This window comes from Asterias amurensis, chromosome 6 (assembly GCF_032118995.1).
Source record: "Asterias amurensis chromosome 6, ASM3211899v1".
NCBI classification, from domain to species: Eukaryota; Metazoa; Echinodermata; class Asteroidea; order Forcipulatida; family Asteriidae; genus Asterias; species Asterias amurensis.
In genome coordinates this window covers 21,612,912-21,901,269 of record NC_092653.1, presented here as the reverse complement: position 1 = coordinate 21,901,269, position 288,358 = coordinate 21,612,912, and the positions used below count along the sequence as shown (strand labels likewise).

Sequence of the window (288,358 nt, the reverse complement as noted above, 5' to 3'; positions counted from 1 at the left end):
AATAATATACCACTGTGGTGTTTAATACAGCACTCGTTTCTTCCTGGACACAAATTGAGTTATGTTAACACCCTGATGTTTATATTCCTGGGTATATATATGACAACACCAACTGGGCAACACCAACGGTGTCAATTTTAACACCAGTTTTTTGCAGTGTTGGTAGAGTTTGAATAATAACTTAAAGTATAATCACAAAGCAATATATAAATTGTGAATTAGATCAGCAAGCTCTTTACATTCCTTTGAAAGGATCAGGGTTTCAACTAACTCACAACACAAAGTTTGTCAATTTTGCGCTGCCGCTGGCCCATTTTGTGCAATGGATGCATTCATTTACACTTCAAAACATTTGTTTGAAGACCAGATGTAGATTCTATTACCAATTTCTCATTGCGGGAAGTATCAGTCATAAATCTGCCAGGTTTTGGGAAATCAAGTTCTTGTTTGCGTTTTCTCCAACAGAAAATTTCTTCCGACATATTGACTTTGTCCGGACGTTTGATCACAGAATCAGACAATGGTTTTGCAGTAAACATTCAGATGCGTAGAGATTAATTAGCATGGAATTATGATAATTTTGTATGTTCATCAAAAACACACAACACAGTTATATCCTTTTTTTTTTTTTTTTTTTTTTTACTTTTTAGCGTTCACAGTGTGTCTTATAATACCACAAAATACTAAAAAATATAGCAGTGTTGGTATAGTACTAGTAGATAAAACAAGGAAGGTAGTAGGACATTTTTAAAGACTAACATACATCAAAAAGTGCATGTCTTTGAGCTTTCTTAGCAACAACTATACTTCAATATAGATGTAATAACAAACAGGCAGAAGAAACTGACTGCAAACAAAGAGTGTGTCTTATTATCTGCCATCCAAATACAAAGCAACTTGATATTCATTTTCAGGAAGTTATAATTACAAGGTTACTCCTATAAAGTATTCAAGGCAAAGACTTAAAAAATAACTTGTGAATCGTCACAACGGGGGCTGTGTTTTTTGTAGAAAACCGCATGGCTTTCAAATTTTGCTTGTGAAAGTCGTCTACCAAGCAACTTTTGAAGTGTGGCACTTCAATTATTTGGATTAAAGGGAACCTCTCTTACAATGGTATTGAAATCATACTTGGTTAAAATGGCAGCAGTATAAAGCATTTTGAGAATTATTTCACTTCGAAGTAATGGTTATATGGAAAATTGTATACATTTTTATCCGAATTTCTTTTAATCTGAGCAGACGTTTCTCAGATGGTGTATTCTATACTATACGGATTTTCGTCGATGTCTCAAGAAAGGCGACCAAAAATAAAACTAACAGGTTAGTTTTGTTGTATTAGGCCTATGTCTATATTTAAATAGGATTACAACAAAATGTTCCACAAACCAGAGGCATATTTTGAGAGCATTCTGCATGCATTGAAAACAGGTATGTGGTCGATAGTTGTACACAGTCTATTTAATTTGTGTGAAAATTATTACTTCCTGGCAACCTCACAATACCGCATAATGTTTTTCTCTCTCATTGATGGCTTACTTGTATTGAACAACGCATGGGTTGTATGTGGCCCTTTTCTTTAAATCAAATCTTGCCACTTCCGCTTGGTAATTGTGAAATTAGAACTCCATTTGTAATAATTGGTCTATATGACCGGTTATAAACCATCTGCACTTTTGTTTAACTTCACATCTGGTCAGACACATTCGTTTAAAAGTTGAGGTCGGAAACATCCACCACGCTCGACTCTGTTGGACTGAGTGCAACACACAACTACATTTTGTCATTGAAGCCCCTCTCTAGAGACATTGTGTACTTTTGGCAGATACTCGACATAACTAACCTGTAAAGAGCACTGGAAATCTGTTGATATGTTAAAAACTTCTTTAAAGGCAGTGGACACTATTGGAAACTACTCAAAATAATTATAAGCATAAACCCTTACTTGGTGACGAGCAATGGGGAGAGGTTGATAGTATAAAACATTGTGAGAAACAGCTCCTTCTGAAGTGACGTAGTTTTCGAGAAAGAAGTAACTTTCGAAGAATTTGATTTCGAGACCTCAGATTTAGAATTTGAGATCTCGAAATTAAGCATATGAAAGCACACAACTTCGTGTGACAAGTTTTTTGTTTTCTTTCATTATTATCTCGCAACTTCGACGACCGATTGAGCTTAAATTTTCACAAGTTTGTTATTTGATGCATATGTTGATATACACCGAGTGAGAAGACTGGTCTTTGACAAGTGTCCAGTGTCTTTAACAGACAAGACAGCCTTTGAAATAATACACAGTACAAGTTCCAGAGAAAGAGATGATTTTTCACCTCTACAACATTTTAATATTATGAGAAGCTTCAGGCATGAATCCTCCTGCAAGGCATCTGAAAGCACACACTTTGTTTGTTATTTTATATGAGATACAGCAAGTATACCCTGCCTTTCATAGAAGTTGTGTTTTTTCGACGGGGAAATAAAACAATGAACGAAAAAAACACAGTTTTTTCCTATTAAAAACAGCTAGTTGTAGGATTGTGTTCACTGAAAAAAGTGTAAACAAATAGATGGTCTTATAATTGTGTACTTTTCATTTTGCAAAAAATCAATCTTATTCGAATAATAAATATTAATCTCGTTTAGTATTCAGGACAGGCGCGAATGACAACCCTTTAACATTTCCCATACAGGCGTGCCAATGATGGATCGTGCAACGGAAGGCTGACCTAAGACCCGAGGATGAAAACAAGAACATTCTCCCTCGAATTCAATGTCTTAGGCATTCACTACCCAGCTGTTCATTCAGGCAACATTGTCAATGTTAATTCATTTGGCAGAACTATATGAGACGAGTTATTGATTGTTTATAGTTTTGATCAATGGGGCAGGAGGAAAGGTTGCTGAGGATCGGGGGTTGATTCAAGAGGTAACAGCCACACTTCCTGTGAAAATAAAGAATTAATCAGCCACAGGTTTTGATTCGGCTGTACACCCCCATTTTGAGCTTAATCCGGATCCATCTCTGCGGGGTTTCGAGAGGCTGAAATCAGTCTCTGTGGTGTTGGGTGTCATCATCCTTATATATGAATGGGCCCGCCTAGTGACACCTGAAGCTTCATGGTACTTGAGTGACTTTAAAGGCAGTGGTAACTACTCAAAATAATTATTACCATAACTCTTACTTGGTAACGAGTAATGGGTAGAGGTTGATAGTATAAAACATGGTTTCACAGGTTTGTTATTTTATGTATATGTTGAGATATACCAAGTGAGAAGACTGGTCTTTGACAATTTACCAATAGTGTCCAGGTCTTTAAGCACACAATTATAGAGAGTTGAACGTTTGTCGTGTTTTGCTGCTGACACAACGCACATAACAAAAACTATGACTTTTTTATGGACACGTTTGGTAATAATTGTCAAAGACCAGTACACTTGGTGTATCCCACATTGATCGTCGAATTTGCAAGAGAATAATGAAAGGCTTCAACTGAAGTCTTTGATTATTTGAGTGAGAACATTATACCTCTTTCTTAAAAACTACGTTACTTCAGGGATGCGTTTCTCGCAATAAGTTATACTATCAACAGCTCCCCATAACTCGTAACATGTATGTTTTGTGCTAACAATTACTTTGAGTAATTGCCGAATCCAGTGCCTTTAAGTTAATCTCAAAGAAGACTAAATTCAAACCTGGGTACGGGAGGTACAATCGAAGGTTTGCGGTAACACAATGGAGTCTCTTTTTGAGTTGTGAAAATCAAGAATGAAGCAGCCGTAGGTTTTGATTCGGCTGTGCATCCCTCTCAAACCTAACCCACTTTGAGCTTGAATTCAGCCGACCTTTCCTTACGGGCTTTCAAAGGGATCCCACGTGTCTCTCAATCCATGTTTTCTTCTTGTTTGTCATTAGCTTACTCCCCCGTTATCTTACTGTCACCTGAGTCTTCCATCAGGAGTAAATCCCCGCTACGTTAAGTGAGAGCTTGACTGAGTTTGCAGTTTTATCTTCTGGACAATCAGGGCGTGGCTTACTGTTTTTAGTCACCACGAGGCGTTTAGTTATCATAAGGTGACGATTTAAATGTACACGTGGGTTGAACGATAGCCATATGGTTGAACTTCTGCCTGTGAGTATCATAGAAGGCGACAGCTACTTCAAATCATGGCTTTTATGACCTTAAATAACTTGTTTTTCACTTCAAAGTGTGCGATTGTTTGAAAACAAAACCAACAACAGCAACGAAAACATCCACTAAACAGCAAGACGGTAATGAGACTGCGATTTAGAAATCATGCATGCCACCACCAGCAGCATCCAACAAGATCAGACATCATAAGATGTTTCCCTTGAACAACGGTTGTTTCAACGGTTTTCTCCAGAAGACGATCAGAGCATACTGATCGAAACATAGAGTTGAAACCAACGGTTCTTTTCAGAACCATCCTGAACTCATTTAGAGATAGTCATTACAGTATTGCTTGGTGTTAGCGTAAACCTTTCCATGTCTTATTTCCACTATGCAAATTTCAAATGCTACTTCTTTTTTTCTTATTTTTCAAATACATAAACATACGATACTGGTATCCTTAAACGTTTTTATTTTATTTTAACCAAACAGTTTGGTCAGATCATGATTACACCTGGTCCTTGCTCTATGATTACACCCGTTACAAATTTCAACCAGTGCCCGTGACTAATTTCCAATCAATGCCCAACTAAAATCACTATAGATGCACACTTTAAAACGCAGCCAGCGAGGGACACATCCCATCGGTGGTGCAACATTACCATGGCAGATTTTCAGCACTGCTGACAAGCTTTTTCCCAAAGGTTTAGAGGGTCTGTATCGCTATGTTTTCAAAGATTTGTTGTCATCAAGTGTATTATGAAATAATTTCAACTGATTTGTTTTAATTCTTAATGAAATAAGTGTTAAACTTGGTTTCATTAACCATTAAAAACAGTCAACGCACCAATTTTGTACACAATTAGTGATGCTAACGGCAGAATTTGGTTATGCCCCTCTCTCTGCTATTATACAACAACATCACTGACTCATGTTGATTGACACCCCTCTTTGACGTGTGGCATGGTCCATGATAGGATATCATGTCAAATTCGAAGATATGGCTAAGACAATGGAAACATTGAAACAAATAATCAGTGTGTTGACAGCGGCCCTCTCGGTTTTTAAAACAGTTGCTTTATGGGTGTACCAAGAGAGTCCAAAATATTGAAAAACACAGCTAATTTGCCTTTAATGCCAAAATGCTTGTCGAGAAATTGAAAGGAGGTGATGAATGAAATGACAAGTCACCCATCAGTACAAATAACTTCAATTTGGGTTAATGTCTGTGACAAGGACGAGCGGCTGGAATCCATGAGCGACTGTGTGTGGGGTGCAAGGCAATAGAGTCATGATGGTATGTAGATTTGTGGACAAGATTTTAAATCGGCCCCACGCGCTGAGATAGTGCTCTCGCGAGATCACTGCTCTCGCGCGAACTGATGGCTCTCCCCGATTTCGACACAACTTGCCCACAAGTCTAGATGGAATGCCGTGAATTTCATATTATTCCCCTGATGGCCATTATAACCAGTGAGCAAAGATTAATGTAGTCTATCACTGGTATTTTTGTTTTTACTGCACTTCATATTCACAACGTCATATCCAATCAGTGAGTATATTGAAATTAGTCTTTCAAAAAATTTGCAATGCAAATTCAAAAATTGCAATGTACCTTACTTTTACTTTTAAGATGGTTTCATTTCTCTATCACTGAGTCTCCCTTTCTATCTATACAAATTTATCTTTGTTTTTAATCGTAAGATGCACACTTGAAAACAATGGTTAATATTTTTTTAAAGTGAAGTTTATAATAAACTGAATTGAATTGAATTGAATTGGATTGGATTTAAAGGCAGTGGACACTATTGGTAATTGCTCAAAATAATTATTATCATAAACCTTTCTTGGTAACGAGTAATGGGGAGAGGTTGATGGTATAAAACATTGTGTGAAACGGCTGCCTCTGAAGTGCCATAGTTTTTGAGAAAGAAGAATTTTTCGATTTCGAGACCTCAGATTTAGAACTTGAGGTCTCGAAATCAAGCATCTGAAAGCACACAACTTCGTCTTACATTACGGTGATAATATAAAACATTGTGGGACACGACTCCCTCTGAAGAAACATACTTTTTGAGAGGTAATTTCTCACTAAAATAATAAAAGACTTCTAGCTAGAAGTCTTTTATTCCTATCTGAAAGCACACAAATTCGTCAACAAGGGTGTTTTTCTTTCATAGTTATCTATTAAAACAACTTCGACGACCAATTTAACTCAAATTTTCACAGGCTTGTTATTTTATGCACATGTTGAGATACACCAAATGAGAAGACTGGTCTTTGAAAATTACCAATAGTGTCCACTGTCTTTAAAGTGAAGTTTATAATAAACTGAATTGAATTGGATTTAATTTAATTGGATTGGATTTAATGCATCGGTACAGTGTTAGCTTGTTAAATTTAATTACAGTACATAATATTATTTTACTCCAACGATTCGTATAAGGCCGTTTAAAAATATCTATAATGATAATACGACCACTGCTGAAGGATAGTGTTAAAGTATTGATTCGGTCCATGGGGCAACACTGAATATTATTTCAACATCCGTTCGAGCAGCTTAGATTGTTATTTTTCACTGGACAACCTCATTTAAAGGCAGTGGACACTATTGGTAATTGTCACAGACTAGCCTTCACAGTTGGTGTATCTCAACATATGCGTAAAATAACAAACCTGTGAAAATTACAGCTCAGACGATCATCGAACTTGCGAGCTAATAATGAAAGAGAAAACACCCTTGTCACACGAAGTTGTGTGCGTTTAGATGGTTGATTTCGAGACCTCAAGTTCTAAATCTGAGGTCTCGAAATCAAATTCGTGGAAAATTACTTCTTTCTCGAAAACTATGGCACTTCAGAGGGAGCCGTTTCTCACAATGTTTCCTACCATCGACCTCTCCCCATTACTCATCACCAAGAAAGGTTTTATGCTAATTATTTTTTTTGAGTAATTACCAACCAATAATGCCACTGCCTTTAACATGACTGGATGTCTGTACTGATTAATTGGAATTAATTATTATAATCATGCATGTTCAATATTTACTCATCGTAATCATTAATCCTTCGTTAAAGTTAAGAGAATCTGACAGCTTTTCAAATAAATTCCATCCCATTGTGGGTTCACCTTTAATATTATTGGGCTTCCGAGAGTTATAGAGTGGCTTTAAACGGAACTTTATCAATTTGATTCCATTTTTTCCCCGGGGTGTTTATTTGTTTGTTGTTTGTTTGTTTCATAGTATTTGATCAACCTGAAATATAATAGTTTTTTGCGATAACACCCTTTACATTATTTGGTTTACTGTAAAAACATTTTGATTTAATGTTGTGTTATGCAAGTCAGATCAAACTATGTTTCGCCATAATTTTCGAAATATTGTGAAGTTGGTCGATCTATCTGACAGCTTCAGTGGCAGATAATCACTCATAAATGTACGGGTATCAGCTTTATAATTACCGTGTACGAGAATAAACTGATAACATAACTATTATTAATAAAATATTATTACACTTCAATACCTGTGTTTTTTAATAAGTGCACTATTACCAAATTAGAAACTTGTTAATACATGTAACGTTTACTTATTTTTTATTGGGATACCTTCATTTCCTGCCTGGTAAATCGCCGTGAAAATAAAGGATATTAATTGGTTTTGGTGCATGCGTTTAAAACCAATTAACATTTTAGAAATATGCTGAAAACAACATGCATTGCTTTATGCTTTAATTTACTCATATCTAAACAATGTTACGCATCACTACATGAGCAGAACAAGAATGACATCAGCATCAGCAAATCGTGACTAGGCAAGTTGATATAAAAAGTCACATGTTTCTCATATGTTTCTATGAATTGTTGCTGTTCTATTTAACAGTGGCATATCCATCGATTGATCATCCTAAGTAATTCAAATGCCAGCAGTTGGACATTCTTTTATGATCCCGCTGTGACTTCAAAAGTGTTTTTTAAAGACATGATGTACTTTTTAAGTGAGTAACACTCGATATTTTGGTATGGTACCTAATCACAATAGAACTGGAAAAAAACATGGGATGAGAGAACAATCAAGTGTCCTCAATTCATGTAAATCATTGTTGCTCAGTCACCTGCACGTGTATATCCAGATATAATATGGAGATTGTGCAGTATTTCATGTTGGAACCGGAACCGGAACCAGAACCAGAACCAGAACCAGAACCAGAACCAGAACCAGAACCAGAACCAGAACCAGAACCAGAACCAGAACCAGAACCAGAACCAGAACCAGAACCAGAGAAGTTTCAAATTTAAAACAATGGTCGGTACAGTTATGAAAACCCAGTAGTGACATGGAGTATATCACATATATATTCTGGGTCGCGTATTTTTTTCCCAGGACAAATGAGGCCACTTGGGCGTGTTTTACCTACTTTCGGGTCTGTTTCCCTCAAGGACAGATGAGGAACTTAGCATGCGCCAACTTATGGTAAGTGGCCTCATCTGTCCTGGGGAAAAATACGCTTGTGGGTCAGCCTGACCCCGAGAAGGGTAAGCCTGACCCAGAAATAGGTCAGACCCAACGTGAACCAGAATCCGGGTCAATTTGACCCATGACCGTTGAAAGTGCACAGCAAATAACAAGGAGTTATATTTTTCTAAAAATACAACATGTGGAGTTTGAATTATTTTGTACTTTAGGCCCCATAGGTTCGCATACCATACAGGCCGGAATCACAACTGTTATTGTTCTGAAAATATGGAAGCATTTTATGGAAAGGCTGGCTGGTCACTGTGTCCGCCACCTAGAGCTAGCTGTATGAGCCCCTAGTTCTTTTGGAACCCATCAATGGAAACAGGAGCAAGGGCAGGGGGTTCCGAATGGCGTCGGCTGAAAACAACCTCTCGCTCAACTATGCTACTACTTTTATGGAAAAGTCTTTTCAACATCTGGCTTTTTGCAACGACTTTGTTGACAGGACGAATGGACTTTTATTTCTTCCCAGAAGGGTCAAGTTGTCAATCGCTTTTGCTAGTTAAAGCATTCTTCATTCGAGCATGCATTTGAAGAATTTCCCGCAAGTAATCTAATTTCTGTTGGGAACTAAGAAAAACAGAAAATTCTATTCCCTGATTTCCATGATTGGCACGGCTGAATTTGGCCTTTGACATCAATTTGACTACTGAGAATAATTGAAAGCACGTTCGTTTGAAATGCTTGTTTGTAAATAATGCAGAAGGAATGTTGTACTTTGGATTGTGGTATACTGAGATGTGCAAATATTTTTCGCCTAAACCTTGAGCGATGTTAACACATGTTAAGACGCTATGAAATGAAGTTCACAAGGTCTACCTGATTTGATTGTTACATACATTCACATCAGCCTCCTTGAGCTGTTAGTGTTATTTAGTGTGAAATTGGCTGTTGCATATTGTTTCAGCCTGTTCGACATGCCTACATCACAACGTACAAGTAATGTTACCATGTCATCTATAATTGCATTTCTTCCACCTAAAGAGGCTGGAAGAGAACATTACTTCTTCTTTGGTGTTATTTTGGGACCCAATTCTGACCCAATTCTGAGACCCAACTATTTAGCACCGTAGGGTTTACAAGGTGCTACGGCGCATACAGCTGCCACAGCCAGGAACACCGGTGTGAACCCCTTCTCTTTTCGATAAGTGCACTGGGTTCTTTTACATGCGTCACACAATGAGACCAACGGCTTTATGTCCCATCCGAAGGACGAAGCAATGGTAAGTGTCTTGCTTAAGGACACAAGTGTCACGGCTCCACGGATTCGTGGAGGATTCAAAAGAGGGTGCTTTGAGAAGTGGTTTGTACATCAATTCGCCATGCTGGACAGAATCTCCTGCCATATACCAAAAACACCGATTGTTCATTTTAGGTAAACAGTGAATCTCGAAATACAGTACAGTCCTTCACACAATTACCTGCCTTCATTTTCATGGGATTAAAATGATCTAAGGCAAAACCTTCAATTAATAAAGGCAAGGACGGTAAAGGCCAATCGAAATCAGTATTACGGCAAGAGTTAACTTGTGAAGGGTTTGTGTTAAAGCACCTGGGCCCAATTTCATGGCTCTGCTTACCGAAAGCACAGAATAGGCGCTTACGTATTTCACGGTTAAGCGGGGAATTTTGGCTTCTGCGCATGCGTACTCCACGTCACTAGGCATTCAACGCTTACAAGGCTAGCGCAGAAATTCGGCGCTGAATCGTGATCGTAAGCGCAGAATTCGGCAGTAAGGAGAGCCATGAAATTGGGCCCTGGGGTGGATTTCACAAAGGTTGTCCTAACTTAGGACTAGTCCTAGGCAATGCTAAGAGATAGGACCAGTCCTAAGTTAGGGTGAGTTACTGGTCCTAACTTAGGACCAGTCCTATCTCTCAGCATTGCCTAGGACTAGTCCTAAGTTAGGACTACTTTTGTGAAATCCACCCCTGGAAGCTTTTAGTTGTCATCCGGCAACTCATTACATGGACTTTGCAATACATTATACCATGTTTTACTTGTCAATTATCTGCAAATTAGATAATAAATCGTGTTTTTGTCTAGAAAAAAATTCTAAGAAAATGAGGATAGTATCACGCAAAGATGGATCTGCACGGCCATACAAGAAAAAGAAGAACACATGACTTGCAACACAAGGTTGTGGGTTCGAATTCTACCTAGTAAATCACTGGTTTCACAATGACAATCGTCTATAGACAATGTGCAATGCATAAACATAGGATAAGAGAGATTGGCTGAATTGCCAGCTTAGCGTGTATATCCCCTGGTGGGAGTTCCCTTGATGGGAAGATCATGTAAACGCACTTTGAGGAATTTCACAAAAGGGACCCAGTTGGTTTGGCTAATTGAAAACATTCAATTTGTCTACAAAATCAGTATGGATGTATTTTTAAAAAGTCCAGACAGATTAAAAAACTAAAAGGTCGATATCGGGGCACCAACACATGCAACAGAACACGACTACCCGAGGCTACGGTATGCAAAGGGACTTTCGACAAACCATCGTACAGGATCTAAATGCAATCAAGAAAGTATATCAGGCAATCAAGAACAGTACTTTCCATTTGAATTATTTCTCCCAAAGCTTGACGGTGAAAGCTTCCATGTCCCCCTTTATGCCGCCGCACATAGGACCTTCCGATTCACAGTCTAACTCTGGAATATACATTCATTACATTACATTACATACCAGCTGCTCTAAAATGCTGTACGGTCTCACCATCCCTATCCAAGCATAAATCATTATTAATGTTTCCTTCCTTGAAGAAGTACATCAATACAAAAGATAATAAGGTTTTACCTCTTTGACTAATTACGCATATTAAAAGAAAACATGTTTTCTTCTGTCTGCTGAATATTTTATGTTTAAGGCACATGACACGTTAGGTAATTACTCAAAGTCTTTGTTAGCAATATAAACTTACTTGGTAACGGGCAACGGAGAGCTGCCGGTAGTTTAAAACATCTCCCTGAAGTAAAATAGTTTTTTTAGAAAGAGGTAATTTTTCTCACTCAAATAATGAATAATTTCAGGCTCGAAGCATTTTAATATGCACCTTAGAAAGAACAACAATTTGTGCGACAAGGGTGATTTTTCTTCCATTGTAGCCTGCTCTTGCAAATTCGACGACCAATCGAGCCCAAATTTTCACATGTTAGTTATTTTCTGCATAGGGATACGCCAAGTAAGACCACTGGTCTTAGACAATTGCTAAATGTGTTCAGTGCACTTAAATGCAATATTCGTTTGGGCTGAAACTTCCAAGTCCGTCCGTTTTTAATATTTCATGAAGCATTTCAAACTTATTGCATGCTGTTGGGGATACAGACGAGGAGGCAAAGCGCCGTCCGTCAAAAACGCAATGCGCCCCCCATCAATCAAGTCGATAGAACCTGACATTAGACTTAGAGGCCACAGAAGAAAAACAAATTTATAGATGTTTGTAGAAATGATATTATGCAACGAAGGTTGACGACTACAGCATTGCCGCTGTCCATGAGTGTTGATGACAAAATGCGGAGTAGTGAAGGTTAGAAGCTCACAGAAATTCCGACTTAATTTCGTAATATTGAACAGATGTGATAATAAGGTTCAAAGGGAATATTCCACAAGTCTGTCACAAGCTATGATCTTTGTAACCGTTTTCTTGAGAATAAATATTTTAATTTTTAATGTTCATTAAACAAATGTAAACCGTAGTTTGTTGAAGGGAGGGTCTATATGGGTCACAATTTGATTTTTAATAAAAGAGCAAACATTTAGAAAAATTATATAGTTTTAGCTAATATTTATTTTGAGTAATTACCAATAGTATCCACTGCCTTTAACTCGTCGTAAGTCCTAAGATTAATCCTTAGTTATGAAGAGTTTTGTGATATCGACGGCAGGGCACTAACTCCTCTTCGAACAGTAAGACATCTGTCTATAAAAAAAAAACGATGGTCATAAAAGCAAAACTATGCCGAGTTCAAGTCGAGTATTAAATTCCTGTTATTATGACAGCTCTATATCTCCCATCAGTATGATAACCACCGAAAGTGCTTCAGGAAAATTTACAGGCACTATGACTAATCTTGATTGGCGGAAGCGAATGATGTATAGAAAGCGTCTGCATCGAGCTGTCCACAGGAAAGGGAAGGTGCTTAAGTTTTCTTAACGTACTAAATTAAGTCTGTGGGCATTTTTAGGACCCAGGGCAAGGCGCGGGGCCCTTTTGCTGAGAGAAATGTCTTATATGCGGATTAGAAGATCGGCCCATAACGTGTATTCGTGAGGTTTTAAAAGATCAGAAAAATGTCAATGACAGTAGCAAGGTCCTATGATATAAATGTCCGAAGCAGTGTCAGACCATTAGCTTACTCCTTAGGGCACCTTACACGTTTGGTATAGTTGTGAAAGACCAGTATTCTCTAATCTCACTTGGTGTATCCCAACATAATGCATGATTAATTAACAAACCTGTGAAAGTATGGGCTTAATTGGTCATCGAAGTTGCAAGAGAATAATGGAAGAAAACCAGACTTGTTGCACAAATTTGTGACTGTGTTTTCAGATGCAGAATATAATACCTCAGCTGAATCATTTTATTATTTGAGTGAGAATTAATTACCACTTTTTCAAAGACTACGTTACATCAGAGAGAGCCGTTTCTCACAATGTTTTATACTATCAACAGCATTCTATTATTAAGTAAGTTTTTATGCTCACAATATTTTGAGTAATTACCAAACGAGTGTCAAATTATCTGGAAAATGTTTTGCAGACCTTGGTTCTAGACCTAGAACCTCTCAGATTGTATACTATTCGGGAGGTTTACGGACTATATACGTGCATCATCTAAAAGACAAAACTACAATTATTTGAAGACACTGTGGACTATTTCTTTCTCCCTATAGGCCTACTGCTTTAATTCTTTCAAGAAATGTGAAGGTTCAAGGTGATTTTGAGAAAATCCTTAAAAAAAAAGAAACAATCATGTGGAAATAGGCATGACTTGAGCAATATCTTATACAACTGTGAACAATATTTAAGGCCACATTGGACGGCCTTCTCAAGGATGTAGTAGAGCTCGGTTCTTGAGCAGCGGTGCATGAAGCTTAATCAAGCCAAGGGCATCGATCAGTTCTGCACTTGGCTTTGAATTATGATGACTTAGGGATTCGTGATTTGTATGGGTAATGATGCTTGTCTTGGCAAGGATCTACAAACAGGGTGTCCAAAATCGTTACAGGGAACGTACACATTTTGTAATTACTCAAAACAAATATTAACTTATAAACTGACTTGGTAACGAGCATTGGAGAGCTGTTGATATTATAAAACATTGTGGGACACGACTCCCTCTGAAGTATCATACTTTTTGAGAGGTAATTTCTCACTAAAATAATAAAAGACTTCTAGCTAGAAGTCTTTTATTCCTATCTGAAAGCATACAAATTCGTCAACAAGGGTGTTTTTTTTTTCATAATTTTCTGGCAACTTCGATGACCAGTTGAGCTCAAATTTTCACAGGCGTGTTATTTTATGCTTATGCCCATCATACACCGAGTGAGAACACTGGTCTTTGACGATTTACTAAACGTGTTCAGTGCCTTTGAAGTAAACGCAAAACAAAGTTGAAACTGAGTGATGGCATCCTCTGGAAATTAGACCCTGTCAACATTAATCACGTTGCACATTATTTAAAGAGGTTTTATCCCACTCCGAGCTTAAACCTATAGAACCCGGAGAACGCTGAGCTCGACCGCCCCGTGCGTCGTCTGCGGACCAAATTGCCCCCTCTTGTGCTCGTGTTCTTTCATTACATTCAACGTGCAAAGGTTTGACCATACATATATCAAGGAACAGTTGATGCCCCAAATACAAGAGATTTCAGCAAATCTACACAAATTTCAAGGATCAGGCAAATCACTCCACTGAATAACCGAAGCACGGACACAAGTGTTGATCCACTGAGTCACCCAGAGGGCTTCCTTGACACTTTCCTTGGTATGACCAAGCACCAAGGCGAAATTTATTATCACAGTTTGTGTTACAGGCACCCCTCGGAGAAAACGTGTACATACTACCGGTAACTTTCTCTACTGAAGGCAATTACATTGTCGGATGTACGTGATCAATCCGCGAAGGGAATAAATGTTTTGTTAAATGAAATAGGATTGGTAGTGTAATTCAATCAATCAATCATTCAATCAGTTTGTTAATTAATTATTACCGGTAACGGCCTCAAGTATTGCTTTAAAGTGTTGTGACAGGATTAATGTACTCGGCGTTTTCCTGAATACAAGGGGCAAGTAATTGCTGATTGATATCTCGTCTCTTTAACAAAAGCCTGCTTTCCTGTCCTAACTCTTTATAGTCAACTTTAAAAACTGTCATTCCATGTCCATACAGTCATAAAAACCACAGTTACCAGTAAGACAGGGGTTGAATTGGTGGTTTTGACAGTGGTTATGGCCCGTGAGGCAGGAGATTCTGACTCCAATGCAGCAAACAAGGTTGAGGTAAAAATAAATTCTAATAGCGGCCTCTTTTGAGTCAGCATCCCTGAGCCATTTTAAATTAACATGTGGGACATACTAATCTCAGAGGACAGATATCCTTACAATGACCGAAACGCTGAAAAATCTTAATAATAAATCTTCAACGCTGCGATTAAAGCCAACGGCTATTTTGAACTTGCTTGCAATTCAGTAAAGCTAGATCACAAGTTCAACCCTGTTCCTAACAACAATGCAGTCAGCAACCCAAAGTCTGTCATTGATCTGCCAAAAGAGTCTTCGAAAGTTCTTAGGGCAAGTCATTTCCAAGCTCAATCTCATCACAAAACATGTCCTTTCACCCACTTAATCCAAACTGTTTACAGTTGCTATGGAAACACATGTGGAAATCATCCGCCTTGGGATAAAACGGTCAACATCTTGAACTTGACGATTGATTAAAAAAATACACTAAAAGCCGTTTGTATTAAAGCACGAATGCCCTCAATCGATTGTCAATCATGTGGCAAATAATTATCAGCAAAAATAAACTAAGTAACTATAAGTTACGGTTTTATTGCTGTCTCATAACGAGTATATACTAAAAGTGGTGACGGGTTTCGAAATATAAAGATTTTTAATTATAAGGGTTCAAGACCATTTGAGATATATTGGAGGTTGATTAAGTTTCAATCCGAAAGTGACTGCAAAGTTCAAACGAGTTGCAAGCAACGATATAAAGAATTCTTCAACCTTGAAATGCGTTCAAAGTTGAGAAAATGATATCAATAAGCCTGAGACATCACAAATCACGGCAGGATAATGCTGGTTGCCATAATCGGGGGAGGAAAATGAATACAGAATGGTCAAATTTCCTTTAAAAACAAACGACTCCTTAAAACACTAAACGTGACTGTACCAATGTGATGGAATGTTATTCTTGGTTTGGTACCGGTTATTGAAAACTGGAGGAAAAGAATATTAATGAATACCCTTCGGCCTTCTTCAAAACACTCGTGTACTTTTCCTTTAAATATTGTAGCTTGAATCCCTTATGGAACTAAAAACAATTGCTCAGTTTCACTTTAGTGGTTTGCAGTTGTTTTTGTCCCTGTTTAATTTGGCCATAAAATTATTATGCCAGCGATGTTTCTCGTGTTAGTGAAGTTGCGGGCGCAGTTATGATCCATTCCCAGTGTTTTGACCGCGAGAGGGCGTGTGTGAACGAAGTGGTGCAAAACCAACTGGTTTTTCGATTTTGGTCGTTATTCTAATTTATTTTGACATCAACACTTGTATGTAGTGAGATCCAGTAGGACTACCGTGTTTGTTTAAAAACAGTGGACACTATTGGTAATTGTCAAAGGCCAGTCTTCTCACTTGGTGTATATCAACATATGCATAAAATAACAACCTATGAAAATTTGAGCTCGATTGGTCGTCGGAGTTGCGAGATAGATAACTATGAAAGAAAAAAACACCACTTGTCACACGAAGTTGTGTGCTTTCTGATGCTTGATTTCGAGACCTCAAATTCTAAACTTGAGGTCTCGAAATCAAATTGGTTGAAAATTACTTCTTTCTCAAAAACTACATCACTTCAGAGGGAGCTGTTTCTCACAATGTTTTAAACCATCCATCTCTCCCCATTACTCGTAATCAAGAAAGGTTTTTTAAATGTTTTGAGTAATTACCAATAGTGTCCACTGCCTTTAAGCAGCATTATTCGTTACATTTGGCAATTAGTGTCAGGTTAAAATTTATCCATCTTTCAGTCGTTACGAATTAATATGTTGCAGTATAGGAAAAGTAGGTATAACACTCTGTAAATTTTTTGAACGGTCAAATTGCTCTGTCGAAATTTTACACAAATGTTGACACTGTTGTACATCAGTTGTCATGAGAGTACACCGGTTGCCATGGGACATTACGGTTGCTACGGGTATAGTACCTTGTTTGCTACGTGTATAGATTGTCGCGAACGCGCGGCCTTCTATAATAATATACAAATATTAAGTGGCTCGCCTCGTGAAATGGAACAGTCCAAATTTTACCGAGCGATAATATTCCACGAATTAAAGCCACTCAATATTTGTTTTGTATAAATGACATATAAATCCAACCAAAAATTATATAGCGCCGCATAGCGGCAACAATGCACGAATTTAATAGCAATCGGATCACAACCTTTTGCACAGGTGCTCCTTTGTTTTAGCAGCGGCGCGGCGGCGCTGTACTGCTCAAAAAAACATTGGGAACAAGGATGATCCTAACTGTTGAATGGGATGGGCGAATAGGTCTTTTTGATTGCTGGTGCGGATGGGAGTAATAGTGAAAGTCACGTGAAGTAAGTTCCACCAATCAAATGACAAGGATCTGTATGTAAGTTATATAATACAAAAATAATAAGACATCAGACTAAAGACATATAGGCGCGCCTATCATGTGACGCACTCTAAACCAAATCAAAAAGCAGAATCTTTGTAAGGGATGTCAAAGCAGTATTTTTGTGCATGCCTTTACTCTCTAGTTGCATGAATAGACCACTCAAAGTAAGTTTTTCTAGTTCGTTTGAAGATCAGAAACAATTATTAACTAATCACGTAGGCGGAGTTGAAGTGTCACAATTCTACTGGAAAACGTTGCGTCAAACAGTTGAACCATGTAAAATTACGTATTGGCCATTAGTGCTTTGATTATCAATTGCACCGCGTTGACGATCTGATCTCCAATGATATGTTTATATAATACATTGTAATTCGGCACATGATCACATGAACGGTTTCTTCGAATCTAAACACTACATGTTAATATTTGACTGTAGCTCCGTATGTTCTAAGATTGTTTTCGAAGTGACTGAATGACGGCTGGGCCGGTTTTGCTGAGATGGGTTTCTTACACTGTGTAGGATTTCTACTCGTTTTAATTGGAGGTGAGTGGATCGTCCATCTGTTTTTGTGATGTTTATTTTTTATGTTATTTTTATTCTTCGGACAATACCAAAATTATAAAAACACGCAGAGGCCGTCCAGGGAAAGGCAAAAGTAAAAAAAAACTGTCATCAAAAAAAGATGTGCCCGTAAAAAGGGTAAGACATTTATGAGGAGATTTGTCAAAAGAATCTATGAATCGGTTAGAGGGAAACTAAAGCAGAGCTCCGGTTTTTAAAACCGTTTGATTGATTAAAGGCAGTGGACACTATTGGTAATTACTCAAAATAATTATTAGCACGAAACCTTACTTGGTAACGAGTAATGGGGAGAGGTTGGTAGTCTAAAACATTGTGAGAAATGGCTCCCTCTGAAGTGGAGTAGTTTTCGAGAAAGAAGTAATTTTCCACGAATTTAATTTCGAGACCTCAAGTTTAGAACTTGAGGTCTCGAAATCAACCATCTAAAAGTACACAACTTCGTGTGACAAGGGTGTTTTTTCTTTCATTATTATCTCGCAACTTCGACGACCAATTGAGCTCAAATTTTCACAGGTTTGTTATTTCATGCATATGTTGAGATACACCAAGTGAGAAGACTGGTCTTTGACAATTTCGGAACAGAAAAAAATAAAAGTTCACATTTTTACAAATAACTTACAGGGTTTACAGAAGGTAATGGTGAAAGACTTCTCTTGAAATTTTATTCAATGAAATGCTTTAGTTTTTTAGAAAACATTCATAAATATCTAAGACAGTTTATCCATTCTGATTGGTCTAGAGGGCATCACGCGGGGTAGTTTGAACGGATGATATAACACCAGTAAAAAGTGTTGAAACATGGGCGTGACACGCGAGTTTGCACCTGTCCTTATAAGACAGTTTCTTCATTCCTATTGGTCAAGAGCAACGGCCAAGACAGTTGTGCCACATCACGCGATACGCGCACAGCATTCTCTTATAAGGAGTTGTTTACCCGAGGGCCTTGACTGGGCCTTACCATATCATAGCTGGTGGGGTATTATGTTGAAAGAAATCATTGAAAATTATAATTTTTGCATTTATTTTACTTTTTGACCATAAGTGTTGGTGTTTTTTGTTCGAAAAGTGTGTTGAATCGGTTTTCAACTGGTGGTTTAAACCCGCCGCTGGTGGTTTAAACCCGCCGAGGCCTGGTTCTTTGTCTCGGTAAAATTATCAAGAACCAGGCCTCGTTGGGATTAAACCACTAGTTGAAAACCTCTTCACCACACATTGATTCCCTTTAAATGTTTAAAAAGCTAAAACTACATTAAACAAGCTCTAATGAGTAATGTTGTTCAAATTCGGTATTTAGAATAATTTAAAGCAAAGATTTGATTTGATAAAAAAACGTTTTTCGTCTGTCGTGTTTTCTCGCTCCGGTCGGTGCGCGCGAGACTTGCACAGTCTATTGGTCTTCCAAGTTGCGAGATAATAATGAAAGAAAAAACACCCTTGTCACTAGAAGTTGTGTGCTTTCAGATGCTTGATTTTGAGACCTCAAAATCTAACTCTGAGGTCTCGAAATTAAATTAGTTTAAATTAACTTCTTTCTCAAAATCTATGTTACTTCAGAGGGAGCCGTTTCTCACAATGTTTTATACTATCAACAGCTCCCCATTACTCATTACCAAGTATAGGTTTTGTGCTAATAATTAATTTGAGTAATTACCAAAAGTGTCCACTGCCCCTTTAAACCATTATAAATATATAGATATGTACAACAAACTAACATGTGAACATCTTATTTCAAAGATCGCGTTTTTTACATGTCGCCTAAAATCCGGAACGAGGTTTTCCACTCTCATGAAGAATACAAAATCCGAGAATCGTTACTGTCAGTAATGCTTCTCAGATTTAGATTTTGGGGGATAAAAACTGATACATTTGTCCATAACTATACATTAATTTAAAGTGAAACTACTCTAAAAATGGTTCATATATCGAAAGCTGTGTATTTCTTACCAAGAGTTTTTACTTCCATTAATTTTACCAAACATTTACCTCCCATTTAGAAGTATATAACCAATGACCAATTCACCATCTTTGGTACAAATGTTTGTTTGCTGGGGCGTTTTTTCTTCTTATATCTGCATTACATTTTAAAATAAGGAACACAAGAGAGAAGTGGAAATAAGTTTCACAGGTTGAACAACCTATATAGGAACGTTTATGGTTATAATACAACTACCATTATGGTGATTTGTAAGGCACTATACCAGTATCCACAACAAAGTGATGCCTATGGAACAAGAAAGCCAACATTTTGTAAGTGCGCGGCGAGAGTTGGGGGGGGGGGGGTGGGGTGTGACGAAACTTATCTTTTTCAAGTTCATGCCGATGCATAGTAACTGCCGAGTATCATTTCTATCATTTCTATAGACATCCAGTCCTTTTACTTTTAAGGCTGGATATGGTGCCGTGGCGGTTCAAGAAACTCTACGTCCACGAAAGTTACAATGTGCCACACCCTTGCCGTGTATTAGAAACAACATTTAACAACCGGGGAGCGAACCGCAAAGTCTTTGAAGCGTGGGAGAACGTTAACATTAATGTGTTGTATGCTTTGACCATGGAGGTAGAAATGACCTCCAATGCTGTGACGATTTACTAGATTTTTCATTTCGTCGTTTTTAACCATGCAGTTTAAATTGCGCTTAATTTAACTAGCTGGTCCGACATTAGAGACTGCTTTCGCAAGATTTGTAATGGTTTTTTTTGTAACCTATTATTAGCCGTTCCGTCATTTAGAAAACACAAATGCTTTGACTACGAATTAATCCAGGTCATCAAAATAAAGCAAGTACTGTGCAGGGCCCTGGAAAACATTTTTTATATAACATATATGCTCTCTGATGCAATATACATAGATATTTTTGGCGTTATCTCTTCACTAGATTATCCCACTGTATTTACACACAATGTACCAAAAACTATATTTTCGGAATTTTATCTATTTTGTTATTGTTTAATTGGTTAAATATCTAAAAAGGTTAATATTAAGGTCATCTTGCTTTTAAGCCATTGGACACTTTCGGAACAGAAAACAAAATTAAAGTTCACAGATTTACAAATAACTTACCGGGTTTATAGAAGGTAATGGTGAAAGACTTGAAATATTATTCAATGAAATGCTTTACTTCTTGAGAAAACAGTATAAAACAATATCAATTCTCTCGATATCGAGAATTACTGATTTATTTTAAACACCATGTCATGACACGGCGAAACGTGCGGTAAAAGGGTGGGTTTTCCCGTTATTTTCTGAATCCGATGACCGATTGAGCCTAACTAATTTTCACAGGTTTGTTATTTTAGATATTATAAGTTGTGATACACGAAGTGTGGGACTTGGACAATACTGTTTACCAAAAGTGTCCAATGGCTTTAAAATGACGGAAAGGGCCAACTAGTGGTGGCACAAAATTACTAATTAAGTCATTTCTCCAAAGGTACAATGTCCTGTTGGGTTACATTCCTGGATATCCTAGACTGGTCCACATCTAAGAGGTGGAGGGGGTGAGGTCCAAGATTTGAGAATATTTTTCACGGGAGATTTTCAAAGAATATATTGGATGATGTGGTAGTAAATAAGAACTTTGATAATTAGAGAACTAATGTATCAATCTGGGTAGTCAAATAGGACTCAAATGATCTCATAACATAGCTATAAGCATGTGAATAAGTCACTCAGATGTACAAAATACAGGGTAAATAAACATAGCATTTCTTTTAAGAATTCTATAATAAGATTGTGTGGTATTCATATTGGCCCTTTCGCTCTCTCTGGACAATTTAAAACATCAAGCAATTACTTAATTTACTAATGAACCCAAATAATTACAGACAATAACTGGGCATTCTAAGAGACGTACAGATTAATGGAAGATGCACATACAATATTATTTTATTGTGTCAGGGTTGATTGGCCATTCAAGTCTTGGCGTAGAGCTATATTGGCTTTCCCGCATAATAAGGGTTTTTAATGACAAACAAACTTAGCGGTTGTCATAACAAACGCCCACAGCTGTACAGCAATTCATCCTGGTGACACTGACAAAAAAACAACGTTTCATCAATAATTTAGGATAAGCTTGATGCCAGGTAAAGCCACAAAAACCATTGCGTTCATCCTGTGAAAATTTTGACCTTAGAAAAATGAGTACAAGAGTATTATCAACCTCCCCCCCCAAAAAAAAAAAATAATAAAAAATAATAATAATAATAACAAAAGAAATTAGAAATAAAACACACACAAAAGAAACCACGATTCAAAATATATCATGTCAACTTGATCTGTCCCATATTATGACCTAAAACACTTTGAAATGATGATGCATTGTGTGTCCTCTAATCTTTTTATTTTTACAAGTTTAATTATAATGTTATAATTTTGTTTCCTTCAAAGCTATTTTTCTCACATAAACACCACAATGCTAATAATACACAATGCAGGAGGCAATTCAGGGAAAATATACGTTCCAGTGCTCCTTTTCAAACATTATTAATCGAAAGCAATTTGCAATAGTCAGACGATGGACCTTTATTTTTAAGGCCCATTAACCAAACATTTTATGACTTTTCCATACGCCGGGGCTTAAAGGCACTGAACACGTTTGGTAGAATTGTCAAAAACCAGTCTTCTCACATCCCAACATTTAAAAAGCATAAAACAACAAGCCTGTGAAAATTTAAGCTCAATTGGTCATCGAAGTTGCGAGAAAATGATGAAAGATAAAAACACCCTTATTATACTGGACGGATTTGTGTGCTTTCAGAAATATGAATAAAAGACTTCTGGCTAGAAGTATTTTATTATTTTAGTGAGAAATTACCTCTTTCTCAAAATCTGTGTTACTTCAGAGGGAGCCGTTTCCCACAATGTTTTATATACTATCAACAGCTCTCCAATGCTATAGTTACCAAGTCAGTTTTTAAGTTAATATTTGTTTTGAGTAATTACCAAACGTGTACCTTCCCTTTAATTGGTTTAAGGGCTAAGCACAAATGATGTTGCGAAAACCAAATGATTAGTCACTGACAACCGTTGTCCTCCTATATGATCATTGTTTATGACTCACCAGACAGACAACGTATAATAAATTACAGGTATTTCATAGTTCTGCCACCTTGCTCATCACGTTCACAGTTTGTTTGCGCTGTTAACAATTTCAGCGTGATCCACCAAGTTATTGTCTCATTTATTGTGAGGAAAAAACGAGTATACCGGGTGTCTCAAAAAAAACCTATACACTTTTGAAATGGCTGCCGAATAAAAAATATATGATTCTGGGGGAAAAGGTTTATGTGCATGGATACCTTATGGTCTCAACTTTCATATGACACCAAAAAGTCGGAAAATAACTCATGCATGGGTGAGCAATTCTCACTCTTGTAAATAAGGCTGCTTAGGAGGGCTAATTCCTGCGCAGCCTAATTTTCAACCCTTCACAAAAATGAGCAGTGCTCCCATATTCTTGAATTATTTTCGGACTTATTTTGCGTCATTTGAAAGTTAAGACCATTAGTTATCCATAAACCTAAACCTTTTCCTCCATAGTCATATACTTTTTATTCGGCAGCCATTTCAAAAGTGTAAAGTTTTTTTTTGTTTTTTTTTGACTCACGGTATACAACTTTTAAGCACCAGATAAAAACAGTATTATCACACACAAAAAGAAGCGAGATTGGTAGATCATGGGTTCGAATCACAGCCGGGTACATGCCTATGATGCAAAATTTAACTACTAAGTCGATAATATTGTTTTTCAAGTTGCCATGCAGAGTAAAACAGTCGCAAACGGCAAAATTTAACAGCGGGAAAACAGCCTATTTTTTAAAGTGTTTCTTTGTAGAACAGACGCAAACGGTCGCCGGCAAACTTCAACTAGCGAGGGCACTTTGGTGATTTTGGAGTCTCGCTGAGTAACACAAATTGTAATATAAATAGATTGAAATGGCCGAGTGATGTGGCCTTTGCCTACAATTAATCTCTAGTAATGGAATAATAAAGGGATGTAAAAACAAAACAAGGGTGAAACAAAAACATTCAGGGTTATTCTACAGACGGATTCATGTCATTGTCGGTCTTTAAGGCACTGGACACTACTGGTAATTACTCAGTAAAAACCTACTTGGTGTATTACTAGCAATGGAGGGCTGTCGATAATATAAAACATTATGAGAAACGGCTCCCTCTGAAGTAACTTGTTTTTTTTAAGAAAGAGGTTATTGCTTACTCAATTACTAAAGTACTTCAGCTGAAGCTTTTTACTATGTGCAACAGGGGTGTTGCTTTTTCCATTCAGTATTCTCTTGCAACTGCGATGACCATTTGAGTCAAAATTTTCACCGATTTCTTATTTTTGAAGCATAATGTTGGGATATACCAAGAATACCGGTCTTTGAAAATTACCAAAAGTTTCCACTGCCCATTGACTTGAAAGGGCGACTCCTTTAAGAGTTGACAACCCATGCACTCAATTATTATCAGCAAATTTCTTTTCCTTGAAAGCAATTCTGTGGTGTGTTTCGGGGAGGCTGTGCTATTTTGGACAAGAACCTGATCCAGACCAGCGAGGTAGTTTCCGCTGGGTGCTACCTCTAGAGAAACGGGATATTTGCGCATGCTCAGAGATCAGACCAGGGGGCATGAACATGGTCATCCCAAAGAGGGCGTTTCAACCCTACTACACGGATCATCCAATCTTCACAGACAACCAAGAGATCATACATGATTACTTCAAGTGCCACGGTAAAATACAAATTAAGGTTCTGAACTTTGCACAATGAAATTAAAATGACGGCAATAGTAACCAAACCTGCATGTATTCTTCTTGTTTAAAAGGGCAATGGCACCAATGCATTTTCTCCTTGGTAAAGGGCACTCTATGGGGAAGTTGTAAGATTCCACTGATAGAGCATTTCAAGGGCACCAAGTCAATTACCAGGGGCATGGAGCCAATCGCCCTTTTTGCCTCCATGAATTACCAGACCTTACCTACGCTCGTACACGGTCATTTTGCATGCAGGTATAACAAGTAAACACGTAATGACGTGAATATTTTTGCGCTAATGGTATATTGGTCCTTACTCGAACCATCATCAGAAGTTAAGTCAATAATTATTGCTTTTTCTGAGTGATGTGTACAGTCTTCACAATCGACACTGCAGTCCAATGCAAACAAATTTTAGTCAAAAAGGAAACGATGTGGATGGAGATTCAGTCCAATCGAAGATTCTGTCTTCGACCCCCCCCCCCCCATAATGGGGAAATGTGTCCAAGTATAGATATAAATAAATACCCCAGACAGTTTCTCTACTCCTTCTATTGGTGGAGAGCGCGCTACGTGGGGGTGTTTAAACGGTTGATAATGACCAGTGTTTATAACCGGCTGGCTTCCACGTGTCAGGCGCGCAAGATTATCACGCGGAACGCAATTCATAGCTATTAGTAATAACTCGTAGTCTACTTCTAAGCGCGCGCGTAATCTATTTTACACACAACCCACGCGCAACAGAATCTTCACAAAAGTTTTGAAAAAAATATTTCAAACCTCGAATTTTCAACTGGCGACGAAGTGTCTGTAATTGTATTTGTTTTTAATGTTTATTAATAAAAAGGCATTTATGAATAGGAATAAAAGAGTAGCGGCTCGTTCATAAACGTCCGTTAAAAACCTTGCAGGGTCGTTGCCGCGGGCTAAAGGCCCTCGCGTTCGGCTCGCTACCCTTTTATTCCTTAGTTCAAATTTGCATGGGGATAAAGAATATTCGTTTGGTTTAAACCCAATATACACTGATGTGTGTTACTATACCACATACATATTCATGACCGAGAGTCGAGTTCTCATTGGTCCATTCACCATCACGTGCCATGTGTTAATTTTGCTAATTACCAAGCGCGCACGTGGGTGGTAAATGCGCGTGACAAGTAATAGCTCCCTGGGAACTATTCTACTATCATGCGCAATACCATTGTGCGACGTCATCCCCGGGTGTTATTCTACTTGTCATGCGCTTTACGATCGTGGAACATTTTATAACAGCTGAAACATTAACACGTGAACAATAATGGACTGAGCTAGATTCATTATGTATCCTTCCTTGTGTTCATTAATGAATCATAACAGATTCAGTCAGTTTTTGTGTTCATCAGAGTCAGTTGTTGTGCTCATAAAGTGCAGAGTCAGTTTGTGTGTTCATAAAGTGCAGAAATTAAAATTTAAAAAAGTTCATGAAAAAATGTATCCACAATGCATTTTATTTCAGTCGTCATTTCCTCTTGCTCCCATTTGCAGCGGTAACTGAATATGTATGAAGTATAGTAAAACAAATATAACATGGTTTATTTCGGGTGACTAGACGATTATTAGCTCCCCGAGGTATTGGAAGTTGACGAACTAGAAGAATCTTCCTCGTGCGAGAGGTCCCTAAATCATATCCGACGTCAAAAAGCAGCTATCTAGTCCCGAGAATGACCAGGCAAAGGTATGGGGATGCCAGCCGCGTAAAAGATGTCTGGTGTTTGGGCGAAGGGACTGGAAATAAAAGGACCCTCACGGAACTGGAACTTGAGTCAATTCTATATCACCATGTGGTCCACAGAATACAGGACGGGAGCACTCGAGCGTGAGCATCCAGACTACTGTGCTATGCTCTCTCCCGTCCTGTGTGCAACCGTCCCGAAAATCGAAAGCTCGCTAATTTCCCATTATGGGGTACAGAATCTCCGGGCAGGACTCCGGCATTAATATGGGCGTATAATTCAAGATCAGTTATGATCAGATAAAGTTATTATCGGAACTTCACACTGTATTTGTTTTGTACGTTTCGTTCGCAGGTGACTGTGAGGCTAAAATGCAGGCTGGTTACAAATCGAGTGGTGTTTACACCATTTACCCACCGCAGTTTCCGAGCGGCTTGCGAGTGTATTGCAAAATGGGCATAAAACACGGCTGGATTGTAAGTCAGTTTTAGTATCGTATTGACTGGTATTCTTTAAAGTAGGGTCATATATTGAATGAGGCACTGGAGACGTTTGGTAATAATTGTCAAAGACCAGTAGTCTCTCCCACTTGGTGTATCCCAGCCTATGCATACAATAGAACATTTGGGCTTAAAGGAACACGTTGCCTTGAATCGGTCGAGTTGGTCTTTGAAAAGCGTTTGTATTCGTTTTTTATAAAATGCATATGGGTAGAAAGATGTTGTAAAAGTAGAATACAATGATCCACACAAACATGCCTCGAAATTGCGTGGTTTTCCTTTTACCTCGTCGACTAACACGTCGGCCATTTATGGGGGTCAAAATTTTGACTCCCATAAATGGCCGACCGTGTTAGTTCTCACAGTAGAAGGAAAACCACGCAATTTCGAGGCAAACTTGTGTGGATCATTGTATTCTACTTTTAAAACATCTTTCCAACCATATGCATTATATACAAAACGGTTACAAACGCTTTTGTTTTGACCAACTCGTCCGATCCAAGGCAACGTGTTCCTTTAAGGTCATCGAATCTGCAAGAGAAAAATTGAACAAAAAGAACACAATTTTTGCTTTACTTTGTGTGCTTTCAGATGCATATATAGAAGACTTCAGCTGCAGCTGTTATTATTTGAGTGAGAAATTACCTCTTTTTAAAACTACGTTACTTCAGAGGGAGCCGTTTCTCACAATGTTTTATACTATCAACAGCTCTCTAGTGCTCATTACAAAGTAATTTTTTCTGCTAACAATTATTTTGAGTTACAAATACTGTACAGTGCCTTTAAAGATGAAGATTAAAGAGGTTTTCCGACATTGCTTGATTTCTGACATTGCTTGCATGAAAAAAACCCTGTTCTGTTTCATTTCTTTCACAATCTTTGTTTAGGCTGTGCTGCAGCCGATTTCAGTCATAAGATTATTAACCTAAGTTAGGTAGAGTTTGGTGAAATGCGACGACAGGACTGTGTTGTTCTTCATTGCATCTGATAATTGAAGTAGTTGCTGCTATAAGAAAGCTCATGCTGTTTATTAAAGTGTTGTATTTTATTTTCCTGTTTGCAAATTACCTGACTAACACGGCACCCACCACATCATTTCTTTACCAATAAGGTTTTCCAGAGACAGTTCATGAACGGGACTCTTAATTTCAACCGAACATGGGCTGAATACAAGGAAGGCTTCGGTATCCTGACAGATGAGTTTTGGCTCGGGAACGAGATACTACGGGTTCTAACCAATGGAGAGAGCAAATGGGAGGTCCGAATGGATCTTGAATACGAAGACAAAACAACGTACTCTAACAAGAACTTCCCATTCCGTGTTTCAGGCAATAACTACACTATACACGTGGGAACGCAAGACCAGAGTTAGTTTGTTTCTGTTGTTGTGTGTTTATGGGAAAACTTTTCAAATATTTGAAGGCTGAAATTCCAAGTACCCGACTTAAGCCCGGTTCATACTGCATGCGAATGCGAATGCGAAGCGAATTTTACGTGAATGTGACGTCACGACCCTCCTTTCGCAGCGATATTTGCAAGTGAATCGAGCAGAGTTCAACTGCTGTGAATTATTCGTTGCAAATTTGTGACGTCAGCATTCGCTTCGCATTCGCACTCGCATGAAGTATGACCGGGCTTCATGCGTTGAGCGCGGGCAATGCGTAAAAATGCAAACACGTCATTACGTCAGACCCATAATGCATCTGCTGCATGCGCAAGGTTTTCGCCAAAGCTGGCATACGTTTTTGCTATTAATGTACCGGTGAAAACCACCACTCAATTCGTCATTTTGTTTAAATACACAATTATTTGTTCAAGGGAGTTTCAAAAACAAACGTGAAACTAACAAACAAACAAACGTGAAACAAACAAACAAACGTGAAACAAACAAACAAACGTGAAACAAACAAACAAACAAACAAACAAACGTGAATCAAACAAACGTGAAACAAACAAACGTTAAACAAACAAACGTTAAACAAACAAACGTGAAACAAACAAACAAACAAACAAACAAACAAACAAACAAACAAACAAACAAACAAACAAACAAACAAACAAACAAACAAACGTGAAACAAACGTGAAACAAACAAACGTGAAACAAACGTGAAACAAACAAACGTGAAACAAACGTGAAACAAACAAACGTGCAACAAACGTGAAACAAACGTGAAACAAACAGACAGACAGACAGACAGACAGACAGACAGACAGACAGACAGACAGACAGACAGACAGACAGACAGACAGACAGACAGACAGACAGACAGACAGACAGACAGACAGACAGACAGACAGACAGACAGACAGACAGACAGACAGACAGACAGACAGACAGACAGACAGCGTTGAGATTGGCACATCGTCACATTAAGTTTACCAAGAACATAATTTCATGATTTTCATAAAAAATAGCGTGCGACGGAACCCGTAAAAGCTGTATTCATTGCTTAGCGTGTGTTTTCATGTTACATATTTCTTTTGAACAAGCGAAATTTACTGTGTCAAATAAACCACGTGGAAGAAAGCAAGGGGCCCCATGGCTTGCTTGCCCTTGCATTTGGCGCTTCCTTTGCAAATAATATTGAAATGTTAATTCTTTTTTTCAGTCTGTGTAAAGCATAGAATAAAAAACAACGCACTCAAAATAACTGTTTCGAGTAATTCTAGAGAGACGTCATCACGATGGTGCCCACGCTCAGATGATACAAACCCCTGGTATAGGATTGATGAGAGGGAACCATTTAATGTGACAGGTCTCGAATAACGGGACAAGAAATGGAGTTATACCAAGTGGAGTATAGTTATGACAATATCACGTGGGAAAACATAACTGCAACAGGATCCCGCCCGAATCACCAAAAGGTAAACTTCTATTTAGTATAGCCTTTCGGCTGTTCAATGATACACTGTTTCGTAGACCGGCATAAAGGCAACTTGTTACTTGTGTCTTGCTTTATCCTTCGAAGTTGTGACAACTATTTTGACAGTTGGTTGTGACTTGGTCCCCGTTTTGATTAATACAGTCTAAATCCAATGCAAAACACATAAGTAAGTGGCCTAAAGTTACGACCCCAGGCTGGTAAGCATGCGTTTTCAACAGTTTGTATGTTAGCATAGTCTCAGTGTATGAAGAAATGGATTAGCCGTGGCAAAGAAATTACCAACCAAAAGAACCGAGGGTATAAATGCAAACAGTGAATGGTCTGACGTTTCGACCCTAAAATGTGGCAGAGTCATTATCGACCTACATGTATTGAAATAACATTATTCAATAAAAGGATTTGGGTACCTCTTCAAAGTGTCCATAGATTTACATGGTTTGAAGATAATGATAGTGGAAAGCTTCCCTTCAAATATTACTTACTGAGGTGCTGTGGTTTTTGAGAAATGTGGAAAACAATGTCATGAAAATACGTTTGTAAATGCTTAAAATAATTTTCGTCTCATGAGACGAAAATTATTTTCATGACATTTTTAAAACTAATTTTCCAAAAACTACAGCACCTCAGCACGTAATATTTTCAGGGAAGCTGTCTACTATCATTATCTTCAAACTGTGTAAGTTTAGTGTAAAACTGTGGCAATGGGTTTTTTTGTCCTACAAAAGTTACATACACCCTTTAAGTTACAGTTTTCCAAATGATACTTGATAAAATAGAACAGTCATCAGGCCAGTAGCAAGAGGGGGCGGAAGGACGGCCCTCCCTTGTTAAAAGTCCAAAATAACAAATGACGAGACAACAACAAAAACTTGTCCGCAAAACTACTATAAACGAACCACAAAATAATAATAATGACCAATGACTTAAATTGAGCCCGAAACAACATCCCTGCGTCTCTGAGCGACGGGCGGTGCTACCGCATCGATGTACATTTTTGTTCTCTTATGCCCCCCATCCCCCACACTAACACACCACACCCTTTTCCCCATAGAGATATTAATAAAGAATTCCCACTTTCCTCTCTCCTGTCGTAGAATCTGAAGGGTAACACGACTTGGGTCACCACTTACTTTTATTTAGCCTTGGCAAATAAGACGCGGTATGTTCGTATCAAACCTGAAGGACATCTGACTAAACCTGTACGTATTGCACCAAAAGGGTGCAAAGGTGAGCGTGTTACATAGAGCTGCTTAAAGGCAGTGGACACTATTGGTAATTACTCAAAGTAATTATAAGCATAAAACCTCACTTGGTAACGAGTAATGCATGGGGAGAGGTTGGTAGTATAAAACATTGTGAGAAACGGCTCCCTCTGAAGTGACGTAGTTTTCGAGAAAGAAGTAGTTTTCCACGAATTTGATTTCGAGACCTCATATTTAGAACCCGAGGTCTCGAAATCAACCATCTAAACGCACACAACTTCTCTTTTTCTTTCTTTCATTATTATCTCGCAAGTTCGATATGACCGATTGAGCTCAAATTTTCACAGGTTTGTTATTTTATGCATATGTTGAGATACACCAACTGTGAAGGCTAGTCTTTTACCAATAGTGTACACTGCCTTTAAAGACATTGGACACTATTGGTAATTGTCAAAGACCAGTCTTCTCAATCGGTGTATCTCAAACATGTGAAAATTTGAACTCAATCGGTTGTCGAAATTGCGAGATAACAATGAAAGAAAGAACACCATTGCCACACGAAGTCGTGTGCTTTCAGCTATGCTTGATTTCGAGACCTGAAATTCTAAATCTGAGATCTTGAAATCAAATTCGTGGAAAATAACTTCTTTCATGAAAACTACGTCACTTTAGATCAGAGGAAGCCGTTTCTCAAAATGTTTTATGCTATCAACCTCTCCACATTACTCGTTACCAAGTATAAAGGTTTTCGGCTAATTATTTTGAAGAATTACAAATAATGTCCACGGCCTTTAAAGCACAACATGTTGCTGTGCACAAAACAACTATTAGGTTACCAGCCGGAGCATTATATGTAACGTGTGAGCCGATTGAACCCTTCTGCAGTAATGTCATAAAAACAGGTTTAGCGGACATAGTGAATCTGTAAGTTAATGGCAAGAAAAACTTACTTGGTAAGAAGTACAGCAGCTTTCGATAATAATAATGCAATTTGAGTAATATTTCACTTAGAGATATCAGTTGTTTCCCTTAAAGGGAAGGTACACGTTTGGTAATTACTCAAAACAAATATTAACTTAAAAGCTGACTTGGTAAGGAGCATTGGAGAGCTGTTGATCGATAGAATAAAATTCTGTGGGAAATAACTCCCTCTGAAGTAGCGTAGATTTTGAGAAAGATGTAATTGCTCACTCAATTAATAAAAGACTTCTAGCCAGAAGTCTTTTATTCCTATCTGAAAGCACACATATTCGTTCAACAAGGGTGTTTTTCTGTCATCATTTTCTCGCGACTTCGATGACCAATTGAGCCAAAATTTTCACAGGCTTGTTATTTTATGCTTATGTTGGGATACACCAAGTGAGAAGACTGGTTTTTAACAATTACTTAACGTGTCCCTTCCCTTTAAACTTGAATATGAGAAGCGTCACGGCGGTAACGTTCTCAGATTATGTATTCCTGTATAAAGGGATTATTCCTCATGCGTGGACATATTATTCGCTCTGGAGTTTCGGTGATATTTCAAAATCGCGACCAAAAACTAAAATTGAAAAAACAAAACCACAAAAAGTGAAATGTTCACAGGTTAATTTATAGGATTAATAAAAAACTATCGAACGGTTCTTAAAAACAAAAGGTACACTTTGTTTTTAAAATGGAATTAAAACTCGAGGTTTGCGTGATGTTTGATGTCACTTGTCGAGAATGAATATGGTAGGTCAAAAACATGGAGCCGTGCAAATTATTATTCAGCATAACTCTGAATAATTGATAATCCTGTTGATCTTGCCAACAATTTCGCTAGTTTCTTCGAAGACAAAATTAAGAAACTGTATGGCAGATTTGATAATAATCATCCTCCACCCATCTCCGTTGACATTCATGATCATTGTACTTCGTCATTCGCCACTTTTCGTGTAGTCACTTCTGATGAAGTGATGAAGATGATCAAATCTTGTTCGATTACCTCCTGCAAGCTGGACCCTCTGCCATTATCTGTTTTTAAGGAGTGTAATTCTGAATCGCTGCCAGTCTTCACAGAGATTATTAATAGATCTTTGTCTTGGTCATTTCCCTGATCATCTTAAGGAGGCTTGCATCCTGCCACTTCTGAAAAAGCAACATTTGGACCCAGAGTGTTTGTCAAATTATCGTCCTATCTCTAACTTGAGATTCATCTCCAAATTGATTGAGCGTGCTGTTGTTAGTCAACTTCATGACTATCTCCATGAAAATAACCTCCATGCTAAAATGCAGTCTGCTTACCGTCCTTTCCACAGTACTGAGACTGCTCTTGTTCGTGTGCAGGACGAAATCTTACGTGCACTGGACAACCATAAGGAAGCAATCCTCGTGCTGTTAGATTTTTCAGCTGCATTTGACACTATCAACCATGAGCATCTCATCCAACGTTTATCTTCACGCTATGGAATTACTGGAACTGCCCTTAACTGGTTCTCTTCTTATCTGAACAACAGAACCCAGCATGTCCTCATCAACAATGTTAAATCAGATCGCCATCATCTCTGGTGTGGTGTTCCACAAGGTTCTGTAGCTGGGCCACTTGAATTTATATTGTTCAGTGCACCCTTGCAAGACCTCATTGCTGCCCATGGTATTTCTAGTGTTGCTTACGCTGATGACACCCAGCTTTACATTACATTTGATCCAGCTGATCGCGCTTCTGCCATTGCAAAAGTTGAAGTGTGCATTCAAGATGTCAAATCTTGGGCGTTGTCAAATAAACTTGCTTTGAATGACTCAAAAACTGAGATTTTATTTTTGAGATCTCGTTTCGCAAAAAAGATTTCTCCGCCAACAGTACAAATTGCCCAGTCTGTCATTGAACCATCTGAATTTGCCCGTAACCTCGGTGTTATTATGGATTCATCATTGTGCATGAGTAGACATGTTGATAATGTTTGCAAAGGAGCTCTCATGGCTATCAGGAAAATATCACAAATTCGCCGCTACCTGGATGAAGCAACTACTCTTCGTCTTGTTCATGCCTTCGTCACTACTAGACTTGATTCCTGCAATTCACTTTTGTATGGACTCCCCGATAAAGATCTTGCTAAAATTCAACGTGTACAGAACACTGCTGCTCGCCTCGTTACTTGTCTACCTCATTCTCACCATATTACACCTGTACTAATGCAATTGCATTGGCTCCCAGTTAAGTTTCGAACAGTTTACAAAATTCTTCTGTTAACTTTCAAGGCTCAAACATGTCAATCTCCTGCTTATTTATCTGAACTTGTTCATCATTATTCCCCTACTCGGACTTTACGATCATCTCAACAGTCATTACTTTCTGCTACTAGAGCTTCTTCCATTTTTTTATGGCCACAGATCTTTTTCTTACGCCGCACCGTTTCTTTGGAATAGTCTTCCTGTGCATATTCGCCAAGCTAATACTTTACAATGTTTTAAGTCCCTGTTGAAAACTCATTTGTTTAAAGCTTCTTTTTTGTAATTTGCCTATTTGTATCTTGTATCTTTCTCTAATTATTTATTTTATTGTTTCTTTTATGCGCTTAGAGGCTTTTGCATTAGGCGCTTTACAAATGTCTTATTATTATTATTATTATTGTTATTATTATTATTATTATTATTATTATTATTATTATTATTATTATTATTATTATTATTATTATTATTATTATTATTATTATTATTATAACTATACTTGATGCAGCTTTGTTCCTCTTTTTTTTCAGTTTATAATTCGTACAAAACTCGTATTGGATTAGCAAACGGATTCCTCCGCAATGAGGACATTATTGCATCAAGCTCTGGCGTAAATTGTTCACCCAGATTTGCACGACTGGAAAACGGCCAGCAGAACGGATGGTGTCCTGCCATTGATGACAAAAACCCTTGGCTTCAGTTTGACTTGGGGGAAAAAGATGGCGCTTCAAGGTGTTATTATGAAGGGAGGCGAAACGGGGTGGGTGGAGAGGTACCGTGTGGAGTACCAGTGTTGTAATGATGGCGATGACACGTGGCAAAACGTTACAAATTCTCCGCATTCAAACGAGGTAAGTTCAAAATGTAATTTTCAGCAATTTATAGACTTCACACATCTTGCTTTAGATCAGGAAAATTTGAATGGAATTTGTTTTTGCGTTATTCCAACGCGGCGTTTACACGTAATGGTGAGCGTGACTTAAGTCCCAATCCTACGTTGGCCCTGAAGGGACATTGAACATATATATTGACGTGAATATTGACGTGAATATTCATGGATTTTGCCCTAAATCGCAAATATGCTGAATATTGATGTGAATATTTGCCATTTAGGGCAAAATCCATGAACATTGACGTCCATATTCACGTCAATATATATTTTCAACGCAGGGCCACCATACAATCCCGTGCCATCAAATCGCAAGAAAATTATTGTTTTTTTGATGCTCTGCATGCCCCAACCTGTTGCATTTTCGGGACCACATTTTGACGGCGTGCGCACACTGCTACATATACGGATTGTTAGTAGTGTTGACGCGATATGCTTATTTGTTTATAGGGACCTCTCTAGAGAACGGGACTTGAAGTTCAAGTCTGATATCGTGGTTATCAGCCACGAAAAACGCCTCCACAGTTTAGCTATCGATCGTATAGGCTAATGCCGGAGGTTAGTCTACAAGAGGGCGCTATTTCAGACAATAATGAATTGGCTATCGGGGTAGACTAAAATCCATGATCGCAGACTTGGAACCAAGTCTACAATAATTGCAACGAAGAAATTACCATCGCACCCTGATGATTTACGGTTGTGAATTTGTTTAGTTTCACGCATCAAGGATATTATCACGAGCTACTATCATGCTTTACTCCCAACAGATATTTAATGGTACCGGTAAACGATCCAAGAAAGTTACAAGCAACTTTAACGAACCCATCACAGCACGTGTTATTCGAATCATCCCAACTGCGTTTAATGACACCTTTACAGTGATGAGTGTTGAATTCATTAGCACTGAAGGTGAGTTTAAAGGCACATGCAGCCGATTTCACGAAACGGGGTTAATCCAATCTCGAGTAAGGACGAGTAACTCGTCCTAACTTAGAACGGGTTAACGCATAACAGAGGAAACAAAACTTAACTCGTCCTAAATATTAGGAGGAGTTTGGTGAAATAGACGACTGACTGGACAATACTGTTTTGACTCAAAATAATTGTTAGCATGAAAACTTACTTAAAAACTATTCAAAATTCACTAACTGTAACAACCCCATCGGTTTTGTACACACCATGGCAGTTCCATTTGAGCAGTGTTGGTGACAAGCTGTAGGCTACTACCACTCATCAAAACCATTAAGTTTGAGCTGTGCATATCACTGTATTACCATAACCAAATGGTATACAAATATTGAGTGGCTAAGAGTGGAATGGGAGGAACATTATTCCTTCCAATTACGACGTAAAGCCACTCAAGATTTGTTTTATATAACTGACATATAGATCCTTGTCATTTGATGTATTTTAATAAAAGTATAACATTATGAAAAATCACACAAATTACTGACAACCAAAAATCATACAGCACCGCGTAGCGGCAACATTGCACAAATCGGATCACAACCTTTTGCACAGGTGCTCCTTTGTTTTAGCAGCGGCGCGGCGGCGCTGTACTGCTCAAAAACATTGGGAACAAGGATGATCCTAACTGTTGAATGGGAAATGCTATTACCCATGGGCGAATAGGTCTTTTTGATCGCCGGTGCGGATGGGAGTAACAGTGAATGTCACGTGAAGTAAGTTCCACCAATCAAATGACAAGGATCTGTATGCCAGTTATATAATTTCAGATGGTCAGCAAGCTGTTTATAAGGCACTTAAAGATTTTGTTGTTTATAAAAGAATCCTTTCGTGCTGACGATCATATAGTGTATGGTAACCTCGTAGCTAGAGGCAGATCGATCAACCCCACACCCCCATCGTTATCACTCAAAGTCATGACATAGGAATCGGTACCAGCTGCACTGCCATTCAAAACCATTACTGCATTATCGGGAAACCAACCGTGTGGACAGTTATCATACCATTTAAATAGTTACCAGTCTACCCGCAGGTCACTCGATATAATAAGTTTCCTTTGTAATTTATCTGCACGAGTTGGCGTGATTTTTCATGCGTGAACTCGGTTTGAATATTTAATTAGTCCAAAGGGCTTCTGAAATTCAGTCTTTTTCGGCCTTATCTGAGAAGTATTGACAGTACATTTTTTCGTAATGGGAGTTTTGGATTAACGGTGGAAATCGCTGTATCCTGACTGGACTAGGTACGATCCGGTCTCGCTTTTAACATTTCCAGGTAGCATATGAAATAATCTATCCATACATACTAATTGGGGACTGTTGCCGACATTCATAACGGGAAAATTTGCAGTATTTTTGTGACTTTTTTCTCTGTTTTTGAAGCCATTTTTTTACGTACAAAATTTCTCTTTTTACAATTTGAGTTGCACCGATTTTTTATATTTATACATAACGACAGATATGCTCTTCATTTCAATTAACTGGTACATTATTGTGGTTGAGACTTTTCAGGAAAGGCTGAAAATGACCGAATACCAGCACACAGAGGTCACGCATGAAAAACGATGCATACTCTGCAGATAAATCACAAAGGAAATTAGTGACCTGCGGGTAGACTGTTACGATGGTGTATCATTGTTTAAACTAGAACAGCGAAGCTGCCATGGCGAGCTGCCGATCACCAGATAGAACCAATGACTGACAGAAAAACAATCATTTGATCAACTGATGGTCAAAGGGGTCGGGACATTGACAGAAAAATTAATATGAAGTTATGACCATTTTAAGGTTTTCATTGATTTAGCTAATTCAACTGAAACCAGTGAACTTTGAGTTTTATCTTTTCATATAACATACATGTAAGCAGCAAAATTTGATTAAAGTTTTTAGTCGATACTTTGCAATAAGGAGTTATGACAATTTAAGGTTCTCATTGTTTTAGCTCATTCAATTGGAACCAGTGATAAACTCTTTGATGTTTATCCTTTATATTATCTACACGTTAGCAGCAATATTTAATTTAAGTTTAAAATTGGTTGTGAATCGTTACAATAAGAAGGTATGACCATTTAAGGTTATAATTGTTTTAGTACATTCAACTGGAACCAGTTATAAACTCATTTAGTTTTATCTTTTCATATTATCTACACAATGTTCGAAGCAATATTTGATATAAGTTTCAAGTCAGTACATCATTGCAATCAGGAGTTATGACCGTTTATGTTTGTCATTGTCTCAGCTTATTCAACTGGAACAAGTGATAGTGAGTTTGATTTTTGTTTAAAACAAGTTATTTAAAACTTTATGATTTTAATTTGATATTTTTTTTTTAAACCCAGATGTCAATGTTTGAGCCTGAAAAAAAAACTTTAACATTGTTGTTAGTTCAAAAACTTGATGTTTGATGTGCTCGGTCCGTTAACAGCGCCAGCTACCAACCCGGTCATTACCACGCAGTGGGGACAGGGTCCTCGCACTGTTATTCCCCAATTAATCATGTTCTTTAATTAGTTCAAAATGAACATTTACTTGACATTCTAATGTACTCCTTTGTGTGCACAGGCGATGTGTTTGATAAGGCTGACAAGGCACCATTCTCAACCTACGATAGAGACAACGATGGAGATGAGGAAAACTGCGCAATTGAGTCTAAAATTAAGCAAGGATGGTGGCATAAAGACTGTCGTACCAAGTATGTAGAAAAATTTGATAAAATAGTGAAAGTTGAGTTTAAAATACGAATAAACCCATAAAGAGGATCCACAAAAGGGAACGTTGTCAATCACCTGGCGAGCGTGTATAGATTTTTTAATTTGATCAAATAAATGTATGTTAGAAATCCAAAGGCATCCCTAAATGGAAGTCCATTAGAAAGTTACAAATCGAGTTATTACATTATAAAGTGTAGTACCACCTGGTGTGTCGGGGGAGGGGGGGGGGGAGGGGGGCGTCACGACCTTCGACCTACTAATAGATGAGCATCCTCAAAATACGATAAAATGAAGCCACAAAAGAATGCGTAAAATAAAAAATGTGTGTACAAACACAATTGCCCAACTGAGATTAATCTCAATCTTTATTAATTGCGTGGACAATATTTTAGCCATAATGACATTTACATTTCCAAAAACAAAAGGCTTCTGGGGGATCCTGTGACCAGCCCATAAACCAAGTTTGAAGTTGATACGCCAAGTCTTTCTATATATTGCTCAGACATTTCTTTTGTTTTAGCCACAATTATTATATAACTAATGAGGAGGTCCAAAAACAATAGGCTTCTGATGGATTCCTATACCAATCCACAAACCAAGTTTGGAGTTGATATGATAAGTCCTTCTTGGTTATAACTCGGACAATAATTACACGCACACACCAAGTCAATAGAGCATCAGTGCATGTCATATGGGTCAAAACGTGGTGCCCACATTAGTTGCCAAACAAAACTTAACTTCACAAATTAATTCAAACACAATGACGATGAAAGAGTCCCCTAAAAGTGTTGTTTCTACCAAACAGAATGACTTTTTAAAGGTGGCCGGAATACTAAAAACGCATCGTTACCAGATAATGAATGATTAGAGGCATGTCAATGTCAACGGGCATGGCAAATGATCTCCATAGAAACACTAAGCTAAGACAATTAGTGTGCTCCTTAACGTTCAGAGTGGAACAGATAGCAAGTTCAAGAGTCGAGGATCCCCACCTTAACTTTCTTACAGAAAATTATGCAAATCACAACAGCTTGAACAATGAGGGCGCAATTGGGCTCCCTATATAAAGAAATCTTTATGTACCATTATATACGTCATGAGTATTCTACCATAGGAAGTTATCCCAGCAAAATCTATCTTACTTTTAAAACAGCTAACTGCTGTAAAACAACAATCAATGCCTTTTATTAATATGGAGATGCAGCTACGAATGATGCACATATAGGGCCTAGTATTTTGTTATCAATCGCAAATTGATGCATGTCCATTGTTTCTTTAAGATTGATAATTATTGTGTACAAAATATACCATGGAGGTAAATTTAGTAGTTCCCAATTTGTCATTACAAATTAAAATACTTCAAAATGTAACAGTTTCAAAAACGTGATTTACCCCTTGGCTTAAGGACCTCCACTTTCAACAGCAAGATCGGATACATTTTATGTGTGAATTATCCTACAAACAATTATGTTTGCGTTCCAGTTGCATTTTTACGCAAAAAAATATTATCATTTTAAAAACAAATATGAGTTCGATGTATATATTTGTCCCTTGTGTCAACACCAATTTACTACTATTAAAAAATGGAACAATTTACTAACTAAGTGGAACGAAAAAAGAAAGAAAAAACCCATTATGATGCCATTTAAAAGGCAAATGTGTATGGAATTTTTTTTGGAAGGTTTCAAGAAAATGGCTGTGACCGACCCCGCCGGCTCAGGTAAACATATCACGGTCCTTATCGAGTCATGATCAAAATAATAACTCAAATTTATGTGATGATATTTACACAGACATTCTTATTGCTACATTTAAAAACTTGTACTTCAATTTTTAATTAATTATTTTATATCTTGTTGCTTAATTTTAAAGTATACATTTACTTCAATTAAATATTTTATCAAAATAATAATTCATATTTATGTGAGAAAATTTACACAGAAATCTTGTTGCTATATTTTAAAATATACATGTATTTATTAATATAACATTTTATCAAAGAATAATTCCTGTTTATGCGAAAATATTTGCACAGACATCTTGTTATTATTATAAGCATAATTATTGTATTCATAAACTCATTTTTGTGTTGATGCTATTCTTTAGAAACATTAGTTTAGAGGGGATATTGATAAGTTTTTAGAGCAGAAATAACGGTGACAGCCATGCCAGAGCCGAGGTCAAACAACGGCAACAGATCTTCCTAATTTGACCTCAGTGGGGCGCTGTTTGAACTTGTATCGTCATGCAAAATTAAAATCGTCACAGCTCTGTTATTTTGTTTATGTGTTGGGATACACCAAGTGAAATTAATTTTGGTCTTTGATCATTACCAAACGTGTCCAGTGCATTTACATCGTGTTCAGTGGATAATATTAAGGTGTGTGGCTATAATTGAGAACTGGCTCACCCATCGCTAGTTCACACGCATAGACCTTGAATGTGATCAGTATACAGACAAAATAACTTTATGATTGCATGGTTGTCATGACACCGCGACTGTACAATTTAATAAACACTTTTCTCTGGGTCTTCAAATCACTAAATATTAATTTGGAACACGTGTGAACGTATTCAAAGGAGAGGTTGACTACAACAGAGATGTCTTCAGAGTAAAAATCCAATACTAGAAAACATACATTTTAGGGAACCAATTGTGTTCTGTCCGATTCGTTAATAATATGCATTGTAATTCTGCCAGGTACATTTTATTTGTGCGGTTGTTGTCAAAATAAACACGTTTGGTGACGTCACATTTCAAACATTAATTATTGTTCGTGTATACGTTCCTGAAGTTTTGACATTGCATTCTACCTTTTGTCTGGCGCACAAACTCCTTTTTGGTACCACAAACCAATTGTTTTGTATGTCAGGTTGACGTAGGCCTAAATGTTCAAAATTGTGCTCTAAAAGACTATGAAACAAAATGCCATGTCATACCATTTTAACGTATGCTTCACAATGCTTAGTTTTACCCAATGGAGTCCCCTTTTTAATGCGTTTCAAAACCTTTAAATTGGTGAACACTGTTTCAACCCAACTCGATTTGGGATCAACTCGCCCATTATAAACATAAAGCCGTTGGTCTCATGTGTTGTGTAACGCATGTAAAAGAACACAGTGCACTTATCGAAATGAGAAGGGGTTCGCCCCGGTGTTCCTGCTGTGGCTGCTGTATGCGCCGTATTACCTTTTGGGTCTCAGAATTCATCTGTACAATAACCTGTCTGAAAGTTTATATACTCAGCGCCTTGAGTACCTTGTTTGGTAGATACGTAAGACTTCGATATTATAATATTTAACTTGTCTGTCCTTTCATTTCGATTAACAATCGGTGATACTCTAAAAACTCAACTCACAAGTTAGTCACAAGACACGGTGATGTCCAAATTCCCAACTTTGCGACCTATTGCGTGAAAAGGATCACTAATAGATACAAGCTGTCGGTGTAGAGAGAACTGTCCAAATTATTTATATTAGAAATAGTTTTGACAGTTCCCTCTACACCGGCAACGTCTTTCACGAGCAAGCTTGAATAGGTCAATGCTAAATCAATTATCTTATTATTATAGGCATGTCTGGAAAACAATATTTGACAGTGCAATGCAAGTTATTATAATGAGCGTGCGAGCAGGAAGGGTGTATTACTATAGGTGACAACGGCTGACAAAAAGTAGGCCAATAAATTATGGGTCTAATCTAACTTCTGTGTAAGATGACTTGATGCAATTGTTAATACAGAGCAGAGGTCAATGTTAAAGCAATTATCTTACTACAGTCGTTTGACCAGTTCTGGATCACTTTTTGAATTCACATTGTTTTTTGTTGCAATCTCTTTGATATCTTAAACAAAAAAGTTTATCAGTTTACCTAAACATGACATAAAACTCACCAAGTATTCACTGACAAAAAAAGATTAGTTCTTTTGAAGAGGCTTTAAGAAAAGTATCGTCACCGGTTTGACCAGTTCAGGATCAGTTGAATCTATTCTGATTCAGTAGAGTGCCCTTTATTGCAAACCCATACTCCCATCCATAAAACTGTCTCTCAAGGACACGAAACTTCAGAGGTGTGTTGGCATGGACTTGGACTTCCTTTCTTTAGTGAATGTCATGCAAGTGTCTTCAATAGCAGCGCAAAAACCCAACGACAAAACCACAAAACAACAGCAAAGGCAAATGAAAAAGTGAAGTGAACCTAAAAAGCATTATTGACCCCTCCTGGTTTAATTTTCTCACAAAACAAAAAATCTACAAGAATTTGTTGAAGTAATGTTTCTCAAAATCAACTAAATAAACTTTCTACTGCAGTAGTATGATTTTATCTTACTTAGTAAGTTAGTGCGTCACCATTTGACGCAATGAGATGTTGAGTGATCCCGAACTGGTCAAGGGTAAGTTGCCCCCCCCCCCAAAGAAGATTTTGGTAACTTCGTCTCCTCAAAACAACAAGATGACTGCACAGTATTTACAGGAATTTGTTTTAACACATTCTTATCATTTTACATAAATATTGTTTGCCCCGGCACTCGAATTCTAAAGGTAAGAAGTTTTAACAGTGTTTTTCAACCAAACTTTTTAAACAAAAAAATGATAAATTTCGCAGACAACCTTCAGGAAAACAGCCAAAACTTATTTGCTGGTGATGTTTGGCACCTTATTTTGGGTTTGTTGGTTTAATGGGTGTTAATCTTCACATTTATCAACAGAAAGTGGTAATAATGAGAAGTTATATAACTATTTGGTTATTGCAAAGTTGAAGTGATCCCGAACCGGTCAATGATCCCGAACTGGTCAAATGACTGTATTAGGAACAATTGGAAGTATTTGACAGTGATAGGCGGCCTAATACAGAGATAATACTTATAATTCATTATCTATAGGCCTTACTCTGTTTGACGGAATCCTGATGAGCGTGCGAGTGGGGAAGAGCGAATCATGACAATGGCTGAACAAAAGTAGGCCTATTACAAGGGTCAAATCTAACTTTTGTATCCCAAGATGACCTGATACAGAGCACTAACAATCACGAAGAGGTCAATGTTAAAGCAATTATCTTATTATTAGGAACCATTGGAAGTATTTTACAGCTAGAAGCGGCATAATACAGATATATTACTCGGTTTAAAGACACTGGACACTATTGGTAATTGTCAAAGACCAGTCTTGTCACTTGGTTTATCTCAACATATGCATAAAATAACAAACCTGTGAAAATTTGAGCTCGATTGGTCATCGAAGTTGCGAGATAACTATGAAAGAAAAAACACCCTTGTCACACGAAGTTGTGTACTTTCAGATGCTTGATTTTGAGACCTCAAAATCTAATTCTGAGGTCTCGAAATCAAAATCGTGGAAAATTACTTCTTTCTCACAACGCCTTTTATACTATCAACATCTCCCCATTACTCATTACCAAGTAAGGTTTTATGCCAATAACTATTTTGAGTAATTACCCATAGTGTCCACTGCCTTTATAACGGAATCCCGATGAGCGTGCTAGCGGGTAAGAGTGTATTATTATAGTTGACAATGGCTGAAAAAAAGTAGACCATCGAGGGTCTAATCTTTTTTTTTTTTTAGGCTATTATAAACGAGTTGATGAATATAATTGGTACACAGCACCAGGGCTCGTTTTCACAAACATAAAATCCATCGTAAGACAAAATGTCAGTATCACCATAGTGATTTGAATTGTGACATCACACTTCACTTAGCAACTACCATTGATTTACAGTTACGATTAATTTTAGCTCTTTGTGAAAGCGGCCCCAGAGCCAGGTACATGAGAGGTGGTTCTCTTGCACTAAGGCATGCGGGAAAGTCAAAGGAGGTAAAAGACAAGAGGGGGTGATACATTATAGAAAAATAGTGGTGGGGGGTCTTGATTTAGAAATGATGTCCTAGAGGAATTCACAATTTAATATACGTGACATTATTTTAAAGAACGAGGCCCTAGATATGTTTTGACACCGTTATGCACGTATCTGGAGTTTCAACTATTTACATATTTATGTCATGTAAAAACAAATATATATATACATATTTATCAAGCAAATGTAGGTTACTGTTTTACCCCTCATATGATAAGATTTTAATATAGGGGACTTTGATAGAATCATTATTATGCGTCCATCTTCCCAAATTCATTAATAATAGATTATAGCTGTATTAGTGTGATGCAGTGATAATGCCAAAAAATATCTTTATTTCGTAAAATATACATTTAATGCCAGTTCTTCGTGCGTTCAACCTCGGCATTAATAGTATTATGTATTATTTAAAATTGTATATCGTTGGGATTTTAAAGACATTGTACACTATTGGTATTTGTCAAAGACTAGTCTTCACAGTTGGTGTATCTCAACATATGCACAAAATAACAAACCTGTGAAAATTTGAGCTCAATCGGTCGTAGAAGTTGGGAGATATTAATGAAAGAAAAAACACCCTTGTCGCACGAAGTTGAGTGCTTTCAGATGGTTGATTTCGAGACCTCAAATTCTAAATCTGAGGTGTCGAAATCAAATTCGTCGAAAATTACTCTATTCTTGAAAACTATGTCACTTCAGAGGGAGCCGTTTCTCATAATGTGTTATACTATCAACCTCTCCACATTACTCGTATTCAAGAAAGGTTTTATGCTATGACTATTTTTAGTATTTACCAATAGTGTCCACTGCCTTTAAGTACGCTGAATTTTTTTCTAATAAAATTGTTATGCTTAAATCCCATGGCAAAGAAATTTAGTCAACCGTGCGGTAATTTTTGCGTTTACACTGTATAATGATAGCCCCGCCCACACTCTTTGGGTTGTGGCCCTCTAATATGCATGTATTTCTCCTTCGCGTGCACGACACACCATCCTTTAGTTATTTGGATGCATTGATACCCAAGTCAGCGACACCAGTGAAGTGTCACAGCATCCAGAGAACAATATGACTGGCTTACATTTCTTGACATTGATTGTGACTTTATCTGGCGGTAAGAGTTTATTTTATTTTTCTTAATTCTTTTTAAATTAAATGTTGAAGTCTGAACGTTCCAAAATTTTCCAGACGTGTGAAACAAAAATTAGCGGCTTATTTTTGATATGATATAGTGCCTAGTAGGTTTGACGCCCGGTTCTAAATATTAAAGTTTTATGCTCACAATCAGTTAAAATAAACATTATTAAGTGGAGTACAATATAAACCTTTAATTGTGATTTTCCTTTTTCCAGTTCTTGGTTGTCCAGCTTTTAAAATAAACTTATCTTTCGCTCTTGAGACACCTCAATATTATAACAGTTTTATGCTCACAGCCCAGTTAGTTAAAACATGGAGGTTAAAATAAACATTCTTAATTGGATTAAACCTTTAAAATGTATAAAAACACAATTTAAGGGATAGGTGGCATTTGTTCGGGGGTTTGGGCATATCCATAAAAAAATACTCGACAAGTTATGGGTTGTTTCAGCATTAAAAATATCATATCTTTCGCTATTGAGGCTCCTTTCGATTGGATTCAATTCAATTTAACGCAACAACTAAATCCCATAAAACAAAGATTATAAGTCAAATAAAACTCTAGTGATGCAGTCGTTATGTTGCATATTATTGTTAGTATATTTATAGGCATGGGCTTAGATTTCATCTATATTGTTTCTGCAAGACGTCATGTTGTCAGGTCCTTTATAGGGATAGTGTAGACATATGATTTAAGGTTTAAAGACAAGTTAATTGTTTAATTTACCCCTGTAAACATACACTGTAAAAACAAGTGTTTAGGTTCTGTAAAAGATTTCGAACGCGTCGAGGGGGTTAGGTTAGACACTTAACAGTGTATAGGGACCATAGGTTGTGTTGTAAAGCAGTGGTTTAAACATCAAACTTAAACACTGGTGTATAGCAATCTTTGATGTACATGAACATACCTACACACAAAGCAAACGGCTGATGCGTCAAACTAAACGCGTCATAGTAAAAACTGTAAACATTTGGCGCGTTTAGTTTGACACATCAGCCGTTAACATTGTGTTTAGGAAGCGTTTAAAGGGTCCTCAGTACATCAAAGTTTGCTAAACACCAGTGTTTAAGTTTGATGTTTAAACCACTGCTTTGTAACACAACTCAGGGGCCCTATACACTGTTAAGTATTTAACCTTAACCCTTTGACGCGTTCGAAATCCGTTACAGAACGTAAACACTTGTTTTTACAGTGTACAAAGAGAAGACAAGGTTTAGAAAATATTTATTATTTTCAGGGTTTAGTAATATTGTTATTTTAAAATTATTTGTATTATTCGTTTACATAACTGTGCTTTGAGGACAGGGAAGGCGAGGAGAGAACCATTTTCCTATTCGCTGTTTCCCTCCCAGTGTTTTTGCCGTCCGTTTTAGTTTGTTGTGTATATATGGGTTTGTTTTATTTGAAGTGAGTTTATGGTATGCGGGAGTCGCGGCAAAAGTCTGCATTTTTAGCCAAGAACCTGATCCAGACCAGCGAGGCAGTCTCCGATGGGTTCTACCTCTAGAGAACCGGGATCTTTGCGCATGCTCAGAGATCATACCAGGGGGCGTGACCATGGTCACTCCAAAGAGGGGGTTTCGACCCTATTACACGGACCATCCCATCTTCACGGACGACCCAGAGATCATACATGATTACTTCAATTGTCATGGTGAGAATTTGCAAATAATTCCAATGTGACACTACAGTGAGGAATGAACATTCAAACAAACATGGACTTTAAGTACAAGTTGAGGATATTATTGTTTTAAAAGTTCGTTATTTATTAGTATAGGCCTATATCTTATGAGTTCCATTTGGATGGATCTGATAAATGTGAAATCCCTTCAACTCAAACCCTTCTAACCGAATGTTATGGAAATGATTCAAATTATTTAAAGTCGGACAAGCCAACTTGGATAACGTTGTGCACGACATAATGGCTAAAATGTAGCTAGCATTTAATATCTTACAGTCGTTCATGTAAAAGACTGGAAATATATATTTTTGTTCGTACTCAGATGACAATTTGTCCGATTGTATGGACGTCTTGAATGGCGGTTACTCGACGAGTGGTGTATTCAAGATACATCCACAGCAGTATCCAAGCGGCTTGGAAGTTTACTGCGATATGACATCTGATAACGGAGGTTGGATTGTAAGTTTTATTTGAGGCAACAGCCCTATTTTGCTTTCATTGTTCTTGATGACTGGAAGGGCAAAACTTGTGGATTTAATGTTCATATTACTTTCTTGATTACAAAGAACAATGCAATAACTGTCATTGTTAGTATTATGAAACACCAATTAGTATATCATGTGAGGGCAATCCGAAACAAGTGTTTATTGAATTGAATTGAGTTGAATTGAATTGGTTTGAATTGAATTGAATTGAATTGAGTTGAACAGAATAATTACATCATTCTAATACGATATAATATTGTTTATGATATTGCAGGTGTTTCAGAGGCGTTACGATGGGTCTGTTAATTTTCATCGCAATTGGAATGAATACAAACACGGCTTCGGGACTCTGACGGGCGAGTTTTGGCTTGGCAATGAAATACTCCGCCGTCTAACTGCTAAGGACGGAGGGGTACAGTGGACGGTGCGTGTGGACCTCGTAAACGAGCTCGGAGTGGAGGGCTCTCTGACGAAGTCACCGTTTAGAGTAATAGGGGACGACTATATGCTAAGTGTCGGGGATTCTGGACCACCCCCACAAGGTAAGAAACCTATTGACTTGTATGTACTTGGATACTGCCTATTGACTTGATCACAAAAATGGTATGCAGAGCTGCCTGTTATTTGTCGAAAAAAGGTCAAACTTTCACAAAATTTGAACTTAAACGGATGACATTAACATGCAAACCTTTTTTGTACACATAACAAATGTGTTATATGATAAAATATTAGATTGCATGTAAGTCATTTAGCTTACTTCTTTTTCGTGCACCACCGTTATCAAGTAATGTGCCGTGTGTGGCTTTTTCAAACCATTTCTTAAATACTAATGTTTTAAAAAGGAGTTCATGATTTTTGAAGCGTGTTATGCTTATTGCAGATGAAGAGCATTAACAATAGCCATATGCTTTTTCTCAATTAGTGAAAAATGTCTGTGGTCAACCCCTTGGAATGGAAGATGGCAGTATACCCGATGATAGAATCACAGCGTCTGGTAGTTATCTAGACGTACGCAAAAACGCTCCCGGTAACTGTATGCCGAGTAACGGGCGTCTGAACAAGCCGGGGATTGGCAGAGTTGTCGGCGGATGGTGTGCGAAATCCAAGCTTTCCCCCTTGTTTGAATGGTTTCAGATAGACTTGGGAGAACGGCTTCAAGTCGAAGGTGTCATTTTACAAGGATTGACTGATCCCTTGGGTGAGTGGCCCGCAAGAGTGAAATCCTACCAGGTGCAATACAGCGACGCACAGGATCCATCATGGCGTTATGTGATCCCTGAGCCATTTTGGGGCACACCGAAGGTATGGGAACATTTGTTTTAATAGGCCTGTAAAACAGTACACTTGCCAGTGGGCATTCTAAACCGATTCTTCGAATATTGATCAATTTTCAATTAACAATAATACAGTCGCTGTGTCGTTGTTTTTTCCTTCTCTTCCAGACATTCACTGGCAATACAGACCAGAACACGGCAGTGACCAGCATGTTTGACCAGCCGATCCAAGCACGATATATTCGCATAAAACCAATTACATTTCATCATTGGATATCAATGCGCATGGAACTCATTGGTTGCAAAGGTAATTTCAAACTTTTTGTTGTGCGTATTTAAATTGTATTTAATGGAAATATGTTTTGTTGTGTGCAACATTTATATCTATAAACCACCATGTTTAAATGTCGGCTAATTTTTAATAAGCCTTTATTTATTTGTTTTGTTCCATTACAGGTGATGTTCTTGAATGGGCAAATAATCAAACTTTCTACACAAACGATATCGACGACGATGGTCTCGGTAACTGCGCAAATGATGGAGGTTGGTGGTTCAGAGATGGTCTTTCATGTTTCCAAAGTAACCTAAACAGTAAGTTTACTGATGGAAGCATGGCAATGGCATCTTGGAATGGCTCACGTATAGTGAAGAGCGAAATGAAAATGCGCCCGAACATTTAGGCCTATGAAATATCGGTTTACACCTTATTAGCTCTACATTGAAATGTATATAATAATATAAACGTGCAGCACTTAGTTGATAACCGTTATTTTGACTTAAAAACACTGGACACATTCGGTGATTGTCAAAGACCAGTCTTCTCACTTCGTTTCTCAATAACACAGCACAAAATATAAAAAAACTGTGAAAGTTTGAACTCAACTGGTCGTCGAAGTTGCAAGATAATAATGGAAGAAAAAACACCATTGTCACACGATCGTTGTGTGCTTTTAGATGCTTGATTTCGAGACATAAAAATCTAAATCTGGGGTCTCGAAATCAAATTCGTGGAAAATTACTTTTTCTCGAAAACTACTTTACTTCAGAGGGAGCCGTTTCTCACAATGTTTTATACTATCAACACAGCTCTATTTTGCTTGTTACCAAGTCACTATTTATGCTAATAATTATTTTGAGTAATGTACCAAGCAATACGCCTCTCTTAATATTTATGCATGAGGTACGTCACAATGCTAACTCAAAACGAGGCGATGGGCGCAGCCACTGCAAGTGATGGGGATTGTGCGCCCATAGCCTCATTTTGGGTAAGACGTCATGCATAAGTATTAAGAAAGGCGTACCGTGTCCACTGCCTTAAGTGTGTGCAACATAGAGCTGTGTGTCAACACGTGTGTAAAGACCAACAAGTAATCATGTTAATGTGGTGGACCCCGCTGTATTCCATCTATAGCAATTATGGACTATTTTCTCAATGTGAGATATGCATGGGAGAAGACAATTTTGTTGTATTGATTTAGTCAAAATGGTTATAGAGTGAACGACCAGCGCATGCTGTATTGTTATCCTACCACGGTGTACAGAAGCGTGTCTTCAATAATTACCATTCTACACATAGACCTTGCACATTGAGTGGATCGATTTGAACTCATCTTTTGGCAATCTATACAATGTAAATCGCTTGAACAGACTGATTTGAGACAAGACGAATTGACATTTATTATATTGCAAAATCTACACTTATAGCCTGTTTAAAAGGTAGTTTGTTAGCATCATAAAAAAAAAAAATGTTTTACAGACGCTTTCATTAATATGTAAATTGCACATTGTACACATGCGCCCTTAACACTATATTATTTTAAGTGCTGGGCAAAACGAGGGACCATCTCGCATTATTGTATGAAACTTATGGTGGCTTGAAGCATTCTTCTGCCTTGCACAAACAATGAATGCCCACCGTTTTCACAATTCAGTTGTGAACATTAATTTTGACTCGCAAATTGGGTACATGAAGTGCACATACCAAAGTGCACATACATGTCCACTGAGTGTATGCAACGCAGAGCTGTGTTTTAATGCAGCTACAAAGTGTGGACCTGAGAACAAAAAGAGGTCCACATAATGTATGATTTTTTTTTAAACAATGTTGAAGAATATTATTTGTTTTCTTAAGTGTACAGAACATTAATGAATGTTCAAAGAGTGTTATGCAATTAACAAAGAGCTGTTCAATGTTGGTGGGCGTTGTAAGCACACACACACACACACACACACGGTTTACATGAAAATTTCCTTGCTGTACACTTTTGGGGGGTCATTCAGATAAATTATTAACATCAGCCATTTTGTTTAATTCACTGTTCAGCTGACGGCGTTAACATAATATTAAAGTACACTTTTGGACCATTTATTTATTACTACCGGCCATTTTCTTTGATATCTATGAAGCTAGAAATAATCATCAGAATGACCCGAGTGAGATAAATCATAAACAAGTTGGGAGTCTTTGCAATTTTTTTTTTAAAGACAAACGCTGCAAGAAAAACATTTTCTACAACAAAACATAAAGTCCAAATGAAAAAACTATAATTATTTTTTTAGAAAAAAGGGTTTACTAATCAATCACCTTAGATCGACAATAACAAAATGGTGTCTATTAAATTGAGACCATGAAAGCAGGTTTTCACTAAAAAAAAATACGCGTTATTGTACTTCCCCGCATGATTTTTTATTTAAAATTCACCGCCTCGCTGCCTCCATTATTGTACAGCGCTATGCGTTGGACTCCCTCCCATAATTACCTGTTGCCATGGGTTTGTTGCTAGCAACACACAAAACATTATTCCGCCTTGTTGCCTCTCAAAACCAAGGAAAACATGTAATGCGTATAGTTATTATATTTTACCAAGGAAAACATGTAATGCGTATAGTTATATATTTTTTGCTTGTTCTATAGCAATAACAAACATCAACAAGTTGATTTTTATTGTAATTTTTTTCAAAATGAAAGATTGTCTTAATTGAATAACTAGATTAGATAAGTAGATAAGTATCATGTTATGTTTGAAATTAATTAAGCATGCGATTTATGGTGTACATAATGATCGAACGAACATCTTGTTTCATCATACAAAGAAAAGAAAAATACTCTATGGCTGTCACTATAGTTAAGTTTTACATAGTTCATGTAATATTTAACTAATTCTAATAAGAAGAAATCACTTCTTGTCATAATGGACAATTTTGCAATCAAAATCTTTGAATTTTGTGGCTCTTTGGTAACAAATTTGAGATCTATATTCATTACAATAAAGATTACTTGTTTTTTATATATAAAAAATTCTACGCGTTTCTCTTAAGACCTTAAAATTATGTTCAATATTGTAAACAATATTGGTTTGTTTCAATAAATGTCTAACGAGTCTGGTGTTAAGAATGTAGTCTTTGATAAGTTTCTGTATTTTCCATCAATTCACCACATGTGACGCCCGAAAACACAAGTCTATCATGGTATAAAAACCCAACCTAACACCTAACGAGCCAGTTAAAAGTTAAAAGTGTGCCGGCTAAAAATACATCATAACAATAGCTACTGTCATTCCAGAGCTAATTGTGCGCAAAAACACACGCTGACAGCGTGACAATGCTTGTTATGAAACCGACGTAGTACGTTGTTAATAATGGAACATTCTACTTCAAACAAAGACAAAATGATTATGGTATACTTTTATGATGGCGTTTTACATCTACAAAAAGATTTTGAAGAGAAAAAAATCCCCTTTAAAAAAACACTACATTGGTGCGGCAATTTTGATGTACATACGAAAGCATTGCTGGGGTTGGGGGGGAGGGGGGGGGGGGGGGTAAGACATTCATGGTCTGATTGTGTCCGTCGGCTTTTATGTTTTAAATATACATATATCAGATGGCTAAGGCCATCTACCCTATTTATTATATTTATCAGAATTTACTCATGGTTCATGTCGCTATTGACTCAATAAGAAATGGTAATTGCGTTACTGGATTTTGTTTTATCATAATGAAGCTTTTTTTATATATTTTTTTCTTACTTTTTGTACAATATTGCTATGAAAAGGTGGTAGGGGTTTTACTCTCAAGTCACAAACAAAACTACCTGTAGGCTCTATAGGACTATTTTGTACATTTTACTCGGATTCGTAATGTCTAGCATGTCTAGCAACTGTTGTTCACGTTATTGGCTACACATATAAATGCTGTCTTTTCATTTCGCCTGTAAAACCTTTTGTGATATGTTATGTAACAACACGTATGCCTGTCGTTGAGAATAGACATGGCAATGTACAAAGAACAAAAAGCCTTTGAAACACTGTCCATTGGGCCGGGGATGTAAGCAACGAAATGGCAAGTCGTACATACATGGCATACAGCAGAGGTAATCTGGAATTCCCACACCATCCGACTCAGTTTACAAAGCTACAATATTTAAAATGCAATCAATAAGTAAGAAATATAATTGAAGAAGCTTACCAACAACTACAGCTTTTCACTCACTCTACCAGAGGTTGAACTTCTGAAGTGGGAAGGTGAAGCCTGCTGAAGTATCACAAAATGAAGTGTATCACACAATTACAGCTCCAGTCAGCATAGTTCAAAAGTGGTCCTGGAATTAATAGTTTTCATGGTCCCACGATGAAGAGCTATTTCCAAGTATTTCCAAGTGTTGTTGACAAACGTGCTGTTAATCAAAAGAGTCAAAATAAGTATTTTTCTTCAGAAAGACCAATTACTTTGGCCGAAGTGTTGTGGAAGTGAGCAGACAACCTTCCGACAGGTGTAAAATGTGACAGCTTTTTTACTCCGTTCTTAATGTGCGCAGGTGCATAACTCATATCACTCCGCTCATGACTCCAACTGTTATAAAAATTTGTGAAGATAAAAGATTATTACTTATTTAGTCTATTAAGCTGTTCGTTGGACAAAATTACTCAAAACGAGTTTTGTGCTAAAGAATTATGTCACAGTCCAGTAAAACCAAAACCATGTTACAGTCCAGTAGTTCAATAGAATTGGGTCTATTTTGTTACGAGTTAGTCCTCCGCAATCCGCGGTAGCGTTGTAACAGTGAATGTGATTGGTCGGAAGTTACGCAAGAAAAAACTTTCCAAAATTGAATCTGATACATTTTTAACAAAAATACGAATATTCTGGTTGAGATGCTACTCAGGGAATAATTAAATAAATTAATAAACTAAATAATTAGTGATTACATTGCTATAGTTCAGGGTTTTGAACTTCCGACCGCGTTAATCGTTGATAAATGTAACAGCGCCCTCAAGTGTTCATGAGAATTACTTGCAGCGCACATGTACCAACGAAGGATGTTGTTTACAAACAAACACTAGAAAGTGACATCGCAAAGGACATGAAAAGAATTTCAACCATCCATGGCACTTACCCGGGCAGCAACTACTTCTAAACAGTACAGTTACGCATTAATGACTGTCTCTTGGTAAGATATTTGTTCAATTTATACAGTAAAAAAAATCTGTCTGGCGACGGAAGTTTGTTTGTGTATAAAATTGTATTAACCAGTTGCGCTATGTTATTTTTTTATATTAAGAAGCATTGTGTAGCTTATCTTTTTTTAAGAAGTTCATCAAATCAAAGAGCCATCGATGCACTCTATCTGTCATGATTAAAATGCATTATGGAGGTTTAGTAAAGCATCATTCATCAGTTCATTTGTCAATTATTTATCAGTTCAGTTTTGTATACGATTACTAGTATTTTTTTAATACTATTACTAGTTACTAGTTCAGTTGCGATAAGTTGCGTAACGTAACTCTCCTGTCGCCATCGGCAGGAGGGTTAAGTTATCAAAACTATACGATTACAAGATTAATTAATATAACAAACAAGTGGTTAGTTAGTTTTTAGAATAATTAGTTATAAATGTAAGAAGTGCACCGAACTCAATCAATCAAGGTAAGGTGTTTCTGATCAGCAGATGGTGGGTTGGAGACGTGACCATGACACTTAACTTGTTTCCTTTAGCAATACACTTGGCCATAATGTTTTTATTGCTTCATTTTTTTGGATAGGCGTAGGTCGCGTGTGTTCGAACAAATAAGGCCCTGGCCTAATTAGTGCCTAATTAGTATTAGCCCACCTTGTTGAGCTGTTAATGGCTCCGCTTTTAACATCGATCTCATTACTGTCACCATTACAGTGATGAGACCATTGTTAAAAGCGGAGCCATTAACAGCTCAATAAGGTGGGCTAAATTAGTTTACACACTTATTGCTGGGTGAGACAAATAATAATATATAATAAGAGACTATGAGAGAAGGGTGTGTCTGTGTCTGGCAAAGTTGCGATGATCAGAACCTTCCATCCTCCTCTCCTCTCCATCGGGAGGATGGTGGTTTTGGATCATTGCAACTATGTCTGGCAGTGCGTTTATCTTAATCATGAGTTGAAGGCTGCACTTACATATTTAAACAAAAAAAGGAGGAGAAGGTGGTTTAATGCATAGGTCTAGCTGCTCCCAGAACTATGAGGTTCGTGCCGCTATAGTCTCCACTCTCCACGAATGTTTGTGGAGACGATTACGGAACGAACCTCATACTATAGCTTTGGAGTAAGGTCGAGCTAACTTCTTGCTGGACTGTTATGGCTCTCTTGTTTATCATCGGTCATCATGGTGACTGGTGAGCATCACTATATAACTTTAAAGCCATTGGACCCTTTCGGTACAGAAAAAAAAAAAGTTCACAGATTTACAAATAATTTACAGGGTTTACAGAAGGTAATGGTGAAAGACTTCTCTTGAAATATTAGTCCATGAAATGCTTTACTTTTTGAGAAAACGGTAAAACAATATTAATTCTCGTTAAGGAGAATTACGGATTTGTTATAAACACATGTCATGACGCGGCGAAACGCGCGAAAACAGGAGTGGGTTTTCCCGTTATTTTCTCCCGACTCCGATGTCCGATTGAGCCTAAATTTCCACAGGATTGTTATTTTATATATAAGTTGTGATACACGAAGTGTGGGACTTGGATAATACTGTTTACCGAAAGTGTATAATGGCTTTAAGTGGGCTATGACTTTTCTGTCACAGTGCAACAAAGACAGGGAGTTCAACTTGGGCTAGCTTTGCCTCAGAGGTATTCATCGGCCTAGCTATTAAAAATTGTATTTTAAGACTAATATTTCCCTGTTCTCTTCTCTATTATGAATTCAAGGTAATCATGGCGACCTCACTTCATGACAGTGTACAGATAGAACTACTGAAGCATGTGAAAACTGTTTATCAATCCACTCAAACATGTACGTAAATTTGAATGCATTGAACAGTCGTTTAAAATGGAACACATGGGTGTCTCAAAAAAAACGATTCAAAGCAATTTTCCATCTGCTGGGAAGTTACACGTATCATAAATTCCTACTAGATGTAACATTTTGTACGGGGATAAAGAATATATTTTGTTTTATCATACACGTATGTGTACCAAACATTGCACACTCGATACTTTCCCAAGTTCTGTGAAAAAGATTTCACAGGAAAATCACTCGGATGAGAATCAAACTCGTGACCTTTGCATTATTAGAGCAGACGTCTTACCACTAGACCATTGAGCTAGCCCGGTGTCTAGATTCAAATTGTGATAAACAAGATGTGTTGTAAATCAATAAAACAGGTAATTATTTTACGTCTAACTCTATGATTTCAATTTTCTTGCAGTGCCAGAAGACCTTCTCTCTGCGTAAGTCTAAACAAAGAGTAATTTTTTTTTAGAGAGGTTTATGTTTTTCACATGTACCATAGAGAAAGTATAGGATTGCACGGAACACACGTTACTGATTAAAAAGCTCACAAAAGTTATAATTAATGGCAAGAAAATCATTTAATGTTATAACCTACAGCAGCTTTTGGTAGTATAACGCAAATTTGAGAAACATTTTACTTCAAAGTAATGTGGTTATTTAAAATTATTAGTTGTTATGCCTCAAAATTTGAATGGTCAATGTGAGTGCCCACTAGAAACTGCCAACATGTTTGCCTACAAGAGAAGTGCACATCAATTATCTTAACAATTATGTATTCTCTATTTTCTGTATTGATTTCAGTCTGCATTTTGTCTACAAGGCTCCATTACTGCAGGCATTAGACCTTGTGGACAATAAGAGTGTTACAAGAATCACCTGCCCTGCTGGGCGAATAGCTTTCCAGGTAATTTTGTCGACAAATGTGGTATCTAGGGAATTCTATCCGCTGGAGATTATGTCCCCCATATGGGAAACATGGGCTGGAGGAGGATGATTCAAAGAGAGGGCTATCAGAAGAAGTTTGTCATGGGGGGGGGGGGGGGGGGGGAACGGACCGATTCTCCTGGGGAAAGAATCTCCTGACACACTGGCAAATGAAAAGCTGTTTTACTTACTAACCCCTTTGAAAGGTTTTGGCAGGATTTGGTAAAAGGGTGTCCAAATTTGCTGAAAATTTGAAAACTGGGTGTCCAACCTGCAAATTGTTCACTTACAATTTATTTACATGACAGACAAACCGGGTATCAAATAGAAACCAGGGTGTGGCCAAACAACACACAGACACCCCTCTGACTAACGCTGAGGCCCTTTGTGACTAACACTTGCTGTTGTCTCTTTCTCAAACTTAAATTTAGAGAATGTATTATCAAGACAATTTGCATTGGGGGATAAAAGATATTTGGTTTTACCCTTACACCGATGTTTGTAAGCACTGTAAACTCAGTACTTTCCCCAGTTCTGTGAAAAAAATCCACACGCAAATCACTCAGGTGGGATTCGAACCAACTGCTAAGAGCAGATGTCCTACCGTGCTACACTACCAAGCTAGCCCGATTGCTGATGGCTAAAGGCAGCGGGTATCGCAATGATTTAACATGTTTTTTGTTTCGGAGATAGTATGGTTTTTACCCTTTGTGTATGTCGGAATTTAGGTATGATGAATATTATGTACTTTGAAGTTTTTTCAACCTTTATCTGTCCATAGGTTCAAGGAAGCTCTGGAATTCCCTACACCTGTCTACCCTCTTCTAATTTTTGTACCTGCCAATATTATTCATTTACAGGTGGGTTAAGAGTTCCAAACTCAGGATTGTTCATTATCAGTAAAAAGTCTCAACCTGAAAGATTACTCGAAACATTTATGGCAGAACCAAATTTGAAAGTAAAATTACAACAAAGGGAGGCCTAGAACATGTAGTTCGTTTCGTAGAGTGCTAATTTGTAGGTGGCAGGTTGAAGTCCCCCCAAAAAACAAATACTGTAAAAGTTGAAGTAATAGTTTTAAACTTGTTTTCATTGTTTGTACAGGTCGGATGGGATATACATGACAGGATGTAACTAATTTTTCTCTTTTAAAAATACATTGACTACGGGAATCTGAGTGGGTAATTTTTATTATTTGGGGTTTGAGACCTCCAACATGGGGCTATTATGGGGCTTGAGTTGCTCAGTTGGTAGAGCGCTGGCACTTTTATTCGGAGTCCGTCGGCTCTAGTAAAAAAAAAAAATTATTCAAACCTTACATATGTCCAAATGTGTTATCCATTTTAGCATGTAACCTTCCACTCTGAAAATGGTTAATAGTTATATTTTTAATGCAGTCGGCAAGTTATGAGCTTGTGACTTAGTGAGGTAGTTTCAATTTTTATTTGTATGTTTTGTTTTTAACAGTTCTAAAGAGGACAGATGTTAATTTGGTAAGTTGCATGTTATAAATTAATGCTACTAAAGTGTAGTACATGTACTGTACATTGAAGACTATTATTAGACAGAGGTCCAGTGTATGCATGTGTGTCCACAGTTACAATGATCTCTAGGTTTAAAATCCTTCTGTTTTGGCCGTTGGCAGCAGTTTGCGCTGAAACACCTTGCAATGCATTTCATAAAAGGGTCGCCAATTCAATGTTCCTCAGAATAGATCACTTCATTGATCATGCATTAAAGGCAGTGGACGCTATTGGTAACTACTCAAAATAATTATTAGCATAAAACCTTTCTTGGTGACGAGTAATGGGGAGGTTGATAGTATAAAACAATGTACGAAACGGCTCTCTCTGAAGTGACGTAGTTTTCGAGAAAGAAGTAATTTTCCACGAATTTGATTTCGAGACCTCAAGTTTAGAATTTGAGGTCTCAAAATCAAGCATCTGAAAGCACACAACTTCGTGTGACAAGGTTGTTTTTTCTTTCATTATTATCTCGCAACTTCGACGACCGATTGAGCTCACATTTTCACAGGTTTGTTATTTTGTGCATATATTGAGATACACTAAGCAGCTAAGTGAGAAGACTGGTCTTTGACAGTTACCAAAGGTGTCTAGTGTCTTTAATAGTAATAAGAATATTGGCTTCTTGTTATAGCGCTCATATCCTTCACTTAGTGACACTCAAGGTGCTTATTCAGTATTTTCCTTGAAGGTATTGCGGAGCAGCGTTTTTGAAGTATGAGACTTATTTACAAGATGCTGTGGCACAATATGCAGCCAATCATACAAGGAACACCAGGACGAACCCCCTTCCTCTCTTACGATAAGTGCACTGGGTTCTTTTACGTGAGTTACTCAACACATGGGACCAACAGATTTTCATCTATTCCAAAAGACGCAGCAATAAGGGTCAAGTTATTAACAGAAAATTAATTATATGAAAAGCATTGCTACCATGTTGGTTTGCATGTATCAAATTTCCCCAAGGCATAATTAAAAATCCAATACTCTGAGATAAAATTTGAATGCAAACTTAACTACCTATGTACATGTAATTTTCAGTTTTTATTTCCCCAAACACTCACCTCCTGTTCTTCATCAATCTTATCTTGGCAGTGCAAACATGTCTTAGCAGTGATGCTCAGCTGTGCAATGGGAGCATGCCTGGAACAGGAAGTAACCAATGACCTCTTGGCTAAAATATTGACCCCTGAATGTACTGAAGTGGAGAAAAGACTATAGAAATAGATTCCCTGTAATGAGGACATCACAGTGTGTTTACTGCATTGCTTTAAGTGCTGTTCTGTGGATACTGCATTGACTTCAAGCGATGTAACTTGGGTACTGCATTGCTTTTGGTGCTGCAAATAGGTTACTGCCTTCCACACAGTTGAACTAAAGACACAATGATTTTGCATTCTTCTGCTAAGTGATGTTCACCGTGGTCAAGTGGTTAGACTTTAGGGCTTGCAATTACAAGGTTGTGGGTTCAAATTCCCCAAGCTAACCTCTGATTTCACAATGCCTAGAATAAGTATTTTTGTCTAGTTACTGAATCTTGATTTGTGCAAATTTATAATCATAGGCGTTAAACCAATGTTTGGTTGGGGACAGATTGGCTGTTGCAAAGTGAATTACTGTATTCATTATATTTAGCCAAACCCCAAATGGAGATAAGAAAAGAAAGACCGTTTCAGTTTTAGATATGGGAGACCCAGATAATGAAGCCAGGAAAAACCCACATAGTCAGGTAGGAACTGAAAACTGGTGGGATTCGAACCAGGGTCCCGAGATGCTTCATTGACTTCTACTTTTGGTCTAAATTTTTCAACCATTGTTAAAAAAATGATGGATTGTAAGCCGATTAGATTTCTTTTTCACACATCTATTAGATCAAAGTCCTCTGGTTTTTTTTAAGTCTAAACTGAAACAAATAACCAAACAAATTATTCAAAAATACTGTAGGGTTGCAACTTTGTCTGGCAGATCTCAAATAAGAAATGGCCACTAGTTAAAGCCATTGGACAATCGATATAGACAAAAAGATAAAAATTCACAGACATTTACAAATAACACAGATTTACAAATAACTTACAGGGTTTACAGAAGGTAATGGTGAAAGACTTCTCTTGTAATATTATTCCATGAAATGCTTTACTTTTTGAGAAAACATTAAAACATTAAAACAATATAAATTCTCGATATCGAGAATTACGGCGAATTGTGTGGAATCAAGGGTGGGTTTTCCCGTTATTTTCTCCCGACTCCGATGACCGATTGAGCCTAAATTTTCACAGGTTTGTTATTTGATATAGAAGTTGTGATACACGAAGTGTGGGCCTTGGACAATACGTTTACCAAAAGTGTCCAATGGCTTTAAGACAGTCGGCACTCGATATTAATAATACCTCTGACAAAAATCCAGCACTCTTTTTTTACAGCTCATAGAATTAATTTATTTTTAAGATGCTTTAAACAATAAAATGTGCAAAGTTTGATGTAAAACTTACAACCTTCAGCCTTGAATTCTAAAAAAGTAACAAAAATAATTTCAATTGTACCCTGTAAAGTAGTATTATTTGTTAAGTAGTGTGTACATTTCATGACATGCATTATTCATAAATGCTAATTAATAATGGTTCGATTGTTAGAACAGATTTTTTAAAACAGGGAAATATTATGTAGCGTTCTACAAACATTGAAAATATCAAGTTTTGCTAACAAATTGTACTCGGCATATCTGTAATATTCAACCGAACCCATCTTTTAAACTTTCTCAATGGCCGATTGTACAATATCATCCACATTTTAGAGGTATTAGCGAGGTTACACATGTGAATGGATACGGTTAGTGCAATGGATATGTCATCATCATGACGTCATATAAGAACTTTGTTAAATAAACAAAACAAATTGTGATTGCTACAGACAAACAGAAAGACTCTTGCAGTTCAGTTTGTGGCGAGACTGGTTGTAGGGAGATGTTACTAGTCGCCTTTTTTGGCTGAAGTGGGTAAAGCAGGATTCAAATTAATAAATGGCCGCCTAACTTAGAAACTCCTTGCTTCACGCCTGGGCCCAATTTCATGGCTCTGCTTACCGTAAGCACAGCATCGGCGCTTACGGAAGCAGGGAATTATGTGCTTACGGCAAGCGTATTTCACGGGTTAGCTACGATTTTAGGCTTCTGCGCGTGCATACTCCTTGTTACTAGGCGCTCTACGCTTAACAGGCTAGCGCAGAAATTGGGCGATAGCACGTCAAGCGGGGAATCGTGATTGTAAGCGCAGAATTTGGCGGTAAGCAGAGCCATGAAATTGCGCCCTGGATATTACTGATGCTTAAAATAACATCTCCGTAGAAAAATATCACTTACTCTATGGTTGTGTGCATTATTGCAAGTTAAAGTTAACACACTAAAGTATCTGCCAGCAAATACCTGGTACATGTATGTATTTGCATTGTTGCTTTAAACTACGGAAAGGTAATTTTTACTATACCACGCCCGATTTCATAAAGCTACAATGTAATAGGCAGAAAATTCTGCTCATCAAAATCAAATTTCATTGCAAAGGATGCAACGAGTAGGGTACCTGCGCAATCATGGTAACCAAAACCCAGGTCAAAATTCCAGTTGAACCTAGTTAAAATGGGTTTAACTGGGACTAGTTGAAACCAGTTGATAAACTAGTTAAACACAGTTAAAACCAGTTGGTTTAATATGGAAAATGGACAGAAACCAACTGGTTTTTAATTTCAACCTGGTTGAACACAGTTAAACTACGTCCAAACCAGTTGGTTAATATGGAAAATGGACGAGGTCACTATCATGACTATCCAGTTTAACCGGTTGACACCAGTTAACTAGGTTCAACTGGAATTTTGACCTGGGAAAGTATTTTTGCTGGTAACATATTTTGCTAAGCAAGCGTTTTCTGTGCTTAGCAAGTTTTTGTGCTACATGCTTTATGAAATTGGGCAGAGTTAAATATGCTTAACTACAATTACATCTTGTCGCATCAGTATTTTCTTAGTAAAAAAAGAGAGGACTAAAACAATCTACTTTGCATGAAAGCCTTTGCACATAATAAAAAATTCTAAATTTACATATCAATACGGGATAAAATAATAAAACATATTTATGTGACTGGTGGTATAAATGAAACAGAGGAATATCATTTGCATCAAGTTAACTGAACAAATTATGGGTACTTTCTCTACAATAAGCGGCGATCTTCTTTTGGCTGTATGGATTGTCGATGAATGTTAAATAAGTTGTCCTCAACAATGCTTTTTGTAAGTGCCCCCAATTTCTAAAATTTGTGTATCACTTTGTTAACATTGTATTCATATTGATTGAATACAAGAAGGTCCTGTTTGGATCGAAAGCTAAGGCCACCCACCCTATTCATTACATATTGATTGAGGAGTTTATAAATAAATGTTGTTGAATGGATTTGAATTAGACCTTTAAAAATGCATCAAACTGTTTTTTTTTTTTAACACTGGATATGCTTGCCTTCATCAATTGTACAAAAGTTCTGTCAATTTTAAAATGATTGAAGGAGTTTAAAAGTCTTACTTGAACCTCTTAAAAGTTCAAATGTAATAGATAGTTATGATTTTCAAATTTACACTCTTTAAAAGAAATATCATTTAAAATGCACCATTTTTAACATCAAAGCATTAATTATCAAACGCAATGCAATATTTTACCTAATAGACAATAACCATAATCAAAATTTGAATTTAGATACAATTACAAAATTTCTTAACTTTATTTAAAAAAAATTATACTCCTTTATATTCTTAATCCTCTTTTCAAAAATGTCCATTAGCTTCGAGTTTTTCTAGATTTGGAATAAGAGAAAAGTGTTCTGTTGCTAATTGTTCACCATAAACGGGGCTCGAATTTGACGGAAAAAATTCATGAGACCAAAGGGCTTGTTGCTCAAAATATTACTGGCTCAGTGTTCTAACAAGACCAATGAAGACTGTTTTTGTAAAACAAGTACTGAGACATGGGGTATTGATCCAAATCACCTGACGTCATCATCAGAATAATCTTGGAACCGCCATACTGGTGGGCAAAGTCACTGTGCGCTATTCAGTGTATACACATTTCAGGTGACGCAGCGTTTACACGTAAACCTATTGACCACACATAACGGTGAGCATGGCACAGTCACCACGTGTGGCGTGCTTGAAGGGGTCAATAAGAGAAAATTGATCTCATTTGTCTTTATGGGGATACAGACTTCATTACTCAATACAATAAAAAGGTGTTAATCAGACTAAAAATCAGCATTTGAAAGAAGCTTGTTTTTGTCTACGATATTACACAGTGAGTTTCTATTATTCAATTGAAAAACAAGACTGCTTGACTTTTCCAGTCATGGCTTTGCAGGCCCGACACTAAAACTATGGGCCTCGGGCCCCAAAACCATCATGGGAACTGCCAACTACATCAATGATACTAGTTTATTTTCGGTGAAACGAGAGAGAAAAAATCTCAGTAACTTAAAGCTTGCATGTCACCACGTAGCATCTGCAAAGGCTCTATTAAACTATTATAAGTTTTTGTTAAACCTGTTTACATTACGGGAATGCTCCATTAAAGAAAGACGTTAAAATAACACATCCTTTTCTTCTGACAACTTACACCTGTTATCTCTATGTAATTGCTTTTCAAAACAGTGGACTAAAAATTGGATCATGCACAAACCAGTGGTGCTGCTGAATGCCCCAGGCAAATTAATTGCTCCTCCATTAAGTTTAATGACCCAAGTAAAGATGGATTGCTTGAGGCGTCATCTGCCACCACACACTAGAGCTACAAGTACCGTTGGCTGAGAGTCACGCACAGCACATACACGTGTGCAGTTTGTCATTGTTTTTCATCAAAGATGGCAGACAATGTCACGTATTGCAAACCATTTATTCAGTCTTAACACACTCGCTCACTGTGGCCAAACTTCTTTAGTGGAGCTTTCCGGTAGCGTATTTTAGTTTAAGGATTGACAAGATGCGATTTTTCATTCTCTGAATTGTTGCGGTTCATGGTGCAAAGGACCACAATGATGAAGATGACGAATAGGACTCCGATGAGGCAGATTAGGGCTATCCACCACGGCTCAAGAGCCAATGTCTGCGCAGCGTTTGGAGGCTTGGTGGCTGAAATCACTGTTTGAGAAGGAGAAAGGATGATTAAAAAAAATTATATCAATACAAACCACAAGGGAAACTAACTGGATAATTTTTGTAAATAATTTTGGGGTTGAACAAAGAATTGACTAGAGTGGGATTCGAACAACGACCCTCGGGTTAACATGCCGGTGCTCTACCAACTGAGCTATCTAGCCCTATGCTGGTGGTCTCCCTATTTTGTCAATGTCTTTGTGCGGAGTGCCAGTCAGAAGCCATACAACCGTTAACTGCCGTGTAGCCAGGGATTACACCCAAATTACGATACATCCTGGGAAGCAGCAGCCAGGGGATCATCTTAAGGGGATGCAAGTGTTTGTTTCAGACATCAATTAAAACCACAAAATAATAATAACACTTCATGGTCGACACTAAAAAATCAACGCTGACTGGCTGATCCAAAGGGGCTGCTAAGCGTGCACGCTTGTTAAAAATAGTCAAGCACTTACAGGGCGCATGTTGGACGCTTCGTTCTAGAACTACAAACCTCCGTCCAGCTAAAAAAGACACCCTTGATATCCCTCATATTGCCGCCAAAAAATATGGTCAACATAGTTTTCAATTTGCTGCACCTCATTCATGGAACAATCTCCCTCTACACATCAAATAAGCCACCACGATCTCAAGCTTCAAGACTCTTCTCAAAACATATCTGTTCAATTCTTCGTATCTGTAATTTTGTTTGGTTCCACTGAGCGCTTTAGACTCTTTCGACAGTACGTTCTGTGCAGTTTCTAAAACAGAGGGAATCAACCACATTACAAAATTAAACTGTTTCTGGGAAAATAAAAACTTGAGCCTGAAACCTACCTTCACAAGTGTTGCCGTCGAAGCCAGTCAAACAGGAGCAACTGAACTGATTGACACGGTTCAGGCAAATACCGCCGTTCTTACATGGAGTCGATTCACATTCATCAATGTCTAAACAGAAATACAAGTCACTTATGGTTATTACAGTATATATTTCTGGTCATGAAACTAAGGATGTCTCAGAAGTTACTTCAAGACACTGGACACTATTGGAAATTGTCAAAGACTAGCCTTCACAGTTGGTGTATCTCAACATATGCATAAAATAACAAACCTGTGAAAATTTGAGCTCAATTGGTTGTCGAAGTTGCGAGATAACTATGAAAGAAAAAGTACCCTTGTCACACAAAGTTGTGTGCTTCCAGATGCTTGACTTCGAGACCTCATACTCTAATCTGAGGTCTCGAAATCAAATTCGTGGAAAATTACTTCTTTCTCAAAAACTACATTACTTCAGAGGGAGCCGTTTCTCACAATGTTTTATATATCAGCCTCTCCCTATTACTCGATACCAAGAAAGGTTTTATGCTAATAATTATTTTGAGTAATTACCAATAGTGTCCACTGCCTTTAATCACTGACTTGCAAGCTTGAGAAGACCTGTAAACAAGTGTGCTTGCTTTGTGAACCAGAAGCACTTGGATTAACCACTACTTCCCTACTACCAATCCTGCAGCCGATTTCACGAAACGCTAGAATAAATACAATCTCGAGTTAGGACGAGTAACCCGTCCTAACTTAGGATGGGCTCAATGCATCCTACGCCTTTGGATACGGAACTTAACTCGTCCTAAGTCCTTAGATTAATCAATATAAACCACAAGGGAAACTGACTGGGTAAATTTTGCAATGGTTTTTGAGGTTGAACAAAGAATTGACTAGAGTGGGATTCGAACCAACGACCTCCGGATTAACGTGCCGGCGCTCTACCAACTGAGCTATCTAGCCCTATATTGGTGGTGTCCCTATTTTGTCAATATCTTAGATTAATCCTAAGTTAGGAAGAGTTTGGTGAAATCGACAGCTGGCACACTGGACCTACTGCTTAATGAACCATTCGAAAGACAGAGCATTTAAGATACATATCTTGCTTTAAAAGGACACAGGTAAGGTTTAATAACTTCTCAAACCCACACTCTGCCGATCAGAAACACCAGAGTTTGAACTCGGTGCTCTTAACCGCTCAAAAGTTTCTTGAACGTGCCTTGCTATTCAGATTCTCATGCAATTTGACCAGAGCTTTTAGTTTCCCGAGTAAAGTTTGGGCAAACCAAATATGTTGTTTTGACATTAAGGATTGGTTTTGAAATGGGTTTTTAATTGGAAGAGGGGGGGGGGGGGGGGCAGACAGAAAGAAGCTGGGATCGGGAACTCACCCACTGTACAGCGATCACCACTGAAGCCAGGTACACACATACATTGAGTAGCGTTAGTTGTACTGCCCTCTATCATTACGCAAGAGCCTCCATTCAAGCAAGGCATATCACCAATACAAGGATCTGTACGGGGACATCAGTTAAAGGAATAAAAACATGTTGGATGAAATCTGTACATATTCACCCATTAATTTTCATTTATTAATTTTTACTAAAATATCAACTGATGAGGCAACTTTTGCATGCAACTTTGGGGTGGCAAACTTTAGTTCAGGCTTCAGGACCTCTTTGGTAGCACATGAGTCATTTTTTAAACAATGTTTTACGATCACCAAGAACAAAATGTGAACATTCAAACGTTAATGGATTTTCTTCATGGGGATTGTCTGGTCCTGGTTGACTGCAAGTCTAACTATTGACAGCTCTATGTCCAACCATGGAGGAAGGAAGAGAAGGAGCTCGAACGACCCGCAAAACTGCAGAGTTACAAAAGAATACTCTCACAATGCCCTTGTCTGACCAGTGGAAAAAGATAGGAGACCTCCAGCTGGACGGCCGATTAACGAGTAGGATTAAATCTCTTTGTACAGAACGTGTGGTACCGCCAGTGTGCGCTCTTGCCTGCGTGTAAAGTTGAATCATTGGAGACAAGAATTGTAAATATACACGTTTTCATTTACCGTTTGTGGTGTTTCACTGAAACATCATGTCATATTTTTACATTTTTTGTGACTTTCCTGTCACTAGCGGTGGTTCAAAATTTAGCACACGAGGGTGGTTGGTATTCAATTATTTTTTTTCGATTTGGTGAGCAAAAGTGTACACAATTTTTATCAGGTCTCAAAAAAGTTTTTTTTTTGTATTATATCCATACAACACCATAGTTGAGTAAAGAACCAAGCGCGCACGCGCAAACTCACATACTCCAGGTCGCCCAATGTTTGTATAAGGTATGTGGGTGATTACGAGGTGTCGAAAAACGACCGCAGTACCACGGGTTCGACTTTTGAAGTCCCTTCGTTCGAGCTCCTTCTCTTCCTTACCCCATGGTCCAACCACCTGATGTTCCAATAATCCCTTGCTAGCCTTAGGGTTGTAGGTACATGCATATACAAATCGTTGACTATGCAAAAGTACATTTTTGCCATGAAATTACTTGTTAGAGCATTTTGATCTGATTAAATTCAATCAATCAATCAATCTTGTCTCACCTAAACCAAGTTGACAGTTGTCTCCGACGTACCCAGTGGTACATGAACAAGTGTACTCATTCACACCATCATTACATGTACCTCCGTTCAGACACGGGTTAGTCGCACAATCATCGATATCTGTAAAAAGAATATAATAATGATAAGTCATAATAATAGCTAGTACTTTTAAAATGCATTTCACAATAACCGTCTCAATGCGCTTTACATTAGTGCCCTTTCCATCGGGCCAATAACGTTCCTTTGATCTTTCTCAGCTCCCTGTATACAACCTGGGCAATCATAGCGCTCCAAAGTCTTTTTCATACGAAGTATCAACCTCTACCCTCGCAGGTACCCATTTATACCCCTGGGTGAAGAGAAGCAATTATAGTAAAGTATCTTGCTCAAGGACACAAGTGTCACGACCGGGATTTGAAACGCACTTGCCAATATCTTAACCACCAGAATTTTGTCTTTTTTGAAACTTGTGACAATAAGCAAGTACCAGACATTTACCCTTAACACGCAAATGGCTCATTCTAAAAACACTCTCTTAAAAGGGAAGGTACACTATTGGTAATTGTCAAAGATCAGTGTTCTCACTTGGTGTATCTCAACATATGCATGAAATAACAAACCTGTGAAAATTTGAGCTCAATTGGTCGTCAGGGTTGGGAGAAAATGATGAAAGAAAAAACACCCTTGATGGACGAATGTGTGTGCTTTCAGATAGGAATAAAAGACTTCTAGCTAGAAGTCTTTTATTATTTTCGTGAGAAATTACCTCTATTTCAAAATCTATGCTACTTCAGAGGAAGTCAGTTTTTAAGTTAATATTTGCTGTACGTATACCTTCCCTTTAAAACAATATAAACACAAATGTCAATCTTACTGTTTTCACAAGTGCTGCCTTCGTAGCCAGGATTGCATGTACACACAACAGTAGCGGCCTGATTGTCGCATGTAGCTTGGTTCTCAGTACAGCCTAACTTGGAGCAAGGATCTGTGAAGAAATGACAGTTTGTAAACCGTTTAGAAAGTCTTATGTAAAATAAATTTTAATGTTTCTTTGTTGAAGCTGAAGGTTCATTTTATACTTTTTTTATCAACTTGATATGTGCGGTAACACTTTCTGAAGCACTGCAGCTGTTAAAAGCACACACACAACATTGATATCTATGCTACTGATATTTTGCCTGTGATATTTTTTTTTATAACACCCCTTGCAAAGATTCTGCCTGCTCATTGGTTTAGAGCGCGTCACATGACATGTCTTAGTTTTGCTACACGACGGCCGTCGGTTTGCCATGCGCTAGTCCGAAGACTAGCACATGGCGCCGTGCGCTAGTCCGACAGACTAGCACACGGCTTGCAGTACCCAGACGTCCGTTGCGTGTACGAGTATGATAAACTAATAGTCTGTAGCCATTTCGGATTGCACGACACGACATGCAACACATTCAGCAAAAGTGTTTGCAATCTGTATTCGCGTCGTCCGTGGATTGTAGCATTCAGGTCTGTAACTTAATAATAATAGTACAGTATTTAGAAATGTTTGGGGTGTTATAAAACAAATATTGACTGCTTTTACTCGTGCAATGGTTAAAAACTATGACTCCCTCGGTGATCCCCGGAGCGTTCTATTTTCCCTCGGCTTCGCCTCGGGAAAACAGAACGCTACGGGGATCACCTTGGGAGTCATAGTTTTAACCATAGCACTCGAAGCAGTCAATTTGTATAACAGGACTCGGAAAAGTACCGAGTATACAGTGCTAACACACATCGGTGTATGGGTAAAAAACAAAATTAATATTGATATCTGTTGAGTCTCTAATTACTGTGAATTAAGATGTATGTCATGTAAATTTTCAGCTTCATTAGGTGTCAAGTTTTTTTAGAAAAGAGTAGCAATCACCAGTAACGGTAAATACCTTGTACATGCTAAAATATTTTTGTCTCCTGACATGCCTGAGATAAAGACTATTCTTGTTTTACTCTTCTGAAAAACTACAGCAAATCAGCAAGTAATATTTTAAGGGAAGCTTTCTACCATCCATATATATTTGGTTTGCAGTAACACCATGTGTGTATCTACTTGCCAGGTAGAGTTGTTCTTAGGGAACTGTCTTGCTTTATTCTACTGCCGCGGAGTAGATAATCGGAGGTTCGGGAAATGTTAATGTTACTTTCTACCATCATTATCTTTGAACTATGTATAGTTAACTGTAAATCTGAGGACAATTTGTGTTTTGTGTCACACAAAAAGTACCCAAAGTAAACCCTTCAACTAACACTCTCACTATTTGACTCAGGCCTGATCTGACTAGACAATAACTCATCAAACGATTATCAAAACAATAATAAGTCTTATATAGCGCACGTATCTACCAAACAAGTTACTCAAGGCGCTGAGTATATACAAGCTTTCAGAAAGATACAGGTTATTGCAGTGATGAATTGCGAGACCCAATATTAGTTAGCACCTTATATGTGTTCACAAGGTGCTACGGCGCATACAGCAGCCACAGCCAGGAACACCGGGGCGAACCCCTTCTCTTTTTGATAAGTGCACTAGGTTCTTTTACATGTGTTACACAACACATGGGACCAACGGCTTTACGTCCCATCCGAAGGACTAAAGGACAATATACCTACCATCTTGGCAAACGGTTCCAGTGTATCCTTCCAGGCAGGTACATTCAAAGCCAGATACGACGTCGTCTGTGCAGGTTCCACCGTTAATACAGGGATTCTGGGTGCAGCTACTCAGCTCTGTGGAAGAGAACAATCTCTGCATTACTAAACACACTGGGATCGATGCGTTTTCCTTTTATTTTAAAATATTTCTTGTTATGAAACTAAAGATGGCTCATAAGTGAACTTAATTACTGTAGCTCGTAAGCCGGAGGTAACCTGGGATGCTTGCTAATGTTTGTGAACCAGAAACACCAGGGTTAACACCTACTTTTCCATGATAAGTGTTCTTCCACGTTAAAGGAACACGTTGCCTTGGATCAGTCAAGTTGGTCTATAAAAAGCGTTTGTAACCGTTTTTTATAAAATGCATATGGTTGGAAAGATGTCTTAAAAGTAGAATACAATGATCCACACAAGTTTGCCTCAAAATTGCAAGGTTTTCCTTTTACTGCGCGAACTAACATGGTCAGACATTTGACCGACTGTGCTAGTCGACGAGGTAAAAGGAAAACCGTGCAATTTAGAGGCATGTTTGTGTGGATCATTGTGTTCTACTTTTACAACATCTTTCTACCCATATGCATTTTATAACAATTGGTTACAAACACTTTTCTCGACCGATCCAAGGCAACATGTTCCTTTAAGTGTTAAGGGGTCGATTTCACAAAGAGTTAGGACTAGTCCAAACTTTGAACTAGTCCTAAGAGATATACAAATTGCATGGGTAGTCCTAAGTTAGGACGAGTAACTGGTCATAACTCGAGATAAGACTAGTCCTAACTCTTTGTGAAATCCACCCCTGGGTTCCTTATGTGCACGACCAATCCTAGTACATGGGACCTACATGTATGGCTTAATGCCCTCTCTGAAGGACAGGGAATTATTGTTCAAGGAAGCAAGTGCCACAACTGGGACCCGAACCCACACTCTTTTGATCAGAAATACTAGCACTTGAGTGTGGTGCTCTTACCCACTACATAGGCCACAACACGTCATATTTGTTGCTTAAATTGCCGACACTACTCTCGATGACATTTGCAAAATTTACCGTTAATTTTATACCTATTAATTTCACACTTTCCATTGTTTCGTCATCCTTTTACCTCTAAGATGGGGGATGGATAATGTCAATGCACAAGGTCTATACATAGTTTTGTAGAGAACAATTTATGTGAACATACTGACTGACAAATTAAATTCATTCTTAAATAGGTTGCACAAACAAGAGTAAAATAACAAAATGCTTAAGATTTTTCATAAATTATTTGTGAATGAATATTGATCCTACTTGTCATGCATTGATCTCCAGTGTAGGGCAGTACACATGAGCAAGTGTATTCTCCATCACGCAGGAAACATGTCCCTTCATTCTGGCAATAACCTGTGGGACAGGGTCCTGAAAAACAGCAAAGAAAAACAGCTCTTTAAATATAAAACCATGATAAAATATCAAGCCAAAAAAAGTAGCAGGGACATTTATGACCATTTCTTTAGGGAACATTCATAAATACCCCAGACAGTTTCGCTACTCCAATTGGTGGAGAGCGGGTCACGCGGGGGTGTTTAAATGGTTGATAATGACCAGCTGGAGCCGTTTTTATCTGGCTGGCGTGTCGGGCGCGCAAGCTCATCTACGCCAATGTTAATACGCTGAAAACAATTAATTGCTACTAGTAACAGCGCGTAATCTGTTTCAAAATGCGCGTACTCACGACCCATGTGCATCAAACAGATCTTTCACAAGGTTTTTGAAAAAATTATTTCAAACCTCAAATTTGTGATTGTCAGAGTGTCTATAATTGTATTTTTCTTACGTTTTTTTAAACAAAAGGGCATTTATGAAAGAAATAAAGGTTGTGACTCATTCATCGCCTTCAGCTAGGGCCTTTAAAGCACGGCCACATCCCTGCAAGGTTTTAAATGGCAGTTTAAGACCGCGTCGCTACCCCTTTTATTCCCCTACTTTTTTTAAGAATTGTTTTTCGCTAACAAAACATGTGCTGGCAGTGTAAGCACTTTATGTAATCCGCCATATGCACAAACTGACAAACCTGTAGAAGTTTGAGATCGATCAGCCATCTGGGTCACGAGAAAATAGCAATTTCATATTTTGAACGACATTGATTAAATAATAAAATAACATCCAATCAGAATCAAAAGAAATAAGCATGAATATTCACAAGATGAACACTGACCTTTGTCACATGTCGTCCCTTCATAGCCCTCAAGGCAGAAGCAAAGAAATCTTGGTTGGATGTGACAAAACATTCTCTGGTGTTACCCGCCACACAATAACTAGTAGGGCAGGAAACTAAAGTACAAACAAAGCATAAGAGAAGCAATTTAGATTGATCCCTCGGACATATATACATTAGTTTCAAACATGCGTGATATGCAAGGATAAGAAAGGCAATTAATAGATTAGTCAAAACTTATTTGAAGTAATTAAAGCCAGTGGACACTTTCGGCAAACAGTATTGTCCAAGGCCCACACTTTGTGTATAACAACTTATATATAAAATAACAAACCTGTGAAAATTTAGGCTCAATCGGTCATCGGAGTCGGGAGAAAATAACGGGAAAACCCACCCTTGTTTTTGCACGTTTCGCCGTGTCACGACATGTGTTTACTATAAATCCGTAATTCTCGATGTCGAGAATTGATAACTGTTGTTATGTTTTCTCAAAAAATGAAGCATTTCATGGAATAATATTTCAAGAGAAGTATTTTACCATTACCTTCTGTAAACCATGTAAGTTGTTTGTAAATCTGAGAATTTTTTTTTTCTGTACTGAAAGTGTATAATGGCTTTAAAACAATAACTAGTAGGGCAGGAAACTAAAGTACAAAAAAGTAGAACAAAAGCAATTTAAACTGATCCCCCACACATATATACAATACATGTAGTATACACCTATGCATGATATGCAAGGATGAGAAAAGGAATTTAGATTAGTCAAAACTTTTTTGTAGTCATAAAAACAATGACTAGTACATGGTAGGGCAGGAAACTTAAAGGGACACGTTGCCTTGGATCGGCCGAGTTGGTCTTTAAAAAGCATTTGTAACCGTTTGTTACAAAATGCACATGGGTAGAAAGATGTTGCAAAAGTAGAATACAATGATCCACACAAACATGCCTCGAAATTGCGTGGTTTTCCTTTTACCTCATCGACTAACACGTCGGCCATTTATGGGGGTCAAAATTTTGACTCCCATAAATGGCCGACCGTGTTAGTTCGCACAGTAGAAGGAAAACCACGCAATTTCGAGGCAAACTTGTGTGGATCATTGTATTCTACTTTTAAAACATCTTTCCAACCATATGCATCATTTAATAAACGGTTACAAACGCTTTTGTTTTGACCAACTCGTCCGACCCAAGGCAACGTGTTCCTTTAAGTACAAACAAAGTAAAAGAAAAGCAATTTAAACTGATCCCAATAGTAATGGCTTCTTATATTGTCACTATTAGTCGGCTGCACAGCAGGCGGACACAAGCTTTTCCCATTCTCATACTCTGTCTTGTACTATTCCCCGAATGTCAAGCGGGGAGAGCAGAAAATCCGGGGAGACTAATCTTCCGCTGTACTCAGGGTACAGCAGGCGCTGACGACCTTGTTTGCGCCGGCCATGCGATAGTACAGAGCATAGATTATAATAATAATATCAAAGTCTTATATAGCGCACGTATCTACCAAACAAGGTACTCAAGGCGCTGAGTATATATACAAACTTTCAGAAAGATAGGTTATTGCAGTGATGAATTCTGAGACCCAATTATGTAGCACCTTATAAGGGTTTACAAGGTGCAACGGCGCATTCAGCAGCCACAGCCAGGAACACCGGGGCGAACCACTTCTCTTTTTGATAAGTGCACTGGGTTCTTTTACATGCGTTACACAACACATGGGACCAATGTCTTTACATCCCATCCGAATGACGAAGCAATGGTTAAGTGTCTTGCTTAAGGACGCAAGTGTCACGGCTGGGGATTCGAACCCACGCTCTGCTGATGTTCTTACAGCATGCATAACCATCACGCGGTAACACTAAAGGCGCTTTAACACACAGTATCTACCTGCATGGTACGTGGGACTACGTTTAAATTTAGAGACCTAATCCTTTTACATAGAACCATGTAATGGTTTACAAGGTGCTGTGGCACTATGAGTCAATCCAGCCAGGAACACCGGGACAAACCACTTCTCTTTTCGATAAGTGCACTGGGTTCTTTTATGTGCGTTACACAACACACAGGACCAAAGGTTTACGTCCCATCCAAAGGATTCAGCAATAACGATTAAGTGTCTTGATTAAGGACACAAGTGTCAAAAGGACAAAGAGGATTTAGTAGGTAAGTAACCAATTACCTCTCTCACAGCGTTCCCCGTCGAAACCTTCCTCGCAAGTACAATTCTTCATTCCATCAACTCCTATAGCGCAAACTCCACTGTTCAGACAGTAGTCTTCTGCACACGTTGGTGTTGGGACCACATCTGTATCAAGAAAGTAATATTTATACAAAATTGTCATGTGTCTGAGAGAAAAAGGAAATGAAGAAATAGGGGAATAAGGCTCAAATATTAGGGGAAATATGGGAATGCTCTGTTTAATAGTTTCAGAGTTTGGACACAAAAACTCCAAAAGTATACACCCTTTTCAGTAAGTGGGTGTGTATACATTTAATTACTTGGGCCATTAACTTAATGGATGAGCAGTTGATCTGCCTGGAAATGTTGGTTCTTGATCCAATACTAGATTGGGGTCCACTGTTGGGACAAGAAATTACATAAAGATAACAGGTGTGAGTTGAAAAAGAAGAAAAGGATGAATTGTTCTGGCCTTTATATTAATGGATTTTATGAAATCAAAACGCTTTGTGACTGATGGCTATGGCCATGTCTAAGGTTGTTACTCAGAAAAATCCTCAATTTAATGGTTCTCATTTTCAACATCATACATCAGAAGCTGAAGTTATTTGGTTCAAATGCGGCTATACAGGTACAGACGATGTGACCTATGTTTACATTCAAACCGCCCTGTGTTGAAAAAACACAGTATACGTCATGTTTTGTCGAGCAAAAAGATGCGTAGTCATGGTAAGATTGCATACACTCTCCAGCTGGCTGCCAAAACACAAAGGTTTTGCCCGGCAGTATGCGCACGAATCATGTTATGGTTTTCGTGTGACGTCACATCGTCTATACATACCTTCATCACAGTTGGCCCCCATGAACTCTGGTGTACAGATGCATATGTAGTTATCCGCTAAATCAGTGAAGTAGCACGAACCACCATTCATACAGGGCATGGAGTCACAGGCAGTTTTCCTCTCTGCAATCATTAAAGGCAGTGGACACTATCGGTAATTACTCAAAATAATTGTTAGCATAAAACCTCTCTTGATAATGAGTAATGGGGAGAGGTTGATAGTATAAAACATTGTGAGAAACGGCTCCCTCTGAAGTGATGTAGTTTTCGAGAAAGGAGTAATTTGCCACGAATTTGATTTTGAGACCTCAGATTCAGAATTTGAGGTCTCAAAATCAAGCACATGAAAGCACACAGCTTCGTGTGACTAGAGTGTTTTTTTCTTCCATTATTATCTCGAAACTTCGATGACCAATTGAGCTCAAACGTTATGTTGAGATACACCAACTGTGAAGACTAGTCTTTGATAATTTCCAATAGTGTCTAGTGTCTTTAAACAAAGATTGTTAAATTGTATATTCAGTTTGCTGTAACGCCATACTTTACTGTGTAGATTTTTGTTCTTTGGGAATTTGAAAAATTGCTGCAGAGTAGAATTTGAAATTCGGGAGACTACTTTAGTTGTGCTGTGTAAAGAACTGTCCTGCTTATTAACTGCTACCAGGGCCCAACTTCACAGAGCTGCTTAGCACAAAAATTTGCTAAGCATGAAATTTCTTTATTGATAAAAACAGAATTACCAACCAAATTTCAATTCGCTACACATTGCTTGTTACTGGTATTCAGCTGTCGTTTGCATATCCCGAAAATCACGTGAAAATTTTGTTGGTAATCCCGTTTTTATCAAGGCAAAAATTTCATGCTAAGCAAATTTTTGTGCTTAGCAGCTCTATAAAATTGGGCCCTGGGTTGAAGGTAGGAGTCAGGAGTAAAGTGTGATAAGCCGTGCATAACTTTCATCAAGCACATTTTCCTTAATTTTGAATTGTTACAATGGAACTGTTGGTTCAGACACAGTTTTCAGAGGGAAATAATTCATTAAAAAAATGGTTCCAGACTGAAATTAACCAATTATGTTTTTTTTTATCCTGTCCAATGCAATATAATACCTTTCAGTTTTTCTGGAAGTATTACTGTTATCATTAGTACAATAATCATAAGCAAGTAAGTAAGCAAGTCTTTATAAATCTTTATATTACCTGTTTCGCAGTTTGTTCCTTCGAATTGAGCAGGGCAACTGCAAGAATACGCGATGTTCTCTCCAAGATTTGTGCAAACTCCTGCATTCATGCATGGGTTACTATCACATGGCGGAGTCACTGGTTGGATATGAAAATAAACAAAAAAGCACATGAAAAAGCTGTTGTAATAATTAAAAGTAATAAGGGAATGTTCTTATAACCAAAGTAATAACTAGTCCAAATGTTTACTCTCTTTTGGAAAGACGCCTTTCCAGACATTGTAATAATTAATACTAATAATAATAATACTAATTGTGGCTTCTTATATAGCGCACATGTCCGTCACCCAGTGATGCTCCGGGCGCTGTAACATACAGTATTTCCTGCCAGATTGTGGGACTACGTTTGAAATATGAGACCTAATTCTGATAGCACCATGTAATGTTTTGTACAAGGTGCTGTGGCCCAATTTGCTGCCGATCGGACCAGGAACACCATGGCAAACCCCTTCTCTTTTCGACAAGTGCACTGGGTTCTTTTACATATGTTACATAACACATGGGACCAACGGCTTAATGTCCCATCCGAAGGACGAAGCACTGGTGAAGTGTCTTGCTCCGTGACACAAGTGTCACAGCTGGGGATTCGAACCCACACTCTGCTGATCAGAAACACCAGAGTTTGAATTCGGTGCTCTTAACCACTCGGCTACGACACTTGAATATTTAATTGTTGTTGCTAATTATTATGCTTTTACACTGTGAAACTACATGTGGTTTTTTTCACACAAGTTTTCTAACTGGAGTTTCTGAGTCCAAAAGCCGAGATAAGATGAAACATTTTGGGAGTTGAACAAAGGGTTTTCTAGAGTGGGATTCAAATCAACGACCTCCAGATTAACGTGCCGGCGCTCTACCAACTGAGCTATCTAGCCCTATATTGGCGGTGTCCCTATTTTGTCAATAACTTGGTTCGGGGGTGCCAGTCAGAAGTCATACAACCGTTAACTGCCGTGTAGCCAGGGATCACACCCAAATTACGATACAACCTGGGAAGCGGCAGCCAGGGGATCACGTTAAGGGCTGTGACTTTTTGTTTCAGATATCAATATCAGTTTCCCTTGTGGTTTATATTGATATAAGATGAAATAGTAACAACAATGACTTTGATTTCTGATATATACTCACATTGTTCACAGGTGTCTTCCACCTCTAGCGAGAAACCTTTCCGAGTCTTCTCTTCATCCGTGGTGAATGTTATCCACATCGCTGTGTCCGCCGACACCACAGTCACACCGCCCGACACATCCACAGTCCCCTCATATTGCTGTATCTCACTCTGGGAACTGACGGCATTCCCGTTACCGAAGCGTAGGACATCATAGATGGGCTCCGTCTCAAACTCTAACAGGGTGACGGTGATGGTGTTTCCGGCATCAGAGAATAGAATCCACTCGCAATCCTCATTGTTGTCGTAGTTGAGAGGGTGGTTGGGGCTTTTGATGGAGACAGAGTTACATTCTTGTAATCTGTAGCTTAACCGGCAGCCAACGCCTAATGGTAATAATAACAATAATAACAAATATTTATTTATTGACCCGAACCAACTGTTACCAGGGGCACGCTTCCACCTACACTTGGTTTTAAAACAGGGTTGCCTCTCTTCGCAGTCCGTTAAGGATATACATGATGTAGGCATGGGTATCATCCACTAGGAGCCTGGCTGGTAGAGAAGAGTGCACTACCTTCTCTTGGGACTGAAACAGGGTTACCCCCTTCACAGTCCATAAGGATGAAGGCATGGGTATCATCCACTAGGAGCCTGGTTGGTAGAGCAGGGTGCACTACCTTCTCTTGGGACTGAAACAGGGTTACCCCCTTCACAGTCTACAAGGATGTAGACATGGGTATCATCCACTAGGAGCATGGCTGGTAGGGCAGGGTGCACTACCTTCTCTTGGGACTGAAACAGGGTTACCCCCTTCACAGTCCATAAGGATACAGGCATGGGTATCATCCACTAGGAGCCTGGTTAGTAGAGCAGGGTGCACTACCTTCTCTTAGGACTGAAACAGGGTTACCCCCTTCACAGTCTGTAAGGATGTAGGCATGGATATCATCTACTATACTGTAGGAGCCTGGTTGGTATAGCAAAATGCAATACCTTCCCAAGTTTTTAGGAAGCAATTATGGTTAACTGCTCGCTCAAGGGCACAAGTGTCATGACCGGGATTCAAACCCACACTCTGCTGCTGACAACACCTAAGCTCAGGTCCAGTAAACTAGACCGCTTAGCCATGTCAGCCACAACATGCCACAAAGGCACAAGTGTCATGACCGGGATTCTAACCCACTCTTTGCTGCTGACAACACCAGAGCTTGGATCCGGTGAACTAGACCTGCTCAGTAACGACACACCACAAGCGAGGAATTTGACACATTGTCTGAGATCCGGGTACTTCTATTTGTAGCATTAGAACAGAGTGCCACTCACCGTGTAATAAATCATAAAAGAAAAATGTGCTCAACACATCTCCAAAGAATTGTAAGAGTCAATCCGTTTCCAGTGGACATAGTAAACAATTACATCACACTTTGCAAGAATGAAACAGTGTATTTACCAATCTGGCAGTTGAGGCCTGCCCATCCCGGTGTACACTCACATACATAGCCATTGATTCTATCTGTACATGTTCCAGCATTCTGGCACGGATTGCTTACACACTCATCAATATCTGGAAAGAAAAGATTTTGAAATCATATGAACCTTGTGAACCTTGTTTACAATAAGCGTGACCTTCTACATTCTTTCAGTATTCTGGCAGGCAAGATACTACACTGGTCCTGTGGGAAAGTGGACATTTTCTGTCATAATTTCCACATAAATCCAAGAGTTTTGAAAGTAAAAACTGGTCAAGTTTTGAGATGTACCCACTTTGATCATATCATAAGTTGATGAGAATTAGACAGTGCAATCTCCATAAAATACAAGATTGTATGTTTTCTTCTATCTGGCTGTGTACAAATCGTGCCTGCAGGAAGTCCAGGCTCTGTGGCTCTTTTGTAAACATGTGATATCACAGGTCACATCGTCTACAGTAATTTCTTCAAAATAAAATTTTGTTTGTAAATCTTGAGAAATACTCACCATTTTCACAGACAGGGCCCACAAAGCCATCGGGGCATAAGCACATAAACATGTTTCTGTCATCAACACAAGTTCCGGAATTCTGGCACGGGTTTGACTGACACTCGTTGATGTCTGTAGAAAATTGAAAAATAATTACAATAATTAAAGGCCCTCTCTTTGAAGACACTGGACACTATTAGTAATTGTCAGAGACCAGTCTTCTCACTTGGTGTATCTCAACATATGCATAAAATAACAAACCTGTGAAAACTTGAGCTCAATTGGTCGTCAAAATTTGCAAGATAATAATGAAAGAAAAACACCCTTGTCACACGAGGTTGTGTGCTTTCAGATGCTTGATTTCGAGACCACAAAATCTAATTCTGAGGTCTTGAAATCAAACTCTTGGAAAACTAATTCTTTCGCGAAAATTATGTTACTTCAGAGGGAGCCGTTTCTCACAATGTTTTATTCATCAACAGCTCTCCATTACTCGCAATCAAGAAAGGTTTTATGCTAATAATTATTTTGAGTAATTACCAGAAGTGTCCACTACCTTTACGTGTAGGATTTTAAAACTTTGCATGAAGTAAGTATAACTAAGAGAGGCTTGTGGATACAACAGGTGAATATTTCTGCGTTGGTTCTGAAAAGTGTTAATTCTGAAATGAACAGGTGGTTGATAACTCAACGTTTCGATCAGTATGCTCCGATCTCTTCTCCTGATCAGAGCATACTGATTGAGTATTGAGTCGTTAACCACCGGTTCTTTTCAGAATCAACACCGCTCAAAAAATATATTCACATGGTGTTACTGCAAACTTTTCTTAGATACTTTTTATCTTTTGGGTGCGTTTGATGAGCTTCCCTGGGTCGACCCCCGCGGTGCTCACTCGGGTGAGCCCCTTACAAGAGCTAATCGAACGATCACACTCGCCCTCTCGTGGTGACGGCATGCACCTCAGGTCACCCCCAAGTGACCCACTCCACAAGCAGGGCACTGGGGGCTGACCCGGGTGAGCCCCGTCAAAGCTATTTGAATGTACCGGGGCAGACCGGGTCGACCCAGGGAAGCTAATTGATCGCATCCAATGATACGTTGTTGTAAGATTGTAAATTTTTGTTGTAAATTTTGTGGAAATCAAGCAAAATGAATCTCTAATTAATATTAAGCATTATTAAGGGGCAACTTATTTCATGATAAAAATACTTACTTATATCACAAAATATGCCTTCAAATCCAGGTTCACAAATGCACCTTAACTCATCCACGAGATCCTGACAAGTGCCGCCATTTTGACATGGTGTGCTGAAACACTCATTGATGTCTGAGGAAAACAAAATATTTAAAAAGTACATGTAACTGCATTGTTTTCATTTCATTTCATTTCAATTTATCAGAGGTGAGAGACGTTACAAACGAAAAAGTCAGAAACTTGCAAAGGTTAAATAAAAGATCTGGTTGGTCAGTGTTTTGACCAAACAGAATGAATTTAAAATTTAAAGTAATTTCCTCTTGCGACAAACCTATCCACCACTTCTCATTTTCCAAATAGGCTGCGTATATTTACAATAAAAAAATAAATGTTTCATTGTCTCTGGAAACTTGGAGCAAAAGGAGGAAGCATCGCTATTAATGATTTTCATCTTAGATAATCTAACATTAGTCATTAAACAACCCATATTAATTTTAAATTGAGTTGAATTGAATTGAATTGAAAGCCGACAGCGTATAGTGATAACTACACAGAACAGAATGGTCTTCAAAGGAGTATAACTCACCAATTTCACAATCCAGTCCAAAGTAGCCTGGCCTGCACTGACACTCGTAGCCCGCGGCGACAGAGAAAATATTCCTGCACGTTGCGTTGTTCTGACAAGGTGCATTAGCCAAGCAATAGTCCTTCACTGTTTAATGTACACAAATATAAATAAGAGAATTAGAATTAGCTGCTGCAAACTGCTTACCAACAAAAATGATTTATTGTATAAATGCAAAAAAGTACCGTATTTTCCTGCGGATAAGACGCGTCTTATCTGACTTTTTAGACCCCAAAAACATCGATGCGTCTTATCTTTCGGTGCGCCTTGTCTGCTGACGATTGATTTTTTTTTTATGATCACTACGTGAAATAAAAAATACCTTCATGTCCAGTTCAAATCAACGATCTTTGTGTGAAGAATCCTTACTCAATAATGCGGTCGAACAAGGCTATTCAGACACTGTGACCGTATTTTCGTTCGAACAATGCCGCAATCCCCCAGACGGTCCAATTATTCCAACAATGCTACAACGTGTTTATTCCCCATGACCGTGCTTTCATTCCATTAATGCCGCAATGCGTCTAGCTTTCGGTCCAACAGACGTCGGCAGTGTACAAACGTTTTCTGTGTGGCCGGGTATTCGTTCCGAAAACGATTGACAGTCAATAACTTCATACAAACGTCATTCACCCAACCGCTATTGTGTGGTAAACTTTGAGGGTTTATTTTATTTTATTGCTTCAAAACTTCGGGTAGGAACGGTTGTTGAAATCATGGTTGCCCTTGCATGAAACTTGCCTGTAAAATCAACGATGTCCAAGTTAAGACTCGAAAATCTCTCAAAACGACACAGAAAATTAGCCCCAAAACGCAACCGTTCCGAGGTCTGTAAATTTAATCACGCAACACAAAAGCAGAAATCACGCCTATAGTCGTTGTTACTGTGAGTGTGACAATAAATACAAGAAACATTGAAAGCTAGAGGGCGTTTTGGAACATTGTAAGAGCGTGAGGTTAAACGCCCTCTATTGGTAAAATTACGTGAACCAGCAATAAACGCATTGAGACAAGACTTGACGTGTCTGGGCTAGACTGCGCCCCTGTCTTTATCCGGAAGGTCCCTGCCGCTAGATCCAGTGATTCCCTTTGGATACAATGAACGTGCAGTGATATAGATGCCCAATAGTCACTGCTCTCAAGTCCGCAATGGAATTTGACTGCGTATGTATACGTTCAGGCTATGTCTGGGCATGTTTGGGATCCGCACAGTCACGTGGGAATTTTGGCGCATTTCCAGGCAGCGCAAATGCGACGGCTTAGCGCAACCCGTCGGCGAACATCGTTCAATACGGTGCCCACATGGTCTCCAACATCTGTTGTGCAATCTCGAGATTGAGCAGCGCAATCCACTGTGTACATGTGCATATTAATGTGCATGCAGCGACATCCCGGCCGGAGGATACATTACTACGCCCACACGCTACGTCCGTCTGTCGTTGCAATGTATCTGTATAAGCAAGGATCCTCGTAGTTTGTGGGGACGTCGGATGTGTCCAGGGAGGCATTGTGTTCATGTTGCAAATAAAATTAACTTCAGACAGTGCGTGGACCATGGTTTCTGCCCGCTGATTGGGCCGAACTTTATGTTATTTACAATATACAGCGTTGGCTGATTGGATAAAGGTCGGTATATGTAGGTTCTCAAAGGCAACAAATTACGTCTTTATGTCAATGTACCGACACCGCGTGGCGCCAGGTGTTCTTTTGTTTGCGGTTAAACGTGCGCCTTGTGCGGCGGTGCGCCTTGTCTGCTGACATTTGAAATTTTTTTGGTCATTTTAGCGTCCTGCGCCTTGTCCGCCGAGCGTCTTATCCGCAGGAAAATACGGTACTTTATGGTCTGACATTTCATCACTAAAGGCAGTGGACACTATTGGTAATTACTCACAATAATTATTAGCGCAAAACCTGACTTTGTATCGAGTAATGGGAGAGGTTGATAGTATAAAACATTGTGAGAAACGGCTCCCTCTAAACTAACGTAGTTTTCAAGAAGTAATTTTCATCAAATTTGATTATCATTTTGAGACCTCAGATTTAGAATTGAGATCCCGAAATCAGGCATCTGAAAGCAAACAACTTCAAGTGTCAAGGGTGTTTTTTCTTCCATTTTTATCTCACAACTTCCATGACCGATTGAGCTCCACGTACGTTAGAATAGCTTTGACGTCTTTCCCGGGCTCACCCTAGGCAGCCCCCAGTGCTCTGCTTGGGGAACGGGTCACTTGGGGCTGGCCCCAGGTGCATGACTTTTAAATGAATAGTAGCACTTAACAGAGTTTTTAGCAAGAGGTGTGTTATGCCTCCCTAGTGGAAAGTGTTTTAGTATTTTAGTGTTTGAATATCTTGTATTTTATATTTGTAATTTTAAAATAGTATATATACTTTCCCGAGTCCGGTAGTCTAGTTGGTATGACACTGCTCTAGAATTGCAAAGGTCGTGGGTTCAAATCCCACCCGAGTAAAATGCCTGGACTCGGGAAAGTACTGAGTATACAGTGCTACACACATCGGTGTATATGGGTAAAAAAACAAAAATTAATATTCTTTATCCCCGATGCAAATTTAACATCTATTAAATCGTTTGCAGTACCCGCTGCTAAAACATAGGATTTGAACTGCCTCTAGCTACCGGGCAATCTCGGTGGTCTAGTTGGTATGACACTGCTCTAGAATACAAAGGTCGTGGGTTCGAATCCCACCCGAGTAAAATGCCTGTGATATTTTTTCACAGGACTCGGGAAAGTACTGAGTATACAGTGCTACACACATCGGTGTATATGGGTAAAAAAAAAAAAATTAATTCTGTTGTACTTACAAGTTTCACAGTTTTCTCCTTCATATATGCTTTGGCAACTGCAAGTATATGTTGCATTTGGACCATTGATGCACGTCCCAAAGTTTAGGCAAGGGTTGAAGATGCACGCCATGACGACTGTAGATAAAAGTAAAAGGAAACATTCATTTTAGGTTACAACTTAGATTTATATAGGATTTGAAGCATTGCATGGTGAGGTATCAATGTATATTTGGTTTGTGGTAACACCATGTGTGTATCTACTTGCCAGGTAGAGTTTGTTCTTAGAGAACTGTCTTTCTTTATTCTACTACCAAGTTGATTTATCAGATGTTTGGGAGACTTCTAAGTTCTGAAAAGAACTTTCCTGCTTTTCCGGGTGGAAGGTACTACTTTAGCAGCCGGCAGCAATCCCGCAACAAGCAGGTCAAAACCGACAATAAGCAGGCCAAATCTAACTATAAACCAGCCAGCTTCCGGCCAGCCCGCTTGACAAACCAGCCAGCCAGACAGTCTATAGTCTACTTACCATCATGACATGTAATGCCTCCGTAGCCTGGTCTACACAAACAGGTATATCCATCAGTAACGGAGTGGCATGTTGATCCCTCATTACACGGATTACTGTCACACAGATTTACTCCTGCAAAAACAAATATATACACCAATTAATTGATGTCCAATACACAAGCTTAATAATTGCAGAATAAATCTTTTTTAGTTTGTGTTGTGGAGGCTGGTGCCCCACTCAAATTTTGCTTAGCAAAGACACAAATATCAATGTGTACTTCACATTCAACGCGCGTGCAGAAAGGAGTGCGTGTCTCCCTGCGGTCCTGTCGCATTTGTGCAAGAAGCATCGTCAGTGCGCCCTCTAGTTCTTATATATAACTCTATGGTTGCTGCCTATAATGAGAAAACATCGTAATGGTTGCATTTAGAACACTCCTACTGTTCAGAGCTTTGAGACACTCTCGTACTAAGAAAACAACAACTACATGAATGCTTACTTGTTTCACAGCTGTCACCAGCGAACCCCGGGCGGCAGTTACAGCTGGCCTTATAGCCACCAAGATCAAAACATTCTCCATTGTTCAGGCAAGGAGCTGGAAGGACATCGCAACGGTTTTTATCTGCAAAAACAAATCATAATAATAAGTATGGCTTCTTATCTAGCAAATACATACATACATATAGGGCATTTATATAGCGCCACTACATGTACGTCAAGAACGCAGCGCATTAGATAGGGTATAGAGAATGTTTGATACACTTCTTAAATGTTCGAAGAGAGTCAGATTTCCTGATTGAAGTGGAGAGTGCATTCCAGGTGTGTGGAGCAAAGTGTGACTTGAAGCCGACTTAAGAAGCTTGAGTTAGGTTTGTAGTGACTTATTGCTATTTATATTAGTCATGCAACAGTCGTTTATTTTGGTACAGAAAACATGTACATTGTATATATTTGCTACATGCAACAGCAGTTGACTTTTTCCATGTGCTTCAGTTTTTTTGCATGGGCAACGCCATCTTGTTTTATGAAGTCAACGGATGAACATGCATCACTTTATTGCTCCACCTTTGGTTTTATAACTTCAGTTAAGTTTCATTTAAGGGTATTCAGGAAAACCCTATTTGACTACCACTAACACTGTATACTACATATCATCACTCCGAGTATTTTGCGGACAGATTCAAGCACCTGTGGAAAGTCGGAACAATTCCTAGTTGCAATTCGTTCGGTTTGATTCTTAATCTTTGGAGTATGTGCACTACATTCGTACACTAGTTGGCTCTACCACGTTTTGACCATCGCCGTGACGGACTCCTGGAAGAGTAGATGGTCAACTTATCAGCAGGGCTCGAATTTTGGGGGAAAATCCACAAGACCGCAGGGCTTGTTGCTCAGAATTTTTACTGGACCGGAAGATTTTTTACAAGACCAAAATTTTATTAGGAAAAAAAAAAGTTAACACGATAGGACAGCAGGCCTTTTTCATCCCTTAGGAGGCTTTTTTTTTTGCTGTGAAACCCAATCAATAAAGTTCCATATACCTATTTCACGTCATTCTCGCCGCCTCAAATTTTTTTTTCTCGATTTGACAGGCAAATCACCAACAAAACACTGCAACGTGCAGCATTCATAAAAAGATCGTCATAAAAAGATTGACCAAAAATTTGACAGCAGTAGTCAGAAGCTCATCACTGTTGGTAGCCATACTTAGCAAGACGTTTGGCAACAAGACCTTACTTTTAATCCATGCAACACAGGGATGTGTGGTATTGCAACCAGACCTTCTTAATGCAAATTCAACACTCCTTTGTAAGGTATCAGACTTTACACATGGTCAGTGGTAAACAAACATCGCTGTACTAAGGTGTGCCGCCGCGCCGGGTACCAACACATCACTCCCTCGTCCCCGCTCGCTCACTCCCCGGGTACATAAACATAAATGGTTTGAGACTAGATGTACAAGGTGTGGGCATGAGTACATGTAAACTGAATGGAAAACTTGTATGCAGCCTGAAAAAAGGACGGATTGACGTTCCGCAGGCGTGCTCAAAACACTGATTTGACGACAAGTAAACCAAAAACTTTTATTTTAAATGAGATTGAAATTTTTTAATGAAAGATAATATATTTCATATAATTATTTGTAATAGTAACATGCATAAAAAAAAACACAAGACCGCCGGACTTGTTCGTCATAAAGTTTACTGGACCGAAGCTAAAATCACTGGCCTCGGGCCTGCGGTCCAGCGTGAAATTCGAGCCCTGATCAGTACTTTTGAGTAAGTAAATTTACAGTTTTTATATTTACTTCAGGTTCCACGAGGTGGTGTTTGAAGCTATAGTGTGAAAAATAAGAAGAACCTATAAATACTAAAAAGTAAACTTTGCGGGTACAACCATTTATAAGATCTCTTTCGTGGGAGTGTTGTTTCTGAAAAGAGCCGGTGTGGTCTCGAAGTTTCGAACAGTAAGAAGAAAGAAATCTAAAACTTACAAGTTTCACAGAAAGTCCCTTCATTCTCCGGTTGGCAGTTGCAGCGGAAAAACGTACCAAAGTTTAAACACGTGCCGTTGTTTATACATGGGCTGGAGAAACAAGCATCCGACACTGTATGGAAGAAAAGTCAGAGTCTATCATTAGTTATCAGCCAAAATCTGTTTGAAAACCTTCAAAAAAATATAACTAACAATATTCAGTAAGATTTATTTACCACTGAACACAAGATTAAGTCACCAAGGTCTAGTGTTCCTCCGAACACTTCCTGTGAATGCTTTGTGTGATGGGAATTTCATTGCGTCATTGCGTGGGTTGTTGGCCACAAAAATTCGTTTCGCATTTGTATAAGCAGGAAGTTTGAACTGGGCTTTACAATCACAAGGTTGTGGGTTCGAATCCTACCAGGCTAACAGCTGATGTCACAATAAGTATGTATTGACGTTGTGTTTTTTAATTAAAATTTCATTAAGATCTTTGCAATTAATAATCACTGACGTTAAACAAGTGTTTGTATGTGAAAAGTTGGCTGTTGCCAGCCTTGGTGTTTATATCCCTTTGTGGCAGCTTGCGGAAATCCCTTGACGGAAAGATCATCTAAACAAACAAGATCCCATCAAAAATCTTGAATGATTTTTGGTTAAACAAAGACAAATTGACTAGAGCGGAGTTGAACCAACAACCTTAGGATTAACATGCCGGCGCTCTACCAACTGAGCTATCTAGCCCTATGTTGGCAGTCTGCCTATTTTGTCGTCAACATCTTTGTTCAGAAGCCATACAACTGCTAGCTGTCGTGCAGCCAGGGATAAATAAATTTTAATTAAAGGGATATCATGGGAGGGCACTCTACTCCACAGATGCGCGAGATCAAATCATAGTAAGTTAAACTTACAAATTTCACAGCGTGATCCAGCGTAGCCAGTATTCTCGCAGTTACACCGGCCAGAGTCACACACTCCGTTATTCAGACAGTTCACGCTTGCACAAGGATTTGGCGCTGTTCAAAAGAAAAGGATAAATACAAATTAATAACACTTTCTATTATTTTTTCTATCAACCCACAAAATTTGTAAACGCTAAGATTTTACCAAGAAAAACACTTCATTAAGAAATGAAAAAAAAGAAATGAAACTTGATAAAAATCCTCCTGTTTATGCAAGTTCTCCCCAGGTTTTTATTTTTATTGGTCAAATCTTTGGAGCTTTGATAAGAAAGGCTGAATTGAAACGAGGTGTTCAGAATGTTTTCTACGAATACTTAGTGTTTATCTTGAATTAAAATGCCTTAATGTGCATTCTGGAGGTTTACAAATGGTTTTACATGTGTCTTGATGGTTTTTGTGAAATTAGTAATTAAAAGAAAAATAAATATTTATATTTTTTGTGTGTATTTGCGAGCATCTGCAGGCAATTCTTTGTTCAGTTTTATTGCCACTAAATTTTAAGAGTGTTAACGTAACCTAGTGCTTACCATCAAAACATAACTTGACCAGTTTCAATCCTAAATTTCAAAGTTCAACTTACGTATTTGGCAGTTTATCCCAGAGTAGCCATTGGATGTACAGGCACACTCGTAGCTTATGATACGATTGATGCAGACACCCTCATTTATGCAAGGGTTTGAATCACATGGATTAGGTGCTGAAACAAAGAAAATACCTCAAAGTAAATTTCTCGATGTTCATTCTGACTTCCTAGAAACTATCTAACGTCGCGTGAATCAACCATTAAAGCCATTGGACACTTTCGGTAAACAGTATTGTCCAAGGCCCACACTTGTGTATCACAACTTCTATATCAAAAAACAAACCTGTGAAAATTTAGGCTCAATCGGTCATCGGAGTCAGGAGAAAATAACGGGAAAACCCACTCTTGTTTCCGCACGTTTCCCCCGTGTCATGACATATGTTCAAAATAAATTTGTAATTCTGGCTATCGAGAATTGATATCGTTTTAATGTTTCTCAAAAAGTAAAGTATTTCATGAAATAATATTTCAAGAGAAGTCTTTCACCATTATCCCCTGTAAGTTATTTGTAAATCTGTGAACTTTTTTTTTTTTTTCAGTACCGAAAGTTTATAATGGCTTTAAACGAGACCCAAGTTTGCCCATGACAACTCAGGTTGGTACTCATTGGTTTGGGAATGAACAGTTTTCAACACAATATTTTTTATATTTTTATTTGGTTTGCAGTTAAACCATGTGGGTATCTATAGCACATAGATAAACACATGGTTTTACTGCAAACTTAAAAAAAAAATGAGAATTTGTCTTGCTACATGTATTTATTCTACTAGTGCATATATTTTTCAGAATTCGGGAGACTTTTCTACAGCAGCAGAGTAGAAGTTCGGAATTCACGAGACATCTCTACTACCGCAGAGTAGATTTTCAGAATTCGGGAGACTTCTCAGTTCTGAAAAGAAATGTCCTGTTTTTTAACATGTGGTAAAGCGTGTCACTGCCTGTGAGATTCCCAAGTTCTTGTATATAATGTGAAGTATTGGGAAAAAGTGTTATCATGACAGCAACTTTGAATCCTAAGAAAGCTACCATTTATCTTGGGGAATCTAATGAGAAACAGTGGAACTTTCTCTCTGCTAGCTTTTCAGCTTTTCTTTTATTTGACACCTTCAAGTAGGCCTGGGTCCAATTTCGTAGGGCTGCTTAACAGTCGATTTTGTGCTTACTGTGTGATTTCTATTTCATAGCGCTTCTAACCGTAAGCACACGAAAAGGCATGCTAACCTTCCGGTGCTTACCGCACACAAAAAATTGACGTCACAATGCAAATCCATGGTAAAGGCACAATATGGCCGCCCAATTTTTCTGCTTACCTGTGAAATACGCTTGCACCTTAGCAAATTTTTCTGCCACAGTAAGCACGAAAATGTGCTTACCGTTAAGCAGCGCTATGAAATTTGGCCCTGTAGGTCAGGATCACTTGCCTTAGTGAAGTGGGGTCCAGGGTGAATATTTAGTTCACAACTACTTAACTGAACAGGGCCCAAGTTCATGGCTCTGCTTACCGTAAGCACAGAATCGGCGCTTACGGAAGCAGGGAATTCTGTGCTTACGGCAAGCGTACATGTATATCACGGGTTAGCGGCGAATTTGTGCTTCTGCGCGTGCGTACTCCACGATACTAGTCATTCTACGCTTACAAGGCTAGCACAGAAATTTGGCGTATGCACATAAGCGGGGAATCGTGATCGTTAGAATTCGGCGGTAAGCAGAGCCATGAAATTGGGCCCAGCTGACAAGAGTCACAGTGAAATCTAGTGTTTAAAATTCAGAGATTTTGGCGAGTGGTAAATTCACATGATGGTACCTACCGGTTTCACAGTTTAATCCCGTGTAGAGGGTATTGCTGCAGTTACAGAAATACGAGGTACCCAAGCTGGTGCATGCTCCTCCATTGAGACATGGTATGTTCGAGCATGGATCAGGGGCTGTTAACAAACAAAGAGATGTGTACATGAAAAATAGACTCTCAATTCAACTCTCAATTCTCAAGTCTCTCAATTTACCGCAAGAAAGCTCCACTAAAGAAGTTCTGAGTTTGGCCACAAAAACTCTGTCTCTAGTTTTAAAACTGTTAACAAATTAATAATTTGGCCGATTAGACGTCTTGTTTTAACCTATGAAATAGTTAAAGCACAAGTGTCGTGACTGACTTGAGCCCAATTTCACAGAGCTGCTAAGCACAAACAATTGCTTAGCATGAAATTTCTTCCATGATAAAAACAGGATTACCAACCAATTTCCATTTGTTGCATATTGCTTGTTTCTGTTATTCAGTCATTGTTTGCTTATCCTGAAAATCATGTGAAAATTTGGTTGGTAATCCTGTTTTTATCAAGGCAAAAATTTCATCCAGAGCAAATTCTTGTGCTTAGCAGCACTATGAAATTGGGCCCGGGCCAGGCTTCGAACCCACTTTCTATAAATTACAGAACTTGAGTACACCACCCTAGACCGCTCAGCCATGACACCCTGTTCTTTTTTTGTTGTTGTTTTTTTTAATGCAAGTGGCCAGACACACAAGGCCTGAAGGCCACTTCAAGGTGTGGGCTACAATTATTTTTGTCCAGAGGCCGTTGCCACCTACTCCTAGGGCTGAAACAGGGTTACCCCTTTTACAGTCCATACGGATGTAGGCTTGGGTATCATCACTCCGAAGCCTGGCCAGTAGAGCAGAAAGCACTACCTTCCCAATTATTACGTAGCAAGTGTCACGACCGGGATTCGAACCCACACTCTGCTGATCAAACACCAGAGCCTGAATCCGGTGCTCTTAACCGCTTGGCTGTGACAACCTGTTCCTCTAAGTAATAAACATGTTGACCCAATCCCCCTTAAACAAGAAAACAAGCGCATAAACTTACGTATATTACAGATGGGGCCAGAGAAGCCGTTCACACAGTTACAACTGAAGCTAGTGATTGCGTTCAGGCAGTTGCCATTCACACAAGGACTGGAAGAGCACGGATCCGGAACTGAAGTAAACAACAACAAAACATGAAAATAACAGTCAACAAAATACATCCCTATTTTTAAAGGCATTGGACACCTTTGGTAATTGTTAAAGACCAGTATTCTCACTTGGTGAGCCCCAACATCAGCACAAAAAACCCAAACCAGTGACAATTTTTACTCAAATATTCATCGAAGTTGCGAGAAAACAATGAAAGAAAAAAAAAACCTTGTTGCACAAATAATGGTTTCAAATACCTGTGAAGGGTTTCAAGCCTTTTCTATATAAAACAATTTCCGCTGCTCCTTACCAAAAATTTTTTCATGTTGGTACATGTATATAGATTGAGTAATTACTTTATGTGTCCAGCCGTTGATTTCACCAAACTGTTTCTAACTTAGGATTAATCTTAGGACATAATGTACATAGGACTAGTCCCAGCCTCGCACTGTAACATGTAAACGTTAAGATTAATCCTACTAAGCTAGGACTAGTAAAACATCTTAACTCGAAAAAAGGGTTAATCGTAGCGTTTTGTGAAATCGGCTGCAGTACCTTTAACCCAGGGTAAAGTTTAAGTTAATAACAGAAACTCAAAGATATTTTAGCCAAAACTGAACCAGGATAAAAACTACAGTAATTAGTACTTTGATTCTAGGAAACTTTGCACATACTGATGTAGATTTCACTTATTGTAGATTAAAGGAACCTTTGCACTTACTGATGTAGATTTCACAGCGAAACCCGGTATAGTCCGGTGGGCATGCACATTGTGCTTCATTGCCATTAACGACAGTACAGGTTCCTTGAGATAGACATGGGTTGGGGTTGCATGGCATAGCTGTATGAGAGTAAAGACAACATTACAACAATACATCAAATCCGATATTACAATAATAATAATAATACATACCCGGAAGGGCGTCTCAAATCGCTTCCAACATTATTACCCCTGGTCACTGGGCCTTAAATCATTCCTTAAACCATCTCAGCTCCCTGGGGTGTATACAGCCTATGCAACATTAATATGCGCTACTCGGCTAAATCAATCACACGAACCTTCTCTGCCCTCACAGGTACCCATTTACCCCTGGGTGGGGAGTAGCAATTATAGTTAAGTGTCTTGGTCAGGGACACAAGTGTCACGACCGGGATTCGAACCCTCACTCTGCTCAACAGAAGCAAACAGAAGTTGCAGTACTCGCTGCTAACACATAAAATTCAAAACTGCCTCTAGCCACCGGGCTAGCTCGGTGGCTAGTGGTGAGACATCTGCTCCAGCAATGCAAAGGTTGTGGGATCGAATCCCATGCCAGCTATTTGCCCGTTTGATCCAAAGCAACACTAACCTGGTGGGGTGTAGATATCACAGTAGATACCAGAGTAATATAGCTGACATGTACACAGGAAAGATCCCTGCTGAGGGGTTGTGCATAACCCTCCATTCCGGCATGGATTGTTTACACACAGGTCTGGGGGAAAAAAACATGAAGTTTGATTAAATGACAGTGTATAGACGATGTGACCTATGTTTACATTCAAACCGCCCTCTGTTGAAAAAACACTGTATGTGTCATGTTTCGCCGAGCAAAAAGACGCGTAGTCATGGTAAGATTGCATACACTTTCTAGCTGGCTGCCAAAACACAAAGGTTTTGCCCGGCGGTATGCGCACGAATCATGATATGATTTTCGTGTGATGTCAGAGGTCACATCGTCTATAGACTGGGCCCAATTTCATAGTCCTGCTTAGCGGCATGGTAAGCAAATATTTGCGCTTACTGTATCAGAAACTTTGCTAAAGGTGCAAGTGTATTTCACAGGTTAGCAGAAATTAGGCGGCCATATTGCGTGTTCACCATGGGTTTGCATTGTGTGGTCATTTATTTTGCGTAGTAAGCACCGGAAAGTTAATCAGCACCGGAAGGTTAGCCTGCCTTTTCATGCGCTTACCGTAAACAGCGCTATGATATGGAAACCACACAGTAAGCACGAAATCGGCCGCTAATAATAATAACAAAGACATTTGTAAAGCGCCTAATTCAAAAAGCCTGGAAGCTCATAAGGAGAACAATAAAATATACAGTTGGGAGAAAGATACAAATTAGAAATAAGAAGATTACAAATAAGAACCTTCAAACGAATGAGTTGTTAACAGAGACTTAAAGGGTCTATGTACTTTTTGTAGGACAAAAAACACAATGTCCACAGATTTAGATTAAACTTACACAGTTTGAAGATAATGATAGGAGAAAGCTTCCCTGAAAATATTATGTGCTGAGGTGCTGTAGTTTTTGGGAAACATGTAAAACAATACCATGAAAATAATTTTCCTCTCATGAGACAATTTTTCTTTTAAGCATTTACAAACGTATTTGCATGACATTGTTTTACTCTTTTCTCAAAAACTACAGCACCTCAGTAAGTAATATTTTCAGGGAAGCTTTCCACCATCATTATCTTCAAACCCTGTAAGTTGAGTTTAAATCAATGGACATTTTAAAAAAGTACCCAAATCCTTTAAAACATTGTAAAGAACTAGCCTGCCTTATGTGCACAGGAAGACTTCCAACATGTCTAAAGAACGATGGGGCAATCAATGAATAATGGTATGACAGTTTGGCCAGTAACATGTGTAAAATAAGCAAGAATCTTTTTAGCTTGAGCAGATTTTGTGCTTAAAGGAACACGTTGCCTTGGATCGGTCGAGTTGGTATTTGAAAAGCGTTTGTAACCGTTTGTTATTAAATGCATATGGGTAGAAAGATGTTTTAAAAGTAGAAAACAATGATCCACACACATTTGCCTCGAAATTGTATGGATTTCCTTTTACTTTGCGAACTAACACGGTCCGCCATTAATGGGAGTCAAAAATTCGACTCCCATAAATGGCCGACTGTGTTTGTCGACGAAGTAAAAGGAAAACCAAGCATATTCGAGTGATACTTGTGTGGATCATTATATTTTACTTTTAAAATATCTAAAACAGTTACAATGCTTTTCAAAGACCAACTCAACCGATCCAAGGCAACGTGCATGTTCCTTTAAGCAGCTCTAAAAAATTGACCCCTGGTAATACTGCAAACCGAATTAATACGCTATCATTATTATATAAAATTATAGTATTACATACCCAAGATTTCACAGTTGACTCCACTCGTACCGGTTCCACAAGTGCAAGTGTATCTTCCTTGATTGTCAGTGCACATGCCACCATTCTGGCACGGAGTGGAAAAACAAGAATCTGTTTCGGAAGAAACAAACGCGTGTTAACTTATAAAACTAACAGGATTGTTAAAGAAGCCAATGTTACAGGAAAGAGCTTTATACTTCAACGACCAACTGAGCTCAAATTTTCACAGGTTTAATTGTTATGCATATGTCATGTATGTTGGGATACACCAAGTGAGAAGACTGGTCTTTTACAATAACCAATAGTGTCCAGTGTCTTCAAGACTGGCCTCTTCTTCAATGGTGCTTTTATGTACCGGGGGTAATGCTCTGGGTTATGCCATTACGGGAATGGCTTTAATCACCTGCCGTCAATTTCACCAAACTCTTCCTAACTTAGGATTAATCTTGGGCCTTAGGACAAGTTAAGTTCCCTATCCGAAGACGTTAGGACGCATTGAACCCATCCGTAGTTCGGATGAGTTACTCGTCCCAACTCAAATTAATCCTAGCGTTTTGTGAGATAGGTTGCTGGACACCTTTAAGAAAATGTCAAAGACCAAAATTCTCAATTGGCGAATCCCAACATACATGTATGCACTAAATAACAAATCTGTGAATAATTTTGACTCTTGGTCAAGGGAGCCGTTTCTCACAATGGTTTTATCCTATCAACAGCTCTCCATTGCCCATTACAAAATTATTTTCAGTTTTAACAAACAGTTTAAATCAGAGGTACATGTAAGTAGGTTAACTTATTGTACAAAATGTTAGAACTTGTGCAAAGTAGAGTCCGTGATTAGACATTAATGTCAACGTGCATGACGTGTGGATGTTACAAAAGATTTTTCTGAATTTTCTTGGATATTAAAATGTAGAGGTTATATAGGAACATTACTGATTTGGTTTTTGCTAACAAAACAGTTGCTGGCAGTGAAAGCACTTTATGTAATCCAACAACACATCAACTGACAAATCTGTTGAAGTTTGAGATCGATCGACCATCTGGGTCACGAGAAAATAGTGAAAAACCGATTATACACATTTTGCATTACATCAGTTTTACCAACAATGATGAATAAAACGTTCACCGAGCAATAAACTCCAAACTGGAAACCTATTTGATTTATTTCTCGTCAAATATGAAATTTCAGACAAAAATATTTCACGAGAAGTATTCTACTATCGTCATCATTTGACCGTTGTAAGTTTGATGTAAATCGTTGTAAGCTTGATGTAAATCTATGATCTTAGACAATTTTGTTTCTTACCAATTCTGTAATGCTCCTTAAACACAATAAGCCTTTTTGAGGTATTACGGACGTGATAGGAGTGCACTGTTTGGTTTGGGTGTATACACACAAATTTACCCAAACCTTACAGTGTTGTAGCATTGTGTCCGCCTTATCTCAAAAAGGTAATGGTTTATTTGTTTTAAATTGTCATTGCAGCATACTGCTGAATTTCGACTTCATTCACAATTGTTAAAAATGTTACAACAATTATTGAAAGCTTAACAATCAGAGCTGAGAAATAATTACAGACAAAATTTTGAAACACAAAATTATCACATTTGTTTTACCTGCTGAGGTCTCACAATTGTCACCATTGAAACCAGAGGTACACGAACAGAAATAGCCCTGAGTATCGGCACCAGTGAAGCAAGTACCACCGTTGCCACAAGGATTAGAATTACATGGATTGTCTACAAACACCGACCAAGAGGAGGAGGAGGGTAGGAAACAACACAATGGATCAAAATAATATGGCATGCAGGAAAAGTTACAAATTAAAAAACAGAACATCTTGGAAGTTATTAGTCATGCGATACTAGGCCATTCGTTTGCATGTAGTGATCCCATAGAGTTACATTATATATAAGAACTAGAGGGCGCACGAGTGATGCTTCGTGCACAAACACCATGGGACCGCAAGATGACAAGCGCGTCATTCTGCACGCGCGTTGAATATGAAATACACGTTGGAGGTTTTTTTTATTGAACGCTCACAGGATGCTGTTCAACTTAGAAAATGGCCGCCTGCGCGCATGCTGGAGCGCGTATATAGGCCAGTGCGCCCTCTAGTTCTTATATATACATGTAACTCTATGGGTGATCCCCATATTTATACACTCAGTCAATATAATTGACTTTGACAAAATCTTTCTGTGAATAATTGTTCTGTATTTTGTTTTGCTGAAACACGGTCAAGTGGGATGAAAGTCTAATGATCACGCGCGCATGTTTTGCAGGAATAGTCCTCAAACGGGCACTATCTTTTTGACTGGTTAGCGCCCTCTCTTGGCATGAACCGTGAACAGCAACTAAAACAAATTCATTTCTTTTCCAAATTTCTTTATTTATTTCAAATTTAGGACCCTTATAAAATAGAATTGACTGGCAACATTTGGCAAATAGTGCACATCTATTCCCCCTCGGCCTGTGAGTGACCAGAAGAGGGACCTCTTCTGGTCACTCAAAGTCCCTCAAGGAAATAGACGTGCACTATTCACCTCTTTGCCAGTCAATAAATCAAAAGATTAAAGCCACAGTGTGGCGTGAACTGGATGCAGACAAGACGCGCGCATATTTTGTGGGAAAAAGTTCCCGGAGTGGGCAATTTTTGGCTGCTTACAGCGCCGTCAAATGATGTGAACCATGAACAGCAACTTAAAAACTGAACATGGGGAAATTATTAAATGCGTTCCTTTTATTGTTGAATCTTTTTGGGGGTTAATTGTGGAATTAAAATAGGTCAGTAATAACCCTGAAAAGTTTACAGTTTAGAACGAGGAGTGTTATAAAACAAATATGGACTGGCATAATTCGGTCACTAGTGCATGTCTATTCACCCTCGAGCCGGTTAGTGACCAGAAGAGGGACCTATTTCCCTTGGCCTCATTGGGGAATAGACGTGGACTATTGAACGAATTATGCTAGTTTGATGTGTGTGTGGGCTTGACAGGAATAAATTAAAATAAAATAAAGTCAAACAATTGATTAAAATTGTGCATATTATCATGTATGTGTGCAATTATACAGTTTGTGTGTACAAAGTTGAAACAAACATGAAGGAATACATGCTTTGATTAAAACACCAAGGAATTTTAATTCAAAATAGCAAAAGTGGGAAACTTTGGAGCACCAAAAAGGGAAAACTTTCGAGCACTAAAAAGCCACAACTTTCGAGCACCAAAAGGTACAAATTTGGAGCACCAACAATGAGAATTTGTGAGCACCAAAAAGTGGCAAATTTGGAGAAACAAAAGGAACAATTTTGGAGGTTAAAGAGATAAACATTACAGTTTTAATACTTAATTTGGGATCATAATACACGTACATGTAGCTGACTGAAAGAAATTGTGCATGCAGAAACATTTAAGACAGTCAAGTACATGTGTATGAAGTAAACAACACTTAATCTTTCAAAAACTTCCAACTTCCTTCACCTTTTGCGTGATTTTGATTGATTTGCCCGACCCCATGCCACAAAATGCAGCAGTAGTCAACAAAAACCCTCCAGGCTGGTGAAGGATGGTGGAATAATTGAGAAATAATTTGGTCTTAGACCTGGGCGACTAGTGCAACAAGTGTCGTAGTCGGGACTATTGATTGATTAGTTGAGTCGCGACTACCGTTTTACAACTACTCGATTAATGGTGCCACCCTGAATACTTCAAAGATAGCAAACTACCTGTTTGGTGAATCAATTGTGTCGCGACACGACTTGTCATGACAACATAATTTTCTTACCAACCACATTCAGACATCAGTGACACAATCCTTTCAGCTTGAATTTAACTACATTGTGCCTGCGGTAAACATTGCCACAGTGCATCTTGAGAATTCAAAATTAGTCAGGAGTAGTGTTGAAGTCGCTACCATTTGAGGCGCGACTAGTCGAGTAGTACATTTCATTAGTCGCCCAAGCCTATTTGGTTCAATAAAGCGTCTGTAACAAATAGTGTGTGACATTAGGAAATGTCTTTTGACTTTTTCTTACCAACAATTTGACAGTTGGATCCTGAATATCCCTGCTGGCATTGGCAGAAAAAGTTGCTTCCACCATTCTGGGTGAAGCAATTGCCGCCATTTTGACAGATGCCAGGAGTGCATTGCCCTGTAAGAAGAGAAAGGGTAAATAAAGAAATTTGATACTGTTGGTAATTGTCAAAGATAAGTCTTCACAGTTGGTGTATCTCAACATATGCATAAAATAACAAACCTGTGAAAATTTCAGCTCAATCGGTCGTCAAAGTTGCGAGATAATAATGAAAGAAAAGAACACACTCATCACTGGAAGTTGTGTGCTTTGTGATGCTTGATTTTGAGATATCAAATTCTAAACTTGAGGTCTCAAAATCAAATTCGTGGAAAATTACTTCTTTCTCAAAAACTACGTGACTTCAGAGGGAGCTGTTTCTCACAATGTTTTATACCATCAACCTCTCCCCATTACTCGTAATCAAGAAAGGTTTTATGATGATAATTTTTTGAGTAGTTACCAATAGTGTCCACTGCCTTTAAGGCTCAAGGTGAACATCCTCTAAAGGCACTGTACACGTTAGGTAACTACTCAAAATATACGTTAGCATAAACCTTACTTGGTAATAAGCAATGGAGAGCTGTTTGTAGAATCAAACATTGTGAGAAACGGCTCCCTCTGAAGTAACATGGTTTTTGAGAAAGAGGTAATTTCTCACTAAAACAATTTTAAAAACTTTTGGTCAGAAGCCTTTTTATTCCCATCTGAAAGCACACTATTTTGTACAACAAGGGTGTTTTTCTACTATCATTTTCTTGCAATTTCAATGACAATTTGAGTTAAAATTTTCACAGGTTTGTTGTTTTATGCATGTTGGGATACACCCAGGGCAACCTAGGGCTGAAACAGGGTTACCCCTTTTACAGTCCATATGGATGTAGGCTTGGGTATCATCAATCCGAAGCCTGGCTGGTAGAGCAGACACGAGCCCACACTCTGCTGATCAAACACCAGAGCTTGAATCCAGTGCTCTTAACCGCTCGGCTGTGACACGCCACAAATATTTTAATAATTTGATGCACTCTCTTACCAGTTTCACAGCGAAGCCCTGAATAGCCAATTGCACAGGCACATGTGAAGCTCGTTCCAGAGCTCACACAGTTTCCAGAATTCAAACACGGACTACTAACACAAGGATCAGGGCCAACTTGAGATAACGAAAAAGAAAATTTGATATTTTGTTAAGAGTCTGATGTGATCTGCTAGTATAATGGCCTAACAGGGCGAGTCAAAAAGAAATTAATAATAATAATTATATCATAGTCTTACATACATGTATATGTGACCCACTCTGTGAATATGAGTCAGATGTAGGCAATTTCAGGAATTTAGTTATATGCATGGTTGGAAAGAGCACATCAGCAGCAGTAATATGGTATGTGTTTTAGCTTTGGGGTGCATCGAGTTGCTGAGTTACTCCCGTTTGAAATTAGCCACTACACCATGTTTTATGAAAAACGAATTACAAGTAAAATGATATTTTAAACTACCATTGTGTGCAAAAGGATACAAATTAGACATAAGTATGATCACAAAATTGTTGTATTCATAGCTTTATTGCCTAAAAGTAAGTGTTCTAAAGACTAACCATGCACTGAAGATCTTAAACTGTCCATAACTTAATATTGCATTGGGGCGACATGTGACTCATTTTCACAGAGTGGGTCACATATAGCGCACGTTTCAGAAAGATAGGTTATTGCAGTGATGAATTCTGAAACCCAATTATTTAGCACTTATAAGGGTTCACAAGGTGCTTCGGCGCATACAAAAGCCACAGCCAGGAACACCGGGGCGAACCCCTTCTCTTTTTGATAAGTGCACCAGGTTCTTTTACATGCGTTACACAACACATGGGACCAACGACTTTACATGTACGTCCCATCCGAAGGACGAAGCAATGGTTAAGTGTCTTGCTTAAGGACACAAGTGTCACGGCTGGGGATTCGAACCCACACTCTGCTGATCAAAAACACCAGAGTTTGTGCTCTTTACCGCTCGACCACGACAGTTCACTAAATAATCCCTTAAAAAAAAAAAATCTGAAAAATTATTAACAAAGTTAAGAAAGTCAAGTGAAAAGTAACTTACTGACTAATGTCTGGCATCTAGGCCCAGTGTGTGTGGTAGGACACTGACAGAAGTATTGTGTGCCAGAAGTAGTACATATTCCATTATTCAAACATGGTGATGAAATACATGGGTCCACTGTCAAAGGAAAAAAAAAGAACATTCAAAACAAAACAGAGAGATCGCCGACATTGGGTTATGGCTCAGTTGGAAGAGCACAGGTATGTTTAAAGGGAAGGTACACCTTTGGTAATTACTCAAAACAAATATTAACTTAAAAACTGACTTTTTAACAAGCATGCGAGAGCGGTTGATAGTATAAAACATTGTGGAAAACGGCTCCCTCTGAAGTAATGTAGTTTTTGAAAAAGAGGTAATTTCTCACTAAAATAATAAAAGACTTCTAGCTAGAGGTCGTTTATTCTTATCTGAAAGCACACAAATTCGTCAAACAAATGTGGTTTTTCTTTCATCATTTTCTCGCAACTTTGATCCCAAATTTTCACAGGCTTGTTATTTTATGCTTGAGTTGGGATACACCAAGTGAGAAGACTGGTCTTTGACAATTACCAAACATGTACCTTCCCTTTAACCGGAGGTGGTTTGTTAGAATCCCGCTCTAGTCAATTCTTCTTTGTTCGAACCTAAATCATACAAAATTTACCCAGGCAATTTCGCTCGGATTATTACGAAGTAAGGGATTATAAAAGTTGCGACAAGTTCTTTTAGCTGCAATTTAAAGGAACATGTTGCCTTGGATCGGTCGAGTTGGTCTTTGAAAACATTTGCTATAAAATAGATATGGTTAGAAAGATGTTGTAAAAGTAGAACACAATGATGTACACAAATATACCTCAAAATTGCATGGTTTTCGTTTTACCTCGTCGACTAAAACGGTTGGCCATTTATGGGAGTCAAAAAACTGACTCCCATAAATGGCCGATCGTGTTAATTTGCGACGTAAAATGAAAGCCGTGCAAGTTTGAGGGATACTTGTGTGGATCATTATATTCTACTTTTAAAACATCTTTCTAACCATATACATTGCATAACAATAACATAACATAACGGTTTCAAGTGCTCTTTTATAGACCAGCTCGTCTGATCCAAGGCATCGTGTTCCTTTAAAATTGGCAGGTTCATGGCCATGCAAAAAATGATAAAGGTCTGAGGCAAAAGACGAGGGCCTTTATCGCTTGGCAACGACTCTGTAAGATTTTAAACGACAGTGTTCATGTAGTTTAAGAACGAGTCCCTACACTTTCATTTCCATTCATAAATGCTTTTTTGGTTAAAATGCGTAATTAAGTAAAAAACTCTGTAAAACTTATCCGTTTTGTGAGCTCAGTACGTGTGTTGTGCGCGTAGTATCTAAACGCATCCCAAAACAACCGGTTACAAACAGAGCTCCAGCTGGTCATTATCAACCATTTTAACACCCCTACGTGACCAAACTCCACCAGTAGCAACAGCGAAAATTGTGTAAGGTATATATGTACGGATTTTGAACTCAATATCAACGACATACCCTTCACAATGCGACAATCAGGTCCTTCATATTGATCTGTACAAAGGCAGACAAAACCATTGGTGACCATTGAGCCAGACGCAAAACATGTCCCTCCATTCAAGCACGGTAGAGATGCGCAATCATTACCTGAAAATGGAGGGGAAAATAATTCAGTTAAAGGCAGTGGACACTATTGGTAATTACTCAAAATAATTGTTAGCACAAACCCTTTTTTTGGTAATGAGTAATTGGGAGAGGTTGATGGTATAAAACATTGTGAGAAACGGCTCCCTCTGAAGTGCCATAGTTTTCGAGAAAGAAGTAATTTTCCACGAATTTGATTTCGAGACCTCAGATTTAGAACTTGAGGTCTCGAAATCAACCATCTAAACGCACACAACTTCGTGTGACAAGGGTGTTTTTTCTTTTATAGTTATCTCGCAACTCCGATGACCAATTGAGCTAAAACTTTCACAGGTTTGTTATTTTATGCATATGTTGAGATACACCAAATGAGAAGACTGGTCTTGGCCAATTACCCAAGGTGTCCAGTGCCATTAAGTGCTTTGCTCAACGTGCTCATGTTTTACATGTACATGTATGACCGGGATTTGAACCCACACTCTGGTACTGACACTACCCAAGCTTGGGCTCAGTAAACTACACGGCTCGGCCGCGACAAGAGATGATTCAACTATTTTAGCACTACAGAAAAACTCCATTGAAGAGAGAGGCAAAAGTAAAGCACCCTTTTTCATCTTGCAACTCACACCTGTTATCTCCATGTAATTCCTTTTCCAAAAAGTGAGCTCAATTGGATCATGCACAAACCAGTAGGACTTCCCCAAGCAGATTAACTGCTCATCCTTTAGGCTTAATGACTCAAATAGTTCAATGTCAACACACTCGCTCGCTGAAAAGGATGTACATGTACATGTATACTTTCCATAGAGTTAAATATAAGAACTAGAGGGCACACTAGCCTATATACACACTCCGGCCTGCGCGCAGGCGGCCATTTTCTAAGTTGACAAAACTGGCATCTCACAAAGTGTGTTTGTGCGGCCATTTTGTAAGTTGAACAAACAGCATCGCGTGAGCGTTCAATAAAAACAACCTCAAACTTGCATTTCATATTCAAAGCGCGTGCACAATGACGCGCTTGTCATCTTGCGGTCTCGTGGCGTTTGTGCACGAAGCATCTCTCGTGCGCCCTCTAGTTCTTATATATAACTCTATGATACTTTCCGAGTTTTTGTGGGCAACTCGGAAATTCTTTAATGGAACTTTCCTGTAACGCGTAGGATTCAGTTGAAATAAATAAATGACTTACTTGTTTGACAGTTGTGTCCAGAGTACCCACTTGGACAGTCACAGCTATATACATTCCCAATATCATTACAGAATCCGCCATTCAGACAGGGAAATGAAGCACACACATCTAGAAAGATAAAACAAAAATAATTTGCCGGATTTTAATGTATGTAAATTTTCATCAGGTTAAAGAATATTATTTGTGTTTTACCATACACTGATGTGTGTTAAGCACTGTACATGTATACTTGGTAATTTACCGATGAACGATTGAGTCGAAATTTAATAGATTTGTTATTTTATGCATATGTTGGGATATACACAAAGCGAGAATACTGGTATTTGACAATGGGAGACTTTCAGGACGCTTGGTGGCAGCAGACTTACCAGGTAAAATCCCATGTTCTCGGTAATGTGCGCATGCTCAGAACTACGTAAACAATGGAAATTTACCTGGTAAGTCTGCTGCCACCTAGCGCCTCAAAGTCTCCCATTACCATAGGTGTCCAGTGTCTTTAACGATATACACTTGTTTTAATAATAATAATAGTGGCTTCTTATATAACGTGCGTACGTCACACAGTGATGCTCCTGGCGCTGTCAGTATTTCCTGCACGGTAAGTAGGACTACGTTTGAATTATGAGACCTAATCCGTAGCAACATGTAATTGGTTAAGTTGCTGTGGCGCAATATGCTACCAATCCCGCCAGGATCACCAGGGGGAACCCCTTCTCTTTTCTATAAGTGCACTGGGTTCTTTTACATGCATTACACAACACACGGAACCAACGGCTTTACATCCCATCCAAAGGACGAAGCAATGGTTAAGTGTCTTGGGACTTGAATGGAACCCACACTCTGCTGATCAGAAAAACCAGAGTTTAAATTTGGTGCTCTTAACCGCTCGGCCACAACTGTTCCACGATTACCAATGGTGTCCAGTGACTTTAACAATGTACATGTACTTTATTATGGCAGTGTTGAAATCAATGTAGTGTGTCATGGCCGAGTGGTTAAGAGCATCGAATTCAAGTTCTGGTGCTGACTCACCGTAGTGTGGGTTTGAATCCTGGTCATGACACTTGTGTCCTTGAGCAAGATACTTTACTATAATTGCTTCTCTTCACCCAGGGGTATAAATGGGTACCTGCGAGGGTAGAGGTTGATATTGTGTATGAAAAAGCCACAAGCGCCTTACAGGCAGCTCAGGGCTGTATACTCCCCAAGGAGCTGAGAAACATTACACTGGCCCAACATGCCCAATGATCAGGGGACTAATGTAAAGCGCATTGATACGGTTATTGTGAAATGGGTGCGTTCGTTTAGCTTCCCTAGGTCGACCCTGGTCTGCTCCAGTTCGTTCGAATAGCTTTGACGGGGCTCACCCGGGTCAGCCCCCAGTGCCCTGATTGTGGAGTGGGTCACTTGGGGGTGACCTGAGGTGCATGCCGCCACCACGAGAGGGCGAGTGTGATCGTTCGATTAGCTCTTGTCAGGGGCTCGGCCGAGTGAGCACTGCGGGGTCGACTCAGGGAAGCTAAATGAACGGACCCATAAGATTTGGTATTATTATTATTATTTATTTACCAACTAGTAGTTCACATGTCGTTCCAGTGTAACTGCCTGGGCAGCTACATCTGAAGGTATCACCACTTCCAGTCAAGACGCACTGTCCTCCATTCAGACAAGGGCTCTGGAAACAGGCGTCTAAAAACAACAACATGACAGAATATTTAAAATACTCACACCGTTGCATTTGAGAAAGTAAAGACTAAAAGGCGCAATATTCTGCCAATCAAACCATGAACACTGGGGCGAACCCCTTCTCTTTTCGAGAAGTGCACTGGGTTCTTTTACGTGCGTAACACAACACACAGGACCAACGGCTTTACATCCCATCCGAAGGACGAACCAATGGTTAAAGGCAGTGGACACTATTGGTAACTACTCAAAATAATTGTTAGCATAAAAACTTACTTTGTAACAAACAATGGAGAGCTGTAGATAGTATAAAACATTGTGAGAAACAGCTCCCTCTGAAGTAACATAATTTTTGAGAAAGAAGTAACTGTTCACTAAAATATTTGAAATAGATTTTGAGACCTCAGAATTAGACTTTCAAGTCCTGAAATCAAGCATCTGAAAACACACAACGTCGAGTGACAAGGGTGTTTTTTCTTTCATTATTATCTCGCAACTTCAACGACCTACTGAGCTCAAATTTGCTCAGGTTTGTTGCTCATGCATATGTCATGTATGTTGGGATACACCAAGTGAGAAGACTGGTCTTTTACAATTACCAATAGTGTCCAGTGCCTTCAAGACTGGTCTCTTCTTCAATGGCGCTTTTATGTACCGGGGGTAATGCCATTGGTTATGCCATTTTGGGAATGGCTTTAATCTCCTGCCGTCGATTTCACCAAACTCTTTCTAACTTAGCATTAATCTTAGGACTTAGAACGAGCTAAGTTTAATATACAAAGGTGTAGAACGCATTGAACCCATCCTAAGTAAGGATGAGTTACTCATCCTAACTCGAGATGGGATTAAAGACAGTGGACACTATTGGTAATTGTCCAAGAGTGTTATCTCAACATATGCATAAATCAACAAACCTCTGAAAACTTGAGCTCAATTGGTTGTCGAAGTTGCGACATAACTATGAAAGAAAAAAACACCCTATATAGTCACACGAAGTTGTGTGCTTTCAGATGCTTAATTTCGAGACCTCAAATTCTAAATCTGAGATCTCAAAATCAAATTCAAGGTACTTTCTCGAAAAATGCATCACTTCAGAGGGAGCCTTATACTATCAATCTCTCCCCATTACTCGTCACCAAGTAAGGTTTTATGCTAATAATTATTTTGAGTAATTGCCAATAGTGTCAACTGCCTTTAATCCTAGCGTTGCATGAAATCGGCTGCTGCTGTTTCAGCTGACTTACCTGGCGCATTTTGACAAGTATCTCCGGAGAAGCCAAAAGGACAAGAACAAACGAATCCTGCTCCTTGCACTACACACTGTCCACCATTCATGCATGGAGAGGAATTACAGGGCACAGTGAACACTGAAACAAAACACAAGATAATCAGTTATTACTCTCTCTTAAAGGAACACGTTGCCTTGGATCAGTCGAGTTGGTCTTTGAAAAGTGTTTGTAAAAATGCATATGATTAGAAAGATATTTTTAAAGCAGAATAAAATGATCCACACCAGTATCACTCGAAATTGCGTGGTTTTCCTTTTACCTTATTGACAAACATGGTCGGCCATTTATGGGAGTCAAATTTTTGACTCACATAAATAGCCGACTGTGTTAGTTCGCAAAGTAAAAGGAAAATTTACTCCCATAATGGCCGACCGTGTTTGTCGAAAAGGTAAAAGGAAAACCACCCAATTTAGAGGCAAATGTGTGTGGATCATTGTATTCTACTTTTAAAACATCTTTCTAGTCATATGCATTTTAAACCAAACGGTTACAAACGCTTTTCAAAGACCAACTGGACCGATCCAAGGCACAAGTTAAAAACAGCAGGGCAGTTCGTTTTAGAACTGAGATGTTGTGTGCGCTACGTCCAACATTTTTCGGGCATTCATAAACAAAATCAACACCTACTTTGATTTCCACGCAAACTGAAAAATTAGCTCAAAATAAAGGAACAGGTTTTCTTCATTAGTTTCACATAGCTCTGTGTAGCATACACTCTGTGGAAATTGTTCTGTATAGACGATGTGACATCTGACGTCACTAGAAAACCATAACATGATTCGCACGTATACCGCCGGGCAAAACCTTTGTGTTTTGGCAGCCAGCTAGAAAGTGTATGCAATCTTACCATGACTACGCGTCTTTTTGCCAGGCGAAACATGACGTATACAGTGTTTTACCAACAGAGGCCGGTTTTAATGTAAACATAGGTCACATCGCCTATACTTCAGAAGAAACAGTCTTTAACACTATAAAAAAAAAAACTGTGTGAACGAGTGTAAGTCCACAAAGTGTTTCAAGTCACTACATATTATGTGGACTTCTTTTGCATGGTACAAATGTATGCTTCTGAGCAAGGATTGCAGATGATTTATTCCCCTACAAAAAAAAATACCCCAAATCAGCCTTTTGACCGCGTGAGGGCGCTCTCAATAGTATTTTTATCACTTCCGGGGGTATACAGGATTCGCCCCGCACAGTTTTAATCAGCATTCTGTCACCTTTGTTGTGCTGAAGTTTCAATCAGCTTTAGAGGTGGATTATAACGGCTCGATTAAGATTCTCGAACTCCTATTGTCCATGATGGATATGATGTCTGTGATGGTAATGTGTTCTATTCTATTCTTTAATAACTGTTTAGGGTATGAATGAATATACCCCGGAAGTGATACAAAAACTGTATGTTTGAGAGCGCCACACACATTCGGCACAACAGCCCATTAAAATCCTGTTCTTACTTTCACAAAGGTCGCCTGTTTGACCCGTTGGACATTGACAGAAAAATCCAGCTACTGAACCAGCAGCCGTGAAGCAAGTTCCACCATTGCAGATATTTGGAGTACTACATGAGTTACCGGTTACTACAGAAAATAAAAGGATCATGCATACCAAAATAACAAAACGCAAATAAAATTATTACGGTGTATTATCTCGGCGAGTCCTGGCTCAGCAGATAAGAGCAATGAACTCAAGCTCTTGTGTTTCTGATCTTCAGAGTGTGTGTTTGGGACCAAGTCGCGACAGTTGTGTCCTGGGCCCAGTTTCCTAATAGTCTGTAAGCACAAAAGTTGCTTAGCATGAAATTTCTTCCTTGATAAAAACAGGATAACCAACCATATTTTATCGTGATTTTCAGGATAAACAAGCAACAGCTGAGTACAAGCAGCAAGAAATGTGCAACAAATGGAAATTTGGTTGGTTATCCTGTTTTTATCAAGGAAGAAATTTCATGCTAAGAAAATTGTAGTGCTTACAGGTTCTATGAAATTGATCCCTGAAGCAAGACACTTTAAAACCATGACGCTACTTCCTTAGTATGGGACATAAAGCAGTTGGTCTTGTGTAAATATGGTAAAACGCAAGGAAAAGAACCCAGTTCATTTATCAAAAAGAGAAAGGGTTCACTTGGTCTGATCAGCAGAATACTGCGTTACAGCACCATGGTAGCTTAATGTCCCATCTAAAGGACAATGGAAAAGCATCTTTCTCAAGGATACAAGTGTCATGACAAGGGTTCGAACCCACACTCTGCTGATCCGAAAATGCCAGAGCACAAGTCTATGCATGCTCTAAACCACTTGACCATGGCACTATTAATAACAAAGGTACACAAACTTGGGAAAGTAAATAAGTTCTAAAAAACATGCATCGTCAAGGTCAGCATGCTAGAAAATCGTGAATTACTTTATATATGTGATTTGCAGTAACACGTACCATGTAACACTTGCCAGGTAGAGTTTTTTCTTCGAGAACCATCTTTCCTTATCCTACTACCACGGAGTGCATTTATCGGATGTTAAATAAAGAGTAGTAGAATAAAGAAAGACAGTTCTCTAAGATCAAACTCTACCTGGCAAGTAGATACACACATGGTGTTACCGCAAACCAAATATATATTGGTACCTCACCATGCAATGGCTCAAATCATATATATGAATTACTTAATCGCTAACATTATCACCACAGCTGTGTTTTGACCTGGTGTTTGGCAGTTGGTTCCAGTATGTGTACTGGGACCGGTACATGTGTATATGTTGCCTGATACATGTACCTGACATGTTCTAGTGTTGCAAGGATTGCTTGAACAAGGGTTCACAACAACTAACAAAAAACCCAACATGTAAATGAATGTCACAAACATCATGAACATGCTACAAAAACAAATGAGATTGAGCATCAAAGTACCATCAAAAATCCATTATATGAAAATCTCTAAATATGTATTTAAAGGAAGAGTTGGTCTATGAAAAGCGTTTGATACCATGTGTTATCAGATGCAAATGGTTTAGAAAGATGTTATACAAGTAGAATATAATGATCGATACAATATGCCCCGAAAATGCATGGTTTTACTTTTACCTTGCGAACTATGGTCTGATGGTTGGCCATTTTGTGTAGTACAAAGAATTGACCCCACAAATTGGAGTGCCGTGTTAGTTCACGTCGTTGAGAAGGAAAACCATGCAATTTCAATTTGTGTTACTCTTTTAAAACATCTTTCTAACCATATTTATTTTATAACAAACAGTTTCAAACGCTTTTCATATACCGTGTGTCAAAAAAAAACCTAAACTTTTGAATTGACTGCCGAATACAAAATATCTAATTCTGGTGGAAAAGGGTTAGATGTATGGATAACTTATGGATCCAACTTTCAAATGACACCAAAAAATTTGGAAATAATTCATGCTTGGGTGAGCACTGTTCACTGAAGAATAAGTAGTCGACATCTTGGAGTGAATCTTGTAAGCTTCAAAGGACTTACCTCTTACAAATAGGTAGGCTAATTCCTTCGCAGCCTAATTACAATACCCTTTACAAACGTGAGCAGTGCTCACCCATCATGAATTATTTTCAGACTTTTTGATGTCATGTGAAAGTTGAGTCCATAAGCTATCAATACATCCAAACCTTTTCCCCCAGAATAACATATTTTATTCGGCAGTCATTTCAAAAGTGCAGTTATTTTCTTTTAAGACAGCCTTTAGACCAACTCGCCCGATCCTAGGCAATGTGTCACTTTAATAATCTTACGTGGTATTTCGCAGTTGTTTCCAGTGTGTGTGGGCTGACAATTGCATCTGTATGTAGAGCCGGACGTTGGCTCGCATATACCCAGATTATTACAAGGGTCTGGTGAGCATGGGGTCACTACAACAAAACAGTCACGCAACAAAGTTCAAATAAAGTACCATGTGGACAGACATTAAAGCGAACAAACAACTGCAAACTTGGCCGCTGTTAAAAAGGTAAGCCTTTTGTGGAGTTTGTAAGCATTATTTGAAATTATAAAAAAACTGTGCAGAGTAATTTTTTGCTTGTGTGGCGCGAGTGCAAGGGGGTTAACAACCAGTAGATTTGGAGAATAAAAAGCAAGACGAGTTCTTAAAACAACATAATCTACCTAGCAAGTAGATACAAACATGGTGTCACCTAAGCTTGGGCGATATCACGATATTATCAAATATCGCGATATTAATTTGGAAACGATTTCGATATCGGATCGATTTGGCTTTAATCGAAATATCAATATATCGAGATATCGATTAAATATCGCAATATCACGATGTACATGTATGGAGTATCACTCGCTCCAACGAAAAAAAGTTTAACTTTTACTTTTAATGGTCAGGAACCATGACAAAAATTTGAAACGTTTCTTATAAAACACATAAGAATTGGCCACGTGATATATTACTGTCGGGATCCCGACAAAAACTAATTTTGAGCACTTTATTTAACTGCTACTAATAATTGGCAGACTTTTTCGAGCAATGGCTCAAATGAAAGCTTGTAACTTTCTCGACCCCCATCAAAATACCGATTTTGGGTTCAAATCGGCCAAAAATCTGACATAGCATCTTTAAAGGCAGTAGACACTATTGGTAATTACTCAAAATAATTATTAGCAAAAAACCTTACTTGGTAACGAATAATGGGGACAGGTTGATAGTATAGATCATTGTGAGAAACGGCTCTCTCTGAAGTATGAGGTTTTTGAGAAAGAAGTAAATTTCCACGAACTTGATTTCAAGACCTCAGAATTAGATATTGAGGTCTCGAAATCAAGCATCTGAACGCACACAACTTCGTGTGAAAACGTTTTTTTCTTTCATCATTATCTCACAACTTTGATGACCAATTGAGCTCATGTTTTTTCTCAGGTTTGTTATTTTATTCAAATGACTATACACCAAATGAGAAGACTGTTTTTTGACAATAACCAAAAGTGTCCATGTCTTTAAAAACTACTAAATATTTGAAGCAAACAGCGAAAGGTTCTACGCAAGGCTCCAGCCCTGTACTTACATGTGATTTCACAGTTGTCTCCAGTCCGTCCACTAGGACACTGACATGTGTATCCAGTGCCAGCCGGCGTACATAAACCAGTATTGCAGGGATGCGGGGAGCAAGGATTTGAGACTAAAAGCACAAAGGAAGACATGCAGTTTACGCTAATTACTTTTAGCTCTTATTGTGCTTGCATTTTTCAAGTTGTTAGTAAGATTTCAATTCTACAGACCTTTATCACGGTGTGGCCATCTTGATTTTACTTCATTCCAACTCATTTGTAACCAAACTGAGGCTGGACGCAAAAATAGTCTGGTGCCATGCGCAATGAATGTTAGCATTCATTACTGTTATTGGAAACAGGGAACATGACCAAGATGGTGACAGCGTGATAAAGGCATAGAGTTATATATAAGAACTAGAGGGCGCACTGGTGATGCTTCTTGCACAAACACGACGAGACCGCAACGAGACACGCGCGCCATTATGTACGCGCGTTGAATACGAAGTACACATTTGAGTTTGTGTTTATTGAACGCTAACGCGATGCTGTTTTGTCAACTTACCAAATGGCCGCACAAACACACGCTAAGCAATGCCCGTTTGTTCAACTTAGAAAATGGCCACCTGCGCGCATGCCGGGGCGCGTATTTAAGCCAGTGCGCCCTCACGCCCTCTAGTTCTTATATATACATTGTAACTCTATGGATAAAGGTCTAAACCAGGCCTGGAATTTCACGGAGGCTCTAGAGGCCATGACCTCAGTTGCCCTGCTCTTGGCCTTGCTGACCCTTCAAAAGTTTCCCTTTGACTGAACGATTTTACGAAGGAAGTGCCCTTTTTAAAATGAAAATGGCCTTGCCCTCTCAAAGATAAAATACCAGGCCTGTTATACTCAATAAATTCTCATGCTCTATGCTTTACCTAAATATTAATTATTAGTGAGACGTGTAATGCGCGCACATACAGCCACCCTGCTAGGTGTTCAATGCGCAGTAAAAAACAAAGACAAAACAAAACAAAACAAAGAAAAACAGACACACAAAAATTATTTCTTGAAAGCCTGTGACATACATGTAAGATAAGTTTTGAGAAGAAATATGAATTTTGTGGTACAAGGACAAGATCGAAGAGGAGTTCCAGATGCATGGCACGGCTGAAGATAAAGACCAGTCACCCCTTTTGTGCAGTATTTTTTGGTTTTCATTATCTTCAAACCATGCCTAATACGCATAACAAGTAAAAACCTCTTAAAGACCTGGTTGAACGAAAATGTCAAGTCGTGAACTTTGCTGAATTCCATTTAAAATGTTTTCAATGAATAAGAAAATCGAGTCATATGATTATAAATAGATTTTGATTGTGTAAAACAACAATAATTTCGAATACCCTTATCCAGCGCTTTTCTGAGAGATTTGCGAAAAGCCCGTTACGTAATCACTCTCAAAACGTCATAGTTGGGAGCTCCAATTTGTAAAGCCGCTTTGTTGCAGCGTGGAGGTATAACAAAGCAAACTCCCACAAATGACGTCAGCGGCATTTTCCTTTGACGCGCGCTCTCAACGGCAGAAGTGTTTTTAGTTTTTGCAAACCTTTAGGTTGGGGCCCCCAAAAAAAGGTTTTTTTAATCGATAATAACGAACAATTCAGAAGTGTACACATATCAAAATTACATTAAAATGGTCAACAAGTGCATTATAAACAAGTAAAAATACCATTTCCGTTAAAAACATTCCGCTCAGGTAGCTGTTTAGGTACAAGCAAGTTACACTTACACACTTCACAGTTAATGCCTGATTGCCCATTAGGACATATACAAGTGTATCCGTTTGATGTCCCGACTGATCTAAAGCACTGTCCCCCATTACAGGTTGTTGTGCCATCATCACAAGGATGAGTAGAAACTAACAAAGAAAAGAAGCATGCATACTAATAATAACAACACCTCTGCAGCAACTATACAATGCACATCACAAACTCTAGGGAGCTATAGAATAAAAACAGACATGTCTGAGCCTTTCAAAGACTTAGATATTATACAAATATTGACTGCTTCGAGTGCTATGGTTAAAACTATGACTCCCGAGGTGATCCCCGGAGCGTTCTATTTTCCCGAGGCGAAGCCGAGGGTAAATAGAACGCTCCGGGGATCACCGAGGGAGTCATAGTTTTTAACCATTGCACGAGTAAAAGCAGTCAATATTTGTTTTATAACACCCCAAACATTTGTAAATACTGTACTATTATTATTAAGTTTCAGACCTGAATGCTACAATCCACGGACGATGCGAATACAGATTGCAAACACGTTTACTTACTGTGTTGCATGTAGTGTCGTGCAATCCGAAATGGTTACAGACTATTAGTTTATCATCCTCGTACACGCAACGGACGTCTGGGTACTGCACGCCGTGTGCTAGTCTGTCGGACTAGCGCATGGCAAACCGACGCACTATCACACGGCCGTCGTCTAGCAAAACTAAGACATGTCATGTGACGCGCTCTAAACCAATGAGCAGGCAGAATACTTGCAAGGGGTGTTATAAAAACATTTATATACCTCATGTATAGAATCCTCTAATCTGATTGGTTAAAAATGGAGTCATGAAAATAGCTATGCCCCCACTTACTTTCACAGTTGGTGCCTGATTGGCCAGTTGGACATGATGCACAAGTGTAGCCAGTTCCCGATCCTGATCTAAAGCACTGTCCCCCATTACAGGTTGAAGCCACATCACAAGGATGTGTAGTAACTATCAAAGAAAAGAAGCAAGCATACTACAATAACAAAATAGCCGCAGCTAACGTCTACAGCCAAATACAATTAGCAAAAGCTCTATAGCATGTATAGTGATACTCATCAAGCAAATTCATGCTACAAAACAGAATGACTATAGTAGCCAGTTCAGCTACATTTTTTTTAGAACATAGTAAGAATGAATTTGGTGTGATGGGGCTTTTACGAGGCATTCTGAAATGTTGCCATTTATGATCCAACTACATGTACTCCACCATACCCACTACAGGTCGAGTCGAAAAGAAGTTGACCGGGATTGGTGATGTTTTTCAAAACAAACAAATGACACTCAAAAGTTCAGTTAAGCATCGATTTAACAAGCACTCTCTCCTGCTTATTAGAAGGAAAAAAAAGAAAGAAAGAAATTGATAATTTCTAAGAGGAGTTATGTCATTTTGCAAGCTGTCCACCAAATACTTGACAAAACAAACATGGCAAATATGTAAAGTAAAGCATTTAAGCTTTTTTTTATATACCCTTTGCTACTTGTACTCAGATGTTTAGATTCAGTCAAGCATTAACATCCCATGGACAGCTACAAACAATGAGTGCTTTCAGTAACACAGGCATAACTTCTCTTAGAAATGATAAATTTGTTTCATTCTTTCTTTTTTTTAGATAGGCGGGAGAGAATGTTTGTTTAATATTTAAAGTCACCTGGAAATAGATTTTTTTTTCTTTCAAACATAAGAGTATATGCTTACGAACAATAAAACATTTTTTTTACTAATTGTTTGTCACGATTTATATGTTTAAAAAATATATAAAGTTGTTTGGGGGCTGACTCCGCCTACCCCTTTTGTGACGTCAATCGAGGCAGACTTTGCCAGTAATGCGTAGAGTAAACACACGTGCAAAGTACATGTACGTCCAAGACGTGAGTTGGTACATTTCAAAAAGTGTTTTTCTGCATTCAACAGCAATACACCTGGTCGGCATTGCCGGAAAAAAAACAAAAAAATGTTTTTTTGAAACTCACGATTTGGTCCGTACATGTACTTTGCAATTGTTTTTACTCTACGCATTACAGGCAAAGTCTGCCTCGATTGACGTCACGAACAGCGCCCTCTCGGGTCGGGGTCTACTCTTAAATTTGTAAATAACATAAGAACTGATTTTTTAAAACCTTAGCTAACTGTTTATTCACATTCCACTCATCAAAACACATATATTAGTGACAAAAGCTTTATTTTGAAAAAATACCACTTCCAGGTGACTTTAATATGTGCTTCACTGGGGTTTTGAGTGTCAGTTGTTGCTATGTTTTAAAATCATAAATCTTGGTCAACTTCAGCCTGTAGTAAATTCAAAAGCTCCACTGTTGCAAGGATTGCTTGAACAATTGGCTCAGAGCAACTAATATAAAACACATCATGCAAACAAACGTCACATGCTTAAAAAGCAACTACAGTATAATGGTGCCTTGTCATCAGATGTAACTTACAGATGGTTTAATTTATCAACAAAGATAAATGTTTACCTTGTTGGCAGTTGGTTCCAGTATGTGTACTGGGGCAGAAACATGTGTATATGTTTCCTGATACCTGACAAGTCCCAGTGTTGCATGGATTACTTGAACAAGGGTTCACAACAACTTCAAAAAACAACATGCAAACGAATGTCACAAACATGCTACAAAAACAAATGACATTGAAATTAAAAACAATGGTGCTATGACATGCATGTCATCAGATAACTTAAAGGAACATTACAGAATTGTTTTTTTCTAACACAACATCTGCTGGCAGTGTAAGCACTTTATGTAATCCACCGTATACATAAACTGACAAACCTGTAGAAGTTTGAAATCGATCGGCCATCTGGGTCACAAGAGAATAGTGAAAAACCGATTACAAGATTTGCATTGCATCGATGCCGAAATAAATATGAATAAAACGCTCACTGAGCGATAAACTCCAAACGCGAAGTTAGATTATTTACTTCTCATCAAAATATGACATTTCAGACAGAAATATTTCAAGGGATGTTTTCTACTTTCATCATCATAAGACCGTGTAAGTTTTATGTAAATCTGTGATCTTCACGATTTTTGTTTCTTACCAATTCTGTAACATTCCTTTAAGGATGGTTTGAGTTATTAACAAAGATGCATTTTTACCTTGTGTTTCGCAGTTGTTTCCAATATGTGTACTCGGGCAGAAACATATGTGTGTGGTGCTTGTCAGTGGTTGACATGTTCCAGTGTTGCACGGGTTTGGCGAACAAACGTTTGTTGGAACTGAAATAAAAACATAAAATCTTATTAATACAATCATGATAGAAAACAGAATGGTTCTACAATTACACAAAAAGGAATAATCATTTTGGATAACCATGTACACTGATGTGTGTTAACACTGTATTATATTCATGGTTTTTTTTCACAGAACTCTGGAAAGTATCAAGTAGACCGTGCTAACACACAAAGAGTTTACGGGTAAAACCAAAAGAATATTCTATATCAGTTTATGCCCGAGAAGCTTACGGTTACGTGTCTTGCTCAAGGAGACAAGTGTCAAACCATTGCGTTTTGGCAGCGAGCTAGAAAGTGTATGCAATCTTACAATGACTATGCGTCTTTTTGCCAGGCGAAACAGGACATATACAGTGTTTTACCAACAGAGGGCGGTTTGAATGTAAACATAGGTCACATCGCCTATACTTCAGAAGAAACAGTCTTTAACACTATAAAAAAAAAAACTGTGTGAACGAGTGTAAGTCCACAAAGTGTTTCAAGTCACTACATATTATGTGGACTTCTTTTGCATGGTACAAATGTATGCTTCTGAGCAAGGATTGCAGATGATTTATTCCCCTACAAAAAAAAATACCCCAAATCAGCCTTTTGACCGCGTGAGGGCGCTCTCAATAGTATTTTTATCACTTCCGGGGGTATACAGGATTCGCCCCGCACAGTTTTAATCAGCGTTCTGTCACCTTTGTTGTGCTGTAGTTTTAATCAGCTTTAGAGGTGGATTATAACTGCTCCTTTATAAGATCTTATCATTTGTGATGGATATGATGTCCATCGTGGTAATGTGTTCCGTTCTTTAATAACTGTGTTGGGTATGACTAAATAAGCCCCCAGAAGTGATGAAATATGTTTGAGAGCGCCCTCACACAATTGACAATACAATGCATTAAAATCCTGCTCTTACTTTCACAAAAGTCGCCTATTTGATCCGTTGGACATCGACAGATAAAATGAATTAATGAATCCTCTGCCATGATGCAAGTTCCACCGTTGCAGATATTTGGAGTACTACAAGAGTTACTGGTTACTACAGAAAATAAAAGGATCATGCATACCAAAATAACAAAATGCAAATAAAATTATTATGGTGTATTATCTCGGCGAGTCTGGCTCAGCAGATAAGAGCAATGAACTCAAGCTCTTGTGTTTCTGATCAGCAGAGTGTGGGTTTGGGACCAAGTCGCGACAGTTGTGTCCTGGGCCCAGTTTCATAATAGTCTGTAAGCACAAAAATTTCCTTAGCATGAAATTTCTTCCTTGATAAAAACAGGATAACCAACCAAATTTCATCGTGATTTTCAGGATAAACAAGCAACAGCTGAGTACAAGTAGCAAGAAATGTGCAACAAATGGAAATTTGGTTTGTAATCCTGTTTTTATCAAGGAAGAAATTTCAAGCTAAGAAAATTGTTGTGCTTACAGGCTCTATGAAATTGATCCCTGAAGCAAGACACTTTAAAACCATGACGCTACTTCCTTCGTATGGGACATAAAGCAGTTGGTCTTGTGTAAATATGGTAAAACGCAAGTAAAAGAACCCTGTGCATTTATCAAAAAGAGAAAGGGTTTACCTGGTCTGATCAGCAGCATATTGCGTTACAGCACCATGGTAGCTTAATGTCCCATCTAAAGGACAATGGAAAAGCATCTTTCTCAAGGATACAAGTGTCAAGACAAGGGGCCAGATAAATAAAAACTAGCATTTGCTTTTACTAGTCTTTTACTTAAATCCTTATAAATAAAAGTAAGCCTTAATATTGCTAGTAATTGGTCGAACTAGTAGGTAATATCAATGCTTGAGGGACTCTTCTTATTGAGATGTAAATAAAACCGACATTTTACTATTACCTGATAGTTTCACAAGATACTGGGCCGTGTACAGGCCAGCATTAACAAAATGTCGACAAGTTTAAGATCAGGCATGAGAATTTGCTAAAATCTCTATAAATAACCTTTTACTAGAAAAACACCATTTACTTGAACGGATTAGTAAATGGTCAGAGAAAAGCACAATAGCGGGTATTCAGGAGTATAACAATAGAGGCATGGACTCGCTGATCAATAGCGATTAACTGAAATGCAGGCGGGGCAGTTTCCACTTAGTCAATTTTTTGATGGCGGCAGTGGCTATGATGAGGAAACAGCCAGCCTCTCCACGCCAGCGCTCCAAAGATTGGTTCTTTTAGAGCAATTAAAGTACACAACAAATTTATAAGTAACATTTATCGTTGGATCATTAGACCAAGGGAAAAATAACACTTTAATACTGACCCGATACCGAGCCATATATGCAACACTGTTGTTCAAGTAAAATCTCAAGCTCCTCATGCAGTAGCTTGTAAAAATACAAGTAATTGCTACAGTATGTTAGTAAAATGTCGTTTTTATTTATATGTCTATAAGTGAAAGGTAATCCAGCGAGCAAAATGTTCATGCCTGATCTTTTACTTTTCAGTCTTCTTGCTAATGCTGAACCTTTAACTTGATAAGTAATTGCTAGTTTTTATTTATCCGGCCCAAGGACTCGAACCCACACTTTGCTGATCCGAAAACGCCAGAGCACGAGTCTATGCATGCTCTAAACCGCTTGACCAAAACATGCCACTAATAACAGAGGTATACAACTTTGGGAAAGTCAATAAGTTCTAAAAAACATGCATCGTCAAAGTCAGCATGCTAGAAAAACTTGAATTACTTTATATATGTGGTTTGCGGTAACACGTACCATGTGTTTATCTACTTGCCAGGTAGAGTTTGTTCTTCGAGCACTGTCTTTCCTTATTCTACTACCACGGAGTGCATTTATCGGATGTTAAATCAAGAGTAGTAGAATAAAGAAAGGCAGTTCTCTAAGAACAAACTCTACCTGGCAAGTAGATACACACATGGTGTTACCGCAAACCAAATATATATTGGTACCTCACCATGCAATGGCTCAAATCATATATATGAATTACTTAATCGCTAACATTATCACCACAGCTGTGTTTTGACCTGGTGTTAGGCAGTTGGTTCCAGTATGTGTACTGGGACAGGTACATGTGTATATGTTGCCTGATACCTGACATGTTCTAGTGTTGCAAGGATTGCTTGAACAAGGGTTCACAACAACTAACAAAAAACACAACATGTAAATGAATGTCACAAACATCATGAACATGCTACAAAAACAAATGAGATTGAGCATCAAAGTACCATCAAAAATCCATTATATGAAAATCTCTAAATATGTATTTAAAGGAAGAGTTGGTCTATGAAAAGCGTTTGAAACCATTTGTTATCAGATGCAAATAGTTAGAAAGATGTTATACAAGTAGAATATAATGATCGATACAATATGCCCCGAAAATGCATGGTTTTCCTTTTACCTTGCGAACTATGGATGGCCATTTCGTGGAGTACAAAGAATTGACCCCACAAACTGGAGTGCCGTGTTAGTTCACGTCGTTGAGAAGGAAAACCATGCAATTTCAATTTGTGTTACATCATTATACTATTTTAAAACATCTTTCTAACCATATGTATTTTATAACAAACGGTTTCAAACGCTTTTCATATAGCATGTGTCTAAAAAAAAAACTATACTTTTGAAATGACTGCCGAATTAAAAATATCTAATTCTGGTGGAAAAGGGTTAGATGTATGGATAACTTATGGATCTAACTTTCAAATGACACCAAAAAGTTTGGAAATAATTCATGCTTGGGTGAGCACTGTTCACTGAAGAATAAGTAGCCTACATCTTGGAGTGAATCTTGTAAGCTTCAAAGGACTTACCTCTCACAAACAGGTAGGCTAATTCCTTCGCAGCCTAATTACAATACCCTTTACAAACGTGAGCAGTGCTCACCCATCATGAATTATTTTCAGACTTTTTGATGTCATGTGAAAGTTGAGTCCATAAGCTATCAATACATCCAAACCTTTTTCCCCAGAATAACATATTTTATTCGGCAGCCATTTCAAAAGTGCAGTTATTTTCTTTTAAGACAGCCTGTAGACCAACTCGCCCGATCCAAGGCAATGTGTTACTTTAATAATCTTACGTCGTATTTCGCAGTTGTTTCCAGTGTGTGTGGGCGGACATCTGCAGCTGTATGTAGAGACGGACGTTGGCTCGCATATACCCTGATTATGACAGGGGTTTGGTATGCATGAGAAAACTACAACAAAACAGTCACGCAACAAAGTTCAAATAAAGTACCATGTGGACAGACATTAAAGCAAACAAACAACTGCAAACTTGACCGCTGTTAAAAAGGTAAGCCTTTTGTGGATTTTGTAAGCATTATTTGAAATTATAAAAAAACTGTGCAGAGTAATTTTTTGCTTGTGTGGCGCGAGTGCAAGGGGCTAACAACCAGTAGATTAGGAGAATAAAAAGCAAGACGAGTTCTTAAAATAACATAATCTACCTAGCAAGTAGATACAAACATGGTGTCACCTAAGCTTGGGCGATTTCGATATCGGATCGATTTGGCTTTAATCGAAATATCGATATATCGAGATATCGATTAAATATCGCAATATCACGATGTAAATGTATGGAGTATCACTCGCTCAAACGAAAAAAAGTTTCACTTTTACTTTTAATGGTCAGGAACCATGACAAAAATTTGAAACGTTTCTTATAAAACACATAAGAATTGGCCACGTGATATATTACTGTCGGGATCCCGACAAAAACTAATTTTGAGCACTTTATTTCACTGCTACTATTAATTGGCGGACTTTTTCGGGCAATGGCTCAAATGAAAGCTTGTAACTTTCTCGACCCCCATCAAAATACCTATCGAGTTTTAAATCAAAATTTTGGGTTCAAATCGGCCACAAATCTGACATAGCATCTTTAAAGGCAGTGGACACTATTGGTAATTACTCAAAATAATTATTAGCAAAAAACCTTACTTGGTAACGAATAATGGGGACAGGTTGATAGTATAGATCATTGTGAGAAACGGCTCTCTCTGAAGTACGAGGTTTTTGAGAAAGAAGTAAATTTCCACGAACTTGATTTCAAGACCTCAGAATTAGATATTGAGGTCTCGAAATCAAGCATCTGAACGCACACAACTTCATGTGAAAAGTTTTTTTTTTCTTTCAACATTATCTCACAACTTCGATGACCAATTAAGCTCAAATTTTTTCCCAGGTTTGTTATTTTATTCAAATGACTATACACCAAATGAGAAGACTGGTCTTTGACAATAACCAAAAGTGTCCATGTCTTTAAAAACTACTAAATATTTGGAGCAAACAGCGAAAGGTTCTACGCAAGGCTCCAGCCCTGTACTTACATGTGATTTCACAGTTGTCTCCAGTCCGTCCACTAGGACACTGACATGTGTATCCAGTGCCAGCCGGCGTACATAAACCAGTATTGCAGGGATGCGGGGAGCAAGGATCTGAGACTAAAAGCACAAAGGAAGACATGCAGTTTACGCTAATTACTTTTAGCTCTTATTATGCTTGCGTTTTTCAAGTTGTTAGTAAGATTTCAATTCGACAGACCTTTATCACGGTGTGGCCATCTTGATTGTACTCCATTCCAACTCATTTGTAACCAAACTGAGACTGGACAATATAATAGTCTGGTGCCATGCGGAATGAATGTTAGCATTCATTACTGTTATTGGAAACAGGGAACATGACCAAGATGGTGACAGCGTGATAAAGGCATAGAGTTATATATAAAAAACTAGAGGGCGCACTGGTGATGCTTCTTGCACAAACGCGACGGGACCGCAACGAGACACGCGCGCCATTATGTACGCGCGTTGAATACGAAGTACACATTTGAGTTTGTGTTTATTGAACGCCAACGCGATGCTGTTTTGTCAACTTACCAAATGGCCGCACAAACACACGCTAAGCAATGCCCGTTTGTTCAACTTAGAAAATGGCCACCTGCGCGCATGCCGGGGCGCGTATTTAAGCCAGTGCGCCCTCGCGCCCTCTAGTTCTTATATATACATTGTAACTCTATGGATAAAGGTCTAAACCAGGCCTAAAATTTCACGGAGGCTCTAGAGGCCATGACCTCAGTTGCCCTGCTCTTGGCCTTGCTGACCCTTCAAAAGTTTCCCTTTGACTAAACGATTTTACGAAGGAAGTGCCCTTTTTAAAATGAAAATGGCCTTGCCCTCTCAAAGATAAAATACCAGGCCTGTTATACTCAATAAATTCTCATGCTCTATGCTTTACCTAAATATTAATTATTAGTGAGACGTGTAATGCGCGCACATACAGCCACCCTGCTAGGTGTTCAAGGCGCAGTAAAAAACAAAGACAAAACAAAACAAAACAAAGAAAAACAGACACACAAAAATTATTTCTTGAAAGCCTGTGACATACATGTAAGATAAGTTTTGAGAAGAAATATGAATTTTGTGGTACAAAGACAAGATCGAAGAGGAGTTCCAGATGCATGGCTGAAGATAAAGACCCGTCACCTCATTTGAAAAGTATTTTTTGGTTTTCATTATCTTCAAACCATGCCTAATACGCATAAAAATGTCAAGTCGTGAACTTTGCTGAATTCCATTTAAAATGTTTTCAATGAATAAAAATCGAGTCATATGATTATAAATAGATTTTGATTGTGTAAAAAAACAATCATTTCGAATACCCTTATCCAGCGCTCTTCTGAGAGATTTGCGAAAAGCCCGTTACGTAATCACTCTAAAAACGTCATAGTTGGGAGCTCCAATTTGTAAAGCCGCTTTGTTGCAGCGTGGAGGTATAACAAAGCAAACTCCCACAAATGACGTCAGCGGCATTGTCCTTTGACGCGCGCTCTCAACGGCAGAAGTGTTTTTAGTTTTTGCAAACCTTTAGGTTGGGGCCAGAATTTTTAATCGATAATAACGAACAATTCAGAAGTGTACACATATCAAAATTACATTAAAATGGTCAACAAGTGCATTATAAACAAGTAAAAATACCATTTCCGTTAAAAACATTCCGCTCAGGTAGCTGTTTAAGTACAAGCAAGTTACACTTACACATTTCACAGTTAATGCCTGATTGCCCATTAGGACATATACAAGTGTATCCGTTTGATGTCCCGTCTGATCTAAAGCACTGTCCCCCATTACAGGTTGTTGTGCCATCATCACAAGGATGTGTAGAAACTATCAAAAAAAGAAGCATGCATACTAATAATAACAACACCTCTGCAGCTACCATACAATGCACATCACAAACTCTAGGGAGCTATAGAATAAAAACAAGACATGTTGAACCTTTCAGAGGCTTAGATATAAACATTTATATACCTCATGTATAGAATCCTCTAATCTGATTGGTTAAAAATGGAGTCATGAAAATAGCTATGCCCCCACTTACTTTCACAGTTGGTGCCTGATTGGCCAGTTGGACATGATGCACAAGTGTAGCCAGTTCCCGATCCTGATCTAAAGCACTGTCCCCCATTACAGGTTGAAGCCAAATCACAAGGATGTGTAGTAACTATCAAAGAAAAGAAGCAAGCATACTACAGTAACAAAATAGCAGCAGCTAACGTCTACAACCAAACGCAACTAGCAAAAGCTCTATAGCATGTATACAGGGCGAGTCAAAAAGTAGTTGACCGGGATTGGTGTTGTTTTACATAACAAACAAATGACACTCAGATGTTCAGTAAAGCATATTTGTAACAAGCACTCTGTCCTGCTCAAGAGGGTGTCGTGGCCGAGTGGATAAGAACACTGAAATCAAGCTCTGGTGCTTCTGTTCAGCAGAGTGTGTGGTTTCGAATCCCGGTCGTGACACTTGTGTCCCTGAGCAAGACACTTAACTATAATTGCTTCTCTCCACCCAGTGGTAAATGGGTACCTGTGAGGGCAGAGATGGTTCTTGTAATTGATTTAGCCGAGTAGCGCATTTGTTGCACGAGGCTGTATACTCCCCAGGGAGCTGAGATGGTTTAAGGAGTGAATTAAGGCCCAGTGACCAGGGGCAATAATGTGAAGCGCTTTGGGACGCCCTCCGGTGTGAAAAGCGCTATATAAAAACGGGTTATTATTATAATTATTAGAAAAAAATGAATGAAAGAAATTGATAATTCCTAAGAGGAGTTCTGTCATTTTAGATAGGCGGGAGAAAATGTTACAGTTTTTGAGAAAGAAATAGTTTTCCATAAATTTGATTTTGAGACCTCAGATTTATAACTTGAGGTCACAAAATCAACCATCTAAACTCACACAACTTGGTGTGACAATGGTGGTTTTTTTCCTTTCATTATTATCTTGCAAGTTCGATGACAGATTGAGCTCAAATTTTCACAGGTTTGTTATTTTATGCATATATGTTGAGATACACAAACTGTGAAGGCTTGTCTTTGACAATTACCAATAGTGTCCACTGCCTTTAATACAATATATGTGCTTCACTGGGGTTTCGAGTGTCAGTTGTTGCTATGTTTTAAAATCATACATCTTGGTCAACTTCAGCCTGTAGTAAATTCTAAAGCTCCACTGTTGCAAGGATTGCTTGAACAATACACCGATCCATTAAGCCAATTATCATTGACCAATCACAACCGCGAAATCTGATCACCATTTGAACCGTTTGGTGATCTTTGCACTAATGGTGATCGGGTTTCGCGGCTGTGATTGGTCAACTGGTAAGGAGGCACGGCGTAATGGATCGGTCTATTTGCTCAGAGCAACTAATATAAAACACATCATGCAAACAAACGTCACATGCTTAAAAAGCAACTACAGTATAATGGTGCCTTGTCATCAGATGTAACTTACAGATGGTTTAATTTATCAACAAAGATAAATGTTTACCTTGTGTTTGGCAGTTGCTTCCAGTATGTGTACTGGGGCAGAAACATGTGTATATGTTTCCTGATACCTGACAAGTCCCAGTGTTGCATGGATTACTTGAACAAGGGTTCACAACAACTTCAAAAAACAACAACATGCAAACGAATGTCACAAACATGCTACAAAAACAAATGACATTTAAATTAAAAAACAATGGTGCTATGACATGCATGTCATCAGATAACTTAAAGGAACATTACAGAATTGGTTTTTGCTAACAAAACATCTGCTGGCAGTGTAGGCACTTTATGTAATCCACCATATACATAAACTGACAAACCTGTAGAAGTTTGAGATCGATCGGCCATCTGGGTCACAAGAGAATAGTGAAAAACCGATTACAAATTTTGCATTGCATCGATGCCAAAATAAAAATGAATAAAATGCTCACTGAGCGATAAACTCCAAACGTGAAGTTAGATTATTTACTTCTCATCAAAATATGACATTTCAGACAGAAATATTTCAAGGGATGTTTTCTACTTTCATCATCATAAGACCGTGTAAGTTTTATGTAAATCTGTGATCTTCACGATTTTTGTTTCTTACCAATTCTGTAACATTCCTTTAAGGATGGTTTGAGTTATTAACAAAGATGCATTTTTACCTTGTGTTTCGCAGTTGTTTCCAATATGTGTACTCGGGCAGAAACATCGGTGTGTGGTGCTTGACAGTGGTTGACATGTTCCAGTGTTGCACGGGTTGGGCGAACAAGGATTTGTTGAAACTGAAATAAAAACATACAATCTTATAAATACAATCATGCTAGAAAACAGAATGGTTCTACAATTACACAAAAAGGAATATTCATTTTGGTTTTAACCATATACACTGATGTGTGTTAACACTGTATTATACTCGTGGTTTTTTTTCACAGAACTCTGGAAAGTATCAAGTAGACCGTGCTAACACACAAAGAGTTTACGGGTAAAACCAAAAGAATATTCTATATCAGTTTATCCCCGAGCCGCTTATGGTTAAGTGTCTTGCTCAAGGAGACAAGTGTCAGAACTGGGATTCGAACCCACACTCTGCTAATCAAAAACCAGAGCTTGAATCCGGCGCTCTTAAAGGCAGTGGACACTATTGGTAATAATACTCAAAATAATTATTAGCGTTAAACCTTTCTTGGTGACGAGTAATGGGGAGAGGTTGATGGTATAAAACATTGTGAGAAACGGCTCCCTCTGAAGTGCCATAGTTTTCGGGAAAGAAGTAATTTTACACGAATTTGATTTCGAGACCTCAGATTTAGAATTTGAGGTATCGAAATCAAGCATCTAAACGCACACAACTTCGTGTGACAAGGGTGTTTTATTCTTGTTATTATTATCTCGCAAGTTCGTTGACCGATTGAGCTCAAATTTTCACAGGTTTGACATTTTATGCTTATGTTGAGATACACCAACTTTGAAGGCTAGTCTTTGACAATTACCAATAGTGTCCACTGCCTTTAACCGCTCGGCCCCGACACCCAACATAACTTTTCAGAAAGCTGAAGATAACAAAATAAAACAAGGTTTTTAACCCACTGGTATCACAAGCGATAGTTTAAAACTCAACTACCGAATTCATTTATAACACCCCTTGCAGGTATTGTGCCTGCTCATTGGTTTAGAGCGCGTCACATGACATGTCTTAGTTTTGCTAGACGACGGCCGTGTGATAGAGCGTCGGTTTGCCATGCGCTAGTCCGAAGACTAGCACATGGCGCCGTGCGCTAGTCCGACAGACTAGCACACGGCGTGCAGTACCCAGACGTCCGTTGCGTGTACGAGGATGATAAATTAATAGTCTGTAACCATTTCGGATTGTCCGACACTACATGCAACACAGTAGGTAAAAGTGTTTGCAATCTGTGTTCGCGTCGTCCGTGGAATGTAGCATTCAGGTCTGTAACTTAATAATAATAATACAGATTTTAGAAATGTTTGGGGTGTTATAAAACAAATATTGACTGCTTTTACTCGTGCAATGGTTAAAAACTATGACTCCCCTCGGTGATCCCCGGAGCGTTCTATTTTCCCTCGGCTTCGCCTCGGGAAAATAGAACGCTCCGTGGATCACCTCGGGAGTCATAGTTTTAACCATAGCACTCGAAGCAGTCAATATTTGTATACTATTCAGAGAGAGGACTACTCTATACATGTTAAGTCTTTGTTAAGTTGATTGAAAAATGCATGGCTAAGAGCAAGTTCGGGTGGGCACAAATAATCGACCCGTTGTTGACTACTGACCAGCAACGGACAATGCGCAGTGACACACTCACTCGAACGACTCATTTGGAAGTCTAGTCAACCTTCCGCCTTTTCGCTATAGTGTCACTGGTTCCCCTTTGCGCTTTACAAATGTTAGAATGGAACATGCTGTTGGGACCAGTGAAGAAACCATGGGCTTGAGGCTGGTTCCAAACGGTCGACCACAGTAGTCAACCAATGGCCGACCAGCCTGGGTTCGAGTCAAAATGGTCAACCTTTAGTTAACCATTGTGCACACTCGAACTTACTCTTAGTTGGTTGTTTCTTGCAACCTCCTAAATACTCTGGACACTATTGGGAATTGTCAAAGACTAGTCTTCTCATTTGGTGTATCTCAACATATGCATAAAATAACAAACCTGTGAAAATTTGAGCTCAATCTGTCGTCGAAGTTGCGAGATATTAATGAAAGAAAACATAACCTTGTCGCAATGGTCACACGAAGTTGTGTGCTTTCAGATGCTTGATGCTTAAGACCTCAAATTCTACATCTGAGGTCTCAAAATCAAATTCATGGAAAATTACTTCTTTCTCAAAAAACTACGTCACTTCAGAGGGAGCTTTTTCTCACAATGTGTTATACTATCAACCTCTCCCCATTACTCGTAATCAAGAAAGGTTTTATGATAATAATTATTTTGAGTAATTACTAATAGTGTCCACTGCCTTTGAAGAACAACTGGAGGTGTAAGAGAGTGATGCATGATAAAACTGCTTCATTATGGAAGAAATGCAAAATCACATCAAAAGAGAATCACTCAAGGCATAGTGTTAGCCAGAGGGTTGTCTGGGTGTCTTTTGAACACCCTGTTTTATCTGTCATTTACATGTTACTGCATTGTAAGTGAACAGTTTGCACACCCAATTTAGAATTTTCAGAGTATTTTGACACCCTTTTACTAAATTCTGGCTTAAAGACACTGGGGTGGATTTCACAAAGAGTTAGGACTAGTCTTATCTCGAGTTAGGACCAGTGACTTGTCCTAACTTAGGACTATCCATGCAATTTGTATATCTCCTAGGACTAGTCCTAAGTTAGGACTAGTTCTAACTCTTTGTGAAATCGACCCCTGGACACCTTTGGTAATTGTCAAAGACCGGTCTTCTCACTTCGACACATTGAACCCACCTTAAATTAGGACGGGTTACTCGCCCTAACTCGAACAAGGATTAATCCTAGCATTTTTTGAAATCGGCTGCAGGGTCATTAAGTAATCGACTTTACATGTAGTTCCATTTTTACCTTGTGTTTGGCAGTTGGTTCCAGTATGTGTACTGGGGCAGAAACATGTGTATATGTTGCCTGATACCTGACAAGTCCCAGTGTTGCATGGATTGCTTGAACAAGGGTTCACAACAACTAACAAAAAACAACATGCAAACAAATGATAAATAATAATAACATCGAACTACACACAACAAATGTAACAAGGTAAAATTGTGTTGCAGGGGTTGACAAATCATGCAACAGAGAGAAATGATAACTAGACATAACGGTACAGCATTTTCAAATCATGGTATTAAGTAATTTACAACTACATGTGTTAACTAAACTCCTCTGTGAATAAAAGGCTGATTGAAATCTTCAGTATTCAGTATTGTGTTTAAATAGCGAAAATGTTATCGTTAGTCAAGGCGATGAATAAACATGTCATCTTGCATTAAAGGCAGTGGACACTATTGGTAATTACTCAAAATAATTTTTAGCATAAAAACTTACTTGGTTACAAGTAATGGAGAGCTGTTGATAGTATAAAACATTGTGAGAAATGGCTCCCTCTGAAGTAACGTAGTTTTCGAGAAAGAAGTAATTTTCCACTAATTTGATTTCGAGACCTCAAGTTTAGAATTTGAGGTATTGAAATCAAGCATCGTAAAGCACACAACTTCGTGTGACAAGGGTGTTTTTTCTTTCATAGTTATCTCGCAACTTGGACTACCAATTGAGCTCAAATTTTCACAGGTATGTTATTTTATACATATGTTGAGATACACCAAGTGAGAAGACTATTTGTGGAATTTGACAATTACCAATAGTAACCATATCTTTAAAGGCAGTGGACACTATTGGTAATTGTCAAAGACCAGTCTTCTCACTTCGTGTACATGTAACTCAACAAAAGCATGAAATAACAAACCTGTCAAAATTTGAGCTCAATTGGTCGTCGAAGTTGGAGATAATAATGACAGAAAAACACCCTTGTCATACAAAGTTGTGTGCCTTTAGATGGTTGATTTCGAGACCTCAAATTCTAAACTTGAGGTCTCAAAATCAAATCCGTTGAAAATTACTTCTTTCTCGAAAACTACTCCACTTCAGAGGGAGCCGTTTCTCACAATGTTTTATACTACCAACCTCTCCCCATTACTCCTTACCAAGTAAGGTTTCGTGCTAATAATTATTTTGATTAATTACCAATAGTGTCCAATGCCTTTAAAGGACTCGTTCCAAAAATGTAAACACATCTGGCACAGTATATTACTTTGAGGACCAGATCCCAAACCAGAAAACATTTGGGGAGGAAAAACTACAAGCTGCTACACTTACGTTCACAATTGATGCCTCTTCGATCACTCGGACATACACAAATGTATCCAATTGCTGTGCCCTCTGATCTAAAGCACTGTCCCCCATTACAGGTTGTTGAGCCAACATCACAAGGATGTGTAGAAACTAACAAAGAAAAGAAGCATGCATACTACAATAACAAAATGGCAGTCGGCTAATGTCTATCAAACCAAATAGCAAAAGAATAGCATGTACATGAACTGTATGTATAGTAAATAAATTCATCGAGCAAAGTCATGCTTATAAACAGCAAACGCTCTAGCATAGTAATATCACATGCGCTTCTACAAGGAGCGCTTGAACCAGGGTTCACGGCACACTAATTAAAAAAACACCACATGCAAGGTCTGTGACCTTGGACAAGTTTTCTACTTACCAACTCTATAATGTTCCTATAATCCTGAACAAGAATATATGCTTACAAGAATATTGAAATAAGGTACCAGCCAATGTATCACATCACATGCACAATTTGTGGCTGGTATCCTGCTTATTTTGCTAAGTAGAAAGATGTTAAGCATGATTCTCTGCTTACATGAACGTCACAGAATTGGTAAAAAACAAAATCGTGAAGATCACAGATTTACATCAAACTTACACGGTCTAATGACGATGATAGTAGAAAACATCCCTTCAAATATTTATGACTGAAATGTCATATTTGGTGAGAAATAAATAATCTAATTTTGCATTTGAAGTTTGTCGCTCAGTGAGCGTTTTATTAAAAAAAAATTCTTCCATCGATGTCATGCAAGAATTATTTGTAAGCGTTTTTTCACTATTTTCTCGTGACCCAGATGGCCGATTGACGTCAAACTTTTACAGGTTTGTCAGTTTATGTAAGTGTTGGATTACATAAAGTGCTTACACTGCCAGCAACTTTTGTAAGCAAAACCAATTCTGTATTGTTCCTTTAAGCAGCTCTGTATGAAATTGGACGCTGGTCTTGATCGAGAAAACATTTGGGGACTTCAAGCTGCTACACTTACTTTCACAGTTGGTGCCTGATTGGCCAGTTGGACATGATGCACAAGTGTAGCCAGTTCCCGATCCTGATCTAAAGCAGGTTCCCCCATTACAGGTTGAAGCCAAATCACAAGGATGTGTAGTAACTATCAAAGAAAAGAAGCATGCATACTACAGTAACAAAATAGCAGCAGCTAACGTCTACACGACAAAAAGTAGCAAAAGCTCTATTAAAAGCATGTACAGTAAATCCACGTTGTACACTGTTGCAAGGATTGATTGAACAAGGATTCACAGCAAACAAATAAAAAAAAAACACAACCTCCAATTGAATGTCACAAATCATGCTAAACAAATAATAACAGTACAGAACTTTGAGATATTGGTGTACAGATGACTTATAAGTATTAACTATACTCCTCTGTGTCATGGCCGAGCGGTTAAGAGCACCAGATTCAAGCACTGGTGTTTGATCACCAGGGTGTGGGTTCGAATCCCGGTCGTGACACTTGCTACATAAAATTGGGGAGGTAGTGCTTTCTGCTGTACCGGCTAGGCTTCGAACTGAAGATACCCAAGCCTACATTCGTATGGACTGTAAAAGGGGTAACCCTGTTTCAGCCCTAGGAGTAGGTGGCAATGGCCTCTGGAAAAAACAATTGTAGCCCACACCTTGAAGTGGCCTTCAGGCCTTGTGTGTCAGGCGACTTGCATAAAAAAAACTTTAAAAAAACTAAGGCTGGTTGAAATTGTAATGAAACTCAGAAACTCACAACTCTTTCAATAGTAGGCCTAGTGTATATTCAAAATTTCGGTATACAAAACAAAAAGGTACGTTTACAGACACTAGACACCATTGGTAACTGTCAAAGACCAGTATTCTCAATAAATCCATAAAATAAGAAAATCTGTGAAAATTTTTACTCAATTGGTCATCGAAGTTCCCAGAGAATATTATGAAAGAAAAAAACCTATTGCACAAATGTTTGTGCTTTCATGCATAATGAAAGGCTTCAGACCTGGTCTTTTTATCTCTTTCTCAAAAACTATGTTACTTCAGAGGGAGCCGTTTCTCACTTGTTTTATACGATCAACAGCTCTCCATTGCTCGTTGACAAGTAAGTTTTTATGCTACAATTATTTTGAGTATTTACCAATAGTGTCTAGCGCTTTTAAGCAGCTCCATTGAACTGGAAAGGTCCTGAATCAAAAACAGTTGGGGACTTCAAGCTGCTGCTACACTTACTTTCACAGTTAGTGCCTGATTGGCCAGTTGGACATGATAAACAAGTGTAGCCAGTTCCCGATCCTGATCTAAAGCACTGTCCCCCATTACAGGTTGAAGCCACATCACAAGGATGTGTAGTAACTATCAAAGAAAAGAAGCAAGCCATACTACAATAACAAAATAGCCGCAGCTAACGTCTACAGCCAAATACCAATAGCAAAAGCTCTACAGCATGTATAGTGATACTCATCAAGGCAAAATCATGCTACAAAACAGAATGACTGTAGGAACCATACACCTCTCTTAATAACCATGCATGACGTCACCATTCTACCCAAAATGAGACCATCGGCTCACGTCACGCCACCACCAATACCAGCCACTCGATCCTAGCCGTGTACAAAACAGCGCGATGTTCCCTCATTTTGCATGCATTTTGTTCCCTCATTTTGCCAAAATGTAGGTACGCACGCGCTACATGTATAGGCAATTTACATATTTCATGGGAATGGTCAATTGTCTAAGACCAGTATTCTCTTTTGGTGTATCCCAACATATCAACAACAACAAAAATCTGTGAAAACTTTTACTCAATAGGTCATCGAAGTTCCGAGAGAATATAATGAAGGAAAAAAAACCTATTGCACAAATTTGTGTGCTTTCATCAGATGCATAATAAAAGGCTTCAGACCTGGTCTTTTAATATTTGAGTGAGAAATTATTTCTTTCTCAAAAACTATGTTACTTCAGAGGGAGCCATTTCTCACTTGTTTTATACGATCAACAGCTCTCCATTGCTCGTTGACAAGTAAGCTTTTATGCTACAATTATTTTGAGTATTTACAAATAGTGCCTAGCGCTTTTTAGCAGCTCCATGGAATTGTGAAAGGTCTTGAACGAGAAAACATTTGGGGACTTCAAGCTGCTGCTACACTTACTTTCACAATTGGTGCCTGATTGACCAGTTGGACATGATGCACAAGTGTAGCCAGTTCCCGATCCTGATCTAAAGCAGGTTCCCCCATTACAGGTTGAAGCCACATCACAAGGATGTGTAGTAACTATCAAAGAAAAGAAGCATGCATACTACAATAACAAAATAGCCGCAACTAACGTCTACAGCCAAATAAACACATAGCAAAAGCATAAGTGATACCATAGATACCCGGAGAACGCTGAGCTCGGCCGCCCTCTGTGTCATCTGTGGACAAGGCATATCGATATAGCGCGCCATACGCAAGTTTGGTAAATGATCTTTGTGTGAGACACATGTATGACAAAATGGTCATCACTTAACACCATGTATGGCAAAATGGCAAGATGGCATCGTACATAGACCATTTCTACTGTTTTCTTTGGTCAATGGGATGCCTACTGTATGACAAAATATTTTGGCATACATGCGTAAAACAATGGCGTGCGCACGTCAATCAAAATGGTCTCACAACGAAACCACACACACACAATGACACATACACTCAGCGTTCTCCGGGTTCTATTTCTATGAGTGATACTCATCAAGCAAAAACATGCTACAAAACAGAATGACTATAGGAACCATACACCTCTCTTAATATTCATGCATGACGTCACCATTCTACCAAAAATGAGGCCATCGGCACACGCACGCCACCACCAATACCAGCCACTCGCTCTTAGTTGCAGTGGCTGTGCCGATGGCCTCATCTTGGGTTAGAATGGTGACATCATGCGTGAATATTAAGAGAGGTGTAAACTATTGTAATTAGTTTGGTTCCAATTTTACCTGGTGTTCGGCAGTCGCTTCCAGTGTGTGTACTGGGACAGAAACATATGAATCCGTTGCCCGATAACTGACAAGTCCCAGTGTTGCAAGGATTACTTGAACAAGGGTTCGTAACAACTAATAACGAAAAAACAACATGCAAACAAATGTCACAAACATGCCACAAAACAGAATGACTTTGCTGGAATAAAAGGTAACACGTCAACACTGATTTAAGCAATCAACATTGGTATGAATTTTAACTTTGTGTTTGGCAGTTGTTTTCAGTAGATGTACTTGGACATATACATGATAATAACACCAGTTTCAGACAGGCGGCCAGAGTTGCGCCAAACCAAATAGGTTAGGAGCGCCTCTAGGTCAAATAAATTTTTGTTTCATACTGGTGAACTTAACATATCATTTACATTGGTTCGACTCATGACAAGATCAACGTCTGAAACCAAGGCGCTCCAGAGTCGTTCCGAACAACTGCTGCAGTCAACCTACGACCTCTTGTAAATCTGTACGAATTGCTCCTAGCTGTGTAGACTTGCAATGTACTTAATTCAGTATTTGGTTCTGCGCAACTCTGAAGCGCCTGTCTGACACGGGTGTAAGTTTCCTGAAACCTGTATTCCAGTGTTGCAAGAATTGCTTGATCAAGGTTTCAAAACTAATAGGCATAATACAAAATTACAGCATGCAATGGAATGTCACAAATCATGCTCCAAATATAAATGACATTGATTCTAAACATAAAGGTACCATGGTAAGTAAGTAATTTGGTTCTAAATTTACCTGATGTTTGGCAGTTGTTTCCAGTGTGTGTACTGGGACAGAAACATATGAATCCATTGCCCGATAACTGACATGTTCCAGTGTTGCAAGGATTACTTGAACAAGGATCTGGAAAGAATGAAAAAAATATATTTTTAAAAGCAATATTATTTCAAATTTTTAACTGATATAATTGGAAGTTACTCGAGTCATAAACAAATTTTGGTTGGACAAAGACAAATAGACTAGAACGGGACGTGAATGCGTCTGTGCTCTACCAAATTCATGAGCTATCTAGCCCTATGTTGGTCGACCTATCAATTCTTATTTTGATTTGACCCAGCCCAGGCCAAGTTTAACTTTAAGTACAACTGTATGTAGTATTGTTTGTTTGTTTGTCCTACATGTATGGTTGTTATGTTAATTAAATTTTACCGACTGTTGTGAATGTTAACAGCTGAACTAAGCCTGTTGAGTATCAAAGTTGTTTTACTATCATTTCACACTATGTTTCTGCCTGACAAAGCCCCTAATGAAGTGTGACTTTGAAGTAACTAATTTGTTATATTATATTTTTACAACTTATATATTTATAAATTATTTTATAAAATATAACTTATTTATAAGATTTGTTTTCTAATGCGAGCAACAATTAATTCAATCTCACTTATTTAACGCCATTGGACACTTTCGGTACAAAAAAAAAATTAAAAGTTCGTACAGATTTACAAATAACATTATAGGGTTTACAGAAGGTAATGGTGAAAGACTTCTCTTGAAATATTATTCCATGAAATGCTTTACTTTTTGAGAAAACATTAAAACAATATCAACTCTCGATATCGAGAATTACGGATTTATTTTAAACACATGTCATGACACCGCGAAATGTGCATAAACAAGGGTGGATTTTCTCGTTATTTTCTCCCGACTCCGATGACCGATTGAGCCAAAATTTTCACAGGTTTGTTATTTTATCTAGAAGTTCGTTGTGCTACACGAAGTGTGGGACTGTGGGCCTTGGACATTACTGTTTACCGAAAGGGTCCAATGGATTTAAAGAACAAGATAGAGTCTATCTCTAAAACCAGTTGGTAAACGTTTTTAAAACTTGGTTTGTTATGAAATTGCTTATCATGTTAAAATACAAAAATCGATGCATCCACCCAGCGCAGTGATTTCGGGTATTTCCCGGTTGTTCGTCCTTTTGCGCATGCTCACACTTCAAGATCGGCACACTCACAGGAGCTCAGACGCAGAAAGAACTAAACAAGCGGCGTAAACTTGTGAAATTCTACTTAAGTTTTCTGAAGTAGTTGCCGGAACACATCGATTGAAAGTTAAACCCTTAGTACCTGCATCACATTTAGAGTTCGTTTTCCAAAAGACAGTGGACTGAGCATCGAGAAAACTTCAAGACTTTCTAGTGAAGTTCTGCAGCAACTTTCTCTTGCAGTTTTGGCACCGTCGTGAACAAAATGTAAGTTTTAGTGTATAGAGCGCCCTCAATAGTTTGAATTACGCTAGGACCCTTCCATAAGGCAAAACTTTTTTTAATAAAGTAAAGAGATCACGAGGTGTTTGGCCATAAAAGGGAGGAAAGTGTAATGAAAAGAGGCAGATAAGTGACATGTTTTATTCACATTCTTACGTAGTATGCATTTTTAACTTTGAAATGGGAAAAGCGCCCTCAAATTTTTAAAGAAATGATCTTTGAATTCTATAAAAACATAATAATCTGTATAAATATGACTGGGCAAATAAGCCTACCTGTGCGCTGTTTGGTTTGGGGTCCAGATAAATTTACCCAAACCTAATATTAATACTTTACTTCACATAGCATTATGTCCACCATACTCAAAATGGCTTATGATGCTCTAATCTGCGATAACAGGAGCAAACTAAGTTCAATAGTTGCTGGCAAATACACATGGTAATAAAGTTGAAACTTTCATTTTCGCGGGACCTTAACTGTTGTATGGGTTATGATATTGTAGTACTAGTTTATAAACTTGGTTTGGACAGCCATAAACACCATGTCCTACTTGAGATAATGGACACAGAGTGGATCTGACCAATTTCCTCTTATAAGCAAACAATTTTAAGCAGGATAGGCCTACCAGTTTTACAATGATCATGTGACAATGACAGTTAACTCTATTCTGTTAAGCATTGTTTGTGCTGAATTAGAAAACACTATTGTATGCTTGCATCTCTAAACAATTTGGGCGTATTATGAAGGTATGACGCTATAATACTCATGAACACTGTGTGGGGTCATTTCGCTTCGTAGTCACAGTGAACAAAATGCATTGATCGAATTTCCTGACTACTCAAAAAGGTGTAAATGGCCGGTATTCCAGCATAATGTTGAGAATGGAGTTAAAAAACAAATTAATTTAACTTAACTAAAATGCATTTATAAAGCACTGTTTCAAAGTGCTGTACAGCCAAGAAAGAAACCCCATTAAATGCAGGATAAAAAGCATGACCAAAAATGGCAATGGTTTTAAAAGTAAAAAATTAAATGCATTACAAACATTCATATTGAATACATTAGCACCAACAATGCTTCTATCATGCACAAAAATTAATTGTACCACAAAAATAGCTGGCCTCCAACTCCTTATTTTATACAGACAATAATTGCTTTAATTTCAATTTCAGTAAAACTAAACCATTTTCTACTCAGCGAACATTGAGAGTCTGCATAAACAGCGCTCCTAGCTTAACAGGTGTTTGAACCTGACTAGCTAATTATAAATTGCTCTGATTTTAAAGGAACAATACACTTGATTTTTTTTTTGCAGTCTATGTAATCCACCATTAGGCTTCACATATACTGACAAACCTGTAGAAGATTGAAAACGATCGGCCATCCGGGTTACGAGAAAAATAGCGAAAAACCGATTTCACATTTTTGCATGACGTCGAATTAAAAACAAATTAATAAAACGGTCACTGGGCGATAAATTCCAAAAAAGAAATTAGTTTTATTTAATCCTCATGAAATATGGCATTTCTGACAGATTTTAGTAATGGGATGTTTTTTACTATCATCATCATCATTAGAACGTATAAAAATCTGTGACCTTCGTGATTTTAGTTTCTTACCAATTCTGCAATGTACCTTTAAACAACAACAACATTGTGTTTAACCTGCCACAACAACTGCAAAAAATGGCTGACGAATCGATACATAAATTTAGACTGTAATGCGGAAATCAAGGCAACACAGGACACAAGGCACTGGTTGCTATAGTAACGAAAACACCTGTTACTGAAGCACACAGTTAAAAAAAAATCAGGATTTGTTAATTTGCGCCTTTCGGAAGCCATATTGCTCTATGAGTAAACACACGCGATTAAAGGCCAGATGAACAAAAATGTTAAAATAAACCTTTCTGGGTAACGAGTAATGGAGAGAGGTTGAACACATTGTGAGAAACGGCTCCCTCTGAAGTAATGGTAGTTTTTGAGAAAGAAGTAATTTCTCACTAAAATATTTGAATTGAGTTCGAGACCTCAGCTGAGGTCTCGAATCCAAGACATCCGGGGAAATCACACAACTTATGCGACAAGGGTGTGTTTCTTCCGTTATTCTCTCGCAACTTCGACGACCAATTGAGTTCAAATTACCAATAGTGTCCAGTGTCTACAACTAGAAATAATAATAATATTAAGAACAATCGTTGTTATTTTTTCATTTCTTTCATCATGAAAGGGTTCTGTGCATATAGAACTGGGTTTCTTTATGTGAAAACAAATTGTGAAAAATAATGTCCGGAGTTGTTTTAGGGTAAATTGCCAAATCACATAAAATAACACAAAAAAACTAGAACCCTAAGATAGAAATAATTTGCACTTTGTGTTTTCGTTTAACAATAATAATTTAGTGAGCCACCATTCAAAATGAAACCAACACAAAACATTTCAATATACGTTAAAGCCATTGAACACTTTCGGTAAACAGTGTTGTCCAAGGCCCACGCTTTGTGTACCACAACTTTTATATCAAATAACAAACCTGTGAAAATTTAGGCTCAATCGGTCATCGGAGTCGGGAGAAAACAACGGAAAACCCCACCCTTGTTTCCGCGCGTTTCGCCGTGTCATGACATGTGTTAAAAATAAATCCGTAATTCTCATTAACGAGAATTTATACTGTTTTGCTGTTTTCTCAAAAAGTAAAGCATTTCATGGAATAATATTTCACGAGAAGTCTTTCACCATTGCCTTCTGTAAACCCTGTAAGTTATTTGTAAATCTGTGAACTTTTATTTTTTTTTCTGAACCGAAAGGGTCCAATGGCTTTAATGCCTAGAGCATTATGGAAATGTGGCTGTGTATTTAAATTTAGTGAAAACATTTTACAGGGTAAATATTTTCAATGAATTGCATTGTACAAAACTTGTGCCATGCCCATTATTTTTTTATATTTAAATATCACAAATGGCTGTTTCGCACGCAATCTGTTTTACATGTGAAGCAACCATGCATGTATTTGTAACATACATTGTGTTAGCAGCGGGTGCGCCAACGACTAAGTTTGTTATTTTTGCTTCAGGGATAACAAAAATCCCCTTCATGTTCTTAGCATGTGGATTTCTTTTAACAAGTTCGTGAACTTTACTGAGTCTATCTAAACACACCAGTGGCAGACGAAAAAACACAATAAATTATTTATCCCCAATGCAAAAAAAATATCTATTCAAAACAACAAATTAAGTTATTTTTTTAGTGACGAAGGATTCTATGTTTTCACTCAAGGGAGTTTGGGGTTATTAATATTCTGCAAGCAATTTTGAGAGGTTATATAATGTCTGAATTTTTACTCAATAAGTTTTTCTCCAGAAGACGAGAGCATGCTGATCGAAACGTCGAGTTGAAACCTAGTTTTCAGAACCACCCCAACTAATTTTAGAGATTATCGGTACATGGTGTTACGGCAAACCTTACTATCGTATTTTCCACCATGCAAAGTTTTAAACCCTTTCTATTAAATAAGAAAGAATGGAAAATCACTTACTTGGAGTTCCACCGGCTCGGACCAATGCAGACGACGGTAGTTTTACCCAGAATGTATCAAATTGCCGTACAATAGTCACCCTACGTAAAAGAGGTAAATATAATAGATATATTAATAATTTGTTTATTCAGGCCATTGGACCCTTTCGGTAAACAGTGTTTTCCAAGGCCCACACTTTGTGTACCACAACTTCTAAATAAAATAACAAACCTGTGAAACTTTTGGCTCAATCGGTCATCGGAGTCAGGAGAAAACAACGGAAAAACCCACCCTTGTTTCCGCGCGTTTCGCCGTGTCATGACATGTGTTTTAAAAAAACCCGTAATTCTCGTTAACGAGAATTTATATTGTTTTGCTGTTTTCTCAAAAAGTAAAGCATTTCATGGAATAGTATTTCAAGAGAAGTCTTTCACCATTGCCTTTTGTAAACCCTGTAAGTTATTTGTAAATCTGTGATCTTTTATTTTTTTTCTGAACCGAAAAGGTCCAACTTTTATTTTTGTTTTTCTGAATAACTATATAAGTTGAATACGAAAAGTTATTCCCTTGCTCTACGGGCAAAAAAAAATTGCTAATGAAATGAACATGTAATACCTTTTATAAGCAAATATTTCCAAACCTTTAAAAGTCAAAACTTTTAATTCTGGCAGTTTGAGCTTTCTGTTATTAAAAAGGCACGGAACACATACGTTTGTTAACTTTCAAAGACTATAGGAAAAAATCTGTCCCAATTGGGTTCAAACATTGGTAATCGAAGTTGCAAAACAAAATGGTGTGCTTTTTTATTCCTAAAAATGGCTTCAGATCTGAAGTCTTTCTCAGATTCAAATAATAATTTTAGTGAGAAATTACTTTTCTAAATTACCTTTCTAACAAAAACTATATGAGAGAAGCGTTTCTCACAATGTTTTAAATATTAATCAACAGCTTCCCATTGCTCGTTACCAAACATTGTGCGCCATATTTGTTTTGAGTAATTACAAAACGTGTTCAGTTTAGCTTTAAAAGCATAGGCATAGAGTATTCCGCTACATTAATTCAAGTCTCATTATGTAAAAATATAAATTGTTCTCCGGAGAACGAAAATTCAACATTTCCTGTTTGAATGGTTTAGTGTTTGGTCTTTATGTGTAGACCACAAGTCAACATACATATTCTTCGTAAAAAACGTGCATGCCTTTAGGCTTTTAGCCTATTAAGGGATTACATTGGTAAAATTGAATACGCAATTTTGCTGTCTGAAAATGGCGGCTCCCGCTGTGTGGAAAAATTAGAGCAGATTATTTTTAAATAGCTCAGTTCGCTCGAAGGGCATTATGATAAAGCCTTTGTTAAAACATACAACATGGGTACTTTTCTTATTTCACACAACCATAGGTGGTTATTATTATTATTTAAAACCGAGCAAGGTAACCTCAATGTTGTTCAAGTTGTACCCAAGGTTACTGTTAACATAACACACTTACGTATGTAGGCATTGTGAACGTAACAAAGCCTATTGTGTTACAGAAAACAGGTGTCCTTGACAGGCCGACAATTTTCAATTTATGCGTTTTATGCATTAAGGTTTTGATACCTTTTGTAGATCGAGTTTTTGGTTTTGAAACGAATCAATGCTCAATGTGGATGAATATGTATGTACTATATACGTTTCGGCTTCATTAATCGTCAAGCGTTTGAGAATCACAGAGTCGCGTAAATTCGTTGATGCTAAAATATCATGAGTCGAAAATTATTTTAGCATCAACGACAATTATTTTAGCATTAACGAATTTACGCGACTCTGTGATTCTCAGACGCGAACTGCTTCCGTGAACTCAAAAACTGCAGCACCTCAACAAGTGAAACTTTAAGGGAAGGACAGTTTATATTATCTTTAAAGACACTGGACACTATTGGTAATTGTCAAAGACCAGTCTCCTCAGAAGTAATTATCCACGAATTTGATTTCAAGACCTCAGAATTAGTTGTTGAGGTCTCGAAATCAAACATCTGAAAGCACACAACTTTGTGTGACAAGGGTGTTTTTTCTTTCATAGTTATCTCGCACCAGTTGAGCTCTCACAGGTTTGTTACTTTATGCATTATGTTGAGATACACCAAGTGAGAAGAATTGTCTTTGACACTTACTTATAGTGTTTTTGTGTTTTTATCTTCTTCAATACTTACATAAATTTGATATTCCTATCCAAGTTGGCAGGAGGCAACCAGCGGAACGTTTGTGGAAATGTTTTTTCAACGCTCGACATATGAGTGACTGTATCGTCGGGATTATTACAATCAGTTTTCCTAAAAAGACCACTAGTATGCGGTTCCCAACTACCTATCGGTACAGAGGAGGTATCGTCTGCCCGCCGAGCCTGGAGTATGAGTCCTTTAAACGGCATAGTTCCTTGGATCGTTACTGCAAGATAAAATAAAGGAATTCAATCAATCAATCAGATTAAAAATAAAAAAATAAAAAAATGCAGTTTTACCAAGTCCTTTTCGGGTCGGTAAGCAGTTTGCAACAACCATTTTTTTCTTCTCACAATTAAACGTGGGAACATCCGTATTATCTTCACACGTCGAAAAGAATCACCATTGTTTGAGGCAGTTGACACTGTTGGTAGTTACTCAAAATAATTATCAGCACAAAACCTTACTTGGTAACGATTTATTTCACAGATTTATTATTTCATGCATAAGTTGAGATACACCAAGCGAGAAGACTGGTCTTTGACAATTACCGATAGTGCCCAGGTCTTTAAAGATAAAGGCCCAGGTCCGAATATTAAACACAGCCTGCTACATGGTGTTGGCACTGTGTAGTCAACGAAATGGCTGAAACTTTGGCCCATCTTTCGACAATCTTTTTCAACATTTCTTTTTTTCTGATTATTTTAAAGTAATAATGACTAATTGTAAATATTAATGAGAGCCACTATTCACTACATGTATAACTATATCAATGCAAGTTTACAACATTATCTCCTTAAACCATACATGTAGGTCTGCTCACTCGGACATGTCTACACTGAACTCTTTCTTTTTCCGTCTACAAACATTTATGTCTAGTTCTTTTGTTTCTTCTTCTTCTTCTTCTTCTTCTTTTTTTTTCTTTTTATAATATTTAGGGTTTAAGGTTTTGAGGTTTATTGTTTCCACAACAACGTTGTAAAACAGGACATAATATATGGGGCCTCATGTACCAGTTAAAACAGTTAACGATTATTGATGTGGAATTGGCAACAAAATCTCAAAAGGAAAGCAAGCGCGATGCTGCAAAATACACGTTTCATGGCCTCCAATGATCTCGGCAAATGATAAAATGCCTAATGAAAATTCCATTAGGAAGTTGTTTTGAAATTTAACGGTTTCTATCATGATGCCCCCAATTCAGAGCACTGAATCACCACTCAAGAAATACTCGCAGTCTGGTGACAAGTTATAAACCATGACCCATATAACACCTTCTATAAAAGACAATCCCATCAAATTCTAACTGGATCTTATAGAAAGAACCTTCAATTTTCTATGTTTATGTGGGTGTTTTAAAATATGAATCCAGAATAACGGTCTTTGTCCCTTTCATAGTTTGTTTTCGGTGGCTTTTGTTTTGTTATAATAATGTTCGTCACACAGGTAACGAAACTAGTGTGGTGGAGTAGATGAACATTGTGGTTGGATGGTTATTTTTTGTATAGGCCTATTTTGCGTCGGGCAACCCCATTGATAATATATTTGCATTTTCATTATTTGCCCAAACAAACAGAGGACCAACCGCCAATTACAGGAAAGGGAAAACAAAAATAGCAATCTTTAAAATTTTTACTGATAAAAACAAAGTTAATGTCAAGAATTGAAATTAGAAAAGCCCAACTAGTTAACAATGAAAAACATACACATACATACAAACATAAACAACAATTACATTAACAGATTATGATAAGCCAATTGTATTTATCTTATTTCAAAATATCGCTTCGAAGAGTCTTCATGTGATTTGTTGTCTGAAGTATCAAACGTGCCAGGTAAAATGTTGTCAGTCATAAAACAAACGGGATCAACTGATTTTGTATTTTGAACATTAAAACACAATAACTGAGGGAATTTAATTACTTTATGTTCTGTCCCTTTAAACGTTTAATTAAAATGCAATAACGTTTACTCCTTCAAATTCTTTGAGCTGCAAACAAACTAAATCAATACTCAAGGACAACCAGGGAAAGTGGCTATTACATTTAGTGTGCATTAACGTGGCAGCCGACTTCTAGGGTAGTTAATTAAATCACGCGAGAGCAATTTCATTGTCACAGAGAAATTTCTACTTATAGGCAGGGAACTGAGTGATAGGGGATAAAAGCTTTCGTAATTTCAATGAAACGATATTAGTCTATATAAGTTCGTTATATTCATGTATATTAAAGAAATCAGACCAGAATTGACGTAGGTTCAGGTCTCATAGACCTGACCCTAAAACTGGTCAGGACGACGCGAAAATAATATGTTAAAACTTTGGATTTAACTTTGATTCTGCGTAGTTTGGTACCCATTTCGGGTACATTTTGTGACCCACATTTTAAACTACATCATTCCTTTTCTATGCACTGATTGTGTATTGATCAATATACATTAGCCCTTTTAAGTTGCCTGTTTTTTGTTTTCTGAGAAACAGGTTTTTGGAACATCTTTTCTCTATTTCTTTGGGTTTGCTTGTTGGTGCTCGACGTGTACAGTTTTTTTTGTATGTGTCTTGTTTAATCGTTGATTGTTTACCAATAACTGTAGAGGTTTGAATGTGTCTGGCACAAGTGGGTTACATGTTCACTACATTTGCATGAGAGACTATGTAAAGAATAATTTAAAGGAACACGTTGCCTTGGATCGGACGAGCTGGTTTGTAACCGATTGTTATAAAATGCATGATTGGAAAGACGGTTTAAAAGAAGAATACAATGATCCACACAAATTTGCCTCAAAATTGCGTGGTTTTCCTTTTACTTTGCGAACTAACACGGTAGGCCGAACGTGTTAGTCGACGAGATAAAAGGAAAACCGTGCAATTTCGAGGCAAGTTTGTGTGGATCATTGTACTCTACTTTAATACAACATCTTACTAAACCAATGTATTTTATAACAAACGGTTACAAACGCTTTTTAAAGATCAACTCGACCGATCCTTGGCAACGTGTTCCTTTCAGTTTTACAAAAGTCTGCTATGGGCTATACTTTGATAAATGACCAAGTAAGAGGCAGGCTTGACTTGACACAAGTTATTGTAAAAGTATGCCAGTTTTCTTTTATAGTAAAATACATCATTACCCTATGTAAACTTAAACATGCAGATTCAATTGGCGCATTGGACATCAACGAAAGTGTTTTCAACGCCATTGTGAAGTACCAGACCTGTGGGTAGGGGTTTAGATTGGGTGTGAAAAATACTTAAAGACACTGGACACTTTTGGTATTTGTCAAAGACCAGTCTTCTCACTTGGTGTATCTCAACATACGCACAACATAACTAACCTGTGAAAATTTGAGTTCAATTTATCGTCGAAGTTGTAAGATAATAATGGGAAAATACACCCTTGTCACACGAAGTTGTGTGGCTTTCGGATGCTTGATTTCGAGACCTCAAAATCTAATTCTGAGGTCTCGAAATAAACTTCGTGGAAAATTACTTCTTTCTCGAAAACGTCACTTCAGAGGGAGCCGTTTCTCACAATGGTTTACACTATCAACCTCTCCCCATTACTCGTTACCAAGTAAGGTTTTATGCTAATAATAATGTTGAGTAATTACCAATAGTGTCCACTGCCTTTAAAGATAATTTTCTGGCCCAATAGTTGCATGTGATGCTATGCACTTTGCAACTTTGAATATAAAAGGTTTTATGTTATATCTTGCACCCAACCCTTTTTGGGATTGTGTATTTGCATTCCATATTTGGGCAGAGGCTTTCTTTCATGGCGAGGTGAGATTTTTTTGGCGTGCCAGGACGACTGGGTCCAGTTTTCACTTGGTAAACCTACTGTCTGCCTAGAATGAGTCAACAAAAGAGTAACATTCCCCAACGTTGCACACCCACTGCGTTTGAATCGCAGACATTGCAAATAATTCCATAACACAATAAACCTGCAGGCATAATAGTCCAATCGGAATGCTATGCTAAATCGCTAATCAAAAGATGGGTAAACATAAACATGTCCCAAATGTATAGTGTTTTTTTATATTGTGGGATAAAGCAAGATGAATCACCACTCGCGTAAACTTTGCAGTTGGTTCTCTGATGTGCTCAATGATTTTGAACTTGTACGTCTCATAGGGTTGTGCCTTTTATGATACAAGCATGGAATTTGACACACAGTCAGAGTAATGACACGATAAAGATATCTGGTGATAGGGCCATCGTAGATTTTGCTTTGAAATAGTAACAAAATTCCCAAAGCGTCGTTTTCAATTTAATTTACATATTAAAAGATAGTTTTAAACGTCCATTTGTTTTTAGGTTAACCAAATCGTAGACTTATAGGCACTGGACACTATTCGTATTACTCAAAATAATTGTTAGCATAAACACTAACTTGGTAACAAGCAATGGAGAGCTGTTGATAGAATAACACATTGTGAGAAACGGCTCCCTCTGAAGCTACGTAATTTTCAACTAAAATATTTTAACTTGGTTTCAAAACCCCATGAATTAGATTTTGAGTTCCCGAAAAGCACACAACTTAAGGTGTTTTTTCGTCAATTGAGTTCAAATTCTGACAGGTTTGATATTTTTGTGATAGCGCCTTTTACACCAAGTGAGAAGACTTGTCTTTGACAATTACCAAAAGTGTCCAGTGTCTTTATAAAGACACTGGACACTTTTGGTAATTGTATAAAAAACATGAAACTTTAAATTCGAGGTGAGTGTGACGATTTAACAATGCAATCATGAAAAAAGGTGATGTTTACATTTTGAAAGATCAAAAGACAAAATCCGTCCGACTCGGCAAGTAAACCGAGTATAAGTGTTGGTATATATACCGCTTTAGCCACGTATTTCATGTTCCATTGACAAAATAAACACATTTTGTATTTGGTATATGCACGTTGTGTTTATGTAGTTTTAATTAAAAACGCAGTCATCATGATGATTACTGTACCGAGAGCCACACCAACAACAAAAATCCATATTTGCCTACTTGAGACCGCACCTTAAATAATACATAACATCAAACGTACTGGTGAAGGATATAGACTGTTTGTTGTCAACAACTTCAAGACGGAAAAGACCTTGATGACTGTGTGTGTACACCGCATTCTATAGCCAAAATGGTGTTGCCATTATTCAATACCAACACAAGGTGTGTAGGTGCGCCTTATTGTTACGTAATACTTTCTATTGTACATGATTTGAAGATGTATTTACCTTGCATTGTGTTTATGTTAATTTGATTGGTATTTTTTCACAGTTTGTTTTGATAGTTTATTGCGAACAAGAAATATTCAAAATGGCCGACCTATGGTTTCTTCCCTGCATTTCACTATTGACTATGAAACCCCAGATTGTGACACCCAATAGTGGTTTCTTATGAAAGCACTAGCACCTGTCACTCAGTACGCACAACTCAAGGCATTCAGTGTTTTTCCTGAAAGGAATATTAGGCCTATGGTGTTGCGTTTTAGAAATACGATTTAGAAATACGATACCCAATGGTTTAAAATGTGCCGATGGTGCAACGTGCTGCCAATCCAAACCAGAAACACCAGGGTGAACCTTATATTTAAGATAAGTGTACTGCAGACGATTTCACGAAACGCTAGGATAAATCCTAACTCGAGTCAGGACGAGCATGGGGGAAGTCTTCCTCCATGGGACGAGTAAACTCATCCCAATTTTTAGGAAGGGTTCAATGCGTCCTACGTATTTGGATACGGATCTGAACCCGTCCTAGGTCCTAAGATTAATCCTAAGTTAGGAAGAGTTTGGTGAAATCGACGGCTGGGTTCTTTTAGACCGAAAACGGTTTATATAGATATATTTTTTCTATATATCGTCGTAGTCGTATTTAAATTAAAAAAGGTCCCACAATTGTTTTGTTCCAAATAATGATAACAATTGATGAAACGCTGAAAGTTGCAACAGCCAATTCTATTTCTAATTGAGATATTTCGACAACAACAAAACATTGCTGTTTTCTAGCCTTTGAGAACAACTCTGCTCGGGTCGAAACGTCAGGGCATAAGTACTTGTTTGCAGATTTCTAAATACTAAAACATTTGGGGCCAATCATGCATTACCTTTTTCTTCAGGCAAATAACCAATTAAAATTTTAATTAAAATCCGTCATTCGAATCTCAATAAGTTACATTATTTTTTGCTAAGCGACGCAATAGAGGAAAACCAGAAACAAGAATAAACGCACGAATCGATAACATTGTATTAGTCATTTGTATGGAGGTTGTCACACACCCATTAACACGTCAAGCTGGTTTGACTCGAGTTGTTTTTATCCCCAGATTTTTTGTGTCAAAAAATGACACACCCAATCAAAAGACCGCCAATATTTGAATGTATACGCCTACGCCTCTTAAAGATGCTATGTCAGATTTTTGGCCCAAACATTAAAAAAATTTTTTTTGAGTGAATGGTATTTCAAAGAGTATCACCCGCTCTAACGAAAAAAGGTAACTTTTACTTTTAATGGTCAGGAACCATGACAAAAATTTAAAACGTTTCTTATAAAAAACATAAGAATTGGTCACGTGATATATTATCGGGATCGCGACAAAAACTAATTTTGAGCACTGTATTTCACTGCTACTAATAATTGGCGGACTTTTTCGAGCTATGGCTCAAATGAAAGCTTGTAACTTTCTCGACCCCCATCAAAATACCTATTGAATTTTAAATCAAAATTTTTGGGTCAAATCGGCCAAAACTCTGACACAGCATTATTATCATATGAAGAAACGATCAGAAATACTTATTGCAAGAGAAATAACTTTATTGACTATATTGAAACAAACGTGAACATCAATTGTGACGATTTTTGGATGTCAATGCGAACTCCCATTTTCACACGATGGTAGCTGATGACCATCGCTTCAAAATGACACCAAAAAATGCATTTTCTTTAACAATGAAATTACACTTTGCGAAATGATTTTACTGGGTGACTTGGGTCACCGTGATCCAGTGGTAGACTCCCTGACTACAATTACAAGGTCGTGGGTTCGAATTCCACCAAGCTTAAAACCGCAGACTTCACAATGAATAACCAATAACATGGCGTCTTGTTACGGAATGAATCATAATTTCTTTGATTTGTGCAATACCTAACAATATACGTGAAACCAATGTTTGTATGAGAGAGAGATTGGTTGTTGCCAGCTTGGTGTTTATATCCCCTTGTGGGAGTTTACCGAGTTCCCTTGATGGGAAGATCGTCTAATTCTAAACAAACAAATAAACAGGATACTTGGGAAGGAATTTATATATGTATATACTTTTAGTCAAGTCAGTTATTTTGTAGTAACTAATATCGCTTAAAAAAATTCTCGACCAGTATAGCATGGAGAACAAGAGAGTATGATAGCTAAAAAATGTGCTTGACTTTTACAGAATTAAGGACCGTTTGTGTTTCTCGGTCCTACTACGTGTTTCTTCAATGTGTTGGGAGTTTACTGACGTTCTTTTAGCGACTCTTCATTCTGCACTTTTGAAACAACCTCATCAGTAATAAATAATGTTTAAAGGGAAGGCACACGTTTGGTAATTACTCTAGAAAAATTAATATTAACTTAAAAACTGACTTTGTAACAAGCATTTGGGAGCTGTTGATAGTATAAAACATTGTTGGAAACGCTTCCCTCTGAAGTAACGTATTTTTTGAGGAAGAGGGAAATCTTTTATTCTTATCTGAAAGCACACAAATTTGTCCAACAAGGTTGTTTTTTCTTTTATCATTTTCTCGCAACTTCGATGACCAATTGTGCCCAAATTTTCACAGGCTTGTTTTTTTATTCTTATGCTTATATGATGGGATACTAGTGTTTTGACTTTTACAAGTTTGATGATCATTGGTGTTTCTTCCATGTGTTGTGAGTTTACAGACGTTGTTCTGGCAAATACTCTTTCGGCACTTTGAGCAACCTCATCAGTAATGAACAATGAATAATGTTTAACAAACTCATCTTATATAGCAAGTAGAACAATAGGGTATGATTGCGGTTATTCATGATAGCTCAAACTAATGTTTTGACTTTTACAGATTTGAGGACCATTGACGTTTCTTCCATGTGTTCTGAGGGATAACTTTCCGCATGGCGCCACCACTTTTTCACTTTTCAATTTTTACAAAGAGGGATATATCAACCAGGTAAATTAGATACTATATTATTTTATTTCGAATGAAAAAGTGGTGGCGCCATACGGAAAATTTTCCTCAGTAATGAACACGGAGTCCATGAATACTTGTTTCAAACACACAACCTCCCTCTTGAAGAGGAGTGATGAAGACAGCTTACCTGATACCGCTGCTCCGGGCGTGTAACTCCCTGAAGCAACAGTAACTGAGTACGGTGATGTCGATAACGGCTGTGATACGGCTGAGCCGTGCTGAGGTGTAAGAGTACTACAAGCTTCCGGGGGTGCACCAGTAGAACGAGATTCCACTCCCATCAGGAACATTGATATCCCCAATAATAAGTACATCCACAAGTACATCCCACGATTTGACGCCATCTTGGATCCCAAGTACGCAAATGGTGGAAATCGATTTAAATTTTCTGGCGTTTGTTCAAGAGCGTGTAGAGAGGCAACGTTTAAACAGTCTATAGCTCCGCTCGCTGAGTTAGCTTATAATGCCAACCACTAGTTGAGTCTCGGTTGCATTATAATGTGCTCATTCATGTGTGAGTATAATTCTTACTGTACACACATCCATCAGACGTCACAATAGAGGAATCCTAAAAAGGGTGGTGTCGCACCTATACACGGCACCTCTGGTCAAGGCTGAAAGCACTGACTCATACCCTGGTAGAGACAGGTAGAACTTTTCGTGCCTATGACGTTGATGCCTTTATGGAAGAAGTTTTTGGCAATGAACGTTTTGTTAACAACAGATTCTGTGTGGGAAATGAAGCGAGAAGAAATTGAAAGTGGAAGGGAAATTTAGGCAGACGGGACCTTCAACGGGAACCTTCGATTGATCATGATTCAGCCTTCATCAGATTTATTTCACGGGAATTCTATGTATTTATAGACATCACAATAAAACAAGATTTATATCTGCAGTTTATAAATGTAGGTTGGGAAAACGCTGTTGCAAACAATATTTACCAACCAAAAGGACCGACTGTGATAAATTAATGCAAACAATGATTAGTTAATGGCCTGAAGTTTCGATCCTATAGCAAAGTATCTCTCGATAGATTACAAGACAATATACCTTTTTTTTATCATGCTGCCTCCATCTTGGTCATGTTCCGCGTATTGAATAACAGTAATGAATGCTAATAATCATTTTACAATTAGGAACCAGACTAGTTTGATCTTCCAGCCTCATTTTGGTAGCATTTATATCAATGAGAATTTCAAGATGGCGGGCACCGTGAAAAAGGTCTATAGTCCACTGAGAACTTGTGGCGTCGCGTTTGTACACGTTGCCAAACACGGTTGTACGGTTCACTACACAAACGGTTAATTAATACTAATTAAAAACAATTGGTTAAAGTTTGGCTCCTAGTGAATGATGATACCCATGGCTGGATCCTTACGGACTATGGAGAGGGTTCAGCCCCTGGAATAGGTGACAAAGTGTATCAGGGGCAGTTGATTTTGGCCAATAGCCGAATCGGTTAAGCGTGGCCCTCACTTTGAAATGGCTTTACGACATTGTGGTGTTAGGCGATCTGTTTTCTTTTTTTATATCAAGGCTACATTTCACTCTTTCTTTTTAACCCAACTGATATCATTGCCATACCATTTACAATAACACTATTATCAATAGTGATGGCTCTCTACAGACGTATAGGCCAGTCTGGTTATTCATTAACACAATGGCATAATAATTTTGTGCATAACAATAGTCATCATCAATCATAAACCAATTGTATTTTCTGAATGAAAGAGTCACGATCAATAAAGTTGTGTAAGAATAAATGCCTAGTAATGGCACAGCTGACAAGCCGTCCAGCTGATGAACTTTGACCCGCTACAACCGAAGACCTTGGTTGTTTATGTTTTGTTTGTTTGATGTGGTGTTGTGTGTTTGTTTGGGGTGTTTTTTGGTTAATTGTTTGTCTGTTTACCTTTATAAGATAGACATTGTGTGTGAATTTTAGTTGCAGATCCATCAATGGCTGCCTAAAACAAACGATAGACGTTCTACATGTCCCAATGGGCGGCATTGCCCCATGTCAGTAGCCAGTCTGAAGTGCCTCTGAGACGAACCGAAGACACCCGTCACCCATGCTCCCAACCGTCTTCAGTCAAGGAGGAGCTTTCTTCACTCAGTTGAACCATGGAGGTAGAACTACCTCCATGGTTCACATATACTGATGTTTCCATTCTGAAGTTGCCAAACTTACACTGGGGTGTGAGAGGAGGCGCATCGACAGAGTCAAGCTGGTAGAACTACCTCCATGGTTCACATATACTGATGTTTCCATTCTGAAGTTGCCAAACTTACACTGGGGTGTGAGAAGAGGCGCATCGACAGAGTCAAGCTGGCAGTGGTTAAGCAATGTCTACTTCTACCCTCCCAAAAGCTCATCTACCCCTTGGCTATAGATAGGCAGGACTGGAGAACATGGCAGTCCATCATAAAATACACTACGATTTAATGTGTGACACAATGATGACAACAATTGAGATTATGGCACTTTAAATTTGCCACATACAAAGCCCAGCCCATGGGGAGCATGTGGCGGATGACTAGATGGCAGCAAACGAGAAGACTGTGTTCCAAGGCCAAACATTTGATGATAGGTTAATACAAGAAGGAGAACCACTTGTCTGGTGTCTATGACGTCATAATATTTAGTGGAAAGTCTCCATTCGGAGACCGAATGTATGGCTATCAGCGGCTATGGCTGAACCACCAGATAGTTATATCCTTCCATCCACAGGGCGTGCCGCAGCAAAAGTCGCTTGATTTGGATACGACTTTTCAAGGTCAAGCTTGAAGGAAGAAAGTAGTTATTTTCTTTCCTCGTGTTGGTCTGTTAAAGACATCGGGGTCGATTTCACAAAAAGTTAGGACTAATCCTAACTTAGGACTAGTCCTAGGGAATACTAAAAACGTATGGCTAGTCCCGAGTTAGGACGAGTTACTCGTCCTAAGTCGAGACAAGACTAGTAACTCTTTGTGAAATCCACCCTGGACACAATTGGTAATTGTCAAAGACCTGTCTTCTCACGTTGTGTATCTCAACATATGCATTAAATAACACACCTGTGAAAATTTGACGGTCGTCGAAATTGCGAGATAATAATGAAAGAAAAAAACCTTGTCACACGAAGGTGTGTGCTTTCAGATGCTTGGTTACGAGACTTCAAATTCTAAATCTGAGGTCTCGAAATCAAATTCGTGGAAAATTACTTCTTTCTCGAAAACTACGTTACAACCAGAGGGAGCCGTTTCTCGCTATGTTTTTTATATGACAACAGCTCTCCATTACTCGTTACCATGTAAGGTTTTATGCTCTAATAATTATTTTGAGTTATACCAATAGTGTCCACTGCCTTTAAAGGTTATCGGTTGATCGAATTCATTTAGGGCCTAGACAATAATCCGTGTTTAGAGATTATCCTTGAATTAAAACTTGTAAAGGTTGTGTACTTTTATGTAAACAGGACGGTAATTTCGCTGGATATCTCGCGACACTTTCACGGTATATAGGCCTAGTTTTCAGTCATTAAAGGAACACATGCCTTGGATCGGTCGAGTTGGTCTTTAAAAAGCGTTTGTTATAAAATGCATGGGTAGAAAGATGTTGTAAAAGTAGAATACAATGATCCACACAAACATGCCTCGAAATTGCACGGTTTTCCTTTAACCTCTTCGACTAACATGGTCGGCCATTAATGGGAGTCAACTGTTGACTCCCATAAATGGCCGACCGTGTTAGTTCGCAAAGTAACAGGAAAACCACGCAATTTCGCGGCAAATTTGTGTGGATCATTGTATTCTACTTTTAACACATCTTTCCATCCATAATTATGCACTTTGTCGGTTACAAACGCTTTTTATAGACCAACTCGTCCGATCCACGGCAACGTATTCCTTTAATTAGTTTATCAAATCTAGAGCGTCGATATAGCCTAATCTAACATTAGTCAAATTGTTTGGACATATATTGTAGGCCTATGGTTAGGCCTAAATACGTTTTAACAATGGCTGACGATGCCTTATTTATGTGCGACGTGCCAGTTCAATGTTACATTAATCTCTTTATGAGGCTGTTGACACGCCTGATCAAAATGCTTAAAGTCACCTGGAAGTGGTATTTTTTCAAAATAAAGCTTTTGTCACTAATACATGTGTTTTGATGAGTTGAATGTGAGTAAACAGTTAACTAAGGTTTTAAAAAATCAGTTCTTATGTTATTTACAAATTTAAGAGTAGACCCCGACCCGAGAGGGCGCTGTTCGTGACGTCAATCGAGGCAGACTTTGCCTGTAATGCGTAGAGTAAACACAATTGCAAAGTACATGTACGGACCAAGTCGTGAGTTTGTACGTTTCAAAAAGAAAATTGTTTTTTCCGGCAATGCCGACCAGGTGTATTGCTGCTGAATGCAGAAAAACACTTTTTGAAATGTACCAACTCACGACTTGGACGTACATGTACTTTGCACGTGTGTTTACTATACGCATTGCAGGCAAAGTCTGCCTTGAATGACGTCACAAAAGGGGTAGGCGGAGTCAGCCCCCCAAACAACTTTGTATATTTTTTAAACATGTAAATCGTGACAAACAATTACTAAAAAATTGTTTTATTGTTCGTAAGCATAATTATACTCTTGTTTGAAAGAAAAAAATTCTATTTCCAGGTGACTTTAACTTTGTTTCGTTTCATGTGACTGCAGTCCAAGGCTATGTGACGCAAACAGCTTTCATAAACCTTTTCAGATACTCACTGTTCTTTTTGTTTTCTTTCTCTTGCGGTATGGAGGCAAGTGGATTTTTATTATTAACAATGTAAAGACGTGTTACATTTATAGCTTGTTTACAAGATATTAATCTTGTTTACACCATCGGATTTTTTGTTTGTTCAATTTTAGGCCACATAAAAAACAAACTGTTGATCGTCCTTTTTTGCGGATGGGGGGGAGGGAGTTTTTGTAAGTTTTTTTTTAATAAAGTTTTGTTGACATGCCAAATATGAAATCAAGAATAAAGAAATCATCACAATCACTATAAAACAGGGGGTTTGTGTGTTTTTGATGTTTTCAATAGTTTTGTCAAACAAATTTAACTCCTAGATGACATTTTCTGTAAACTTTTTCAAATAACTAAGCACAGTGTAGCCCAAGTTGAAGAATTGTTCTCGCTTTGCCAATATGAATAAAAAACCTTCTTTGAACATCTTTTTCAAACCAGCCTGTACATTTAGAAAAAAATATCAGCTGAAAAGGTTGTTTTTTATGATTAATGGGGTCGGGGGGTTTTGAACGGTCGGGCGGGGACGATCAACAATTTTTGTTTTGTTGTTGCCTTATGCCAGTGCATCCATGGATGAAGTGTAGGCTTACATCATTCTTGACAGTTCTGTCTGTCAAGTTGGGTATTGTTTCTGCGTGGTTTTTGTCTAGGTCTTGATGACCTGTTCTGTCTCATGTGAAAGTTTATGTTCATGGCATAGCATAACTAGCCCTATTTTTTCGTTTGTTGGGTGTTGCTTGTTTTTTGTATAAACGCAGCCACCCACTTTCAATTTCTTCCCGCTTGGGGACAGCATCCGGTGATTGGCGGTTATATCCAGGAGCAAGTTCGATCAGAGGGTACAATTGTCGATCGACTAGTGGTTATAGTTCGTTACGTACGAAGTGCATGCTGAAATGAAAGTGCGAACGACTGTAGTCGTTTTCTAGCGGCCGTATGTGTGAAAAAGATGACCGTGAACCGAACTCATGCCGTGAACACATAAAAACTATATTCCGATCACTTCTTTTCAGCTATTTTAAAAATAACTGGTCTAAAAGACACTGCTCTAGAATTGCAAGGGTCGTGGGTTCGAATCCCACCCGAGTAACATGCCTGTGATATTTTTTCACAGGACTCGGGAAAGTACTGAGTATACAGTGCTAACACACATCGGTGTATGGGTAAAAACCAAAATTAATATTCTTTATCCCCGATGCAAAATTTAACATCTATTAAATAACTGGTCCTCTCTGCCTGCAGCACACTGTGATATGACAAATTGCTATTGGTAACCAACGATGCGACCAACCTCGACAGCCTCGAGTGGATCTGGTCGCGAATAGTCGACCAGATTGGTCCAACTATCGGTTGACTAATAACGCGGGTTCAATCAGAGTTAGTCGAACTATGGTTGACTATAGTCGTTGATCGAACTTGCTCCAGGGTGCACGCGTGTCTGTATATTGGTTTGTAATCCAAACAAGAACTGACATTTCTGAAGCGAAAATTTCAAAATGAAAACACATAATCATTACAAAGGTTTCAAGGGCTACATAGGCCAAGCCTATACCACCATTGGCCTGAATATTGAAAAGTAGGCATGGCCTAGGCACGGTCTTTAGAAACATTCGAAACTGAAAACTATATGACCCTATTTGGACGTCGGTTCAAGTGATAGACCAGCCTGCACCAATATTGTAATCTGGTTTTTTGTCCCATCAACCTGTGATTTGGTTTACTCTTATTTTGTGCGTTTTCCTCACACAGCTAAAACTTCAAACAAAATGTGACCTGTTATATTTTTCTCTCCACAAAATCTTCAGGGTTTTAGGTCACACATGATCAGCACTTTTCCCTTCGTTTTATTACCTGAAAGACTTTTGCCCGAAGTACATATGCCTTCAGCAGAAGCCTGTATTTAGGCTGGCCGCTGGTGACACGCGTGTATCATGTGGTGGTTCACCAACAGCGCCCTCAAGTGGCATGAGTTGGTAAGTAAATCAAAGATAACATCATAATCACATCACACGTCAACATGGCTGAAGATAGTGATGGCGAGGAAAGACTGAGTTTGGTAAGAAATCATCCTTTTTAGCAAGATTCTGACAAGAGTAATACTTAGCGAAAGACAGTAATAGAACTTTGGGGATGGTTAAAACAATTCATATCCGACTCTAGCCATTATAATGAGTGGAAATGTAGCGGTATGCAGTGAACCATTTCCTTGATTGATTGAGTTGAGTGGATACACATTAGCAAAGCTAAATGCTGACTGTAATGCTACGAAAAAAATATCATTATTTGCTACTCGATATTAACACTCACTGTGCACAAAAACTGTTTAGCCAAATGTTTTGCTACGCACAATTTCTGGATGAAATCGTTCCCTGGTTTGATTCGTGAATTCTGCGTTCGTATTTGCTTGGGTCTATTCTGTTAATGTTATTCAATTCATTTCATCATGACATGATCATGCATCATCTGTAAAAAATGTAGAATTATCTGTGCAGTGAAAGATAAGAAGATTGAAGTTGAACTCTGGGATATGTGTATGTCGCCACCACTATTTCACTCATTTTTACAAAAGGGGATACCTCATTGACGTAAATTAGATACTATATTATTTCATACCGAATGAAAAAGTGGTGGCGTCATACGAAAACTTTTCCGAACTCTTTACTTATTTAGTATGCCAACTGAAATTATATGTTAACCATATTATATTGGTTTTAGTTTCAAACTAAAAACTTAATTGTAATGCACAGCCTTGTATTGTGTTCTGTAAACTTAGTGCGTGACTCTGACTCACTGGCACTGAGTTGTTTTCCTTCAAGTTCATTCAACCATGGAGGTAGAATTAGAATTCTATGTCCATGATTCAGCAAGCTCTGCCACTTCTGCTTATTAACATTTCAGTTTAAGAGTCCAAAGGCTGGTGATTTTTTTTTTTTTTTTTGCTTTGGATTCTAAAAAAGTTTGGGTAGATTTCCCTTTTATTTTATTGTCTTGAAAAACATTATGGCTACTTTTTGCCGCTTTTGATTAATTTTTCTTCGTACAGTGCACTGATGCCTCCTGACGATGACTAGAGCAAGCTAGGCGAAACGTTGAGAACAATTTAACAACTGACTCCGCGGTAGTACAGTTAATCACGATCAAGCAAAAGTAGAAGGCCCAGCCTATTATACCATCCGCCCGGGTAATAGTTAAAAAGCAGGACAATTCTTTTAGAGCGGAGAAGTCTCCCGAACACTCGAACAATCTACTCCGCGGTAGTATAATAAAGCAAGACAGTTCTCTAAGAACAAACTCTACCTGGCAAGTAGATACACACATAGTGCTACCACAAACCAAATATACATTGATACCTCACCATGCAATGCCTCAAATCCTAAATGAATACTTTCAGGAAAATTATGCAAGCATGGTGATACTTTTAAAGCAGTGTTCCACTGCTCAGGTTCAAGGTTTTAGCCAGCATTTGGTAAAAGGGTGTCAACATTTGCTAAAAATTAAAAACTGGGGGTCTATTATTCATCATTCATAAATACCTCAGACAGTTTCGCTATTCCTATTGGTGGAGAGCACGTCATGTGGGTGTGTATACACCTTTGTTTATGACCGGTAAAAAGTGTTAATTCATGGGCGTGAAATGTGAGCTTGCACCTGTTCTTAAAAGACAGTTGCTTCATTCCTATTGGTCGAGAGCAACGGCTGAAACAGTTGTGCCACATCACGCGATACGCGCGACGCGCACAGCATTCCCTTATAAGGAGTTGTTTACAAGGGCGGTGGAGGGCCTTACCATTTCATAGCTTGAGGGGTGTTGTGTTGAAAGAAATCATTGAACAATTATAATTTTTGCATTTATTTTACTTTTTGACCAAAAGTGATGGCAATGTTTTTTGACCGAATAGGTATTTATGAATGGGAATCAAAGTGTGTTGAATCGGTTTTTAACTAGTGGTTTAAACCCGCCGAGGCCTGGTTCTTGATAATTTACCTCTACTTCGTCTCGGTAAAATTATCAAGAACCAAGCCTCGTTGGGATTAAACCACTAGTTGAAAACCTCTTCACCACACATTGATTCCCTTTTAACAATACATAAAAAAAAACATTACAGATGAAACATGGATGTCAAAATTGACAGCAGGGTGTCAAAAATACACATACCCCTTTGCTATCGCTAACCTTTAGGTGTTTACACAAATTTTTGGATTATGATTAAACTAACATTGAGACCCCTACAAAGCAGCACCTGAACGTGACACGAACAATCACTTTCATTTTCCATACTTCCTGATTTTAAATCATTGATACAGATCTTGCAGTACTGCAAACCCAGATTCATTTCATTCATTTCATTACATTTATTTCAATGTTGCCATAAAGTTACATTTGTGTACATCATTAAAGTTAATATACATGGTAATGAATAAATAATGGCAAACCACAGATGAAGTAAAGACAATAACAATTTACACCGAAGTTGAGTAGATAATGACAAACAGGACAACATCTAGGCATAGGGTGAAGCAAGGCTTTTTTTCCCGTACCTACGGACAGACAAAAACGAACAAAACAAACAAATACACCAACAGACTACCACAACACGATTTGCTTTTGATGCATACCAATCTATCAATGTCCAAATATAGTTTTGTTGAGTCACTGAAGCACATGACAATACCATTGTGTGGAGGATAATGGGAGTGTTTGTAGCCAAAACCTCTGTGGGGTTGAAGTTAAATGAGACGAAAATTGTTGCATAAATTTAACACTCATTTTTTTCTTTTGATGCCATGGTGATTCTGGGGTGGATTTCACAAAGGTAGTCCTAACTTAGGACAAGTCCTAGGCAATGCTAAGAGATAGGACCAGTCCTAAGTTAGGATGAGTACTTAGGACTGGTCGTATCTCTTAGCATTGCCTAGGACTAGTCCTAAGTTAGGACTACCTTTGTGAAATCCACCCCTGGTAACTTTAGCAGGCAGTGTACATTAAGTTTCAATCTGTTTGTCTGTTCAAATCTGTTCAATCTTGTCTGTCTATGTAAGTTAGGGTTTTTTAAAGACACTGGACACTATTGGTAATTGTCAAAGATCAGTCTTCTCACTTGCTGTATCTCAACATGCATAAAATAACAAACCTGTAAAAAATCTGAGCTCAATCGGTCGTCGAAGTTGCGAGATAATAATGGAAGAAAATCACCCTTGTCACACGAAGTTGTGTGCTTTCAGATGCTTGATTTTGAGACCTCAAATTCTAAACCTTCAGGAGGTCTCAAAATCAAATTCATGGAAAATTAGTTCTTCTTTCTCGAAAACTCGTTACTTCAGAGGGAGCCGTTTCTCACAATGTTTTATACTATAAACAGCTCTCCATTATAACTTGTAACCAAGTAAGTTTTTTCTACTAAAAATTATTTTGAGTAATTACCAATAGTCTACACTGCATTTAAATGTCTTAGAAGCATCCAGTTTATACACAATCTTCACAGATGCTTGTCGTGTTCATTGGTCAGCGTGTGTTACGTAACGATCACATCTATAGGTCAATTGGTCATCTGTTGTGGGTTAAACCGAATGTGGTCTTTTTTATTCTGTTCATAGTGTAACAGTAAACCTCAAGTGGTCTAAAGATAAACCCCCCAGCTCGATGGTCTGACTTTTATGGGTTGAACCCGATTCCGTCTAACTTAGAACCGTTCAAACACACAGAGTTGAGCTAAATCGGGTTGAACCATGAGTTAAAGGCAGTGGACACTATTGGTAATTACTCAAAATAATTATTGGCATAAAACCTTTCTTGGTGACGAGTAATGGGAGGTTGATGGCATAAAACATTGTGAGAAACGGCTCCCTCTGAAGTGCCATAGTTTTCGAGAAAGAAGTAATTTTCCACGAATTTGATTTTGAGACCTCGGATTTAGAACTTGAGGTCTCGAAATCAACCATCTAAACGCACACAACTTCGTGTGACAAGGGTTATTTTTCTTTCATTATTATCTGGCAACTTCGATGACCAATTGAGCTCAAATTTTCACAGGTTTGTTATTTTATGCATATATGTTGAGATACACCAACTGTGAAGGCTAGTCTTTGACAATTACCAATAGTGTCCACTGCCTTTAAACAGTGTCCGAATGACCTCAATGATCAGATGATTTTAATAATTTGTTTTACTCTTGACCCTTGCAGGAGGATGAATTTCATTGGTTGTTGAAGGAGGAGGTGCATCCAATCTTACTACAGTTGCAACAGTTACTCAAGGTACACATTAACACTAGCCCTTTTCAAACTGTATCTACAATCCCTGTGAAATGAACCTAGAGGAGGCCCCAGATATTTTTTACCCATTGAGTTATATATAAGAACTAGAGGGCGCACTGGCCTATATATGCGCTCCGGCTCGCGCCCAGGCGGCCATTTTCTAAGTTGACAAAACTGGCATCTCACAGCATGTGTTTGTGCGGCCATTTTGTAAGTTGAACAAACAACATCGCGTGAGCGTTCAATAAAAAAAACTACAATGTGTATTTCATATTCAACGCGCGTGCAGAATGATGCGCTTGTCGTCATCTTGCGGTCCCGTGGCGTTTGTACACGAAGTATCACTCGTGCGCCCTCTAGTTCTTATATTCAACTCTATGTTTTTACCCCACCTTCACCCCGGCGCACTTTCAAACTGTCCCCGCCTTAGTCCTTTTCCACAGGGTTCCAGATGCCGGTTTCAAGAATACCACAGGGTTTCATCGCTTACCCAGTTTACCAAAACTCCAGAGCAGGGTAGGCTTATTCCCCAGGGTTTGCCCATTTGCCGGGGTAAACCCAGGGTATAGAGCAGTGTGAAAGGGGCTAATATTTATAACATTATAAGAACAAGTTAAAAGCACTGGACACTATTGGTAATTACTCAAAATAATTATTAGCACAAAACAGGCCTGTGGATACAGCCCTGTGAAATAGTGAAATACAGAGAAATAGTGAAATACAGCCCTGGGGATTGGGAGGCCCTAGAGCTGTTTTACCCCACGGTTATCCTGACGCACTTTCACACTGTCCCCCGCCTAAGTCCTTCTTCCACAAAGTTCTGGTTCCACGTTTCAAGAATACCTCGGGGTTTGACCGTTTACCCTGAATCCAGTGCTATTCCCCAGGGTTAATAGTAATAATAATAACGAGGTCTTATAGAGCGCACAAATCCACAAAAGTGCTCAGGGCACTAATACAGAGCAAATACTAACAAAAATCACAAAGAACAGATTAAATACAAAAGAACGGATCTATTGACATGAGGTGTGTTTTGAGAGATGTTTTGAAAGAGTGAATGGAAGTGGATGTTTTGATGTGAAGAGGAAGTTGATTCCAGAGATGAGGTGCTGCAATAGAAAAAGATCTGTCCCCCAGGTGCGATTAGACTTGATTTCTTGAAGAAGATATCTGTTACCCATTTGCCTGGGTATTTAACCAGGGGAAAAGTGTGAAAGAGCCAGTCGTTATTCCCTGACTTGGAAAGTACATGTAGTGTGAAAAGGGCTCATATTTATAATGGGCCTTTAAATGTATTCTTTGATAATGTACAATTGGTAGACAATGTTTTATTATTCATAATAGTTTAAAGAGCAACACTGTTGTCAGAAGTGTTGACCTTCTTATGTTTCATGGAGTATAAAAAAAATTCTGGGTTTTTATTTCTTTGTAAATGTAGGAAAACACAAGACGATTCAACATTCCCATCTCAGGTAAGAAAGTTTATATAAAATTTTCTCTGTTCAAAAAAAAATGAATATAGCAAATGTCAAGTAAGTCGAGCAGCAGGACAAGTTCTATTTGAACTTGGTAGTCGCCTGATTCCCAATCTACAATGGCAGTAGAAACAGCATGACAATTTCTTATAAGAAAATGATAATCTGATTCCTAATCTACTCTGCGGAAGTAAAACAAACCAGCACAACAAGTTCTTAAGAGAACATAAAGTAGTCTCCGAATTCCAGACTGACTCTATGTGACAGCAGACAAAACAGCAGGACAAGTAACAATAAGAACTTAGTATTCTTCTGATTCTTAATCAACTCTGCCGAAGTAGAGAAACTAGCATGACAAGTTCTTTAGAACAAAAAGTAGTCTATAAGAACTTGTATTCTACTGATTCTTGGTATTCTGCTGAAGTAAAAAAACTAGCATGACAAGTTCAATTACAAAAACGAGGTAGTCTCCTGATTCCTAATCTACTCTGCTGAAGTTGATGTGGAAAAACTAGCCAGACAAGTCCTACATACGTCGTCGTGGCCGAGCGGTCTTCACGGACCTAAGCTATTGTAGGCTATAAGAACTTGGTATTCTACTGATTCCTAATCTACTCTGCTGAAGTAGAAAAACTAGCAGGACAAGTCCTTGTCGTTGTCGAGCGGTCTTCACCGGACCTCTACTAGGAGTAGAGTATGAGTTCAAATCCCGGTCATGGCACTTGTGCCCTTGACCAAAGCACTTAACTATGCATCGTAAAAAGTTGGGCTGGTAGTGCATTCTGCTCTACCAGCCAGGCTCAATGTGGGTGATACCCATGCCTGTATCCTTATGATTGTGAAGGGGGTAACCCTGTTTCAGTCCTAAGAGAAGGTAGTGCACCCTGCTCTACCAGCCAGGCTCCTAGTGGATGATACCCATGCCTACATCCTTGTAGACTGTGAAGGGGGTAACCCTGTTTCAGTCCCAAGAGAAGGTAGTGCACTCTGCTCTACCAGCCAGGCTCCTAGTGGATGATACCCATGCCTACATCCTTACGAACTTTGAAGGGGGTAACCCTGTTCCAGCCGCTGGGGAAGGGTGGCAATGTGCCTCTGGTGATAGTTTATTTGAGTTGACAGACCAAACTAGTTAAGTGTAGCCACCCCCCCCCCTCCCCCACCTTGACATTACATTGCTATGTGACTTTTTGATGTTAGACGACCTCTCATAAAAAAAACGTAATAAAATTAAGAGCAGTCTCCAGACTCCCATTCTACTGTGAGAACAATCTACACAGCATTGTAGAAATTAGGCCTATTGTCGAACACCATTATTAATTTAACTAGTTTTTTACTCGGGTGGGTTTGAATCCCACCCGAGTAACATGCCTGTGATATTTTTTCACAGGACTCGGGAAAGTACTGAGTATACAGTGCTAACACACATCGGTGTATGGGTAAAAACCAAAATTAATACCATTATTAAATTAGATCATTGCTTGGGTGATAATCTGCATTATCATTAAACAATAATAATCAATATATATATATAGCGCTTTATACACCCGTGGTGTCTCAAAGCGCTGAAACATACAGTATTTCCTGTAAGGTATGTGGGACTAGTTTTTTTGAACTATGAGATCTTCTCCTTTTACATAGCACCATGTAATGGTTTACTACATGTACAAGTAGGTGCTGTGGCGCAATATGCCGCTAATCCAGCCAGGAACACCGGGGCGAACTCCTTCTCTTTTTTCGATAAGTGCACTGGGTTCTTTTACATGCTTTACACAACACACAGGACCAACTTCTTAATGTCCCATCAGAAGGACAACGCAATGGTTTTAAAAGTATCTTGCTTTAGGACACAAGTGTCACGGCTGGGGATTTGAACCCACACTCTGCTGATCAGAAACACCAGAGTTTGAATTCGGTGCTCTTAACCACTCGACCACGAAAGAAGCACAAACAGTAACACTGACATTCGTACATGGAATATTTTCTCTCAATGCATCTTTCCCCTTCCCCCATGCTCCATAATAAGACTTAACGCCTTGCATATAATATACTGACAGATGTCCTTCATGATTACACTGAGCTACACAAGTAGAATGATATTGATTATTTGCCGGAGAGGCCGGAGAGACCAGCCTTGAAACACTCCAGCATCCTCCACAAAATTAATATAATTTGCATTCTCAGGGTTAAAAATGTTTTATGAATATAACATAACTAATAAGGCTGTAGTCAGACACATTTCAGTTAAAGGCACTGGACCCTATTGTTAATTACTCAAAATAATTATCATCATACAACCTTACTTGGTAATGAGTAATGGGGAGCTGTTGACAGTATAAACCATTGTGAGCAACGGCTCCTTCTGAAGTAACGTATTTTTTTAGAAAGAAGCAATTTTTCACGTATTTGATTTTGAGACCTCAGATTTAGAATTTGAGGTCTCGAAATCAAGCATCTGAAAGCACACAACTTCGTGTGACAAGGGTGTTTTTCATTTCATTCATATCTCGCAACTTCGACGACCAATTATTGAGCTCAAATTTTCACAGGTTTGTTATTTCATGCAAAAGTTGAGATACACCAAGTGGGAAGACTGGTCTTTGACAATTACCAATAGTGTCCACTGCCTTTAAAACCTTACTTGGTAATGAGTAATGGGGAGCTGTTGACAGTATACTACATAGTGAGCAACGGCTCCCTCTGAAGTGACATAGTTTTCGAGAAAGAAGTAATTTTCCACGAATTTGATTTTGAGATCTCAGAATTAGATTTTGAGGTCTCAAAATTTAGCATCTGAAAGTACACAACTTTGTGAGACAAGGGTGTTTTTTCTTTCATTATTATCTTGGAACTTCGACAACCAATTGAGTCCAAATTTTCACAGGTTTGATATTTTGTGCATATTTTGAGATACACCAAGTGAGAAGACTGGTTTTTGACAATTACCTATAGTGTCCAGTGTCTTTAAAAAAGGAGATGAACATAAGAAAATTAATAATGCTGTAGTTATACACATTCGAGTTAACATGGTTGCGGGTATGAATATTGAAGGCTGTATACATCTGGCATGTTATTCTTCAGACTTCAAGGGAAGGTACACGTTTGGTAATTACTCAAAAAAAATATTTACTTAAAAACTGACTTGGTAACGAGCATTGGAGAGCTGTTGATGGTATAAAAAATTGTGAGAAACGGCTCCCTCTGAAGTAGCATAGATTTTGCGAAAGACGTAATTTATCACTAAAATAATAAAAGACTTCTAGCCAGAAGTCTTTTATTCCCATCTAAAAGCACACAAATTCGTCCAACAAAGGTGATTTTCTCTCATCATTTTCTCGCAACTTCGATGACCAATTTAGCTCAAATTTTCACAGGCTTGTTATTTTATGCTTATGTTAGGATACACCAAGTGAGAAGACTGGTCTTTGACAATTTACCAAACAGGAACCTTCACTTTAAAACATACAACCGCAGAAACAGGAAATACTAGTTATTTGATTATCGACCATAGCGTATTAAACTACCGATCAATAAAACAGATGTTGCAGTCAATGACTGTTGCGTGTTTATAATTTTCACACCTTGCTTGTTTAAAGGGAAGGTACACGTTTGGTAGTTACTCAAAACAAATATCAATTTAAAAACTAACTTGGTAACGAGCATTGGAGAGCTGTTGATAATATAAAACATTGTGGGAAATGAATCCCTCTGAAGTAACTTAGTTTTTGAGAAAGAGGTAATTTCTCACTAAAATAATAAAAGACTTCTAGCTAGAAGTCTTTTATTCTTATCTGAAAGCACACATCTTCGTGCGACAAGGGTGTTTTTTCTTTCATCATTTCCTTGCAACTTCGATGACCAATTGAGCCCAAATTTACACAGGCTTGTTATTTTATGCTTATGATGGGATACACCAAGTGAGAAGACTGGTCTTTGACAATTACCAAATGTGTACCTTCCCTTTAAAGGGTGTATGTAACTTTTGTAGGACAAAAAACACAATGTCCACAGATTTACACTAAACTTACACAGTTTGAAGATAATGATAGTAGAAAGCTTCCCTGAAAATATTACGTGCTGAGGTGCTGTAGTTTTTGGGAAATGAGTAAAACAATGTCATGAAAAAAATTATTTTAATCATTTACAAACGTATTTTTATGACATTGTTTTACTCATTTCTCAAAAAACTACAGCACCTCAGTCATGTCAGTAAGTAAAATTTGAAGGGAAGCTTTCCACTATCATTATCTTCAAACCCTGTAAGTTTAATGTAAATCTATGGACATTAAATTAAGGTACTTAAAACCTTTAAATGCAGAATACATTTTGGTACATGTAGCTGTCAAAAACATAAAATAAAATAACAAACCTGAGGTAATTTTGGCTCAATTGGTACATTGTAGTTGGAAGAAAATAATACAAGAAAATATCCTAGTTACATAGAATTATGGCTTTCAGATGCCCGAGGACGGCCTTATGCCTGAAGTCTCTCTCAGATGCAAAATTTTCAGGTGGAAATAACCTCTTTCTCTATAACTAAACTACTTCAGAGGGAGCTGTTTCTCACAATGTTTTATACGTCAACAGCTCTCCATTGCTTGTTACCGAGTGAGTTTTTATGCTAACAGTTATGTAGTTACCAATAGTGTCCAGTGCCTTTAGAGGACTTTAAAAAGAAAAATAGTCGTGGGTGCGGATGGTTGATTCACCTAATGCTCCCCCCCCCCAGTTGATGTCACAAGTATTTTTTGAATTATTTTTTTTCTTCTAAACTATTAGTATTTGCGCCAATAAAATAAGTGTGTTTTTATTGTAAGGTGAAGAAATAAAAACTTTCAACAGTTGTGTTGTCAAACATTTGAGCTGAAAGGATTTTTTTCTTTCTTCTAAACTATTGAAGTATTTGCGCCAGTATGGCTGTGTGTTTTATATTGCAAGGGGGAAGAAATACAACTGTTAACAGTTGTGTACAAATGAAGTCAAACAGTTGGAATGCCAAATACCAACCCTGCATAATGTACGCATTATAAACCTATTTTATTACCTGGTATTTGGAGTGTCCATAACCGGATCTGCTCCCTTTACATAAAATGAAGTGTTTGGCTGTAAAAAAGAAAACCACTGAACCAAATCACTGACCTAAAGAGACAATGAGTAAAACATCCTGTATCTCCTGTATAGGGGAAACACAAAAGCAATGTTTTGTTTGCTTTGTGCAGGTCACAGATGCATAAAACATGAAAAGTCACTGTATGTGTAGACCAGCACGTAGTATTATTTGTAAAAATATCAAAGTCTAATATAGCGCATGTATCTACCAAACAAGGTACTCAAGGCGCTGAGTATATACAAACTTTCAGAAAGATAGGTTATTGCAGTGATGAATTCTGAGACCCAATTATGTAGCACCTTATATGGTGCTACAACGGATTTCGCAGCCACAGCCAGGAACACCTTGGCGAACCCCTTCTTTTTTTGATAAGTATACTGGGTTCTTTTACATGCGTTACACAACACATGGTACCAACAGCTTTATGTCCCATCCGAAGGACAAAGCAATGGTTAAGTGTCTTGCTTAAAGACAGTGGACACTATTGGTAATTGTCAAAGACTAGCCTTCACAGTTGGTGTATCTCAACATATGCATAAAATAACAAACCTGTGAAAATTTGAGCTCAATCGGTCGGCGAAGTTGCGAGATAATAATGAAAGAAAAAAACACCCTTGTCACAAGAAGTTGTGTGCGTTTAGATGGTTGATTTCGAGACCTCAAGTTCTAAGCCTGAGGTCCACTGCCTTTAAGGACACAAGTGTCACGGCTGGGAAATTGAACCCACACTCTGCTGATCAGAAACACCACAGTTTGATTTTGGTGCTCTTGACTGTCGGCCAAGACACTTTGTATCCTTCCTATGTGGTTTGTAGTTTGTCTCTGCCAAGCTTTGCATAGTGTCATGGCCGAGCGGTTAAGAGCACCAAGTTCAAGTTCTGGTGATCAGAGTGTGGGTTCGAATCCCGGTCATGACACTTGTGTCCTTGAGCAAGATACTTTACTATAATTGCTTCTCTTCACCCAGGGGTATAAATAGGTACCTACGAGGGTAAGGGCCTCATTGATATTTTGATTGAAAAAGCCTTCTAAACGCCCCGGCAGCTTAGGCTGTATACTTCTCTGGAGCTGAGAAAGATAAAAGAATGTTGGCCCAACGACCAGGGCACTAATGTAAAGCGCACTGATATATAAATTGTAAGAGAGTTCTACATGTAGTTATTATTACTATTAATACAGTTCTTTTGATTTAGTTCTGATGGCTAAATCATCGGTACCTGATTATAGCAATAATAATAATATCAAAGTCTTATATGGTGCATGTATCTACCAAACAAGGTACGCGCTGAGTATATATAAACTTTCAGAAAGATAGGTTATATTGCAGTGATGAATTCTGCTTTTGAATCCCCTTGTTGGAGCTTTGCTATTTTCCCTTGTTGGGAAGATCATCTAAACAAACAAACAAACAAAATTCTTAGTTTAATAAAATTCTGGTGGGATAATAATGTAGTGAAAGCACCTTGATCTAGTTAAGCTATTTGAATACATACACTATAAAAAAACAAAGGATTATTATTGTCATTAATATAACAGAATACAAAGCATGCAAACTACACACGTGTAGTGTACATTTTGGATAATTTATTTGGTCGTATACTTCAATAAAATTTCAGGATCAAGGAAACAAATATTTCAAATAAAAGTGCTGGTTGTGAAAGTCATAAAAATATATAGAAATTTGTATTTATGCTGGGCCAACATGAGCCATTTTGAGTGCGTCAAACCACTTATTAAAAATTCATATCTTTCAGTGATCATAACTTGTGATATATTATTAATACATTCTAGTTTGTGTTTTATTGCTCATTAGTTTATAATGCCTAGATCAGTTTTGTGAGCTGTCAGCTATTAAAAATTAGTAAATAATTAATGTTTATGAGTGCAATGGATCTATTGTAAGAGAGATTAAGCTGGCTTTAAGGCACTGGACACTATTGGTAATTACTCAAAATAAGTGTTAGCATGAAAACTAACTTGGTAACAAGCAATGGGGAGCTGTTGGTAGTATAAAACATTGTGAGAAAAGGCTCTATCTGAAGTAACATAGTTTTTGGGTAAGAGTTAATTTCTCACTCAATTACTTAAAGACCTTTTATTGGGGGGAATCTGAAAGCACACACGTTTGTGCAACAAGGTTTTTTTTCACGTTTTGTTTTCGTGCAATTTTGATGAAGAACTGAGTTAACCTTTTTGTCCTTTTTTTTTTTGCAATAATATGTTGTTTTACACCAAGTGAGGTCTTGGACAATAGACCCTTCCCATGAAATATGTAAATTGCACATACATGTAGCGCGTGCACACGTTTTGGTTGGCAAAATGAGGGAACATCGCGCTGTTTTGTACACGACTAATGGCTGCGGGACGTAGACGTGATTGCACGTCTGCTCAGTGCACAACTCTATTGCGTTTGCCAACCAACAGGGTCTGTACGCAGGCGTGATTGTAATTAGCATATTTCTTTTTTAGGGTCCATTAACAAAGGTGTCCAGTGCAATTGTTTTACATTTTTTTCTTATCTTTGAAAATTGTGTTTCGGACCCTACCCACAAATTAATGTAGTATTTGTCCATCAATGTTTAATTAATTGTTTATTTCTGCCTTTTGTTCCAGTTGGTCTTTCCAAGTTAATCAAGCCAGAGACTTTCGTTCTTTCATGCTCCAAGTAAGTACTGACCTGAAAATGCTGATCTGAATTATTAAAATCATATTGCAAATAAGCTCTCTTTAAAGACAGTGGCCACTATTGGTAGTTGTCAAAGACTAGCCTTCACAGTTGGTGTATCTCAACATATGCATACAAAAACTAACCTGTGAAAATTTGAGCTCAATCGGTCATCGAACTTGCGAGATAATAATGAAAGAAAAAAACACCCTTGTCACATGAAGTTGTGTGCGCTTAGACGGTTGATTTCGAGACCTCAAGTTCTAAATCTGAGGTCTCGAAATCAAATTCATGGAAAATTACTTCTTTCTCAGAAACTATAGCACTTCAGAGGGAGCCGTTTCTCACAATGTTTTATACCATCAGCCTCTCCACATTACTCGTCACCAAGAAAGGTTTTATGTGAATAACTATTTTGAGTAATTACCAATAGTGTCCACTGCCTTTAACTAAATTGATGGGGAAATTGGACAGTTGGCGATTTGTAATCAAGAAGCTTTGTCTTTGTGCAAAGAGTGCAGAATTCTCTTTAAAGCCATTGGACACTTTCTGAACAGAAAAAAATTAAAAGTTCACAGATTTACAAATAACTTACAGGGTTTACAGAAGGTAATGGTGAAAGACTTCTCTTGAAATATTATTCCATGAAATGCTTTACTTTAACAACAATGATCAATTCTCGATATCGAGAATTACGGATTTATGTTAAACACATGTCATGACACGACGAAACGTGCGGAAACAAGGATGGGTTTTCCCTTTTTTTTTTTCCGACTCCGATGACCAATTGAGCCTAAATTTTCACAGGTTTGTTATTTTATATATAAGTTGTGATACACAAAGTGTGGGCCATTGGACAATACTGTTTATTGATGTTGTGCGATTGCTTTAAGGTCAAAGTATACTTTTGGTCATGTTGGTTGTTGGAATTGTTCGAATGTTATCTGGGAAAATTAATTTTCTAGTTCTGTGTGTGCATGAAAAATAATTTGAATTTTGAACACACAATCTGAAAACGTTTCATGCAGGAACGTTTTTAGATTGAAATGTTTCTTACTGCCTCTCTCTAAAACCACATTCCATTTGAAGGGAATTGCTTCTCAAAATGTTATAATTATATACAATAGACCGATCCACTAAGGTCTGACAAATAAGGTCCGAAATGCGTGCTCGTATCTTGGCACGCGCGGCAGAGTTGTGCAGAAAGGCATTGGAGAGCCCCACGTGTTCTTGCTCACATGTACACATATGTATGGTGGCCCAGAAGGGACATCGCATAACGCAAACGTGTGCGCACACCTATGCAATGTCGTGAAACAATTCGCGAATATGTGCGCACACGTATGCAATGTCGTGAAACAAATCGCGAATATGTGCGCACACGTATGCAATCTCGTGAACCAAATCGTGAATATGTGCGCACACGTATGCAATTTCGTGAACCAAATCGTGAATATGTGCGCACACGAGTGCGATTTGTTTTGCAATGTCGTGAATTTTATTGCATACCATGTTGCATACCATTAGGATGATGTCATAGTTGTGGATAATTTGTTACCGATCTAGGGAGTACTGTGGCGCTACAGCAGGCTCCCTCTGTAAAGCATGTGTATACCCAGGAACTTGGCACCAGGCCAAGGACGACCACAGGCCTCGCTTGCCTCACAACAAAGACTACTGCTGCAATGACTACCGCTTATCTCACTGTCGGAAAGAAACCCTCCAGATCATTAGACATTTTATTCAAAGGTATGCAACATGGTATGCAATAAAATTCACGACATCGCAAATAATATTCGCAGACGTGTGCGCACATATTCGCGAATTGTTTCACGACATTGCATACGTGTGCGCACATATTTGCGAATTGTTTCACGACATTGCATACGTGTGCGCACATATTCGCGAATTGTTTCACGACATTGCATTCGTGTGCGCACATATTTGTGAATTGTTTTACGACATTGCATACGTATGCGCACACGTTTGCGATATGCGATGTCCCTTCAGGGCCACCATACATATGTCGTGGGCGGAACCTAATGGATCAGTCTATTGTGAACAGCTGCAGTGCAAGTATAAAGTTAGTATTTATGGTGATGTTTATTTTGCCATATTTCCTTTCTTATCTCACTAGTATGAGATTACGGAGAAAGCATTGGCTAATTGTTTTTATCGATTTTCCTGTAAATAGGCATATGCCCTGTATGTGTGTTGTGCAGGAAATGCTATAGTTATGTATAAATAGGTCGAACTATTTCGACCCAAATCTCTCATCAAACGACGTGCACAACAGGGATAAAATTATAACATTTGGTTTTGCCTTACTCCGATGAGTATTAAGCACTGTTTACTCAGGTCTTTCCCGAGTTCTGTGAAAAATGGCATATCACTCAGGTGTGCTTGACCCCATGACCATGGCAAAGTGGTAAGACATCTGCTATGGCTGGGGCAAAGGTCTTGAATCCCACTTGAGTGCTGATGATATGCTGGTGCAGTTTTTGAAGTCCTGAGTCTACAGTGAATAACACACATCACTGTAAGGGTATGAGTTTAATAATATTCCCTGATGCAAAATATTATATTTATTCATTTCTGTACCCGCTGCTAAAATATATGATTCCAATTGCCTCTAGGCACTGGGCTAGCACGATGGTCTAGTGGTAAGAGGTCTGCTCTATACGCCTCTCTTAAAGGCAGTGGACACTATTTGTCAAAGACTAGCCTTCACAGTTAGTGTATCTCAACATATGCATAAAATAACTAACCTGTGAAAATCTGAGCTCAATCGGTCATCAAAGTTGCGAGATAATAATGAAAGAAGAAAACACCCTTGCCACACGAAGTTGTGTGCGTTTAGATGGTTGATTTTGAGACCTCAAGTTCTAAACTTGAGGTCTCGAAATCAAATTCGTGGAAAATTACTTCTTTCTCCAAAACTATGGCACTTCAGAGGGAGCGGTTTCTCACAATGTTTTATACCACAACCTCTCCCCATTACTTGTCACCAAGAAAGGTTTTATGCAAATAATTATTTTGAGTAATTACCAATAGTGTCCACTGCCTTTAATATTTATGCATGACGTCATAATTCTTACCCAAAATGAGGCTATGGGCACACGTCCCCCATCACTTGCAGTGGCTGCGCCCATCGCCTCGTTTTGGGTTAGCATTGTGACATACCTCATGCATAAATATTAAGAGAGGCGTATAGCATATGAAAGGTTGTGGGTTCAAATACCACCCAATATTCTATTCGGTCCCACCGCAACGAGAACGATACTGATCACGACGCAAAGAGAACGCATTCTATTGGTTGAATTGCTCCACGCAGAATACGCACACGCCCATTCAACCAGTGGAATGCGTTCTCTTGGCGTTGTTATCGTTATCGTTCTCGTTATCGCTGCAGTGGGACCGAGCCTTTAGGGACATTTTTTCCTTTAATTATTTTTGCCAGAAATGTATAAAGTTTTTGAGAAAACAACTGTTTCGAAACCAATAGTGAGGCAATAAAAAATACTTTAAAAGTTTTGTTTAAAGGAACACGTTGCCTTGGATCGGTCGAGTTGGTCTTTGAAAAGCGTTTGTTATAATATGCATATTGGTAGAAAGATGCTGTAAAAGTATAATACAATGATCCACACAAACATGCCTCGAAATTGCACGGTTTTCCTTTTACCTCGTCGACTAACACGGTTGGCCATTTATGGGAGTCAAAGTTTTGACTCCCATATATGGCCGACCGTGTTAGTTCGTACAGTAAAAGGAAAACCACGTAATTTCGAGGCAAACTTGTGTGGATCATTGTATTCTACTTTGAAATTATCTTTCCAACCATATGCATTTTATGACAAATGGTTACAAACGCTTTTTTATAGATCAACTCGTCCGATCCAAGGCAACGTGTTCCTTTAATTAAATCTTGTAGCAAAACTAATATCCATTAATTGAAACTTTCATCAATGTACACAACACTTACATCCAATAAAGATTAGGGAAATTTTTCCTTGAACTTTGTTTGCCTGGTAGAGTGGTAGTTGTTGAGAGATGAGTCAAAACTTTATGTACCAAATCTTATTTATGTGAAGCCAGTACAAAAAACATTAATTAATTATATACCTGATTATCTATTAATTGAACATATAAGTTTTCACCAATTTGCCAATCACTTTTATGCATTGAATCAAGATCATATACCTTAAGTAGGGAATTTTTTTCTTGAAAGATTATTAGCGTGAAATGATATAGCTTCTGAGAAATTAGTAAAACATCAGTCAAAAACCTGATGTCAGTGAAGCCAATAAAACGTATTTAAAATATTGTTTTAAATTTATTACCCCTGATGCAAGATATTAATTGAATGTATAAATCATTCACCAACTTGCACATCACTTTTTTCTTGACATATTTTTGCCCGATGTTAAATATTTTGAGACATTAGTAAAATAGTTAGTCCAAAACCTGATGTTAATGGAGCCAATTAATTGTGATTTACTACAATTTGCATTTTTGTTTGCACATGGTCTGCATATCTCTTGGCTAATTATAATGATTTTACAAGCATATTCCATTAGCAGTTGATTAGCAGTGCACAATGCATGACAGAAAACCCATTATCAACTGAAATGAGTCGATCCAATTACTGAATGGTTCAGCAAATAAGGGAGGTAATATTTCGTTAATGTTTCCACTATCAAAATAAATTAATTAAAATATTAAAAAGGTTTATTATGTATGGTAGTCATGGTAGTCGGAGCTTAAAGGCAGTGGACACTATTGGTAATTACTAAGAGAAATTATTAGCAGAAAACCTTACTTGGTAACGAGTAATTGGGAGAGGTTGATGGTATAAAACATTGTGAGAAACGGCTCCCTCTAAAGTGGCGTAGTTTTCGAGAAAGAAGTGTTTTTCCATGAATTTGATTTCGAGACCTCAGATTTAGAATTTGAGGTCTCAAAATCAATTATCTGAAAGCACACAACTTTGGGTGACAATGGTGTTTTTTGTTTCACTATTATCTCGCAATTTCGACGACCGATTGAGCTCAAATTTTCACAGGTCTGATATTTTATGCATATGTTGAGATACAGCAAGTGAGTGAGAAGACTGGTCTTTGACAATAACTAGTAGTGTCCAGTGTCTTTAACTAGCCTTGTCTAAGGCTCTTTACGTAAGCACCCGCCTGTCTGAACTCACCATGCAGCGTTGGACGACGAACTGCATACTGTACTGTGTGTTTGATACTGTGGGGTTGAAGCATGGTTTTTCAAGGTTTTTCAACCTCGTACAACAAAGCCGAAAACGAAGCTTGTTGTAAGAGATTGAAAAACCTTGAAAAACTGTGCTTTGAACCCACGACGTTTGTTATCAAATACCCGTATATGCAGTTCGTCGTCCCACACTACGTGGTGAGGTCAGAGCTGGCCAGTGCTTACGTAAAGCGCCTTGGACAAGGCATGGAGGTAGAAAGGCTAATGCTTAACATAAAGTCACGCTCAGGTCTTGACATTACAGGGGTCATGCTACAAGTACATGAACATCCATTAAAACGTCATGTTACTTTAACCAGTGATTTCATTGCTTAACCACCGCCAACGTGATGCATGCTAAATGCAAATTCCCTACCAGTAAAAGTGATTAATGTTTTACACACAAAAAATCATGAGTTAAATATTGTTTTACTTATTACTCTAACTTTTAACTTTAAGTTATTTTGGATTATTTTTTCATTTTTTTTTTCAGTGGAGCAGACTACGCAAAAGGGGTTGTGACACTAGTCGCAGATAGTATCTGCCGTGCAGTAAGTTTTATTAATTAGTAGTAGTTTTGGGTTGAACAAAGACAATTTTAATAGTACGGGACTTGAACCAGCGACCGTGGCATTAAAAGAACACGTTGCCTTGGATCGGTCGAAGTGGTCTTTGAAAAGGGTGTGTAACCGAACAGTTATGTTGTTATAAAATGCATATGATTAGAAAGATAATAATCCACATAAGTATCACTCGAAATTGTGTGGTTTTCGTTTTACCTCGTCGACTAACACAGTCAGCCATTTATGAGAGTCAAATTTTTGACTCCCATAAATGGCCGACCGTGTTAGTTCGCAAAGTAAAGATAAAACTACGCAATTTCGAGCCAAATTTGCGAGGCAAACTTTGTTCGTGCATGACCGATCGTGGCATGAGACTCTGTGCACAAAGGGCCTTATCTCGGTTGAAATCATATCTCCTTCTGTTTCTACCTCCATGTATTAGGAGCCTGGCTTGTAGAGATGGACATGTCATTACTTCGACAAAATGTTGATCCTGGTTTAGACATTGCCAGCAATAATATTAAATAAATAATATTTTGAGTTGATGTAGCGCTGTTTCACTCCCGAACGGGTGTCTCAAAGCGCTTCAAATCATTACCCCTGGTCACTGGGCCTTAATTCACTCCTTAAACCATCTCAGCTCCCTGGGGAGTATACAGCCTCGTGCAACAAATGCGCTACTCGGCTAAATCAATCACAATAACCATCTCTGCCCTCACAGGTACCCATTTACCCCTGGGTGGAGAGAAGCAATTATAGCTAAGTGTCTTGCTCAGGGACACAAGTGTCACGACCGGGATTTGAACCCACACACTGCTGAACAGAATCAGCAGAGCTTGAATTCGTTGCTCTTAACCGCTCGGCCACGACACCCTACAATGATTCACATCTCCTCAGAAATTCAGTTCAATATCATTATAAATGATAGTAACAAAGAAGATTGTTATTTGAAATTGCTTACTGCTTATCATTTACCAACCAATTAATTGTATAGTATCAATGTAAATGGCTTATGATGTTTTGGCTATTTGGGAATCTGTTTTTTACTTTCAGGATCTATCGTTAAGAATGCATAGAAATGCAAATCAAGTTGCCAAGACATCGATACGGGAAGACATTCCATGGAAACTACAGCAGGTAATGATAAACCGGATTGATCCGGGTTAGACTGGATTGATCTGGTTTGATCTGGTTTGGACCGGATTGATCCAGTTTGGACTAAACCTAGACTTAAAGACCTGAAATGTCAAGTTGTGAACGTTGCTGAATTCCACTTAAAATGTTTTCGATGAATAAGGAAATCGAGGCATATGATTATAAATAGGTTTCAATTGTGTAAAAAAACAATCAGTTTGTATGCCCTTGTCCAGAGCTTTTCTGCGAGATTTGCGAAAAGCCCCGATATGTAATCACTCTCAAAACGTCATAAGTAGATAAAGCCGGCTCGGTCTGTTAACAGCGCCAGCCACCAACCCAGTCATTACCACACAGTGAAGACCGGGTACTCGCACTGTTAAACTAGATTTATTAATTGGTGTCATTGTAAAATAGTATAATTTTTTAGATCGTGGTGGATTTCAAAATGGCAGACCAGTCTAAAATTTGTTGGATCCTTTATTATGTTGAAACTCTGATCGTAAAAGATAACTGTTTTACTATGGGGTTTTTCATTTTAGGTGCAAGATGCTGGCAATCATTTGTACTCGGCACTAAACGCTGTATCTAGAATAGACGTAGATTATGAATTCCAGACAGGTACTGAGGTTACAAAGGTAGGTTTTTTGTTATTTCTCGTCAAGTTGAAAAACCTTATATTTTAAAGGATTTGGGGTTGAACAAAGACAAATAGTCCAGAGGGAGATGTGAACCTCCACATTGACAGGCTGACGCTCTACCAACTGAGCTATCTAGCCCTCTGTTGGCGGTCTGCCTATTTGTCAATATCTTCATTCGGGGGTGCCAGTCAGATGCCACACAAACATTACATGACGTGCATCCAGGGATCACACCCAAGTTAATGATACAACCTGGGTGGCGACTTTTTAATTTTGAATGTCAAGTTATAAACAACAAGATAAATTAACCAGGTAATCATGTAAATGTTTTAAAATGATAATATTAACACTACTACTGATAATAAAAGATTATTTTTAGCACAAAATCCACCTAAACAGGCACCAAGGCGATTCATTTGGGAAATGGATAAATGAAGACAATTTGACTAGAGCGTGCTTTGAACCAACGACCTCCAGTTTAACGGCCAGCTCTCTACCAACAGAGCTATCTTGTCCTTTGTTGGCGATCTCCCTTCTGTTTTAATCAAAATACAACAATCTGGCCCATTCTGTAATACTTATGGTAAATGCAAGTATAGGAGATACGTCTTTGCATATGTTGTCTCATAATTTCAACGATGTCTATTCTATTTGTGTGTTGAGTAAATCAACAAATTGTTATGGGTTATCACATCACACCAATACTTCATCAACTTCACTGGCTCCCTGTACATTTCAGAATTCGGTTCAAAATCATCCTTCTCACGATTAAGGCTCGCCCCTATCTACATCCGTGACATACAACTTTGTAATGTCAGGCCTGGTCTACGGTCATCGGCTCTCACACTCCACGTACCCATATCCCGCCTCGCTAGCTATGGAGACAGAGCAGTCTCCAGCATTGCACCTCGTCACTGGAACTCACTGCCGCTAGCCCTCAGAACACAAAGTAATCCCTCAATCTTCAAAAGGCAGCTCAAAACACACCTCTTCAAACAATTATCTTAATCATGGACTCTTGACTTTCGGAACCAGCGCCCTTGACTGGCATTTTATTTGTCAGATTCTGTGCGCTTTATAAGTTCTGTATATTATTATTATTTAAGTAAAGACTAATGAAGATAATTTAGTAATCCACTTATTTTCTCATTAGTTGATGGATGAGGTAATGAACCAACTCAAGAAGGGTAGACATCAACTCCTAAACCCCATCCACCCATCGCTGCATGATCTCTATTTCAGCAAATGTTCGGTAAGTGGATCCACATGATTTGGTTTGGGCTGGGGAGGTAGGGTAGCAGGGTTTGCCCTTTACTATCTCAGAGACTAGTCAGTAGAACTAGACTTGTAGACAAGAGATTTGAATGTTGTGGTACAAAGACAAGATCTAAGATTAAGTGGTAGAGAGTTTCAGATGCGTTGCGCAGCTAAAGAAAAAGACCTGTCTCCCCATGAGTGTCGAGACATGGGTTCAATGAGAAGCATGGAACTTGAACGAAGGTTTCTTAAAGGAGAATGCACTAACGCCACAACTTTGTACGACGCAATTATGGTTAAGTGCCATGGTCAAGTCAAGGGCACAAGGGACATAACCAGGATTCAAACCCGCACTCTGCTGCTGACAACACCAGAGCTAAACTGCTCGGCTGTGATACACCACCAGGGAAATGCCTAAGTGGACAGTCCTTCATGATTGTTAGGATTGTCTGGTTTGGAAATGCAGACTCAATTTGAAATAACTTTATGGTTTTACTGCAATGTATTCCTTGTATTTCTTCCCGACAGAAATCCTTAAGCCCACCTTTGCCACAGGAGATTTTGATAGACTTTTACGTCCAGGGAAACAAACTAAACATGAGCACGTACTTCCTGCATCTGGCTCATTCACCAAAAACACCGGTAAGTTAAGATAATTTTATAATAATAATAATAATAATAATAGTGGTGTCTTATATAGCGCCCATATTCGTCGCTCAGTGACGCTCAACGCGCTTTAACATACAGTATTTCCTACAAGGTATGTGGGACTACGTTTGAATCATGAGATCTACTCCTTTTACATGTAATATGGTTTACAAGGTGCTGTGGCGCAATATGTTGCCAATCCAATTGTTGATTTATTTTCCTGTTTTATATTTGTTTGGGGGTTGAACAAACCAAGTTGATTAAAGCGAGATTTGAACCAATGACTTCCGGTTTAACAGGCAGGCACTCTACCAACTGAGTATCTAGCCCTACATGTATGTTGGCTGTCTCCCTTTTTGTCAATATATCTTTGTTCGTGGATACCAATCAGAAGCCATTCATGTACAACTGCCGTGTAGCCAGGGATCAAGCTCAAAATTATGATACTTATCTTGGAAGCGGTAGCCAGGGGATCACCTGAAGGGGATGAGGCTATTATTTCAAATATCAAGTTATGAACCACAAGGGAAACTGACTAGGTACATTTTAAAATGATTTGGGGTCGAACAAAGACAAATTTACTAGAGTGGGATTACTAGAGCGCTCTACCAACTGAGCATTTGAAATTAAACAACAGAATAAGTTATATCTGTGAAGTAGATGAGGATGAAGAAATGTTCAGTTTCAGATGTGGGAGGAAAACCCTCATCATGGAAAACCAACACAATTAGGGCCCAATTTCATGGCTCTGCTTACCGTAAGTACAGATTCGGCACTTACGGAAGCAGGGAATTCTGTGCTTACGGCAAAGTATTTCACGGGTTAGCGGCGAATTTTGGCTTCTGCGCGTACATACTCCACGTTACCAAGCATTCTACGCTTACAAGGCTAGCGCAGAAATTCGGTGCTTGCACGTAAGCAGGGAATCGTGGTGGTGAGCTGAGAATTCGGCGGTAAGCAGAGCCATGAAATTGGGCCCACGTAGAGCCTGAAAACTCGAAGTGAGATTCAAACCCGTGTCCTCAAGAGGTGGATGGCAGAGAAAGAAAGAACTAAGCCAATGGTTTCCCCTTTCTTTGTACAGACAATCCATTTCAATTCATGTGTTTTTGTATATTTCTTTTTGTTAACAGAGTAAACACTCAGCACCACCTACAGACAAAAACCTCAATGTATTGTGAGTATATGAAAGAGAAAAGTAAAAAAAAATGTTGCGACTTGCATTGTTACAAAACATGCAGTTAAATTTTTGAGGGTTGAGCATAGAACAAGATAGAGATAGTTAGGGTTAACATTGTAAACTGTATAAATCAATAGATAATTGGTGTGCTGTAACACCATGTGTATTACGTGTATCTACTTTGCTGTGTAGATTTTGTTCTTTGGGAACTAGGACTTTCTCTTTATTTTACTGCGGCGGAACAGATTTCCGAATTCAGAGACTACTTAGTCCTGCTTATTAACTAGTACTCATACATTAATCACTATTCATAAATACCTCAGACAGTTCCTGTTGGTGGAGAGCGCGTCACGTTTGGGTGTTTAAATGGTTGAACATGACCAGCTGGAGCTCTGTTTCTAACCGGTTGTTTTCAGATACTACGCGCTAGTCTTGGTGCAAGACGTTTCTCATTATGGGCGTGCTGTTGGTGAGTTGGCCGCGCTGTGTGTGAAAGGAAAAACGAGAATCGTCTTGCACCAAGACTAACGCGCATGAAGCATATCCAAAAACTGTCTCAGTCATACAAATGCAACACACGTACGTACAGAGCTCAAGGACTTCGGAAAACGGATAAGTTTTACAGACTTTCTTACTTTATTATGCCTTTTAACCAAAAAGGCATTTATGAATGGGAATAAAAGATTAGTGACTTGTTCTTAAATGGCTGTTTAAAACCTTGCAGGGTCGTGGCTATGTGATATCACACAGCCATGACCCTGCCAGTTATAGGATGTATAAATCCATCTTCTATCCCTCACTATTGGCATGACCTACCTACACCAGAATAGTTAGTGCAAGCTTGCACCACTGCTGACAAAAGCCAAGTTTGTTTCAACAACATTCATGACAATTTCACAGTGTTTGTGCACTTTTGTAATGGATGTATTGTGGCATCACTCATCAAACGACAAGAACTGCTGGCACGTTAGCCTATCTCTTGTTTTGTTGGAGTTAGCAGCCGTTATGCATTAAATATTCTTCTACAGAGTGTTCTGTAAGCAGAAACTGCCTGCTTACATGTTTTATTGAACTTATTAGTGGTCATTTGTGACCTGTCACGACAAAATGAACTGAAAGTCGCACTGTGCCATTTCCCAGTGCAGCCGGTCAAAGTCAAATATTTCTCAATAGATAAGTGATAACTCTCTTGTTTCCACAAGCTCTGTCGGCTTGAAGGATTATTGTTGCCCTAAAGTGTTATATATACCATTGGAAAGCTCTTGATCTGCAGAATTCAGAAATACCAATAGTTTTTTTGTTTTTTTTATTCCGACTTTCAGCTCATTTTGTTGTGACAGGTGACATTTGTATTTACCAGTGGTCCTGACTCATTTGTATTTTTGACCTTTATGCTCTACCCTGCAGGGAGTTGGGTCCAATGAAGTATGAACTAACTGGACAGTACACGGTACACTGTGCGGTACCATGGCTTGGGGAAGCACTGACGTTATTTACAGTTGCCCTTCAGACTTGCCAAGAACTTAAAAACAAGGTGAGTTATGTGGTTTTCATTCTGCCCTGATCGATTATTACTGGGGAAAAAAGTACCCACTAATTGCATTCAACCAAAATTAAATGAATTTTTTTTATCAGTGATGTAGGACTTGTACATGTACTGTACTCAGGAACTTGTACTCAGGTATTTGCACTCGAGTGCTTGTTTTTAAGGTATTCAAAACGCACTCATACAATGTATGAGTGTCGTGGCCGAGCGGTTAAGAGCACCGAATTCAAACTCTGGCGTTTCTGATCAGCAGAGTGTGGGGTCGAATCCCCAGCCGTGACACTTGTGTCCTTAAGCAACACACTAATAACCATTGCTTCGTCCTTTGAATGGGACGTAAAGCCGTTGGTCCCATGTGTTGTGTAAACGCATGCAAAAGAACCCAGTGCACTTATCGAAAAGAGAAGGGGTTCGCCCCGATGTTCCTGGCTGGATTGGCAGCATATTGCGCCACAGCACCTTGTAAACCATTACATGGTGCTTAAGGATTAGGTCTTATATCTCAAAAAATTCGCCCCACTCCTTGCAATAATAATACCTGGCGCTTTGTATACTTTGGCAAAAGTCGTGTTATAAATACGGTTATTATTGTTATTATTATTATTATTATTATTATTATTATTATAACTATTATTATTATTATTATTATTATTATTATTATTATTATTATTATTATTATTATTATTATTATTATTATTATTATTATTATTATTATTATTATTATTATTATTATTATTATTATTATTATTATTATTATTATTATTATTATTATTATTATTATTATTATTATTATTATTATTATTATTATTATTATTATTATTATTATTATTATTATTATTATTATTATTATTATTATTATTATTATTATTATTATTATTATTATTATTATTATTATTATTATTATTATTATTATTATTATTATTATTATTATTATTATTATTATTATTATTATTACTTTGGAAAATTACTCACGTTAGAAGTACTTGTGGTTTGGTAGTTATTTTCAGTGGCCGTTAAAGCGTATTTGCATCTTTAAAAATGTTTCGTACATGAATGGGTTTTTTTTATCAATTGAAAGGCAATTGATAAACCCAATGTAAATTTCAATGAATAAGCAACTGAACCATTTTCATTTGCAGCTCATTAAAGCTGGGTTTGTTGGCCTCTTCTATTTCTTACAAATCTAAGCCAACACTGATTATGGTCATTAATTTCCAATGAACATACAAACACACAAATTATGTCAGAATAACTTTGTTGTTATTAAGAGACCAATACTTTTTTCCAGGAAAGGGTCACTTCTTCTTAAATGCCCACTGTGCCAATCAGTTGTCACCTGTTTTGTTCTGTTTTCATGAATTTTGTGTATAAATTATTTATATTTTGTGATTTTAATCCTTTTACATTTTACCTTTTGAATTCCTTATCGGGCAAAAGGGTATTCTCCAACCATGTACTCATACCCTGGTAGGATGACAGGTTTTGTTACACTCAGTCCTGGGTATTTGCTACACAGCAAAAGACTTTATTACAACATTCTTTTATCATTGTTTTCTTCATTCACAGATATACACCTCTGTCATGTTTTATCCAGCATTTATCCAGCATTTATTTCAAAAATATAAACATGGTTTTAATCATTGAATTCTTCCCCCCATTTTTTCCTCTTGATTTCTTTTTCCAGTTTCTCATTCGAACACTTTGACAATTTCTTCATCCTCCACAAAACCATTTTTTATAATGCCAAAGATATATCTCCATCTGGGTGTTTATAACAATTTCCCTCATCTTGGTCTTCCTCTGCATATTTTCCATTGTCAAGACCATTGACCAATCAAGTACGCAAAGACACCAGGGGTCGATTTCACAAAGAGTTAGGACTAGTCCTAACTTAGGACTAGTCCTAGGAGATATACAAATTGCATGGATAGTCCTAAGTTAGGACGAGTAACTGGTCCTAACTCGAGATAAGACTAGTCCTAACTCTTTGTGAAATCCACCCCAGTATTTCTTCCATGCTCAGATCAGCCTAGCCTTAGCCTGGGCATCGGCTTAGGCCATAGCTTAAGCCTTAGGCCATGCATTTTTTCCCCTAAATAGCCTCTACATGGCTACTCAGCTGTATATTTTGACTAGACCGAATGATTTGTGTGAAATGAATGTAGTTTCATACAGGCAGGTAGCTAGTTTTGGACTAGCCTGCCGAGGCTACTAAAGTAAGCAAGTTCGACTAGCCTACAGCACTGTAGGCTTGAGTTTGTATGCTACATGTAGGCAAGGCCTAATGTACACACTAGCCTGTACATCAAAATTGCCCTTTTTTACCTCATCGTGTAGCAAGTGTGGTCAAAGAGGGGGATTTTCCTGATGTAGCTAAATCAAATCTGCGTAGTATAGACCCACCAAATCAACCTATTTATTTAAATATCCCCAAACTTCTAAGTGTTTTTTCCCAGACTGAGTGGACTATTTAAAGCTCATTATGTCAATGTGAAAAACACAGCATCTCAAAAAGTAGTATTAAGATAGAAACTGTATAATCATCTAGCCCAAGTTATTCTACATGCCCACGCACAAAACCTTTTGCACCGAGATACATTTTTTAATGAACACTCTTATTCTAGGTAGAAAGTAATTACCAAATCAAGATTTTTGCAATGATTTGACGTATGTTTAGGATCTAATGAAATTACTAGCCTTGTTTCAAGTGTTCTGGCAACACTCAAAACCTGTCCAGTCAGATAAGGTGGAGAACATCTTATGATTGAGACGCAGCATTTACTTTGGATCACAGTTCGTCTGTACTTCCATGTATGTGATTGGTCATAGGTCTTCCAAAAGCTATTCTAATAATAGTAAAAGATGGTGATATAATCATGATAGCAAAGAAATATCTCATCTCAAAATATCCCAAACTGTGCTCAATGTTTTTTGTTTTTTTCTTTTTTGTAAATTGTTTGGACAAGAGTTTGCATTCATGCATGTATTATATGAACCAGCTTTCAGGCACTAACAGAAAACTGCTTGAAAAAATCCCAATGGTCTTGAAAACCCATACGGGTGGTGCATTATTGAAACATCAACTCTGAAACATGACAGCTTTTCTCTTGGCTCTTCCCTAGCTTCTGACTACTACCATCCTTCTAATCAGACCAAATGCCAACTCAACTTTCTCTCTTGGGTCGCTCCATTCAGAGTGTGCATCTCTTGAACATATGTTTTCCCTTCACAGTGGTCTCATCAGTTTTTTTTGGTACTTCCTCAACCACAACTTCTCAAACTTAACAACTCATTTTGTCAGTATTTTTAAGGGTTCTCATTTTCAGTCAGTTCAGTATTCATTCGCGTAAAGAAGAAACCATTTTAAACTATGAATTAAACTGTTAAGTGAAAGTTTGAATATTTGTTATCATATGAAAATGACCGGTCAGCATCATTGACAAGTTTTATACCTGATTTTGATTCAAGTTAAAAGTAAACATTTCATTAGGTTCAAAAGTTTGGTTTTATATCCACAATCCTACAATTTAGTCACTTAGTGCCAGGGTTCTAAGAGAAAAGGTCAAAAAGATGTAAAATATACCCACTAGATCCAAGAGGAAGTTCCATGGCAAAGAGATCACCTGATTGAAGGGATTCTTAGTGCTTGTGGTTTGGGGTTCTTACTTGGTTTATCTGGGTTCCTTTTACAATCAAAAGCTTTGTCTGGGTTCCTTGTAGAATCAAAAGCTTTCTTGATGCACCTTCTAACACCATTCCTTCCGTCTTTTTCTCACCCTTGCTGGCTTCTGCTCTTGACTCTACAACCTTCCTCCTCTGTAATTTGTGCCTTCTCTTATAAAAACTCCTCTACTTTTGTTTTGCAAACCTACAAACGTGTCGTCATTCACTCATTGTCAATCCATTTTCAACACTTCTAAATTGGTACTCTCAACCTTTCATGTCGAATATCTCTACCACTGACCTCTAAACCAACTTCATCCCACTTGTTTGTGGTCTTGATCCCTAACATGTATGCACGGTCACCTCCCTGTCGATCGTTCACGGTGGATTTTCTAATACACTCATTGTCTTCCATTCTGCCTGTTTTGTCCTTGGTTCTACCCTTACCTCAAGCTGCTCTCCTCTCCTGTTTCTACTAATTAACCTCTTCATCAATTCCTTTTCTGTGTGTATCCAACTGTTCATCAATCCCTCTTCACCTGTCCACCATCTGATCATGTTCATCCTTTTCCTTTTCTACTCTTCCTCTTCGACTGTACTTTTCCTTTCCTTCTGTCCTCCTCTTCCATCCATCTGAACCTTTCAATCATCTTATCATCTTCATCCTCTTCCTCCTGCTCATCTCGTGCTCTTTACTCTACTCTTCCTTTCCTTCTGTCCTCCTCTGCCCATCTTGTCTTCCAAACATCAGATTGAAGTCTTCTCCACATACCGCATCAATGAGGCTAATCCGTAATGGCTGACAGAAGGTAGATAACCAATTTATTTTTTATCAGATACTATTTTTTATCAGAAATGACTAAGAAGACTATCAGTTCAAGGTTTTTGGTGAATTGGTGCGAAGAAACTCTCAGGCATGATTGCTTCGTTTTTGAAAAGGCAAGGGCACCAAGGCATTTTTTCCTTGATGAAGGCCGAGGGCACCCTGTGAGAAAATTGTAAATTTGTACTGGCGCATTTTAAGGGCACGAAGGCAATTGTTACCTCCGTGAAGTATCAGACCTGAACCTTTGTGCAAATGTGAAGTTTGTCAATAGCTGGTTTTATGACCCAATTCAGCTTTACCTTTTCTGGCGAAACAAAAGTTGTTTATTTTATCATAATTTAATCAGTGTTGTTGACTATATTATGCTAGTTGCTAAAGTGATTCTTATGTTGACATTAGATGACTTTATGAGGGTAGCGATCTCAGGAAAAATCTTCAGGTGCTTCTAGAAGGCACATCAACTGATTCTGTGTTGCTCATCAATAGCAACATGTATCAGAAAGAGCATCAAATACTTCTAGAAGGCACATCAACAGACTTTGAAACCCCATCAAGGACTTCTTTAAGGCTCATTATCTAGAAGGCAACTCAACAATCTATGGAAGGCATATCATTTCCTTCTGTAAGGGCACATAAGTATCCATCAAGAGGCCCACCAACTGCTTCTGGAAGGTACATCAACAAGCTACAGAAAGCATAAAAACTGTTTATTTAAGATACAAAAGGGCTATAAGAGAACCCATCAGCTGCTTCTGGAATACACACTAACTGCTTCTGGAAGGCACATCAACAAGCTACAGAAAGCATAAAAACTGTTTGTTTAAGATACAAAAGGGCTATATGAGAACCCATCAGCTGCTTCTGGAATACACACTGACTGCTTCTAGAAGGCACACCAACAAGCTGTTGGAAGCCTATCAACCGTTTCTGTATAATACAACAGGACTAAAGAGGGGCCTATCAGCTTCTTTAATACATGAACACACAGAATTTGGAATGTCGACCAATTGTCTCTTCAAGTTGCATCAGTAGGTCTAAGAAGGGCAATCAGTTGCTTCTAGAAGGCACCTCAACAACATCCTGTCAGACTTGCTTCTTGAAGGTACCAACAGCAATAAGTAGAAACATCATCTGCTTCTGGATGGAATTTCAACAGCTTTAAGGGTATTGGTGATTAACAGCTACGGATGCAGATCAATTTTAAATGGCTGAAGCAAGACTTATCAAAGTTCATCATGCAAAAGAAATTCTTTAAATTTCAGCTCCTGATTTGATTTTCAACTCAGTTTATCTTTCTTTTACTTAAGGGTATTTGGTATTTTAGGCAATGTGTTTTCACCATCAGAAAAAAAGGTGAAATGTTAGGTTGTATTTGATTGTGTTTCCATAATTTATGCCAGATATTGATATACCCGAGACAAGACAAGACAAGTTGTTGAAGTCACACTAACTATGCTGGTTTCATGAAATACAGTTTCAAACGAAAGTAACAATTTTATAGTTAAAGATGCTATGTCAGATTTTTGGCCCCAAACATTAAAAAATAAATTTTGTTGAGTGAATGGTATTTCACCCACTCTAACGAAAAAAAGTTTAACTTTTACTTTTAATGGTCAGGAACCTTTAACTTTTACTTTTAATGGCCAGGAACCATGACAAAAATTTGAAACGTTTCTTATAAAACACATAAGAATTGGTCACGTGATACATTGTCGGGATCCCGACAAAAACTAATTTTGAGCACTTTATTTCACTGCTACTAATAATTGGCGGACTCTTTCGAGCAATGGCTCAAATGAAAGCTTGTAACTTTCTCGACCCCCATCAAAATACCTATTGAATTTTAAATCAAATATTTTTGGGTCAAATCAGCCAAAAATCTGACATAGCATCTTTAAAAGATGATGATATTTCAAGAGAATGTTGCAACATGGACCTTTTTGCAAATACCCATTGCGCAAGCGCTAACTGTTGAATGAGGTGCATGCTGGTCTAGCTAGGGATCAAACTTGATCGCTAGCTAGACCACCATGCACCTCATTCCATGCCCAACGTGCGCATACAGAGTATTTGCGATAAGGAGTGCATTTTGGCGATGCCAACCAGAAACATTGGTCATCGGTTGAGTATTTTTGCATGTACGGTTGAGGCACGGTGACGATGCTGTTCAGATCGACCGGTAACCAACTTATTGACTCGGTTGGGTATGGTTGGGGTCGCCAAAACACACTCCTGGGGCCGATTTCACGAAACTTTACGCAACTGCGTTAGTCCACTTGCGCAACGTTTATGGCATAAGTTGCGCCATAATTGTTGCGCAAGTGGACTTGCGCAGTTGCGTAAAGTTTCGTGAAATCGGCTGCTGGTCTTTTAACGCACATTCCTTAAATCACACAAACCAAAAAAATTGCTGTAGAGTAATTACAATTAGACCACATAAATGCCACAGAACGCCACAGAACGCATCAAGTCATAAATTGGAGTCAAAGTAGGTATAGAAATAATGTACAAATCAAACATGGCTTGACTGTGTGAAAATTGTGGGTGTGTGAGAACCATGTGGTTTTATTTTCTGAATCTGACCTCATTCTTTGAAATTTGCTTTACATCTCTGAGCCATGTAGTGAATGTGATTCAATAGCCACAACAACGATGTGTTACCTCCTCTTTTATCTACTATTTTTATGTTTAGAAATTGTTTATTAATCATTAGAATAATAAGTTGTGTGAATAAAAGAAATAAATGTATATTATATAGAAGTTGTTACAAAAACACTAAATGTTAAATTTAATTCTAAAAAAACATTTTAAATTGTGTTAAATTTTGTATGTAAAAAAAATGTTAATTTGAATCTATAAACTTTTTTTTTTTTTAAATTGTGTTGAATTTTGTCAAATATATATAACAGAAATAAGAGTTTCATGGGTTTTGTACCCATGCTGCAATGTTGCATTGAACGCATGAATTACAAATGCACTTACTACACACATAATAACTCATTTTTAAGGAACTGTTAAAAAGTTTACTTAGCTGATAAATGTCATGCTTAGTGTTAGCAGGGCCAGATTTCACAAAAACTGTTTATGTATAGCACTTGTGCTAACTACACCAAATAAATTAGTGCATTGTATTTTATAAACAATCAAGCAGAAATAATCGCATAAGTTCACATTCACAATAACTCTGTTTATGCAGTAAGAACCACTGGTGGGAATAGCATGCCATTTGCTTTGCTTACAATTTAAACTGTGCTATAGCCTTTCCATATACATGTCATTCTAGGATATCAGCCACTATAACTGTTCTAGATAGAGCCTTTCCATATACATGTAATCCTAGGATTTCAGCCACTATAGACCAATATCACGGTGCAGCCATCTTGAATTTCTTACATTGATATCAATGTTATCAACCGAGGCTGGAAGAACAAAATAGTCTGGTTCCTAATTGCAAAATGATTATTAGCATTCATTATTGTTGTTGGGTATGAGGAACATGACCAAGATGGAGGCATCAATTCTATACTAGGTGTGACTGGTTTCCTGCTTAGCTTTGCTCAGTAGAAAATAGTTTGGGAAATATTACTGCTTAGACAGCTCCCATGAAGCAGCAGCTTAGGCACACTGTAGCTAAGCACAATAAAAGTATGCTTACCAAAATAAGATTACTAGCCAAGAAAAACAAATGTACAATTTCTGACTGGTATCCTGCTCATTTTAAGCAATATTCAGTCCTTAAGCAGCTCTATGAAATCGGACCCGGGTCATCAGCCAAAGTTCCATGTGATGTATAAAGGCACCAGGCTATTTCACATCTGAGTCTCACTTTGACTCTCATAGACTTAGCAATAGTAGATTTAGACAATCATGCTGCTGGAATTCTGTTTGCTTCGTCGCTTGGTTTCCCTTTTAAGATTGTTTGTTTTATGATGCTGTTACAACAAAGCCAAAGTATGAAAGCAAAGTATTCCGTGGAAATGTATTCAAATGATTACAATAGTGTCTAAATAGAAGTAATCATTCTCTCCGGTTAATTTTTTCACAGCACTCGGAAAGCACCGAGTTTGTTGTGCTTATCAATCAATGGTGTTGAAAATCAATTGTGTATTAAAACAGGACTATTTTACTCTTGGTTCTGTGAATGCTCCAGGCCCATTGCTTATATTTTGAAATTGTTTTTAATAATAAATTATGAATACATGCAAGTAGATTCTGCTGCAAAAGTTTTTGAAGAATAAAAGGAAAATTCTGAAAGATATGCGGTTACTTTATTATCATTTTCAAAAAATGTGGGCTCTCCGGGTATTAGCACATTATTTTGTTTTTTTCCGTTTCCCTATTTTTTTATTTTATGGCAATTGCTTATTCTAGTTGATTATGGTCACCAGTTAGTTTCCTTGCTTGAAGACCCTTTTGCATTTTACCTTTAGGTCCTATTCATTTTGGGTCTTCTTTACACTTTGAGTTTCATTGTATTTCTAATTGTTTGGTCTTTTACATACTGAAGGACCATATAAATATAATAACTTTTATTTGACAGCATTGTTTACATCTCGTGTGCAACATGTTTTTGATTTATATTAACCTATTAATAGTTGTGTGTACGAATTATGCAACATTCCGTAATTTTTCTCACCTATCTGATCTTATGTAATCTGTGTAAAATTATTATTAACACACCAGTACGCCATTTTTACACATATCTAGCACACTATTTGGTTTCGGTAAATTTGTCTGGATATAGCCTCACCACGTGCACTCCTATACCTCAAAAAGGCTAATTTAGGTATGTGTACCCTGTTTGAGGTAGTATACTTGGTGGATATTCATGATGGTTATGCATGCCTCGTGGAGGTATTGTACATGAAATGATGTACCAGTCCTTTTGTTGGCCCCCATATACCTCCATAGGGGTTTAATGTACCTCAATAGACGGATATACCTTCATTAAGGTATATTTTCCCAGTTTGATATTATTTTGTACCAACCCACCATAACAGGTCTTCATCGACCTAAGGCTATAAATTCTCCATTGGATATGTACCCATATGTTGAGGTTGTTGTTAAAATATCTAAAAGGGCATCGAATGACAGAATTGGCGTTTGCGATTTTAAACCACTTTGTACAATAGACCTCTTGAATTGGCCGCCATCTTTGATGACAAACAATGGAAACGTGCACGTGTACGCACTGTGTACGACTCTCAGCCAATGATATCTTTTTCAGCACGCACGACAGCCAATGCAAAGCGCTGTTAGAAATGTTTTCTCAAAAGAAATATCAACCTAACCACGCAAAGATGTATATGTAGGCCAAGAGGTTTGTTAAAATCAAAGGTTTTAACCTCACCAAGTGTTGTATAGTTTGTTGTACAGTGTATAGAAGACATAGGATTGTCACCCAACTGTTTTCCAATCGTCACTAGGAAAAAGGATTCCAAACTCGGTAGGGTCGTACCCCTGTACATGTGATAGTTTGGATGAAATTGATGTTAAAGGCAGTGGACACTATTGGTAATTACTCAAAATGTTTATAGCATAAAACCTTTCTTGGTGACGAGTGATGGGGAGAGGTTGATGTATAAAACATTGTGAGAAACGGCTCCCTCTGAAGTAGCGTAGTTTACGAGAAAGAAGTAATTTTCCACGAATTTGATTTCGAGCCCTCAGATTTAGTACTTGAGGTCTCGAAGTTAAACATCTAAAAGCACACAACTTCGTGAAACAAGGGTGTGTTTTTTCTTTCATTATTATATCGCAAGTTTGATGACCGATGGAGCTCAAATTTTCACAGGGTTGTTATTATATGCATATGTTGAGATACACCACCTGTGAAGGCTAGTCTTTGACATTTACCAATAGTGTCCACTGCCTTTAAGAGCAGCGGGGCCTTTTCGAAATGACGGCTCGGGCATGTCAGGTTGCGGCTACAGCTGTTACTGGTTATGTTGGTCAGCCAAGCATGCGCTTCAACACACGCTTCAACACGTGTAGGGATGTGGTCCGGCCAGCCATAGCTGTAGCCACGACCACTGAAATGGCTAACAGCTCCGTTATATTACTCAGAAATCAAGCACCTTCAGCACTCAAAAAGATTGACGGAGCCTATGAGCCAATGCCAGGTTTTCGAAAATGCCACTGTAGTATGTAATTTGTTTGTAAACATGATGAGCATGATAGCTCAAGTTGCCAAAAGTAGAATATCTGTTGTATACTATAAGGAATGTCTTCCCTGCACATAAAATGTTTAACTTAACTTGGACAGCACTTAATAGTTACGAACATTTAAACTTACACTTAAAGCACCCGTAATATTACTTAAAGATTTGATAACATGTTGTATAACTGTATCTGAAATCACCCAATGTACTTTATTACAACATTCTATTCAAACTTATCGTCCATTTGAGCACTTTTGAGTATTTTGGAGTGACTTAAAGAAATCACTTCAATCCGTAAACTACAGCAGTACTCGGTTTCAAAAGATACATAGCAGGATATTTTGCATTAAAGGCTCTGGACACTATTGGTAATTACTCAAAATAATTGTTAGCATAAAAACTTACTTGGTAACAAGCAATGGAGAGCTGTTGATAGTATAAAACATTGTGAGAAGCGGCTCCCTCTGAAGTAACGTAGTTTTCGAGAAAGAAGTAATTTTCCACAAAAATATTTGAATTTGATTTCGAGACCTCAGAGTTAGATTTTGAGGTCCCGAAATCAAGCACCTGAAAGCACACAACTTCGTGTGACAAGGGTGTTTTTTCCATTATTTATCTCGCAACTTCGACGACCAGTTGAGCTCAAATGTTCACAGGTTTGTTATTGTATGCATATGTTGAGATACACCAAGTGAGAAGGCTGGTCTTTGACAATTACCAATAGTGTCCAGTGTCTTTACAGAAGTTACTTTAAACCGTAAACTACAACATGTACTCGGTTTCCAAAGAAGCATTGCGGTATATATTTTTGTAAGATGGCGCTTTTGCAAAATGGGCAAATCAAGAACGATACGAATGTTAGGCTTATCTTGTGTTTTGCGGTTGTTTTATTACAGTTCATGTTTTGTTAGGTTATCAAGAAAAAAAGAAGAAAAATATAACCCCTCCAGTCAACACAACAAGTAGACTTGGAGGGTCATGGATCCGTGGTAGATTTGCCCCACCCGAAATATTTATCACATGACGCCAGTAAATATTCGCTTGTGTAGCATAATCTATTCTTAATGTTTTTAAAGTCACCATTATGCATATAAATAGATTATACACGCAAGTTAATATTATAATTAAGTTGTGCAATTGATGTAATGTTACTTTAAGATTAAAATACATTTATTGATAAATGATAATGATTAATTATGATATCAGTTTGTAGTGTTATCAAATTGTAACAGAATATAATTTAACAATAAATGTTTAATATGAAAAGATTGATATAATTACTGTACATTTCGTGTTTGTTCTATGATGGTGAATGTCTTGACAAGTGAACATTATTTAAAAAGATGTAAATTTTAAATATTGTAGATTCAAAATATTTACAACCTTTCACTTATTGCACGAAAACATGCGCCAATTATTAAAATATATTGTAAGATCGCGGTATGATTTCACATCCTTTAGCCACATAAGAGTCGCATTTTATATCTATTTTGTGCATAATTAGTACGTGGCATACGCGAATGAAGTTGGAAGCTGAGGTTGACTGAAAATGATAATCGGTGATTTGTAACAATAATAGAGTGGGATAAACCCCTGCTCAGAACCATCAAGGTGAGATCGAAGAACCATCATTGATCCAAAATTAGTCAGTGACGTAACAAGAGGGTGCAGGAGTGGGATTGAGCCCCTGCTCAGAACCATCTAAGTGGGATCAAAGAACAATCCTTGACCCAAAATGAAATCAGTGACGTAACAAGAGGGTGCAGGAGTGGGATTGAGCCCCTGCTCAGAACCAAAGTGAGATCGAAGAACAATCCTTGATTCAAAGAAAAATCAGTGACGTTTAAACAAGAGGGTGCAGGAGTGGGATTGAGCCCCCTGCTCAGAACCATCTAGTGAGATCGAAGAACAATCCTTGACCCAAAGAGAAATCAGTGACGTAACAAGAGGGTGCAGGAGTGGGATTGAGCCCCTGCTCAGAACCATCTAGTGGGACTCGAAGAACAATCCTTGATTCAAAGAGAAAACAGTGACGTAACAAGAGGGTGCAGGAGTGGGATTGAGCCCCTGCTCAGAACCATCTAGTGGGACTCGAAGAACAATCCTTGACCCAAAATGAAATCAGTGACGTAATAAGAGGGTGCAGGAGTGGGATTGAGCCCCTGCTCAGAACCATCTAGTGGGACTCGAAGAACAATCCTTGACCCAAAGAGAAATCAGTGACGTAACAAGAGGGTGCAGGAGTGGGATTGAGCCCCTGTTCAGAACCATCTAGTGAGTTCGAAGAACAATCCTTGACCCAAAGAGAAATCAGTGACGTAACAAGAGGGTGCAGGAGTGGGATTGAACCCCTGCTCAGAACCCTTTCACCTTATTTCCCAAAGTGAGAGTCGCAGAACAATCCCTGACCGAAGTTAGCATGGATGCAGGAGTGGGATTGAGCCTTTTGCTCAGAACCCGTTCCCCCTTTTCCCCAAAAGAGATCGAAGAACAATTCTTGACCGAAATGAAAAATCAGTGATGTGGTATTGAGCCCCTGCTCAGAACCCTTTCCTCCTTTACCCAAATGAGATCAAAGAACAATCATTGACAGAAATGAAAAGTCAGTGACGTAACAAGAGGGTGCAGGAGTGGGATTGAACCCCTGCTTAGAACCCTTTTAGGAAGTGAGAGTCGTAGAACAATCCTTTACCGAAAATAAATCCAGAGAAGTTAGCATTGGGTGCAGGAGTGGGATTGAGCCTCTTGCTCAGAACCCGTTCCTCCCTTTTCCCCAAGTGAGATCGAATAGCAGTCATTGACCGAAATTAAATCAGTGGCGTAACAAGATGGTGCAGGAGTGGGATTGGACCCACTGCTCAGAACCCCTCTACAAATGAGATCGAAGAACAACCCTTGGCAAAAGAGAAAACCAGTGACGTAAGAAGAACTTGCAGGGGGTGGGGCTGGATTCATCTCACCCTCTTTGCCTAAGTGAGATCGAAGAACAATTTTGTGTACATTCAAATCTAGTTTAAGATATTTCTACAGTGAACAGAAATAACCATCATTTGCAAACTGTTTGGGCTTTGCAATTAAACAACTTTCGTGCATACCCTCTCGTGGGCCAATACAGATTGTGTGTAAAATGCACATTGGTTTCATCAACTAGTAGTATTTGTCTACGGCAATTGCAATGGAGTTACCTTTAGTGTGAAACCCCCGCCCCCTCCAAAGAAAACAAAGTTTTATATACCCCCCCCCCCCCACCCCGTGTCACTGAGGAAAATAATCATGTTTGTTGATCAATGTTGACACAACCTCTTTGTATATAGCTGTCGGAGCTTGAAGGATAAGGTTGAAAGGAATTCAATACAACCTGGGCTTAAAGCCAAGATGACTTTCTAGTTATAAAGTTCAACCATGGAGGAACTGACTCAATGGCTGATTTTTTGTTCCACCATGATCAAAGTAATGACAATTAGCGAACCAGATTTCAATTAGGCTATAATTGAAGTAAAGTAATTCCGTTATTAAAAACCTTTTTTTTTTTTAAGTTTGTGAAGTTTGAAACGGTTTGAACGGTTTTATGATGTGAAATTTTGGGGTTTTAAATGGTGAAACTAGCAAGGGGTTTTATTTGTAACTGTAAATAGGTCTACATTTCACTCGCGTTGTATGTATTCCCTTGATATAAACTTTGGCTAAATGTACCAAAACTATACGAAGGACGTGTGGTTCAAAAAGGGTATTAAAATTAATATGATATTAGGGGATTGTGCATGCGATCACAAGCATCATGAAATTTGGCACACAGTTTGATTTTTCATAAGGAAGTTATTTGACTTAAAGTCCGTCGCAGATTTGTCTTTTTATATTCTACCTCCATGCTACAACATGCAGTTTTCAAAATGGCTGCCACTGCTGGTAATTTGTTGCCACTGTCAATTATTTGTGTAAAAGGGCACACCTGCGGTGGCCCTATTAGCCAACTATCTTTCTCATTACATACAAAATTTCTTGCTGGCTTCAAAGACACAATCCCCTTGTCCGCCTTACCATACCACTTCCTGCACACAAAAACCCTTCTGGATGTTGCTTTCATACTGTTTATTGATTAAGAGCTTATCCTAAGGGATTAGGGCCTCTGTTCAGTCCAAAGAGGATTAAGGCATAACGTCGATAAAGCATTGTGTATATATAAACAGACTGGGGGCTATAATCTCACTGGATACCAAAATGGAGTTGGGTTGTCATTGACTATAACTGTAAAATCCGATAACGCTGATTAGGCATACAGCGGTAGATAAGTCCCAATGTGCTACGAGTGGAGTGTGTACAAACACTCCACATGAAGCCACTATCTGTTCATTAGTCACGTCAGAAAAATAAATTGTCCGTTTTATTTACGTATAAGGGCTTTAAACATTTGTAACACTGAAGGTTATTTCTCGGGATTTTCTTAAAAACACCTTGAGCCTTTTACATTTTCTTGAAACCCTTTAAGCAGTCGAAAGAGAGAAACACAATAGTCCATGTCGTATCCCTGAAACATTTTGTATTTCTGGTGATTCACAGAGTCTCTAAACCTCCTGAATTTTAACATTGGAGGTTCTGTGTCTATAATAAGTACGGAACCCTTGCCCACGCCATTTTTATTGACTGGAATGTCCACATTCGTTGAATCCCATCCCTGGACTATAACACATAATAGTTGTATTTGCAAATTGAAACATAATTTATAGAAGTTTTTATTCATTTTTATGATCATTTAAATAAGTACTTGAGTGTCGTTTTATCAACAACAAAATTGTACGCCAAACCCTCAACCACAGTCATGCCCATCCGCAATAACAGACCTGTTTTGGAACGAGGTGAAATCTAAACATTGTTCCTAATAAATTTAACAATAAAGAAGTGTTCCTTTTGTAACTTGAATTTTGCTTGCTTTTCTGACATAATTAGAGGGGTTTTCAAGTTGTGAAGTATTTTACACACCGTTGAAGAAAAAATGGAAGCACTTATACTGTTGGCTTTTTGTTTTGATTATTTACTTTTGCTTAATATAAACATAAGTTATTAAAGAATAATATTAAACTTACTTGATGTACAATAATATACAAATAGCAGTTCAAAAGAATGCTTATATAACAAAGTAAACATTTGGTAAAATTGGTACCTGTTAGTTTCAAACTTAATAGATCACAGGGAAAAAAGTTAATACAACTACCAACCCAACATATACGAAGAAGAAGAACAAGTTACCGTTGGTTATTTCGATTGCCATAGTTTAAATAATTTTTAGGAAGCTATTTTCATGTGATCGAGGAAGTTCTAAACTTTCATTTGAAACACTGAATGAAAAACAAACGTCAGCGGTTGGTAATAAATAAGATAGCGAAGAAAACAAAACTTAGTTATTTCTTTTATGTTGGAAGTATTTTGTACATTTTGAGAAGATTGTGTTTTCCTTTTGAAACATCAGCACGTCAAACCTCGTTTAAAGAAATTATTTCATTTCGTTGGACTCTCGGCAAAAAAATTCCCTGTGTGAAATAAACTGTAGTAAGATAACGGATGTGGTAATATAGTTAAACAATATAATGTTCCTATTATGTGCCACCAACGTGTCCTTCGGTGAGACGCCTCTGTCGGTATGTTTTTCGAGTCCCTCAATTATTAATGTACCTATTGGATGGCCTATAGTTTTGTTTCAAGACATGGACACCTTTGGAACTTGTCAAAGACCAGTCTTCTCACTTGGTATATCTCAACATATTCTCAAAATAACAAACCTGTGAAAATTTGTCGTCAAAGTTACGAGATAATAGTGCAAGAAACCCTTGTCACATGAAGTTATGTGATTTCCGATGCTTGATCTCGGGACCTCGAAATCTAATTCTGAGGTCTCGAAACCAAATACAAATATTTTAGTGGAAAATAACTGTATACTGTTTTATACTATGAACAGCTCTCCATTGCTTGTTACCAAATAAGGTTTCATTCTAACCATTGTTTTGAGTAACTACCGATAGTGTCCAGTGCCATTTAAACCAATCCAGCGATACCTGAATATGGTAATAACATCTGCACGAATGTACAATCATGAATGTACACATACGTTACATTACGTTATCTATTTATACAAATATACTGCTTTGTTGTCCGGTGTGCCATCTTTATAATCTGAGTTTTGAATCTCTCAACTATTTATTTACATATTGGATAGCATGTAAACCAATGGGTTGACAAATCTAGCGATATATGAATGTGATAGCAATAATTGCAGGAATATACAGATATATAGCATGATGTTGACATTAGTTACAATTTTTCAAAAAATCTATAATACAAGTGTATCTTTAAACAATTGTAGACTTCTTTGTCCTTCGGTGTGACATCTCTGTTGTTCTGTATGAGTTTTGAGTCTTCAGGTATTAATAAGCATGTTGGATGGCCTATAATTTAATGGGTTGACAAATCTTGCATTTGCATGTGTGCAGTGTTTGCATGAATATTCCAGTGATAAAATTAATATTTACATTGAGGTTTTTTTATTTGCGTAGACATATCTCCTTTAAAGACACTGGACACTATTGGTAATTGTCAAAGACCAGTCTTCTCACTCGGTGTATCTCAACATAAATGCATAAAATAACAAACCTGTGAAAATTTGAACTCATTTGGTCGTCGAAGTTGCGAGAGAATAATGGAAGAAAAAGCGCCCTTGTTGCACAAGTTGTGTGCTTTCAGATGATTGATTTCAAGACCTCAAAAACTAATTCTGAGGACTCGAAATAAAATGCAAATCTTCTTGTGAGAAATTGCTTCTTTCTCGAAAACTTCGTTACTTCAGAGGGAGCCGTTTCTCACAATGCTTTATACTATTAACCTCTCCCCATTACTCGTTACCAAGTAAAGGTTTTATGCTAATAATTATTTTGAGCAATTACCAATTGTGTCCACTGCCTTTAACTCCATATTATTAATAAGCAAACCAATAATTATGATTCATCTATGTTTGTAGTACATGCATGTCTTACAAACAGACATTGACCATCTTGATTTGCTGAGCAGTTATATGGAGTCAATGAAGCTTTGTCTTTTATGACATCTACATTTATTAATACAATAATGTGGGTTTGAAACTTCAGAGCTTATAGATTGATTTTTGTATAGGTATTACTATTAGTGCCGTATATATTTGTACTAATACACAAATAATGCCTCAGAAGTTGGAAACAAATTAGAGGGCTGCTATTTGTGTTTAAAAACAAATTATTCGCCATTTTTAATGCAGTCGTATTTTTTAGTTATTGTTTGCAAACTGCAAGTTTGTTTTATCAGCTACTGACAGCACTTTGGGTTCGATGGAGCGGTGTGGCGGGCGCCACTGAACTCCTAGCCGACTGACTAGCCCCAGAATCCCGCCTGCCCTTCTTCCGTGTCTCGCCTTCCTCTCTGTCTTCGGAGTTTTCAGATAATCCAAGTTTCTTCACATGAGTCTCAGACAAGGCCATTGCCATACGAACTCTGTACAACCAAGATTTGTCTTTGAATGATGAGGTAACAGTGAGTGCTTTAATGGCTCGTTCCCAGGTAGTGCTACCTGTAAGACCCTCGTAAAGCCCTACCGTCGACCGGGGAATATTCTTGTCTACAGGGGAGTAGAAGAAGGGTCTTTCAGAGTCTCTCACCCCGCTGTTTGGAGGGAGTGGAATAGAGCAATCCAGGCTCGCGGCTCTGTTGCGTCGCCTGCGTTCGATATCACGTTTTTCTAATGGGGACAAGGATTTCACGGATTTGTTTGATTTCTGGTCGGTTTCTAAAATGCGTCCGACGGATGTGCCGCCTGCGGTGCGTATGTACGAAGTGTTACCGCTTTCGCTCTTTGTAATGTCAATACGGGATTCTAGATCTGAAGCACGTAACGTTCCCGCGTCCGAAGACCTGCGCGATTTCCCTTTGCTGGAGGTGACATCGGGTAGGTTTATTGGTGGTACACCGACAATGCTACGACTACGGGGCCGTGGCGGGGAATCAGCTTCCAGCTCATCGGTCTTGGAGTGTAATCTCTCCCGGTACTTGCACACGACAGACGGGGTTTTAGTGCCGTGGATGCGGGGCAGTTTCTCAACGGAGCGTTGAGGGATATCCACGAGAGACCCGACAGTTCCCCGCCGGGCAAGTTCGACGTTTTTCGTTTTGATACTTTCCAAAGTCCGGGATCGTGGACTTGAGTTCATGAGGCTGTCGGTGAACCCGTCAACTTGGACGCCCTGACCGCAGAGAGCTCCAGGGAGATGGGTTGATCGACGAAATTTCACGCTGGATTTATAATGACCGTGAACCAATAGGACTTTATCCTTTGCTTTGTCACACCATCTACGTATTGCTGAGTAGATGAATAACGGAAGGGTCATAGCATTAAATTGAACATTAGCCCACTGTTTAGTGAGCAGATACAAAGCAACTTCTCGTTTTTGCTTACGAAGTGAGACATTTAGAGCGGTTAGACCCATGCCGTCTTTGGTGTGAACACAGCAGATGTTGTTGAACACAAAAATACGCAGGATGCTGAGTTGTCCATGTTCTGCTGCTTCATGCACGGGGGTCTTATAGGCTTCGATGTGAGAGCTCCGACACCACTCCTTAGATGGGTGATCGCCAACTTTCTCATCCGATCTCAGACCGTTTTTCAACATTGCTATTACGAGGTCCATATGGCCGTAATGCGCGCCAATGAATAAGGCCACTCGCATTTGAAACCTACACACCACTTCATCTGTTTGGTTAAAGTTCCGAACAACCGCAGCTGTATGTCCAAAAATGGCTGATTTTAAGAACTCATTCCAGCCGTCGAGTGTCTCCATTTGCAGGGAGCAACCAACCTCGAGTCCGTACTGACTCAAGAGGTTCAGATCAAACATCTCCTGACCTGATGAGGTCAGTATACGGTAGACCGTCACCGGCAGCCCGATCTTCCGAGAGATCATCAACCGTAGCTCAGCCACCATAGAGCTTGAGAAATCCAGATTATCAGTTATCTCAATGATCTCATCATTGAAACTGCAGTGGATGAAAATCTTCGGGGTGACTTCCTCTCGCAGACTACACTTTAGAGTCGACCCAGCGTTGATGCCAACCTCGTTCAGCACCCAGTCGTCCTGCAGCTCGGCTCCCTGATAGGATACCACGATGAACTTCTTTTCGCTTCTGCTCTTAGTGTCAATGTGGAAGAGTTCTTGCACTTTGTCTTTGACAAGTACAACAGTCTCATAAATCTGCACATCTAGAGGCAGCCGTTTCTTATTGTAAAGAGCCGATATTCGAATCATTTTGAAGCTTTGCTTGCGTTCAGTACAAAATGTCCAACTGGTTTTCAGATTCGGAATGTTTCGTTCCGGTCAAAGTTGTTCTCACTTTCGTTGGGTCTGTGAGCAGAAATAAAAATTATTACTTCTACCAAGTTTCAGTCAACAGATTTTCACTTCTTCAGCCAAGTTCATAAAGTTAGACAATGAAATTGTGTTCAATCTTACCGTGCTATAAATCCACACGCAGCATCACAATGAATCCAGTATTAAAACACATTTCACCATTCAACAGACTTCTAGTACTCTTTTTGCAAAAATGTCACTTTTCCAACGCACAATTAATCAGATGATGCATTGCTTCGGCCGTGTACCGTGTGTTCAATGTTAACATTATTCTCACCACACTAAAGTGAAGTTGATCACTCAATGTGTAGATTCAGTGTCGAGAAAATACTCTGCATTTCTCCCCCACATTCTGAAAGCAGAGAGGTTATTTTGAGATGAACCACTTTAAAGTCCTTCTGGTGTATCGTTGAAATTCACGGCAGGATAACATGAGACACTCGAGGTGATGGCAACCACTCTCTTTCTGATGGGTTCAGTGAAGTGTTGTGGCACGCGATATGTATGGACTGAAGTGTAACTGTGTCTAGCCCACCGACCCTTACCGTTAAGCCCCCTCTCAACGGACACTGATCGGCAAATACAAAAGATGATCAGATAAACATTCTGTCGTTTCTAAGCACGGAGTGTCCCACCGCCCTTTTTTGTGCTTATCGATTAAGAGCTTTTGCCGGCAACTTTTGTTTATGATCTTTGGGGAATTTGTAACGTGTAGTTCGAGTTGTTGTGTGTGATGCCTCCTCTTTTTAGACTTGGTTCCATGTCTGTGATCGCGGCTTTTATTCTGCCCGATAGCCAATACAATAATTCCCGAATTAGCGCCCTCTTGTAGGTTAACCTCCGTCATAGGCCTAAAGTTGGGTTCGCTCGTCCCCAGAGCCTTGTCTTATGGGAACACGTATCAAGCAGGCTGATAGCCCATCCCATCGGTCCTGGATAGACCCGGAGACCGCTGGGCTGAGCGAAAGAGTTTTGGAGTGTAATAGAATAATGCGGGGCGTTTTTTGTTGCTGGTGCAGAGGAATAACCGCGACCTCAGACTTGAAATCAAGTCTATCCTCTCAATTGCTGCACGTGTATTTTTAGCAATGGTTTGTTTGGTTTGACCGTTTGACAGGCATTGAGGTTGTCACTTAGTGAATGTTGCATTATTAACAATGTTTTCATCGAGGAAATGGATTGTGTTTGTTGAGTAACAAATTGAATTTGTGTGTGCTTTGGGATTATAATCTATTAATAATGTTTTCTTGTGTTAGTTAGTTTGCCTTTAGAGGGGTTGTCTAGTTTACAAGCTTCGGTGCGCATTGTCTTCTTTTCTTGTTTCAACGGTAGCCTACACCTTATTGATGTTCTTGATCAAAGGAACTGGACACCTTTGGTTCTTGGCAAAGATCAATATTCTCACTTGGTGTATCTCAACATATGCATGAAAGAACAAACCTGTGGAAAGTTGTGCTAAATTTGTCATCGAATTTGCAACAGAATAATGAAATAAAAAACACCACACTACTTTGTGTGCCTTCAGATGCATAATAAATGGCTTCAGCTGATGAGGTCATAATTATTTGAGTGAGAAATTACCTGTTTCTCAAAAACTACGTTACTCCAAAAGGCAGCTGTTTCTCATTCTAACAATGTTTTATAGAAATAGCTCTCTATTGCTATAATAAAGTTTTTATTATAACAATCCCTTTTAAGTAATTACCAAAAGTGTCTTGCCAGTGCCTTTGAAAATACCAACTCATAAGTTTTATAGCCAGTCGGTTTGGAATTTACATAAAAACAAACGGCATACAGCAGTTGGCTATAGAGACACAGAACTGACCGATATACGGACATTTGCATAGTGTCACATTTGCGGCTTTTGCTGCGGCTATAGCATAGGGCTATGGCTAGCTCATCGCAAATGCATATTCATCAGATTGTAGTCAACAGCTACAAGAAAAATGTTGACGGTAGAGGGCGCCTTCGCCTTTAGGAAGAGTTGCGACTATCTATTTGACAGGAGAAGAGTTGCGGCAGCTTGCAATTAAGAGCCATTTTGTGTCCCCCTAGAACCCATGCGTTGTCACATGGTGCCAGACTAGTCTGCCCATTGGGTTGCTCTGCATTTGGATCGAAACTGTATAATGGTTGAGTGATAATTATTAAAACAGCTCTGTGGTTTTCGGAAACTCGTGAACATTTCAAACTCGTGAAAGTTTGCAGGAAGGTTGTGCGTATATAGGCTCCGTGTGCCCGTTATGGTAAGAGTTTCTGTCGCCTGTGATTCTATGCTCTGCGGAGGATTGTCTAGAAATTTCGTCTGACAGCGCCCTCTGTTGGACAACTTCCCTAAGTCCATCACTTAACTTATGGGGGACACATACCGGCGAGTGACACAATCCCCTCCTGCACCCTAAATCAAAACGGCTTCGATGCTGAGGCCAAAGCTGAATCATGTGGCTTTGCGTAATAATAATATAATTATTATACCAAACAAGGTACTTCAGGCGATGAGTATATACAAACTTTTAGATTTGATAGGTATTGCAGTGATGAATTCTAAGACCCAATTATGTAGCACCTTATAAGGTCTTACAAGGTGCTACGGCGCATACAACAGCCACAGCCAGGAACACCGGGGCGTACCCCTTCTCTTTTCGATAAGTGCAATGGGTTCTTTTACATGCGTCACACAACACATGGGACTAACGGCTTTACGTCCCATCCAAAGAACGAAGCAATGGTTATAACTGTCTTGCTTAGGACACAAGTGTCACGGCTGGGGATTCAAACCCACACTCTGCTGATCAGAAACACTAGAGTTTGCGAATTCGGTGCTCTTAACCGCTCGGCCACGACACCTTTTAAAAGCATCATGTGAAGACTAAGATATTCTAAGAGAACCAAGTGCGCTGAGTAACCATGGGAGAAAGTGTGAACAGTTCCTGGTTCTCACTAATAAAAGCTTACAGGTTGGTTAAACAGGGCCCACTTCATAAAGCATGTACGCACACAAATTTGCTTAGCATGAAATGTCTTCCTTGATAAAAACAGGATTACCAACCAAATTTCCACGTGATTTTCAGGATTCAGCAAACAACAGCTGATTACCAGTAACAAGCAATATGCAACAAATGAAAATTTGGTTGGTAATCCTGTTTTTATCAAGCAAGAAATTTCATGCTAAGCAAATTTTTGTGCTTACAGGCTTTATGAAATTGGGCCCTGGTTGGTTACCAGGAACAAACTGCTCATCAGCTCCAGCGTGGACTATTTATGTATATTACTTCCCCTTAGAGGGACTTTTAAAAAAAGGGAGATGGGGGATTGTCTAAAAATGTATTCATTTGGCAGAATGCACGGGTGCACTTATATCTTAACAATAATTCGATTTGTTTTGTTTTCTCATTATTTACTTTTTTATTTAAGATTCGGTTTACAATGATTTGTTATTAATAATTGAATTGAAGTCCTTATAGTTATTTTAAATACTTAATCTTTCCAATTATTGCGTAAAATCATTTATATTCAATTATAAGACGCCATGAAATTGTTTTTAATATCAATATATTTCTGTCCACAATTAAGCCATCTCGAGTCCGTTAATCACACGACACTATAACAGCTTTTGTGTCAAAACCCTTAGGTTATTTCCCACTGTTCCACTAAAAAATGTAATTAGTTTAAGGTTCAGAATACATGATGTAAAAACAATTAAATTTGAATTTTAAGCAAATAAAACAATTACTTTTACAAATTGAAATACCGATGGTAATGATTAAACTCGATATAATATACAATATAATTTACAAGGAACTTGCAATATAGTGCGCCACCAAGAATGTACAAAGGAAAGGTTCTTTAAAATGAATGTCACTGTATTATTCGGTTGAAAGAGGTGCTAAGTTAAATTAAGTCTTGTAATGTATTCATTTTCCATCACACGTGTGCAGATTCCTCGTTTGTGTGTTGCGGTGGTTACAAGTTTCTAATCGCACGATGACGTTCTGAAAAGGTTTTTAGTAATTCTAATGGGTGTCGACCCCGATGTGCTCACTCGGGTGAGCCCCTGACAAGAGCTAATCGAACGATCACTCACTCTCTCGTGGTGACGTCATGCACCTGGGGCCAGCCCCCAAGTGACACACTCCACAAGCAGGGCACTTGGGGTTGCTGACCTGGGTGAATGGGCAGACCGGGGTCGACCCAGGGGAGCTAATTAATCGCGGGCGAACTTTGAAACATGACATCATTGTGCTCCTCTTGGTGACGCACAGTTAAAGATGCTATGTCAGATTTTTGGCCGATTTGACACAAAACAAATTATTCAAAATTCAATAGGTACTTTGATGGGGGTCGAGAAAGTTACAAGCTTTCATTTGAGCCATTGCTCGAAAAAGTCCGCCAATTATTAGTAGCAGTGAAATAAAGTGCTCAAAATTAGTTTTTGTCGGGATCCCGACAATATATCACATGACCAATTCTTATATGTTTTATAAGAAACGTTTTAAATTTTTGTCATGGTTTCTGACCATTAAAAGTAAAAGTTAACACTTGTTTTCGTTAGAGCGGGTGTTACTCTTTGAAATACCATTCACTCAAAAAAATCTATTTTTTAATGTTTGGGCCAAAAATCTGACATAGCATCTTTAATGCAAATGCAATCTGTACTATCCAAAGAGGAATGCACCATTAACAAGGTCGAATTCAATGCCTTTTTAAATATTGTCAAAATTCATTAAAGAATTTGGGTATTTTTTGTAACACAAAACACGATGTCCACATATTTGCATTAAACTTGCACCGTTTGAAGATAACGGTAATAGAAAGCGTACCTTAAAATATAAGTTGTTGAGGTGCTGTAGTTTTTGAGAAATGAGTAAAACAATGTCATGAAATTACGTTTTTAGATGCTGAAATAATTTACGTCTCATGATCACCGAGACGAAAATTATTTTCATGACATTGTTTTACTCATTTCTCAAAAACTACAACACCCCAGCAAGCAATATTTTCAGGGAAGCTTTCTACTATCATTATCTTCAAACTGTGTAAGTTTAGTGTAAATCTGTGGACATTGTGTTTTTTTGTCCTACAAAAAGTACATGAACCAACAATTCTCTGTACAATATGAAATCTCTGTACAATATGAAATCTCTGTACAATATGAAGACCAATTACTCGAAATATGACTTTGTCCAGCTTTTAAATTTTGACATGATTGGATATGAACGGGAATCAAACACAGTCATACACTATTTTAACGCATGGTTTTTATATAGAGACTTGAAATTGCTTTTGTTCAACTGGTCATTGAAGTTGACAGGAAATAATGGGGAAAAAACACAATCTTATTATGAGAAAGGCTTCATGCTGAAGTCTTTCTCAGATTCACAAATTTTTGTGAAAAATTACCTCTTTCTCAAAGACTACGTAACTTCAATGTTTTATGCTATCAACAGCTCTCCGTTACTCGTTATTAAGTAAGTTTTCATGCTACTATATTGTTTGACAACATACCAAACATGTCCTGTGCCTTCAAAAGTTCCCGGGTGCAATTTTGTTTCTGCGCTAACACGATTTGCCACTTTGTGCTTTTCAATGGGATTTTTTCTTTCCTTTTCTCAATCGATTCAAAACAAGGAATCCTGGGTTTTTTTTTAGGATGGCAATTCTAAAGTGTAGATAATAATTGCTTCCCGGGTCAAAACAGACCCACCGACACAAGTTCCATTCAAAATAGGACAACAGGTTCTTGTTTTATTTTCATACTGCATTTTTTAAGGGAGTACAATTTACCTTTCCAAGTCTCCCATTTTATCCCTGCTGAAGAGTTCACATTTGGCGGATTGTAAAGTCCATTCAAATTTGTCGAGTCGTCTAAACAAAATTTAAACCACCAGCCGGATCCTCCAGATAGTCGTGAGCATGAATCTAATGGATAATAATCATTGTCAATGTCAACTGTGCTAAATATAGAGTTTTCATGATGGGAAAGTGCGTCTCCTGCAGTACCATTGTATCTACCGACGATAAGCTTGTACGGGTCGTTCTTTACGGAGAAAACACTGTATTTTGCCCAAGCTACTCCCCCGTTCCAGTCCTCCATATCAACTCGAAGAGTCCATCCCGATTCTGCTGTCAGCTGACTAATGATATCGTTGCCGAGCCAGAACTCCCCATGTAGACTGCCGAAGCCTCTCTTGTAGTCGGTCCAGTTGCGGGAGAAGTTCTCACTGCCGTCTTGGCGCCTCTGAATGACGATCCAGCCCCCACCGTCCGTGTCCATGTCGCAGTACACTTCGATACCGCCTGGGTTAACGTTAGGGTGTATCATATAGACACCGCTTTCGACATTTTCTTTTGCTACACAGCTTGTCTGTTCTTGATCAGTCAATGTGGTGCCTTCAATGGAGGAAGATACGACCTCCTGGTGAGTTGTAAGGTCATTCATTGTGGTGAATTCCAGGGAGGGAGATACGACCTCTTGACGTGTTGTGTGCTCAGTCGATGTGGTGCCTTCCAGTGAGCGAGATACGACTTCCTGGTGAGTTGTAAGGTCGTTTATTGTGGTGAATTCCATGGAGGGAGATACGACCTCCGGATGAGTCGAACCGAACTCGTGAAAAGGGCTGAGTGTGTCTTCATTACCATCATAATACACAATACCGAGTTCTGCGGTAAAGTGGTCAGGAAAATCAGATCTGGTTGCATTGTTCAACTCACAGATACGACTATTGTAGTTGTAATTAACAGAGAGGCACTCTGGTACAGAATGACAAATACTGACACAAAGTCCACTTGTGCTCATCACCTTGCTCCAGAATACAGAATTGATTAAAACCCGATCGGTAGAAGCAAAAAATGTATAGGTTAACTTGCCACAAGCAGTTTGCTCAGACACGTTGATTTGGTCTATCAGGATCAAGACAAGGACAAACGATTGAAGAAACCGTCTTTCTGAGCCGATGAAACTTGAAATGCCTTCCATGGTTTGGCTTCTGTCTTCAACAAATATCAGAGTAGAACTCAAAAGTGAATGAGGTTTTGTGTGATGAACTCATATTTATATACCGCTTCTGCCGCGAACAAATTTGGCTTAGCGTATAGTTTCGGTAAGCAGACAAATTACCAGCTATATGTGCCTTTGTTTGGACGGAACATGTCGTTGGTGATCAACGAAATTCTACCAAGGAAACAAACTTGCTAAGCAGAACCTTGGGAAGCAGCTTAATGAAGTAAGTAGCCCGTGGCCTTTTAGCAGACACAGGGCTTGTTTCTATGAATAATTAAAACATCTAATGGCATGGGTGTACAATTGTCTTTATTGTTTTTAATTGCTTTCCTTACTAATCCGTGGATTAATGTTCTTGTATGGCTTCTCCAGATGGATTAAAGGATTGGTGAACTAATCACTTTTTATAAATAATTAGCATTATACTGTCGTCTTCACTTTTGGTTAAATCAACTAATTGCTTCGACCTTAACTTAAGTGGTATATGCATGGTCAGCTGGATTAAGGTATTGTACTATCTAAACAGCTTAGATAGGAGTTGGCCTACCGCCAATAGAACCAATAGTTCGTTAACCCCTTTATACTCCTATTGGACTTACACTGCACAAACTATACGGTGTTAATTTCACCAACGATACAGTAATGAGGATGAATAACACCATGCTGGTGTTAAATAATAACAGTATTTATAAAGCGCCAAATATTGCCAAAGGATGGGGAAGATCAGAACAAAAATAAAGACGAATAGCTACGAAGAGGGAAAAAGGTGGGCTACGAGAGCACGTTTGAAGGCTGTGACACTGTTTGAGCTTTGGTTTGGGTAGGTAAGAGTTCCATATTAGGGGAGCAGCAACAGAAAATCCCGAAGATGAATGTTTTTCTTCTCCCTTTTAAGCCTTTCTTTCCGCTTTTTCATTTTGTTTTTCATCCACTTCGAATTTGTCAACATATGCTGTGTAATATTTATTTTTAATGAATTGTCAAACGAGGGAGAATTACAGATTTTTAAGACTGTTTTATCAATTATTGATATTAATCATTGATAACACAGATTATTATTTATTGTTGGCAATGTCTGCATGTCTAAATAATCATCTTCAACTATAGACCATGTGAACTTTGTTAACAATAAGTGTGACCTTGTACATTCAAGTTGGCTAGTCTGGCAGGCAATACACTGCACTGGTCATATGGGAAAGTTGACATTTTGTGTCATAATTTACACATAAATCCAGGAGTTATTAAAGTAAAAGCTGGACAAGTTTTGAGATGTGCCCCCTTTCATCATATCAAAAGTTGATAAAAATTGGACAGTGCAATCTCCATAAAATATAAGATTTTATGTTTTCTTCCGTTAGGCTGTGTACAAATCGTGCCTGCAGGAAGTCCAGGCTCACATCGTCTATATTGTCTTCGAAATAACGTGTAAATAAGGGGCTTGTAAAGAAATACCTAAGAGCTCATCCTTGTTATTCATAAACTAATAAGGTGTAACTTGTAAATTGTGGTGGCCTTGTCTCATATTGTCTTGTCTGCTTCTTTTATCCGTTATCTTGTTACGGTTCCCTGGTTGTATGTTTGCTTGTCCATAGGTTAGGGTACAAAAGCATCTGCGTCATCACCTTACACCTAAATGCTGTCATTTATCTGCTGATTACTATTAAAGCCATTGGACCCTTTCGGTAAACAGTATTGTCCAAAGGCCCACACTTCGTGTATCACAACTTATACATAAAATAACAAACCTGTGAAAAGTTAGGCTCAATCGGTCATTGGAGTCGGGAGAAAATAACGGGAAAACCCACCCTTGTTCTCGCACGTTTCGCCGTGTCATGGCATGAGTTTAAATAAAAGAGTTTTATAAATGAGTTTTCAAAAAGTCTCCCATTGGTCATCGAATTTGCAACAGAATAATGAAATAAAAACACCTCACTACTTTGTGTGCCTTCAGATGCATAATAATTGGCTTCAGCTGATGTCATAACTATATGAGTGAGAAATTACCTGTTTCTCAAAAACTACGTTACTTCAAAAAAGGCAGCCGTTTCTCATTCTCACAATGTTTTATACAATCAATAGCTCTCTATTGCCTAAAGGCAGTGGACACTATTGGTAATTACTCAAAATAATTATTGTCATAAAACCTTACTTGGAAACGAGTAATGGGGAGAGATTGATGGTATAAAACATTGTGAGAAACGGCTCCCTCTGAAGTGCCATAGTTTTGGAGAAAGAAGTAATTTTCCACGAACTTGATTTCGAGACCTCAAGTTTAGAGCTTGAGGTCTCGAAATCAAGCATCTGAAAGCACACAACTTCGTGTGACAAGTGGTTTTTTATAGGTATCTCGCAACTTCGCAACCGATCGAGCTCATATTTTCACAGGTTTGTTGTTATATGCATATGTTGAGGTACACCAAGTGAGAAGACTGCTCTTTGACAATTACCAATAGTGTCCACTGTCTTTAAGTAAGTTTTTAGTAAAACAATGATTTTGATAATATACCAACTCATAAGTTTTATAGCCAGTCGGTTTGTAATTAACATAAAAACAAAAGGCATACAGCAGTTGGCTAGAGACGCAGAACTGGCCGATATACGGACATTTTGCATAGTGTCAGAATTTGCGGCTTTTGCTGCGGCTATAGCATAGGGCTATGGCTAGCTCATTGCAAATGCATATTCATCAGATTGTAGTCAACAGCTACAAGAAAAATGTTGACGGTAGAGGGCGCCTTCGCCTTCAGGAAGAGTTGCGACTATCTATTTGACAGAAGAAGAGTTGCGGCAGCTTGCAATTAAAAGCCATTTTGTGTCCCCCTAGAACCCATGGGTTGTCACAGGGTGCCAGACTAGTCTGCCCATTGGGTTGCTCTGCATTTGGATCGAAACTGTATAATGGTTGAGTGATAATTATTAAAACAGCTCTGTGGTTTTCGGAAACTCGTGAAATTTTCAAACTCGTGAAAATTTGCAGGCAAGCTTGTGCGTATATAGGCTCCGTGTGCCCGTTGTGGTAAGAGTTTCTGTCGCCTGTGATTCTATGCTCTGCGGAGGATTGTCTAGAAATTTCGTCTGACAGCGCCCTCTGTTGGACAACTTCCTTAAGTCCATCACTTAACTTATGGGGGACACATACCGGCGAGTGACACAATCCCCTCCTGCACCCTAAATCAAAACGGCTTCGATGCTGAGGCCAAAGCTGAATCATGTGGCTTTGCGTAATAATAATATAATTATTATACCAAACAAGGTACTTCAGGCGATGAGTATATACAAACTTCGATTTGATAGGTATTGCAGTGATGAATTCTAAGACCCAATTATGTAGCACCTTATAAGGTCTTACAAGGTGCTACGGCGCATACAACAGCCACAGCCAGGAACACCGGGGCGTACCCCTTCTCTTTTCGATAAGTGCACTGGGTTCTTTTACATGCGTCACACAACACATGGGACTAACGGCTTTACGTCCCATCCGAAGAACGAAGCAATGGTTATAACTGTCTTGCTTAAGGACACAAGTGTCACGGCTGGGGATTCAAACCCACACTCTGCTGATCAGAAACACTAGAGTTTGCGAATTCGGTGCTCTTAACCGCTCGGCCACGACACCTTTTAAAAGCATCATGTGAAGACTAAGATATTCTAAGAGAACCAAGTGCGCTGAGTAACCATGGGAGAAAGTGTGAAAAGTTCCTGGTTCTCACTAATAAAAGCTTACAGGTTGGTTAAACAGGGCCCACTTCATAAAGCATGTACGCACACAAATTTGCTTAGCATGAAATGTCTTCCTTGATAAAAACAGGATTACCAACCAAATTTCCACGTGATTTTCAGGATTCAGCAAACAACAGCTGATTACCAGTAACAAGCAATATGCAACAAATGAAAATTTGGTTGGTAATCCTGTTTTTATCAAGCAAGAAATTTCATGCTAAGCAAATTTTTGTGCTTACAGGCTTTATGAAATTGGGCCCTGGTTGGTTACCAGGAACAAACTGCTCATCAGCTCCAACGTGGACTATTTATGTATAGTACTTCCCCTTTAGAGGGACTTTTAAAAAAAGGGAGATGGGGGATTGTCTAAAAATGTATTCATGTGGCAGAATGCACGGGTGCACTTTAATCTTAACAATAATTCGATTTGTTTTGTTTTCTCATTATTTACTTTTTTATTTAAGATTCGGTTTACAATGATTTGTTATTAATAATTGAATTGAAGTCCTTATAGTTATGTTAAATACTTAATTCTTCCAATTAGTGTGTAAACTCATTCATAATCAATATTGTTTTGATATCAATATATTTCTGTCCATAATTACGCCATCAATCCGTTAATCACACGGGTTTTGTGTCAAAACCCTCAGGTTATTTCCCACCAAAAAATGTAATTGAAAGTTCCGAATATATTATGTAAAACAAAATAACTAGAATTTTAAGCAATTAATCAATTACTTCTACAACTTGAAATACCTATAGCAATGATTAAACTTGATACATAACAACAATATATAATTTAAAAGGAACTTGCAATATAGTGCGCCACCAAGAATGTAAAAAGGTAAGGTTCTTTAAGATGATTGTCGCTGTATTATGAGGTTTAATCAGGCAATAAGAACAAATGTGCACAAACTTGTTTATGAGGCTTCAGGCCTGAAGTCTTTCTTAGACTCAAATATTCTTTTGAAAAATTATTTCTTTCTCAAAGACTGCGTTACTTCAGAGGGGTCGTTTCTCACAATGTTTTCAACAGCTCTTCGTTGCTCGTTATCAAGTAAGTTTGCACGCTAAATTTTTTGAGAAGTTACTAAAGTGTCCAGTGCCTTCAAACGTTCCCGGTGCCATTTTTCTACTCTATGAGGTTGTCACTTATGTGCTTTTCATGCAATTGGAATTTTGTTTTCTTAATTCATTAAAGAAAGGGAACCCTTAAACTAAATCAATGTTTTTGTTTTGATGATGGAAAAAGTGCAGACAAAACTCTTTCCATTCAAGGTGGGACAACAAATTCTTGTCTTATTTTCATACTGCATTTTTTAAGGGAGTAAAATTTACCTTTCCAAGTTTCCCATTTTATCCCTGCTGAAGAGGTTACATTTGGCAAATTGTAAAGTCCATTCAAATTCGATAAGTCGTCTAAACAAAATTTAAACCACCAGCCGGCTTCTCCAGATAGTCGTGAGCATGAATTTGCCATATATATATCATTGTCAGTGTCAAATGTGCTAAATTGAGAGTATACATGTTGGGAAAGTGCGTCTCCTGCAGTACCGTTGTATATATCGATGATAAGCTGGTATAACTGGTCGCCCTTTACGGAGAAAACACTGTATTTTGCCCATGCCACTCCCCCGTCCCAGTCCTCCATATCAACCCGAAGAGTCCATCCCGATTCTGCTGTCAGCTGACTAATGATATCGTTGCCGAGCCAGAACTCCCCATGTAGACTGCCGAAGCCTCTCTTGTAGTCGGTCCAGTTGCGGGAGAAGTTCTCACTGCCGTCTTGGCGCCTCTGAATGACGATCCAGCCCCCACCGTCCGTTTCCATGTCGCAGTACACTTCGATACCGCCTGGGTTAACGTTAGGGTGTATCATATAGACACCGCTTTCGACATTTTCTTTTGATACACAGCTTGTCTGTTCTTGATCAGTCAATGTGGTGCCTTCAATGGAGGAAGATACGACCTCCTGGTGAGTTGTAAGGTCATTCATTGTGGTGAATTCCAGGGAGGGAGATACGACCTCTTGACGTGGTGTGTGCTCAGTCGATGTGGTGCCTTCCAGAGAGCGAGATACGACTTCCTGGTGAGTTGTAAGGTCATTCATTGTGGTGAATTCCAGGGAGGGAGATACGACCTCCGGATGAGTCGAACCGAACTCGTGAAAAGGGCTTAGTGTGTCTTCATTACCATCATAATACACAATACCGAATTCTGCGGTAAAGTGGTCAGGAAAATCAGATCTGGTTGCATTGTTCAACTCACAGATACGACTATTGTAGTTGTAATTAACAGAGAGGCACTCTGGTACAGAATGACAAATACTGACACAAAGTCCACTTGTGCTCATCACCTTGCTCCAGAATACAGAATTGATTAAAACCCGATCGGTAGAAGCAAAAAATGTATAGGTTAACTTGCCACAAGCAGTTTGCTCAGACACGTTGATTTGGGTTATCAGGATCAAGACAAGCACAAACGATTGAAGAAACCGTCTTTCTGAGCCGATGAAACTTGAAATGCCTTCCATGGTTTGGCTTCTGTATTCAACAAATATCAGAGTAGAACTCAAAAGTGAATGAGGTTTTGTGTGATGAACTCCTATTTATATACCGCTTCTGCCGCTAACGAAATGGCTTAGCGTATAGTTTCGGTAAGCAGACAAATTACCAGCTATATGTGCCTTTGTTTGGACGGAACATGTCGTTGGTGATCAACGAAATTCTACCAAGGAAACAAACTTGCTAAGAAGAACCTTGGGAAGCAGCTTAATGAAGTAAGTAGCCCGTGGCCTTTTAGCAGACACAGGGCTTGTTTCTATGAATAATTAAAACATCTAATGGCATGGGTGTACAATTGTCTTTATTGTTTTTAATTGCTTTCCTTACTAATCCGTGGACCTTAACTTAAGTGGTATATGCATGGTCAGCTGGACTAAGGTATTGTACTATCTAAACAGCTTAGATAGGAGTTGGCCTACCGCCAATAGAACCAATAGTTCGTTAACCCCTTTATACTCCTATTGGACTTACACTGCACAAACTGGGGGTGTTAAATTGATACTCTTGGTATATGTGGCAGAACCTATACGGTGTTAATTTCACCAACGATACAGTAATGAGGATGAATAACACCATGCTGGTGTTAAATAATAACAGTACTTATAAAGCGCTAAATTGCCAAAGGATGGGGAAGATCAGAACAAAAATAAAGACGAATAGCTACGAAGAGGGAAAAAGGTGGGCTACGAGAGCACGTTTGAAGGCTGTGACACTGTTTGAGCTATGGTTAGGGTAGGTAAGAGTTCCATATTCGGGGAGCAGCAACAGAAAATGCCCGAAGATGGATGTTTTTCTTCTCCCTTTTAAAGTCACCTGGAAGTGGTATTTTTTCAAAATAAAGCTTTGGTCACTAATATATGTGTTTTGATGAGTTGAATGTGAATAAACAGTTAACTAAGGTTTTAAAAAGTCAGTTCTTATGTTATTTAGAAATTTAAGAATAGACCCCGGCCCGAGAGGGCGCTGTTCGTGACGTCAATCGAGGCATAGATGCCTGTAATGCGGGGCGTAGAGTAAACACAATTGCAAAGTACATGTACGGACCAAGTCGTGAGTTTGTACGTTTCAAAAAAAAATAAATTGTTTTTTTCTGGCAATGCCGACCAGGTGTATTGCTGCTGAATGCAAAAAAAAAACTTTTTGAAATGTACCAACTCACGACTTGGACGTATATTTACTTTGCACGTGTGTTTACTATACGCATTGCAGGCAAAGTCTGCCTTGAATGACGTCACAAAAGGGGTAGGCGGAGTCAGCCCCCAAACAACTTTATATATTTTTTAAACATATAAATCGTGACAAACAATTACTAATAAAATTGTTTTATTGTTCGTAAGCATATACTCTTATGTTTGAAAGAAAACAAATTCTATTTCCAGGTGACTTTAAGCCTTTCTTTCCGCCTTTTCATTTTGTTTTTCATCTCACTCCGATTTTGTCAACATATGTGTGTTATTTTTAATTAATTGCCAAACGAGGGAGAGTTACAGCTTTTTAAGACTGTTTTATCAATCATTGATATGAATCATTGATAACACAGATTATTATTTATTGTTGGCAATGTCTACATGTCTAAATAATTGTCTTCAACTATAGACCATGTGAACTTTGTTTACAATAAGTGTGACCTTGTACGATCTTTGGCTATTCTGGCAGGCAAGATACTGCACTGGTCATATGGGAAAGTTGACATTTTGTGTCATAATTTACACATAAATCCAGGAGTTATTAAAGTAAAAGCTGGACAAGTTTTGAGATGTGCCCCCTTTCATCATATCAAAAGTTGATAAAAATTGGACAGTGCAATCTCCATAAAATATAAGATTTTATGTTTTCTTCCGTTAGGCTGTGTACAAATCGTGCCTGCAGGAAGTCCAGGCTCACATCGTCTATATTGTCTTCGAAATAACGTGTAAATAAGGGGCTTGTAAAGAAATACCTAAGAGCTCATCCTTGTTATTCATAAACTAATAAGGTGTAACTTGTAAGTTGTGGTGGCCTTGTCTCATATTGTCTTGTCTGCTTCTTTTATCCGTTATCTTGTTACGGTTCCCTGGTTGAGTGTTTGTTTTTCCATAGGTTAGGGTACAAGAGCATTCTGCTTCACCTTACACCTAAATGCTGTCATTTATCTGATGACTACTTTTAAAGCCATTGGACACTTTCGGTAAACAGTGTTGTCAAAGGCCCACACTTCGTGTATCACAACTTATACAAAAAATAACAAACCTGTGAAAAGTTAGGCTCAATTGGTCATCTGAGTCGGGAGAAAATAACGGGAAAACCCACCCTTGTTCTCGCACGTTTCGCCGTGTCATGGCATGTGTTTAAAATAAATCCGTAATTCTCGATTGCGAGAATTGATAATTGTTTAATTTTTTCTCAACGAGTAAAGCATTTCATGGAGTAATATTTCAAGAGAAGTCTTTCACCATTACCTTCTGTAGACCCTATGAGTTATTTGTAATTCTGTGACAATTTTGTTCTGTTTCGAAAGTGTATGCGGCTTTACACCACTGTGCACAAATGTATGTCATATCTCATGGTACTTTATTTGGTAACAACAATATTTGCATTATTGTAATCAGCATTGAAATAAATGTTACTGAATGAAAAGAAATCGTGTATATAAGATTCCTTTCAGATCAAACGAATGATGGATTTTTGTGCACGAGTACAAAGCACGCACGGCAGAAAGTAAATATTGTTTTAAAGGCAGTGGACACTATTGGTAATTGTCAAATACTAGCCTTCACGTAGAGTCGGTGTATCTCAACATACACATAAAATAACAAAGCTGTGATATCAACGACAACGGAACATGTCGTTTGTGATAAACTAAGTTCTACCAAGGAAACAAACTTGCTAAGAAGAACCTTGGGACGCAGCTTAATGAAGTAAGTAGCATGTGGCCTTTTAGCAGACACAGGGCTACTTGTTTCTATGAATAATTAAAGCATCTATGGCATGGGTGTACAATTGTCTTTATTGTTTTTAATTGCTTTCCTTACTAATCCGTGGATTAATGTTCTTGTATGGCTTCTCCAGATGGATTAAAGGATTGGTGAACTAATCACTTTTTATAAATAATTAGCATTATACTGTCGTCTTCACTTTTGGTTAAATCAACTAATTGCTTCGACCTTAACTTAAGTGGTATATGCATGGTCAGCTGGATTAAGGTATTGTACTATCTAAACAGCTTAGATAGGAGTTGGCCTACCGCCAATAGAACCAATAGTTCATTATAAATAACCCCTTTATGTTCTTAACTGCACTACGATGCAAAAACTGGGGATGTTAAATACACTGGTCACTATTGGTAATTGCCAAAGACCAGTCTTCTCACTTGGTGTATCTCGACATATGCATAACATAAAAAAACTGTGAAAATTTCACCTCAATTGGTCGTCGAAGTTGCGAGATAACTATGAACGAAAAAAAAACACCCTTGTCACACGAAGTGCGTGCTTTCAAATGCTTGATTTCGAGACCTCAAGTTCTCAATCTGAGGTCTCGAAATCAAATTCGTGGAAAATTACTTCTTTCTCGAAAACTATATGTCACTTCAGAGGGAGCCGTTTCTTACAATGTTTTATACCATCAACCTCTCCCCATTACTCGTCACTAAGAAAGGTTTTATTCTAACAATTATTTTTAGTAATTACCAAGAGTGTCCACTGCCTTTAAGGGAAAACAAAAGACAAATCTAAACTAAACTCTGCTTACTAATACAATGAATCTTAATAGAGATTACATAACTTAAATTGGCGCTTATCCTTAAGTAACACATGACAACCAACTGAAAACTCGAAGTTTCAAACCCGTCGGAAATTTCTCGATGGACCAGTCTTCTAATTAAAAAGCATCATTGGCTTCGACCAATATGCACATCAAGAAAAAGCCTGAGACAGTGTGACGTCGCCAAGTCTAGTTTAGGGACAACATCAACAAGTTTGTAGAGCGTCTTGTAGTGGAGGGCTGGGATTACAAAAGGGAGGGACTCTGCAAGAGAACGGGTTAGATCTTCATCTACCTTTCGCCGTCTTCTCACTTTTCTTTTTGTCTTGGCTTCTTTTTAGACAAACTTGGGGTATCCGACCTCCTTTTTTTTTGTTGTTAGTATTTGCATCTTTTTTGAAAGTTGGCATTCAAAATAGTCATTGTGATAACACTGCCCTAGAACTACAAAGGTCGTGGGTTCGAATCACACCCGAGTAATACGCCTGTGGTTTTTTGTTCACAGAACTTGGGAAAGTACTTCAGTGCTAACACACATCAGTGTAAATGGGTAAAACAAAAATGATATTTGTATTAACAATGTCAGCTTCTCGTTTAAAAATGGAGTCGCATGTATGCGAGAAAATGCTTTTCACCGGGGTCTGGCGTTCCAATCGTACCCATTTTAAAACAACTTGGTATGGATTGCAGTGGTGTAACTATATATAGGGGATCGAAAACACAATTTTGCACCTCCTTTTGTCCTCTAAAAACTTTTACCCTATACTTCGGCACTGGTGTGGTTTAGTATATGATTTGGAAGATTTAGACCATACGCTAGCCAACGCTGCACAGTCTTTATTTGTTTTGTAAATGTAAAATTGTTGAAATTTAGCCTTTGTACTGCAAAGACAGTTTTTGTAATAAACCATTTTATCAATTTGAAAATGAAAGGTGGACGGTCGGATACAGCAAGTTGCCCCTACCTTGGTCCTTTGGTGACTTTCAATGTCCATCCAGATCCTTCGACACAAACCACACAATCCATAGATAATAACCTGCACACCGCCCTCTACTCACAATCTTTCAGTAGTCCATCACTAAAAATATATTAAAAACAACAAAAATGAATGATTATTACACATGGAAACAATTTCATACAAACAAATGCAGAGATAAATATATTATAAACCTGCAAGAAAGAACTAATAAACGTGGGTTTTAAAGGCAGTGGACACTATTGGTAATTACTCGAAATAATTATCAGCATAAAACCTTACTTGGTGACGAGTAATGGGGAGAGGTTGATAGTATAAAACATTGTGAGAAACGGCTCCCTCTGAAGTAACGTAGTTTTCGAAAAAGAAGTAATTTTCCACGAATTTGATTTCGAGACCTCAAGTTTAGAATTTGAGGTCTCGAAATCAAGCACCTGAAAGCACACAACTTAGTGTGACAAGGGTGTTTTTTTCCCTTCATAGTTATCTCGCAACTCCGACGACCAATCGAGCTCAAATTTTCACAGGTTTGTTTTTTATGCATAATTTATGTTGAGATACACCAATTGAGAAGACTGGTCTTTGACAATTACCAAGAGTGTCCAGTGTCATTAAACTTGAATTTAATCACATAAAGTGAAGTTTTTTAACAAAGTGTAGGAGCAGCTTCACTCATCTTAACCAAAAGGAGTATCTCATTTTGAGTAAATTAGATAGCCCCACACCCTAATTTAATTACTTCACAAAAAATGAAAATAGATGCCTAAATTGGTATCACACCATATCCCTTCTTGCACTTCTTGATTTAATCTAACGAGTATACAACGTAAACTCTTACCTTTCTCTCCAATATTCTTGGCCGAATAAAGTGAGCTGTTCACCCGCTATATTAGTAGGCTACCTCAACGCATCACGCTCAAGTCCTCGCAAGTTTATGAAAACTTTGTTTGTTAAGATGATCTTCCCACGAAAGGAACTCAGAAGTGGATTTAAACGCCAAAGCTGTCAAGAACCAATCTCTCACGTACATACATTGGGTTTTTGTTGTTCAGCAGAAATACAGCGTCCAAAACCCCGTCTTAGAAGCTAAGAAGCGCCGTCTTTCAGTTCATTGGCCTTTAAAAGGCATGGCGGACACTCTAATAAGTGCATTGTTTGGTTTGAGTGTATACAGAACCTTGATCCTTGAACCCAAACCTAGTGTCAAATTAGTGTGTCAATCATATCTCAAAATGGCTTCGTGGTGCAGTCGTATAGTCCAGTTCTGAAAGTAGCCATGTTGCGTTAATACCAATTGAGTGCTTTGAAAATGGCGCACAAACTCCGTGCATTAATGCATAAACCACAACGGCAGTTATATACAGAATGCGGTATGCAACTGTCTTCGCTACATTGTTCCGGTGATTTGCATGTAGAACATTCTTATGAAAGGATACTTATGTAACTTCTTTACAGGCTTTTATTCTGCCTGTCATCGCTATATGCAGACATGTAAAAAAAAAAAAGGGACATTCCAACATATTCCCCACTAAACTGGGTGCGTTCGTTAAGCTTCCCTGGGTGTACCCCGCGGTGCTCACTCGGGTGAGCCTCTGACAAGAGCTAACGAACGATCACACTCGCCCTCTCGTGGTGACGGCATGCACCTCAGGTCACCCCCAAGTGACCCACTCCACAAGCAGGGCACTGGGGGCTGACCCGGGTGAGCCCCGTCAAAGCTATTAGAACGTACCGGTGCAGACCGGGTCGACCCAGGGAAGCTAAACGAACGCACCCATTGTTGGAACTCATTCTATACTTGGTATTTTCTCCTATTTATCATGTGTCAAAGATTGTCCACTTTTGTTTTCCATTTGTCTTAACTTCTCTCTGAAGACAATTATCAACAGGGTGGATTTCTACACAAGGACCAACAAATGTTGTGGTAAAAGATGTTTATAAAAGCAAATAATTTAGCAAAATAGAAATCGTTTTGCAGGATGGTGCAAAAGCATTGAGAGCACTTGAGGCTTTATGGGTTCTTTAACCAAATTTTACACAAGTGTTATTTTACCTTAACAATAGAAACATAAAGGTCTTGAAAATAAATCAAGTCTGACCCTAATTATTAAATGCAGCTGGTCGAAGCCAAAACAATTTATGAGCTGTGAGCACTTCAAGAAGGGGTGGGAACGTTCAGAATCGCTTACAACGGCTGGGTTCGAACCCACCTCTCTTCAACTTACTCACGCTTGGTCAGAAAAAAAAGAGAAAACATTATTTCAACTCGTATTTTAATAATTAATGATATTTTATTTATGCCTTAACCTATCAGTACATTTGTCTACACCTCTCACCCAGTTGGATTCCTTATACACCTCTGCCACTCTTAGATGGCTATACTCTAGATTCAGAATAAAATAATTCAATGGCTAGTCAACTAATCAATAATATTAGTTATATATACTCAGAAATAACTTATACCAGAAATTAAAATCTGTGCAAAAACACTCACAGTTGTAAACACACGCGGAGTCGTGAGTTCAGCACAGTATACACTGTCCACAAAATTTTACATTCAGTTTAAAAAAAAAAATGTTTTGTTTTACCCATACACCCCGATATGTGTGCTAGCACTGTATACTCAGTGCTCTACCGAGATCTTGTGAAGTGGGCAAAATTACTGGCATTTGGGCGGGTTTCGAAACCTAATTTTAAGTATAAAGATAATAAAAAAATAAAATCAATATTCTTTATCCCAAGTGCAAATTTCACAGCTTTTAAAAAACTTATGGTTTTTGTTATACTCTAACAACTTTTGAATGCTAGGTGGCAGCATACACCGTCATGGTTACGTAGTTCTGAGCATGCGTATATTAACGAGAAAAATGGATTTGACCTTGTAAGTCTGCTGCCACCAAGAGTCGAAAAAGCCCGCCATTCGAAGAATGGTGGTAGTTTAGTAAAAAGTGGTGCCCAAAAATAAGATGTTAAATTTGCATCGGGGATAAGGGATATTTATGTTGGTTTTACCCTTACACCGATGTGTGTATAAGCAATTATAGTCGAATAGTCGAACTTTCGTTTCACTGTGATGAGTCTGGCAGCAGTTCGTTGCACGTTATTTAGCCTCATTTTGAGTTCTTGGCTGACTCCAATGAGAAGACTGCAATGACTGTTGCAGTAGTCGAGTCTAAAGTGTGCACTGCCAAGAAGTTATACCCCTGTTTCAGACTCCTTACTGTGGTGAAAATCGTGGCCTGCTGCCCAAAATACTGGAGCTGATGAAAGTTCTGCGAAACCATCCACATTGGTTTTATCAACTCGTTCGTTGTCTGGCATCGGTGCATAGCCTGCGCTTAATCGGTTAGCATTCAGTGCTGGACCCCAATCGGCATGCGGTTTGGTGGCCATTTTTAAACGCTGCAAAGTAATACATTGAGAATGAAATTAATGTTGTTGTGAGAGGTGCAGCGCCCTCTTCTGGTTACATACAGAGCTGCACTAGATACATATCATGAAAGAAGTTCATCAGGCTGGTAAAATATCAACTTATTAAATGTATTTTCTAAGAAACACAGCCAAATACTCACGTAAACAAAATTACGTGAGTATTTGGCTGTGTTCTTAGAAAATACATTTTATTAAATGTATTTTCTAAGAAACACAGCCAAACTCACGTAAACAAAATTACGTGAGTATTTGGCTGTGTTCTTAGAAAATACATTTAATAAGTGCACTAGATACATTTTGACATTTCATTAATAGGCTCTTGATATTTATTAACTTGGCTATAATTGACATGTTCTTTCCCCAAAACTAATAGCAGTGCTGTATTTTACTTAAGGCACTGGAAAATATTGGTAATTGCTATAAATTATTTTAAACATAAAAATTACTTGACGGTTATGAGCAATGGAGAGCTGTTGTATAAAACATTGTGGGAAATGGCTCCCTCGTTTTTGTTTAGAAAGAGGTAATTTATCACTCAAATAAAGACTTCCGCTGAAGCCTTTTTATTAGGCATCTGAAAGCACACAAATTTTTGGAACAGGGTGTTTTTTTTTCTTTTATCACTTTCCTGCAACTTCAATGATGACCAATTGAGTCCAAATTTTCACAGGTTTTGTTATTTTGTGCTTATATTGGGATACACCAAGTGAGAACACTGGTCGTTGACAACTATACCAAAGGTGTCCAGTGCACAATAGATAACTTACTTCAAGGAAAGTTCCATTTTGACGAAACAAGTAGTATATTCCATACGTTACTGTGAACATGATGGAACAGCTCACAAGACACCATCCTATTGCATCGGCCCAAGATGGAAACGTATAATCTCCAACGATAGGAGAACGGTAATCGAGGAAAGCAAAGACGACAATACCCTGGAGGGAGCAAAGAAATAGAAATGCACATGTCTGACATAGGATTGTGAAATGTATGAGTGCGTTCGTTTACCTTCTCTGGGTCGACCCCGTCGTGTGGCATTTTTTCTTTCCAGGACGAACGTGTGCAGATAACTACCCACGTTCGTCCTGGGGGAAAAAAACACACCGGGGTAGACCCAGGGCAGCTAAACGAACGCACCCACTATTGGTCCACAAGGTTCGACAATGGAGGCTATTTCTACCTCCATGGTTGGACTTCTTCTCTTCTTATGCAAGTCGCCAGACACACAAGGCCGGAAAGCCACTTCAAGGTGTGGGCTACAATTTTTTTTATTCCAGAGGCCGTTGCCACCTACTCCTAGGGCTGAAACAGGGTTACCCCTTTTTCAGTCCATATGGATGTATGCTTGGGTATCATCAATCCGAAGCCTGGCCAGTAGAGCAGAAAGCACTACCTCCCCAACTGACTTGTTTGAAGAAGTTTATCAAATATGTTTTAAAACACATTCAGCAAAACATAATATAGCTTTTTGTTTTTACCCTTACAACTTTGTTAATACATATTTGATTAATATATATTTGATAGATGTTAAAATTTGCATTGGGGATAAAGAAAATTAATTTGGGTTTTGCCCATACACCGATGTGTGTAAGCACTGTATACTCAGTACTTTCCCGAGTCCTGTGAAAAAATATCACAGGCATGTTACTCGGGTGGGATTCGAACCCACGACCCTTGCAATGCTAGAGCAGTGTCATATCAACTAGACTAACGAGATTGTCCGGTAGCTAGAGGCAATGGTCGTGGGTTCGAATCCCACCCGAGTAATCTGCCAGTGATTTTTTTCACAGGAGTCGGGAAAGTGAGCATACAGTGCTAACACCCATCGGTTTAAAGGCAGTGGACACTATTGGTAATTACTCAAAATAATTATTGGCATAAAACCTTTCTTGGTAACGAGTAATGGGGAGAGGTTGATGATATAAAACATTGTGAGAAACGGCTCCCTCTGAAGTGCCATAGTTTTCGAGAAAGAAGCAATTTTCCACGAATTTGATTTTGAGACCTCAAGTTTAGAACTTGAGGTCTCGAAATCAACTATCTATAAACGCACACAACTTCGTGTGACATGGGTTATTTTTCTTTCATTATTATCTCGCAACTTTGATGACCGATTGAGCTCAAATTTTCACAGGTTAGTTATTTTATGTATATGTTGAGATACACCAAGTGTGAAGGCTAGTCTTTGACAATTACCAATAGTGTCCACTGCCTTCATGGGTGAATAAAATAATAATAATAAATCTTTATCCCCAATGCAAATTTAACATCTATTAAAACAAATTAATTAATTTGTTTGTGAATATTAAGGAATAATAGCTGTGGGTAAGCTAATCGAGACGAATAAATCACCAACACAGAAATGAGGTGTGTTTTTTTTATACTTACCAGTAGCAAGAGCGGGCAAAAGAACATCCAACAGAGTCGCCAATAGAGGGCGGGAGTAAAGTTAAGCATTGAGTGGATATCTTTGGAAATGCGATTGACTCCTGTAAGCAAACATCAGGGTATGGTAAAGTTCAGTTTTGTGTTCCTACAATATTTAATTCACTAATCTGCATCATCAGTACTTTCAAAGCAGCATGCAACATCAGAGTTCAGCTTTCTCCAGAAGAGGACCAGGGCACAATTTCATAGAGCTGCTAAGCAAGTTTGCTTTTTTGTTTTTGCCTTGCAAAAAAAACCAGGATTACCAACCAAATTTCTTTCAGGATAAACAACAACAGCTGAATACCAGTTGGCAAAATGCAACAAGTGGACATTTTGTTGGTAATCCTGTATTAATCAAGGAAGAAATTTCATGCTAAGCAAATTTTGTGCTTAGCAGCTCTATGAAATTGGGCCCAGAGCATACTGATCGAAACGTCGAATTGAAACCAACGGTTCGCAGAACCACCTCAATTCATTGAGAGATAGTCATTACATGGCGTTACCGCAAACCTTTCCATATCGTATTTCCACCATGCGAAGTTTCAAATCCTCTAATAACAATCATATTCACAGTATTTATTTGACTCTTTATGAAGATAGCAAAAGTACACGATTTTTTACTCACCATAAATGTAGGATACCACCAAAGTTTCCGTCATTGTTGTCACCATTGGTGAAAAGCCACAAAGATACCAATCAAGAAGAGTCATCACGTAAATACCACCCTGCGCAGAAACAAGTATTGACAAGAAAAATCTGTTATAAAATTTTGTTTAAAGACACTGGACAATATTGGTACTGTACTTGCAAAGACCAGTCTTCTCACTTGGAGTATCTCGACATATGCACAAAATAACTAACCTGTGAAAATTTGAACTCAATTGGTCATCGAAGTTGCGAGATAATAATGGAAGAAAAAACACCCTTGTCATACGAAGTTGTGTGCTTTCAAATGCTTGATTTCGAGACCTCAAAATCAAATTCTGATATCTCACAATCAAATTCAAATATATCAGTGGAAAATTACTTCTGTCTCAAAAACTTTGTTACTTCAGCTTACAGTGATTACAAGTAGAGGCCAGTGCCTTTAAGAACTAATTATTTTTTCTTCTTTTTCATCTTCAGTCCGCACTCAAGCTTAACATGGTTCAGCCAAAACCAAAGCCATTAGCATTGTCAATAAAATACTGCGTGGTCTTCAGATCACTGATATGAACTGATGAGTCATTGATTTGTTAAAGCCATTGGACACTTTCGGTAAACAGTATTGCCCAAGGCCCACACTTCGTGTATCACAACTTATATATGAAATAACAAACCTGTGAAAATTATGGCTCAATCGGTCATCGGAGTTGGGAGAAAACAACGGAAAAACCCACCCTTGTTTCCGCACGTTTCGCCGTGTCATGACATGTGTTTAAAATAAATCCGTAATTCTCGATATCGAGAATCGATAATTGTTTTAATGTTTTCTCAAAAAGTAAAGCATTTCATGGACTAATATTTCAAGAGAAGTCTTTTACCATTACCTTGTATATCCCCTGTAAGTTATTTGTAAATCTATGAACTTTTTTTTCTGTTCCGAAAGTGTCCACTGGCTTTAAACACCGTAAGGTCTTCAGGTCATTGATATGAACTGATGAGTCAGTGGTTGTTAAAGTCACCTGTAAGTGATATTTTTTCAAAATAAAGCTTTTGCCACTAATATATGTGTTTTGATGAGTGGAATGTGAATAAACAGTTAACTAAGGTTTCAAAAAATCAGTTCTTATGTTATTTACAAATTTGAGAGTAGACCCCTACCCAAGAGGGCGCTGTTCGTGACGTCAATCGAGGCAGACTTTGCCCGTAATGCGTAGAGTAAACACAATTGCAAAGTACATGTACGGACAAAGTCGTGAGTTTGTACGTTTCAAAAAAAGATTTTTTTTGTTTTTTTCCGGCAATGCCGACCAGGTCTATTGCTGCTGACTGCAGAAAAACACTTTTTAAAACGTACCAACTCACGACTTGAACGTACATGTACTTTGCACGTGTGCTTACTATACGCATTGCAGGCAAAGTCTGCCTCGATTGACGTCACAAAAGGGGTAGGCGGTGTCAGCCCCCCAAACAACTTTATATATTTTTTAAACATATAAATCCGTGACAAACACTTACTAAAAAAATTGTTTGAAAGAAAAAAAATTATATTTCCAGGTGACTTTAAATAACTTAGACAGGCCAAGCTTTCCTTACTTGTGTAACAAGAGGTAAACCAACGAGAAACATTGTACAGCACGTTCCTAGAATTATCAGCCATTTCCAGCGTCTCGACTGGGGCCATATTGCTGCTAACTCGTCTGTTAGTGCCGTGATTAACGTCTCCAAGCAAACAAACTGAAAAGGAACATAATATTGAGTTCAACAACGAGTTACTGATTTTGTTATAACATTTCTTTTTCACTCTTGTCATAGGAAAAGTAAACTTTTGAAATTACAAGGCATTTCTTTGATTCATGGTAACACCACGCGTTTTCTACTTACTGGGTAGATAATGCTCTTTTGCGATGCTGGCTTACTATATATTTTACTACCGTGGAGTAGATTTTTTAATTCTGAAGACTTCTCACAGTTCTGAAAGGAAGTTACTTGCTTGTTAATTGCTATATGGGTGGAAGGTATAGAAAATCGGCCGGGACTCTGCTTTCGCTTATTAAGTGGGTCGAGGGGACAAGGCCTCTTACCCTGTGAGCCGCGGCTCCCCAAGAAACCCTTGCAGACGTCGACACAATGCGTCTCATTTTGGAAGCCACTTAATTATACCTTAATTATTTGGCAATGGGAGACTTTTGGGACACTTGGTGGCAGCAGACTCGCCAGGTAAAATCCATTGTTATCGGGAATGAGCGCATGCTCATAACTACGTAAACAATGGCAATTTACCTGGTAAGTCTGCTGCCACCTAGCGTTCCAAAGTCTCTAATTAAGAAAATTTTACTTACTGTGTATAGAGTTATGGTTTAATGTATTCTTTTATATTACCTGGCTGTCAAGTCCAAGAATAATGAGCATCAAGAAAAATAGGAAAGACCACAACTGGGGAAGCCACATTCGACTCACTGCTTCAGGAAACACAACAAACGCCAAGCCATAACCTTCAATGAAAAACAAAACAGTCATGGCATCGCTAGAGGCAATATTTCCTGGAGGGTATTCATTCATTCATTCACGTTCTTTAATGCGGCACTAATATTTCACATTATTTTCAAAACAGAGTTTGTCAATTAGGTTCAAATTGTTAGTAATACACAGTTAAACATATTTAGTTAGGTATGGAAACTATGGTGGCCCTGAAGGGACACAGCCAGTCGTGAATATTTTTGCGACGTCGTGAATATTTTTGCGATGTCGTGAATTTATTCACGACAAGTCGCGAATATGTTTGCGACATCGTGAATTTATTCGCGACAAGTCGCACATTTTGTCACGACTAGTCGCGAATATTTTCACGACGTCGTGAATAAATTTGCGACTAGTCGCGAATATTTTCAAGATAAGTCGCGAATATTTTCACGACTAGTCGTGAATAAATTCGCGACTAGTCGCGAATATTTTTTCAGTAGTTTGAGAGTGCGTATTACCAAACGGGCGATAGAGGGCGGTGACGGCTGGCTGCAGCAGCATGTACACATGCATTTGCGTTACATAACCTTAGTTTTCACCTGGGTTGAATAAATAAGCTCTAAGTAAAAGCTGCTCTAACGTTGCTTTATGTGCAGAATGAATGGAAATAATGTTCCTCTTAATAAAAAATGTTTGTATTAACAGACATTATGGTTAGGTTTGGACAAGTTTGTTTTAACAAAAGTCTACTGTGCATACACAATCAACAGGAATGTGTTACGTTCGACTTGAATAGTGCATACATTAAAGATGCAGTTTTTGTGTATAAAATATTAATAGTGAAATTTGTTTTTAAAAATGTTGTTTTGGTTACTCTTTAAAAAAAATCATGAATACGAATAGTGCATTTACCAAAACAACTCTGTGACCCTTCTACGTATACATAGGAACATGCAAACAAACGTCTTGCATGGAAATTACATGGTTTATTTGTCTATAACTATGAAGAAATTACATTTTATGATTCAACTTAAAGGCAGTGGACACTATTGGTAATTGTCAAAGACTAGCCTTCACAGTTGGTGTATCTCAACATATGCATAAAATAACTAACCTGTGAAAATTTCAACTCAATCGGTCATCAAAGTTGCGAGATAATAATGAAAGAAGAAAACACCCTTGCACGAAGTTGTGTGCGTTTAGATGGTTGATTTCGAGACCTCAAGTTCTAAATCTGAGGTCTCGAAATCAAATTCGTTGAAAATTACTTCTTTCTCGAAAACTATGGCACTTCAGAGGGAGCCGTTTCTCACAATGTTTTATACCATCAACCTCTCCCCATTACTCGTCACCAAGAAAGGTTTTATGCTAATAATTATTTTGAGCAATTACCAATAGTGTCCACTGCCTTTAATCATGAGCACATGTTTAGACCAACATAATATATTATATTCAAGCATGTGAAATTCAATGCACATCAAAACAACTGTCATTCTTCGAATGAGCGAAATGGTCATGTATATCCCCCCCCCCCTCAATTTTACCAAACATGGCTACTAGTGCTCCTTATAGTGATAAGAAATACAAGTACTTGTGTTCAGTAGATATTAATAGAGGCATTGACTGTGTCAATGGGCTTTATTCATGAGTCAGTCATATATTACATTGAAAGCGAGGTAAACAAATTTTGTTTAATGAAACTGAGGCTAGAATGCATTTCATTTAGATAGCCTTGCACAATTAATCAACAGATCACAATTAAAAAATACATTGAGGGAGCATGTAGTGATATCATTTTTATTAAAAGAAGAAAGTACTATTTGAATGGCAAAGCAATTCACTTCTACCAGGGTAGGGGTGTCAATATGCTGATCAAGAGTACTTCTGTCATGAGAGAATTAAAACTAGCTTTATCAACCTACTGAAATCAATGTCAGTCGATATCTAAATGTTTTGCCATCATTTTAATTTTTTCATAAAGTCTTTAAATGAAAAAATAAGAGGCAATCATGATGTTGGTCATTGGATATTACATAGAATAATTTAGTGCGTCTGTGCACCACATACATCACAAGACCGGATTGTCAAGTAAATATTGAACATAATACAGGATAATACCTAGTCTGGCAAGACATCTTCTACAATATGTGGACATGGTGGACAAATGCACACAATACATAAAATCTACATAAAAACAAACAAAATAAACGAAGGTTATTAATATACAGTTGGCGACTCCATTTGGTGCTACAATAATTTCTGAAATTCTATTCTTAGTGTTAAAAAATTTAACAATGCCATCATATTCATAGACAGTTTGTATGGCAAAATGTAAAGTTAGGTTAGGACAACTTTTTCATAATTTGTTCAATGTTCAATTTGTGAATCAGCAATAATGTTAGGGGGGGGTGTGTGTGTGTGTGCGTGTGGACATCGTCCTTTTGTCCGAGCGATATCTCAAGAAGGACTTGGCGTATCGACTCCAAACTTGGTTTGTGGATTGGTCATGGGATCCCCTAGAAGCCTATTGATTTTGGACCCCCTCAGATAAATATTAAGCTCGTTATGGCTAAAACAAAAGAAATGTTGTCCGAGCGATATCTAAAGAAGGACTTGGCGTATCAACTCCAAACTTGGTTTGTGGATTGGTCATGGGATCCCCTAGAAGCCTAGTGATTTTGGACCCCCTCAGATAAATATTAAGCTCGTTATGGCTAAAACAAAAGAAATGTTGTCCGAGCGATATATCAAGAAGGACTTGGCGTATCAACTCAAAACTTGGTTTGTGGATTGGTCATGGGATCCCCTAGACGCCTATTGTTTTTGGACCCCCTCAAATATTAAGCTCATTTTGGCTAAAACCATAACTAAAAAAGGACTTGGTTTAGCAACTCCTATCTCAGCGGGGCATTTGTGTTGTCAACACACCATTCTTGTTTTTTTTTGAAATGATTTTACTTGTATACGTTTTGTGAACTAGTATTACATTTCCAACAATATTTCTAATATTCATGGTCATAAACTACGTTAAACTAAAATAATAGACGAAACAAAATGTCCCACGTAAAACTCCATAAGGTTTGGAACATAATGGTCTCGCAAGTTCAAATACGCGCGAGACTTGCTTAGTCTACACAGAAGGTAATAAATAATTTATTACAAGCAAATGCAATCGTACAATAATACAAAACAAAAACTAAAAATCAATGCAAAACACATGTAGGGGATGGAGGGGCCCATAAAAAGCAAACCTTAACGAGTACGGACCCCCCCCCCCCCCCTTTTTCTAACGAAGAAAGCAATGTAAGCAATTTTATTTAGTGGGTGTAATCTTATGTAGCGGCAAAACAATTCAAAATTACAGGAAGAACAAACACAAAAACAGTTAGCGTAAAATAAAACTTAACCATATATTTAAATGAAACAGATAAACAAAATACCCAACATCATAATAAAACATAAAAGGGAACACTAGTTGTGTGATAAAAATAAATACTAGAGAAAATGGGCTCCACAACTCTTGCTGGGAAAAAAACCATGTCGAAATATACCATTGTTATCCATTAGAGACGTTTTGTAGTCACTTTGGTTGGGGAGCGAGGAATCTAGCAAAAACACACGAAAATCCCATGGCTGGGACATCAGTTTATACACCAGACAAATCTATTATATGGATATTCTTTTGAATATTTCATTTTGTGCATATGGTCCGTGATTCATGGTCCGTTGAATATAAGTGGGCGGTTGTATCGACAACAGACTTTTATCCTTTTGATCACCATCAGCTCCATGTATAATAAACTTCAACGGCTGACGATTGCACTTTTGGTATTGTCATTGTTAAACTCCGGTTCCATTGTGTGCTGTCTGTTACCCTCCACACATAGATTTTCTTGTGAATAGTAGCTGTGTATGATTCATGGTTCGCTGAATAATGTGGCGATAACAAACTTTTATCATTTTGAACTGAATGTTGATTTATTATCTAGAGGTAAATGCTTGAGGCCAGTAAGAGTATTGTGCACGTACACCATGTAGTTTTTGTTGGAAACCGTTTGCTAACAGCCATTTATGTTACCCTTTGAAATAAAATCAGAAAATTTATAAGTTTGCTTGTTGCATAAAATTAAATTGAAGATGATGCCTGAATTGATTTTTACAATCAGAGTTGGACTCTAGACTGACGTGTTGGGCTCCTTGAACACTCCAAGTGGTTCAATAGGTAGTACAATTCCAATACTTATTATGCTGATGTTCTCATGATGTCAGCATCAACAGGAAGTTCCAACAACTTTGTCCCCTTGTACAATTAAATATGCAAATATGGGTCACGTGGTTAATTAATTACGATTTTTAACATTTTGGGGGGTCGGTGGTTTGATAATTGATCTAGTACGATTTGATTTCACAGAACTCTTAACCACCAAACTAATGATCACCATTTTCCGCTTACTGTGTTTTTCAAACATCATCGTGTCATGCATGCAAACATGTTATGTTGGGCTAACAATTGAGAAAAAGAAAAGGCAACACTATCGATATAAAGATAAGAATCTAACTTAAATATTATAACAAAAATAAATATGTTTTTAGTTTTGGGGGATAAGCTGAAATATTGATATCGCACGGAGATTCGAACTCGCAGGTATCGGCGAAATAAGTGCGACTGATGACCACTAGGCTATAACGGCCAATACACAATTTCGAGGGTTTACATGTATGTATATCAACAGAGGGGATTATGATCCGGCGAAATAATTCTCGTTTCATGATTTTGCGAACATTGTCACTAAATATGAACTTCATCGCCTATAACTATTAAGTAGGGTTGAAATGTAGATTTAGATGCCTTTATAGGGGTTTTTGACAGAGACTGCGCTGTGGTCCAGAACGTAGGTAGAAAAACAAGAAAAGGAGACTTGAGTAGGCTCCTCTCAAGAAGTCACAACTCATGATAGGTACATACTGAATTGCATTTACCATAGAGAATGTTTAACAATAACATGGAAGCGACTGCATCCAGTTATATTCAAATGCGTAGACTCATCTCAAGAAGTCACAACTCATGATAGGTACATACTGTATGGCATTTACCAAAGAGAATATTTAACATTAACATGAAAGCGACTGCATCCAGTTATATTCAAATGAAGATTACGTGGCTAATTAATTACATTTAGAGTAAAGCTTATGTTCTAAGCTTCAATTTGGTATATGATTTCACTTTTTTGAAGTTATGGTCTAGGAGATTAGGTTTAAAGAAAAAAACGTGTGCAATTGTTATGGGTTTTAGGCGGAAACAAAGAATAAGAAAAAAAATAAAAATCTCGACAGAAACAATACCTGTTCCGACGGTAGGTAGGAACAGCTAATAATATAAAGTATTTAAATTTATTAACTCTCACGAACTCTACCGTCTGGGCAAAATACAGACCTCAGGCGCTAACTTTGAAATACAAACCATTTTTATTAAAAACAACATGGCCTCACGTTACTCCTGATCATAATCTCTGTTATGTGTACTGAACCATAGCATGCATATAGAGCATGGTTTGTCTACAGTCATGTACCTCCACGAATCCTAGCCTCCATGCATAGAGCATGGAGGTATTACTCCCGAGTCCTAACGTTAGATTAGAACTTAACATTTTAATTAGGTGTTCGGGCCACAGCCCGGAACATCTCTTATTCAAATAGAAACTTCTTGACAACAGAAACAAGACACTTCTTAGTAAATACACCATGTCTTTCAATGCCAAAAGGTTCTTCTAAGTTGGTCAACGTTCCCCTGCCCATCAGCCGATCCACGGTAATTTACTTAAGTGCTATGGCACCAAAGATCGATCATACACAGCGCCGCGTGTAGTATGCTATCCCATCATGCACAGAATGAAAGAACCCTTTAAGTTACGCAAAAAATATTTGCGACTACCGGTAGTTGCAGAATTATTCACGACGTCGTGGAAATATTCGCGACTAGTCGTGAAAGTATTCGCGACTAGTCGTGAAAATATTCGCGACTAGTCGCAGAAAAATTCACGACATCGTGAAAATATTCGCGACTAGTCCTGACAAAATTCGCGACTTGTCGTGAAAAAATTCACGACGTCGCAAAAATATTCGCGACTTGTCGTGAATAAATTCACGACGTCGCAAAAATATTCACGACGTCGCAAAAATATTCACGACGTCGCAAAAAACATTCACGACTGGCGGTGTCCCTTTAGGGCCACCATAGGAAACAATTGATAATGCTTCTGAATCAAACAAGTATTAAAGGCAGTGGACACTATTGGTAACTACTCAAAATAATTATTAGCATAAAACCTTACTTGATTACGAGTATTGGGGAGACGTTGATTGTATAAAACATTAAGAGAAACAGCTCCCTCTGAAGTGACGTAGTTTTCGAGAAAGAAGTAATTTTCCATGAATTTGATTTCGAAACCTCAAGTTTAGAATTTGAGGTCTCTAAATCAAGCATCAGAAAGCACGCTCAAATTTTTGCAGGTTTGTTATTTTATGCGTATGTTGAGATGAACCATCTGTGAAGACTAGTCTTTGACAGTTACCAATAATGTCCACTGTCTTTACACTAGAGAAAGCGGATGAACATATATTAAAGGTATTCGAGATGGCCTTTTCGATACAGATATTGGGGGTCACCAAAGGACAGCCTGCGCAACACAAGAGCACGTAACTGCTTCACTAGGTCAAAGATCTTCCTACTTCAATTAGGAAAACAAACTCAAGTATTTTGGGCATGTGAACAGAATGGGCAGGGACCAATGTCCCTAAATTCTCTTAGAAGGTCTCAATGCAGGTAGCGAACCCGGAGGTAGACCGGGAAAAGGGTGGCTCAGCGAATATATCAAGCACTTCTATGTAGAAGCCGACATACAATCTGTGACATCAGCAGGACACCAAGCAAGGAGCAGAGACCTATGGAGACTCATAGTAGTTGGGAAGCCATCTCTGGGAACTACCTATGATAATGATTTAAAGGTACGTTACACCCTTCCTTTAAACTTCAAGAAGTTTCTTTGCCCTGATAGTTTATTATGCACACCAATATATCAGAGATATACTTACCAGCATCAACGACGTTTTCAACCGTTGTATTAGAGTCATGTGCCATGAAACCAACAATCGAGAACATGACAAATCCAGAGAATATACTGGTACAGGCGCATGAGATGCAGAACATGAAAGCATCCCTGAAAGTATATCAAAAGTAAAAGTAGTCACTCAAAAATTAGTTATTGAAGCAAAACCTTTTACTGTGGAACCATGGACATAAATTAACAAATTCGAGCATAAGGCATGAGCCCATTATTTACTTCATCTATAGAGAATAGGGGCAAGTCCATTGTTGTCACTGTTGCTGTCAAAGTTTCACTGTCACTGTTGCTGTCCCTGTCGCCGTGACATTGTGACAGTGTCACTGTTGCTGTCACAGTGTTACATGGTCACAGTGTCACAGTATCACAGTGTCACAGTTATACAGTGTCACAGTATCACAGGGCCACAGTTCCACAGTATCACAGGTCAGGGTGTCATAGTGTTACAGTATCACAGTATCACAGTGTCACAATGTCATGTGTCACAGTATCACAGTATTACAGTGTCACAGTATCACAGGGTCACAGTGTCACAGTGTCACAGTATCACAGTATCACAGTGTCACAGTGTCATGTCGCAGTGTCACAGTATCGCATTATCACAGCGTCACAGTGCCACAATGTCACACTGCCACAATGTCACAGTGCCACTGTCGCTGTCATTGTCATTGTCGTTGTTTGCATCGTCGTTAATAAATGCAAGATCGTTATTTGGAAATATAAATGTTGATGTTGGTCTTTGGACGGGACCGTACCTATAACAGTTGTTGTTGAATTTATTATAGCTGGCCAGTGTTTGCATGCCTCCCCATCCTGGGCTGAAGGAAAGAAACACCTGATTAGCTGCTGCCAGCCACACCTGAACGGAATAATGAAAAGCAGTTACTTTATTTGAACAGGTTCAGACCACACTTGCTGAGACAAAGAATCAATTACAACAATTGACAATGAGAGTAAGTTAGTTTGATATTGGACAATGGGCATTCACATATGTTTGTACAGCAAAATTGTTGCTATTAATACTGGACATTCAACATTTCACATAGGTTTTTACACATTAATATTGGACATTGGACATTCAAAATGGTTTGCTCAGCTAATGTCTACCTTGCACATCAATAAGGCCAATGGACATGTAGGCTACAAATATTTCGACAGCGATATTGTTGCTTTTCTATATTGGACATTGGGCATTTCACATCATATTGGACAGCGAATGTCTACCTTGCATATAAATATTTTACATTGGACATTCGCATAGGTCTGTACAGTGAATGTCTACCTGGCACATCAACATGGCCGATGAACATGTACTGAAATTTTGACAGCAACATTGTTGCTTTTCCATATTGGACATTGGGCATTTCATGTTTGTACAGCGAATATCTACCTTGCTCATCAACATGGCCGATGAACATGTACTAACATTTTGACAGCAACTTTGTTGCTTTTGTAAATTGGACATTTGACATTTCACATTATGTTTGTACAACGAATGTCTAACTTGCATATCAATATTTTACATTGCACATGCGCCTACACTCTATAAAAAAAACGGGTCAAAATTGACCCGGATTTGGGTCCCAGGGGACCAGACCCATTCTGTTTGACCCTGAATCCGTGTCAATGTGACCCGGAATCCGTGTCGTTGTGACTAGACATTTGGTTTAAAGCGGGGATTTTAACTCGGATTCCGGGTCACATCGACACGGATTCAGGGTCAAACCGACTCAGAAATGGGTCTGGCCCCCTTCGGACCCAAATCCGGGTCAATTCTGACCCAAATCCGGGTCAATTCTGACCCGGGAATTTTAAGAGTTTGGGTTTGTACAGTGAATGTCTACCTTGCACACCAACATTTTGACTCTGTGGTTTCTAGTGTGTTTACCTTTGCTTGACCAAGAGCTTTAAAGTCTGGTCTGATGAAGAATAAGATTCCTTGAAGAGACCCTTCTAGTGTCACACCGCGTATGAAGAGAACGATGAGTAAAACATAAGGAAAGGTGGCTGTAAAGTACACCGCCTGTTTGGAGAAAAATCGTCAAATTGTTTCAGATCAGAAAAATAAAAGCAAAGTATCTCTTGATCCAAAAACACGTGCAGCGTCAAATGTGTCCGAAACATAAGCTGTTGTGTCAATGTATGAAGAAAACAAATATCAAGTTGTGAGAGACCGTAATGTGAAATCATCAGAAGAATAGGCATGGCATGATCGGAGTAAATAAACTCTCTCATAGAAATATACTGTGTGATTGACATTCAGCAAACATTTGAAATGTAAGAGTTGCCATCCGATTACATGTCCCGGACTGATTTTGACAAGAGTCCTTTACTTACTTTACCAGACGATTTGATTCCTTTGGAGATGCATATGTAGACAATGACCCATGCAGCTGTAAAGGTCAATAATAGTTGCCAACGAATAGATCCAAGGGAATGCAAACCATCAGATAAATCCAACACATGGTACCTGTAGAAATTAATTTAAAGGTTGGCTAACCAAAACATGCAGATAGTTTTAAAAAAAAAATCCCCTCAATGTTTGATGATGGTGTATTAGAATAAAAATTTCCTTTAAGTGATGATCATTCAATACGGCAAAGAAACATATTACTCATTATTAAGATACTTGTTGTTGTTTCATGGTACTGTCATTATGCCGAGTGAGTTTTATGTTTGTGTGCACATTCTCTGAACTTATAAAAGGGGCACCTTTATACATATCTTTATCATGAAACCTTTTAAGTCACATTTTTGAACTTGTACAACTTAATAAGAGAGGGTATAGAACATTATTTGGTAATTACTCAAAACAATAATTGTCATAAACACTACAGAGTACTGAAGATCGTTCGATAATATAACACTTTTATAAGACACGACACCCTTGAAGTGGTATAATTTAGAGAAAGGGGTAGTTTTTCACCAACATTTGAATCTGACAAAGGTTTCAGGCATGAAGCCTTTCTCCGGCATCTAAGAGCACACAACTCTCTCCAACATGGGTATTTTTTCTTTCCTTTTTTTTATTGCGAGTTCGATGACAAATTTAGCCTCAATTTTCACAGGTTTGTTATGTTATGCATATGTTGGAATACATCAAGTGAGAAGACTGGTCTTTAACAATAACCGATACCAAAAGTATACCCTGCCTTAAATTGTCTTAATTGCAAAAGATTCAAACAAAGTAATGGTTTACTTCCAATATTCCTCCGTAGCTCGTACACGTTTCTCTGTATAATTCCCTGCAGTTGTGTAGTTTGCCAAAGTAGATAGTGTTGGCAATCTTTCATTCGTTGAGTATAAAGAGGTATTTGAAGTCTCATTTTGAAACTGTCCATACGACTTGGAATCATAGCAGTTGTCTGTGTTCCATTCGTGGTCACAACCAACCCAGGGTTGAGGATTGAAGAGTGATACGACCATGTAATAAATGCAATATGCAAGGACGAGGTTGTAGTAAAGACAGAATCCTGCTGATAAAAACGCCATGGCAAACCCAGCTCCTGCAGCATGAAGACAAAAACAATGGAACAGTAAAATTATCAAAGATAGAATGAAGAAAATTAGAAACAGGCATGGGCGGAGGGATTGTGAAAAGGGGGCAAGGTAAAACGAATTTGTATGTTGGTAATCATTAATATGTGTCTTTCTGCTATAGTTTTAAGGAACATTAAATGAGATAAAAAAATCGTCTAAGATCACATATTTACATAAAACTTACACGGTCTAATGATGATGATAGTAGAAAAACATCCCTTGAAGTATTTATGTCTGAAATGTCATATATTATGGGAAGAAAAATATAGTTAACCGATTTAATGCAAAATGTGTAACCGGTTTTTCACTGATTCCTCGTGACCGAGATTGCCAATCGATCTCAATTAACTTGTAAGAGGTTTGTCAGTCGGATTACATAAAGTGCTCTGCTTTGTTAGCAAAAACCAACTATGTTATGTTCCTTTTTTTGGGGGGGGGGGGGGGGAGGGTGTGATAGGGCTGTGTATGTATCAAGCTTATAATTATAGTCATTTGGTAAATTTCATTTGGGGCAAGAGGGGATGGGGCGAAGGGTTCTAAGGGGGAGCACTGCCCTCTCCCATCAACCCTCTGGTGACGCCACTGTTGACACTGATTAGTTGAAAAGGACGACAATTTACAGAGCAAGTAATCATGGCTAGTTTTACTGTAGAGAGACTGTAATACCTTTAAATAGTTTGCAGTAGTTCCATACACTGATGCATCCAAGGCTGGAGAACTGACCAAGACATAGCTCCAGGAATATGATCGGTAATGCAACCAGTCCAATCATGATGAAATAAGGAATCAGAAACGCACCTTGTAGAACAATTTAAATAAATCTAAGTGATTAATAAATGCCTAGGCCCCTGTCTTTCTGTAGGCCTATAGTTGGACAGAAAACCACGACAGCTATGAAAGATTTAGGTATTTTACACTCCATTTCACCCAACATTGTCAAGTGATTAAAACATGGTCTGGAATACTGTGAACTTTCTAGTTGGACAAAAAATTCAACCACAACAAGTTATTTATGTATTTTAAACTCCCTTCCACTAAATAGTTCTGATACTTGATGAAGCATAGCTATGTGTGACAAACAATTTACCAAATCGAACATGAGAAAGTAAATAAAACAGCCAAAGGGTTACTCTTTTGTGCATATCTCACCAATGATGTTACGTAGCTGTGCTTTTCTGAGTTGTCAGTTTAAGGACAAATCTTAATAGTTGTTTTAATTACCTTGTAAAAAATAAATAATTGAATCAGTTTTAATCCATCTGTTTGTTTGTTGTTCTAGAGTGTTTTTGTCTGTACTGTTTGATCCTAGGCCAGTTTTAGTTTCCCCAGTGTGGGATGATAAAGTTCCTATCTTAAATCATCTTCATCATCGTCATACATTTATTTCATTGCTGTTCTTACATTTCACATTTTAAGACAAAATTTGGCAATGCATTAGGTTCAAAGTAATCACAGTACATCGTGAATTAAAGGCAGTGGACACTATTGGTAATTGTCAAAGACTAGCCTTCACAGTTGGTGAATCTCAACAAATGCATAAAATAACTAACCTGTGAAAATTTGAGCTCAATCGATCATCAAAGTTGCGAGATAATAATGGAAGAAAAAACACCCTTGTCGCACGAAGTTGTGTGCGTTTAGATGGTTGATTTCGAGACTTCAAGTTCTATGTCTCGAAATCAAATTCGTGGAAAAATACTTCTTTCTCAAAAACTATGGCACTTCAGAGGGAGCCGTTTCTCACAATGTTTTATACCATCAACCTCTCCCCATTAATCACCACCAAGAAAGGTTTTATGCTAATAATTATTTTGAGTAATTACCTATAGTGTCCACTGCCTTTAAAGTAAACTTTGATAGTTCACAATAATTTACATTGATCAGTAATACACAATTAATACATTCATTTTGGTTTGTACTCATATACACCAATGTGTTAGCATTGTATACTCGGTACTGTGCGGCACCTAAATGTAGCCCGAGCCCTGAATGTAGCCTGACCTAAATGTAACCCCAAACATGTACCTAAATGTAGCCCGGACCTAAATGTAGCCCCAAACATGAACCTAGATGTAGCCCGGACCTAAATGTAGCCCCAAACATGTACCTAAATGTAGCCCGGACCTAAATGTAACCCCAAACATGTACCTAAATGTAGCCCAGACCTAAATGTAGCCCCAAACATGAACCTAGATGTAGCCCGGACCTAAATGTAGCCCGAAACATGTACCTAAATGTAGCCCGGACCTAAATGTAACCCCAAACATGTACCTAAATGTAGCCCGGACCTAAATGTAGCCCCAAACATGTACCTAAATGTAGCCCGGACCTAAATGTAGCCCCAAACATGTACCTAAATGTAGCCCGGACCTTAGGGCTCGGGCTACATTTAGGTGCCGCACACCCGTCTGTGAACATATCACTCAGGTGGGATTCGAACCCACGGCCCTAATACACGATAGTTATAAATAAGCAGTTATGTATAGTCTTACCTCCACCGTTTTCGTAGCATAAATATGGGAATCTCCAGACATTTCCAAGCCCAATTGAATAACCCATTACAGACAGGATGAAATCAAAACGTCCTCCCCATGTTTCTCTTTCTGGAATCCCTTCATCAACCGAGCCAGCATCGCTGTTTAAATCCTTCTTCTCAAGAGGTATGGCCGGTGTCGTCTCTGTCACAAAGTTGTTATTAGGGAGCGCGTCTGTGCCCTTTTCATGTGTTGTTTGCAGCGAAGAGTACATCTTGAAGCAAGTAATTGGTTCTAGGAGATTGTGGTATTCTGGACCATAGTGGGTAATATCAAAGAATTAGTTTGGATGTGACTTTACAGGTACAAAGTATCCCATTAAAGGCACTGGACACTATTGGTAATTGTCAAAGACCAGTCTTCACATTTTGTGTATCCCAACATATTCATAAAATAACAAGCCTGTGAAAATTTGAGGACAATTGGTCGTCGAAGTTGCGAGATAACTATGATAGAAAAAAACACCCTTGTCACACGAAGTTGTGTGCTTTTAGACGCTTGATTTCGATACCTTATGTTGGCATGTGGCCTAAATAAGGATTGAGGAACGAGGAGACTTCTGAGCTGTTACAACTGTTTAATCAGCCATGTTGAATAACACCGCCCTCTGTTGGCGGGTGGATATGTGACATCCCCCTGTTAAAAAAAAAATTTGAATCCAAGAACAGTGTAAAATCACAGATTTTAAATACAACAAAATTATAATGTTGAACACAGGTTTTTGTGCTCTTTGATCAAATTCATGATGAATCAACTGCATTCATCCGTAGAAAAATGGTTGGTTAATGATCCTGTATTTTAGGATTCCACTGGAGGTTTTTTCCAGTCTATCACATGAGGTTTAGAAATAAAATAAAAAGTTTTCTGTGAATGAACTCAAAAGTTTGAAGCATTGTGGTCTTTGGTTGCTAGAGGAGTCTGGTGTGGTTTAAATAAAAGAAACTTTGGTTTTGTCAAAAAGAAGAATTTTTTGTAAGAAACTGAGTATCAGTTTTTGCAAGAAAAATTTTTTTAGTAAAAGTTTGAGTATATCATGGGTGGCATCATGATGGAGTGTTCAATGTTCAATGTTCACAATGAGAGTTTCTCAGGTTTCCGCACAAGTCTTCCAGAGCGAGTTTTGTACTCTGGATGTTGAACCGTTGGTTGATGGAGAGGTGGTGGGGTTGGTGTGTTGACACGTGGGGGGGTGGTGACTGGAGGTTGGGGCGATGACTGTGAGGGTGTCTGAGGGTCAATGTCAAAGGTCACTCGCTTCTTGACTGGTTCCAAGTCACGAATGTGTCTGCGGTTGCGACGGAGGATACTTCCATTGGGGGTGCGGACTATGTATGACCTCGGTTCATGACATTTCTCCGCTACAGTGGCTGGTGTCCAACGGCCACTGTTGGGGTCAAGAATGGAGATGGTTTGACCGGACCGTAGGGGAGGGAGATCTCTGGCTTGTCTGTCATGGTATTGTTTCTGGGTACCCTGACGCTCATACAAACGCTCTTGGATCTTGTCACGAGCTGCGAGGGAGTTGCGGATTTTCGCAGGTAAGTTGCCTCTGAGTTTTCTGTTGTAGAGGATTTGAGCTGGGCTGGGAATAGTATGGTCAACTGGGGTCGTTCGAAGACAGAGGAGTGCCATATTTACATCACTGTCACTGGATCGAGCCTTTCGTATGGTTTTCTTGACTGTTTGGATTGTGCGCTCGATGAAACCGTTGGATCTGGGGTAGTGGGGTGAAGAAGTGATATGGTAAAAACACCATGAGACGGAGAAATCTTTGTACTGTTTTGAGTCGTAGTGTCTGGCATTGTCACTGACAACTCTCTCAGGGATACCTTGTTCGGCGAAGATTTGTTTGGTGGCGTTTACAACTGCTTGGCTTGTGCATGGCACTGGTAGCTTCCGGATGAATGGAAACTTTGAGTAGTAGTCAGCCACGATGAGAAAATTATCACCTTCGAAGAAGAACAGGTCAGTACCGACAACTTGCCACGGGCGAGTGGGGACAGTGTGTTGAAGAAGAGTTTCTCGTGGTTGTGCTGTCTGGAACCGCTGGCAAGTTGGGCAGTTTTTCACAAGTGTGTCGATGTCTTTGGTTATGCCTACCCAAAAGACACACTCTTTGGCTCTCAGCTTGGTTTTTTCGCTACCCTGGTGGCCTTCATGGAGCTGGAGGAGGACATGTTGTTGCTGTGAAGCGGGGATGATAATGCACTCACCCTTAACAATAAGTCCATCTTCGACTGCAAGCTCGTCACGAAAGGGCCAGTACTGATGGAGAGCTTTGGGGACGTCATGACGTCGCTCTGGCCATCCTTTTATGATTATATCTTTGAGTGTCATGAGGGTGGTATCCAAGGCTGTTTCATGTTGGAGAGAGCGAATGCGCGGTTGTGTGAACTGGACAAAGGTCACATGCAGGTCAAGGTCTATGTGATTGGCGTCTGGTACAGGGAGACGAGATAAGCCATCAGGCAGGAGCATTTCATTCCCTGGTCTGTAGGTTACTGTGACATCGTAGGGTTGGAGACGGAGAAGCATTCGCTGCAGTCTCGGAGGAGCGGCTTTTAGTGATTTGCGCTGAACCATCTCCAGGGGCTTGTGGTCACTTTCTACAGTGAAATGATCGCCATATATGTATGTGTGAAAACGTTCACATCCAAAGACAACTGCAAGGAGTTCACGCTCTATGTTGGCATACCGTTGTTCTGCCGGACTGAGGGATTTTGAAGCAAAGGCGACCGGTTTGCCGTCTTGGGTTAGAGCTGCACCCAGGCCTTTCATGGAGGCATCTACTTGGATGGTCGTCTTTTTGGAGGGGTCAAAGTAAGTGAGGATCGTCTCAGCACAGATGAGGTCTTTGACTTTCTCGAAAGCCCTCTGATGTGAAGGAGACCAGATGAAGTCAATGTCTTTCTTTAGGAGAGCCCTTAGGTCAGATGTATGGTCGGACAGGTTCGGGATGAAGGGACTGAGATAGGTCACCATGCCAAGGAATTCCTGGAGTCCTGTCTTATCCTGAGGTGGATTGATCTGTTTGATGGCTGTAACCTTCGCTGGGTCGGGGTGTACACCATGCTTATCGTAGATCATACCAAAGAACTTTATCTGTGGGGTCTTGATCGCACACTTTGAGCTATTGAACATCAGTCCGTACTGGTTGGCGGCTTTCATCAGATGATGAAGATTTTTGTCATGATCTGCCTCAGTCGCGCCAAAAACTACAATGTCATCTGCAATGCCAATTGCACCAGGACAGCTCTCAAGAAATTGGTCCATGCGTAGCTGGAACATGTCTTGGCTCATCACTAGGCCAAAGGGTAGTCTCAAGTAGCAATAGCGACCGAAGGGGCTGTTGAATGTTGTGAGTAGAGCGCTTTCGTCATCCAGTTTCACCGACCAGTAGCCATTCTTGGCATCTAGCTTGCTGAAGAATTTGGCACCTGAGAACTTATGGGTGATTTCTTCTATGGTCGGAGTTTTGTGGTGACATCTTTTGATTGCGTTGTTAAGATCTTTCGGATCGAGGCAGACACGCAGTTTCCCATTCTCTCGTCTGGAGACTGTCAAACTGCTTACCCAATCAGTCGGCTCAGTGACGCGTCTGATCACTCCTTGTTGCTCCATGTTCTCTAGCTCAGACTTCAATTCATCTTTGATCTTTATGGGGCATTTGCGGGGAGCACTGATTGTAGGGTGGGCATTTTCATCCAGGACGATGTGGTATTTGCCAGGGAAGTTACCAATCCTGTCAAACTGGTCAGGGTATTGGCGTTGTAGATCCTGAGTGCAGCTGATAGAGGGGCACTGTGGTGTCGTTATTGCACAGTGCAGAGTCACAAGCTGCAGTTTGCGAGAAGTGGGCAAACCAAGGATTGCTGGGCCGTCAGAGTCCACGACGAAGAAATCTGCTGTCACCCAGGCACTTCCATCATACCGGCAGGGAAGGGAAGTAGAACCATATTGCTTTATTCTTGTGTTGTTGTAAGCAGTCAGTATGGCTTTATGGTTGGATGTAGAGTCAGAACTTGGAAATCCACCAGAGTCAAGTCTGTCTGGAAACATGCGGCGGTACATTCTCAGGGGTATTGTGTTGCCCTGGGCTCCTGTATCGACTTTGACGCGGAGCTTCACCAGCATTTTCCGGTCACGTTTCACCTCGATGAAAGTGAAAACCTCATCTCGTGTGTCAGGGCTGTCGTGCTGCTCAGCATTGTGTATGGCACTGATGTTTGAGACAAGGATTGGGCTTATGACCATCTCATTAAAGTCATCTTCAAACTCACTCTCGTAATCTTGCTCAGAGATGTAGTGTACTTTTGGATTAGGCCTCTTGCGCCCTCTAGAGGGAGTACGGGGCTTACGACGAGAGGGTGGTCTATCACGTGTTCTGGGCTGCCTATCATTGGAACCAGTGGAACGGCAGACGTTTTGCCAGTGGTTCTTCTTGCCACACTTATGGCAAGTTGAGTTGTATGCCGGGCAACAGTCTCTCGGGCGGAAGGGGTGTGTGCCTCCACAGTTACGGCATGTTCGCTTGGAGCGGATGGCATCAACTGTTGCAGCATCAGGTGGTACTGTCGGTTGGACTTGGGCAAGCTGACGCATGTAGTTGATCGAAGCTTCATGTGTTCGTCCTAGGTCAAGGGTTTGCTGTATTGTAAGCGTTTTGTCCTTGCCGAGGAGATCTTTCTGGACTTCAGTGTACTTCACACCCGCTATGAACTGTTCAATGACCCGGTCCTGGAACTCAGCATCATCCTTGAACTCACACTTTTGGGCATGAAGTTTGAGTCGAGAGAGAAAATCATCTATTGTTTCACTATCACGTTGAGCAAACTTCTGTAGGTACAGCCTAGCCACACGAAAATTCTCTTTGGGCTGAATTTGTGCCATGAATTTGGACCACACAACTGTAGGGTCTTTTTTCTCGGGCTCTGTGAGGCTCCATGAGTTGTAGATCTTTATGCCTGTGGCTCCCATGAACAATAGAATGTGATCAACTTGCTTGTCAACAGGTATATCTTTGACAGAAAAATATAAGGCACACTGCTGCTGAAATAACTGTATTGAGTTGGCTTGGTCAGCATCTTCCCAGTTCATTCTGGGGCTTAATCCTGCGTTCTCTGACATGGCGGTACTTTAGTTGAGACACTGTGGTTAAAATATGAAGGAGATTGCACGGCTTACCAAGTTAGCAGGAGCTCGGGATCGGGTTGAGGTCGCCACTGAACGGGTGATGCACGTTGTCTGTGACTGTGTGTGTACGTGTAGTGATGTACACAAAACGCTGTGTTGGCTCCGTATGATTTGGTGCACAAAAACGATGTCAAACTTCAATTTCCTGACAGAGAATTTCGCCAGAAAGTGTCTAAAAGTACTGTCTTTACTATGTATTTTCATGTATAGTAGTTCACCGCTGCCACCATGTTGGCATGTGGCCTAAATAAGGATTGAGGAACGAGGAGACTTCTGAGCTGTTACAACTGTTTAATCAGCCATGTTGAATAACACCGCCCTCTGTTGGCGGGTGGATATGTGACACCTTAAAATCTAATTCTGAGGTCTCGAAATTCTCGGAAAATTACTTCTTTCTCAAAAACTACGTCACTTCAGAGGGAGCCGTTTCTCACAATGTTTTACACTATCAACAATTCGCAACTTCGATGACCAATTGAGCTCAAATTTTCACATGTTTGTTACTTTATGCATATGTTGAGATACACCAAGTGGGAATACTGGTCTTTGACAATTACCAATAGTGTCCAGTGCATTTAACTTCATTACTGGTAACTTTCAGCAGGATATAAAACAAACTATGCATGTCATTTTCATTATTGAACTTGTAACAACAGTGTTTGCATCCAACTAATCTGTACGGGGTGTTACTTCTGGTTTTGGTCACGCGTGAGGTCTCGAAATCAAGCATGAAAGCACACAACTTCGTGGGACAACGGTGTTTTTTCTTTCAATATTATCTCGTAACTTCGATGACAAATTGAGTTCAAATTTTCACTTGTTATTTTGTGCTTATGTTGAGATATGAGAAGACTGGTCTTTGACATTTACCAATAGTGTCCAGTGTATATAAGCTGATAACGTACATACCTTAAAATAGTTTGTCCGGTTGACTATATTGTGGTATTTTCTGGAGAGTGAAACAGTGGGCGTAATTGAAAATTGTTTGCATCTAACTAATATGTACTGGGTGTTGCTTCTTGACTTATCTGCCTGACTAGATTCTGGACACAAAGAATTTTCACACATCAGTAGGCCCTATATGCAAATAATATTAACAATGCAAATAACAAAACTGTTTTCATCCAACTTTCCTCTTCGGCTTTCTGTTGATTCAAAACGGTTACCCAGCTGTAACATTCCTACCTTCAAAGAGTTTAACCCGGCTGTTAAACAGCTTTTAAGGCTGACAATTTGATCTATCCAACAAATATGCAGTGGCGTAACTAGACATTTTCATTTGGTGGGGCAAGTGGGGGCAAAGATTAAATTGGGGGGGGGGGGCCAAAGAAGTGCAAGATTATTATTAAATATGTTAACTGATATATAGTTGATACACACCAATGCAGTTCTAAAACAGTCTATAGTCAGCATGTAACAAAAGATTGCGAAAACAACAAAATCTTAGAGAACATGTCATTTTGTACAAGATAAAACTTTTGACTGTATAAAAGGATTAAATTACCAACTGTGGTCACCAAGTACAAATTTAGAGTTGTACACGGCATTCTCAAATAGGCTTTGTGGGTGTGTAAATACCCAAAACATAACAATATTAGGCCAAGTAAAAGTAGAAAAATAGAAATGTTTAGCTTCTCCGCCCGCTTCCTTTTTACAGGACACCTCTTTTTTCTTTCTTAAGTTTTTTTTATGTACATTTATTTTATTTTTATTTTTTTGAAAAAGGGTTATTTTAAATGATCTCAGCAAAAAAAAAATCTGAATGTCTTGTCTGAATGCCTTGACCAAACTGTTTCATTAATGTTTTGTGTATTTCAGCAGCAGAAAAAAAAACAGTTGATTATTGACATTCATGGCGGCCATCTTGAAATAAAAAATAAAAAGCCCCTCCTCCTTCCTTTTTTTTGAGAAACCCAGACACTAAACATGTTTCTTTTTTTTACTCGGCCTTATTGTAACAAGTGTAAGCCATCAAAAAAAAATACAGGATGGAAATTGTGGGTGTTTAATAATCACATTTTAGTTACGAAACGGATATTTGAAAATAATAGGACTACCTCTCAATTGCACCGCTTGCTTCAAAGGAGAAGAAATGGTCTAAGCAACCTTTTTCGCTGGCCATTTTGCTGTAGTAAATTTCTCTGTAGTGCATCTGACCATGGAGGTAGAAATTCCATGATCTGACTTTGTGTTTACGGAGCTATTGGTCTGCGTTCAGACCACCACGTATTTAACAGAACTTTGTCACATCCTGCACTCTCTGTAACCGTAAAACCACAACAAACATTTACCGCCAATACGATCGCGCGCGCGTTTCCGCGCATTTTTCATGTTATAGTCCACATAGGGCCTACTGATAATGAATAAAAGTTTTCCTTTTTACGGCAGCATTTCATGCAGCCTTAAACGATATAAGGCCTATAAGAATATACTAATCTCTGATTACGCCACTGCAAATATGCCCATTAATTTCATAGTTGGCATCTTTTCAAGCGTGAGAATAATTATGAAGAACGTTGACTATTGATAAAAGGATATTGTTGTATCCTGGACCTAGCGAGATTGTTTTCACACAGTGGGTCATATTTCAAAGAGTTTGTCCGGACTTCACTATGCAAGGACAAAGTAGGCCTTTTTTCTCTTTTTTTTTTTTTATTTTTTTTATGCAAGTCGCCAGACACACAAGGCCTGAAGGCCACTTCAAGGTGTGGGCTACAATTATTTTTCCAGGGGCCGTTGCCACCTACTCCTAGGGCTGAAACAGGGTAGTAGTACTCCCCGTCTGTATAGGTAACAGTTTGTTTAGCTCGTTCACTGTGTGTTAACCCATGAGTGACGCAAAGCACCTCGCCCTTGCGGCAGAGTTTCCTTTGAAATGTCGGCTCAATCTCCTTAAATGGCTTTGTTGCGCTAAATCCCTCTTTCATGGCGTGAATAAGTTGTCTCATTAAGACTACCAGTCATCTTTTGTTATTCTTTTCGTTTTCCCGAGACCTTTTCGGGTATATGGTGATGCATGTAAACAAGTGTTTTGCAAAGGGCTTTGAAAGATTTCCTTCATCATACACAACACGGTACAGTGGAATCGTTGTGGTGGAGATAGAAAATTGCAAAGTGTAAGCGTACGTGTTGCTCTTGCCCATCTTAGAAGTAAAAATAATGCCAATACATTTTCCACGTCTCCGAATACCCAGCCGATAGCATACATTACAAAGTTATTTTAACAGAAGAAATTAACATTTATATCACTCTTCTTCATAAATAAAGACGGGTTAGTGTGCAAAGTAAACGCAAACAAATAAAACTTGCAACCGAAGTTCATTTCTCAAGTCATTTCTCAATGCACTAACTTTGATGAATGAAAACTAAATGCACGGATAACGTTGCATCTGATCGGCTGAACTGACCATTAAACGCACCATGGGTCGCGTGTAATATTGGGGGATGGTTGATGCAATTTACAAGCTATAAATAAATCAAGAGTGACATTGCACAAGTACCGGCAACAATCGAATGATGGCATTGTTATGTAAATCTTTACATTGGTAAGGTGGTACGCCCTGCTTACTGCATAGGGCATTTGGCCTGCATAGAGTGTGTGAAGAAAGTACCCTAATCACTCAGTCAATGGACGTGTTGATATTTTACATGGACTCGTAAACAAGTCAATGACGTCATACAACAACTGGGTTGAACGAACAACCACACGTCTTGGTCGCAATGCGTTAACCAAACCTTTTTATGAATGACTGAAATACCACAGCCTTTCAATCTATAAGAAGGATACGATCTTATAAATTATATACCTATATTGGTCTTGTCTGCATTTTTACCATTTGAATAGTTTAAATATAAAAGTGGTTGATCATAATAATTTCTCCACGGATACCTTTTTGGACTTATCAAAGACCTTTGATACTCATACCATTAATCACGACATTCTAAAAAGTTAATTAGAACACTGGGGTTCGAAGAACTCAGTTCTTGACCTAATAACAAGTTTAGTTTGTGTCAGAAAGCAATCATTTAACTGTGCAAATTCTACCAGGTGCCTCAAAACCAGTGGTATATCAAAAAAACAAACAAAAAAAAACAGGGTGGACCCTCGACTCTTCAATCAAATTAATGACAAATACACATTTAATGTGTAAACACATTTTGCTTGTTTGCATATGATGACACGTTTGTTGTATACTGTACGCACAATATTGTAGATGAAGCTTTCAAAACATCAAAATTGAACTTGCAAAACTTAGTTCGTGGTTCTTTGTAAGCCAGTTGAATACATGTTCTTAAATATATTGTTTGTTATCATAAAATAAATAATATAGAAGTGCGTAGTATCTCGTGCACTCTAATAAAACAAACGCAAAGAAAGTACAGTGCATTTTTGTTTCTTTCATCACCTCATCAGCTCTTGGCCATTTTATTTACATTTACTCAAAGCTTACAAATAATAACAATAGAAATCTAGATGTTTCGGTTGTTCAACTTTAATTTAATGAAATTAACAAGTTACTATCGACATTAAAGAACGAAAAAAAAAAAACAAGGTTGTGTTAAAGTGTGCATTTCTCATTAAAAAAAAACCTTTAACCCGATAATACGTCAACAAGAGCATAACAAAAAATAACATAAAAAAAATATATATATTATTTATTATTATTAATGGTTTTTTTTTTTTGATATTATATCCAAAAAGGTTTATTATAAGTCCAAAAAGGTATCCGTGGAGAAATTATTATGATCAACCACTTTTATATTTAAACTATTCAAATGGTAAAAATGCAGACAAGACAAGACCAATATAGGTATATAATTTATAAGATCGTATCCTTCTTATAGATTGAAAGGCTGTGGTATTTCAGTCATTCATAAAAAAAGTTTGGTTAACGCATTGCGACCAAGACGTGTGGTAGTTCTTTCAACCCAGTTGTTGGTTACGAGGCACAAGGGTAAACCCTTGTCAATAAACCAAAGAATGGGGGAACACCTTTATCGACTCGTCAACAATGAATTAATTGGGGGTCCATGAAGCAATGACCAAACTGTGCTGTGTATGTTATTAAAGATACGGGCATCCATGCGGGCATGCGGGCATGCAGGCTGAAGTGTAAAGACTCGGGGTAGACCCAGAGAAGCTAATCGAACGCACCCTATATGAGAACCGAGTATTATTATTACGTTATTTTACCGTATACCTGGCACCCTCTTCCTTGTGACACGCGTAAGCCATTTTGATATGGTGAACACATTACCAGCAAAGTATTCAAAAATAAGTGTAGACACCCAAACCAAACAGTTATTCATATAGGGTGCGTTCGTTTAGCTTCCCTGGGTCGGCCCCGCAGTGCTCACTCGGGTGAGCCCCTGACAAGAGCTAATCGAACGATCACACTCGCCCTCTGGTGACGGCATGCACCTCAGGTCACCCCAAGTGACCCACTCCACAAGCAGGGGCCAATTTCATAGAGCTGCTTAAGCAAACAAAATTGCTTAAGCACGAAAACAGCTCGCTTATTTTTCACATGTTACTGGCAAAAATTTCATGCCATACACACTGCTTGTGACTGGAATTTAGCTGTTGTTTACTTTGCATAACAATTGAGTAGAGTCTTGGCCGGTAATCTGATTTTACTAAGCAAGGATTTTTTTGCTTAAGCAAAATGTTGTGCTTAAGCAGCTCTATGAAATTGGGCCCAGGGCACTAGGGGCTGACCCGGGTGAGCCCCGTCAAAGCTATTTGAATGTACCGGGGCAGACTGGGGTCGACCCAGGGAAGCTAAACGAACGCACCCATAGTGTCCGCCATACCTCAACAAGGCTAATTACTGTCTTACCATTGGAATTAATTGCACGCACCAAGCTTTAGACCATTGGTCATGGTACGGTGATTTGTGTTACTATCTGCGGAAACGATGGCTCTATAAAGCAGGCAATCATCAGCAATAGTCAGAGTCTGGTAGTGCTTGTTACTTTTTTAGTTCATGGTGTCGTTTTTTTAGTTTCAAATTTCCCGCACTACATTGAGTGCGTTTTGGCGACCCCAACCAAAAACTGTTTCGGTTGTTGGTCGTTGGTTCTGCTGTTCAGACTTAACGATAACCGATTTGAGCTCGGTTACCGTTTTGGTTATGACGTCAGAAACAGTTTTTGGTTGGGGTCGCCAAAACGCACTCCATAAGTACATCGCTAATGCATTATGGGTGCGTTCGTTTAGCTTCCCTGGGTCTACCCCGCGGTGCTCACTCGGGTGAGCCCCTGACAAGAGCTAAACGAACGACCACTCACCGCTCTCGTAGTGACGTCGTTTACCTGGGGCCAGCCCCCAAGTGACCCACTCCACAAGCAGGGCACTGGGGGCTGACCTGGGTGAGCCCCTGGAATGCATCAAAAGCTATTCGAACGCACCGGCGGGGCAGACCGGGGATGACCCACAGGGGAGCTAAACGAACGCACCCACTAAAGACTGACAGGCAGAACCGTGCCTATTATGTACAATGTGCCTTGGATCGGTCGAGTTGGTCTTTGAAAAGCGTTTGTTATGAAATGCATATGGGTAGAAAGATGTTGTAAAAGTAGAATACAATGATCCACACGAATTTGCCTCGAAATTGCACTGTTTTCCTTTTACCTCGTCGATGTTTGACTCCCAGTGGCCGACCGTGTTAGTTCGCAAAGGAAAACCACGGAACTTCGAGGCAAATTCCTTTTAAAACATCTTTCCAATCATATGCATTTTATAACAAACGGTCACGAACTATTTTTATATATAATTATACCAACTCGTCCGATCCAAGGCAACGTGTTCCTTAATTTTGCCAGCATTCTCTAATGGTTTTTTTTACGTATAAATTCTTCAAAAAATCGAAGCTGGCCTGTGAAATGATATTCACCCGGTATTCTACTTAAAGTATTGGTTACATTCAAATAAGGCATATACCTCACCAAAGGTTAGAACAAGAAAATTTACTCACATTTCGACCAAGACGAAGTGTTGTGCCTGAAGGTTTTAAAATTTACCGCGGAAGCCGCATGTGCATTGGTCTGATGTCTAGACTTTACGTAGCACATCTTCGTGAAGTTACTAAACTAACATGGGACCAGTCTAACAATAAGATCGTCAACCAACGGCAGCCGATCTTCGCGCGGTAAACAAAAGTAAAAGAGTCTTAATGAAAATTTCAGATGCCTCAAAACCCCCAAATGTCAAACAAATAAATAAACAAACAATGAAAGTAATGACAAACAGAATCTTAACCATGCAACACACAGATGTTTGGCTGGTGCAGATAGGCGTTTATATGTTTGTTTTTAAATTAATAAAAACAACACTTTTTAAGATCAAAGTTTTTCAAACAGCCAAAGTTCAAATTTGTATCAAATAAATACAAGTATTTAATCAATGAAAAGGAATGCAGTCACCTTTCCCTCAACACTATTATAGCAGGTAGGGAATTAAGGACAAAAATTAACATTATACCAAAAATAGAGGCAACTAAGAATGAAGGCATAGCAAATCAGCACATGAGCAACTACATTGTTGATAAACCAATGGACATAATTACCTTAGGGTGCTATGTGGCTTAAGCCCTCTGCTTAGAGCCCCCCCCCCCCCACACCCCTCCTGCCCAACTACACAAACATCAAAGCTTAACGAACTCTCAGAATCTGAGACCAAGTTGATTTTTGTCTTAAAGGCAGTGGACACTATTGATAATTACTCCAACTAATTGTTAGCATAAAACCTCACTTGGTAAGCAAAGGAGAGGTGTTGACAGTATAAAACATTGTGAGAAACGGCTCCCTCTGAAGTAACGTAGTTTTCGAGAAAGAAGTAATTTTCCACGAATTTGATTTCGAGACCTCAGAATTAGCTTTTTAGGTCCCGAAATCAAGCATCTGCAAGCACACAACTTCGTGTGACAAGGGTGTTTTTTCTTCAATTGTTATCTCGCCATTTCGACGACCAATTGAGTTCAAATTTTCACAGGTTTGCTATTTTGTGCATATTTTGAGATATGTGAGAAGACTGTTCTTTGACAATTACCAATTGTGTCAAGTGTCTTTAAAGATCCTATGTCACATTTTTGGCCGCTTTGACCCAAAAACTTTGATTTAAAATTCAATAGGTACTTTAATGGGGGTTGAGAAAGTTGCAAGCTTTCATTTGAGCCATTGCTCGAAAAAGTCCGCCAATTATTAGTAGCAGTGAAATAAAGTGCCAAAAGTTAGTTTTTGTGATATCACGTGACAAATTCTTTTGTGTTTTTTAAGAAACGTTTTAATTTTTTGTCATGGTTCCTGACCATTAAAAGTAAAAGTTAAACTTTTTTTCGTTAGAGTGGGTGATACTCTTTGAAATACCGCCCACTCAAAAAAATCTATTTTTTTCAATGTTTGGGGCCAAAAATATGACATAGCATCTTTAAATCTATTAAAAATATGTCCTTACAGTTACAGTCTTACAAAAAATGTCCCGAAGTTAAAGCCCCTTTGAGTTATTGTCTGTCACCCCGCCCCCCCAAAAAAAACCGTCATTGTGACGTCATTGCAATTTCTCATTAGCTTAAAAACTCCTGCGAATCTGGGGGGAAATTGTTATTCCAGGGCACTGTAACTCACGCAAATGTTTTTACATTGAGTTATGGTTCTTCCATTCCTACCTTTGCCAAAACAATTTCTAAAAATAAATGAGGCAGCATCAAACATGGTAAAATATTTTCCAATCTTAGCATGAAAACCATGATTTATTCAGTATATTTGTATGTATATTGCATTGATATGATAATTTACAAGTCCAATACCTCTCAGCAAAGACAAAACTTCCATGAAAAATATTTGAGTTTTATTGCGGGGTTTTTGCGAAAAGAAGATTTCAAAATCATTTTGTCCAACTAGTTTGTTTTTTCATATACGTGCAGATATCCAAAACACACAATTAGATTTTGATTTTACATTACTTGTACATGGAAGAATGCTTTTAAAAAATGTATTACTCATTATTTGCCAAAATCCAGGCACTTGCAGTTTGTCCAAACATATTTTCAGGCACAGCAAGTCTATAAAGACACTGGACACTATTGGTAATTGTCAAAGACTAGCCTTCTCACTTGGTGTATCTCAACATATGCATAAAATAACAAACCTGTAAACATCTGAGCTCAATCGGTCGTCGAAGTTGCGAGATATAAATGAAAGAAAAAAACACCCTTGTTGCACCATGGTCACACGAAGTTGTGTGCTTTCAGATGCTTGATTTTGAGACCTCTCATTCTAAATCTGAGGTCTCGAAATCAAATTCGTGGAAAATTACTTCTTTCTCGATAACTACGTCACTTCAGAGGGAGCTGTTTCTCACAATGTTTTATGCTATCAACATCTCCCCATTACTCGTAATCAAGAAAGGTTTTATGCTAATAATTATTTTGAGTAATTACCAATAGTGTCCACTGCCTTTAAATCAAATGGCAAGTTATTAACAGTTCACTCTCATTCAAACAACATCACACGGCTCTGTGTTGCAGTGACTCTGTGGACATTCCTGTGTTTTGTACACATCAGGAAAATCCTTCAACAATTCTTCAACACTGTTAAAAAAACACTTGGCAAACATTACATACGAAGTGTGAACTTAAAAGAGTTAAAAAAGTTTCGCAAGTGTACGGATACACATACAGATACCGATCTGCGACGCTTTGTGTGTTCACGTGACGCGTATCCGCGACTGTCGTATTTTGCATACACGTTGTAACGGATTCGGGAGCTCATACACGTTGTAGATAAACGTATACTGTTTTGCAGACTTTTAGTTGTATTTTTGTCCCAGATCAAAAACATTTCCCACGGAATAGCTTTCACATCATGCTTGATATAAATTTAGATTTTTTAGTCATTTGCAAGCAAAACGATAAGAAAATGCAGTGTATAAAACACGGGGTCTCTAATCGGTTATGTATGTCAGAAAAACACTCATCGAGAATGCGAGCGCACTCAAGTGAAACATACCTATAATTTGTGAAACAAAATTCAACACGTGGCTGATGTGACTGAACGGATACGGTTATCATATCCGTATCTGTATCTGTATCCGCACGCTTGAGAAACCTCTCTAATAACAAAAGAGATCCACATTGTGTAGGTACTTGAAACACTATGTGGACTTACACATGTCCACACTGGGGATTCTAACCTGGGTCCACAGAGGTGAAAAGTAGGGAAAGAAATTACTGTGCCAATTTGTTCCCCCTTGTATGCCTGCAATATCAGAGACTAGCCGTCAATTTCACAAAACTCATCGTAACTTAGGATTAATCTTAGGTTTCAGGACGAGTCAAGTTCCGTATCCATAGCAATAATAAGCATTGAAACCATCCCAAGTTGGGACGAGTTACTCGTCCTAACTCAAGATAGGATTAAAGGCAGTGGACACTATTGGTAATTACTCAAAATAATTATCAGCATAAAACCTTTCTTGAAGACGAGTAAGGGGAGAGGTTGATGGTAATAAACATTGTGAGAAACGGCTCCCTCTGAAGTGACGTAGTTATCGAGAAAGAAGTAATTTTCCACGAATTTGATTTCGAGACCTCAGATTTAGAACTTGAGGTCTCGAAATCAACCATCTAAACGCACACAACTTCGTGTGACAAGGGTGGTTTTTTCTTTCATTATTATCTCGCAAGTTCGATGACCGACTGGGCTCAAATTTTCACAGGTTTGTTATTTTATGCATATGTTGAGATACACCAACTATGAAGGCTAGTCTTTGACAATTACCATTAGTGTCCACTGTCTTTAATCCTAGCGTGATCTCAAAAACAAACATCATTTTAGATTTAATGTAGCACTATGGAAATTTAATCTGTTTTTCAAAAGAATGTCTCTGCTATATGATAAATGTTTACTGTCCATAACTCCAATTGAAATTATCTCCTCTAATGCAAAAAAAAACAAATTTTCCATTTAATACCACCAAAAATGGAAATTGAAAACAAATAAACTTTACAATTAAAAACTAATTCTTCGCTCTTTGAGTTTGGATTACTAGCTTGAAATAAATCCTAATACAGGTAACACACTGTGCAAAAACTGGCACCTCCAGCCAACATTCAATACCAGCAGCCGATTTCACGAACCGCTAGGATCAATCTTATCTCGAGTTAGGACGAGTAACCTGTCCTGACTTAGGATGAGTTCAATGAGTCCTATGTATTTAGATATGGAACTGAACCCGTCCTAAGTCCTAAGATAGGAGAAGTTTGGTGAAATTGACGGCAGGTTTGGTAATGAAAATAGAGGTTTAAAAACAGGCTTATAAGGTAACTGTTAATGTTGAACATATATAATGTTTAAAGGATTTGGGTATTTTTTGTAACACAAAACACAATGTCCACAGATTTACACTAAACTTACACAGTTTGAAGATAATAATAGTAGAAAGCTTCCCTTAAAATATGATTTAATGAGGTGCTCCTGAGACGAAACTGTTTTTGTGACTCGTTTACTCATTTCTCAAAAACTACAGCACCTCAGTAAGTAATACTTTAAGGGAAGCTTTCTACTATCACTATCTTCAAACCGTGTAAGTTTAGTGTAAATTTGAGGACATTGTGTTTTGTGTCAAAAAAAGTACCCAGACCCTTTAAGACATCACATCATACATATACTAATGCTGATGTTCGGTTGTCGTCATTATTTGTGACAAGAACCTGATTTTGCAAGGGGTGTCACATTTTATGATTCAAACCTGAGTAAGTTACTAATAATGTTGGTGAAAAGGCAACATGATTTACCAAATTTACCATAACATTTTACCAAAACTTGCATGGTCCTGTTCAACGAGAATTTGGTCATTAGTTAACCAGGACCTTCCGAATTCAAATGATACTCAATCCAACAGAATCAAACGCAGCAATGGGTTTTGAAAGGCATAAGGTGATTAGGGTGAGCACAAAAATGGCTAAGCATATCAAAAATATGCTTACCAGAAAAAGGCTACCAGTCAAAAGAGCATGCCTTGTGTGCAATCTTTGACTGGTATCCTGCTCATTTTTGCTTAGCAGAAAATGTTTAAGCAGCTCTATGAATCTGGGCACAGGACAACATTAGTAAAAGACCAGAATACACTTTGTGTAACCCAACATATTCATAAAATGAAACCCAGTTAAGATTTAAGTTCACTCGGTCATCAGCGTCACAGGAACATCGTAAAAAAAAAAAAAAATTATGTTTTTACTGTTTTCAAACATCAGGTTTTGAACTTGCAAGATCACTTGTTAGGCCATGTTCGAAACAACGACTTTGGCTACAGCAACGGCTAGGTCAGCGCGCCTGCCAGTGTTGAAGAATAAGGAGACACGCGCGATCTAGCCATAGCTGTAGCCGAAGTCACCAATTCAGACACAGCCTAAGGAATGTTTCCGATCACTCATCTACATTTTCTCAGCATGCTCCTTCAGCATCCTGCCAGCAATGACTAGTTTCTGAGTCTCACTAGTTCCTTTGTAGATCTCTGCGATCTAGCTGTAGCTGTAGCCAAAGTCGCTGTCTCCGACATGACCTTACAAGTGATCTTGCGAAGTCCCGCCACGGCCTAAGGAATGTTTCCGATCACTCATCTACATTTTCTCAGCATGTTCCTTCAGCATCCTGCCAGCAATGACTAGTCTCTGAATCTCACTAGTTCCTTCATAGATCTCTGTAATACGAGCATCCCTGTAAAACCTCTCAGCAGGCATGTCAGTCACGTATCCCATACCACCTAGGATCTGGATGGACTGGATATGAACCAAAATAACAAATTAAAGCCATTGGACCCTTTCATTGCAGGAAAAAAACAAAAAAAGTTCACAGATTTACAAATAACTTACAGGGTTTACAGAAGGCAATGGTGAAAGACTTCTCTTGAAATATTATTCCATGAAATGCTTTACTTTTTGAGAAAACAGCAAAACAATATAAACGAGAATTACGGATTTATTTTAAACACATGTCATGACACGGCGAAACGCGCGGAAACAAGGGTGGGTTTTTCTGTTGTTTTCTCCCGACTCCGATGACCGATTGGGCCTTAATTTTCACAGGTTTGTTATTTGATATAGAAGTCGTGGTACACAAAGTGTTGGCCTTGGACAACACTGTTTACCGAAAGGGTCCAATGCTGATTTAAGAGTACTGGACAGGTATTCAAATGAGAAGATGAATGCACCCAATCTGAAAGCTCTAGAGAAATACTTTATTTCTGAAGTACACTAAAAAAAATATTGCTTATTTTGTATTACCGCAACCACAATTCAAGACAAACCAATTTTTTAAAAATTAACTGCATGGCCTTTTGCAAACAAAACCTTATCCTCCAGTTCGGTTCACTTTTCCCAAGTTTATGTAATATCAATAAAATAACTTGCCTCAATCCATAATTTCTACTCCCTGGCAGTCAATGACAATTAGCAGATGAGATAACTTATTGCACTTAGAGATAGAGACAGTGGAGTTAACTACGAGAATTTAAAAAACATCAAGTGTGTTTGGAAGGTTGTCTTTCAATTAGAACCAAGGTGTTAAGACAGAGCAAGGCATCTTCACTTGGCTTTCTTTCACGTACAAACCAATGTAGATGAAGGTGAAAAATATAACCCAAAATACTGGGAGAAAAAGTCCTTGTTTACAGGGTTGACCAACACGTGTGCAAGCATGAGTGCTTATTTTCTTAAGCATTTGATTTTTTGTTCAGAGGCACTTGGCATAGTCTAGTTTGCCTATTGGATAATCCAATAATCCGTTTAAAGACATCGGAAACTATTGGTACTTGTCAAAGATTCATAGTCTTAACAGATGGCGTATCTCAACATATGCATAACAAACCTGTGAAAATTTGAGCTCGATCGGTCGTCAAAGTTGCAAGATAATAATGAAAGAAAAAACACACTTGTCACACGAAGTTGTGTGCTTTCTGAGGCTTGATTTTGAGACCTCAGATTCTAAACTTGAGGTCTCGAGATCAAATTCGTGGGGAAATTACTTCTTTCTCGAAAACTACGCCAGTTCAGAGGGAGCTGTTTCTCACAATGTTTTATACTACCAACCTCTCCCCAACCTCTCTGTGTCTACACAGCCTTTAATAGTGAACTGGAAACATTACAAAAATGGCCCTTCTATTTGAAAGTGTAAGCCTATTACATACCTGATGTGCACAGAAAGTTGCAGCCTCCGATGCAGCCAACTTAGCCATAGCAGCCTCCTGTTGAACAAAACAACATACATTACTGCTTGCATTAGATTTACAGGAATATTTGAAAAGACTGACTAATCATCAGATTGGAATTTTTCAATTTGATTACCAGAGATTTCATACAACTGCGTGTGGATTTTGAGGCATTGCATGGTGAGGTATCATTGTATGTTTAGTTTGCGGTTACACCATGTGTGTATATGTACTTTGCCGTGTAGATTGTTCTTTGATAATAACGTGTTGTGCTATTTACTCTACTGTCATGGGGCAGAAAAAAATTTGAGACTTTTTAGTTCTGAAAAGAACTGCCATGGCACCCAACAATCCTTGGTCATGCAAGCTGCTGATGACGACACAATCAATTTGTGGGTTCAATTTGTGGAACCCCCCCCCCCCCCCATTCGCAGAATTTGGAATGTTTTCACGCACATTGGTCTTGGGATAATAACGAGGTAAATTTGTTCATACCTTGAATCAGAGGAGTTCAAATATTATTTGGTTTTACCAACAAACCATTGTGTGTAAGCAATGTATGGGTGTACTTTCCCTGGGTCCCTGGGTCCTGTGAAAAAAAGGTGGGATTCGAACCTACGACCTTTGCCTTTTCAGAGCAGATATCCCTCAACTAGACCACTCAGACTGCCCTGTGGCTACAGGCAGTTTGAAACCTATGTTTTAGTAGCGGGTACCGCAACATTTAAAAAAAGTGTAAAATTTACATCGGGATTAAAGAATATTATTTGGTTTACCATACACTGATGTGTGTACTATTACTTACCGTATTTATAACGCGCCCTAAGGATACAAAGCGCCAGGTATTTACTGCAAGGTGAGTGGCACGAAGTTTGAATTATGAGACCTAATTCTTAGCACCATGTAATGGTTTACAAGGTGCTACGGCGCAATATGCTCAAAATCCAGCCAGGAACACCGGGGCGAACCCCTTCTCTTTTCGTTAAGCGCACTGGGTTCTTTTACATGCGTTTACACAACACATGGGACCAACAGCTGTTTGTCCCATCCGAAGGTCGAAGCAATGGTTAAGTGTCTTGCTTAAGGACACAAGTGTCACGGCTGAGGATTCAAACCCACACTCTGCTGATCGGAAACACCAAAGTTTGAATTCGGTGCTCTTAACCGCTCGGCCCATCACTTCCACAAAGCGTGGAAAGCGTGTATACTCAGTACTTCCTGCTAAGGAGTCTAATATCTTCTAGTCTCTCGATACTGGGCAATATCAGTGGTCTTTTGTTAAGACATTTGCTCTGGCAAAGCTCATGGGTTCATCTCTCACCACAGTGGAGGTGTATTTAAACAGGAATAGAGGAGGTACTGAGCATAGAGTGCTTAATAGGTTTAGGTAAAACCAAATAATATTCTTAATTCTCGATCCAGTTTTAACATCTGTTAAAGGGTCTATGTACTTTTTGTAAGACAAAAAACACAATGTCCACAGATTTACACTACACTTACACAGTTTGAAGATAAAGATAGTAGAAAGCTTCCCTGAAAATGTTACGTGCTGAGGTGCTGTAGTTTTTGGGAAATGAGTAAAACAATGTCATGAAAATATTTTTTGTCTCATGAGATGAAAATTATTTTAAGCATTTACAATTGATTTTCATAACATTGTTTTACTCATTCCTCAAAAACTACAGCACCTCAGTAAGTAATATTTGAAGGGAAGCTTTCCACTATCATTATCTTTAAACCCTATAAGTTTAATGTAAATCAATGGACATTTTGAAAAAGTACCCAAATCCTTTAAATAGGGGGGGGCATTAAATAGAATAAAATGATTTCCCTCACCTTTATAAAGTTCTTGCCGCTATCTTTGAGAGCAGCTGCTTTCCATGTGAGTAGCCTGGCACTCTCCACTCGTACTTCCATATCAGCTAGTTTACTCTGTATAAGCTGTAAACTGGCTATGGGTTTCTCAAACGCCTTTCGCTCCGTTGCATACTTGATTGCACATTCCAACGCAGCCTAAAATTTGATGCAAGAAAGAAAACATTTGGAGATGAAACCAAAAATGTGTGTAATGTCTGGGAAAATTTGTCAAGTATTTTCTTAAACATGTTAAAGGCATTGGACACTATTAATAATTACTCAAAATAGTTGTTAGCATAAAAACTTACTTGGTAACAAGCAATGGAAACTGTTGATAGTATAAAACATTGTGAGAAACGGCTCCCTCTGAAGTAACATTCATTTAGTTTTTGAGAAATACATTTGAATTTAAAAACTTCAGGCCTGAAGCCTTTTATTGGCATCTTAAAACACACAAATTTGTACAAGGGTTTATTCTTCTTTCATTATTCTCTTGCAACTTCAATGACCCATGGAGTTCTTTTCACAGGCTTGTTATTTCATGCAGATGTCCGGATACACCAAGTGAAAATACTTGTCTTTGACAACAACCAAAGGTGTCCAGGGCCTTTATTATCTGTAACATACATAAATCTTGGTTTTGTGAACAAAAAATCCAGTAGTCGGTTTGTAGTAACGATATGTCTAAAACATCTGGGACATTTATTTATAGCATTTACTTTAATTTCATTTCTGAAGTCAAGGGATTTAAAGACCCTCGACACTATTGGTAATTGTCAAAGACCAGTCTTGTCACTTGGTGTATCTCAACATATGCATAAAATAAAAAACCTGTGAAAGTTTGAGCTCAATTGGTCGTCGATTTGGCGAGATAATAATGAAAGAAAAAAACAGCTTGTCACACGAAGTTGTCACACGAAGTTGTGTGCTTTCAGATGCTTGATTTCGAGACCTCAATTCTAAATCTGAGGTCTCGAAATCAAATTCGCAGAAAACAACTTCTTTCTCAAAAACTACGTCACTTCAGAGGGAGCCGTTTCTCACAATGTTTTGTACTATCAACCTCTCCCCATTACTCGTTACCAAGTATGGTTTTATGCCAATAATTATTTTGAGTAAATACCAATAGTGTCCAATGCCTTTTAACAAAAACGAACATAATCACGGTAGGCAAGAACCCAACGGAGAGAAGATACTGAGGAAGGAAGTTTCAGTTTTGGAAGAAAAACTCCAGAGAATTATTCCAGCCAGGGAAAACCCACGCAGTCAGGTGGGGAAAGAAAACCAAATCCACATTGTTCCCCCTGTGTAATTGGAACCGGGGACCTAGGGTAGAAGACGAAAAAAGGCGCCGCTGCCAAACCACACTCTGACAACACGAAAACCCTCATGCACTAAAACCCTGGGCCACACCACTCCACAAGGAAGTTCGAATCCCGGTCGTGACACTTATGTCCTTGAGCAAGATACTTTACTATAATTGCTTCTCTTCATCCAGGGGTATATATGGGTACCCGCGAGGGTAGAGCTTGATATTGTGAATGAAAAGGCCTTCGGAGCGCCACAGCAGATCAGGGAGCTGAGAAAGATTAAAGGGAAGTTATTGGCCCAATTACCAGGGGACTAATGTAAAGTGCATTGATACGTTTTATTGTGAAATGCGCTATATAAGAATTTGTTATCATTATTATAAGGAAGTATAGACCTTTCTCATACAATGTCACAGCCCAAGTTTTTGCCAACCGAGGTTTGAAAACTATGGTAACACATAAATAAGGGAATCAACATGGTGAAAAGGTTTTCAACTAGTGGTTTTATCCCAACGAGGCCTGGTTTTTGATAATTTATCAAGAACCAGGCCTCGGCGGGTTTAAACCACAAGTTGAAAACTGATTCAACACACTTTGATTCCCATTCATAAATACCTTTTTGGTCAAAAGCATCAACACTTTTTAATCAAAAAGTAAAATAAATGCAAAAATTATAATTGATTTCTTTCAACACAACACCCTTCCAGCTATGAAATGGTAAGGCCCTCACAACTCCTTATAAGGGAATGATGTGCGCGACGCGCGTATCGCATGATGTGTCACAACTATCTCGGCCGTTGCTCTCTACCAATAGGAATGAAGAAACTGTCTTATAAGCACAGGTGCAAGCTGGCGTATCATGCCCATGTTTCAACACTTTTTACTGGTCATAAACAAAGGTTTATACACACCAACGTGATGCGCTCTCCACCAATAGAAATAGCGAAACTGTCTGATTATGAATGCAAAATAAAAGCAGGTAGCCGTGGTTGGTAGAAATGTTACACAAATATTCAAAAATACGTTGAATTTATGAATCTTTACAAAAAATATTGAATTTGATCACAATTTTGTTTTGACACGATTGATTGTTTTGCTAATATTTGGCACACTTTGTTTATCAGCAATGGAAAGTTCTATAACACATTACCTGAGCAATACCCAATGCTTGTGCCGCAACTCCTATCCTTCCAGCATCAAGCGTCATCTACACATAAAATAAAATAAATGAAAACATGGATTACAGTCAGTTAGAGGTGTTAAGTACAGGATTGTAAGAGCTGATAAAATAGACAGTACAGTGTGCATCAAATAACAAATCTGAGAAAATTTGGGTTTCATTTCTTTGTGTAATGCAGGTATTATATGGATCAGATAGTGAAAATCCATGCACAATTACAATAAAGGATGATCTCAAATATATAGATATTACAGTTTTCTAATAGCTGCAGTCCATAGGAAACATACAAAAAATATATTGTTAAAACATGGGTTTTTCTCAAGAACGCTCCAAGCCAAATTTCTGAGGCGCACGACACGCTTGAACGATGGCGATGCGCTTGCATGTTAACGCTGTGCAGTCAAGATACGGTGACCAAGAAGTGCATAAATTTGTTTATGTCTCGCGTCTTTTACGTGAATGTACGCATACGCACAGCAGACTGTGAGAATACGATCAAAACAAGAATTGTTTAACATGGGGAGCTGCATTATTTCCCGAAAATGACGGATTTGTGAGGAATACATGACGACCAAAACCCACCGCAGAAAAATGTATGCTGCCATGGAATGTGAATCTGTTGATATTAGTGGCTTCTTGCAGGTAAGATTTGACTTATGAAGCTTTGAAAATTTTCCGCCCTAGAAACGGGCCCTAATATTTAGGACTCTGTATCTGTGTACAGCACACAGAAGAAGAGTCCTACAATGTATATAGTGCTAGGACAAAAACCTAATCCAAACAGTGCCCCGGCCTGACTTCAAAACGTGGTCCCAGAGATGGGAGGCAAGAAAGATACCACTACGCCACAGGGCTGTATGCTTTGTTTTTGAAAGGGCAAGGGCACCAAGGCATTTTCTTCTTGGTAAAGGGCACCCTATGATGAAATTGCAAACTTGTACTGGAGCATTTCAAGGGCACCAAGGCAATGACCAGGGGACACGGAGGCAATCGCCTTCATTGCCTCCGTGAAGTTATCAGGCCTGACGCCATCCTGAGAATCAATGATTTGTTTATTGGTTACCATGGCAATCTTGAATCCCATGCCTTCCTGACCCAGTAGATTCTCCCTCGGGATTGCGCAATCCTCAAAGATGAGTTCCGTTGTTGACGATGCTCTTATTCCCAACTTGTCTTCCTTCTTCCCCAAGGAGAGACCCTCGGTGGGTTTGGGAACGAGGAAAGCACTGATGCCCTGCATTAAAACAAACAGATCACAGTTTCAAAAAAGATGACTCTTTTAAAGACACTGGACACCTTTGGTAATGTCAAAGACCAGTCTTCTCACTTGGTGTATCTCCACATATGCATAAAATAACAAACCTGTACAAATTTGAACTCAATTGGTCGTCACAGTTGCGAGATAATAATGGAAGAAAAAACACCCTTGTCACACCAATTTGGGTGCTTTCATGCTCGATTTTGAGACCTCACGCGCGAGGTCTCAAAATCAATTCAAATATTTTACTGAGAAATTACTTCTTTCTCAAAAACTATGTTACTAAAGAGGGAGCCGCTTCTCACAATCTTGTATACTATAAACAACTCTCCATTGCTTGTTACCAGGTAAGTTTTTATGCTAACAATTATTATGAGTAATTACCAATATACATAGTGTCCACTGCCTTTCAAGATGCTAAGTATTATTTTCTGCATATTTGATTTGAACACTCAGCCTTTAAATTAATGTTTTTCAAGATTCAAGAAATATAGTGGGTGCGTTCGTTTAGCTTCCCTGGGTCGACCCCGATGTTGCGTATTTCTAAGCCTTCCCGTGGTGACGTCAGTGCACCTCGGGCCAGCCCTAAGTGACCCAATCCACAAGCGGGGCTCTTGAGGCTGGCCCGAGGTGCACTGACGTCACCACAGGAAGGCACACGTTGGACGTGTCTGGGTTTTTTTCCTGGTTCGAGGACGATCACGGGATAATTGTGTGCCCACGTTCGTCCTGGAAAAAAATATAATACGCAACATCGGGGTCGACCCAGGGAAGCTAAACGAACGCACCCAACGATATTCATTTCAGGTATAGCATACTTCATGGAGACAACAAAGGCAAGTGCTCCAATAACCCTGGTCAGTGCTTTTGTTTACCATGAAATGCACAGGTAAAAATGCACAGCGGTTCTTTTTTGAAGGAAAAACTGCCTTGCCCTTGCAACAATGTATCAGGCCTACAATTCAACTTGCCCCTGTTGAATAGTTGTGAGAGTTGCCCCTATTAACTGGACCACCCATTTGATTTTGCATAATGGAGGATCTATAGTGCCAGCAGTAGTGCTGGGCGAATAGTGAAATTTTGTTATTCGGACACCGCTGGCCAACTATCCGAAATTAACCGGATATTCGAATAGTTTTTTCGCCGCTAGAGGGCGCTATTAAAAATAAAAAAATAAAAAAAATTTTTTTTGCCGCTAGAGGGTGCTGTTCGTTTGTGAATGAGATCTTATGGGCGGATTGATATTAGTTTTAGACAGTGTCACTCGGTTCATTCATAAAAATGACCGGATCTAATTTGAGATGGCGATTTGCTATTTCTTTTGATCGTGATTGACTCTACGTGAAGGAAAACCTTTGTAATCTTTGAACAAATTACGTCAGAAATGTCATTGTTTTAACTCTTCACGGAGGTGAGCATAGTTTAATACTTAATTTATGCTGTTTGATGCTGTCTTAATAGAAGTTTCAGAAGGATTCAGACAAAACATTCCTATCAGTTGTCGCCCGACGTCCGCGGATATTCGGATATTAAAGAATATCCGGTTACTCGGTTGTAATTACAGAATTATCCGGTATGTAAATAGCTATTCGCACCCTATGCGGATATCAGGTTAAGAAAAAAAAGGCATTCGCGGTTACGGATAGGAAAACCTATTCGCCATTAACCGGATATTCAAATAATTCGCCCAGGCCTAGTTTTGAGAGTTGCCCCTATTAACTGGACCACCCATTTGATTTTGCATAATGGAGGACCTATAGTGCCAGCAGGCCACAGAGACCATTGCCTCCCTTGAACTTGTGTTGGCCTTGGTGCCCTTCAAAGTATCCCTTAGACTTTGAGATTTTACAATAGATATTACCCTTTACAAAATTAAAATGGCCTTATAAGAGATGTTAAATTTGCATCAGGGATAAAGAATATTAATTTTACAGGCATGTTACTCAGGTGGGATTCGAACCCACAACCCTTGCAACTCTAGAGCAGTGTTTTACTAACTACCTCGGTAGTCTAGTTGGTAAGACACTGCTCTAGAATTGCAAGGGTCGTGGGTTCGAATCCAACCCGAGCCAAGCCTGTGATATTTTTCACAGGACTTGGGAAAGTACTGAGTATACAGTGCTACACACATCGGTGTATGGGTAAAAACCAAAATTAAAAAGGCCTTGCCCTCTTTAAAGATGAAATTCCACGCCTGTGCCTTGATGTTTTACCTTGTGTTTGAGTGATTTGTCTGTAGTAGCAAAGACAACACTAGCTTCTGATTCATAGCCATTTGTAATCCAGGCTTTCCTGCCATTCAGTACCCAATGGTCCCCGTTTAGTCTCGCCGTGGTCGAGGCGGCACCTGCATCACTGCCATTCCCTAGAGAGAAAACATTAAAGTTAGGGTATATAGACAAAAATTACACAATATATTTGTAAACCTTACACCGATGTGTATTCAGCACTTTATACTTGGTACTTTCCAAAGTTCTGTGAAAAAATTCCACAGGCATATCACTCCATCCCTCAACCTTTGAGTTAAGAGAGCGGATGTCTTACCACTAGACCATCGAGCTAGCCCGGTAGCTAGAGGCAGTTCGAATGCAATGTACCGCAATGATTTAACAAGGGAGTAAAAGGGTAGCGACGGGTTCTTAATCGGCCGTTTAAAACCAGCAGGGTCGTGGCAGTCGCACGGCCACGGCCTTGCAAGGTTTCAAACGGCCGACTAAAAAACAAGTCACTACCTTTTTATTCCCATTCATAAATGCCATTTTGGTAAAAAGACGTAATAAAGTTGGAAACTCTGTTTTCTGACGTCCCTTGAGCTCTGTAGCACCTTGTAAACCCTTATAAGGTGCTAAATAATTGGGTCTCGGAATTCATCACTGCAATAACCTATCTTTCTGAAAGTTTGTATATACTCAGCGCCTTGAGTACCTTGTTTGGTAGATACGTGCGCTATATAAGACTCTGATATTATTATTATTACATGAGACAGTTTTCGGATATCATTCTTGCGCGTAGTTAGTCTTGGTGCAAGACGTTTGTCATTTTCAGCGCGGCTAACTCACCAATAGCGCCGGCATCGCCCGTAACGAGAAACGTCTTGCACCAAGACTACTGCGTAGTATGCATCTAAACATATCCGAAAACAACCGGTTATAAACAGCTCCAGCTGGTCATTATCAACCGTTTAAACACCCCCACATGACGCGCTCTCCACCAATAGGAATAGCGAAACTGTCTGAGGTATTTATGAATAGATATTAACTTTTGCATCGGGATAAAGAATATGTGTACTGAGAACTGGACACTCAGTACTTTTCTCAGTTCTGTGAAAAAATCCACAGACAAGTCACTCAGGCTGGATTTGAACCCTTGACTTTTGCATTGCTAGAGCAGATGTCTTACCACTTGACCACTGAGCAAGCCTATGATTTAATAAGGGAATCAATGTGTGGTGAAGAGGTTTTCAACTAGTGGTTTAATCCCAACGAGGCCTGGTTCTTGGTAATTTTTACCGAGACGAAGTCGAGGTAAATTATAAAGAACCAAGCTTCGGCGGGTTAAACCACTAGTTGAAAACCGATTCAACACACTTTGATTCCCATTCATAAATACCTTTTCGGTCAAAAACATCATCCCTTTTTGGTCAAAAAGTAAAACAAATGCAAAAATTTTAATTGTTAAATGATTTCTTTCAACACAACACCCCTCCAGCTATGAAATGGTAAAGCCCTGCTATGAAATGGTAAATGCTGTGCATGTCGCGCGTATCACGTGATGTGGCACAATTGTTTCAGCCGTTGCCCTTGACCAATAGGAATGAAAAGAACTGTCTTAAAAGAACAGGTCCAAGGTCATGTGTCACGCCCATGAGTTAACACTTTTTACCGGTCATAAACAAAGGTTTATACACAACCACGTGACTCGCTCTCCACCAATAGGAATAGCGAAACTGTCTGAGGTATTTATGAATAGATGTTAACTTTGCATTGGGATAAAGGATAAAATGTTTTTAACTTCACACCAATGTGTATTAATCACTGTAGGCCTACAAGTATACTTGGTACTTTCTCTAGTACCGTGAAAAAAATCCACAGGTGAGTCACTCTGGTGGGATTCGATCCAACAACCTTTGATCTCCTAGAACAGATGTCTAATGACTAGACCACCGAGGCAGTCCGAACTCCATTTATTAGTAGAGGGTACCACACTGAATTTGTTCTTACGTTTACAGCGATAATATAAACAAAGCACTGTATACTCTGTACTTTCCCCGAGTTCTGTTAAAAGATTCACCGGCAAGTCACTCCTGTGGGATTCAAACCCAGGACCTTTGCATTGCTAGAACAGATGTCTAATGACTAGACCACCGAGACAGTTCGAACGCCACACTAAATTTGTTCTAACCCTTACAGCGATATAAACATAGCACTGTATACTTTCCCGGGTTCTGTAAAAAGATTCACCAGAAAGTCACTCCTGTGGGATTCGATCCAAGGACCTTTGCATTGCTAGAGCAGATGCCACTAAACCACCAACCTGGTAAATCTACACTTTACTTTTGCCAGTTGTTTCAAAAGGTTTTCAAAGAAAAAACATGAATAAAATAGTTCTAAAACCGATCAAGGCTAGGCATTACGCTCCTCTGCCAGTTGATGATTTATTTTGCTGACAACTTTAAATCTTACCTGGCTCGCTGAGTCCAAAACAGCCGACCCTGTCACCGTCTAGGAATGGTTTGGCAAACTTCTCAATCTGCTCTTCATTGCCAAACTTCATAATTGGTCCAAGATATAAAGACTGAAAAAAAAAGCACAATCCAATTTTTTTAAGCGAAACTAAGACTCAGATTTTGATAGAAATATCCTTTCTGACTTGGTTTTAACAAAACATTTATGATACTGCAACCCATCAAATTTGGGTCTTCTTATAAAGTTGAGTAAATGCCAGTGTGAAACTGTTTAAAGGCAGTGGACACTATTGGTAATTACTCAAAATAATTATGAGCATAAAACCTCACTTGGTAATGAGTAATGAAGAGAGGTTGATAGTATAAAACATTGTGTGAAACGCCTCCCTCTGAAGTGCCATAGTTTTTGAGAAAGAAGTAATTTTCCACGAATTTGATTTCAAGACCTCAGATTAAGAACTTGAGGTCTCAAAATCAACCATCTAAACGCACACAACTTCATGTGACAAGGGTTATTTTTCTTTTATTATTATCTCGCAACTTCGATGACCGATGGAGCTCAAATTTTCACAGGGTTGTTATTTTATGCATCTGTTGAGATACACCAACTGTGAAGGCTAGTCTTTGACAATGACTGATAGTGTCCACTGCCTTTAAAGTGGCCCAAAAAAGTGTTAATCTTTGGACCATCAGTATACAATCCAGTGGTCAGCAGCGCCATCCGACTTGGCTCCGGACTTTACTACACAAAGCTGTTCAGTGCAACAAAAAATTGCTACGCACTGAGTGTTTTTTTTTTTAAGCAAAATATGTAGCTACAGAAATACATTTGATAGGCCTAACAGTTTTGTGCTTATGATTTGTTTGTGTGTATGAACCACTGTATAGTATCGAGGAAAAAACACAGGCAAAATCGCTCGGGTGGGGTTCGAACCCACAACCTTTGCACTGCTGGAGCAGATGTCAAACCGCTATACCACCGACCTAGCTCGTTGGCTAGAGGCAGTTTGACTCCTATGTGTTAGCACTGATTTAAAGGGAAGGTACACTATTGGTAATTGTCAAAGACCAGTCTTCTCACTTACTGTATCTCAACATATGCATAAAATAACAAACCTGCGAAAATCTGAGCTCAATTCAATTGGTCATCGGAGTTGGGAGAAAATGATGAAAGAAAAAACATCCTTGTTGGACGAATCTGTGTGCTTTCAGGTAGGAATAAAAGACTTATAGCTAGACGTATTTTATTATTTTAGTGAGAAACTACCTCTTTCTCAAGAACTACGTTACTTCAAATATTATCAACAGCTCTCCAATGCTCGTTACCAAGTCAGTTTTTAAGTTAATATTTGTTTTGAGTAATTACCAAACGTGTACCTTCCCTTTAAGTACAATGCAAAGGTCAGGGGTTTGAATCCCACCGAGTGTTTTTCCTGGGTTTTTTTTTCACAGAATTTGGGGAAATTACCGAGTATACAGTGCTTTAAAATGTTAGGTGTAAAGCAAGAACTAATTATTTTCTTCATCCCGATGCAAAGATTTGAGTTTGTTGGCACTGTACTAAAGTCACTTGACTGGCCTGGAATTTGATGTTAAAGAAAGCAAATTTTTCATTTTGCAAAGGGCACTTCCATTGAAAAATCTTTGAAGTCAAAGAGAAACTATTTGAAGGGGCACCAAGGCCGAGACAAGGGGCAACGGAAGCCATGGTGTCCGTAAGCTTGGGCGATATCGATTTATTTTATTCACGATATATCGCTGACAATATATCGCGATATTAGATATAATCGCGATTAATGAACTTTGACATCATCAGTCTGAAAACTCCAAGTGAAAGTTGTAGAAGAGACAATCCTAGCATAAGAGAGGTGTTCTAATGACCCATTCTTCTGGTTTTACTCCAAACCCATGGGGTGCAAGTTGTCTCAGCTAGCAAATACATCGCGATATCTAATCGATTTATCGATATATCGCGATTATCGATATATCGATATTTCGAGTAAAACCAAATCCATCCGATATCGAAATCGTGTCCAAATTAATATCGCGATATTCGATAATATCGTGCTATCGCCAAAGCTTAGGCCTCCGTTGCCTGCGTGTAACTCCAGGCCTGATTTGACCTGAGGCAACCATGTTTTTTTCTCCTACTTACATTATTCACACTCATAACGACTCCACATGATGCACATCCTCTGCTGATCTCTTCCATAGCAATAGCATAGGCTAAGTAGTCCAGACCAGTACCACCATAGACCTCTGGGACATCGATTGCCATCAGCCCAAGCTCTCCCAACTTCTTCACCTAAAAATGACAAAAAATCATCCATCCAGCATTACAAGAAAAGCCCAAATCTATCCTTAATAATAAGAAAATGATAATAGTGGGCTCTTTGTTTGATGTATATTTGGTTTCCGGTAACACCATGTGTGTATCTACTTGCCAGGTAGAGTTTGTTCTTAGAGATTTGTGTTGCTTTATGCTACTGCCGCGGAGTAGATAATCGGGGGTTTGGGAGACTTCTCAGTTCTGAAAAGAACTGTCCTGCTTTTAACTATTACATCAGGGCGGATGGAATAGAAAATAGACTGGGACTACTATACTTAAGCTTATAGGATCGTAATTAACTGTACTGCCGCGGAGTCGGTTCTGAATTGGTCTTAACGTTTCGACTAGCTTGCTCTAGTCATCATGAGGAGACTGCCTATTATCTACTCCGCGACAGTAGAATATAGCAAGACAGTTCTGTAAGAACAAACTCTACCTGGCAAGCAGATACACACATGGTGTTACCTCACCATGCAATGCCTAAAATCCTATTCTTTGATTGAATTTTGAGACCTAATCCTTTTATAGCACCATTTAATGTTTTACAATGTGCTGTGGCGCAATTTGCTGCCGTACAGACCTGGAACCCCTTCGCTTTATGATAAATACACTTGGTTCTTTTACATGTGTTAAACAACACACGAGAGCAACGAGTTTGAGACCCATTCTTAGTTAGGGAGCGTCTCAAAAGTCGGGCACGTTCCTAGCGCAAAAGAACGTTCCTGCGGGCATATGCCCGCAGGATCGCAACATCATGACAAAGTATACGCGGAGCGTTCCAAAAGACCGGTCCTGTGGAACGGACAAAAGCAGCGGGGATACTCTTGCGATCCAAAAAGAACGTTCCTACCGTTCCGACTTTTGAGACGCTCCCTTACTCTTATCAATATAACACCCAAGTAGATCATTGTCATTTGATTGGAGGATTGTCACATGTCTCGCTCCACTCCCTTTAAAATTCTTGCTCCATCAGAATTTGTCCTATTGCACCTTATGTACCACAACACTGTGTGCGCGTGTCTTTGATAATGCAGCAGTACAGTTACTGCACATGGCACAAACAACATTACGGCGCCAGCATGTCTCAATATGCACAGGTTAGTTCAAAACGCACTTTATCACTGTTAAAGACACTGGACACTAACTGTCAAAGACCACTTGGTGCATCTCAACATATGCATAAAATATCAAACCTGTGAAAATTTTAGCTCAATCGGTCAATTTTAGCTCAATTTTAGCTCAAAAGTTGCAAGATAATAATGAAAGAAAAAATACCCGTAGCACACGAGGTTGTGTGCTTTTAGATGCTAGATTTGGAGACCTCAAATTCTTAATCTGAGGTCTCAAACTCAATCTCGGAGAAAATTACTTCTTTCTCGTAAACTATTCCAACTTCCAACTTTGCACCATTGCATTCATGCATGAAAAAAATAAACGTCATACAATTTGAATGTTATTGTGGACTTACTTGTTCTTTAGGATATCTGTGCTCCTTGTCAAGCTCTCCTGCAATGGGCATCAACTCCTTATCAGCAAAGTCACGACACGTCTTCCTCAACATAGTGTGGATGTCTGGTAGGTCAGCCCACCCTGACATACAGCGAGTGTGTGTCACATTATGTGTGGCTACCGAAGAAAAGAGTAAACAATAAATTTGCATAATAACGGATAGTGCAGTTATAAAGCTATAGCGTTTTTCTGATATGATCTTGATCAATTACATTCTAATGAAAAAGTGGCAGTTGGATGCAGCATCTTTTCCCAAAGAAGTCGCTGGATACCAAAATTACTGCTGTTTACTTCGTTATATTTATGGGGATAACATATTTTCTTTTTCTTCATACTGTGTAAAGGCCTAGACCGCTTTAATTTACCAAATAAGCTGATGAAATACAACTTTTAAAGCACTTTCTCCTATCAAAAGGGGTCCTGTTGCACGCACTGAACTCAACCTCTGGTGTTTCTGGCCAGTAAGAGTATGGGTTCGAACTACTCCTAGAACTATGCGGTTTCGTTCGGGGCTGAATTACAGTAAACAAAATTGAGATTGCGGAAGGGATTTTCTGTCCCCCCCAGCCCAGGGCCAATGTCAATGAGAGTTGAAAAAAAGACACCCCCCTACAGTTACAGAGCCTAATGTTGGAGAGATAAAAAAAAATAACAGAAAAAAGCAGACTCGTTATTGTCGTGAGAGATGTTCGACGGACGTCGGTTTTGTTGTTGGAAATGGCATGAATGAGAATAGCCCCACTTGCGTGGCCAAGGGTGGTTGATTGAACACAACATCAATCAATGATCAAGAAGAAGTGTACCACTGTACTGTAAATTACGTCCGATTAAAACAGTCCAGTTTCACTCAGTGAACGTCTGCTCAACAAAATAAAATGTCCACATACAAATCATTATGAGGTTAATTAATTCAATTAACAAACTGTATAATCACACCTTTGTTTAGAGTTGCTGTCAGTGGCAATCTTCTGTTCACAGCAGACGCCAGCCGGCGCATTGTCATCCTCACAGCAGCCATTTTGTAACATGGGGGAATCCTCGTTCTTAATTCATTGTATGCTCTTTGGTCGATTCCCCGTGTGCACGGCGCATGGGACCGTGTGCTTTCGTGGGAACGAGGATGTGCTGATTGTGTAACTAGTGCTGCCACGACGGAAAGGGGTGGGGTTTCGCAAAAGGGAGGGGCCGTACAAGATACTTCAAATACAACATAACTTGTTTGCTCTACATGTAGCCTTATAACTTTATTTAGTAAAGTTCAGATATTTCTTGATAAACATAAAATTCTATATTAAATTTAATTATCAAACAAAGTGTTAACCTTTCTACCGTTACCACAGATTCAAACATCAAAGTGATTTCAGGAGAGTCATGAATTGGCACTTTATAAGGGTACACGTTGCTGAGTCGGTCGAGTTGGTCTTGAAGCCGTTTGTTATTAAATGCATATAATGGTTAGAAAGATGTGTTAAAATTATAACATAATGTTCCACACAACAAGCCTCGAAATTGCGCCGCAAGTAAAAGGAACAGTGTTCCTTTTAGTTTGCGAACCAGAAACGGGTCGGCCATCATTCTGGTCAAACACTTGACTCCACAAAATGGCGTGCCGTGTTAGTTCACGACGTATAATGAAAACCATGCAATTTCGAGGCATATTTTGTGTGAAACCATAATACATTTTATAACAAATGTTTATCATAGACCAACTCGCCCGATCCAAGGGCAACGTGTCTCTTTAAAACACACACAGTGATTGTGATGATTGAGTATAGTAACTATAAAACGTTGTCTTGGATCGGTCGAGTTTGTAACCGTTTGTTATAAAATACATATGGTTAGAAAGATGTTTTAAAAGTAGAATACAATGATCCACACAAATTTGCCTCGAAATTTCGTGGTTTTCCTTTTACTTTGAGAACTAACCCGGTCGGCCATAAATGGCTGGCCGTGTTTGTCGGCGAGGTTAAAGGAAAACCACGCAATTTCGAGTGATACTTGTGTGGATCATTATATTCTACTTTTAAAATATCTTTCTAATCATAATGCATTTTATAACAAACGGTTACAAATGCTTTTCAAAGACCAACTCAACCGATCCAAGGCAACGTGTTCCTTTAAGATTGCTTCTTGCATTACAACAAGCAGAACATACGGTCCGCCATTTTGGAGTAAAAATGGGTCCACCAAAGTAGCAGACCTAAACCACACAGTTTCAAGATATTCTTATTTTTATTCTATTTATTTATTTATAGACCTTATGCATTGACGTCGTCCAGCCGCCATCTTAGAGGAAAAACGGTGACGTAACAATCGAGACGCACAGATTTGTACGCGCGGCGCACAGTTTTAGCCAATGAACAACCTCCTTTTGACCTATAGGTGAGGGCGCCCTACCGAAATGACGTCATGTGCATAAGGTCTAAGACAATCTCCACATAATTCTTTCAACTACAGCAAGTAAAATACAGGCAAGAATTATAAAATACAGTGGAGTCTGAGGAATTGTAGAGGATAACACAAACAAAACTAAAATGTGAATTCACTCTGTCTTTAGACTTTTCCAGAATTGAGAGAAAGTTACAAATTCTCATTAAGATGCATGCCGAAAACAACCAATGATTTAATAGTGGTTGCTAATTAAGTGGTCCAAAGCCTTGTGTGCCGTCCTCGTGGTGTTTTGAGGGCTCATCAGATCTCTCGCCTGCATAGTTTGTGTTGAAGATAAAATAATTAATAAAAACAATAATAATTGTACTGCAAAAATATGTTCCCCGCCGGAGAACAATACCAAAATAGTCTGGCAACGTGGCATAAATCTTCAAGACACTGGACACTATCGATAATTGTCAAAGACCAGTCTTCTCACTTGCTGTATTTCAACATAATATGCATAAAATAACAAACCTGTGAAAATTTGAGCTCAATTATTGGTCGTCGTTGCGAGAAAAAAATTTGAGCTCGAACTAAGGTCGTCGTTGCGAGATAATAAAACAAATAAAAGAAAAACACCCTTGTCACACGAAGTTGTGTGCTTTCATGCTTGATTTCTAGACATCAAATTCTAAATCTGTACCATTTTTTCTACGGGCCAAGTTTTCTTGCAAAAACTTTTCAGGGCCCAGTTAAATTGTTGGTGTGTGAATAGCACACGGGACCACAAACGGCTGCTGAGTGGAAAAGTTAAAATCTTGTGCAAAGTTCACCCCATAGAATCCCTGTCATAAAAAAATTAAAAGTTCACAGATTTACAAATAACTTACAGGGTTTACAGAAGGTAATGGTGAAAGACTTCTCTTCAAATATTATTACATGAAATGCTGTACTTTTTGAGAAAACATTATCAATTCTCGATATCGAGAACTACGGATTTATTTTAAACACATGACTGTCATGACACGGCGAAACGTGCGGAAACAAGGGTGGGTTTTCCCGTTATTTTCTCCCGACTCCGATGACCGGTTGAGCCTAAATTTTCACAGGTTTGTTATTTTATAAATAAGTTGTGATACACGAAGTGTGGGCCTTGGGCAATACTGTTTACCGAAAGTGTCCATTGGCTTTAAATAAGCATTGCCTTATCAGAATACAGTTCTCTTTGGCGGGTTGGCGATGATGATTTGTTAGTGCGAAGCTCAAATTTCAAACAATGGGACATTGAATCCTCTACATCGAATACCTTCTTGGAAACACTTCTCCGTTACAAGCACTTGGTGGCGCACTATTTTTGTAATGATTTTGATTTAAAAAAATCAAACTTTAATACGATATTGTTTTATATTATCATCAACGACCATGATTTGAGGCATTGCACGGCGAGGTATCAATATACGTTTGGTTTGCGGTAACACCATGTATGTATCTGTAATAACGATCCTACAGCTAAAGTGTAGTCCCAGCCAATTTTGTATACCTTCCGCCCAAGTAGTATTAAAAGGCAGGAAAGTTCTTTTCAGAACTGAGAAGTCTCCCGAACAATCCGATAAATCTACTCCGCGGTAGTAGCGCTGTTTTGTAAACGGCTAAAGGGTGCGTGACGCAGACGCGATTACGCGTCTGCTTAGTGCACAACTCTATACACCTTTCTTAATATTTATGCATGAGGTACGTCACAATGCTGATCCAAAACGAGGCGATGGGCGCAGCCACTGCAAGTGATGGGGGACGTGCGCCCATAGCCTCATTTTGGGTAAGAATTTTGACGTCATGCATAAATATTAAGAGAGGCGTATGGTGTTTGCTAACCAACAGGGTCTGCACGCATGCGTGAATGTAATTAGCATAATTTCATGGGAAGGGTCCATTGGACCTTATAGCACTGATATGATGAATTTGGTTTATACTAGTCAGGAGCCCATACCTGTCGAACAATGAAAGTAGTCAAGAATCTCTTGTTTGTTGTCCGTAAAGAGTGGACTATCTGTCACGTACGGTTCATACGGCCTCGTGACTGCGTTTGTGTTGACTCCCCCTGGTTTGATGGATGTACACAAGCAGCAATCTTCACGTTTCATTGGCATAACCTGCGACGATATTAGGTTTGATAGTTATGTTCAACACTATAGTTGAGAAAACTGGAGAGTATAAGATACATCGTAAGAACAATGAAAGAAGTTTAATGGAGATGGGCTGAACACACCCCGAAGAAATGACAATACTCTCTTAAAGACACTGGACACTAGTTGTAAACCAGTCTCTTCACTTGGTGTATCTCAACATTTGCATAAAATAATAAACATATGGCAATTTGAGCTCAATTGGTCGTCAAAGTTGCGAGATATTAATGAAAGAAGAAACACCATTGACACACGAAGTTATGTGCGTTTAGATGGTTGATTTCGAGTCCTCAAATTCTAAATCTGAGGTCTCGAAATCACACTCGTGGAAAATTACTTCTTTCTCGAAAACTACGTCACTTCAGGGGGAGCCGTTTCTCACAATGTTTTATATTATAACACCCCTTATAAATATTCAGCCTTTTCATTGGTTTAGAGCGCGTCACATGATATGTCTTAGTTTTACTAGACGGCGGCCGTGTGATAGTGCATCGTTTGCCGTGTGCATCGTTTGCCTTGTGATAGTCCGACTATCACACGGCGTGCAGTACCCAGACGTATTTTTACCCACCTCAAACCCAATCAGTTGTGAATCTGTGTATCTGAAACGCGCGTACAAACGGTACGTGTACAAATATTATGATAAAAGTTTAGTCTGTGTGGGTGTTTGCAAGAGTTGTATGGCGGACAAACGAGTGGTTCTCACTCTTTTACATTAAAGAGAGATGGACAACAAGAAAAATGGATTAGCAAACAAGGACATGGATAAGGACAAGAGGTAGACAGAGAAGAAGATGCAGAGACGACATCAAGGTTTATGCAAGAACAACATGGACGAGAACTGCAAGAAAATATAAATGAATGGCATTTACACGAGGAGGGCTACATCATACAGTGGATGAACACAGCCTTACATTTAGGCTGATGATCAGTGATGAATACTATATCGAGAGAGAGAGAGAGAGAGCTGGTGAGAGCGTAACTGTAAAGACAGTGGACACTATTGGTAATTGTCAAAGACCAGTCTTCTCACTTGGTGTATCTCAACATATGCATAAAATAACAAACCGGTGAAAATTTGAGCTCGATTGGTCGTCGGGGTTGCGAGACAACTATGAAGAAGAAAAAAAACCTTGTTACACGAAGTTGTGTGCTTTCAGATGCTTGATTTCGAGACCTCAAAATTCTAAATCTGAGGTCTCGAAATCAAATTCGTGGAAAAATACTTCTTTTTCGAAAACTACTTCAGAGGGAACTGTTTCTCACAATGTTTTATACTATCAACCTCTCCCCATTACTCGTTACCAAGTGAGGTTTAATGCTAATAATTACTTTGAGTAATTACCAATAGTGTCCACTGCCTTTAAGAGTGAATCTGTGGAAAGATATGGTCTGCATGACTGTTAAGAAATCTGGGTGAGTCTAGGGTTGTATTAGTCAATAGAGCAATTTTAATGGTTGGCTTTAACTCAAATGGTTTAGTCTATTAAAACAAGGGCGAGCGGATCAACACAATTATTCACGTTGAGTTTTATGGGTCATAATGTCAGCTTTGCAAACTATTCGTGTTATGGGCCATGCACTAAGTTGAATTGCTATTTGACTCTGTGCTTTCTCTCTGTAGATTAGATACACCTTATCATCAGCTGTGTCTGAGATCAATGCATGGACAATCTGAGATCAATGCACAGTGAACAATATTTTCATTTTGTGAGAAATCTGTGCTAGGCGGCACAGAGATTTTTCTCAGAGTGCCGGTGTCACAGGGAATTCCGTCCACCGGAGATTCTGTCGACCCTCCTTATGGGGAATTAACGTGGGCTGTAAGAATGATTCAAAAGAGGGCGCTATATCGGAAGAAGTTTGTACACAGTTGGCCATATTGGGGACCGAATCTCCGAGGGACAGAAGCTGCTGCAAAACCGGGCGAAAATGGTGTGTTCTGTAGGCGGGCCCGCCCGGTTCTCTTACCGTGGCTACACGCTGCTGAGTGAGGCAACCATGCAATTGGAGACTTTCAGGACGCTTGGTGGCAGCAGACCTACCAGGTAAAATCCATTGTTCTCGATAATGTGCGCACGCTCAGAACTATGTAAACAATGGGAATTGACCTGGTAAGTCTGCTGCCACCTAGCTTCTCAACGTCTCCCATTGGTTGCGTGGGTCAGAGGTCATCTTGGGTTAAACTCTTGGTTTGTTTAGATCATAGTTCATCAATGGGGTAGAATAACAATTCACATACCCACCGAAGTTTGTTCGGTGAACACAACGTCACTTTAAGAAATCGAGAAATAAATGACACGTGATAATGTACTTATTTCTTATGGTGTTTCTTCACCGATTGCTGCTATTTTAATGCTAAACATTGGTAAAATTTAATGTCTCAGACTAACAGAGCGAAAATGTCGATTTTCGTTTAGGCAGCGCTAATTATGTGTTTTGTCTTTTTGGTGTTTATGTCATTGAGTAGCACCCAGTTTATATTATTTTGAATTGATCCAACAGTACAATTACCGCCATAACATAATTAATAGGAAACAAGAAGAAGATATTGGAGGAAACCCCCAAAGGGGGAAACCGACGGAATCAGGTAGGGACAAGCACCCAATCCACATGCAAGATTCCGGTCTGAGGTGGGATTCGAACCGGGGTCCACAGAGGTGAAAGGCAGGAGCAGAAATAAATGAGAGAACCCGAATATTCAACATCTGAGCCTCTTTTTACACTTTTTCCTGTTTGTATGACAAAACAGCTTTTCTCTGTAATACATGCTTTTCTCAAAATTTAAAACTGCTGGTGGTTCCGGTTCAAATCCTCCTCTAGTAAATCTGGCTTTCTGCACCACAACTTTAATAGTCTTAAATTTACACTCCTGCCCATTTATCGCGGTATAATTGTTAAAATTGAACAAGAGAAGTATTTACATTTTGAAGACCACGTTCACGCTTAGAAAATCTTGCTTCAAATCCTTATTTAAAAATGAATGCTATTCCAGCTAGCCATAGCAATGATTTAAACTACCTCCCATGCCAATAAACTTGATATTGTTTTCTGAGTTCAATTTGATTAAAATAGGTGTTACAGTAGGTGTTTGATACTGAGTTCTTGCAAGTGAAATAGAAGAAAGTGTCTGAGTTCTCTTCATTTGGTTGTGTTCAACCCCTATCATGTCGCCCGCAGGCGGGCCTGGCGGCGTCTCTCTACCCTTCCTGTCCTTTATGCAGTCAGCCAACCCTGCTGTGTCTCTGCCCCTAGCATCTCTCTTTAGGACACCGACATAGCTCAGTCTCTATCTTCCCCTCAGCTTCATCCCAGAGTTTCACTCGTACCCAGCGGCCAGGTCTCCAGGACCGCTGGGATGGGCTAATCAGCTTGCACAGATTCTTGTTCAGGAAGTACGTCATGCGTGCAGTACATAGAAATATGAGAGTGATGCATGATGGGACTGAGCATTTTCTGGATAGACTAATGAGCGTGCTTGATACGTTTGCTTATCTCAGCTACTTTGGTTATGGCAAGGCGTTGAGGACGAGCGAACCCATGAGTCGGTTCAGACAGCACCAGGCAGCTTTCAGGTAGACTGGTCCTCTGCGCAAGGATAATCACAGGTACTTGCTTTTTAGAACCAGCGATTTCATTAGATACACTATTTTCATTGGACAAACATGCAGTGACGTAGGTATTCTGTTTGATTGGTCCGAGGTGACGTTTGGCAGCTGCACTTGCGGTCGTCTGCATATGAATGTGGGTGAAAGGTGAAGATGGGCGGGGATTGACCTATATAAGAGGCCACTCTCTGCAGTCTCTGGCGTAATTCATGAGCCTCAAAGTGTGACATCAGATGTTCAGGCTAGCTTGCAGGTAGCTCGTGCCTGCAGCATTGCCCGACCGTGTCCATCCGTCTGTATGCGACATTTTGTGATATCTGAGGCAGCATGCTGTAAGGGTGTGGTCTCTTCCGTCAACGTTAAACACCATCCTCAACCCATTGAGGGACTTCTGAAGGGTCAGGGTTAAGGTCCAGCACTCCCAGGTCCGTCACCCTGCTGCTTCGCTTGCTGTTCATTCAGTTGGTCTGGATGTCCAAAGGTGACTCTCGTAAAGACACCTAAATGATTCACAGCTAGAGAAACCACGGGGGCCTTGCAAAGGTTGAACTTTCAGTTGTGACCTTTTTAGAGATCCAGTCGTCTTAGTAACTCACGATAATGGCAATGAGTTTATCAACTGTCTTTCAAGAACCACCCCTTCTCCAAAGTTGTGCCATTTTGTGTGAGCCATTCAATGATCATGGCTGTCTTTAGCCATGGCAGTAGATTTGAACTGATTCTTGTGTAGCCACAACCAGATCACCAGCTGGTGTGAATGTTATACCATGTGGATAAGTGCAGCCTTTAGTAATGCATCCAATGTATTCGCCATCAGGGCTGTATTGATGGATGTCACCTGAGGATGATTCGCCATCCCATACAGCAACATAGATGCTGCCATCCTTGTCACAACACAATCCCCGAGACCACCAAGACTGACTGATATCTACCGAGAATACAACGCTACCATCGTAGTCTATTGATACTAACTTCTTCTTGGCAAGTGTCTTGATGTAGATAAGATGCTGCTCGTGGATAGTCAAGTAATGACCAATCCCTGGAGCAAGCAGTGTTCTAAAGAAAGATCCGTCTTGTCTGTGTAGATCGATCTGTATCTGGTGATACCCTACTGCTATCAGACTGTTGTCATCCACAGCTATACATGATGGTAGGTCGAATGGCTGTCCAACTAACAGCGCGAACTGATGGAGACGCTTATATTTTCTATTGAAGATCTTAACTGCAGTGTCACCTACAACGATGAGCTCATCATTCTTGTTCACAGCCACTCTGATTGGATCAGTGAGACCTTTAATAGACAGCTCTTTTGGGATGACCTTTGACTTGCCAATGCTGTCTGCTGATATTTTGATCAAGGTGTTGCTCTTGATAACACAGACAATGTCGCTATTGCAGTAGGAATCAACACTTAATGCACAGACGGTTTTTATTTGTTTACTGCTCTTAGGCCTGTATGTTGTTATTTCTGCTTTCAGAGTCCATAGTTTTTGTGTCAGTTTTGTCTTGGGTTTGCATATTGGCATTCTAGCTTCAGCAGAAGCTGCTCCTTCTGGCTTCTGCTTTGCGTTGATTCTCAGTCTCCCGAATGATTCCTGATCATCTTCGAAGTCAATGTAAGCCTGTTCCTGCGTCACTTGTTTAGGTTGTATCTTTGTGTATTCTTTGAGGTCTTGTAACACTTTCTCTATGAGAAGTAGATTCTCAGAAAAGTTCGCTTTGTCCATGAGTTGCGTAACTACAACTTTCACATTCTGTGCTTTTGTCATTTCTTTGTCATTTGTGGCTTTTGCAGTTTCTCCTTTTGTGGATTTGTCTTTAAACGTCTGGACTAACTCCAACATGAGTTTGTTCTCTTCCTCTCTGATCTTTGCAACCTTCTTGGCAATCTCATTATCTGCCTTCTTGGAGATCTTTGCCTTGGTGGCAGCAAACATAGAATCCAACGTCTTGTGAAACAATTCTATGTCTTGCATGGCAATCTTAAAATTGTTGTAATGTTGTTCTACTTCTGCAAATATTTCATTGGCTT

The 288,358-nt window shown here is 38.6% G+C and overlaps 6 protein-coding genes across 10 annotated transcripts in view; 2 read left to right on the top strand and 4 right to left on the bottom strand.

The window, feature by feature from the left end:
• The first annotated feature begins 54,659 nt into the window (after window positions 1-54,659).
• Window positions 54,660-62,876, top strand: LOC139939200 (zinc finger SWIM domain-containing protein 7-like). Its single transcript, XM_071934990.1, has 7 exons — window positions 54,660-54,804; window positions 56,546-56,630; window positions 57,046-57,067; window positions 57,432-57,534; window positions 58,336-58,414; window positions 59,022-59,047; window positions 60,173-62,876. The coding sequence occupies exons 2-7, from the start codon at window positions 56,552-56,554 to the stop codon at window positions 60,296-60,298; spliced, it is 435 nt and encodes a 144-aa protein (XP_071791091.1). The 5' UTR covers window positions 54,660-54,804; window positions 56,546-56,551; the 3' UTR covers window positions 60,299-62,876.
• Window positions 62,877-63,021: 145 nt separating this feature from the next.
• Window positions 63,022-152,350, bottom strand: LOC139939199 (uncharacterized). The gene is given in 60 exon segments (XM_071934989.1): window positions 63,022-65,239; window positions 66,071-66,181; window positions 67,447-67,569; window positions 68,658-68,777; window positions 69,532-69,642; window positions 71,295-71,411; window positions 72,625-72,732; window positions 73,532-73,576; window positions 73,579-73,647; window positions 75,711-75,836; window positions 76,552-76,674; window positions 77,751-77,870; window positions 78,920-79,285; window positions 80,353-80,466; window positions 80,880-80,993; window positions 82,076-82,189; window positions 82,644-82,769; window positions 85,504-85,620; window positions 86,012-86,125; window positions 86,493-86,615; window positions 88,488-88,601; window positions 89,383-89,487; window positions 90,014-90,130; window positions 91,825-91,941; window positions 92,878-92,988; window positions 93,688-93,807; window positions 94,316-94,438; window positions 96,099-96,209; window positions 97,719-97,841; window positions 100,139-100,255; window positions 101,211-101,327; window positions 102,272-102,388; window positions 103,779-103,907; window positions 105,094-105,201; window positions 106,663-106,782; window positions 108,021-108,143; window positions 109,523-109,645; window positions 111,819-111,935; window positions 113,094-113,207; window positions 114,851-114,979; window positions 115,706-115,828; window positions 117,353-117,466; window positions 117,992-118,111; window positions 119,031-119,153; window positions 122,173-122,289; window positions 123,424-123,537; window positions 125,131-125,259; window positions 125,474-125,596; window positions 126,922-127,038; window positions 127,568-127,687; window positions 130,462-130,578; window positions 131,767-131,892; window positions 132,777-132,899; window positions 134,000-134,122; window positions 134,920-135,042; window positions 135,747-135,863; window positions 136,527-136,634; window positions 141,535-141,614; window positions 143,704-143,938; window positions 152,035-152,350. Coding segments are annotated over 60 exon segments (7,458 nt in total). The 5' UTR covers window positions 152,252-152,350; the 3' UTR covers window positions 63,022-65,066.
• A 6,340-nt stretch (window positions 152,351-158,690) lies between these two features.
• Window positions 158,691-190,792, top strand: LOC139938314 (protein rogdi homolog). 3 transcript variants are annotated; one of them, XR_011786121.1, is made up of 13 exons: window positions 158,691-158,732; window positions 162,860-162,931; window positions 164,370-164,403; window positions 172,130-172,181; window positions 177,928-177,985; window positions 179,051-179,134; window positions 179,674-179,769; window positions 180,926-181,024; window positions 181,558-181,671; window positions 182,811-182,854; window positions 184,265-184,391; window positions 186,088-188,875; window positions 189,292-190,792. XR_011786121.1 is itself a non-coding variant. In XM_071933750.1 (13 exons), exons 1-12 carry the CDS (start codon window positions 158,694-158,696, stop codon window positions 188,860-188,862), a joined length of 864 nt encoding a protein of 287 aa, XP_071789851.1. In that variant the 5' UTR covers window positions 158,691-158,693; the 3' UTR covers window positions 188,863-188,875; window positions 189,292-190,792. The 3 variants fall into 3 exon arrangements, 2 of the variants coding, with proteins under 2 accessions (XP_071789851.1, XP_071789850.1); XM_071933750.1 differs by having other exon boundaries at window positions 188,818-188,875; XM_071933749.1 differs by lacking the exons at window positions 186,088-188,875; window positions 189,292-190,792 and adding an exon at window positions 185,970-186,083.
• A 9,370-nt stretch (window positions 190,793-200,162) lies between these two features.
• On the bottom strand, window positions 200,163-205,013 carry LOC139938508 (protein ANKUB1-like). Its single transcript, XM_071934074.1, has one exon. The coding sequence runs from the start codon at window positions 204,368-204,370 to the stop codon at window positions 202,376-202,378; it is 1,995 nt and encodes a 664-aa protein (XP_071790175.1). The 5' UTR covers window positions 204,371-205,013; the 3' UTR covers window positions 200,163-202,375.
• Window positions 205,014-257,658: 52,645 nt separating this feature from the next.
• Window positions 257,659-279,189, bottom strand: LOC139938410 (short-chain specific acyl-CoA dehydrogenase, mitochondrial-like). Its single transcript, XM_071933915.1, has 10 exons — window positions 279,099-279,189; window positions 278,122-278,279; window positions 276,480-276,629; window positions 274,323-274,434; window positions 271,854-272,005; window positions 269,446-269,616; window positions 268,353-268,409; window positions 265,872-266,048; window positions 264,015-264,071; window positions 257,659-262,608 (listed from the first exon to the last, which is right to left on the bottom strand). The coding sequence occupies exons 1-10, from the start codon at window positions 279,178-279,180 to the stop codon at window positions 262,450-262,452; spliced, it is 1,275 nt and encodes a 424-aa protein (XP_071790016.1). The 5' UTR covers window positions 279,181-279,189; the 3' UTR covers window positions 257,659-262,449.
• A 1,049-nt stretch (window positions 279,190-280,238) lies between these two features.
• LOC139938409 (uncharacterized) overlaps window positions 280,239-288,358 on the bottom strand; it is a 9,380-nt gene continuing 1,260 nt past the window's right edge. Inside the window, exons 1-3 of one of the 3 annotated variants that reach the window (XR_011786151.1) lie at window positions 284,961-284,979; window positions 282,523-282,685; window positions 280,239-280,866 (exon numbers count right to left, since the gene is read on the bottom strand). Coding sequence is in view for 1 of the 3 variants with exons in the window: in XM_071933914.1 (XP_071790015.1) it covers window positions 287,019-288,358 (1,340 nt within the window). In the remaining 2 variants the exon portion in view is untranslated. The other 2 variants (XR_011786152.1, XM_071933914.1) reach the window with 2 other exon arrangements.

Excerpts from the sequence above, each read along its gene's own strand:
- LOC139938410 (XM_071933915.1), bottom strand. The coding sequence starts at position 279,180 with ATGGCTGCTGTGAGGATGACAATGCGCCGGCTGGCGTCTGCTGTGAAC. Across the intron at positions 264,072-265,871 it reads GCGGCAAGAACTTTATAAAG|GAGGCTGCTATGGCTAAGTT; the intron begins GTGAGGGAAATC and ends TTTGTTCAACAG. Across the intron at positions 262,609-264,014 it reads CAACTTTCTGTGCACATCAG|TCCATCCAGATCCTAGGTGG; the intron begins GTATGTAATAGG and ends GTTCATATCCAG.
- LOC139938314 (XM_071933749.1), top strand. The coding sequence starts at position 158,694 with ATGGCTGAAGATAGTGATGGCGAGGAAAGACTGAGTTTG. Across the intron at positions 182,855-184,264 it reads GACAAAAACCTCAATGTATT|GGAGTTGGGTCCAATGAAGT; the intron begins GTGAGTATATGA and ends TCTACCCTGCAG. Across the intron at positions 184,392-185,969 it reads GCCAAGAACTTAAAAACAAG|ATATACACCTCTGTCATGTT; the intron begins GTGAGTTATGTG and ends CTTCATTCACAG.
- LOC139938508 (XM_071934074.1), bottom strand. The coding sequence starts at position 204,370 with ATGATTCGAATATCGGCTCTTTACAATAAGAAACGGCTGCCTCTAGAT.
- LOC139939200 (XM_071934990.1), top strand. The coding sequence starts at position 56,552 with ATGGCGACCTCACTTCATGACAGTGTACAGATAGAACTACTGAAGCAT. Across the intron at positions 56,631-57,045 it reads TTATCAATCCACTCAAACAT|TGCCAGAAGACCTTCTCTCT; the intron begins GTACGTAAATTT and ends ATTTTCTTGCAG. Across the intron at positions 57,535-58,335 it reads CTGGGCGAATAGCTTTCCAG|GTTCAAGGAAGCTCTGGAAT; the intron begins GTAATTTTGTCG and ends ATCTGTCCATAG.